The following is a 243,411-nucleotide window of genomic DNA, read 5'->3' as shown; positions in this document are numbered from 1 at the left end:
ACAAATTCAACTCTGTTACATATGATTGTTTCCAAAAGTCTACAATGTACAGAAGTACTCACTAGTGCAAAATATTAGCCATCACATCACTTAAGAGGTAAAACCTGCAATTTATTGTATAGCCCAACCAGTTTGGCAGATGTTGATAAACACCACACATGGGCAATATTATTCTTCCTTACCTATCTTTATAGAATTTAGGAAATAGAGAAACTTTTTTTCTCTTATGACAAACTGGGTTACTGTTAAACGCTAAGCCCATTTCTATTTGGGGCATTAAGGCAACAGTGATTTTTTTTTTTGCATTTATGCATCACTGCGTTCTGAGAAGCATAGCTTTTTGATTTTTCTGTCAACGGATACTATGTAGAGCTGCGACCATGTGCCCACACCACTTCCACACAGCACATATAGAAAAATGCATTAGATACTTGGCAGTAGTGCCATATATATATGGTGTATGTCATCAAGCACAGGCAGATCAAGACAGCAGGTTCTTCACAGCCAGACTAAATTTAAAGATTCTTTTCAACCCCTCTTCAGCAATGAAACATGTTTTCTAAGCCTCCATCTATTTATCCCTGGACAACTAGCTTGTTCCATGACTGACTAAAATATAAAATCAAGGAAACAGAAGAGCAATGAATCTAACCTGTCAATGATGAGGAAGGAAGAGCATTTCTTAACATTAGTCCGTGATGAACAAGTTTATTTTTCTTTTTTTTCCATTCATGCAACATACTGAGTCCACCAACCTTCTCTTATATCTACTACATGCGACAATACAACATGAATGCTGCAAACAGCCAGCATGTTTGAAAAGAAGGCCTTACAGCAAATGCTACAAAGTTCTAAAGTTTTCTCTCTAACCGAACAGAAGCTCCTAAGCCCTTTGCTATTTGAACACCTCTATATTCCAGGTCTCAAAGAAGAAACGAAAGTGTTGCCACAATACGATCACACCAAAATGACTTACACTCACACCATGTTACAGTAAACTGAATTTGGAGAATAGACTGCAAAAGCAATTGAAAGACGTTCAACATCCATCAGTCATGTCCAACTCTTGGATATTCTGTAGGCCAGTCCTCTCCATGCTTCTCTATTCTCTACGGCTGCTTTCAATTGAAAGCAATCACTAAAGAGTGTAGTGTATATAGTGAACTCACCCTAAACTAGGTCGCCCTGAACGCGAGGTATGATGTTTACTGAAGCCATGTGTTATATATGCAATATAGAGTAATGAAGAGGTAGTAATAAAGTTTGCCACTTGTTTTCATATAAGCATTTCATGCTATCACAGTTTTTTCTCAATCAGCTATCAGCAAGATTTAGGATTGACTGCAGCTAATCCCAATTTCCCTCTGCTCACAATCTACATTCAGAAAAGTCGAGGAAGCTCATCACTGGAGAACTGAAATACATAAAACAGGGTGGCCTTTCTCAAACACAGTAGCTCAACAGGTTTAAACAATATTTTTCTGACTGATCTACTACTTGGAGTAATATTATGTAAACCAGAGAGAAGTAATTCCTTTCTGCATTGTCGGCTAAATCCCCCCTTCAGTACAAGAACCTGCAGACAAGATTCATGGACCCTTGGTAGTTTGACATGGGGGGGGGGGGGGGGGGGAGCTTAACTCCACTCAAACCTGAATTTATAGGTTTATGATGGAGGTATGCTTAAGGTTTAAGAAAATTTGGTGTGTTGAAATGCAAGATAGCAATCACTTACTATGCCCGGAAATCCTATGATGTTACTATTGGCAGGCTCTGGAATATGGTTCAGCTACACTTTAACAAAAGGTTAGTTATTCTTTTGCTTCTTCCTGTCCTACTGACTGCACTCAGTTGAAAGTACATAGGGGTTCCACCGGCATGCAAAGAAAGGCTTTGAGAGGTGGTGAGGGGTATATATCTCAAACAAGTGTTTGGCCAACAACTATCCAACATGCCCTATTAGTGCACTGCCTTCTGTGAGCATGAGTCAAGACAATCCACTGTTATGGATTTACCGGGCGCCACTACTGGGGAGACTGCATCTATACCGAACAATCCCTGTAAAAATGATCTCTGTGAAGCACCTCTATGAGGACATCGGGTATATTACAGTGTCATAAAGTAGATGGAGAGAAAACATTTTCGATAATATAGTGCATGTCCACAACTTTGTGCCATCTGTGCTGACAAACAAAATAATGCCAAAAAAACCTTTTTTGTATAAATGTGGAGCATCACATGTCACTTTTTGGGCAGAGACATATGAGCGTTTGCACACATTTTTGCAGACGCAAAATCTGCACGCATTTCAATGGGTTCGTTCTAATAAACCCGTTTTTCAAAAAAAATAGGACCTGCTCTAATTTCCTGTGTTTTGCAAAAGTGCCGTAGAAGTCTATGGCTGGTTCGAAAATACGCAAAGGGAAGGGTGTGACATGGCGCAAAATGCAGGAAAAAGAACACAGCTGGGCCTGAGGGCGCCCACCCACTGGCGATTTTTTTTCCTTTGCGTTTTGCGTTTTTTCTCAAGAGTAATTAGTTTTGAATGTACTCCTGTCCACTGGCGTTTTTTTTTTCAGTCCGTTGCAATTTTTAACATAGGAACTGTTAGTTGCATATGTGTCCTTATTTTTCTCTTAATGCACCCATGAATGTCAATGGAAATTAACGGAAAAGGCGCGAAAAAGCCGCGAAAATGCCGCAAAAAACGCGCGGAAAACGCTGCGTTTTTCACACACGAAAATCGCAAACGCCAGTGGGTGGGCGCCCTTACTAGGCTTAAATAGCCATTAAATTCCACAGAAAAGCAGTATCACGCACGTGTGTGAGCTGGCCCTGCGTGCTAAATGTATAGTACTATGTGCAGACAGTGTGCAACACCCAGATTATGGTCTTCTTTAAACCTTGTTCATGTGAGCGTACGTAAACGCTCATGTGACACCGCACTCAGGCCGACTTCACACCAGCATATGCGCACTAGCAATAGCTCCAGCTTTCGTGGAACGGATGTTGCCTTTTTGCACATCTACAGGCGTATTTTACTATACTTTTTGTGTGCGTAAAAAAATATGCCCTGATGCTCCCAGCCATGGAAACGACTAATTAGTCTAATGAGTTCAAAATGTGTTCTTTTCATGCAGTGTTTCACACATCTCCTAGATTATACTGTGCACATTTGCGCATCCCCATTGACTTCTAAAGGGCTTCTGGTGTGCAAATGCGCAGAAAAAAGGAGCATGCTGTGATTTTTTTTGTGCAGGTAAAGCACGTGATTGTTAATGAAAACTATTGAAATAAATGGATTCTACTCACTGTGTATTGAGCGGACAAATTTTGCGTGCGCAAATATGCATGCAAACATGTTTATCTGAAGCCGACCTTAATGCTTTTCAGATTGATGGGATTTCAGCTTCTTGGGCTGTACTGTATATATATATATATATATATATATATATATATATATATATATACATGTTAGCCTGATGTGGGGTGGATTGTTAACAAAACAACGCTGCCCTCATGGGTATGTATTATGTAACTACACACTATGCCTCACACTCATCATCACCATAGCATCTGCAGGGTGGACCACGAAAAATTAGCCCCATTGCTGAGGTAAAATGAAAGCTGCACAGTGGTTAGTTGCTATGGGCAACAAAAGACGGATTTTCTTTTAGACAGCTTGCATAACAGTGTGGTGGTGGGCTAATTTTCCGTGGCCCTGTACAACAAACCTTATGCCACACATCATCTACATCCACACAAGCAACATAAAGCAACCTGTCTTAATAAAAAAACACAAACCTAAATCTTGATTTAACAAATTCCAAAATTAAGTCCTGTGAAATCCTGGAGTGCATGGATATATATATATATATATATATATATATATATATATATATATATATATATATACACAAGGTGTGTTCAAATAGTGTCTAACCTTATTTTTTTGTGCATAAACAAATAACAAATGAAGCTGGGGAGACGCGGTCTGGTGCACATATTTAGGCGACCCTAATGCGCATGCTTGGATTTTTTTCCTGCCTGCAGAAGCTGTCAGCCGCCGGCAGACTGCCGATGAGTGAGGAAGTGGAAGTGAGCGCTGTTTGATTTTCTTTTTTGACAAAATGGCAGAAAAACGTAAACACTTCTGCATTACATTTTTTGTAAAGCTTGGCAATTCCTAAGTGGAAACCATCCGCAAGATTCAAAAGGCCTTCGGAGATGAAGCAATGAGCACCACACAGATAAAGTTGTGGTACAACCGCTTCAATGATGGCCGCTCATCAGTGCAGAGTCAGGCTCCCTACTCTCCCTGCATTCTCCATGCGACTTCTAGCTTTTCCCCAAGCTGAAAATCCCCCTGAAAGAAACCGGATTACAGTCCAAAGAAGGCGTCATGCAGAATGCGAAGGACCAGCTAGGCACCATTTCAAAAGAGGCGTTTCAGCACTGCTTCCGATAGTGGCAGAAGCATTGGGAGAAGTGTGTGGCTGCCCAAGGGGACAACTTAGAAGAAGATTAGTGTACGATTGTTGTATCTGAATACAAGTTTTTTAAATGAACTAAGATTGGATACTTTTTAAACACACCTCTTATACATATATATTATATATAGCAGCCACTGTCCTGGGATGGGCTTTCTACAAGTTTCACATGGTTTCTGACTTTCAAGTCCCCTTGAGACTTCAGCTCCACATCTTTGCTGCTTCTGACGCACTGGGTGATGCTACATAAATGTATCCTTATGAATCACATAAAGATGACAATTTAGGCAAAGCATAGAGAAGTTGATCAGTAAGGAGCACTCTGCAGTCCGTCCATCATCACCAACACTAAACACATTTCTTTTTCAAACTGCCCTTTTTTTCTCACAGAAACAAGTGTGTGATTCAGTGTGAGATCAGGATAATGATCACTAATACTTCTGCTCATTGCATGAAGAATATGACAGGTAACCTGGCACTTACCACACCTCCCTTCTTGATGGCTGATTAAACCCAGGGCATTATGCAGATTGCACTGTGGGAAGTGGGTGAGGCTCACTGCTTTTATTTGTCCACAACTTTCCATACATCAGCCTATTGTGTCAGGTAGTGCCACCTGAGCCTCGGGCGGCTTCCAGCTCTCGCTACTCTCATGCTACCTGCAAAGGGAGATGAGCTAACTGATGCTGCAATATCCTTCTACAATGGGAAAAGACCTAGCATTGCAGTTTACATCAATATATTAGAACAGGTATAGGCTGAGTTAGGGCTTCCATTTGTTCTGTCAAAAATGCTGGAAAAAATACTGCAGCATACTGCGCTATATTGTTCCAGTGTGATGACAGAAGCCATGATGGAAACTGGACAGTACCCTTTACAGCCAATCGGTTCCATCGGGTGCCGCTGGTTTCCATTGTTTTGTAAGACTTGGCATGCCATTTTATGTTCTGCTATCCAAGTCTATGGTTAGCGCACACAAGACTCTGGAAAGAGTTAGATTGTCATGCGTGTCGACTTCAAGGAGGGATACTGCTGCATTGTGAGAACAGGTGAGTATAAAACCCGGCTCCCCAGCGCGTCCTCTAACAGCACCAAAACTTAGTTTACAGCGCTGTGCGAATGTGACTGGTTCCCTTCAAAGGAGACGGGAGTTCGAATTTCATATGTAAGGCTGCATTCACACAGGCGAGCGAGATATCCGGCCAAGAAGCCCAGCCCGATATTGCGCTTGTCAACGTGCATTTGACCCGTGGATGCAAAGCCTTTTTCATGCAAAAGCGCCTCGCATCACTTCAGTGAAATTACGATTCTCTAGCACACGTTTCACATGCATCGAAGGATCGGCAAGTGTGTCCCATCACATCACACTCATGTGCACATCACATGACATAGAATGTGTTTGACTGTTCCATTAAAAACAATGGGTGATGCGTTCCGAGGGACACGAAAAAATAGGACATGCAGCGATTTTTTTTTTTACCTCACAGCATTGCTGTGAAGGAAAACATCACTCATGTGTGACTCTATTCAAAAGAATAAAGTTCATATTGAAGAAAGTGTTGTGCGTCATGCAATGCACAGGACTTGTGCAAGATTCCAAGTTCTTTTTGACTCAGCTCTAATAGGACAGAGCCGTAATCTGTGTCTATAGTTCAGCTGCAGTGACTAATCTAAGGTGGTATAGAACGTACCCCTGTCTCATCAGTGCATGGTGCAATTTAATAGATATAGAAGGGGATAGGGGTATGGGCAAATATTAATATCACCATATGCTCGCCCTGCCTTACAACAGAGTTTTTAACCCATTGACCGATGGCTCTCCTCTATTTTTCTTACAAAGCCCTGCATAAGAAAACCTAACATTCCAAGTCAAAATCTTCCTTGGTCTTCATAGCCTTCATCAGGGAACTGAGAGAAGGTAACTGAAAATGGGAAAAGAACAGGGTATAATGATGTTAAAAAACAGCCTGACGTCCCAATATTGACATCCACATGGAAGGACATGTTCATGGACATAGAGATGAAACTCTGTTGTAGGGCTTCTTCACATGGGCGGGTATTTTTCCCGTTATGCAACCGTGATAATCACGGCTGCATAACAGCACGAAACCATTGATTTCCATGATTTCATTTGCACTAGCTAAATTCTCACCTTTAATATTATGAGGATAGGACTTGCCCTATCTTCCTGCACGTAGTTAATAGTACATGCGGGAAAGATAGGGCCGGGTCTATCTTTCCGCAGTTTTTTTCAAACTCCTGTGCTATGGCGCCGAGTTTGAACACCACATAAGGGGAAAAAGAAACCATTCATGCACAATTACGCTCCGTACTAGCGAGTGTAGTTGCGCATAAGCCCGTGTGCCTTTGCCCATAAGGCAAGGGAAGAGTAGGACAAGCATAGAGATTCATCTTTAGCCAAATCCATACTCTGCTTCTATATCTACTGAATAGGAATCATTTTGATCGCAACTGTATTTCTTCTGTTTATACTATGCTCTTCTTTGTATTATTGCAGCTCACACAATCATATGATTGCCGCATATTATGCATGCACTGTATACCCGTGTGATATGCAGTAATTCGCAGGTAATCTATTACATTCGCTTACTCAGCTCCACTCACATTAGCATGACAGAATTGCATAATACACACACAATAAAAAACACAGCGTGTTCTATTTTGCTGCGCACATACGCGCAATATAGCCAATTGTTCTCTATAGGTGCGCATATATGCACACTATATGCAATTAATTTCACAACGGCGCAGGAAATATAAACAAAAAAACCAGGTGGAATGTGCATCACAGAGTGGATTAGATGTCATGTGCAGTACAATTTTACTGTCATACACAGTAGTACGCTGAGCCACCGCCAAGACCACAGTGGTACCATGTGAGGCCAGCCGTAGTGAAATACTTTAGCCCAAGGTACCTGTTTTGTTTGCAGCAAGGAATTGTTGGGTATTTTTATTGCAGATATTATAAAAGGATATTTTGTAGAATGGTTAATTTTTGCAGTGAAGTTCAGTTTTGTACCTGACTTCTGGATCTTTGTATTTGGAAGTGATCTTTGTGGGCTCGCAAACTATGTACAACTCCATAACATGGAGCTGAGGCACGGCAGTGCCTCTGTGCACGCTCCGTGCTCTTAGTAATCCTGGGCACATGAAACTTTTCTGTATCCTGTTAAAACATTTAATGCAAACAGTGACGTTAAAACTGGTTGTCTGCTGTTACAGGGCTAAAAAATTACAAGTTGTGGAGATACAATAACTAGAGCACCTGCGTTGTATTTGGCTACAATTTTCACCATCTGTTCTTAACCGTTCCTCATAGGACATGATTTGCAGACTGCTCACCATCTTGGTAACTCTTCTCTAAACTTGCTTCAGTTTTTCTATGTCTTTTTTAAAATGGGGTGCCCAGGACTGGACACAGTATCCAGATAAGGTCTGGATAAGAGCTCCTACCCACTTGCGTTTTCTTAACAGTTTTTTTTAACGCAGATGTCAATGGGACTTTCTAATCTTTCTAATGGGACTTTCTAAAATGCATTGCAAGTTTGTGCTTTGCAATTTTTGTGCGATGCATTTTTAACATTAGAAAGTCCCAAGGCAAGTAGGTAGCAGGCCTGTGGAAGAGTAGAAGGGTATAATTTCCTCACTTGATCTAGAGTCTATGCTTCTCTCAATACATCTCAGAATTCTGTTTGCCTTTTTTGCTGCTGCATCATACTGTTGATGCAGGTTCAGTCTATGATCTATTAGTATACCCAAGTTTTTTTCATTTCTGCTACTGCTTTGCCCAATTCCTCCCATTCTGTATGTGTTTTTTTCACTTTTCTTGCCCAGATGTAGGACTTTGCATTTCTCCCTGTTAAATACCATTCTGTTAGTTACTGCCCACGGTGCAAGCTTGTCTAAATCTTTTTAAACCCCTTCGCTCTTTCTCTAGTGTTAGCTATCCCTCCTAGCTTTGTGTCGTCAGTTTCCCCTCAATTCCCTCATCTAGATCATTTACAAAAATGTTGATCAAGTCGATAGATGTGGACAATGCATAGATGGGACAGAGGTAACATAATAAGCATATCCATGGAATGAATGTAGTTAATGATGCTTAGATGAGGAACAGGAATTTTAATTCCAAAGCACATGTTATATAACTGCAGTTTGCTGACTCTAGCATCGTCTTGCTGACTAGCTCAAGGCTTTTCTGTGTATAAGATAATGCACAATATGTATAAAGGATTGGGCTCTTTCTATATATACAATAACTATGGTTATACAACCTTTCATGCTTCAGGCCTAATAATTTGTGGTACAGAGGTAGAGGTGGGCTACTCTTTTGGGCCCCAAAGATTCAGTAATAAAAAAGAGAATGGGCTTATTTTCAAGTAACCGCACAATGTCTTATGGTTCTCTCACACGAGCGCATGCTACCACGTATTACCCATGCGGTTTTTGCGTGCATTATACACACTTCAAAAATCACATTGCAAGAACGTGACATAATTGCACCTTGAATGGAGCCCAATCACCTCTTCTCACGAGTGTTTCTGCACTGATGGCCCTGTTCACATCGGCACAGGACACACCTGCGTCATGTTTGCACAGGCGGTGCAGTCTAATGAGTAGGTGGGCCAGACTAAATAGTCGTCGGTTTCAGTCATTAACACCGTGAAATCGCGCAGGTACGATTCCGTGCGCACAGGCATGAATTTGTGCACCCCCATTGATTCCTATTGAGCCTCAGGTGCGCAAATACACTTGGTACGTATTATACACGCATACACTCTAAAATATGCTCATGTGAGAGAGCCCTTAGAAGAGTAATTGTATCTGTAAGATTTTATCAAGTAACTGCAGTATATCTTAGGCCGTCTACACACGGCAGAGCCGGATTCCACATGCGGGAGTCCGCAGCGGAATCCGGCCCTGACAGCAGCAGCGCGTATCTAATTTCCCGTGTTCTGTACTGAGCATGGACCCAGCAGCTCGCAGTCGGACATGCGCAGTGCAGTGTAGATTATTTTTTAAAAATTTTTCTTTCCCACACCGTTGCTAAGTGATGACGTAAAATCCGCGACCTGTCTGCAATGTTAATTGCGAATAGGCCACGGTTCAGACAACTTTCATTGACTTTAATGTAAGCCGTCCGAGCGGACAGCGCACAAAAGGGGAGCATGCTGTGATTTTTCCTCCGCACCTGGAAACCGCACTATTTTTCCACAAGTGTGCAGGAAAGAGCGTTTTTCCATAGCATGCTATGGATGGTATTTGCTGCATATCCGCGGTGTGGATGCCTGCTTCGGTTTCCGCAGCAAAAATCCACCTGTGTGCAGGTGGCCTTAGAGGAACTGTATCTGTCTGTGAGATGTTGATGAACGCTTCTAGATGAAGTGGCAGTAGGGATAAAGAGTGTGACGTCCTCATGTCAGCGGAGCTGGCCGCATAGACTTGCTGACTCCAACAACGTCTCTCCAAGTGTGTGAGCCATAGCAGATATATATCAGAGACCTGCCCTGGTGCACCAGGACGTCTCTTGACTTCTCCACAAGGATGACACAACCGATTACTATGTTTAGGGGGCAATCAGTTTTCTTATGGGTGATATAGGTTTTGAATAAATTGTATCTTTAATAAATTATGCTTTAAAGGCATCCACTCATGTTGTCTTTGGCTTATATTAAAATTTGCTGGATGGTCTAAAACCTTTAGGAAAAATAGAGGAAATCCGATGAGGGGCAAAGAAATTGAAAATCATTAAAATAACCTATTTGGTAACAGGCTACACTGACATGCTTTCTTAGAATTGTTTGCATGTGTTTCTCACTATCATTTCAGAGAAAAGTTTTGTAGAATAACTTGTTTGGTTCCTATGAGTCATGTCATGTTCACTGTAGCTGAGAAGTCCATATCTTAAATCTGGTATTTTGCTTAGGAAAGCGATTTCTAAATCAGGATAAAATATATTCTGCAGCTACTTTGTCACCTTTATACACTTTATAAAGGTTCAATCACATGGATGTATTACAGCTCTACAAGGCTCCATGTCAGACTAGCGGGTGTTTTGCGTGCGCATAATGCATGCTTCTAGACAAACCAATGGGGTCCTACAGAAGCGTTCATATGCGTGGAATTTGAAGCGCAAAACAGCGTGCACCTAAAAAAGATAGGACATAGGTGTGCGTTTTGCCGGAGTTTCCATTCACTCCTATGGGAGCAGGAGTTAATGAAAACGTCTGTGCTGCCAATAGGTTCCCTGCTGCTCACAGCAGAGCATTTAAAATGTGCTTCAGGCCAGCAAAGGCATGAGCGGACTCCACGAGGGTTCCGTTAATTCCCACAGGGAGTTCCCTCATCACTGAACACTGTGACAGCATTGTTACAGTGTTCAGTGATGAGGGGTCTGCAGTGGGTACAAAATAATTCACTGCCACAGCTGTCACGGAGGACTGCAATGCTATCCCATTGCTTTCAATGGGACCAGCGCTGCTGCCGCCCCATTGAAAGTAATGGGATGAAGGCAACTACCGCAGGGTTTTGGGGGTTGCAAAAAATCATCCCTAGCAGTTCTGTCACAGTGTTCAGTGACCTTCATGAAGCAGCTGCTCCAATGAACAGGCAAAGATTCATGCACAAACTTTGACAATTCACGTGTTTTCTGCATAAGCGAGGAGCACATTTAAAAAAAACCAAAAAGCACTTTTCTGAATGAGGCCTTACATGAAGCTATAATATGGCAGCCACAGGTGCTACAGTCATGCAGAGGCATCAGTCTCTCCCAGCGTGTGATACCTAAAGAGACCGAAAGGCCCCTTTGTTATATAAGAAGACACCAGTATTATATATCACATATTGCACATGGGTGGCCCACCGTGAGATACTAAATTAGGGCCAAGGACCTTTAACCTTTTAACGCCATTACAAGCGATAAAGCATTGCTGTACATAAGTCCTGCAATGTCTTATCATAGCTGCTGTGGTTCAGGTCCCTTACAGGACCTGAACTTAAATAGTGTAAAAAAAACTAAATAAATAGTGGAAAAAAAATATTACAAAAAAACTTTTTTGCTCATTTTCCCCCTATTTATATGAAAAAAAGAGAAAAAACCCATATGTGCGGTATCATCGTGTCTGGAATGACCTGTACTATAATTGGAGTACACTAATTATTCTACGCAGCAGAATTTGTAGAAAAGGCAAAATGCTTATTTTATTTGTTGTACCTCCCAAGAAGCGCAATAAAAGTGATCAAAAAAGCCATATGTACCCCGAAATGGTACAAATAAAAAATACAGCTCCAAAGCTTTGGCGTGAGTCAGGGCCTCTCTTTATGGTTTAATATGATACAGGAAATCATAGAGATGGAAGACCTTATGGCGTCTCTTAAAGGAACACAAGACAAATTTCTGAAAACATGATTTTATTGGAACGAATTCCCAAACTCCCCCGAATATAGATCTTTACATTGTGACTAAGGGCTTATTCAGACGGGCGTATATCAGTCGGGTTTTCACGCCCAGCAGGTCTACACTGCCCATCTCTGCAAGAGACACTGTTTGCAATGGGAGGGGCGGGACAGGGATAGAGCTAGGTTCCGCCCTGCCTGCCCCTCCAATTGCAAACAGTGGCGAGGGGCGGAGAGGGTGGCGGGAGCTCAGTGCGCTAGCTCCTGTCCCGTCCCGCTGGAACATATAATGGGATACTGGTTATTAAGGCTAAAATTAGTTATGTCACTAAGGGGTTAAAAATATACTTAAGGCAACTAAGTTGTGTATCAAATACATTTACACGAGACATATATTCAAAATCTACAATAAAAAAGTGAAATTTTTTGGAGATTTTTTCCAAGTTTTATGTGACTGTTGGGGCTTTACGTTGTTCCTCTGGGACCATACTATATACTGCATGACTTCAATTTCATATGGAGGCACAGTGCTTTTGTTTTCAAACAGTAAATGTACCATATTCCACGTGATACTATATGACATAATTCTTCTTAACCTAGATGTGAGGTTTCTAAGGGCTCATTCACGCAGGCAGAAGTTAGTTGTGCAAAAAAACCTGCATCTAACTCATAAGAAAATCACGTGAATGGACGATTTCTCGCTATCATTAGTTTAATTAGCGGTGAAATTGCCCATTCACACGATTGGGAGCTGTGTGTTGCAGAAAAAAGTGCTGCTGCTCCAGGAGGAGAGAGATTAAGATGAAGGAAAGCCCCGCAGAGCTTCCCTTTATTGCTGGGGACTCCTTTCATCTCAGTGGTGATGAATGGATTCCCCTGCAAAGGAGAAGGATGGATTCCCCTGCAGTGGAACCCCTCTCTCCCTGCTGCGGGTACATCCCTCCATCTCTCCTGCAGGGGAATCCCTCTCTTTCTGCTATGGGGGAATTCTTCCAGCCCCGCTGCTGAAGAATCCCTCCAGCCCTGCTGAATTGAAGGGAGTCCTCAGCGCTTCCCTTCATCGCTTCATCCTCTCAGCAGTGAAGGGAAGCCCAGCAGAGAACGGGGTTCCCCCAGGAGTTCGCTTCACCGCTCTCTTTCTCTATCCGCTGCAGGGAAATCCCTTTATCTCCCTTTACTGGCTGGCTCGCATAGTCTTCCATAGGAGTCTATGGAGGCTTCTGCGCTTTGTGTACCAAAGATATGTCAGGACCTATATTTTCGCGCAGCAGGGAATTTCAGTTGTAGGATTTCAGTCGCTCATGTCCTATCTTTTTAGGTGCGATTTTTTTTGTGGTAAAACTCCTTTGTCTGAATGTTTCCATAGGAAACCATGGGTTCTACTAATCACGGGTTTTTTGCGCATGTAAACTAGCTGCACAAATTCCCTCATGTGAATCAGCCCTGAATGAGCCCTGAGGGAGTATTGGGTACTGTGCGGTGTGCATAGAGGAAATGTGTTATGCAGGAATAAATATTTGTGAGCACTCACCTTGCAGTTTCCATGCCTTGCTCATGATTCGGTCAGCATGGAGCCATGTATCTGCACTGGACCCTTTGTTTAGGGCCTCTGGTGGAGACCCAGCATATAATCCCAGCCAAAATAACATAGCGTTGTGTGTAGAGATGAGCGAACGTACTCGTCCGAGCTTGATGCTCGGGCGAATATTAGGGTGTTCGGGATGCTCGTTACTCGTAACGAGCACCACGCGATGTTCGGGTTACTTTCACTTTCCTCTGTGAGACGTTAGCGCGCTTTTCTGGCCAATTGAAAGACAGGGAAGGCATTACAACTTCCCCCTGTGATGTTCCAGCCCTATACCACCCCCCTGCTGTGAGTGGCTGGGGAGATCAGATGTCACCCGAGTATAAAAGTCGGCCCCTCCCGCGGCTCGCCTCAGATGCGTTGTGAGATAGCTGAGGGACAGTGCTATAGTGTTGGAGCTGCTGTAGGGAGAGCGTTAGGAGTTAGTGTAGGCTTCAAGAACCCCAACGGTCCTTCTTAGGGCCACATCTAACAGTGTGCAGTAGTGTGGAGGCTGCTGTTAGCAGTGTTGCACATTTTTTTTTTTTCCAAATCGGCCGTGCAGAGCATTGCGCCCTGCAGTAATACTACAGGGACAGAAGTGGTGGTTAGGCAGGGAGAGTGTTAGGAGTTAGTGTAGGCTTCAAGAACCCCAACGGTCCTTCTAAGGGCCACATCTAACAGTGTGCAGTACTGTGGAGGCTGCTGTTAGCAGTGTTGCACATTTTTTTTTTTTCCAAATCGGCCGTGCAGAGCATTGCGCCCTGCAGTAATACTCCAGGGACAGAATTGTGTAGGCAGGGCCAGAAGACATATTTTATTGATTGAATATACGCAGTGGGCCTTTCCTTTAAAAAAAAGGGCAAAAATTCTATTTGGCCTGCAGGCTTGCGCCAATTTATTTCCTGGCTGGGAAATCACCGCTCTGCTGCAGTTAATAACACTGCAGTTCTGTGACACACAGCAGGGCCACAACACATTATTGATTGAATATAGTCAGTGGGCCTTTCCTTTTAAAAAAAAGGGCAAAAATTCTATTTGGCCTGCCTCTGACAGTCCTCAGCGTTCTGGGTACGTGTGTGCTGGGTGGAGAAGGTAAAAAAAATCATACGCAGCCAGCTAAGTTTAACAGCAGGCTTGCGACAATTTATTTCCTGGCTGGGAAATCACCGCTCTGCTGCAGTTAATAACACTGCAGTTCTGTGACACACAGCAGGGCCACAACACATTATTGATTGAATATAGTCAGTGGGCCTTTCCTTTTAAAAAAAAGGGCAAAAATTCTATTTGGCCTGCCTCTGACAGTCCTCAGCGTTCTGGGTACGTGTATGCTGGGTGGAGAAGGTAAAAAAAATCATACGCAGCCAGCTAAGTTTAACAGCAGGCTTGCGCCAATTTATTTCCTGGCTGGGAAATCACCGCTCTGCTGCAGTTAATAGCACTGCAGTTCTGTGACACACAGCAGGGCCACAACACATTATTGATTGAATATAGTCAGTGGGCCTTTCCTTTTAAAAAAAGGGCAAAAATTCTATTGGGCCTGCAGGCTTGCGCCAATTTCTTTCCTGGCTGGGAAATCAAATCACTGGTAATACAGCATGCTGAGGGGTAGGGGTAGGCCTAGAGGACGTGGACGCGGCCGAGGACGCGTAGGCCCAAGTGAGGGTGTGGGCACAGGCCGAGCTCCTGATCCAGGTGTATTGCAGCCGACTGCTGCGCGATTAGGAGAGAGGCACGTTTCTGGCGTCCCCACATTCATCGCACAATTAATGGGTCCACGCGGGAGACCTTTATTAGAAAATGAGCAGTGTGAGCAGGTCCTGTCGTGGATGGCAGAAAGTGCTTCGAGCAACATATCATCCACCCACAGTTCTGCGCCGTCCAGTGCTGCAAATCCGAATCCTCTGGCTGCTGCTCCTCCTTCCTCCCAGCCTCCTAACTCCACTACAATGACACATGCTCAGGAGCGGGAAGACTCCCAGGAACTGTTCTCGGGTCCCTGCTCAGATTGGGCAGCAGTGGTTCCTCTCCCACCAGAGGAGTTTATCGTCACTGATGCCCAACCATTGGAAAGTTCCCAGGGTCCGGGGGATGAGGCTGGGGACTTCCGGCAACTGTCTCAAGACCTTTCAGTGGGTGAGGAGGACGATGACGATGAGACACAGTTGTCTATCGGTGAGGTAGTAGTAAGGGCAGTAAGTCCGAGGATTCGGAGGAAGAGCAGCAGGACGATGAGGTGACTGACCCCACCTGGTTTGCAACGCCTACTCAGGACAGGTCTTCAGAGGGGGAGGCAAGGGCAGCAGCAGGGCAGGTTGCAAGAGGCAGTGCGGTGTCCAGGGGTAGAGGCAGGGCCAGACCGAATAATCCACCAACTGTTTCCCAAAGCGCACCCTCGCACCATGCCACCCTGCAGAGGCCGAGGTGCTCTAAGGTCTGGCAGTTTTTCACAGAGACGCCTGACGACCGACGAACAGTGGTGTGCAACCTTTGTCGCGCCAAGATCAGCCGGGGAGCCACCACCAACAGCCTCACCACCACCAGCATGCGCAGACATATGATGGCCAAGCACCCCACAAGGTGGGACGAAGGCCGTTCACCGCCTCCGGTTTGCACCGCTGCCTCTCCCCCTGTGCCCCAACCTGCCACTGAGATCCAACCCCCCTCTGAGGACACAGGCACTACCGTCTCCTGGCCTGCACCCACACCCTCACCTCCGCTGTCCTCGGCCCCATCCAGCAATGTCTCGCACCGCACCGTCCAGCCGTCGCTAGTGCAAGTCTTTGAGCGCAAGCGCAAGTACGCCGCCACGCACCCGCACGCTCAAGCGTTAACCGTCCACATAGCGAAATTTATCAGCCTTGAGATGCTGCTGTATAGGGTTGTGGAAACGGAGTCCTTCAAAAGTATGATGGCGGCGGCCCCGCGCTACTCAGTTCCCAGTCGCCACTACTTTTCCCGATGTGCCATCCCAGCCCTGCACGACCACGTCTCCCGCAACATTGTACGCGCCCTCAGCAACGCGGTTACTGCCAAGGTCCACTTAACAACGGACACGTGGACAAGCACAGGCGGGCAGGGCCACTACATCTCCCTGACGGCACATTGGGTGAATTTAGTGGAGGCTGGGACAGAGTCAGAGCCTGGGACCGCTCACGTCCTACCCACCCCCAGAATTGCGGGCCCCAGCTCGGTGGTGGTATCTTCGGCGGTGTATGCTTCCTCCACTAAACCACACTCCTCCTCCTCCTCCGCAACCTCTGTCTCGCAATCTAGATGTGTCAGCAGCAGCAGCAGGACGTTGCCAGCAGTCGGTGTCGCGCGGCGTGGCAGCACAGCGGTGGGCAAGCGTCAGCAGGCCGTGCTGAAACTACTCAGCTTAGGAGATAAGAGGCACACGGCCCACGAACTGCTGCGGGGTCTAACAGAGCAGACCGACCGTTGGCTTGCGCCGCTGAGCCTCCAACCGAGCATGGTCGTGTGTGACAACGGGCGTAACCTGATGGCGGCTCTGCAGCTCGGCAGCCTCACGCACGTGCCATGCCTGGCCCACGTCTTTAATTTGGTGGTTCAGCGCTTTCTGAAAAGCTACCCACGCTTGTCAGACCTGCTCGTAAAGGTGCGCCGGCTCTGCGCACATTTCCGCAAGTCCCACACGGACGCTGCCACCCTACGCACCCTGCAACATCGGTTTAATCTGCCAGTGCACCGACTGCTGTGCGACGTGCCCACACGGTGGAACTCTATGCTCCACATGTTGGCCAGGCTCTATGAGCAGCGTAGAGCTATAGTGGAATACCAACTCCAACATGGGCGGCGCAGTGGGAGTCAGCCTCCTCAATTCTTTTCAGAAGAGTGGGCCTGGTTGGCAGACATCTGCCAGGTCCTTGGAAAGTTTGAGGAGTCTACCCAGGTGGTGAGCGGGGATGCTGCAATCATTAGCGTCACCATTCCTCTGCTATGCCTCTTGAGAAGTTCCCTGCAAAGCATAAAGGCAGATGCTTTGCGCTCGGAAACGGAGGCGGGGGAAGACAGTATGTCGCTGGATAGTCAGAGCACCCTCCTGTCTATATCTCAGCGCGTTGAGGAGGAGGAGGAGGAGCATGAGGAGGATGAGGAGGAGGGGGAAGAGACAGCTTGGCCCACTGCTGACGGTACCCATGCTGCTTGCCTGTCATCCTTTCAGCGTGTATGGCCTGAGGAGGAGGAGGAGGAGGAGGATCCTGAAAGTGATCTTCCTAGTGACGACAGCCATGTGTTGCGTACAGGTACCCTGGCACACATGGCTGACTTCATGTTAGGATGCCTTTCTCCTGACCCTCGCGTTGCACGCATTCTGGCCACTACGGATTACTGGGTGTACACACTGCTCGACCCACGGTATAAGGAGAACCTTTCCACTCTCATTCCCGAAGAGGAAAGGGGTTCGAGAGTGTTGCTATACCACAGGACCCTGGCGGACAAGCTGATGGTAAAATTCCCATCCGACAGCGCTAGTGGCCGAAGGCGCAGTTCCAAGGGCCAGGTAGCAGGGGAGGTGCGGAGATCGAGCAGCATGTACAGCACAGGCAGTGCAACACTCTTTAAGGCCCTGGACAGCTTTATGGCTCCCCAGCAAGACTGTGTCACCGCTCCCCAGTCAAGGCTGAGTCGGCGGGAGCACTGTAAAAGGATGGTGAGGGAGTACGTAGCCGATCGCATGACCGTCCTCCGTGACGCCTCTGCCCCCTACAACTACTGGGTGTCGAAGCTGGACACGTGGCCTGAACTCGCACTGTATGCCCTGGAGGTGCTTGCTTGTCCTGCGGCTAGCGTCTTGTCAGAGAGGGTGTTTAGTGCGGCTGGGGGAATCATCACAGATAAGCGTACCCGCCTGTCAACCGACAGTGCCGACAGGCTTACACTCATCAAGATGAACAAAGCCTGGATTTCCCCAGACTTCTCTTCTCCACCAGCGGACAGCAGCGATACCTAAGCAATACGTAGGCTGCACCCGCGGATGGAAGCATCGTTCTCAATCACCATCCAAAACGGGGACATTTCTGCTTCATCAATCTGTGTATAATATTCCTCCTCCTTCTCCTGCTCCTCCTCCTGAAACCTCACGTAATCACGCCGAACGGGCAATTTTTCTTAGGGCCACAAGGCTCACTCATATAATTTTTCGAAACCATTTTTATACGTTTCAATGCTCTTAAAAGCGTTGAAACTTTAACTTGAACCAATTTTTCGTTAAACTGGGCTGCCTCCAGGCCTAGTTTTACCACTTATGGGCTCCCACCCACTAGCGTTTTTTTACTGCGAAATTCGCAGCGTTTTTTTTTTCTGCAGGGGTCTTTGGGCTATGGGAGTTGTAAAGCTAAAATCGCGATTTCGCGGTAAATCGCGATTTTGCGCGATCGCGATTTTAGCTTTACAAGTCCCATAGACCCCCTGTAGAAAAAAAAACATGCGAATTTCGCAGTGAAAAAAAACGCTAGTGGGTGGGAGCCCTAAGCCACATTAACCAAAGCGATTAATGGGTTTCACCTGCCATCTTGGTTGGGCATGGCCAATTTTTTCTGAGGTACATTAGTACTGTTGGTACACCAATTTTTTGGGGCCCTCACCTACAGTGTAATCATAGTAATTTCTCTGTTCTTCGCCTGCACTCATGGTACAGAAAGGTGTGTGGGGTTGGCCTACACTTTATAGCTACATAAATGTAACTGGGGCCTTGTCTATACTGCAGCTACTGAAATGTGAAAGAGACTGTTATCTCCCTAAACTGCTGCAATGGGAATGTTACTGGGGCCTGTCTTGAGTGCTACTATTACTGAAATGGAACTAAGACTGCGCTCCCCCTATACTGCTGCTAGTGATATGTTAGTGGGGCCTGTCCCTAATGCTACCGCTGAAATGTTAATAATTCTGGGCTCTGCCTATACCGCTGCTAATGGTATGTCACTGGGGTGTGAAAACAGAGGCTTCACAAAGACATGATGGCGGCGAGGCCATTTCCCACCAACGCTGTTACTGTTAAGGTGCATATAACCACGGACACGTGTAGAGGACACATAGTGCCTCCAAAACATCCCCCTCCTCCTCCAACAATGAAAACATTCTTGGCAAATACCTTTGCATTGGTCCGTCTGGTGGCAGTCCAAGAATTTCACCTTTAACGACACAACAAGAGAGCACCACCACCATCCCCCCGCCACGGCCCACTTAATCCTGGCCACATTCCGAAAACCAACTACATAAAACCGCGCTACTAGGTCCGCAGTCACCACCACATTACCACCAACGAGGTTACTGTTAAGGTACATATTACCAGTCTGACTGGGGCATGCAGTGTGGGCCGAAGCCCACCTGTATTGTATCTGACGTTAGCTCTGCTGAGTAGGGCACTGCAATGGGATATATTTATGTACCACCGGTGGGTTCCAGGGAGCCACCCATGCTGTAGGTGCACACGGAGTTTAACCTACATCTGTCCACTTGTAAAGAACCCCAGTCTGACTGGGGCATGCAGTGTGGGCCGAAGCCCACCTGTATTGTATCTGACGTTAGCTCTGCTGAGTAGGGCAATGCAATGGGATATATTTATGTACCGCTGGTGGGTTCCAGGGAGCCACCCATGCTGTAGGTGCACACGGAGTTTAACCTACATCTGTCCACTTGTAAAGAACCCCAGTCTGACTGGGGCATGCAGTGTGGGCCGAAGCCCACCTGCATTAACCACGACATTACCTCAGCTGTGATGGGCAATGCAATGGGATATTTTTATGTACCGCCGGTGGGTTCCAGGGAGCCACCCATGCTGTGGGTGCACACGGAATTCCCATTGCGGAGTTGTACCTGGCTGTGACTATTTATAAAAAACCGCGGTCTGACTGGGCCATGCAGACACCTTGACAGAATGAATAGTGTGTGGCACATAGGTTCCCCATTGCTATGCCCACGTGTGCAGCTCCTGATGGAGATGGCACAGGATTGGATTTCTCATTGCTTCTGTACAGCATTGTGGACTATCGGCCCGCCCCTTTTATGGGGGGGGGGTCGCTGCCTAGCCATGCCAACCCTCTGCAGTGTGTGCCTGCTTTTCCTGTGGCAGACGCACTTATAAATAGACATGAGGGTGGCGTGGCATGAAGGCAGCTGAAGGCTGGGCAGGGACAATTTGGTGTACGCTGTGGACACTGTCGTGTGGGGGGGGGGGGTTGGTTAGCATGTAACCCAGGAGAAGTAGCAGCGGAGTGTCATGCAGGCAGTGATTGTGCTTTGTTGGAGGTAGTGTGGTGCTTAGCTAAGGTATGCATTGCTAATGAGGGCTTTTCAGAAGTAAAAGTTGTTGGGAGGGGGGGGGGACCCACTCTTGCCGGTATTGTGGCCTAATAGTGGGACCTGTGAACTTGAGATGCAGCCCAACATGTAGCCCCTCGCCTGCCCTATCCGTTGCTGTGTCGTTCCCATCACTTTCTTGAATTGCCCAGATTTTCACACATGAAAACCTTAGCGAGCATCGGCGAAATACAAAAATGCTCGGGTCGCCCATTGACTTCAATGGCGTTCGTTACTCGAAACGAACCCTCGAGCATCGCGAAAAATTTGTCTCGAGTAACGAGCACCCGAGCATTTTGGTGCTCGCTCATCTCTAGTTGTGTGTCATTTTGTCCATAAAGGATAAATCTAGTGGGGTCCATCCAGCGCCATTCATGCCCAGCATGTGCCAGATCCGGCATCTCTGGTATTTTTGTTTTTTGGCTTCAAGGATAGTAATTAGAGATGAGCGAACGCGTTCGTCCGAGCTTGATATTCGTGCGAATATTAGGGTGTTCGGGATGTTCGTTATTCGTGACGAACACCATGCGGTGTTCTGGTTACTTTCACTTCCTTCCCTGAGACGTTAGCGCGCTTTTCTGGCCAATTGAAAGACAGGGAAGGCATTACAACTTCCCCCTGCAACGTTTAAGCCCTATACCACCCCCCTGCTGTGAGTGGCTGGCGAGATCAGGTGTTCGCCTAATATAAAAGTCGGCCCCTCCCGCGGCTCGCCTCAGATGCGGTGTGAGTTAGATGAGGGACAGTGCTGTTTGTACCGGAGCTGCTGTAGGGAAAGAATTGGTAGTTAGTGTAGGCTTCAAGACCCCCCAAAGGTCCTTATTAGGGCCACTGATAGCTGTGTGTTGGCTGCTGTTAGCAGTGGGATTTTTTTTTCTTCTCAAAATCGGCTCTGCAGAGCGTTGCACCTGGCATTAGGGACAGAAGTGCTGCATAGGCAGGGAGAGTGTTAGGAGTGAGTGTAGCCTTCAAGAACCTCAACGGTCCTTTCTAGGGCCATATTTATCCGTGTGCAGTACTGTCCAGGCTGCTTTTAGCTGTGCTGCATTTTTTTTGGGCTTCTCAAAATCGCCTCTGCAGAGCATTCCACCCTCCATTGATACTGCAGGGAAAGAATTGTATAGGCAGGGCCACAACACAGTTATTATTCATAGAATATACGCAGTGCTGCCTGTTGGTGGGAAAAAACTGAAAACAAATCTATTTGTCCAGCCTCTGTCCGTCCTTACGCCTGTGGAGACGTGTGAGCTGCGTGAAAAACATTGCTAAATCATACGCAGCCAGCTACGCTTTACTGCTGGGTTCGCCATTTGCTTTCCTTAATTGGGAAAAAAAATACCTGCTCTCCAAGAGTTATAATAACTCTGCTACCCTCACGTTCTGTGACACATAAGCAGGGACACAGCACAGTTATTAACCTTCTCAGGTTCATTGAATATACGCAGTGCTGCCTGTTGGTGGGAAAAAACTGAAAACAAATCTATTTGTCCAGCCTCTGTCCGTCCTTACGCCTGTGGAGACGTGTGAGCTGCGTGAAAAACATTGCTAAATCATACGCAGCCAGCTACGCTTTACTGCTGGGTTCGCCATTTGCTTTCCTTAATTGGGAAAAAAAATACCTGCTCTCCAAGAGTTATAATAACTCTGCTACCCTCACGTTCTGTGACACATAAGCAGGGACACAGCACAGTTATTAAACTTCTCAGGTTCATTGAATATACGCAGTGCTGCCTGTTGGTGGGAAAAAACTGAAAACAAATCTATTTGTCCAGCCTCTGTCCGTCCTTACGCCTGTGGAGACGTGTGAGCTGCGTGAAAAACATTGCTAAATCATACGCAGCCAGCTACGCTTTACTGCTGGGTTCGCCATTTGCTTTCCTTAATTGGGAAAAAAATACCTGCTCTCCAAGAGTTATAATAACTCTGCTACCCTCACGTTCTGTGACACATAAGCAGGGACACAGCACAGTTATTAAACTTCTCAGGTTCATTGAATATACGCAGTGCTGCCTGTTGGTGGGAAAAAACTGAAAACAAATCTATTTGTCCAGCCTGTGTCCGTCCTTACGCCTGTGGAGACGTGTGAGCTGCGTGAAAAACATTGCTAAATCATACGCACCCAGCTACGCTTTACTGCTGGGTTCGCCATTTGCTTTCCTTAATTGGGAAAAAAAATACCTGCTCTGCCACAGTTAATAACTCTGCTACCCTCACGTTCTGTGACACATAAGCAGGGACACAGCACAGTTATTAAACTTAGATAATTCATTCACTAGAGGCAGTGGGGCCTTTCGTTTTCCAAAAAGGGCAAAAATTATATTTGGCCTGCAGTCTTGCGCCAATTTATTTCCTGCCTGTGAAATCAAATCACTGGTAATACAGCATGCTGAGGGGTAGGGGTAGGCCTAGAGGACGTGGACGCGGCCGAGGACGCGGAGGGCCAAGTCAGGGTGTGGGCACAGGCCAAGCTCCTGATCCAGGTGTGTCGCAGCCGACTGCTGCGCGATTAGGAGAGAGGCACGTTTCTGGCGTCCCCACATTCATCGCCCAATTAATGGGTCCACGCGGGAGACGGTTATTAGAAAATGAGCAGTGTGAGCAGGTCCTGTCCTGGATGGCAGAAAGTGCTTCGAGCAACCTATCGTCTACCCGCAGTTCTGCGCCGTCCACTGCTGCCAATCCGAATCCTCTGTCTGCTGCTCCTCCTTCCTCCCAGCCTCCTCACTCCACTACAATGACACCTGCTCAGGAGCGGGAACACTCCCAGGAACTGTTCTCGGGCCCCTGCTTAGATTGGGCAGCAGCGGTTCCTCTCCCACCAGAGGAGTTTATCGTCACTGATGCCCAACCATTCGAAAGTTCCCGGGGTCCGGGGGAAGAGGCTGGGGACTTCCGCCAACTGTCTCAACAACTTTCTGTGGGTGAGGAGGACGATGACGATCAGACACAGTTGTCTTGCAGTGAGGTAGTAGTAAGGGCAGTAAGTCCCAGGGAGCAGCGCACAGAGGATTCGGAGGAAGAGCAGCAGGACGATGAGGTGACTGACCCCACCTGGTGTGCAACGCTTACTCAGGAGGACAGGTCTTCAGAGGGGGAGTCAAGGGCATCAACAGGGCAGGTTGCAAGAGGCAGTGCAGTGGCCAGGGGTAGAGGCAGGGCCAGACCGAATAATCCACCAAGTGTTTCCCAAAGCGCCCCCTCGCGCCATGCCACCCTGCGGAGGCCGAGGTGCTCTAAGGTCTGGCAGTTTTTCACAGAGACGCCTGACGACCGACGAACAGTGGTGTGCAACCTTTGTCGCGCAAAGCTCAGCCGGGGAGCCAACACCAACAGCCTCACCACCACCACCATGCGCAGACATATGATGGCCAAGCACCCCGCAAGGTGGGACAAAGGCCGTTCACCGCCTCCGGTTTGCACCCCTGCCTCTCCCCCTGTGCCCCAACCTGCCACTGAGATGCAACCCCCCTCTCAGGACACAGGCACTACTGCCTCATGGCCTGCACCCACACCCTCATCTCCGCTGTCCTCGGCCCCATCCAGCAGTGTAGTTCAGCGCACCGTTCAGCCGTCGCTTGCGCAAGTGTTCGAGCGCAAGCGCAAGTACGCCGCCACGCACCCGCACGCTCAAACGTTAACCGTCCGCATCGCAAAATTCATCAGCCTTGAGATGCTGCCGTATAGGGTTGTGGAAACGGAGTCCTTCAAAAGTATCATGGAGGCGGCGGCCCCGCGCTACTCAGTTCCCAGTCGCCACTACTTTTCCCGATGTGCCGTCCCAGCCCTGCACGACCACGTCTCCCGCAACATTGTGCGCGCCCTCACCAACGCGGTTACTGCCACGGTCCACTTAACTACGGACACGTGGACAAGCACAGGCGGGCAGGGCCACTACATCTCCCTGACGGCACATTGGGTGAATTTAGTGGAGGCTGGGACAGAGTCAGAGCCTGGGACCGCTCACGTCCTACCCACCCCCAGAATTGCGGGCCCCAGCTCGGTGCTGGTATCTGCGGAGGTGTATGCTTCCTCCACTAAAGCACCCTCCTCCTCCTCCTCCTCCTCTGTCTCACAATCAAGATGTGTTAGCAGCAGCATGTCGCCAGCAGTCGGTGTCGCGCGGTGTGGCAGCACAGCGGTGGGCAAGCGTCAGCAGGCCGTGCTGAAACTACTCAGCTTAGGCGATAAGAGGCACACGGCCCACGAACTGCTGCAGGGTCTGACACAGCAGACCGACCGCTGGCTTGCGCCGCTGAGCCTCCAACCGGGCATGGTCGTGTGTGACAACGGCCGTAACCTGGTGGCGGCTCTGCAGCTCGGCAGCCTCACGCACGTGCCATGCCTGGCCCACGTCTTTAATTTGGTGGTTCAGCGGTTTCTGAAAAGCTACCCACGCTTGTCAGACCTGCTCGTAAAGGCGCGCCGGCTCTGCGCACATTTCCGCAAGTCCCACACGGACGCTGCCACCCTGCGCACCCTGCAACATCACTTTAAGCTGCCAGTGCACCGACTGCTGTGCGACGTGCCCACACGGTGGAACTCTACGCTCCACATGTTGGCCAGGCTCTATGAACAGCGTAGAGCTATAGTCGAATACCAACTCCAACATGGGCGGCGCAGTGGGAGTCAGCCTCCTCAATTCCTTTCAGAAGAGTGGGCCTGGTTGGCAGACATCTGCCATGTCCTTGGTAATTTTGAGGAGTCTACCCAGGTGGTGAGCGGCGATGCTACAATCATTAGCGTCACCATTCCTCTGCTATGCATCTTGAGAAATTCCCTGCAAACCATAAAGGCAGCTGCTTTGCGCTCGGAAACGGGGGCGGGGGAAGACAGTATGCCGCTGGATAGTCAGGGCACCCTCCTGTCTATTTCTCAGCGCGTACAGGAGGAGGAGGAGGAGCATGAGGAGGATGAGGAGGAGGGGGAAGAGACAGCTTGGCCCGCTGCTGACGGTACACCGGCTGATTGCCTGTCATCCTTTCAGCGTGTATGGCCTGAGGAGGAGGAGGAGGAGGAGGAGGAGGATCCTGATAGTGATCTTCCTAGTGAAGACAGCCATGTGTTGCGTACAGGTACCCTGGCACACATGGCTGACTTCATGTTAGGATGCCTTTCTCGTGACCCTCGCGTTGCACGCATTCTGGCCACGACGGATTACTGGGTGTACACACTGCTCGATCCACGGTATAAGGAGAACCTGCCCACTCTGATTCCCGAAGAGGAAAGGGGTTCGAGAGTGTTGCTATACCACAGGACCCTTGCGGACAAGCTGATGGTAAAATTCCCAGCCGACAGCGCTAGTGGCAGAAGGCGCAGTACCGAGGGCAAGGTAGCAGGGGATGTGCGTAGATCGAGCAGCATGTACATCCCAGGCAGTGCAACAGTCTTTAAGGGCCTGGCCAGCTTTATGGCTCCCCACCAAGACTGTGTCACCGCTCCCCAGTCACGGCTGAGTCGGCGGGAGCACTGTAAAAGGATGGTGAGGGAGTACGTAGCGGATCGCACGACCATCCTTGGTGACGCCTCTGCCCCCTACAACTACTGGGTGTCGAAGCTGGACACGTGGCCTGAACTAGCCCTGTATGCCCTTGAGGTGCTTGCTTGTCCTGCGGCTAGCGTCTTGTCGGAGAGGGTGTTTAGTGCGGCTGGGGGAATCATCACCGATAAGCGTAGCCGCTTGTCAACCGACAGTGCCGACAGGCTAACACTCATCAAGATGAACAAAGGCTGGATTTCGCCAGACTTCTGTTCTCCACCAGCGGACAGCAGCGATACGTAAGCAATACGTAGGCTGCACCCGCGGATGGAAGCTACGTTCTCTCTCACCATCCAAAACGGGGACATTTGTGCTTCATCAATCTGTGTCTAATATTCCTCCTCCTCCTCCTCCTGCTCCTCCTCCTGAAACCTCACGTAATCACGCTGAACGGGCAATTTTTCTTAGGGCCACAAGGCTCACTCAAATAATTTTTCAGAACAATTTTTATAAGTTTCAATTAGCTTAAAAGCGTTGGAACTTTAACTTGAACCAATTTTTCGTTACACTGGGCTGCCTCCAGGCCTAGTTACCACTTAAGCCACATTAACCAAAGCGATTCACCTGCCATCTTGGTTGGGCATGGCCAATTTTTACTGAGGTACATTAGTACTGTTGGTACACCAATTTTTTGGGGCCCTCACCTACAGTGTAATCATAGTAATTTCTATGTTCTTCGCCTGCACTCATGGTACAGAAAGGTGTGTGGGGTTGGCCTACAGTTTAGCTACATAAATGTCACTTGTGCCTTGGCTATACTAAGGCTACTGAAATGGAACGAAGACTGCGCTCCCGCTATACTGCTGCTTCAGAATTGTTACTGGGGCCTGTCTTGAGTGCTACTATTGCTTACATGGAACGAAGACTGCGCTCCCGCTATACTGCTGCTTCAGAATTGTTACTGGGGCCTGTCTTGAGTGCTACTATTGCTTACATGGAACGAAGACTGCGCTCCCGCTATACTGCTGCTTCAGAATTGTTACTGGGGCCTGTCTTGAGTGCTACTATTGCTTACATGGAACGGACACGTGGAGAGGACACGTAGTGCCTCAAAAACATCCCCCTCCTCCTCCAACAGGGAAAACATTGTTGGCAAATGCCTTTGCATTGGTTCGTCTGGCGGCAGTCCAAGAATTTCACCTTTACCGACACTACAAGAGAGCCCCCCCACCATCCCCCCGCCACGGCCCACTTAATCCTGGCCACATTCCGAAAACCAACAAAATACAACCGTGGTACTAGGTCCGCAGTCACCACCACATTACCACCAACGCGGTTACTGTTAAGGTGCATATAACCAGTCTGACTGGGGCATGCAGACACCTTGACAGAATGAATAGTGTGTGGCACATAGGTTCCCCATTGCTATGCCCACGTGTGCAGCTCCTGATGGCGGTGGCACAGGATTGTATTTCTCATTGCTTCTGTACAGCATTGTGGGCTATCGCCCCGCCCCTATTAAAGAGGGTCGCTACCTAGCCGTGCCAACCCTGTGCAGTGTGTGCCTGCGGTCCCTCGTCGTGGCAGACGCACTTCTAAATAGACATGAGGGTGGTGTGGCATGAGGGCAGCTGAAGGCTGCGCAGGGACAGTTTGGTGTGCGCTGTGGGGGGGAGGGGGTGCGGTTGGGCAGCATGTAACTCAGGAGAAGTGGCAGTAGAGTGTCATGCAGGCAGTGATTGTGCTTTGTTGGAGGTAGTGTGGTGCTTAGCAAAGGTATGCCATGCTAATGAGCGCTTTTCAGAAGTAAAAGTTGTTGGGAGGGGGGGGGGCCCACTCTTGCCGCTATTGTGGCTTAATAGTGGGACCTGTGAACTTAGGATGCAGCCCAACATGTAGCCCCTCGCCTGCCCTATCCGTCACTGTGTCATTCCCATCACTTTCCTGAATTGCCCAGATTTTCACACATGAAAACCTTAGCGAGCATCGGCGAAATACAAAAATGTTCTGGTCGCCCATTGACTTCAATGGGGTTCGTTGTTCGAAACGAACCCTCGAGCATCACGGGAAGTTCGTTACGAATAACGAACACCCGAACATTTTGGTGTTCGCTCATCTCTAATAGTAATGTGATAGAGGTCTAATAGTATATGAATCCCATATCTGGAGCGCTAGTAACATTTTTAGCACTAAAATATTTAGCTCAGTTTTCCTAAAATGACCAGGATTTCAGGCTTGTTCCATTGATTGTACATAAGCAGGTTTACATGACAAGATTGCTGAAATCTCCATATTTCTAACATGCCAACCCTGCAGACGTTCCCAGCATTACTTCACCAACAGCTTTTAGTCTATATGATGATTACGAGATTATTTATACATTATGTTTTTACCCCTTTTGTTGATTTTGTTATAGATATAAACCATCGTTGCTTGGAGCAAAATGCAAACCTGTCAAACCAGGTTTAATGGAACCACGGCTGTGATTTAAAAGCGGCGTGGATCATGTGTGCATATGTTTAAGAAGACAGGCGTACCTGTTTTGCCATATTTGATATTAATATCCCTGTAAGGCCCTGTACTCTTCCCTCGGGGCAATGATGCATCTATTGAAAGAACTGCTTCTGTCATCAAGAGACAAACTGCAGGATTTCAGGATAATTCTCTTCTCCCTTGATACAGTGCATGATTAACCCTTAGGGACCCTGCATACTGTGGCATACAGAGTAGCCTAATATGACCTTACCCCCCCCCCCCCTGCTAATGACGACACATACAATCTATCCAACAGACAACTTTGTTATGTTCCGTAGAGTATTGTTGTCCAGATAATCCAGAAAAAAATGACTTTTGTGCAATAGATGCTTATATTATTTTGCAAATGTCCACATTTTAGCCAAAATTCATTAACTGACTTACCTACTGGTACAACTCATTTAACTTTGCTTTGCACCTCATATACGACAGAGCACGTTCACTTAGTCAATGGGACAAAGGCAGGAGCTAGACAGAGGGAAGGAGTTATTAACAAAAGACTCTGCAGTACAATTATCTGTAAAGTCTGATTAACTAAGGTGATATAAGAATGGTATGATGGTCCATGTATCAGAAGTACACACCCTCTCATAATCATGTAACGGGGTACCCCTGCAGCTCCCCAAAATTGTGGAGCAAATTGGTTCAAATATGGAGCAAATGTAGAAAAAATTTTATTGTTATAGAACACTGGTGCCACCTAGTGGGGGCAATTCTAATTGCTTTTGAGTGTTTGTACAATGTTTAATGGTGAACGGTGATGATTGGCCTGTAATGGTCATGTGGAGGGGAGGTGTCTGGGATGGCTACATGAGATGGGAGGAGTTCAGAGTTTGCAAAGAGAGAGCAGACAGGTGTGGAGAGATTATGTGGGGGAGGAGAGGTATTGTCCCCCTCCTTGACCAAATGTTGCAGGCCAGTCCCTGGTAGTAACAAGGATGGTGATACCCAATCTGTATATAATCTGGATTCAAGAGAATGGAAAAGTTTACAGAATGCGGGCAATTTAGAGCTACGGCAATTCTGCAATATCTCTCTTCTTTGACCTACCTGTGCTACTTGTTCTTGTTGTTAAAATTTTAACCCCTTTTAACACCACAGGATATAAACTTACATCCTATCAGGGTGGTAGGTAATGCAATAGGAGATAAACTTGAAAGTAAGCCTGCCCAATCCTGCTCCATTGATGAGCACACTGATCCCCACTCTTAACCCTTTACATTCCGCAATCAATGAACATCGCGGCATGTAAAGGGTTCACAGAAGGACCACACTCCCTCTGTGATGTCATCGGGCGATGGGTTGACACTGGACTGCAACTGGACACCATACACTGGTGGCCAAGCCTTCCAGGGCTTGTGATCGCTATTTTGAGCCACAGTGCATTGGGCAGTACAGAAGTCCAGCAATGCATTATCATAGCAATCAGAGCTTTTATGATTCAAGTTCCCTACATGTATAGAAAAGATGTAAAATGTAAAAAAGTATATAGTGTAAAAAATATATAAAAAAACAAAAAAAAAACTTTTTTGTGCACTTTTCCCTGTTTGCTATCATCGTATCCATACCAACCTGCACAATAAATTGAATACACTATTTATCCGTAAAAAAGGCAGAATGCTTATTTTGCTGATTTTACCTCCCACAAAAACCCTATTAAAAAAGTCCTCTGAACCCCAAAATGGTACCAATAAAAACTACAGCTCGTCATGCAAAACACAAGTTCTTATACAGCTTCATGAAAAAATTAAAAAGTTATGTGGCTTTGAATGCAACAATGTTAAAAAAAAGTGGGTTTTTCCGTACAATAGTGGAAAGACGTAAAAACGACGGAAAGACGTTTTTGTTATTGCCTTATTCATATCAGCCCACAGAAAACATATCATTTATGCGGTATGATTAAGGCCGCCTGCACACGAGCGGGTCGGATCCGGCAGCGAGAATTCTCGCCACGGGACCCGACCCGAGAGCCTGCAGGGACGAGCGCGTACTCACCCGCGCCTGGCGGCCCCGGCCCTTTCATGTGCCGGCTGCCGCGCAGCCAGAGCATGCGCAGACCGGAGCCGGCAGCAGGGTGAGTGCGTGCCCCGCACAAAAATAGGACATGCCGCGGTTTGTTTGCCGCGCGAGATTTCGCGCGGCCAAACCGTGGCCGTCTGCATAGGAGTGCGTATTGTAATGCACTCCTATGCAAACTTTCAGTGCCGGAAATCCAGCGGGAAATCCCGCGGCGGGATTTCCGCCCATGTGCAGGCGGCCTAATGCTGTAATAAAAACTGAAAAATAATGGCAGAATTGATGTTTTCTCTCTCTGCCCTTAAAAACAAATTTATAAAAGTTTTACAATACATTATATGCAACCAAATCTGGTACCAATGAAAACTAGTTTGCCATGTAAAAACCGAGCCCTCATACGGCCGTGTCAACGGAAAAATAAAAAGTTATGGCTTTTGAAAAGTGGAGATAAAAATCGACCCAAAATGGTAATCCTGTAATAGGGCACACTACGCCTATGATCCAGGATCCGAGATGCAGGTCCCCTATCAGCATACCTGGCAGGGGGCCCTACTCCACCTCTGGGGCCCCTTCACTTTAAACAGACAGTAAATGTTTACGCTAACTGAAATTCCATGATAAGCAAGACATGAAAACCCAATGCTGTTAGAAGAAAAAGGTTCAATCATGCAAGATTTATGATAGAAAAAACAGGGCATCCTCGAAGCGACAGGATTGAAGCCTCCAGCCAAAAACTGAGAATATTTGTTTCCATTTCAACCAATAAATTGTTTGGGGAAAGCACAAACTTCACAGATTTGTTGTAAGTGATAAAGGTTAGAGGAGCAATCACTAGCATGATATTTTCCAAGTATTGGCTCCTGATTAAATCTGCTCAGTGTCTAGCTGCCATAAATACATGGCCGTTCCTACCACCGGGTGGGGCATGCAACTGCCCAGAGTGCCAACCGGCTGGTGATGAGCGGGAGCGCAGAAGGTACTGTTGTTCGTGAGCACTGCATCTTCATATAGGCATAACACGCAGAAATATAGGGCAAGGCCTCTCTTTTTGTGCATGCAGGATTTACACGTTAGAAACCCGCCTGTGAGAACGCACCCATTGAAATCAATGGCTTCACGTCGTCACATTTTACGGGCGTGAGTTTCATGTGCATGAAAACCTGCACAAACATGATCGTCTCTATAAGCTCTTGGGCCAGCTTCATGCGGGCATGAAAATCGCGCAAGATTTCTGAGACACACAAATCTTGCACAAATATGAACCCATTCTTTTGAATGGGGTCATACACATGAGATATGTTTTCCTGCATGGCATCACAATGCTATGCTATGTGGGCAACAAATCACAGCATCTTCTATCTTCCTTCTTGCTCTCTCATTGCCCATTGTTTTTAATGGCGCCGGCAGCAGCATTGCACCATGTTGCGAGATCTCATGATTTCATGATTTGTTTGCACTAATTTGTATAAAACTATTCAGGGTTGTCTTCACTACTTCAGTTCTCGGAACTCACAAACTAACCAAGGAAACCTAGAAAAGCCACACTGTCCTCCCACAGGATCAGGGAAGAATTTATTTTTGAGCTGCTTGAGTGTATGAGAATGAAGCCGCTTACGTTATGGGAATCGGCAGTCTTATTGTTTCAGGGTTCACACAAGGTGGGCAGATTGTAAATATAATAACTCTGCTTCCTTAAGGCGTGGTGGTTTCTTTCCACCAGAACAAGTCAGGCAGGAAAAATACATTTTAATGCTAAATTAGCAGGACAGAATGACATTTATACTTGACTTGTATCAACCCTGTGCACATCTGCTCTTCCTTTGTTTCTCCATCTCTGTTATCTAGTAAATTATAGCCTCCTACAAAATATTCTCATGAAGAAGCTGAAGGGGACAGCACATTCTTATCAGGAGATCCTACTGGTAGAGAACACAACATCAGGTACTCTTTCTCATCAGCACGGGATCCTCTTCTTGTAGCAATAAAAGGTACAATTAATTGAAATTAAAGCATTTTGATTATGTCATTATTATTTGTGAAATTAAAGCATTTTGATTATAAGATGCTTCGTTCAGAATCCCTAAAGACAACAAGGGAATTAGACAGGAGCAAAAATAATTGTCAGTTATGGTGCATTTAGACGGAGCAATTATCGTTCCAAAAATGAATGAAAATGAACAAATCATTAAGTTTAAATACGAACCAACGACTTAACAACGAACAAGAGTCATGTGCTTCTCGATTATCATTCAGTTTCAGCCGGTAAAAGAATCATCATTGTTTTCTCATTGTGTTTTAAACACTGAATGTGAAACATTGAATGAGAAGTTCGCGATTCCCAATTTGCCTGTCTAAAAAGGCTGTACAAGCGTGAGGTTCTCGTTTGGAGTTTTGGTTAAGGACTCCAGTAATTGGTTTTCTCACCTTCCAGACATTTACAGACTGCTGTAAAAAGAAGAGGGGATGCTGCACAATGGTAGATATGGTCCTGTCCAAACTTTTTTGAGATGTGTTGCTGCCATCAATTTCTAAGAGAGTTAGTTTTTTTAAATGAGATGTAAAAATGTCTCACTTTCACCTTCTGATATGTGTTCCATGTTCTATTGTGAGTGAAATATGGTTATATGAGATTTCAAAATCATGACATTCTTTTTTCCTTTACATTTATTTACATTTTACACAGCGTCCCAACTTTTTGGGGTTGTACTTTTAGGATGTATGAAACTCTGATGTAGTTTTAGGTCAAATATAAGCAGAAATATGGAAAATTGTGAAGAGTCATAACTCAACAACCAATAACCAATGTAGCAGATTCAGGCACTGGGATGTAGCCTCAGGTGTAGCAGCCGCAGGTCTGAAGAGTAGTCAGGGTAGAACAATAGTCAGCAACGAAGGTCGCAGTTTGTAGTACAAATGGATGAGGCGGGTAGCGTAGTCAGAAGGAAGCCAGAAGTCAGCAATGAGAGTCTTGGTTTGTAATAATAGAGTAGGCAGAAGTGGAGCTTGACCAATGCTGTGGAGCAGAATAATCATGCAATGTGTAAAAGGACAGGACCAGGTTTATATAGAGAGTTAATCAGGGGAAAGGCAGAGCTAGGACAGGGAGGCAGGAAATAGGTAAACAGCATGATGAAACAAGGCTAGAGTATGCAGGGGAATTTGTCCAAAGGACTGGATGGCTCAACAGGGAGAGTTGTGAATCTAGGAGCAGGAGGTAGTGGGTTCGAGCCCTAAAAAAGTCTACAGTTAAAAGCTCAAAGTATGAGAAGAATGCACTTCGTAGTGATATCTGATGCCTATAGGATAACTGAAGCAACCATTTTTATTGCCCTAGTGTGTCTAAAATGAAGAATGTAGAAACTGTTTTGTGTATAGAACTCCTATGTAGCTTTATCTCTCTTGATACTTACAGATTACTACTCCCTTCCATCTGCTGAAATCCCAGAGACACATTGGATCTATATCCATAAAACAGTTGGCTATTTTAATCCCTTAGGGCTCGGTCATATGAGCGTGGTTTACATGCTGCTAAGGAACGTGTAAACCACATTGCTGACATGCAGGGATTATGCGAGTGAATGGGCTGCCCCTGGCTCCGCGGAGCAGCCTGTTTACAAAAAAGCATAGTCCATGAATATTCATACAGTGTGTAAAGTAGGCTAAGGGCCCATTTAGAAACAACGATTATCGCTCAAAATTCGCCCAGAAGCCGTCTTTTGGGTGATAATCGTTGTGTGTAACTGCACTGACATCATGCAGTTTTCATTAAGCAGTCGCTGATTGCTGTCGTTCAGCATGCTGAAAGACAACGATCAAACGTATCAGGAATTTACAGCGGGATACAGCTGATACTATTGTTTCAGCTGTATCCCCATCCCTGAACACGGGGGGGGGGGTAAAGAACACAGCGGTCCAGCTGTGTTCTGCGTACCTTGCTCGGAGAGCTCAGATGGGCGATCCAAGCAGAGAACGGCTGGATGCAGAAGACATGCGGCCCCGCTTGTCTTCTGCATACCCTGCTCGGAGCAGTCAGTTGTATAACAGCCGAGCACTCCAAGCAGAGAACAGCTGGATGCAGCAGACAAGCGGCCCCGCTCAGAGCCCAAAGTGATCGCTCAACGTTTGAGCTTGATAAAGCGGTATAATATTACTGACACCCCCTAAACATGTTGCCCTGTTCCTGTCTGTACCTGGTCATCTTCTAAATAAACCCTGTGGATATACCTTTGAATATTAGCCTTTTTTCTCGGGTGTCCATATCTATCATCTCATATACTATAGATGCTCCTTGATATAGGGGGTGCATTAGTTCCCATGCCCACCTTTCTGTGAAGAGAGTAGCTGTAGATTCTGCTCATTGTGTTGCATTTGTATTTTACATTCAGCACATCACCCCGAGCACTGCTTGTGTATTTTTTGTTCTTGTTCTACTTTCATCCCAGAGTCCCGTTTTAGAACTTTGGGTTGACGGCCAGGACTCTCCATGAAGGATGTCTTGTGACTGAGTAAGTTCTGAACCTGTGTTATGGATTTTTTTTGGTTGTCCTAGCATTTAGGGGTATAAGGGTTTCTTGGTCCTCCTGTGACAACGGGTGAGTACACTCCTTAGTCACTTTTTTAATATGATTCATTTGTCTGGAGAGCTTACCTGTGTTTTGTGATTTCCATCTCAACCAGTGCATAGTAGGATTCTGGTTGATTAGGTGAGAGGCTGTCAGTGCGAGTCCAGCAGGACTTAGGATGCGAGCCAAACCAGAATGAAGATGGCACACATCCCAAGTCAGGTTGCAGTCAAAAGATAAAAGATCAGTCAGGGAAAAAACAAATTTTTCCATCCATGGTCCCCAAGATCCTACTGCAGACTGATGAGCCGTAGCTCAGCTAATTCATAAATCCCGCCTCTACAACGCGATGGCTGTTGATTAGCTGAGTCGCGGCTCTAGAAGAACCAATCAATGAAGCGCTGAATGAACCAAGGCAATGGCTTTTATTGGTTCATCAAATGCTGCATTGATTAGCTGAGCAATAATCAAGAACCAACCACAGCCATCACTTCCTGGAGGCAGAATTTATGAATCCTGTACCGAGAAAGTGATGTTGTACAAGCGTCGAGGACTGCAGGAACAGCAACGTGAGGGACCCGGACCGAGCTTGCTAGGTTATGTATTCCTTTTTTTAAATTTTAATGTAATGTAGCTAGGGCTTATTTTTCAAACTTCTCCAAAAAATCAGGGCAGGGCTTATTTCCGAGATAGGTCTTATTTTCGGGGAAACATGGTATACAATTTCTGCCTGCCGGAGAGACAGTTTTATTATCATTACCTTCTATATTCACCTAAATAAACTACAGATCTTATGTATACAGACAGGAGGATGAGCTGTGATCTCCTCTATTATAACTGTGTGACAGGAGCTCTGTGATCATTATCAGTAATTGTGATAGGAATGCCTGTATCCTCCACTAAGCATTTTCTGTGGTAGGGGCACTGCAGCAGCATAACACAGACTGAAAAGTTGACTAGTTTCAGACAGCTTAACCCCAAGAAAATCAGAGCTGGTCAGAATTGAGATCATATGACATCTAGGGAGAAAGAGGCCAAAAGTTTCATATGAAAAGAAATAACTAACTAGGGTAATACTAGCTTACTTCTATAAACTGAGGGGATAGCTACATAATGAATAAAGAAAAAAAATGAAATATAATCAGTAAAGAGCCTATAGAAAAGACAGGTTATTTTTTACTTGCCATCGTAATTGAGGAAAGACGCCACTTGGCAAAATAATATTTTACTAGGTACTGAACATACAAGGCTCATCCAATAACCAATACCATTTGGATTTTTACAAAAACATTTTCTTTTCACCTTTGTACAAAATAAATATGTTCTTTCTGCTTCATAGATACAGTAAATAAATACAATGTACAACGAGTAATAAACAAGGACCATCTTAAGATGTTCTTCCAGTAGCAGAATATGTCGGTGAAGAGAACGAAGGTACTTGTCATAGAAGTAATACTAACAACATTCTAGTGACACAATACAGTACAATGCTCAGTAGTAAATTCCAGAGGACAGAAACAATACAGTAAATGTATATAAATAGATAAACTCTTCAAACGGCATTTTATTTCCAAAACCCTTTTTTCTTTTCATTATTTAAATTACATTTTATTCTTTGTACAAAAATAAAATTGTTCTAATAAGATTATTAACAATAAATACTTTCTCATTAAATACTCCGTGTTATAACTCATCCTTGGGATTTACATTCAGGTCTTCACTTCTTCCTTTCCTCTCTTGGTCTAGTGATCGTATGACCTCATCCGCCTGCAGCCGCTCCTGGAAAAGGCGAAGTTCACAGAGGTTATTACATTAATGCTGCAGATTCCAGCATTGTTATGCTTAGTATGTGCTGGCTAACTCACCAGTTCCCTGTACATTGGGTCAAGAGTGAACCAGAGAGCGACAGCACATCTCTGCCCTTTGGTTACAGCTTTAACCCCATGAGGATTCTCTCCTCCTGAAGAAAATCCAACCAAGCGACCACATTTAGGCTTTATAGAAGCCTGCAATGAAATAAAGTTAAAGGTTATACGTGTCATTTATTTTCCAGCCACTATGAAAATGACAGGAGACCTGACATGTATACCTAATAGTTGGGGGTTCACAGAGGGTAGGCAGTTAGAGTCAAACTAATAAATTTAAGGCCCAATTCACAGACGTGACTTATATTAAAACTCAAATTTTAATAAGATACAATTAAAATACGAAAAAAGGGGCACTACACTGACAAACATACAAACACAAAAAACCAGGTAAGGTAAACCACGGAGAATGGCGGTACCCGCAACAACCTGGATTTATGATACTCGATGAATATTATCTCAGACACTCCACTAGAGCGAGAATCAGAAAGACCCCAACAGAACCAGAGTGGGAATTGAACAGGCTCATTTAATTATAATAGTACAAGAGCCTAATGGAGTCTTATGGGACCTCAAGGCTCCACTCTGTCTCTGTAAGAAGGCTTGTTAAATGAGTGTCTATTTTGTAATTCGCATCGAGCATGTATCGTTCGATGCAAATTAGAATTCCAAGTCCTATATGGACAAAATTTAGTGGGGTGTTATGATGCAATCACCCGACATTAGTACTTATAGAACACTCAGAAGCCAACAGTTCGAAGTGAAATAAGTGCTAAGGGTCAGAACTAGATATATTAAACTGGTAGTGTATTTTTCTCCAGATGTTTAAATACAAGACTCTAGGTAATCAGGAGGAAATGTATGTACGGTTGTACTTTCTACCTCTATATGCTAAAAATAGCTGAGAATAAATGGTACAATATCTGCATTTAGCAGTTGATGCGAAAAAATAGTGTTTTTAGACTCTCTGCATTAAGCAGTTGATGCGAAAAAATAGTACTTTAGACTCTACGCGTTTCACCACATAGTCTTTGTGGATCATCAGGAGATATAGTACTCAAGTTTTGGATAAGGTCTTTGTGTATAATAACAAGATGACAAGGTTGTCTCAAATCACAGAGTATCATAAGCAGTTTACAACTAAAATAAGTGATAGACTCTCAGTTTCACTTGTAGCAAAAAGTAGGTCACCTGGAATAGCCAAGTGACCTATTTCAAGAGTTTAAGGAGATAAATCCTAACTCTAAGTGCAAATAGCTCCCGCTCCTAACTGATGCGAAGCAAGCTATTTCTCAGTATGAGGGACTATAACATAATAGTTATACCCTTGAGGTTAGAAAATAGCCTGATGCTAGAAAATGAGGCCCTATGGGGGAGACAGCAATGTGTGTCTGTTAACCCCAGTCTTAGTTGGATACCTCAACAAAGAAGCACTATGGGGGAGACAGCAATGTATGTCTGTTAACCCCAGTCTTAGTTGGATACCCCAACAGCAAAGCACTATGGGGGAGACAACAATGTGTGTTTATTAACCCCAGTCTTAGTTAGATGCCACAAGAGACTAGTGCTTTTTGTTGTCTTAGTTGGATACCCCAACAAAGAAGCACTATGGGGGAGACAGCAATGTATGTCTGTTAACCCCAGTCTTAGTTGGATATCCCAACAACAAAGCACTATGGAGGAGACAACAATGTGTGTCTATTAACCCCAGTCTTAGTTAGATGCCACAAGAGACTAGTGCTTTTTGTTAGAGAGTAGAATAAACCTAAGAGCTAACGCCAGGTCTATATCTAAAATCCCAATGATGGATTTTAAGAGTAGCAAGTTAGTTAAGAACAGCCTCAGGTAAAAGCCAATGCCCTCATACAAAAGAAAAAAAGAGCTCCAGCAGGAGCGTAGCGGAGAGAGTAACCCGTCGCCTTGATGGTAGGCTAGGCCAGGCGACGGGTTACTCTCTCCGCTACGCTCCTGCTGGAGCTCTTTTTTTCTTTTGTATGAGGGCATTGGCTTTTACCTGAGGCTGTTCTTAACTAACTTGCTACTCTTAAAATCCATCATTGGGATTTTAGATATAGACCTGGCGTTAGCTCTTAGGTTTATTCTACTCTCTAACAAAAAGCACTAGTCTCTTGTGGCATCTAACTAAGACTGGGGTTAATAGACACACATTGTTGTCTCCCCCATAGTGCTTTGTTGTTGGGGTATCCAACTAAGACTGGGGTTAACAGACATACATTGCTGTCTCCCCCATAGTGCTTCTTTGTTGAGGTATCCAACTAAGACTGGGGTTAACAGACACACATTGCTGTCTCCCCCATAGGGCCTCATTTTCTAGCATCAGGCTATTTTCTAACCTCAAGGGTATAACTATTATGTTATAGTCCCTCATACTGAGAAATAGCTTGCTTCGCATCAGTTAGGAGCGGGAGCTATTTGCACTTAGAGTTAGGATTTATCTCCTTAAACTCTTGAAATAGGTCACTTGGCTATTCCAGGTGACCTACTTTTTGCTACAAGTGAAACTGAGAGTCTATCACTTATTTTAGTTGTAAACTGCTTATGATACTCTGTGATTTGAGACAACCTTGTCATCTTGTTATTATACACAAAGACCTTATCCAAAACTTGAGTACTATATCTCCTGATGATCCACAAAGACTATGTGGTGAAACGCGTAGAGTCTAAAGTACTATTTTTTCGCATCAACTGCTTAATGCAGAGAGTCTAAAAACACTATTTTTTCGCATCAACTGCTAAATGCAGATATTGTACCATTTATTCTCAGCTATTTTTAGCATATAGAGGTAGAAAGTACAACCGTACATACATTTCCTCCTGATTACCTAGAGTCTTGTACTTAAACATCTGGAGAAAAATACACTACCAGTTTAATATATCTAGTTCTGACCCTTAGCACTTATTTCACTTCGAACTGTTGGCTTCTGAGTGTTCTATAAGTACTAATGTCGGGTGATTGCATCATAACACCCCACTAAATTTTGTCCATATAGGACTTGGAATTCTAATTTGCATCGAACGATACATGCTCGATGCGAATTACAAAATAGACACTCATTTAACAAGCCTTCTTACAGAGACAGAGTGGAGCCTTGAGGTCCCATAAGACTCCATTAGGCTCTTGTACTATTATAATTAAATGAGCCTGTTCAATTCCCACTCTGGTTCTGTTGGGGTCTTTCTGATTCTCGCTCTAGTGGAGTGTCTGAGATAATATTCATCGAGTATCATAAATCCAGGTTGTTGCGGGTACCGCCATTCTCCGTGGTTTACCTTACCTGGTTTTTTGTGTTTGTATGTTTGTCAGTGTAGTGCCCCTTTTTTCGTATTTTAATTGTATCTTATTAAAATTTGAGTTTTGTATACCTAATAGTTATAGCAGTTGGTCAGCAGGAGTTCCCCGGACCAAAACCAAATAATCATTACAGACTCTTTCTTGGAAAGGGCATTGTTTCTCCTTAAGGAGAGCATCTAGAAGGCGAGTGAGGAGACTTATAAGGCCATGCATGCTCTTCTGGGAAATATATGCAAATAGGAAGATGGAACAATACCTCTGCAGCACCACCTATTCGATGGCAACATGCCTGCAAATCAATGTTACACTTTTTAGATAAGTCTTGTAACAATGACTGGGAATTGTAAGCCAAAGCCAGAAACTATACACATAGCATAGCATGGAAGATGTGGAATGCAGTAAATGTCTAGTCTTAAAGGGGTTATCCAAGCTTTTAAAATTGATGACCTATCCTCAGGATAGGCCATCAAAACCTGATTGGTGGTGGTCCTATGCTTGGGATCCCCACCAGTCAACTTATTGAAGGGGCTGTGGCAGTGGTGCAAGAGCTGCAGCTTCATCAGGGTTTACAACTGAGCACAAACCTGCTCATACTCAGAATGCTGCATGGTTTATAGTCCTATAGACCAGTGTTCCCCAACTTCAGTCCTCAAGGACCCCCAACAGGTCATGTTTTCAGGATATCCTATAGTAAGAACACCTGTGACAATGTCTGCGGCACCGACAATAATTACGTCACCTGTGCAATACTGAGGGAATCCTGAAAACAATTCCTGAGGACTGGAATTGGGGAACACTGGTGTAGAGTGATCCCACTGAAGTGAACAGGACAAACCTGTAGATCATCTGCTATAAGTAATATGGCATTCCGAGTAGGAACAGGATCATGCTCAGATGTAAACGTTGAACAGTATGTGGCGCTCATACATGCTATGTTCGCACATTGTACATTTCAATGAGAATCCAGATTTCTGGCACGCATTTTCTTGCCCAGAAAAGCAGGCCAGCACCACACTCTTATGAAAACTGTCTAAAGGAAAATCTGTCTTTGTTGCCTATAGCAACCAATCGGAGTGCTTAGGTAAAATGAAAGCTATGCTGTGATTGGTTGCTATAGGCAACAAAGATTTTCTTTCCACCAGTGTTTACAAAAATAAAGCTAGTGGGACAACACACAAAGCAGCCTCCATGTTTGTTTGCCTTGAGTATTTTGTGTATTCCAAATAGCTGATGCCTTTGCATTATAAATATTATTCCTAATTCCACTGAATAATTTTCCGAGCACGGAGATTTATATATAGTGGTTGCAGTCATGAAGTGTCATTAGCTCAGATGGTGGCTTTGGAGCACCCACTCCAGTATGACTTGTGAGTTATCTCTTGGGATTGAATACTGGGCAGTCTGCTTATATCTAGGCTAAGTGAATTATTGATGTCTGAACGTGGCATGATAGTGGATTGGACATTCCATTACTGAAGTTGTGTGGGCATTTAACATTCCTCAATCTACAGTGACACTTGTGTACTGCGAATATGTCATTGAAGGCGTTACCACCCATGGTGGCTGCACACAGGTGCTTAGTGATTATGACTGGTGGCGTCTGTTGATGCGAAAAGACAAGCAAATCAATAATATCCACATTCAATGTTGGAGGTCCTACACACATATCTCACAGGTCAATGCAGCCTTCATTTGCTTCCATGGGATATGGGGGCAGAAGACCCACTAGAGTGACTCAGTTAGCACCACAATACTGGACACAACTGGACCCTAGAGCACTGGCAATGTGTGGCATGGTCCGGTGAGTCACAGTAATAATTGTTTCAGACTGACGGTAGTGTTGGTGTGTGGTGAGGACCCCATGAAGCCATTGACCCCAGTTGTTAACAAGGTGCTGTGCAGGCTGGTGGTGGTTTCATACTGGTGTGGGGTGTGCTCTCATTGCATGAGTTGTAGCCACTGGTCCACCTAAACACATCATTCATTGGTGCCTTCTATATTTCACTGATTGGTAAACATTTTCAGCCCTTCATTGACTTCATGTATCCCCACAGTGATGCGATATTCCAGCAGAATAATGCACTGTACCATTGGGGCCAAGTTGTCCAGAATTGGTTCAAAGAGCATTCTGGAGATTTCTTACAAATGTTGTGACCTGCATGTTCACCCAGCATGAGCCCAATCAGGCATTTATGGGATGTGATGGAGAGATCTGTTCACACCCAATATCCTGCACCTACAAATACCATAGAGCTGTGAGTGCTAATCCAGATAGCATGGCTTGACATCCCTCTGTTCACTTGTGGAATCAATGCCAAGTCAAGTTGCTGCACTTTTCAGGTCTAGCGGTCCTACATGACATTAGTCTCTGCCCCATGACTTTTGGCATATCAGTGTATTTTTACAATTATATAACTAGTTAGTAGAGATGAGCGAGTGTACTCGCTAAGGCAAACTACTCGAGCGAGTAGTGCCTTATGCGAGTACCTGCCCACTAGTCCCTAAACATTCAGGTGCCAGCGGGGGAAAGCAGTGAGTTGCAGGAGTGAGCAGGGAGGAGCGGCGGGGGGGGGGGTTGGAGAGTGGGAGAGAGATCTCGCCCCCCGTTCCTCCACGCTCTCCCCCGCCACTCCCCGCCCCCTGCCGGCACCCGAATCTTTAGAGACGAGTGGGCAGGTACTTGCATAAGGCACTACTTGCTCGAGTAGTTTGCCTTAGCGAGTATGCTCGCTCATCTCTACTAGATAGGGGGCAGAAAGAAAAAAAACAACTTACTGTGACAGTTTTGGCATCCATTTCAGTGAACACGAATTCACCACCATCAAAATCTCCATTAAGATACAAAAGAGCACTGAGGGAAACAAATGGTAAAATAAAAATAACATTCATTCTAATATGAGTAGAAATGTGAAGAACAAATACTTCTGGAGGATGTAAAATGGAATTTCAAAACACCACCAAACCTATGGCTTTGTCTACGTCTGCTTTGTGACTTCCATGTGCAGAGGAAGCCAACACCACCACAGGGACCCCAATAATGTATAATGGGTGCACCAAGGTTACATAGAGGTTTTCACTATTTTGACTAGAATGGCATTGCATGCCGCACCATCCTTGCTCTCAGAAGTGACAGAACTGCCAATGGAGGCTCCGACTGGAACCGCGATTGGCTCTGTGAACATAACTAAACAGGCCAGTATTAAAGAATATTAAAGAAAAGAACATGACGATCTTCTGATTACAGAAACGCTCATCTATTTTTTTAATTAGATAGATATAAGATAAATAGAGGGATATTCTGAGCATCTATCTATCTATAATATGTCCTATCTATCTATCTATCTATCTATCTATCTAATATCTATCTATAATATGTCCTATCTATCTATCTATCTATCTATCTATCTATCTATCTATCTATCTACACTTTATACATCATCCTCTCTGGTATCTCCTGTACTAATGTGCTTGTGACCCAAGAATTCTTTTCTAGTGTTCTGGTTACCTGTAATCTCTGTAAGTGTATGCTGGAGATTCCTTCCAACATTCATTGGCTTCAGGGTCCAGTAGACAATTGTCTGCATGAATCGGGTGGCTCAGATCATTCCTGTTTTCCTGCTGACCTGCGGATGTGGAATAGTACACAATAGTTTGTAATGTGGAGAACTTACTTTATTTAAATTAATACTACGACTGCACATCTGGGTACGAAAGATCACCAAGGAATAAAGGGTTCTCCGCAATGTTGTGTAAAGTTTCATGGTCATGTAAAAATGACCTTCTAAGTCTAACATTTCCATGAAGATATGTTTGGGATAATGTATCCCTATTGTACAAAATAAGAATCTAAGCAGTCATCAAGGATTTTTACGTCTATATAGAATATTCTTAATAATTTGTAGCAGTCATATACAAATCTCAGCTGCTGCAGACCCTCTTTTCTTAAAAGAGCGGGTTTCATTTGACCATTGATTGACTAAAATAAAGCAGCCTCATTCTTTTAAAAAAAAGAATTCTGCAACATTTGATGTCTGCCTTATTATAGATTCTAGCAGCAGGGACACAGAACTGTATAATACATATTGGAGCTGCTGAAGAACTTACTTTAAAAGCAATGGAGGAAAACTACATTTCATCAGTGGTTGGTATAGGAGAATGAACTTCCTGCAAAAATATATGTCACAAACCTCTTCTGCAGGAAGAATTCCGCAGTGCCAATGTAGCGTCACTTATAGATTTAAAGAGGTATTCCAGGACTACAATACAGGTCTATTATTGGGGATGTTGAGAGTCAGGCCTTCAGTGATATTTTTTCAATTTGTAGTCCCAGAAAGCCCCTTTAACAGATATCACTGAAAAATTAACAGATATCAGTGACGAGAAGTGCTATATAAGCACTCAGTGGAGACTATTCAGCTGTACGGACTATAAGGCCCAATGTCCACAAGCGGATTTGAATTGTGGAAATCTGCAGTTCAAACCACCCATAGGGAAGCATGGGCGCCCGCACTTGAATATATACATCTGGTTTTGTTTTCCAGATTCCGCATGCAGAAAACAAATCGCAGCATGCTCCTTGTTAGCAAAGCGGTAGTTTGAAAAGGAAAATGGACTGCGCATGTGCACTGACCGGCACTTCCGCACACATCCGCAGTACAGAAAAAAGAAGACCCGGACAGGTACGCAGAGTCCTCAGCCGCTGGCAGGGTCAGATTTCAATGCGGGCTCCCGCATGCAGAGTCCAGTCTGCCAATGGACATGAGACCTCAAGGTCCTTGAGCCGATACCCAGATGGATGAAGGTGCCACTTGGCCTTTATCTTGGGAGATTACAGCATGGTTGAAGATGCCTGAGCTAATGTTGAGAAGACTCTCAAGACATTAATGGGTGTGTAATGATAATTTATACATCATTACTGGTGGAACTCAGAGCTACTGACATGTCAAAAGTTTCATAAAACTAATAGTACACAATAAGGGCACATGTTTGAAAGCAAGACATCTGTGACTAAACATCCATCCAGATATATAAGCTAATTATATACAACCATAGTCAAAAAGACAGGTTTCATTGTATCCCTATATTCCTGTCTGCTAGGTATGAGAATGTACTACTTATTGCATTAAAATATCGCTGCAGTTAGAAAATATGAGACGACTTCTAGACAAGTGGCGGCACTTACCCTGTAGAGCGGTTCTGCACACTAGGTGTGTATAGGAGAAGTACAGTGTACTGTTCAGCATGAAGTATGACTGGACAATATGCCGGGCCTTTTCACTCACATCATAAAACAAGCGAGCGCTGTCCATTGGTACGCGACCTTCATAACCAAACTTTCAAGACAAGAGGTAAAGAGGAATTTGAGGTTGCATGTCATACATAAGAAAATATTAATGAGTTCTAAAAAACTAGATATTCTGGCTAAACTTTGTAAAGTATAGTTGTCTATTGTGCCAGAATAATTATCTATCATTACAACTGAACCAGATTACTAGTTACCAAACTGCAGACAAAACTTTATGGAACCACAGCACCATCTGCTGTTCACTAACATATCATATGCTCTTCCCGTTATAAAAAAAGACCCTAATGAAATGGACTTTATGAATAAATTGGAGGGATTTTCCACTTTTGTGATAATAATGCTAAATAACTCTAAATGAGAAGTTCAGCAGCTTTGTAATATGATACTTGGTGTTTTAATTTCTCATTACTTTTAAGGTATTCATTTGCTATCAGTGAATGAGAACACTCTTCTTTAGGCCGCCTGCAGACGGCAGAGCCGGATTCTGCATGTGGGTTCCCCAGCGGATTCTGGCTCTGACCGCGACCCTGCGTGCCTGTCTTCTTTCTTCTTTTCTGTACTGGTCGCAGCAAGCCGCCGTTGGACATGTGCAGTACAGTTTATTTTTTTAAAACTCCTGTTTTTCCTGCAGAAGCCGAGGCCGTGGTTTGGATGGCCTCCATTGACTTCAATGGAAGCCGTCTGCGCGGGCACCGCAGGAAAGTGTAGCATGCAGCGATTTTTCCTCTGCAAGCGGAAACCGCAATTGGTGCAGGAAGAATCACTTTTTCATAGCATGCTATAGACGGTATTTAAGTATGAAAACCGTACATAGCTGATTTTGCGCTCAGCAAAGAAGTGGATACAATTGCATCCTGATTAAGGCAGCAGCAGCACAGCTCTTTCCGTTAGCTTGCTACAATGTATCAGTCTGGAGTCTGGGCAGTTTAAAGGATAAATGGCCATTTGTCACCAACTCTCAGGACAGATGATAAACATGATTGGTGCAGGCCCACGGCTGTTCCCCCCTCTCCCCTTAGTAGGGGGGCAGGAAAAGGGAATCGCCTGGCTGAATGCGTCCGTCTTATGATGGAACCGAACAGACCCCATTGACTATAATAGAGTCCGTTGAGCTTCTACTCCGCTACCTGGCATTTTACTAAAAGAGCTACATGCAGCGCTATTTCTTCCATTATTATGTGCCAGTACTGCAACAGAACCTCCGAAAGGATATTGCAGCGCAGATGTGAACCCGGCCTTGCAATTACTGTATAATCATTTCTCAGCTGAGAGCAGGACTAGTTTTGTACTGTTTTGCTGACTCTGAATGTAAAAAGAAGAATGAACTAACCATAAACTAATATTCTGTAAATGATGGGGTATTGAGACACAAAGCAACCAAAGCAACTGCTCATATAAAAGAGAGGGGTGGAAAAGTAACAAGTTAGCAAAATCTATGGCCGTTTGACAATTGCAATATTACAATGCCAGATTCAAGCCTTGGTCTGTTCTAGACCATTTACAGAATTACTTACAGAAACTGTACTCACCTTTAATGCTTTTAAAACTGTGGCTCCTTCAAACTTCTCATTTGGTGTATGAGGCGATGTTTTCCCTCTGTATCCATCTCCAGCAAGAGTTATTGTCTAATAAATCAAGTTATTCCCATTAGCATCACTTTCTCTAATGCCCTTTATCGTTACAGAACAAATGACAACAGCAAAATGTCATTAATGGGATAATACAGATAGTAGAAGTAATTCTACATTTCCCAGTTGGGTAACATTCTGCCAGCATTGCATTGCCTTTGTCCTGAGATCCATCACTAAGGGACTTTCATTTTAGTAGATTGTGAAGTCCCATTAAGAGAAAGCTACAGAGGCGGCTAAAGGTATGTTAAAACATAATATTAAAAATTTGGAACGTATAGATTTTCCCAATATACAAGTTTTAAAGACCCTGTCTATACTCACTGTTTAATTATCCCAATGCATCAAAAAAAATGAAAATGAAGCAATTTTGCAGATAGACTTCATTAAAAATGTCCTATTTTTTGTGTCTAGAACTCCTATGCAGACGTATTTGTTTCTATGGTAACAGACTACAAGCAAACCTAGTGTAGTCTGATCCATTAATCATATCTTTTGTTCCATACTTCTTGCTAACCATGCAAATAAAAACAGAACAGTGAACAGATGGAAGGGAGTATGACTACAAGATAAAACTATATAGGGTCTATCTGTAGTCTGTCACTATGGAGACACAAAGGCGTAGTGATCATGGTTGAAGCGGATGCAACCACTTCTGGCCCAGGGGAGTTAGGGGCCTGTAGTCAGCAGTTGCACTCTTCTCTTACTCCAGCGTCATGACAGCAGTTAGGGGAAAGACTGGTCCGCTGACCACTGTCCCCCTGAAACTGATGGTTCTCTTAGCCGCAGCATGAAGTAGCGGTTATTACTGCTGACTGAAAAAGCAGAGCGGTCATACTTGCACATGCAGAAGCACAGCTATGTAAGTATAGTATGTATGTGATCCCTGTTGCACATTCAGTGTTGGAGAGCGACAGCAATCAGGGAATCTTTCTTTCCTTAATCACTGTCATGGCACTGGAGTAATGAGAGAGTTCTGCTGTTGGCTGCAAGCCCCCTATCCCTTCAGGCTGTCTACTACTTGTACTGAGCCATTAATGTCAAAGAGACAGTGACTAATGTACCCAACTAACGACCCAACCACTGTCTTATCTGGCAGCTATCCATTCACTCTAGGTAAGAAGAAAGGGCATGTGGCTGGCACAGGGAGCACTGTGGCTACAACCAACACTTATATAAAATAAGTTGACACTAACATAAAAGGGGTATTCAAGGACTTTACAAACTTCTAACATTTTACCATAGCCGGCCTCAATGAAATATTCAGCAATGCTTATTTTTAACCTTAAGTGAGTGTTTGCGCTCCAAGCAGGATGTGTCACATGAACCCTGATTTTGAGACTTTCTTTGATGTAATGACCATGGTCAGATTCTTCTATCTTCCTTTTCTGACTATACTGTCTTAGCCACATGAATATTTATGAGCTGGGTGGACAGTCAGGAATAGACGATCACCCAGAGTTAGGAGCAGGAGCAATTCTAACATCAGAAGAGGATACTGCATGCTCACTAAAGGCTCATTTACATGCAAAAATAATCTTTCAAACAATTGAAAGATTGAAAGTTTTAGCGATCATTTTGCATATAGTGTTAACCCTTTCCAATCCAATTTGTATCCTGGCTTTCCTAAGGAGCTTACTCTTTTTCTGCCATTATACAACGGCGCTATCTGCTGGCTGAACCCAGTACTGCATGAGGTGACATGTTGGATAGGTTCTGTAGGGGGTTAATTTAGTTGCTAGGCTATCAAAATACGAATAAATAGTTTAAATACAAAATGTGTTCTGGTTAGGGAAACAGGTGGTTGAAAATGGACTTCTCTGAAGCTTCAAGGTCTCTCTTATCTAGTGAACAAGAACATCCTGTGTTCTAAACTAACAAGATGTACTGTCTCCTTTTGCTTTACAATAGCTCATTAAGAAGGAATGTATCCTTGCCATTATTTGCTGACCACAAGACAAGTCCTTCCTGCCTGGGCAGTGGTCTATGGTCTTTATAATCCAATGTATTTCTTTCAATAAACTAGAAGCCATTTTGATCACACTCTGTGTCAGCGTGTCTTCTCCGAGCGCTCGATTGATTGCTTATACTAATTTGGACCTAGGCAACATTAGCATCTGGTCTCTTTTGGAAGGACCCCCGACAGTTCCGACAGCAGAGAGGCTGGTAATATACAGTAAAAGAACCCCTACGGACGTCTTCCAACATTGGAGCTGTACAGCCTTAAATCATAATGTCTTCAGACTTCAGACAGTGGATTGGAAAGGGTTAATAGACACTAATGTACATTAACACTTTATCATCTTCATTTGCGTGTAAAAGGGCCTCTGGGAGCTGTTTGCAGAGCCTAGCATGTGGGCTAGGTGCTGAGCTAGGCTCTGAACACAGCTGCATTGTTCTCCTGGGGGCTACAAGCAGAATACAATGTAATCTCCAGCTCCTGCGGAAAACACAGCAGGCTGTTTGTTGAGAGATACTTTATCTCTCTGCAGATGAACGATGGATTTTAAGTTCAAAATCATCGTTCAGAAAAAAAGTACACGATGGTAGCAATTACACGCAACGATTATTGCTCATTTGTGGTCGCTTGAATGAATTTTGAGCGATAATCGTTGCATGTAAATGGGCCACAACACAGCCCAGCATACATCATACTGTACAGCAATCAGACAGGCATTCTACCAAGCCATGCCAGAGGAACGGCTTGATAGGTACTCTGCACAGGCAGCCCTGGGGCCTTTCAGAAGGCCCCCGGCTGCCATGGCAAACGTTCCGCTCATTGGAACAGTTAACTCTTTAAATATTGGTGTCAGTAGCGGTATTTAAAGCGTTAACAGCTCCGATGAGCGGCGTGGCTTACTGGAGCTGTTGCAGGCGGGTGTAGGCTGTAAGAAACAGTCGGCACCCAACGTTGTATGGAGTGAGATCCAACTGCGATCCCTCTCCATACAAGCATTTGTTCTGACATACCAACAAATGCACTTAAACAACTTCCTGCAACGGAACCTGATCGTAAGAAGGGGACATTCTGTAATGTGAATGGTACTGATATAAGGGGCAATGTGTCTGGAACGGATATAGGGGGCAACGCAGCTGACTCTTTTTTTGGTGTCCTATGGTGCACTATGGTTTGCACTGTTATGAGGTCTCACAGGCTTGTACTGTTATGGAGGCCATGTGTCTGGCACTGTTACGAGGAGACTGACTTGTACTCTTAATGCAGGCACCATGGCTGGTATTGTTATGACTGTAGCTGGCACTTCCATGGAAACTTTATGAGTGCATTTCGCCATCTGTTTGATCTCCATTGTCTGAGAAAATCCTGCATACCTCCCTGAACACTGATGTACTTCCATCTTACTGGGCTTGCCCTCTCTTCTAAATCCTCCTGACATATGCCATACAGCCACCCATTACATAGCCTGCATGTGTCAGGTATACAATGGGAGATTTGCCAAGCTGTTGTTGTTAGCCGTTTAGTCGTTCACAACCCTCGGCAACCCTACAGGATCCCTCCCTCCATGTTTTTTGGTTTTGCACTGCTTCTTTCAGTTGTGTGATATCCATGCCAGTATCAGCTCTGATAGTATCAGCCATCTTGTTCTTTGGTGGCCGGGTCTACTTTTGCCACTGATCTGTCCAAGCAGTATAGATGTTTCTAGTGACTCTGCTCACATTACATGGCCAAAATACATGAGTCTGTGGTGCCAAGCACTTGCACCACAAATATGGTGTTAACAGAGCCAAAGTGTATGGGTGTGAGTAATGGCAGCTTTACATGTAACAACTTTGGTCTGAATAATCGCTCAAATCAAGATATTCTGTGTCAACACAACCACCAATTGGGTGACAAGCAATAATTCCTTTACTAGTCACTTCATTTCAGCTCACCTAAAAATAGTCCCTGGTTGATTAATTACCGCCTGGAGTCAACAAATTGTCTTTCAGCAACTATCTAATAAACTTTTGCAGGAAGTTGTGTGCTTCAGCGAACAAGAACAGTCATTCATACGCTAACACCTCACTGCAGCAACTATCCCCTATGACTACTGGAACGATTGTTGTCCTGTATAAACCCACCCTATGCCAGTGTACAACTAACCTTGTGCTATCTGATTTAACAAGCAGGTGGAGGAGAGACAGAAACATGTCGGAGCACAGGAGGTATTTTCTAAAGTCACTACAAAGCATTGTGGGAAGAGGATAGGAAAAGTACAAAGGGGGGCATAATATTTTTAGGTATATAAAGAGGGGTCTCATTCTAAAGTCTGCTCCCCAGCCAATAGGAATCTGCAGTGACACATAGGTCTGCATAGGAGCTGTAAACACAAAACGATAGGAAATGTTTCATCAAGACTTAATTCAAATTTTAGATAACAAAAACATTGATGTGAAGATCCAAATAGCCCCCTAATATAAAAAGGTACTGAAAACTAGAGGTACAGGTTAATGAGCGCACACACCACTTCCACAGTATGCACTCATGCGGAACTAACAAAGCAACTGCAAACTTTTTTTTGAATGCCAGAGCAGGGAAACTCCAATAGGAAAAGTTCCTTTTTTAAAACTAAGTGTTTAATGGAGTTTTTTCTGTAGGATGTAGCTGGCAGTTTATAGGCCCTACACAAAAAAATCAAAGCATTACCCAGCTTATTTGTCAATTGTGAAAACCTTTGGAGATATAAAACCTAGTGTAAAGCATGTAACACATGTGAGCTCCTGTCATTAAGTTTAATGAGTAGCCCTTGTACTTCAGTTCTACAGTAAATCTATCTTCCTGTATTCTCCAGGAGCCCTGCAAGTAAATATTTCAGCGTTTCCTAGAATCGTATATAAGGATCTTGCAGATGCCTTCATATTTCCATTACTTAGGAAAACCTCCTGCTTTTAAAGGTACCTCCACCTCTCATGGGTTCTATAGAGATGCACTTGTACTTTTATTTGATATGTTTTATAACTAAAGGTATGAAGGAAAGCAATCCTAGAACTCATTGTGAACTTACATTGGCAACTCCACGAAGCTCTTCACATTCCTTCTCTGTTATAACATCATCCAGCTGGACTCTCTGAGTACCATTAAGATACTCCGAAGTGTGCACAAGCTTTATTCCATCGTAAACCAAGGGTCCTCCTAAAATGATAGCATGCATTTATCCAATGTACAATATAGCAAACAGCACTGTCACGAATTAAAATGCCAGTAAAAGCTGCGCCCTGTTGACTAGTAAAGCACCAGATCATATCACACATAAGTAAGAATGCCATTGTAATCTTTACATTTAAAGCACTGAAATAAAAGCGATTATTTATTCAGTGAGTATAGATGTAATTTTTTTAAAAAGATGTACATCCTGGGTATGACCAGCAGAGGGCAACAAATGACTAGATTTGCACTATACTACAGCAGTCTACTGAAGGAAAACCTATAAGGAATGATGGATTTAATTGTCATAGATGAAACACCGTCATATAAAAATGATCATTTAAGAACAGCATTTTAGTGCAGCTTTCTGTTTAATTAAAGGAATTTCCCAAATCTTAGTAGAGGAGCTAAGGAGCCCCATCTAGGAAGACCTTCGCTTCAGGAATGTCAAACTATGCACTGCTGCAATGCAGGACAATGTATCTTCATGAGACAACCTCTGTATAAATGTCCTATTAGGGAGAAGTGATGTTATAGAGTGGGGGGTCCTCTGCTTGAGACACTCCTCTAGAACAGAGAGTCACCATATAAAAGCTTCTATCACTCAGGTGGATTTGGTGCATCTACCGTATGTATTGATTTCAATGGCTACTATCTAATATGTTACATTTCATTGGAAATATATAGACAAACGCAACTTTGCCGGTGATTACAGCTGGTCTCCTGCATGGATCTGTGGGCAACTATTTTAATATACCATGATGTACTTTGCTTTTTCAGTCTGGTTTGCTCTGTGCAGTCTACAATTATTCTCCTGCTGCTTCTTGAAGATTTGCAGCTGCTGAAATAACCTAAAGTAATATTTTATTCTCTGACAGATTATTACTTGATGTCTAGCAACACATAGTCTTATAATGCAAGTTAAAGGGATCTTTATCGCTTGGATATGACATCACTTTATGCTCAGTGGGGGGCCAACTTTAAAGTGATGGCCGATCCTAACAAAATGTCATCACTTTATGAGATGGGAAAGGCCTTTAGTAAAAACCTGGTAACAGATTTCTTTTAATTGTATCAGCACAAACTAGTGACAGACCCTGATTGTAGGGGCAGGTCACTTTGTTACTTGCAGTACTACTTTAAAAAATCTCAGTTTGTGTCCAGTAGCCCAACATTTAGTCTGCAATATTCATGAGCTACTACTGCCGCACCACCATGACACTGATTGGCAGCTTTCTTTGTATGGCCAATATAGGGAGAAAGCTGTCAATCATCCGTTGGGAGAGGAGGTAGGCTATATTAGTCTCACCGTATCAGATGGGAAGAAGGAAACAAGAAGGCATATGACCCAAGTTTTCTAGAGTGCTTCCTTAATGCTACATAATGGGTGTAACGATAATGCAGTCAGTAGTAATGTCAATGATGAAATCATGAATTGCTGCTCATCTAAGAAGTATCACATACCCTCTCTCAAGTCTCTGTCGATCTTCTGGACAGCCTTTTTTCCTGATAGGAGCCCAGTGACATCCAGCAGTTTAGAGTCAGACAAAATTCTGCAAAGGATTACATAATACAAAATGAAAGAAATGTCATTTTTAACATGAAGAGTCTATAGGGCTTTCTAGTCACCAGATCTGTGTACCAATGCAAGCAGCTAATACGAAGGACGGGGTGATAGGTAATAGAATATATATAGGGTGATCATAACTAAACTAGAGATGTGCAGAGGTCTCTAGCTAAAAAATAACTATTGGGCAGAACCGAATAAAGATGGTGTATATACACAGCGAGATTCGCTGTCAGCAAATGTTACCCATAGAGGAATATTTGGTGCTATTGAAGTGTCACAATTAACCCTTTCCAATCCAATTTGTATCCTGGTTTTCCTAGGGGGCTTACTCCTTTTCTGCCAGTATACAACGGCGCTGTATGCTGGCTAAAGCCAGTACTGCATGAGGTGACAAGGATAGGCTCCAACAGCAGAGAGGCTGACAATATACAGTGAGAGAACCCCGACAAATGTCTTCCAACATCAGAGGTCAGACAGTGGATTGGAAAGGGTTAATAGCTAAGAAAAATAATATATTGGATATTTCCAATGTAAAAACTGCAATACTGTTCAGGCAGTTATAGCACTGGCAGACATGCTTCCTATACAGGGATGTCAAAGTTATACGTCTCTAAGGCCAGCTGCACAGAAGTGTAAGTGCATTTATGTATCCATTTGTGCTGGATATTTGTGTAATGGGCATTGTGTTTTTGCATGTGCCTGTATGTGGTTTACTGTATTTTTTGCATGCATGTCATGCATATGTGTGTGCACAGAAAAACACTCAAGCATGCTCCCACTGACTTTATTGGGCACATTTTTGCTACCGGAGTTTGACACAAGTAGGTTCATGAATTATATTCACTATGTGCAGCTATACTGTATGGTTTTTGTGTGTGGCAAGTAATTCTCCCCTAGAAGCAATGTTCCTTGGGGAGAATACCTGTATGATAAGACATGAATTGGGACATGTTATGTAAAAAAAAAAATCTTTGTGTCTGTATAGGATATCAGAGAGCTATAGAGGTGAACTGTAGGCACATATAAGCTATGGATGAAATAATATGCTTTAATTCTTCCTCTTATTAGAACTTTGTTACAATTGCCTCCAGTCTAGACAATCCCAGACACATGAACCACACAAATAGTTGTCCTGTTTCCTATAATGTATCAGTATACAAAAGATATCTTAGCTTGGAGTTTGGGGGAGAGGAGTCTATAGATGGTGAGTAGAGATGAGCGAGCATACTCGCTAAGGGCAATTACTCGAGCGAGTTTTGTCCTTATCGAGTACCTGCCTGCTCAGAAGAAAAGATTCGGGTGCCGGCGCGGGTGAGTGGTGAGTTGCGGGAGTGAGCAGGGGGGAGCCCGCCCCCTGCCGGCATCGGAATCTTTTCTTCCAAGCGGGCAGGTACTCGCTAAGGACAATGCTCGCTCGAGTAATTGCCCTTAGCGAGTATGCTCACTTATCTCTAATGGTGAGGAATGGAAGCATATTACAAAGTTGCAAATCTTTTCAAGACATGGTCACTAACCCTCTTAGATAAACATGTAACTTTTTCAAATGTAACATACCGATTTTCATCTTGCCGATCCCCACCAGTAACCCAGAATTCCTGTAAGTAGTAAGAACAGGTTATTATTACATAATTTACTCGAGCTTTGTGTAAATCCATAAAGGAATGTATTCTACAAACTCACACGTGTGTACAGTATAGGCATTAGATGTATCAGTATTCTGTTTGAGACATTCAAAGATTTGTGATTATTTATATCGATGAACGTTTTGTAAATTGTCATACAGTTTACAAAACAACTCAATTCCTTCGTTTATTCCACAAAGTGCATTCTAGCTCTGACCTTTGTTTCTAATCTAGTTTTAATCTTTGAAGACATATTAGCAAGCTGCTCTTTACAGAAGTGAATGGGAAACTGAAGCAAAGACATGTAAAGGCTGGATTTTACCTCCAATCTTTAGGTAAAATCTAAATACAATTTAGAGAATTGTCAACAATCTATCATCATAACTTAGCATGAATCATGCAAATACTGTATGCAGCCCAGCAGCTAGAAGAACTGGGACATAACCAAACACTTCTGCTCCTGGTTGCCAAGGAGAAGAAAATGCAAGCCAAGAGCCTGCTATGGATTGAGGATTTCTCTGAGTTTTGGTTCTTTTTTGTATTACTTTTGTGCTTTATTGAGCTACACATGCAAATAGAGAGCGCTGATCTGATTGTTGCTCAAACCACCTGTATGTATATTACACCTCCTCATGCTTTTCTGAGTTTTGCTAGTCATTATCATAGCGTGATGTAAACGCAGAATTGTTATGTAATTAATAGACAGCTGGCATTGGTCTTAAAGGAAACTATTGGACTACTACAATTTATGTAGCATCCACAAAGCAGATTTGTAGCATGACAAAGGGATTATGTGACTGATGCTGTAAAATGCTTTGGACAATAGAAATATTTTCATTCCTACAGATGATATACTGTATAGTAATTCTGCATATACAGTATACATAAAATAAGTACATAAGATAACAGTGGTTGGAGCCTGGCTGCTAAGGCATTGCAATTCACAGGACAGTGAGGCTCCATAATCCACCCCAAACTCGTGTTCACATGATAGAATCTGTGTCGGAAAAAGCTATGCAGATCGTAAGAGAATATTGCAAGTTTATTACCGTATTTCTGCTGCCACCGGTCAACATGGAATCCGTATCAAAAAGTGAAATGTCACTATTTTTTTTTTAATTCCCCATGTGGATTTAAAAGCCAAGTGCAGAAAAATCCACACTATATATCGACCATTGTGTGGGCTGCATTTTAAATGAATGGGGTACCTGATAGGGATTTAATGAGTCACATGCTCACAGCAAAGCCTTCTACATGCATCCTGTACAGTGGCATACAGAATCCCTACAGGTCCATATTACAGACTTATAGGCACTCCATGTGTCACACTATGAATTTCTTCAGGCATCATATTCAATTCTAGGAGCAATGTTTCCAGAAGAATGACTTCATAATCTAAAATGTGTTGAAGCTGATCGTGATTTTTCCTCAAGTATTTCATATGACTCCTTGAGAAAAAAGCCTTGTGTGCCTTGATAAGAAATTTGAGGCACATGAGAGTACTGTATGGCCCAGCAGCAATCTTTGGGTGCCATATTACATCTCATAGGGCATTAATCCCTAAAACCTTCAGCAATTTACTGTATGTTGCATTACTCAAAGCATGCACTGCAAAGGCTCTTCCCGCGCAAAACTGTGATGGAGATTCTGTTATTGGATAAATCTCCATTGTGCGCAGTAGTATTTTGGGTATATAATGGATACCTATGGCTCCTTCCTTCGTAGCACTGACGCGTGCACTAACTAACATAGCAGCTAAGGGCTCTTGTCCATGGGCGATAATGCATTGTGTTACTCACGGCGATAATCTGGCCGCAGGTAACGCAGTGCACGCTTTCCATAGCGTTGCTATGGAAAGCGCAGCCCCCTGTCCACAAGTGGAGAATCATAGCGATTCTCCGCTCACAAGACTCATAGTGTTTTGCTGCGATTCTCCGTGGTGAGCCTGTCTGTCAGATGGACTCACCGCAGAGAACTGTCAGTTCTCTCCCCTGCTCCCCAGTGGCGGAATATTGCTAGCGATATTCCGCCTCTCTTGTGGACAGGGGGCCTAAAGGTGCATTTACACATAGATGATCAATCAAAATTTGTCAGAAACTGACAGTTTTGAGTGATCACTTTGCATTAGGTACTAATGGGCTAATCAGCCCTTTAGTAGTTCATTTGCATGTATTTAGAGAACAGCAGATGGGCTGTTCTCTAAATACATAACTATTGTTCTCCAGCAGGACAGTGGGTGCTAACAGCTGTTAAAGACTTTTATCAGCGCTGCCCATGGAGAACTCAGCATGCAGTCCGTCTTATCAGTCCTGGTGGATTTTAAGCTGAGCTGAACTCAGCAATGGCTGAAAAGTGCACGGTAATTGCACGATGGGCACAAATTTGCACACAACGATTATCGCTCAAAAGATGGCTTTTGAGCGATAACCGTTGAGTGTAAAAGGGCCTTTATTTTGTTAGTCTATAATCTACATATGGGTAAGGCTGGTTTCAGACGGGCGATAACATGATGCGTGATGCAAGAGTGAGTGAAAATGCAGAATTATGAAACCAATGATTGTCAATGGTTTTCTTCACATTTGCGATGTTTTCACTCATGCGATGTTGCGTGAAAAAAATAATCGTGGCATGAACTATCTTTCTGCGTCTTGCGATTTTAATTTTTTCTTCATCGCCCAGGTTTCCTTAAGGAGCTTCCTTTTTATCGCATTGCAACGGACGAACTTGTTGAAAAGGCATCACACAAAAATCACATTAGAAAGTTGTATTGATTTTCGACACACAAAAAACAATCACTGCAAAATTGCGCGAGAAAATCTCAAGCGGCAGCGTTGTTTGCACAAAAAAAAAGCAGTGATGATGCTCAAAAATCACAGGAACAAAGACGTGATTCTGCCGTGATTTTCTTGTGGCAATATCACGACCGCCGCTTATGAAACTACCCTAATGGAATTGCAGCTCAGATAACTCCCATTTTTAATGGTAGTCAAGTATTTATCAGTGCAGTTCTAAAAACAATCACTGTAAGGCCCAATGCACACAGGTGTATTTGCATTGCGGAATCCGGAGCGAGTGCCCGCCTCTGGATGCTGTGGCAAATACTGCGCATAGACATGCTATAGAAGCAGAAAACAATATATGAGCAGAAAACAATTGCGATTTTCTGCTCGCAGAGGGAAAATCAGAGCATGTCCTATATCGGCGCAGATTCAGCGCGAACGGTCTCCATTAAAGTCAATGGAAGCAGTCCTATCCACGGCCCGTCCACAGCTGTTACTGTGGATGAGCCGCGGAATCCGTGCCATAGCCTAATGACGATGCTGCTTCATCTTTACTGCACATGTGTGTCGGTGCGCTGTCCGGCACATCTACATTACAGATAAAGAACACTGCGAACAGATACGCAGGGGTCACCAGCCGGGCACCATGACGGATTCCGCTGCGGGATCTGACCCAGCCATGTGCATCCGGCCTAAATCTATGATCTAGCACTGATAGCTAATTATGATGACCTTGCAGATACAAGTGCTTTCTTAAGTAATCCGAGAGTGAATCCATCTCTGACAGCACATTGTAGCTCAGCTGTAACAATAGCTATGAATTACTTTGTGTAAATCTTGGTTTTCAGGCTGCATTAATGTCCACTCTGCTGTGCTAGTGCAGAAATCTGCTGAATGAGGTAGGGAAAGACGGCCTTATTACAATGCGTTCTGCTCCGTTAGACACTGCAGGCTTGAACTATTGAGCTAAATCATGCATTGGTGTGGAGAGGCCCCTTCTTCGCCTGCATTCTTTAAAGATGAAAGCATTTCAGAGCTCTTTACAGGAATTTATTCTGTGGATAGATTGGAGCACTCATATGCTTTGAGCAATGTTGCTGTCAGAGCCGTGATATCTCACTCTACAAGTGTGCTCATATCACAGATATTACAGTAGGAGAGGAAAGAATTAGGACTTCACTTCAAATCAAGTTAAAAGAAAACGGTTTTCATTAAGCTGTTAAAGTGGCCCATCAATCAAGCTTCAGAGGAAAGAGTAGAAAGCATTTGTCGCACCAAGGTAATGATTTCGGAGATCTAAAATAGACTTATTTTCAGCAGTGCCAGTATATTGTGGAATGCCAGGGAGAGCAGGTGCTCCGCTGTTAGGTAACAGCCTGGCGCTTGCTCAAGCAGCTGGGACCAGAGAAACAGCTGATGCGCCGCGGTTTGACCCCTTACATGCTATGGTCAATGCAACTGCAACATGTCTCTGTCACCCATGGGACCCCTGTGATGTGATCATGGAGTTCTGATGGGTTGCTATGCCACCAGGAGGTTTGAATAAGGCCCCCGGGTCTGCCAACTACACTGGCCTATGAGGTTCAGCCTCTGGCTTTATAATACACTGAAGTACAGCAGTGTATTATAAGAATGATAAAAGATAGTGATATTCAAATCCCATAGTGGGACCATAATAAAAAGTTTAAAAATATAGTATAAAAATAAATAAAAATGTCAAAACCATACCTTTAAAAAAAAAACGATCACAAATCCTGGTATTATTGCTTTCCTAATAACCCAGGGAAAAAACTTAGTATGTTATTTAACCAGCATGGTGCACATCATAAAAAAATACAAAAAAACATGGCAAAAATATCTATCTTGACTTCCAAAAAAAGTGAATAGAAAGTGATCAAAACGTCATATGAATCAACAAATGGTACCATTATAAAGTACAACTCATTCCGGGAAAAAAAAAAAAAAACACAGAGCACAGGTTTTTTTTAGCTCTGCATTCAAAACTCAACATTTTTCTTTTATTGTTAAGTGTGAAAAAAGTGCGCAAAAGAATGTGTCCAAATTTTACGTACGGAATGTAATTTTCTCACTTTCTGGTGTCATAGAAACGTGAAATTTGGCACGAGCATTGATTATGTCATAAATAGGAAAAGCTAATGGGTCCCAACTCGATTATTAAATTCTATGCGCAAAAGAATTAGCGTCCAAATTGTACATACGGAATGTAATTTTCTCACTTTCTAGTGTCATAGAAACGTGAAATTTGGCACGAGCATTGATTATGTCATAAATAGGAAAAGCTAATGGGTCCCAACTCGATTATTCAATTCTATGCGCAAAAGAATTAGCATCCAAATTTTACGTACGGAATGTAATTTTCTCACTTTCCAGTGTCATAGAAACTTGATATTTGGCACAAGCATTGATTATGTCATAAATAGGAAAAGCTAATGGGTCGCAACTCGACTATTTAATTCTTAGCGCAAAAGAATTATAGTCCAAACTTTGCGTACAGAATTTAATTCTCCAACTTCCCGATGTCGTAGAAACATGAAATTTGGCACGAGCATTGATTATGTCATAAATAGGAAAACCTAATGGGTCCCAACTCGATTATTCAATTCTAGCGCAAAAGAATTAGCGTCCAAATTTTACGTACAGGATCTAATTCTCTCACTTCCCGATGTTGTAGAAACATGAAATTTGGCAGGAGCATTGATTATGTCATAATTAGGAAAAGTTAATGGGTCCCAACTCGATTATTCAATTCTATGCACAAAAGAATTAGCGTCCAAATTTTACGTACGGAATGTAATTCTCTCACTTCTTGGTGTCATAGAAACATGAAATTTGGAACAGGCATTGATTATGTCATAAATAGGAAAAGTTAATGGGTCCCACCTTGATTGTTCAATTTTAAGCGCAAAAGAATTAGCGTCCACATTTTACATACGAAATCGAATCATAGAAACTTGAAATACGGCACGGGCATTGATTATGTCATAAATTGAAAAGTTAATGAGTCCAAACTCGATTATTCAATTCTAAGTGCAAAAGAATTAGCGCCCAAATTTTACGTATGGAATCTAATTGCCTCACTTCCTGATGTCATTTTATATAAAGGAAACGTTGCATGGTTACCTCCCGTGGGGTTTCCTGGGTAACGCAGAGAACTATGCAAAATGGTGAACATATGTTTTTCCTCAGTATCTCTAAAGTAACCACGACTTCATAAGATTTTCCGTGTGAACACCAGATAAACACCAGTACCAAATTAACTCGGGCGAAGCCGGGTATATCAGCTAGTTGTTTATACGGTATGGTGAACACCATAAGTGATAAACATGCCAGAGTTGCAGACTTTGTTAGTCTTGCCACTAGAGAATTAAATGGAATAAAAAGCAATCAAAATATTATATGTTCCCAAAAAGTGAATGAAGACTAGAGTTCATCCCGCAAAAAATAATCTTTATAGAGCTCGTCGATGGAAAAATAAAAATGCTTCGGCTCTTGGAAAGTGGCAACACAAAAGCCATTCTTAAAAAAAAATATATATATATATATATATATTTTTAGTGTACAAAAATAAACTGTATTAACTTGGTATTGCCAGAATCAAGAGGATAATGTTATCACATTATTTTCCATGCTGAACACTATAAATATGAAATCTAAAAAACAAATGTCGGAATTTTTTTCTTTACCAATCCACCTAACAAAAATAGAAGTTATACAATAAATTATATGTACTCCAAAATGATGTCATTAAACGATACAGCTTGTCCCGCAAAAAACAAGTCCTCATATGACTACATTGATGGAAAAACTTTAAAGTTATAGCTCAAATGCAAATATGCAAGTGACTGAAAAATTTGGGGTACATTTGACTTTTAGATAATTTTTTTATTCAATTTTTTTTAGGAGTCGGGGTTCCCACCCCCGAAAAAAATGCAAGTCTGGCATCGTTTTTCTTTTCTTATGATGTTCACCAAGTGGGATACCCAAAGACTTATTGTTTTAATAGTTCTTACTTTAACAGTCACAATCGCAGCTAGCTGTTAGGCCCTTCCTTACCTCCTGTGAAAAAGTAATTGCCCTTTTAACTACTATATCAACCAGTTAAAGAAATTCAAATGACAATTGGGTTCACTTTCATTAGCTTAACCTGCTTCAATTTAAACATGACTTATATAGAACCAGTTTAACAATATGAAGCAGGCTAGAAGGTCTCAGCACATGGTTGGGAAAGGCTGAACTAGATGGACATTGTCCTCTTTTAGCCTAACATACTATGCTCCTACCCTGTTTCCCTGAAAATGAGACCCACCCTGAAAGTAAGCCCTACCCTAATTTTAGGGACTTTTGGGGAGGCTTGAAATATAAGTCCTGCCCCAAAAATAAGCCCTAGCTGCATTACATAAAAAAGAATGCATTAGCTAGCAGACTCAGTCCAGGTCCCTCCTGCTGCTCTCTGGAGCTCCAATGTTCTTCTTGCAGTCCTCGACCACCCACAGAAGATAATTTCCTGGTTACCGGATTCATAAATCCCACCTCCAGGTAGCTGTGGCTCTGATTGGTTCTTGAGTGCTGCTCAGACATTCAATGCAGCGCTCAATCAACCAATACAATGGCTGTAATAGGTTTTTTAAGTGCTGCATTGATTTGCTGAGCGGAGGGCAAAGAACCAATCCCAGCCATCGCGTTGTGGAGACAGGAATTTATAATGGGCCAATCAATGTCATGGCTCAGCACATCAAAGCTCCGGAGAACTGTGGGAGGCTCCTGAACTGAGTCTGCTAGGCAAATATAAGACATACCCTGAAAATAAGACCTAGCACTTATTTTGGAACAAAAATTAACATAAGACAGGGTCTTATTTTCAGGGAAACACGGTATATATGTTACATGACGCCACGTTCTAAAGAGATTCAAATGCAAAACAAAGTCATTAAGATCTATCCATCTGGAAAGGGCTACAAAGTCATTGACCTGAGACTTCAGCAAACCCCAGTAAAAGTCAGTCTTCATCTACAAATGGAGAAAACTTGGAAGAGTGTTGAACCATCCCAGGAGAGGCTGGCCTACCAAAATCTTACCAAGAGTGCATCAATAACGATTCAGGAGTTCACAAAAGAACCCAGAGGAACATCTAAAGAACTGCAGGCATCACCTGCCTCGCTTAAAGTCAAGGTACATGATTTTAGAATAAGAAAAATACCGAGCGAAGATAGCTACCATGGGAGAGTTGCGAGGCGCAAACCACTGCTGACCATGAAGAACACAAAGGCTAGTCTCACATTAGCCAAAAACATTTAAACTGCTCCCAAACGGGATGATAATCTGAGGACTAATGAGTCAAAGGTAGAAATTTTTGAAAAACATAGGTCCCGCTAAGTTTCAGGTATGAATTAATGTGGATTTTAGGATTATAGGTTATGCAACGAGTGATTGTTCTCAGTAAGAGAAACCAGGTAATCTTGTAGATAGGATACCTTGTAATGGCTATCACTGAAATTTGAGACTTAAAAAAGACAGCAATCTCAGCAAAGAGATAGATGCTTAATCAGTCAACTGAGCTGAGGAATGTGACAGTTTTATGATGTCTGTTATCTCTACTTGAACTGCACATGGAAGGAGATGGAAACACTACCTCTGCAGCACCAACTATTCGATGGCAACATACTTACAATCAATTTCTGAATTTTTCTGAGAAAAACAAAAAACAAACAATGATTGGGAAGAGGACCCCTGTCTGGACCTCCTTTAGACCTTTCATATTCTCCACTTATGCAACAATCCTGGGCTGAGATTCATTCCAGAGCACTGGCCTAGGCCAGGGAGTGTGATCAATGGCAAGAGAATTTAGAAGCAGCTTCCTTTGAGAGAACGGATTCAATGTGCAGTGGCAGTCAGGAACAGGAAAAGTCAAAAGCACACAAGTTGTCTTTAGGTGACTGAATTTTTTAAGCCATCAGTAATATAAAGCTGTTATTCAGAGAACTGTGCCTTAAATAGAATAGAGGTAGCTGCAGGGACAGGAAAGCTGCCTGCCCTCCCTATACACTTTTCAGTTATGCAGCTGAAGATATATTTTCCACATAAACGGTTTTCCGCCCCAAGTTGAATAGGAATAGAGGCAGCAGTTCAAGGGCCATATACTATTAAAATAATGCTGAATTTGTTAATAAAATATATACAAAAAAAATCTAAAAATTGCTTATTCTGTAAATAAAAAACTGAAATGACAGCTATACTTTAAGGCCTGTTTAGCTAATGGAGCTGTCTGTTCACTTGAGTCAATAATGGCAAAGCAATACATTTGGTCTGTGTATTATGTCTGTATAGCCTTGATAAAAATAGGAGTGGATCTTATTAGAAGGAAGCAGAAAAAATGATGCGATGCGCTGACATTTTTGACAATAATCCAGAACTAACAGGGACCGAAAATGCAACCATGCGCTCTACAGTCTCTGCAAAACAGAGTTCTAAGATCTTAGATCCTTGGAGTGGGTAGAATACTAAGCATTTCGGCAGTCAGGCCTGAAATTGAAGCTTTGGAATGAATCTAGATTGGGGACACTTGTTGGGGGGAATTTATTAAGACTGGCATTCGAAACACCAGTATTAACCCTTGCCAATCCACTGTCTGACGTCTGAAGACATTCTGATTGAAGGCTGCATAGCTCCGATGTCGGAAGACGTCCGGCAGGGTATTCTTACTGTATATTACTGACCGCTCTGTTGACGGGGTATCTCTCCAGCATGTCCCATACCGAAGTACTGGCTCTAGTCAGCAGATGGCGCCATTGTATAATGGCAGAAAGAGAAAGCCCCCTTGGAAACCCTGAATCCAAAATTGGATTGCAAAGGGGTAATAAGATCTCTGCAGAAGGAAGATGCATTTCTTAACACTATGGGTGCATCTTGGGGCGTCTGTGCACCTATAAAAACATGTACACTAGCTGTGAGCTGGAGTAAATTTCTTGTTTAATTTATGCCAGTTTCTTGTTTAATTATACTTAATTCTGTCAGCCAGGTTGGCCATGCCCCTTACCAAAAAGCCACAACCACGTTTTTAAACTGGTAAGAGCAGGCGTAAATCTTAAAAAATGTGCAGCTTTTTATGACACATTTTGCCTTCTTTTATCTGTACCATTACTTACTGGTTCATTGTATGAGAATCCCAGACCTTCAGTTGCAGAATTGAGAATCTCCGATTCTAGTCTGTGGCGCTTGACAAATTCTTCTGCTTCCTGCAAATCCAATAAGCCAAAATCATTAAAGAGAATGACCAAGATGCTCACACGGACCTCAGATTCCATATCTTTTTCTACCATATACATTAACTTATAATATCAGAAGAGTATTGTGATCTAATCAGTGCCTGTTGGGAACATGATAAGCTGGCTCTAAAAGAAGTTGTTAACACTACAGCTGGCCACGCACATTAGACTAATGGTAGCTAAAGCAGTTGACTTCAGCGGAATTAGTCGAACAGCTGATTTGTATGGGAGATCTCCGACTTTTGCTCACTGTCAGAAGTTGGGGTAGAAAAGGAGTGATTGCAGCATGTCCCATTCAGTATTGTCTACTCATCCAGTGTCAGTATCTTTACATAGCATTATGTCGTGAATTACTTTCCAAAGATAATTAGCTCAAACGGAGGCAAAAAAAATCACTTAAATGCACCTAAAGAAAGACAAATTATATATTTATCTGGAGAAACTCTTGGCTGATTTTTATCGAAGTCTATGATTGTAGTAATAATTGGTAATAATTAGAGATGAGCGAGCATACTCGTCCGAGGTTGATGCTCATTCGAGTATTAGGGTGCTCGAGATGCTCGTTACTCGAGACGAGCACCACGCGGTACTCGTCTCGATTAAACGAGCACTGACCATTGAATTCAATGGAGCCGGCAATACAGCCGGCTCCATTGAAAGCAATGGGCTGCCGGCGAGCGCGGGATGAATTTTCGGGAAGGGCTTAAAAATATAAGCCCTACCTGAAAATCATCCTTAAGGGTGCGTTCAGACGCACGCACAAAAACACGCTTGTATTTACAACACTGCATTCCCTATGGTGTGTGCACATGTCCTACTTTGCAGGTGCATGCCTGCAAAGATAGGACATGCGTGCACCATAGGGAATGCACGCATTGTTTTTAATGGAGCCGCGGCTGCTGCCGGCAGCTCCATTGAAAACAATGGCCTGCTGGCTCCCTGCATTCCTTTTCAGGGAAGGACTTTACATATAAGCCCTTTCCTGAAAAGGAAAGATTTTAGTGTAAAAAAGAATAAAAATGCAGGCATTCTCTTCAATGGAGCCGCTGCTGCTGCCGGCGACTCCATTGAAGACAATGGTCTGCTGGCACACCTGAATTCTTTTTCAGGGAAGGGCTTTACATATAAGCCATTCCCGGGAAATGAATTAAAAGTGATTTAAAAAACAAAAAAAATAGATACTCACCTCCCTTCAGCTGCCGGGGCACAGCCGTGTCTTCTCCTGCTGTCCCCTGCACTGTGGTGCTGAACTGCTGATCTATCACCAGCCGGGGATTTAAAATCCCCGCCTGCTGAAAGAGCTGAATGTGATTGGCTGAGGTGCTCAGCAATAACACGCAGCTCTCCCCGAATGAATGACAGGTGAGAGCTGCCTGTGATTGGCTGAGCATCTCAGCCAATTACATTGAGCTCTTTCAGCAGGCGGGGATTTTAAATCCCCGGCTGGTGATAGATCAGCAGTTCAGCAACACAGTGCAGGGGACAGCAGGAGAAGACGCGGCTGTGCCCCAGCAGCTGAAGGGAGGTGAGTACCTATTTTTTTAATTTTTTTTTACTATTTTAAAAGGCTTTTCAAATTCAGGGCTCAGCGGGGACTTCTGCCGCTGTCCCCGGCTCTGTAGCGCTGCTGAGCTATCAGCAGCTGGGGATTTTAAATCCCCGGCTGCTGATAGCTCAGAACTACAGAGCCTGGGACAGCGCTAGAAGTCGCGGCTGAGCCCCGGCAACTGAAGGGAGGTGAGAATTGTTTTTTTTTTATTTTTTGCACTAATTTAAATGGCTTTTGAGGGAAGGACTTATGAAGCCCTTCCCTGAAAAGCCATTGACAGGATGCCGGCAGCAGGATTCTCTACCGCTGCTTTCATGTGTGACAGCTGCAGTTGAGAACTGAAGAATTCCTTTTGCAGCAGGGAATTCTTTTAACTAGCGGGGGTGAAGGATACATCTGCCGCATGCGGCAGATGTGTTCTTCATGCCCGCGGGGGTCACAGCAGCGGCGGAGAGGTACGTTTTTTTCATCCCGCGCTTGCCGGCAGCCCATTGCTTTCAATGGAGCCGGCTGTATTGCCGGCTCCATTGAATTCAATGGGCTAACATCGTTCTTCTCTGCCACAGCTGTTACAGCTGTGGCAGAGGAGAACGATTTTTATGCTGACAGTGCAGGGGAGGGGGGTCTCACTCTTGCCACTATTGTGGCTTAATAGTGAGGCCTCGGAGCCCGAAATGCAGCCCTGCATGTTGCTCCTCGCCTGCCCTATCCATTTCTGTGTTTTTTACATGACTTTGGTGATTTGCTAAGATTTTCACAAAAGAAAGCCTTAGCGGAGCACCAGTCATATACAAAAATGCTCGAGTCGCCCATTGACTTCAATGGGGTTCATTGCTCGAAACGAACTCTCGAGCATCACTGAAAGTTCGACTCGAGTAACGAGCACTCAAGCATTTTGGTGCTCGCTCATCTCTAGTAATAATGTAACAGATTTCTTTTGATTGGATCCAAAGATTTTGTCCAAATAGATTGGTCCATGGGCATAACTAATGCCATAACAGCAACAGCTGCTACCAAGCCCAACGGCTGAGTGGGGTACTCAGTTACAGGTACTACAACCTCTCTTTTTGCAGTGGGAAACAGAATGATGGCTTTTTAGGCTCTAGCTCTTCGATGCAGGTTCTTCTCTGAGCAAAAGATCTAGTATATAACACTACTATTCATCTTTTGGTTGCTCAATATAAAAAAAAATGGTCCACCTGCATTACTACAGTCAATCACAGACATATAAGGATGGATTCACTTGGGTTTATAAGCAATACAATTGAATACCTGCTTATTGTGGGGTATATGATGGCAATTTATTTCCTCCTTGGTCCATGTTTCCCATCCAGCTGAAGCAATTTAGAAACTGGTTAGCAGTGATCAGCAATTGGGTCAGGATAATTGCTTACAGTATGATGCTGTTGATGTGTCAAAGAAAACGTTGGACCAGTTGCATGCGGGTCACTGAATAGTGTAAACCCGCATGACCCATCTGATTGTATATAAAGTATGTGTCTATGGGACTCTGAGGTTGTCAGATCATTCTCGGGAAGCTACCCAACCTGCTTTGATTATTATTTCATGTTTCATATTCTATCACAGCCTCTTTACTTGTAGGCGGGATAAGTCGCTTGCTTTATGCGAGTGGATCTCCTGGTTGGTCTGAGTTTATGGCTGGACTATTTAGGTTTTACTTCTTAATTTTAAAATTGGTGATTCTTGACAATTAAGGTGGACTTTAATGAAAGTGGCCCTTTGCTATAGAGTTGCCTGAATTGCAGGTACACCTCTAGGTGGATCAGTTGGCAACTTTTTGTGAAAATACAAAGACATGAATATCCTCCTTTTTTAAAATGCTAATGCAGCATCTCAAGCAACAATAACCGTACTCACCTTTCTAGGTCTGACATCAGCTGGATCCATAAAGTAACTTAGAAGGCTTTCATAAAAGCTGACATTTTCAGACACATCCAGGTCGTTAGGATGGAAGAGTAGATAGGACTTGGCACATTCCAAAGCTTTTAGATGATCTCCAACTGATTGTGGATATTAAAAAAAAATCATCATTTTTTTGCCACAGCACACAAACAACTCGTCATATATAGAATCCTAGACAAACCTTCAATGGTCTAATATAATTGTTCTGGATCATTAAATATGATGAAAGTCAAAGCAGAGAGAGAAATAGGATAAAGAGCAAATCCTACAAGATACCACATATTACCAAAGTCTCATACACATTATGTCAGCATATAAACTCGGCAGCAGTATATCATTGTGTCCATAGGAACAATATGGTATGATATTCCCATCTTTAAAATCCCATCTCCATTTGGATGTGAACTGAAATGTAACCCCTTTTGCCACATGTCATAAGTTTATGTCCTGGCAGGGTGGTAGTTAATGCAACAGAACTAAAACTTATGCCCTGTGGATGGTGCGCCATCCTGCAATGGGAGCTGGCTATGACTGATAGCTGGTCCTTGCTGCAAGCGGTGAGAACATCGATCCCTGCTGTTAACCCCTGACATGCCATGAACAATGTGCATCGCACTGCACAGTAAAATATCAATATTTGCAGATGATACAAAATTATATAAGATAATTAATACAAAGGAGGACAATATGTGGGTATAAAAGGACATAGATAAGCTGGGGGCTTGGGTAGAAAAATGGCAAATGAAGTTCAATATTGATAAATGTAAGGTTATGCACATGGGCAGGAGAAATGGATGTCACCAATATACACTAAATAGGATACTGCTAGGGAAAAGTGTGATGGTAAAAGACCTGGGGGATACTAGTGGATTGTAGATTTAACTGGAGCAATCAATGCCAGTCAGCTGCTGCAAAAGCAAATAAAGTCTCGAGGCACATTTAAAAGAGGTATAGGGGCGAGGAACGAGAACATTATCCCCCCCACTATATAAGGCACTTGTCAGGCCTCACATGGAATACTGCGTACAGTTCTGGACACCGGTGCTCAGGAAAGATGTTGCAGTGCTTGAGGGGGTCCAAAGAAGGGCAACTAAATGAATAAACGGAATGAGAGGACTGGAAAGGCTTTCAAAATTGGGATTATTTACCCTGGAAACAAGATGGCTAAGGGGCGACCTAATAACTATGTATAAATACATGAGGGGACAATACAAGGATCTCTCCCATGATCTGTTTATACCCAGGACTGCGACGGTAACAAGAGGGCATCCTCTACATCTAGAAGAAAGCAGGTTTCATTACTAACACAGGAGGTTCTTTACTGTAAGAGCAGTGAGACTGTGGAACTCTCTGCCAGAGGACGTAGTGATGGCAAAACCAATGGAGGAGTTTAAGAGGGGACTAGCTGTCTTTTTAGAGCGCTATGATATTACAGGATATAGATATTAAATACCCAGCAGGGTTTTTGATTCGGATCTTGAAGTCAGGTAGGAACTTAAATCCAGGGACTATTCTGACTGCCATTATGGAGTCAGGAAGGAATTTTTTTCTTCAAATGAGCTAAATTGGCTCTTTGTTTTTGATTCTTTTTGCTTTCCTATAGACCAACAAGGGGGGAAGTTGAAACAGGCTGAACTAGATGGACATTGTCTTGATTCATGTTCTTGGTGCTCTCCCTAAGGAAAGATGTTACCCCTCCTGATTTATGCTGCATGACTAAGGTTGTAAAAAAATAGGCAGAATTGAAGTTTTTTATTTCTCTCTGCCCATTGTTAGGACGTTGCTAGGGAAATCTGTATTCACCTAGTTGCATAGCAGTAGTAGAGCACTACCACTGCAATAAGATCATAGGGTGTCTTTTGAGTTTCATGTAAATTGTGTTTTCGCTATAAAATCACTTAAAGGGGTTGTCCCGCGCCGAAACGTTTTTTTTTTTCCAATAGCCCCCCCGTTCGGCGCGAGACAAACCCGATGCATGTGTTGAAAAAAAAAAACGGATAGTACTTACCCGAATCCCCGCGCTCCGGTGACTTCTTACCTACCTTGCGAAGATGGCCGCCGGGATCTTCACCCTCGGTGGACCGCAGGTCTTCTGTGCGGTCCATTGCCGATTCCAGCCTCCTGATTGGCTGGAATCGGCACGTGACGGGGCGGAGCTACAAGGAGCAGTTCTCCAGCACGAGCAGCCCCATTCAACACGGAGAAGACCAGACTGCGCAAGCGCGTCTAATCGGGCGATTAGACGCTGAAAATTAGACGGCACCATGGAGACGAGGACGCCAGCAACAGAACAGGTAAGTGAAGAACTTCTGTATGGCTCATAATTAATGCACAATGTACATTACAAAGTGCATTAATATGGCCATACAGAAGTGTATACCCCAACTTTGTTTCGTGGGACAACCCCTTTAATGGTCTTCACTAGGGTGTGGACAAATCGCTAATAAAAATATTTCCCCTCCGGTACTGAGCAATGTGTCCAACATGTAGTTTAAAGCATAATAACACTCACTGAATGTCTTTCATGATTAAAAGGAAGCATATAGAAGGAAATATAGTACAAATGTATACATTATTGCATCCTGTAAAGCCATCTTTTTAAAGCATAAATGAGGAAAGATGGATTACCACATAGCTATATGATATTAAGATCCAGTTTTACTACAATACCTTTGTAGTAGCTGAACTGCAGGAAATCATAGTGCAAAGGAAGGAAGTTCTCAATCGGTGACAAACGTCCAGGACGTGTTGAGAGATCTCTTACACATTCGTGCTCACAAACCAGAATCTGAATATAGTGATCTGAAATGGAAAATAAATTTCAGCCTAAAGTCCATATGGCCCAACAACATTATTTATCTTTAGCATAGATATAGCTTCTACCCATGCAGTGTAGTTATAGTCAATACCTATGTCAACTAGACTGGAGAATCCAACCAAAGTTTCTGTTTATACTGTATCTTGAGGGGAATTCTGGGAAATATTCCAAAAGTTACTAGTCCCAGGGCCCAATAATATACACTGAACATTACTGAGCATTTGGAACATCTACTCAATAATGATTGATCCCCTTTTTTGGGCAATCACAGCTTTTAGACATGGGGGAAAAGATTCCACAAGGTGGCGAACATCCTCCATTCTTAACCAGACACATGCCCACTGCAGTTGGTGCACATTTCATGGATACGTGGGAGCAGATCTCACAGCCCTTTTCAGCATATCACAAATCTGTTCAATAGGTTTACAGTCGGTGAGTTTGGGGGCCAGGAATTATGGAGAATTCATTGTCCAGTTCCTCCAACCACTCCGTAGTAATCCAAATTTGATGAAACTAAACAATGTCCTGTTGAAAGGTGGGACTGTGGTTGGGGAAGATTTCTTGAAGATATGCGTGCAGATGCTCTGCTAACAGGTCCCTATACCAGTCACCATTCAAGGATTGTGCTATGGTGATCATTGGTCCTGGGCTATAACAGAAAAATGCTCCCCAGACCACGAAATTAGCACCACTGACCTGTTCAACTCCAATGGTGCACCCATGGCATACAGCTTCATGCTGTCTACACGCAGCCATTTGGTTCAACAGAAAACAGGGATCATCACTTTAAGTTACCATGGTAAATTGATGTCTTTTCGGGGTCCATGCGAGGTATTGTTGGCATTAACATGGGGTCATCAGGTGCACACTTGTCGGTCTTTAGCTATTGAACTCCAGTAAATGCCAGGTACACCGTATGGTCATAATGGAAAATTGTCTAACTTCCTCGCTGTTATACTCCTGGGTCAGTTGGTCCTCTATAGCATGTCATTTCTGAGATACCAGATGTGCCACCCAACGCTTGCCTCTAGGATCAATCACATGTGGCCTGCTGCTTTGTGATCTGCTGTCAGATTTCTGTACATAGTTTAACCAGTGTTGGTATACTGCTGATACTGGGCTTCAGGAACAGCCAACAAGTGCAACTGTTTCAATGATACTGGCACCAACAATCTGCCTGCGGTCAGTGAGTCACTCAAGTGACCATGTTTAACCATGGCTGCCAATTGTTGCCTCCTGGTGTACAGAGGAGAGGTCAGCATATTATAATATGCTGAGAGCAGATTGTGATGCAGCTATCATATGGTACCACATTACTGATCACAGGATATCACACGGCAGATGATCCCAATGCAGTGATCGTTCAGTGCACTGTGGCCTATTTAGCTTGATCTGGCATGATTTGTTTATGGAACTTGGGAAGTAAACGAACATATTTGTATAGTAATACAGTGCTAGAAGTTGGCTGAGAATTGCCCAACTTTGGCCTGATCTAGGCACCATGGAGAGCGATAAATGCCTAAGGCAATTGATCAATATATGGTTGCTACATAATGCCCACATTGTTGCATTGTGCAATCATTGCAGAAGTTTCCAAACATAAAAAATTAAGACAAACTTAATGCCCGTCTCTCTTTTTGAACTTTCTATTCAACATTACCAAGTCTTGTAGGGTCACACTGAGAAGTAATCAAATTCTCAGACTTTGTCAGGCTTGTGAACATTGACTGGCCCAGAAACAATTTATCTTGATTAATAGCCACTTATTTTCCAACCATCATACTGAGCTTTTCAGGCTATTGATAATCAAATAACCTGTGATCTCTTGCTATAGCTATAGTACGCTGAAGACTTCCATATGTAGCTCATTCTCAGCATTGTCTTTGGGGTTACCAGACAAGAAGCTGAGATCTGGACAGATCTGAAATAGTGGTTTACTATTGAAATCAAGAGCATTTTTGTCAGAAATACAAACTCAGTTGAGAGTCTGGGTTCCCATACATTAGTTTTATACTGGAGCCAAGCACACTTATGTCATTTGATGCACATTGCGCTCCAGTCCGTCATCCACATCCAGACACACCTAGCATCAAAGCTGGTACACCGGATGCTAAGATCAGTCCCATTGAAAACGATGAGATCAGTTTTGACACCAGTTTCCCTCTAGTGTTTTACTGCCACACTGTAGGAAAAAAGCCAGAATGCTGGATATATGGGACCTCAGATAAGCACAGGTTCTAGAGTTACCCTCATCTGCCATCCTAAATATTCTCTTTAGACTATCTGGTCATAGACGGGAAAAAAAGAAAAATCGATACGCCTGTTGTTTAAAGAGCAGATACCTTTTTTTTGTAACAAATGAATTTTGTAGAAGAAAAATCAATGGCATCTCGTGAAATATTGTGTCAGCTTTTCCCTATATACAGTGTGCGGTACTTTCTCTGGGCATTTTGTAGTGTATACACTGCTTGTGGAGTGGGCAGCATGGTGGATGAGTGGTTAGCACTGTTACTTTGCATCACAACCAAGGGCAACATTGCCATGTTGTATGTTCTCCCTATGTGTGGGGGCGGTTTCTCAGGGATTTAAGTCTTCATCCTAAACTACCCCATAATTTCTCTTTTTGATAAAGCTGGGTGAAAATCTAAGTGACATCAACTTCAGTCTCCATTCAATTCTGGCTGAGAAATTCTGTTACAAGCATCTCACTCAACTTCCCAAGGCTACTGAAGGTTATAAACTTGATATGTCCAAAACAAGGCAGGACTGACATCCATCCTTCCTTATCATGAAGATTTTGTTACAGTTTTTTGTGTGAAGGAAACCTCATAATATTATAGAAGGATTAGGCCAGTTTCACACAATTGTATTACTGGCGAATCCATGCACCCATAAAATGAATGAGTGTCCCAGCCCAACCGTTGGTCTACTGACCTGAGCATGGTCGATCGATCTCTATAATGCTGAGTCTGGGTCAGTAGACTTGTGGTCGGGCTGGGACATTTGTCCTCACTATGGGTGCATAAATGCACCTGTAATATGTTCTTGTGAAACTGGCCTTATAGAGTAATGTGACTGGAGACTGGTTCCAGTGTATAGATCATCATACTCCACCCAATGTCATCTATTGACATGTCAAAAGATCATTTATACCGGAAGTTTCCTTTTGTCTGGACTATAAATAATGATTATAAAGTTCATTGGTTAATTTTGGAATTTGGAGTTAAAATTGCAAAAAAAAAATTGAAACAGCAAAAGAGATAAAAGTCTATACTACTCCATACAAAGCAGACTGAAAGATGTGTGGTCTATGGCTGTTGGGATGTAAAGTTCCGCAAAAGCTGCAATAACCTGTTACTGATAGTGTCAAAATATTTTCTCACTTTACTGAAAGCTATCTGATCAATTCTTGAATTATGTAAGCTTGTGATGTACAGTACATACAGTAAGTACATTTCACACAGCACCATGGTAAATCATCCAATGTGCACACAAGCCTGACATTAGAAAAAGGTTTTCCAACACGGACGGACTTTACATTTTTTTTTATTTTTTTAAGAAAGGCTATTTCTGTGTTAAAGATGCTGATACTTATGTCCGATACCTTCTTGCACATTTTGACAATGTTCTGATGGCTCCGTTAGCACCTGCTGCATATGTTACAGCCTGTGGTGTGACCTCCACCCTGGCTCTCCCTGGCATCGGGCCATTAGAATGCACAGCGCAGTTTCAATGACAGTCAGTTCGGAATGCGCATACATGACCTCGCCAATGCCACATTCAGCCTCTACCCTCCCTCCAGCATGAACATTTACATAGCTCCGGATGTCATTGCTACGGGCAAGAGGTCAGTGGAACCAGCAAAAAGACACTGCAGACGGACCACGTGACCGCTGTCCACATCCCGATGGGTAAAACAATCATTGGGAAAGTACTGTGACTCTGAGGCCTCAGTCAGACGACCGTTTTTTGCCACGATTTGCGGATCGCATGACGGATGCGCATCCGCAAATCGTGTGACCGGGGCCGACGATTTGCCGAAAAATCTGCAGCTAGCAGTGTTTTTGGCGAAACGGGCCAGACACGAGGAATCGCAGATCGCGCCTATCTGCAATCTGCGATTCCTTGTGTTTTATGTATGCGCTCAATGGGGCTGGCGGCAGCAGCACCGACCACATTGAGAACATATACTACAAAGATCATTCTCCTCTTCCACAGCTGTAACAGCTGTGGCAGAGAAGAACGATGTTCGCCCATTGAATTCAATGGAGCCGGCAATACAGCCGGCTCCATTGAAAGCAATGGGCTGCCTGCGAGCGCGGGATGAATTTTCGAGAAGGGCTTAAAAATATAAGCCCTTTCCTGAAAATCATCCTAAAATGTGTAAAAATAAAAAAATATATATATACTCACCTTGTCCCTGCAGCCGGAGTTCAGCCGCGGCCGGCCGGCAGTTCTCCTGAACTGCTCTGTGTAGTATTCAGCAGCCGGGGATTTAAAATCCCCGCCTGCTGAATGGGCTGCCTCTGATTGGTCACAGCCCTCACCAATCAGAGGCAGCTCTCAGCTGCCATTCAATAGCTGAGAGCTGCCTCTGATTGGTCCTTGCGCTGAGCCAATCAGTGGCAGCACTCACTTACCCATTCATGAATTCATGAATGGGTGAGTGAGAGCTGCCTCTGATTGGTGAGGGCTGTGACCAATCGGAGGCAGCCCATTCAGCAGGTGGGGATTTTAAATCCCCGGCTGCTGAATACTACACAGAGCAGTTCAGGAGAACTGTTGGCCGGCCGCGGCTGAACTCCGGCTGCAGGGACAAGGTGAGTATATATATTTTTTTTATTTTTACACATTTTAGGATGATTTTCAGGGAAGGGCTTATATTGAGCGCATATATAGAACACAAGGAATTGCAGATCGCAGATAGGTGCGATCTGCGATTCCTCGTGTCCTATAATTTATCGGACATCCGCATAAAAAGCGGCCATGTGACCGATCCCATTGCGAAGCAACGGTTCTATATATGCGCAGATCGCATGCGCATGCGCAAATCGCGCGAAAAACGCCCGTCTGACCGAGGTCTAACAGGGAAAATGTAAAAATACCCTGGGAAACCTCTTTCAAAGATTTTTTCCAGATGTTGAATCCAATACTTTTCAGTCCTATGTTGCCCAAAATATTCCAGGTACAGATGGATGTAAGCGAGATTGTGCAGTCTAGAAATACAGTAAAATAATAAACTTGTTTCCTTACAGAAGTACATTGCGCTATTTGGAGTAAATCATTGTAAGCTGTCATTTATGTTGCTTATATACATATCACAGTCATAGTAGGATTCATATGTAATAAACATCACATAAAACTAGATTACAGGCAGCTGACTGTAGAATATCCAACAAGATGTATCTACAACATGCCCATTCATAGACACATTACGTTTATGTAACTTTTAAAAAAACTTATGCAATTGTCGTTATCCAGTGGATAATGGTGATCGTGTGATGGGGGTCGGATACCATGGCCCCTCATTACAGCTTCTGGTAGGGAGCTCTCAGCTTTGATCTATTTTGCACCTGTTATTTTTGTGGTTGCAAAACAATAGGACCGCTCTATCTTGTGTGTGTTTGCACACCATAGAGCCCCGTAGAGGTCTATAGGAGGTGCGCAAACACACAATTGCCCGCACGGGTATGTGCTAAATGCAGCACGCACCTGCAATCACAGGCACCGCATTAGGCTAATTAGCCATTTAAATCAGGGCAACATGATTCTGACAATGGTGTGAACGAGTGGTGCCTGAGCGTATTTGCATAGACAGGAGCGCAAAATACACTCATTCATTGTATTAAAAAAATTGCGCACAAGCAGCGTATTACGTAACATGCTCATCTGTCGAAGCCCTGAATACAAAACATTAAGAGGAGAATAAAGGCCCATTTACACAGGAAGAGTGTCGGGCAAATTGGGAAGAGATGCTCATGATGACAATCTTGAAGCAACATGGCTTAGTGATTTGATATGTGCAGGTGATGGTGGCTAAGAAGGCCAAAGAGAGAGTATAATAAACATCCTTCTTAGAGAAATGTAATAAGAATTTGTAGTTTACCAGTCGAAAACTAACAGTAATTCTCAACCAACACTTAAACCACAATAAGAATACACCCAAGAACAAATCTGAAGAATTAAACCTTCGGCTGCTGCCCCAAACATTGTCAAAGCCAGGGATTTTTGGCAAGAAATCAAGCTTCATCTTAATCAAAATTCCTTAGAAATAGATAGAGAATATCTGCAAGTTTAGGCCAGTAGAACATTTGTAACCGCAAAAGACAACACGGACAGGCTGAACGAGTTCTGTTTCATTTATGTTTAACAGGCAGCATTTGTTTGTGATCCTTTTGTAATTCTTGTAGTGAATTGGATAATATGAGAACATTGTTCACTGATTATGTAAAGCCAAAACAGTTATTTGTACACCCAAAGAAAAAGCAGGATCACAGTAGAACATTTCAGAACGGTACAAACCCGAAGCATACCATAGATAAGAGAATGAACTGGAGCAGGGGCGTAACTATAGAGGATGCAGGGGATGCGGTTGCACCCGGGCCCAGGAGCCTTAGGGGGGCCTATAAGGCCTCTCTTCTCCATATAGGGAGCCCAGTACTATGAGTAAAGCATTATAGTTTGGGGCCCTGTTACGAGTTTTGCATCGAGGCCCAGAAGCTTCAAGTTACACCTCTGAACTGGAGAGTATACTTTAGGACATTACATAACTCATTCACCAACCCAATATTTTATCTCTATACTAAAGACTCTCAGCTCACAAAGACACTAGTATAGAGCATTAAACCATATTGAATCTCAGTCTGGACTGTTCCTCACATGCGGTTTCATCTCTCCTTCGTTAATGAGAAACCCAGTACTGCATTTTCCACTCAACATGAAAAATTTTGTGTGTGTGGCTGGAGAAGTTGGGAGATTGTGTTTACAATGGAATTCACCAGTCGCATAAAAGTTTCCATCATGTCCTCTCTACAAGAACGTTGCCAATGGCATTAAGAGATGAGTATGAATTGGGGCTTTTATGTGGCACACAAGTGTACTCATTCATTTTAAATTCCATTTTCAAATACCCTATAAGGGTAACAGAAGGGGACCCTTATCTATCATGCATTGTGAAGACCAGATACAAATGGCATCTCTGCCTCTAATGAACAAACCACATCTATGCAGTAGATGTGCAGCCAACTGATATACATAAGAACTGTGTTATGCTCCATTTCCCATGACACTGCAGTGATATTACACACTTTCCGTCCAGAACAGCTTACAGCCGTTTGCTTGAGCTCCCAAAAGTGATGTGTTCTGCGATCAGCTTATCATTTGAGGACTCTCACAACAGAAAGGGTTGCTCTAAAGCAGACAAGCCCTATCACTGCAATCAATGTAGCATAGTATGCAAGACTGAAAAAAGACAAATGGCCATCCAGTTCAGCCTGTTTTCACCCACCCTGCTTGTTGATCCAGAGGAAGGCAAAAAAAAACCCAGTGAGGCAGAAGCCAATTTACCCCAATTTTACCCAATTTTGGGGTAAAACATTCTTTCCCGACTCTATAATGGCAGTCAGAATAATTCCTGGATCAACATTATTGAAAACTTCCACCCTGACTCCAAGGCCAGCAGCCGGATTAACAAGCCTTTTGGTTATTCAATGTATGAATGCCATGTTTTCGGCTTACAAGATCAAACTGTATAACTTATTTACATTTGGGGTAAAGTTTCCCTGATAACCCCCTTGTACTTTTCAGAAAAGCTTTTGGATTTTCTAAGAAACTTTTCAAGAAGTTTATGACAGCAATTTAGAATCCATCAGTAGATGGCTTGCAACTAAGTCATCTGAAAACGTTAAATTATGATAGCTTTATGCAGATTTGCATGTTCAAAACTATAAAGCAGACTCTCTTATCTGGCAGGACAGCCCAACAATAAGCTCAAATGATTTGACTTCATTTAACTGAATCTACCAAAGGATTTGATACCTAATTTGCTGCCAACAAAACTGCTTAATGCTGAACTGCAGCATAAATATTGCTGAATGTATACAGCAGATGATGCATGGATCCAGACTCCTGGAGGGAGAAGCAAATAGCTCATTTCAGCCAGCTGGCTAGTGACAGCTACATTTTTATGCTTCTTCCATTTAAGAACAATTTAGTTTATGGGAATAAAGGTTCTGATTAATGGTGTGTGGGCTCCACACCAAGTCTAATGCTCCGAAGACATGAAATACACAATGGATAACTTGTACAGGCAAAGAGATTAGTACTGGTTTCTATTTGCGTAATGAGATAATTTTCAAGTCTATTTCAGCTTTTTAAAGTTCGATGTTATTGCTCCCTCTGGATACTTTATTAATTTCAAAGGGGGATATCACGGCCCTGCCAATGGAAATACGTTATCTAAACAAAGACCATACTGAGGGAATCACAATATTTGGCTCCCATTCCACAGAAGGATCTGGTTAGTACCGTGTTACTATAGCACTGGTTTTACACAATCCCAAACATATTTGGGGGTTTACTGAAGAAAGTAACGTAAATGTAAAGTTTGGCCCTCACCTGAGTAAATGAGGTCATGTATTGGAAAATCTTACTCCTAGCTGGATTGCTGGTGCTTGGAACAAGATTTATGGCCTACACAATGGACAAGTCATGTAGTGCAGTTCATGCAATCACACAAACACTTGGGCTAAGAGTTCATAAATCTATCAATGGCAGCAATGCTCCCTGAAAGCCAATATATATGGACTTCCTCCTGAAAGTGTATGTAGTCTTCTAAGCCAATTTACAACAGATGGATGGCATCTGGATAGTAGATAACATAAACCAAAGGAAGTGGAATGGAAAACAAACATCTTCCATTGTAAAGGTTGGCAGCTATGACATAGCCTGATTTTAATACACATGTTCCTGTCATGTTTAGTACATTAACCCCTTAAGAACCAGGGTGTTTTGGTCCTAAAGGACAAGGCACTATTTAAGAATTTTACTTATTTGGTGGTTTTATTGCCCTTTTTTTCCCTCCAGCTACCAAATTTTTTTTTCAATGACACACAGGGCTATTTTTATATTTGTTTACAATGACTTTTTTTCATTTTTAGTTTTATTAAAGGGTAAAACTTTTTTTTACATTAAGGGCGCCTACCCACTTGCGATTTTTTTTCCTTTGCGTTTTGCGTTTCTTCTGAAGAGCAATTAGGATAGAATGTGTTCTTGTCCACTTGCGTTTTTTTTTTCAGTCCGTTGCAATTTTTAACATAGGAACTGTCAGTTGCATATGTGTCCTTATTTTTCTCTTAATGCACCCATGAATGTCAATGGAAATTAACGGAAAAGGCGCGAAAATGCCGCGAAAAACGCGCCAAGACGCGCGGAAAACGCTGCGTTTTTCACGCACGAAAATCGCAAACGCCAGTGGGTAGGCACCCTTATAGTTGATTTTTTAAATTAGTATATTTACGCTAAAATAAAGGACAGGAACGGGTTTCTCATTTTGTTTAGAACGCTTTGATATTTGTATAGTCTCAGATTACATGGCACATATGGCGACAGTTTTGGTTGGTATCAGTGGTGGGTCATTCTTATATATAATATTATATCTTTTTTAAAATCTTTTTCTGTAACTTTTTCAAAAACTTATTTATAAAACTATTTTTTTTATAAGAGCTGAGAGCTGCCCCTGATTGGTCCCTGTGCTGAGCCAATCAGAGGCAGCACTCACTCACCCATTCATGAATTCATGAGTGGGTGAGTGAGAGCTGCCTCTGATTGGTGAGGGCTGTGACCAATCAGAGGCAGCTTATTCAGCAGGCGGGGATTTAAAATCCCCCGCTGCTGAATACTACTCACAGCAGTTCAGGAGAACTGCCGGCCGGCCGCGGCTGAACTCCGTCTGCCGGGACAAGGTGAGTATATATTTTTTTTTACTTTTTGCACAGTTTTGGATGATTTTCAGGGAAGGGCTTATATTTTTAAGCCCTTCCCGAAAATTCATCCTGAGATCGCCCGCAGCCCATTGCTTTCAATGGAGCCGGCTGTATTGCCGACTCCATTGAATTCTATGCGCTGGACAGCGCTGCACTGCTCTGGCCCGTTTCTAATGAAACGTGGCTAGGAGCAGATTTTTCGGGCGATTTTTCGGCCCCGGTCACGCGATTTGCGGATGCGCATCCATCATGCGATCCGCAAATCACAGCAAAAAACGCCCGTGTGACCGAGGCCTAAGGGTGACTACCCACTACAGTTTTTTTTCACTGTGAAATTCGCAGCGTTTTTTTTTCTGCAGGGGTCTATGAGACTTGCAATGTTAAAATCGCGATTTCACGGTAAATTGCGATTTTGCGCGATCGCAATTTTAACATTACAAGTCTCATAGACCTTTTGCAGTGAAAAAAACTGTAGTGGGTAGTCACCCTAAAGGAGAAGGCAGAAGTAATTCCTGTTCCTTGTCTTTCACTAATAGCCAAGGACCTGACCTGTGCCTGCTAGATTGCAGAAGCGGGAGCTTTAATCCCATGCTGTATTTTTACTATTGGCCGTCATTAAAGTCCTGGACCAAGCACCATAAATTTACTGTGCATGGTCCTTAACGGGTTAAATGTTTCCCCGACAATACACCATGATGATCAGGATGCTGGTCTTATTAATGGGAAATAGTCTATAAACCTGCCTGTGTTTCAGTGGACTGTTCCCCCAGGATGACAGCTGATCATCCAGAACGGATTTATGAGGGTTGCTATCCAGTAGGGGGCACTAGGGAGCCAGCTGTCTTCCTGCAGGATAAGAGCTAACTTGCATACAGCTTTAAGATACTCCTTATTTGCAACCATAGCAGTATGATAAGATTCTGTTGACATATCCTTGTAGATCCTTCTTTCTGAACAAACTTGGATGAAACTGAGCTGTAATTATAAGGTAGGTACTATATTATTCTAGTCAAAATATGGCATAACACTAGTGTTGGGAATGGGCGTTCCATAACTTGAGCTTTCCATGAAAAAGACATGGCTGTACCAGCAATAGACACTATCAAGACCGGTGTAGTACCATTGGATTGGCGCATTGCTAACGTGGTTCCAATTTACAAAAAAGGGAGCAAAAGTGAGCCTGGTAACTACAGGCCAGTTAGTCTCACTTCAGTAACGGGAAAAATTTTCGAGGGGATTCTGAGAGATGCCATCGATGAGTACCTCAAGGAGATTAAGGGAATAACTCCTCACCAGCACGGATTCATGAAGGGTCGCTCATGTCAGACAAATCTGATCAGTTTCTACGATGAAGTAAGCTCTAAGCTGGACCTGGGAGAATCTATTGATCTTGTATATCTGGACTTCTCTAAAGCCTTTGACACCGTGCCACATAATAGGCTAATATACAAAATGAGGCAGCTCGGACGGGGCGAAAACGTGTGTAAGTGGGTAAAAAATGGGCTCAATGATAGAAAACAGAGGGTCGTAATAAATGGTGCGTACTCTGATTGGACCACAGTCGCTAGCGGGGTGTCACAGGGTTCAGTATTAGGCCCCACTCTGTTCAACATATTTATCAATGACCTGATAGAGGGGCTGCACAGCAAAATATCAATATTTGCAGATGACACAAAATTATATAATATAATTAATGCAACGGAGGACAATGTGCGGCTACAAACGGACCTGGATAAGATGGGGGCTTGGGCAGAAAAATGGCAAATGAAGTTCAATGTTGAAAAATGTAAGACTATGCACATAGGCAGGAGGAACGGATGTCACCAATATTCACTTAATGGGGTACCACTAGGGAAAAGTGATGTGGAAAAGGATCTGGGGGTATTAGTGGATAATAGACTAAACTGGAGTAACCAATGCCAGTCAGCTGCTGCAAAGGCAAATAAAGTCTTGGGGTGCATTAAAAGAGGTATAGGGGCGAAGGACGAGAACATTATCCTTCCATTATATAAGGCACTTGTCAGACCTCACATGGAATACTGCGTACAATTCTGGACACTGGTGCTCAGGAAAGATGTTACAGTGCTTGAGGGGGTTCAAAGAAGGGCAACTAAACTAATACATGGAATGACGGGACTGGAATACGCAGAGAGGCTATCCAAATTGGGACTATTTACTCTAGAAAAAAGAAGGTTAAGAGGCGACCAAATAACCATGTATAAGTACATGAGGGGACAACACATGGATCTCTCCCGTGATCTGTTTACACCCAGGACCACTACGGTAACAAGAGGACATCCGCTACGATAAGAGGAAAGTAGGTTTCATCACCAACATAGAAGGGGATTCTTTACTGTAAGAGCAGTTAGACTGTGGAACTCTCTACCGGAGGAAGTGGTGATGGCAAAATCCATAGAGGAGTTTAAAAGGGGACTTGATGTCTTTCTGGAGAAGAAGGATATTACAGGATATAATTATTAGGTCAAGTGTCAATCCTGGTATATAGGCAGGTAGGAACTATTAGGGGTTGATCCAGGGAACAGTCTGATTGCCATTAGGGAGTCGGGAAGGAATTTTTCCCCCAAAAGGGCTAATTGGCTTGTGGCCTTGGGGTTTTTTTGCCTTCCTCTGGATCAACACAGTAGGATAGACAGGCTGGACTAGATGGACATTGTCTTCATTCAGCCTTACATACTATGTTACTATGTTACTATGTATGTAGTATCAAATAATAGGTTCATCTAAATTTGAGACCGTTGTATTTAAGCCCAACCCTAACAAGAATACAGGTTGCGGATGGAACTCACTTGTAATAAAATGTCCAACACTGACCTAGTTCATTTCTGCATGGAGATTTTTGGGGGTCACACAATGACATCAGTTTTGGACAATGAATGCAACACATTCATGTCTCAGAGACTGCTGGGTACAATCTTCATTTATACAATTACTCGATAACAACAGCCAAAGGGACCAAAGCCCAGTTTGCAATGCTTGTTCCAGGCCAATATACTCCGAGGTAAATCTAGCTTTAGACATCAAGAGTTCAGTAAATACTTGGACATCTTTTTGACAATGAAGTCTTGAATTTACTACTTGCAGTTTTGTTCTGCTCCTGCCTGAAGATGATAGATTATGTTGAAAAATCAAGATATGAAATATGTGCACGCTTTATACGCCAACAACCCGACACAGAAGAGATGCATACTACATCATAGACTTGTAAACATTTACTAAACCTGTTGAGGTTATGGAAAGTACTATGAAGCCAAATTGTATTCTGGATGGAGTCCAGACTCCCAACAAGTTCACTTCCATGAGCAGAGCTTCTCAAATGCAAAAGCACAATCCTTCTTACACAGATGGAGAGTATGATTTATTTAGCATTGCATCACGTCTTTTCATTGCAAGGTTGGAAAATGATAAAACGTTTATTCTTATTAAAGAGGTTTTCCACTGAAATACTATTGATGACCTATCATCAGGATAAGTCATCAATAGTTGATCAGCTGGGGTCTGGCACTCGGGACCCCAACCGATCAGCTGTGTGGGCGCATGCAGTCAGTGCCGCATTAATAGAGGTCACAGTGGAAGTCTCTGCGCCGACCTCCGTGTAGTGGCCAGCGCTTGTAACTGCAGGCACAGCTCTGATTGAAATCAATGAGAGCTGTGCCTGCAGTTACAAGCGTCGGCCACTACATGGGAGGTTGGCGTGGAGACCTCCGCTCCAAATACACAGAGGTGAGAGTGGAAATACACGAGCAGAGGATCCCGACTGATTAACTATTGATGACCTACCCTAAAGATAGGTCATCAATATTATTTCAGTGGAAAACCCCTTTAATCTTTATTATTTCCTTTCTGTTTCAAATAGAAAATGGCTATCCCAGGTTCACACCAGCGCTATGACTTTCCGTTGTTTGGCTCTGTCCTTAGAGCTGAAAAATGGAGAACTGGAAGATACAGCATATGCTAGACGCCAATTGTGCTACATGGACCATTATGGTTATATTTGGGTTTGTCCATCATCAGGCATTACCTCTGATATTTTACTAGTGAAAATAGTACAGCATTCTGCACTATTTTGTATGCCATTTTCTGCCTGATCTGCATCAGAGCCCAACGAAGATGTGAGTAGAGTCTTATACCTCGTTTCCCCTAAAATAAGACCTACCTCAAAAATAAGCCCTAGCATGATTTTTCAGGATTTTCGGGGAGGCTTGAAATATAAGCCCTACCCCAACAATAAGCCTTAGTTACAGTTCATTTAAAAAAATTAATAGGAATGCTTTAAGGATGGTAAAAAGGGCCGTAGAAATGCAATTGCAGGTCATCCTAGCCACTTAATAAGTAGACTCGGTCCAGGTCCTTCCCGTTACTCTCCAGAGCCCTGGCACGATTTCCACAGTCCATGGCTCAGGCAATCGATGCAGTTCTCAGAGAAGCAATCACAGCCTTTGATTCGTGGAGGAGGGACTGCAGTAACCATGAAGAGACCCTGTGTTGGTGCTTGAGTGCTTTGTCTGCGTTTTTGCTGCTCAGAATACACAGTAAAACGCCAATAACAACAAAGATCTGAGCACTTGTGTGAGTAATAATAAGGGTTGGAAGTTCTGGGCTCTGTCTTATTTTGGGGGAAACAGAGAACTTCTGTATATACACTTTTCAAATACAGATTTATGTTGAGCGCTATAATGAAAGGAAATAAACATTTCTAAACCAGTAGATCACATACTAAAGTTTTATTCCCGTGATAAAAACTGACATGCTAAAAGTCTTGGGACAGGAACTAATGAAGTCCAACAACTTAATGAGGCATAGATTCCACAAGTGAATGGACAACGTCTGGAGGGATGTTGAACCATGCTATCTGGATATCCAAATCACAACTTTGTCATATTTGTAGGCATTGGATGTGAATAGACCTCTCAAACACATCCCTTGAATGCTCAATTGGTTCCATGTTTGGTGAACAATATTTATAGGAATTATCCAAAATGCTCATCAAACCAATTCTAAACAATTTGGGCCTGATGGCACAGTATACTATCCTGCTAAAGTATCCCATCATCCTGGTGGTACATAAAGTCAGTGAGAGGTCTCGGTCACACAGACGTTTTTTGGTCCAATTTGCAGACGCGCTTACGATCTGCAGATATATATACCCAATGCATAGCAATGGGATCGGTCACATGTCCGTTTTTGATGCGGATGTGCCGATAATTATATGACACACCGATTCGCAGAATGCATGTAACTGCGTTCTGCGCAAATTGGTGCTTGTATATGTGCTCAATACAGCCGGCTCCATTGAAAGCAATGGGCTGCCGGCAAGCGCTGGAGGAATTTTCGGGAAGGGCTTAAAATATAAGCCCTTCCCTGTAAAGCATCCTGAAAATGTGTAAAAATAAAAAAAAAAGTATACTCACCTTTTTGCTGCAGCCGGAGTTCAGCCGTGTCCGGCCGGCAGTTCTCCTGAACAGCTCTCTGTAGTATTCAGCAGGCAGGGATTTAAAATCCCCGCCTGCTGAATGGGCTACCTCTGATTGGTCACAGCCCTCAGCCAATCAGAGGCAGCTTTCACTCACCCATTCATGAATTCATGAATGGGTGAGTGAGTGCTGCCGCTGATTGGCTGAGCGCAGGGACCAATCAGAGGCAGCTCTCAGCTGTCATTCAATAGCGAACATTCAATGGGTGAACACTGTTCTCCTCTGCCACAACTGTGGCAGAGGATAGTGGGCAGCGCTCGGCCCTTTCGCTGAAAACGCTGCTAGGTGCAGATTTTTCAGCGAATCGTCGGCCTCGGTCACGCGATTTGCGGATGCGCATCCGTTATGCGATCCGCAAATCGTGCGCAAAAACGCCCATGTGACTGAGCCCAAAGGGCTGTAAATGGTCACCAAGCAGTGAAACATAGTAGGCACAGGTTGATGACGTGTTTAGGAGGACCAGTGGATCCAAGCCATGCCATGACCACACACCTCACATCTGTATGAAACCACTACCCACTTGCACAGTGTCTTGTTAAAAACGGGGTCACATGGCTAAATGGAGTCTGGGCCAGACACAAACCTTATCATCAACCCGAAACATTTGTACCATGACCCATGGGACTATGCCATATATTGCCAGTTTTCTAGGGTTCAGTTGGCAACTTCATGAGCCTAAGTTAGGTACTGTGTTCTGTCTCGTGGTGATAACAGAGGCACTATGGTGGGTCTTCTTCTCCTATATCCCATAGAAGCAAAAGAACTCTGTGCTGATATGTGGAATATGTGTGTAGGGCCTTGTCTGCTATCATGGGAATTTCTAGCTAGATGTCTCCACTCTCGTTGTCCACTATGGCTGGTAATGCCATCAATTAAGTATTCCTGGTACAAATGTGACACTGTGGAATGAGGAATGTTAAATACCTGCACAATTTTGAAATGGGATGTACCATCTGTATGGCACCCACTATCATGACATGTCGGAGCTCTGATTGACACTGCCTTAGCATGGGCATGCTGGTCTGTGTTCAGTGTTCAATCTCCCTTACAAGATAACACCTCATAGCTTATACATGTGTGGGCGTTCCCAAACTGTTACATGAGGTATCGCTACTTCATAAATTAATCTACCTACTGCTACCCTATGACCTTTGACATGTCTGTATATACTGTATAGAATCCATTCAATATCGCAAAGGCAAAAAACCCTTACTATGTTGTAAGGACTAACTCACTCATAAAAAGTGATATTGGGTTATCAGAAGACACTTTCCACAAAAGCACCTGTGGCGTTTTCCTCGGTCACATTATGTGCCCTTAAATCGCTGTTGAATTTTTATATTTTTAAATATTGACAGTATTCTGTGTTATGCGCCACAGTTACCTGCAATGCCTTCATATAATGTTGCACGGTAGTCCACATATTCATACTCATCAAATTTTTGTGGTCCCCCACACATCGTTCTGCATTCGATGTCAGCTCGGTAATAGCCTTTCAGGGCTTCTTCAAAGTGATTGATAGCTTCCTCATATTGCTCTTGGTCATATAACTTTATACCTGTTTGGTATTCATCCTAACAGTAAAAAAATGACAAATATTAGTTGATTCTTTGTATAGGAGTAACTATTAGAAGATAAATTTGAGGACATGATCAACAAAGAACACTATACAGGATCTAAAGAACAAAAGTAGTCCTGATTTTCAAGTTCTGAAGACCTTTAAGGAACCTCAAAGGGGTTTTCTGAGACTTTTTTCTAGGATAGATCATCAAAATCAGAACCGCGAGGCCCAACTGTGTGCACTCCTGCCAATCAGCTGTTTGAAGATGCGTGACATTTGGGTGAGCGCTGTGGCTTTTTCATTGTATACTAGGCGTGGGGCTGTTCATTTCCTAGTGGTGGTGCCTGGTATTACAGCTCAATCCATTTGAATGGGATTGAGCTGTATAAAGGTCATGTGGCCAATGAGCATGAGGTCACAGGCCAAGGAAATAGTCACAACTGTAATAATCGTTACTGTTATAATATTTGGGGAAATAGTAAAAAGAACCTTAAAAATGTAGTCTAGTAACATAGTATGTAAAGACATATGTCCATCCAGTTCAGCCTATTTCTCCCCCATGTTGATCTAAAGGAAGGCAAAAAAACTCCAATGAGGTAGAAGCCAATTTTCCCCATTCAAGGGAAAAAAATTCCTTCCTGACTCTAATATGGCAATAGGAATAATCCCTGGATCAACAACCCATCTGAGGTAATTAGTGATTACAACATATAACATTGTAACGCTCAAGAAAGGTGTCTAGGACTTTCTTGAACTCTTTTATCAAATTTGCCACCACCACGTTCTCAGGCAGAGAATTTCACAGTCTCACTGCTCTTACAGTAAAGAACCCGCTTCTAATTTGGTGTAGAAACCTTCTTTCCTCTGGATACAGAGGATGCCCTCTTATTACAGTCACAGTCCTGGGTATAAACAGATGATGGGAGAGATCTCTGTATTGTCCCCTGATATATTTATACATAGTTATTAGGTTACCACTCACTCATCTTTTTTTCTAAAGTAAATAACCCCAATTTTGATAGCCTCTCTGGGTATTGTAGTCCACCCATTCCATTTATTACTTTAGTTGCCCGCCTTTGAACCCGCTCAAGCTCTGATATGTCCTTCTTGAGTACTGGTGTCCAAAACTGTCCACAATATTCCATGCGTGGTCTGACCAGTAACTTGTAAAGAGGAAGAACGATGTTCTCGTCATGTGCCCCTAGACCTCTTCTGATGCACCCAGAATCCTATTTGCCTTGGCAGCAGCTGCCTGACACTGGTTGCTCCACTTAAGCTTACTGTTAACTAAAATCTCCAGATCCTTTTCCATGTCGGTGTTACCCAGTGGTTACAAGATCCTATTTTGTGCTAAAATATTTGCTGCGTTAACGATTTATAACAGTGTTCTTATCGGATGATCCCACGTCTATTACGTTGGTGGTTATGGTAGATGTTGCAGCACTATGCTTTTCCAATACAGAGAGTGGAGTAAGTTGTTCTTCCATATGACAGCAGGTTCATTCTGTCCAAGGTTTACATTGCACTTCTACAGACAAAAATGAGATTGGCAGCGTTTATAGGCTCTGATACAGATGGATAGGTGCAAAGCTGTTGAGACTGTATAAAGATAATGTCTGGGATAGTTCCGCTCTCCCTACAAACTGCTGACTGCTTATTTAACTGGGGGACCAACTACATATGACATAATGCTCACAACTGATTTGGTTTTTCCACTTTAGTTTCCAGAATGATTTAAATAGGAAATGTAATTTCCATCTGTTGAACCACGCAAAATATATTTTCAGGCAATGAGCAGTGAAAGTATTGTATTTTGAGAGGCGGCAGAGTCAGCTAAAACGCGTAATGTTATTACACATAACTGTTGGGAATGCCTGACAGTGTAATGATTTTTGAGTATTCGCTAATATGTCTTTTTCTTTCGATAGGCACCATTCCAACTTAACATAGAATGGATTATACAACTGTGCACAGACTTGATATGGAATGACAAAAAAAAGTGAAATTTAAGTCCAAAGATACCAACTAAAGCCAATATCAATTCAAGGAAAACAAATCTGTAAAGAGTGTCAATCTATGAACAAAGACTCAATAATAGCCCATGTGAAGCATGAGATCAGGTATATTTTTTGGCTCACGGCCTCCATGCTTGACTTAACATTTTCGCAAGTCATAGTTAGTTTTTAATTCGTTCCATTTGTTTAGTACCATTTGTCTAATAGTGTATATCCAGAGCCATTCCCTGGAATTTGCAATCTGTGTGAGCAATGAACCTTTTAATGGAGGAGCAGTCAAGCTCTTTTGAATCAGTGAAAGTGATGATACGAGGCACAATGAAGAGTGGGTGAGAGGTGGTTTCCTCAGTGAAAGATCATTCTTGCATGACCAAAGGGAATTTTTGCTTTCAAAAGACCTTTATACTGATGTACTGTGTTGATGTCATCAAGGTTAGTTTCATATTGAGGTAATATGGGCCCGATTTATTGTCAGTATTACAAGTCTCAATACCTGGTACTTCTGTAGTTCAGCTGAACTAAGTCTTTATCACCTGGGGGGTCCTGAGTAGTGTTGAGTGAACCAGAACCGTGTATAATTGTGTTTCGGGTCAAATTTTGATAAACGTTCGATTACGAACGTTTGTACCCGGGCCCCTGAGCCTTTAGGTACGCCCCTGCCTCCAAGAATAAGTCAGTTTATTCTGACAACATATGTACCAGCAGTTTGCAGCAGAAAGATGATAAACAGTCTTTAGATCAAAAAGCCTGGAAGATGTTTAAATAGCTGCCCACTAGGCTGCAGCCGGGCAGAAGGGTAAACATTACTCCCACCAGGTCAGGAGCTCTTCCTGTGATGTTCTTGCTCCTCAACTCACTGATACGCACTGCCTAACTTGGCAGCCTTTTATGCCACAGTAAGGAGTCTAGCTACTCACAGTTGAGCAACTGGAAACCAACCAGGAAGACCTGGACTGGATTCTACCTCGCCCAGTACAAGTGTCTGGACGAGACATATATTCCATCCAGAACTCTCCGCTGTCCACGCTGTTCAAAACTTTGTTAAACCTTTGTTAAACATTTATTCAGTCCTCACAGGGAATTTGAACTTGTGATCCTCTGATTGCTCCTATTATATACTGCAATACTAAAGTAGTGATTTTTCATGCTGCCTTTCAAGCTCTGGGTATCTATGCATAGCAGCCATGTGATAGCCCATTTACACTCTCAAATTGTGCTGCTGAATGTGCCAATGTGGTGTGGGAAGGCCCCCCCGACGAACTGTTTAGATGCACGGTCAGCTTTGCTGCAGAATGTAAACGGTTAACTACCACAATCAAAGCCGAATGTGATAGTGGCTGTTAGCTGTCAGTAACAGCTCTGCTCCAGCCATACTTCAGGTCCTGGCCCTGAAGTCATTAACATTAGTAGGCTTGAGGGAATAACGTTTAGGAATAATAAATAGCTGAGGCCTAGCTCTAACATAGCCAGCGGTGAGTCCTAGACATTTCCTCATGTACACACTTAGATATTTTCTTTACATGTCATTTGTCTGTGTAAGTGTTACTTTTACTACAATTGGGGGCAGTGATAGTGGAAAAAAGTTGAATCGTTCAAGTATTATGGAGAATAGAGAGACTGTGAAAATAGTGACATTGTCTAATGAGCTCCAAAATGAGAAGGCATGGAAATCTATAGTCAGATGGACTGGAAATGAGTGCAAGATTGTCATTGGGAAGTACTTCTTAATAGGAAACATTTGATGGTGCTTCTATCCAACAGTGTTCACACTGTCGGACTCCACTGTACTCTATACCTTGTCATGCGTCAAAGTGGGCGTTAGGCCGGATGCTAAATCAAGGAAGGATGTGTACTTACCATATATATACGTCTTTCTCTGTCAATCAGTGGTGCCTGAGATTTGTCTTGGTAGCTCTTTAAATTTTGCTGTACTTCCATATGCTCTGGGTTGGCCATGAAGAAAGTATGTGCAGCTTCAGCAGCCTTATCCAACTGGTTTAACTAGGAAGAAATGTGTTCACAGTAAGTATTTTATGTTTTGCCACAATCACACAGCATCTAACATCTTAAAAGCACATTTCAATCTCAGATAAGACCACTTGATCATTGGTAGAATAAAAGGTAGATGGAGTGGGCAATCCCTTAGGGACAAACATTTGGGGGGGGGAAAGACACAAAAAAGACAAATGCTTTGCCTTTCTGTGCAACCAATTGAATGCTGTGTCCAAGGAGTTACTTCTTCCTGGTGTCTGACAAGTTCTTCCCTATAGTGCAATTACATGAATAGTGGTCCATTCTAAAGTTATCATGGTGAACTTTGGGGTCTGAGTTTAGCCTTTCAGCCACTGCCTTGTCCCAACCTTGCTGCTGGTTTTGAAGATAACTCGGCAGTGATAGTCTGGTCATGCTATAATTTGATCTATATATGCTATCTCAGTGGACTTCACATCCAGTGGTGTATAGTAAAGGTGGGTAACAGGTTGGCTAACGCCAACTACCCCAACTCTTTCAGTCAATTGCCATGTGACAGATTGGCAAAAGTATTCACCAAAACCTGTGCCTGCCATACAGTTTGGTAATCTCTTACAACAGTATTGCTCAGTCTACAGTTTGCATTCTATCACTATTACAGAAATTCTAGCTGAATCTATGTAGAAAATGTTAAATGTTTAAGTCTATAACATTGTTATCATGTAGCAAGGGTAAAATTTACACTGGGAAACAATATCTGATTTAATTTACAGGTATTTATTTTGCTCTGCATTATTTGTAGGATACTAACGATTAATCATATCTGCTCTAGCAGTTATTAAGCTCTATGTGATGGCAAATATAGCGGTTCCCTCCATCAATATCTACCAGGCATCTTTGTACCAGGTCCTCCCAAAGGACATTAATTACAGTACATTAGCGTTAGTACATTTCCCTCCAAGTTGAACTGATATGTTTGATGAGGCTCTGGTTTCCTGACGTGACATCACCAGCACACAATGCTTTCCTGTTCATAGTGACGTCGCTTACGGAGAGCAGGCTTTCCCCTTGAGCTCTGAATTCCAAAGCTATGAGATTTGCTCTCTTACACCATGTTCTGTTCTGTATGTGGCTATTAGTTGGGATTCTGTAACATTTTAAAGCAGCCCTTCAGGGCTTCAACAATTTTCATATCTTCCAAGAAAGGTTTTGTTTAGTAACATTTAGTGGATAAACTGCAGTGGATTCCTCATTCTAGCAATTTTAGATATATATTGGGTTTGTTAGTAAAACAGCAGAGCAAGGATAATCAATAGAGATGAGCGAGCATACTCGTCCAAGCTTGATGCTCGTTCGAGTATTAGGGTGCTCGAGATGCTCGTTACTCGAGACGAGCACCACGCGGTACTCGTCTCGATTAAACGAGCACTGACCATTGAATTCAATGGAGCCGGCAATACAGCCGGCTCCATTGAAAGCAATGGGCTGCCGGTGATCACGGGATGAATTGTCGGGAAGGGCTTAAACATATAAGCCCTTCCCTGCAATTCATCCAGAAATGTGTAAAAATAAAAAAAAAATATACTCACTTCTCCCGGCAGATGTTAGTCCATTGAATTCAATGGAGCCGGCAATACAGCCGGCTCCATTGAAAGCAATGGGCTGCCGGCGATCGCGGGATGAATTGTCGGGAAGGGCTTAAATAATGAAGTAAAAGCCCTCATATGAATTAGAGTTTAGTTGTCCGAACCCTCAGATAATGGTGTAGCTGGATGATTATCGAATATATATGGCAGCTGCTCTACTTTCTCCCTGCAGATGATGTCGGGAGAAAGAAGGAGCGAGGATGTTAAATTTCTACATCTGAGGCTTTTGCTGTAAGCAGCTGCCAGAACTGTCCGGCTGTGGCATAACTTTCTAAACACATAAATGTTTGGTTGAGTCGAATATTCGTGCGCATGGGGTTACTGGTGGAAGCAGTTGTCTGACCATTTGTCCAACAGTTATTGAAGGTCTATTGGCATCTTGAAAGAGCAGCAAGAAAGAAGGTGAAAAAGGAGTCTATTGTGAATAGGATAGACTTTGGCAAAGCATAACAGCAAAGAATTAAAGATGTGAGAATAGGCCCAATAGAGAGTATCTTTTTTAGTAAGTGACTTCAGTGGCCACACCAAAGTATAACACAAATACACTTAAAGGGGTTGTCCCGAGGCAGCAAGTGGGTCTATACACTTCTGTATGGCCATAATAATGCACTTTGTAATATACATTGTGCATTAATTATGAGCCATACAGAAGTTATAAAAAGTTTTTTACTTACCTGCTCCGTTGCTGGCGTCCTCGTCTCCATGGTGCCGACTAATTTTTGGCCTCCGATGGCCAAATTAGCCGCGCTTGCGCAGTCCGGGTCTTCAGCAGTCTTCTATGGAGCCGCTCGTGCCAGAGAGCGGCTCCGTGTAGCTCCGCCCCGTCACGTGCCGATTCCAGCCAATCAGGAGGCTGGAATCGGCAGTGGACCGCACAGAAGAGCTGCGGTCCACGGAGGAAGAGGTTCCCGGCGGCCATCTTCACAGGTAAGTATAGAAGTCACCGGAGCGCGGGGATTAAGGTAAGCGCTCCGGTAAGCTGTCTGTACGTCCCTGCATCGGGGTTGTCTCGCGCCGAACGGGGGGGGGGTTGAAAAAAAAAAAACCCGTTTCGGCGCGGGACAACCCCTTTAAGGATCACCACGGTATAAAAACAATAATTGAACCAGCACAAAGAATTACCTAACTGCATACTAATAGACAATTCTGAACACATGAAAAAAAGGAAATGTCTATTAATGCAATGCTCACAGCACATCTGGGAATGTTTTGCTGGAATTTTGTGTACTTGTGTAATTAACAAATTATAAAGGGTGTTTCCAGGGAGTGATTACTTCATTTTACCTTCCAGCTATTATTTATGAAAATCATCTACCTCACAGAGTATGTTTGCTTACCATCAACACATAGGCCGTGAGAAAATCGCGTTCTTGTTCCCGCAATTTTTGAGTGTCAGGGATGCTTTTTCCTGAGAATAATCTCGCATTGCATCGCTGCTGCCCTGGATAAACATCGCACGATTTACTAGCGCAAAAGTCAATAGGACTTTCTAAAAAACGCATTGCACGAAAATTGCAAAAAGAGGCTCCATAGGGAAACACAGTCAATGAAAAAATAAATAGCAAAACACAAAAAAATAGGACATGCTGCTATTTTTTTTGCAACATCGCATGAGTGAAAATATCACAAATGGGAATGAAGGTATTGAAAATCATTGGTTTCATAATTCTGCATTGTCACAAACTCTCGGATCGCATGATTTTATCGCAAGTGTGAAAGCACCCTTAGGGCTCCTTCACACTGGCGAACATGATTTTGCCGCGAGAAAATCACTGCAAAATCGCAACCGAAAATCGCAAGTTCATGCCTTGCAATGCAATAAAAAGGAGGCTCCATAGGGAAACATGGGCGATAAAAAAATTGCAAAACGCAGAGAGATAGGACATTTTTGTTATTGCAACATCGCAGGAGTGAAAACATTGCAAATGGGAATAAAACCATTGAAAATCATTGTTGTCATAATTCTGTGTTTTTACTCACTTTCGCATTGCATGAAAATCGTACAATTTTATCACAAGTGTGAGGGCCCTCTTAGGATCACTCATAAAGCGTATAGAAGATAATGGATTTCATTTACACTATTAGATGCTTGAAGTACGATCATCTATATTTTAGAACCCTCTGTAGAAAGACTCCAATAAAGTGACTGACAATGTCTTAGCACAAACAATACTAACCTTTACCTAACTTTTCAGAATAAGCTGCTATCATATGATTTGCATCCTGTATTTGTTCCCTCTGCTGAGTGTATATCTGATTCTCAATCCTCTGATGACTGATGGAAAGAACCCGCTGCTGTAGTATGTCCTACACTGAATGATCACTACACTAGGAATAGCTGGTGCATGGCATCTTGGGATCAGTAACGCAGTGCCACATGATGGTCGCATTACGATCTGCTCTCAGATAATGCACTGGCCTCTTCTCTGCGCAGCAAAAGCCAACATTTAGAGGTCATTGAGTTACTTTGCAGATTGTTGGCTGTTCCCAAACCACAGTATCAAGAGTGTACCTGGACTAGTTGAACCATTAATAGACATCAGACAAAAGATCACAGTGGCGAGCCATGTTTGGTTGATTCTAGAAGTGATCATCGGGTGGCAAGCCTGGTATCTCAGCAATAGCATACTACAGTGGACTATCAGTAAAGCAGTGAGAAAGTTAGACAAATTACCAGGCGGTGTACCTTGTGTCAACTGGAGTTCAATAGCTAAAGGCCGACAAGAGTGCCACTGATGACCTCATGTCATTGCCAACAATGCCATGCAAGGGCCCAGGAAAGACACCAATGGACATTAGACACATAGCAGAAGGCTATCTGGAATGACAAGTCCTGTTTCCTGCTGAACAATACGGGTGCAGGGTCCGCATCTAGTATTAAGTGCATGAAGCCATATCTCATGGGTGTACTGTTAGGGTTCAACAGGCTGGTGATTGTGGTATCATGGCATTTTCCAGCATGGCCTAGGACCATGCATTATCATACCACATTCCTCGAATGGTGAATGCTACAGGGACCTATTAGTTGTACCCATATATCCAGGTAGTCTTTCCTATCCACAGTGCCACCTTTCAACAAGACAACGCCTTGTGTCATCAAGTCTGGAACACTAGGGAGGGGTTGGAGGAATACGACAATGAATTATCCACATTGCTTTGGTCTCCAATCTCACTGGATTGTAACCACATGGAACTGATTTAGTGTTGATATATCTCTTGCACCATTTGTCTTATATTTTATAATATTCCGAATTAATACCTGTGTTCGCCTTGGAATGCATCTATGAACAGGCAGAAGTAAATAAGTACATCTCACTTAAATATAATGATCTACCGTTTTATCATCTGCTTCTCATCTGTTGGTATTCAGTAAAGAAAATCTAATGACAACATCTTAGTATTACAAAATGCCCTGTAATTATAAATCATTGCTCTAAACAAGTGTGAGTGGCATTGCATATTGATGCCGATGCCCTGGTGAAATCACAAGGTAAATAAACTGGTAACCACCCAAAAAGAAATGTTCCCAGCCAACATCTAAAGATTCCATGATATACTTCAAAGTAAATATTTGAAAAAGGAACATCACAGAGTAGGAGAACGTTTCATACGCTAGAGGACTTTTCCCCTGTGTTGACCTCTCTGGTTTTAGCGGGAATAGAGACTAGATCTCAATTCACTTAGTTTATCCAAAAGCCTTACATAAGAAAGCGGTGAGATGTTCAGCTGCCAGCAGAAATACATCCTCCCAGGTTGGCACGGATGAAAGCAAACATACAAAGAGAATACTGTGCATATGTTAGCATCAACAAGCTATTAACACAACATCAAACTATGCTGGAAACAAATCTGTGCCAATGCAAGGCACACCTGCAGGCAAAGGGCCAGTCACAATGTTACAGCTTGGATATGTACAATTGTTCTTCAGCCGATGCAATACATTTTATGTTTAAAATATATACAAAATACAGAATGTATATATTTAAATGCACCCCACATTTGGAACTATGGGATGTTGTTAAGCACAAGGCACACCAAATGCACCATTAAAAAAGCATAAAAAAGAAAAGTATGCTTTTTTTTCTCTTCTACTGTATATATTACATGGTTAATACTGTACTAAGTAATATATGCAAGCCTCTGTGTTTTTTCTTGTATATCCCTTGAAAAGCAACAAAGGAATGGGAGTTATTGTAGGGTATATAATTATCTGACGATGTCCCATTTTCTAACGGCCCTTACATAGTAACATTAGTATGTAAGGCCGAATGAAGACAATGTCCATCTAGTCCAGCCTGTCTATCCTACCGTGTTGATCCAGAGGAAGGCAAAAAACCCCAGGGCCAGAAGCCAATTAGCCCTTTTGGGGGGAAAATTCCTTCCCAACTCCCTAATGGCAATCAGACTGTTCCCTGGATCAACCCCTAATAGTTCCTACCTGCCTATATACCAGGATTGACACTTAACCTAATATTTATATCCTGTAATATCCTTCTTCTCCAGAAAGACATCAAGTCCCCTTTTAAACTCCTCTATGGATTTTGCCATCACCACTTCCTCCGGTAGAGAGTTCCACAGTCTAACTGCTCTTACAGTAAAGAATCCCCTTCTATGTTGGTGATGAAACCTACTTTCCTCTAATCGTAGCGGATGTCCTCTTGTTACCGTCATGGTCCTGGGTGTAAACAGATCGCGGGAGAGATCCATGTGTTGTCCCCTCATGTACTTATACATGGTTATTTGGTCGCCTCTTAACCTTCTTTTTTCTAGAGTAAATAATCCCAATTTTGATAGCCTCTCTGGGTATTCCAGTCCCGTCATTCCATGTATTAGTTTATTTGCCCTTCTTTGAACCCCTAAATTCCTACTAGGGTAATTTGTAAATCCAGAGAGGTCAGAAAACAGCACAATAAAATGGAAACACATGAAACACACATAAATCTATACCAGGTCCAAAAAAGGGTGGAAATCCCAAATTTACCCTAGGTATACTCTATCTGTCACCCTCACCTAGACAGGGTAATTGCCTTGAAAAGGGCGGCTCTGTACAGGATTCTTACCCTTCCGCCTTCCTGTTATGCCCTAGGCAATGAAACAATGGCAATACAATGTTATGTGGTCTCTAATGGTAACAAAAGAAGCCACCTCCTGATAATTCATATGACAATGTTTTCCTCACAAATACCAACAGCAAAAGTGGTAAGACACCCATGCACAAGATAAATCAAAACATCCTTCCATGAAAGCAAGTGAAATCATTACCTACACCAATGAACCACAACCAGTAATATTAATTATTAATGGGATGGAAAATGTGCATTAGGCCTCCTGCCCACAGGCAACTATTTGCTATGGAATCAGCGACTGGCGTCCGCACCGCGGATCCTCAGAAAATAGCACACATAGCATGCTATGGGAAATCGATTCTTCCTACACACTTGCGGAAACCAATTGTGGTCTCTGCAAGCGGAGGAAAAGTCACACCATGCTCCAGTTTTCCATGGATTCCGCGCGTACAGCTTCCATTGAAGTCAATGGAAGCCGTCCGATACGCAGCCCTTCCGCAATGACTTTGTGAAAAGGTTGCAGATTCTGCGTCATCGCTAAGCGATGACATGGGGAAAGCAGTAGTTTAAAAAAAAATCTGTACTGCGCTTGTCCGACGGCGAGCCGTGCGGGCCATCCGCAGTACAGAAGAAAACTGAAAGTGACAGGTACAAGCGGACGCCGCTGCTCCCAGGGACAGATTACGCATGTGAAATCCGGCTCTGCCGTGTGCGGGAGCCCTAAACGTCTCACAATCAATGTGTCAGCATGCAATTAGATAATCACCAGTTCTGACACATTTCCCAAACTCCAGTCATAAAGGGAGCATTAAAACACAGTTAACTTACAGGAGAGAGCAGGCAATAAAGCCTGCATTACCCCAAACAAGGTGATGTATTATTGGCGTCCGTTCTCATCAGCAGCATCGCATGTACTCATCTGCCCTGACATATAAACTGTGCTACGATACACACTACATACACGGTTTAGATGTATCACGTAATGTCATGCAAAAACACCCCCTCCAGTGTATAGTGGCATAAAAAAATATTTTAAAGGGATAGCGTTTTGCTGTGTTATTAATTCCTGTGGGGCATTTACCGTGTATTTTTGATCAGTGATATTATCCCCTTTTAGATTGCCACAGGGCACTGTAACTTTGCAGGCTTCAGTGCCCAATAATATTGTCAGCCACAGTGTCCTGTGACATTATCGGACATCCCTCAATAAAATTCATCAGGCAGTAGAAGAGGCATGGGCCGGCAGGGGTTAATAGGTTTGAAGATACTATCCTGCCTCATGATTGAGATGAGAAGAGGTGAGGACAATTGTGAATGCTACTTAGTGTGAAATAACAATTTACAGTGTTATTAGTTTATGCAAGGATATAGTTTTATGTAAATTACTTTCAACATTTTTTAAAATAGGACATCAGCTGTTCAACATTTTTATAAATACAGAGACGTTTTCCACATCCGTATTGACAGTACTATGTTTGATGCCTTATTCCATCCCTTCATTTGCTTGTATATAACATGGACAAGCATTTCAACTTTTTCTATGTCTCGCCCAATCATTCCTCCTGGTCGTGGGAGCCCCCCCATAGAAGACCCATTAAGCGCCACCTCCTTCCCTCTTGTCCCATTTAGTCCAGTCCTATATATCTTTATATTTATAAGATTTGGGTTAGAAAACAAAAGAGAGTGAGAAAGAAGAAAGCGCGAAAAGAGGACAGTTCTAGGGGTTAGGTAAAGGAAAGTGCCTTAGGTCCGAAGACCAAAATTGATCATAGGATTTCTCTGAATTTCTGTATGGAAGGGTATAGTTTTACACTAGCTTTTGTGTATGGTCTTCCATCAGCAGATAGCATGGAAATTTAGTATATACAACATAGTACATGCCATTTCCTCCCAGGACCTTTCAGTCACATAAAGTAAAGATTCTCCAGAGACATGAAAAGGGGATTTTTAATGTTTGTTCAAATGTACATAACCCAGAGCACGTAAAATAATATTTGTTGTCTATTGCTCAGTTTTGTTATCAGGTAAAACAAGCCATAGCCCATTAGCAAAAGGAGATGAAGAAACAAATTTAGTAGACATTGTAGCAAAGAGAGAGTTTCGAATCCACAGTAGATAGTAACACCGGTCGTCGTATTTGCTGCTGTATTAATTATTCTGAATAGGATTGAAGGTATATCTACTTAGGAATTAATGATATGCTGTATATAGGCACCTAAAAAAGTTTGATGACCGCTTTAGCTCTGTTACATCCGCGCTTTTCCAAATGTTATTTTAATCATTTCTAGTGTGCCTTACACATGGGTGGCTATGTATGATGTTGTGGGATTTTTGAAACAAGGTTTTGCTACACCCACAAACATTCTGTAGCTTTAGTGTTTAATGTTCCAGAATTTGCACTTCATCTTTCTATCTGAAATCCTACGTGTACTGGTACATTTTTTGCTGTCCAGATCTGTGTTCTGCTTTTGCACTTAAGAAATTTACATAAAAGAATCCTTCAGATTTTCAGGATCCTTATGCAAGAGTAGTTGAGTTAGTGTCAATATCAACAAATGTGTTCCCCTTATATACACGTCTTTTACTTCCAGAGAAAATACAAATATTTTCCCCAGTAAGCAGTGTGTGCAGCAAATCTTTAGCCTTGTGTGAAGCCCTCTGATGTTCTATAAATGCTGAGTCTGACAGCTGAGATGCAAATAGTACCTGCTAAAAAAGAAAACAAGCTATGGAGACCAAGAGGAGAGAAAAACACCTTCAAAGGAAAGCACTAAAGAACTCCAAAAATGTGTGTGCCCAGTCCTGATTGACTTAACAGAGTTACTGATGGTAAAATGTGAAAGGCTTATTGATGAACAGGAAGAAGTATGAATGCGGGGTGGATAGTACAAGCATCCTTTCATACCTACTGATGGCACAAACCACTTTTTATTTATGATGTCAATGCATGTACATTAGAACCTATGAAAAAGATGAACTACAAGATTATTTTTATGACCAAGACACAAGTTCTTGTAAGGACACATACATATCTATATTACACACATTTAGTTTATTACATATTTTTCAGAGTTTGAACAATACCAACAAAGATGGACTTGTGGTTCTCCTCAATGCTTTGTATCTCTATTACCATAGTATCTCTATTACCATAGAAATCGATTTATTATGAGGTCTTTAAAGGGGTTGTCTACCTTAAAAAATGCCTCTTTCAAATACCAGAAAGAGCTGCATGTTTAGCTTTTTCCTGTAATGTTAATTGACTACAAAGCCACAGAAGAATTTGGGAGTACAAACTTATAACAACTTTTGACACTTATAGCAGACGGTTAAATTCTTCAAGAGGATTCATGTGTTCTATAATATCCGATATTGCTGGGACTTGTGGTTGTAGCCAATATTGTAAAAAACAGCGTTTACTCACAAACAAAATAATGTGTGACAGTCTTGTCATTTTTATTGTGGGTGGCGAAGAATGGAATAGGTATGTTTGTGGGGACAGCGGTAAGACATGTTTCCATGTTCTATGTATGAGGGTTTAAATATCTATCCAGTATTTTTTGATTTTGGGGCAGGACCACATACCATGTAATAGGCCAGTCCATGGTTGAGAACATGCAAGCAAGCGGTCCGGGGCATTAGGGTGTGGGGGGTAGGAGGGATATCAAAACCATAAATGGCTCTTTGTATTAGCTTAGGGTGTGACTCCATCTTTCTTTCATTTATGATAGCTTTCTTAACTGAAGCCCAGTCTTCAAGTATTTTCCCACCAATCTCAGTGTCTTCTGGTTCTTGTGCCCATGTTTGAAAGAGAGAGGGGTAATCTTTATCTGCATGATTTTTTTCTGATGAGAAAATACAAAGTGGAGGTGGAGTTCTTCTTAGGAGGGTAGTGTATGAAAAAGTCAAGTGCATTAGTGGCATGTTCCTTTGCTACATTAATTAGTCTATCTTCTAAAACCCCCCAAAGCTGCCCATACGGAAGAAAGTGGGATGGAGGGGGGCCAAAAAGCATCTGGAGCTCTGTTAAAGACATGTTTTTTGGTGATGTAATAGTTGTGTTGGCTTTTCAATATTCCTAGTACGCCAGAGTGTAAAAAGCTTATTATTGTGGCCTTCACTAAACTCTGGGTAATTCCACAGGTCCATATGTTTTGCTAGTCGAAAGGGCAACCCATACGCCTTCCATAAGGTTTTCCATGTGGCAATGGTATCTTTGACCAGAAGAGATCTCCTGGCTACCAACGGGAGTTTAAAAAAGCTTGTGTGTAGTAAAGCATTTAGATTCCAAGGGTGGAGAAGATTGGCTTCCAAATTATGGTTTAAGAAATAGCTGGTGCCATGCAACCAGTCCAATGAGTAACGGAAGAGGCATGCTAAATTATAGCTACAGATGTCTGGAAAATTTATTCCACCGCTATCCTTGGGGAGCATAAGTTTATTTAGGGAAATGCGCGGGCGTTTCTTCCTCCATATAAAAGCAGAAAAAGCTGACTGAAGTTTTCGCATGTCCTCCCGTTTTAACATCAATGGAATAGTTTGCAGTGGGTAAAGAAGTCTTAGGAAACTAAGCATTTTAATAAGGTGACATCTTCCTACAAGAGAGACAAGGGGCGATTGTCCCATTTACGGCGTTCCGTTAACATTTTGGTTACCAACGGAGGATAATTAAGGTTGTAAATAGATTTAGGGGTTCTTCCTATAAGCATGCCCAAATATTTAATGGATGTGGTTACCAGATTAACAGGGATTTTTGTGAGGTCAAGACTACGTAGGGTCGCTCACGGGGAGATATCTAGCATTTCACATTTTGAAGTGTTGACTTTGAATCCTGAGTTTCTTCCAAAGGTTTCTAGAAGGAAAAATGTTTTCAAAAGGTCTTGCCAAAGCAAGAAGGATGTCATCTGCAAAAAACATTGATTTGACAGTTGCGTAAGATATTTTAATACCCTGTATCTTAGCATGTCCCTCTATGACATGTAGTAGTGGCTCTATGGCAATGTTAAAGAGTAATGGCGACAGTGGACACCCTTGTCTCATTCCCTTTTGCAATATGAATTTGGGAGAAAGGAAGCCTGGTGTATATAGTTGTGTCATTGGCAACTGATACAAATTCCATAAATAGGAGCAAAAAGGTCCTTCAAAGCCCATCTAGCTCATTACCTCTTCCAACCATCTCCAAGATATGTTGTCAAAGGCTTTTTCAGCGTCTGTTGTCAGTATTGCTGGAGACAGGTGTGATAGTGGATGGATTTTAATATGTTCAAGGATTGTCAGTATTTTGCGGATATTGGTGATAGCCTGTCTACCCTTAACAAACCCCATTTGAGAAGGTGAGATCATACAAGGCAGAATCCTAGCCAGTCGGTCTGCCATGATCTTGGCCATGCGTTTTCAATCTGTATTAATGAGATTGGGCGGTAAGCTGTTACATCATTTTGGTCTCTGCCTGGTTTTGGTAATAGTTTAATATATGCTGTGTTTCTAGGCTGAGGGATAGCAGAATTGTGCATATATCCATCATACACCTTTTCAAGCACCGGAGACATGGGATCTTTCAAAATTTTACAATCACATTTTAATTTACTTCAATGGAGAGGGATGCTGCGTGCAAGTAAGACCACCTCTTTATTGAAATCTACAGGACCTTCAGCAAACAGAATTTTTAAACAGGAACCATGAGGACAGAGGTGCCAAAAATGTATATGGAAATGTGTAAGAAACATGTATGGAAGTATCCCTATGACAGAAGGGGAGCCCCTCTTTTGGGAACAGTTTGCAAGGACAAAGAATAGCTTTCTGTTGGAAAATTATAAAAGGGTCCAAAGCAGATAACTCGTTTAAAGGGGTTTTCCAAAAAAACGGTGGCAGTGAGGAGCTGCCCAATATATAAAAAAATAAACAAAGTACCCACCTTCCTGCTGCCACACTGTTGTCCCACCACTAGTAGCCACACTTCAGTCTTCTGTTTCCATCCGAGGCAGCAGTCATGTGGGTTGTTTACTCACATGACCGCTGCAACCTATCAAAAGCCCAATCATCAGTGATGCCCTATAAACCTGTCATGGGCTTCTACATTAGAATCCCACCTGGCAGGTTTATGAGACGTCACCAGGCTTTCTGACCATTTGATGTCACCTGTCAAATGCTAAGGTGCTGCTCCAACGACACGGTGAGTATATTACTTTTAGATAGTTTTGTCCTCAACTTTTTTCATCTTAAGCAAGAACTCAGACAACCATTTTAAGTATTTTATGTCTTTATTGCCAATTTTTTTAGCAATAAAACAGGCCAATGAGTGAAAGGAAAATGATAAAAAGGGAAGCTGAAGGAAAAAAAATGGGTGGGGTGAGTGTAATTAATTGATGGGTGTAACATATTGGTGACTGTTCCATATATTTTTTTCCAAAATGGCTTTGGGTGAACCCACTGATGCAAAAACCTTCTCCACATATGTGTCTGAGTTGCCAAATTGATTGAGTGAATAGTACTTAAATGGTAATGCTGAAATGTGAATGATTTCACTTCGTTAGATGGTCTGGGATTGTAGTGAAAGACTGCAGACAATTTAGAGAATCTCATTTATTACCAGCAGTATTAGAATACAGTACTGGATATACATAGAAATGCAGAGTGATGCACAATGTAGTCGCAGTGCTAAGGTATTGGCATGTTTTATGTTGGTTTTTCTATTCCCGTCTAAAATCTTCAAAACATTGGCACAATCAATTCTAAAAAATAGATTAGATGATAAGAAAGCCTTCCTTGCAGTAGTCTAAGGTTGATAAGGACCAGAAGCTGACATAAATGTATTTTCCTCATTTTGACACAAGTCTGCCAAAATGGACTAGATGGCCAAAAATAACAGAAAATGAGATGGAATTCCCGTTTAGTCAAAACTATTGGCTGAACAATGTTCAAAATAACCTGGAAATAAGGCAGTATGTTAAATGAGCAGTAGAGGAGACTGTGGTATTAATACTACAGCAACGTTACGCTTATTCTGTAAGCCAACAGGACATTTACTACCCGTAGTTGATGCTATGTTAACCTTCAGAAGTGAGACGTTTGGTCAATGGAGAGTCTGTTATGTTAGAATAACTGGTATGTAATGCATCCAGTGAAAGGTTTAAATAACATATGGCACATATCAGTATCCAACAGGAACAAGATAATGGCGGAGTGCCATAAAATGTGCTTCATAGAACAAGAATGTGCTGAAATATTCAACTTTTATTAACAAATTTTACATTCCATCATTCGTGGTGTTTTTCTCCAGTCCACTATAGTATGTCTCGTTACTTCATTACATATAGTACCTGGTCCCAATGGCAATAAGGATATAATGAAACCATTGGGTGGTTCAATATCCTGCTTAACCATCTTTAGGGCTACTTCACAAATTATTTTTTCACTGTTTTTAGACACTTGTAAAAAAACACCATGAATTTCAGTCACTGTTTTTATTATGACAGTATTATTACTGGTTGCCTTACTTGTAATATTTAAAACATATATTTTTTCTGCCACCTTTAAGTCCTATACCGAAGTCGAGGTAAAAAATGCTGCAGATGCAGCATACCCAGAGCTTGCAGCGTTTTAGAAAAAATGCCACAAATACTAAAAACTGTCTATATAAACATCTCAATAATTTGCTGTAGACTTCTGGATAAAGTTTTTGACCACACAAAAAATGTAGTTAGAAATGACAAGAAAAATGCCATGGAAAACACTACAAAATGTTGCATGTTAATCCTACCTAAAAAGGTTTTTTTGAGTTTTATGTAAAAAAAAGCATAAAACAGGTTGTTCCCGTTAGGGCATAGTGAAAGTCCCCCACTGTGGACCCCCGTCCATGAGCCAGAAAAGAGACACATTCTGTAAATGTTTAGCCCATTCTGCCGAACTTGAGCCCTTGTCATGTTACAAAGATGGTTATTTATCTGAATGGCCATCATATACGGTAATACTACAGTTCCAGAAATGCTTAACTGTAGGCATGCCTACATGTCTAACTATTACCCAAAATACAGCTCCTTGTGGATTGTGATGTGAAATGAGAATGGCTTAAATCAGCCTGCAATTTCACACCAAAATCCGCATTTAGCCTGTGGATTGTGATGCAGAAATCCACAACGGCAAATATACAGGGCGGAAATATTCCATACATGTGACAAGGCCTTTAACCCCTTTAGTGGCACGCCCGGAAAATCTCCAGGGCTTGCTGCACTGACCATAGAGTTAAACCCCGGAAGATTTCCGTGGACAGCTCTAGTGCTGAAATGTACAGAGCACTGAGCTGTCTCTGAAATCTTCCGGGGTTTTTACTTTTATTTTCCCAAATTGTTATAATGTATTCTTTCATTACAAAAAAATGTTGCAATGTGATTGTTGCATTCCTTAATAAGTACTTGCAAGATTAAATTGCATTGTTGACTCATTTAAAAAAAACCTGTCAATTAAGGTGTTAAGAGGCCATTCAAGAAGGAAAAATTGTTTACCGTTTTCCTGACACCTCACATGAACATTTCAATAAGGTGACAACAAATAGATTTCATGAAAATGGTTATGGGTATTACCCAAAATGAATTTGAGTTACCATCTCTACTGAACTTCTGCCTACACATTAGGGCAAGACAATCCATACCTTCTACTTCAAGAGAAATTCCAAAATATGTTTATTCTGCTTATCAGATCTTTAGAAGATTAATTAACATGTGGTTTAATTACAAGGTTTTTTATTTCATTCTTCATAAAAAAACAATATTGCAACATAGAAAGCATGAACGAAGTATCTTTACGAATGCATTGTGTTAACCACCAAGAGATAGTACAAAAACTACATATCATGCACATTGTAAGTTGGCCCCTTTGGCATCAATCCAAAATCATTAGAACCAATTTATCAGCCAGATGTCATTTGTTTCCTTCTATTCTGTATTCAACCCTTCCGTCTATGAAACACTTAGCTGATACCAGAGGGCCAAAATGACACATTCTGTTATTCCAGCTAAACTACACAAAATGTAGAGGAATAGTGCAGAGGTTATGTAAAGGGCCCCTTCATACAAACTTTCAGTATTTTTAAATGGTGGAAATCAAAACCCATGAATTTGAAACATTTTTTATAGTTGGTTTTACATGTGTTTTTGATAACAGTTTTTGTTTCATTTTTAACATGTTTATTAGGCTGTCACACATTTTTTTCCCCTCAAAACTGTAGTCTCTTTACTGGTTTGATGGCATCTCATGGCCCTTCTTAGAAGCTGCAAAGACAATGCAAGAAAAAAGACCATGTGTGAACGCAGCCTTAAGCCTCGGTCAGACGAGCGTGTTTTTTTGTGCGCCTGTGTGCAATGCTATAGCATCGCGGTCCCCTGCCACGGGGGGTGTCCCATCATCACTGAACACCGTGACAATGCTGTCACAGTGTTTAGTGATGAGGGGATTCCCAGCGGGGATTAGTGGAACCCTCGGGGAGTCTTCTCATCCCTGTGGGGACTAAGGAGTCAATAACGGGACATTAAAAATGTGCTTCTGGCCAGAAGCAACTTTTAAATGTCCTGCTGTAAGCAGCAGGGAAGCTTATGGCAGCGCAGGAGTTTCCATTAACTCCTGCTCCCATAGGAATCAATGGACACTCCTACAAAACGTGTACTTATGTCCTATCTTTTTTAGGTGTGTGCTGTTTTGCGCTGCAAATTCCGCTCATTTCAACGCTTCTATAGGAACCCATTTTTTTTTAGAAACGTGCATTATGCTCGCGCAAAACACACGCTCGTCTGAATGAGGCCTTTTGGTGTTATTCAAGTCCTTTAAAATAAAGAGAAAAAACGCAATGCCCAGAGAATGATGCATTTTGAAAAAAAATGTCAGTGACCCACAAAACACTTAAAATCAAATGTTTGACCAGGAAAAGGTATAAAAAAATCTAAAAATAACTATAATAAAACATGGCGTTTTTCACAGAAACACTGTATGATATTGACCAAATGGCTGTTTCACAGGAGTGAACTGGCCAACATCCACAGTGCGTATCTGCAGTACAGACCTATAATGAAACGGGATACACCAGTATTTCCTCAATATTGCATTTATTTCATCCAATGGAAAAGTTTGTACTACGGCTACTTGCAATGGCGTTTTGACCCATAGGACTACTGCAGTCTGTAATTGGCTGCACTGGTCACGTGTCTATACACCACCCCCTTTTTTAGAATGACTTCAAAAACTGAGTGAAGCTGATTTCCGTGGACGGAGCTTGTCTGATTCTCATGAGATATGAGAAATTACCTCTGCTAAACCGGTTGCTAAGATCAGTGCCCACATTTTTGAGCATGCATTAAAATACTGTATGAAAAATGCCAATATCTCCAAATGTGTAAGAAATGAGGGGAACCACATGTAGGGGTGTTGCCAAACACCTTACTATATAAGAAAAGTGTGGCACGCTTTCAAAAGAAACAGCAGTATTTTGGCCTTTATGGCTTTTTCCAAGCTGTGAAAAAAAAGAGCCGGAACATTTCTGTTTACTTTGCACATATGTCACCTTGTTCTCATAAAGTAAGGCTGCACTGGGGAACTCTTGGGAAAACCTCACCTTACTTTTTGGGTTCTACTGGTAATCGCCACATCTGCATTGAGCATACGTATTTCTGAACTTGCTCTGTAATGCCTCTAAACATAGGACAAAAGAGAATGGCAAATGTAGCTATTTACTAAGATATGGACTTTTCTTACATCGATTTTCTAGAATCTTATAGTAGAATTTGTATTCCTTTAGTCAAATATGCAGCAAGGCTTTTCCGAACTACTAATACTTTACTACGCCTCAAGTGATTTCTGTCTGTCAGTTTTATTGCAAACACATGGTAGGCATAGCACTGCCGTAACTGAGATTTGCAAGTCCTTGTTTTTAGGTCTGCAAATAAGTAACTGCTTTAGAATGTCTCTTGTCAAACAGCGGTGGGAGGAATGCGGTTCACTGTCTGACAGCTTCCATCTGGTCTGATCTGATTGAACTATGATGATGTAAACTAGAGTTTGTGTCAGCACTCAGCAGAAGGGTCTTTCCATTTGTATGAGCTGGAGGGCAAGAAAATATATAATTGGCAGGATTCTTCACTAAACAAAGGATGTAGTGGAAAAACATGAGTAGAATGTAGGCATTCACAGAATATACAAAACATTGCATTTCCCTAACTTACTTTCTCTGTCAAGTTAAATGCTTTATTCTCCTACAATTGTCTTCCTTCGGCTGGTATGCATATCACATTTTACAAATGGCCTTCACAAATCATATGAAGCAAAAGTGTTTGGACCACTGGCAGAAAAAGTCTGCATTGGTGTCATTGTGATTTTTAACATTATGTAGTTGATGATGATTTACAAAACATTATATCATCATGTAGAATTTATCTGAAGTCATATATGTCTTAAAGATGCTTGTCTACTGAAAATAAAGCACTCAGCAGCTTTTTACTTTTTCCATCCCAGGGTGTAAAACTCATACTCCCAATGTACTAGAAGGGCTCCTGCACACTGGTCACACTGGTGATTCATGGCCCGATATCGTACTCGCAGTCCTTCTGAAAACCCCTGGATGCCTTTTCACATGGAAACAGCATTGCATTCCTGTGGGGCTGAAGAATCCTCCATAGTGAGAAGAGAGAGAGGGAGGTGGAGCTACAGGGGATCTCCTAGAGATCTCCCCATATTTGGAGATACAGGGGGCGGGGCTAAATGCCTTCCTCGAGAGCGGGGACGAGAGAGAAGGCGGATCCCTCTGGCTTCTCTGGCAGGAATCACTATGAGAATCCACTCTAGCCCCGCCCCTGCTCTCAGAAAGCCCTCTAGCCCCACGCCTATCTCTTGAAATATGGGGAGAGCTATAGTAGATCCCCTGTATCTCTCCCTCTCTCTCCTCGCTATGGGGGATTCCTTCAGCCCTGCAGGCTACTTCGCGATCTTCTCCCATTGATTTCATTGATCCCATTGGGTGATATCGCTACAAGAAAGAACAAATGCTGTGATTTGTTTTCTGCATAGGAAAACATCACAAATGTGAATGAACTCATTAAAAATAATTTGTTTTTATATCTGTGCAAGATTTGTGTGTCCTGCAACGCACAAATCTCGCACAATTTTCTTGCCAGTGTGAAGGTGCCTTAAGTGCCTAATTAGCATTTACACTGATTAGCCACATAACATTAAAAGCACCTATCCAATATTGTGTAGATCCCCCTTGTACCCACAAAAGAGCTCTGACCCATCGAGGCAAGGACTCCTCTAGACCACTGAAGATGTCCTATCATGGACATTACTAGTAATCCTTTAGGTCCTGTAAATTGTGAGGTGGCGCCTCCATGAATTGGATTTGATTTTCTAGCAGGGGGGGAGGGGCTGGAAAAACGTGTTTTTAGAATCTAAGCTATAACACTGTTGAATATAGGTGTATTCTGTACTTTATTTCAGGAACGATGTGACATTTTCTGACTCCATATGAAATTATAAAAACTTAACATGTGCATCTTGTTTCCATGCTGCTTTTCTAAACCCTTCCTCCTCTACCTTTTTGTGGATTTCAATATCTTGGCTATTTACGGAACCACACATTAATTGAACAATTTCAGGGAATAAATAGCTCATCTACATTCTCAAAAGAAAAGAATAACATAAAATGAGACATTTACATTGTATACTGTATACAAGACAGCGGACTGGAACTAATAGTCATGAAGAATCTTCTATAAGACGTTTCATCTGTAACATTTTCCTACCCAATTAAAGTTTTTGCATTGCCCGTATGCCAGCTACAGACTTAAAGCTCCTTCAGAAACATTTCCTATTTAATGTTCCAATTACTCCCTGTGCCTGGAATCCTTTCCTATTTATTCGGTGTGGCTGTTAAACTCAATGTGTACATGTGAGAATGAAAAGTTATAAATAAAACTGTAATTTAAATAGCAATATTAAAAGTCTACTTCCTCTCACGTCTAGAGACAAACTAAAGACTGAAAGACTAATTTCAAGGGCCAGGATCAAAAAATGTGTTCAGTCCGCATCTTGGCTCACTAAAGGGCATATCGCCCAAAATACTGCACATCCCGCAGAGGTATTAATACAAAAATGTTTGCTCACCTGGGAAATTAACATCTTGTGTGCTGTCCCAAATTTTTGGTTGAATGTCCTACTTTGGGGTCCTATACAGTGTGACCCACGATGAATGGAGTCAATGAAAGTACATGTGTAAACACTGCTCTATTTCACCATGTATCATGCCGCATGAGCCCTATTATTTTCTATGGGTAGTGTATGCCACGCTGTCCATACGCAATGATACATACGCAACCCCGCAATGACACAGAGTGGGGAGTTAAAAAATAAAGACACAAGGCACATTGCACATGAATGTGAGCGTGAGATACGCTGCCATGGGCAGTGCACTTGCTGTCATATGCAACAATGGCTGGCTCCATGCCAGGTCACACAGACCGGTTTTACGCATATGGCTGGCTCTTGAATGGGCTCCTGGACACTCCTGCAGCCAAAAAGTCATAACAAAACAAATTGCTAACACATGCATTATTTTAACTACATTGGAGGGGAAGGGGTTGAAACAAACAGTTCTAAGAAATGCTCCCATAAGTACTTCAATAAGCAACAATAAGAAAAAAAAAACTTATCCTCTGTACCATGTAAAATATCCAATGTTCGAAAACTAGCGCAGAGCTTCACTTACTGGGGTAGAGTTACTAATCCTGCCTAATAGACAGCGTAAACCTAGGCTAGTTTATCTAAAAAATTGCCAAATTTATCACAGTGGCTCATGCTAGATGATAAATTTGGTGCATCGTAAGATGCTTTTGTCTAAGTTTATACCACCTGTTGGTTGGCTTAGTTTGCACTAAAATTAAAGCAACCCTCCAGGCAACAGGTGGACAAACAAAGGTGGCTGAACCCCCTCTCTGACTACCTGATGCACATTAAGACACTACATGCTGCTGTAACTGGGCAGCACTGCTCATGTGGACAGCTCTGGTTAATCAAAGTAGGTGTAGTGTATTAGACTAATGATACTGTACATACTAATACAGTGTACATCAACTAGTCAGAGAAGCTGGTGAAGCCTTCTTTGTTTGGTCAGTACCAGAAAGTCCATTTAAGCACTACACAGTTCCCACTGTAATCAACGTAATGTATGCTAAGTCCTCTAGCATTAGAGACAAGACACATTTTGATGCTATTCTCCACACTGGCAAAGAGATTCAAATCCTGAACAAGGGATCCTCCAATATTAACTCAAAATTCCCTACGAAGAGTATTTGAACAGAGGTTTTCACCAAGTGTGGATTATATTATGATGTGTTTGGGTGACCATTGGGGTTTCAGGCCACCCAGAGTGTCCATCTTTAATCGGCTAGTGTGTCTTTTAAACTACGTGGCAGCACAGCCAAGCAGCTCTCCTCACTCAGGGAAAGTGTGCTTCTGTGCAAACTTTCTTCAGTCTTCCTCTCAGAGATCGAGCAGAGCACTCAAAATGCTCTGCCCAATCATGTACAGCTGTACAGTTATAGTTGCACAATTCTCTCTATCCGCTCTCTGTGATCATTTCTATAATCTGCGCTCTGAGGGAAAAGGAAGTTGAATTCAACCATGCCATCTTTGGAAACTGCAGAAACCACTGGTCTCCAAGTATGAAGGATTAACTCTTTCATTGCTCTAACATAGAAACATAGTATGTTAGTCTGAATGAAGATAATGTCTATCTAGTTCAGCTTGTTTTAGCCTCCCCCTTGTTGGTCCAAAGGAAGGCAAAAAACCCCAGCAAGCCAATTAGCTCCTATGAAGGTAAAAGATCCATAATAGAAGCCAGAGTAATCCCTAGATCAACATTTGAGATCAACAACCCCGCTGGTCACCTAATGTCTATAACCTGTAATATCGTAGTGCTCTAGAAAGACATCTAGTCCCCTCTTAAATTCCTCTATGGATTTTGCCATCACCACGTCCTCAGGCAGAAAGTTCCACAGTCTCACTGCTCTTACAGTAAAGAACCCCCTTCTGTGTTAGTGATGAAACCATCATTCCTCTAGATGTAGAGGATGCCCACTTGTTATCGTAGCGGTCCTGGATATAAACAGATCATGGAAGAGATCCTTGTACTGTCCTCTAATATATTTATACATAGTTATTTGATTCTAGAGCACCACAAAAATGGAAATTAACCTTTCTCTACTCTAGACCACCAGGAATTTTACCATTAACTATTTTTATGACCTAAATGAGCCCTAAATGAGCAGTGATGCAGATATTAAAGGGGTATTCTGTTGACATTACGTTATCCCCTATCCGCGTTTCCACAAAAATAGGTCCTACCCCGATAGTAAGACCTACCGGGTTTTCGGGGGAGGCTTGAAATATAAGGCCTCCCCCAAAAATAGGACCTATTTCGGGTGCACCCTCCCTGCCCCCCCCCCCAAGAAAAACAATACACACCTGCTCCGCGGTGTCCCATTGGTCTCTGGCGGCTCTCCAACTGAATGGCTGTGACTGGCTCATCGAGCGCCGGCTGTGATTGGCTGCCAGTGCTTGATGAGCCAATCGCAGCGCTCGCTTCTGCTGGAGGCGGGGGATTCAAAGCCCCCTCGCTAGCAGAACACATCTGTGAGACGCCGCCGCGGGCCACCAGGACACCATCGGGAGGCATTGGGACGCTGCGGACCAGGTAAGTACAAGGCTCCCACCCCCCTCCCCCCGAAAATAAGACACTGTGCCGTTTTTGGGGCAAAAAAAATATAAGACAGTCTTATTTTTGGGGAAACACGGTAGCTTATCAGTAGGGCTCCAACTGCTGGGACCTCCAACAATTGCCAGAATAGAAGTTCCATATCCCCCAAAGACACTGGCAAAATTAATGAAGCGTTAGCACACGTTTAGCTAGACTGGACCCCATTCTGATGATCGGTGAGTGTCCCAGTAGTTGGACCCCCACTGGTCAGCTACTTATATCTTAATGTCACCTTAATAGACCTCTAATTCCTTGACTGCAGAAGACATCCAGGGAGCATATTTGGTATTTCAGCCGCACTTCAGTAGCGGTGAGCGATTCCAGCGACCTGATTGGTTGGTGGGTACACACTGCCCTTTGGAGATGTGCACGAGTGCTACTTCACGAGACCAGCGGGGGGTTAGGGTTTAGGGTTAGGTTTAGGGTTGGGTTTAGGTTTAGGGTTAGGGTTTAGGGTTAGGTTTAGGTTTAGGGTTGGGGTTAGTTGCCGACCCTCCTACGGCCCTGCTGCTGCTTATTTAACGGGCCGTCCACGTGATCTTTAGTGCAATATGGGCATCATGTTTCACATGCCTATACTGAGCTAAAAGAGGGCTGGTGTGAACAAGGCCTCAATGTAAGGTTTTTAACTCTTTTTCATAATATGTTCTGTTTATGTCTCTTTATTTCATGCTGCGAAAAGAAAAAAAAAATACCTTGGAGGAATAGGAACGTTAATCATTTAATCTCATTACCAAACTATTAGGTGTCCTGCAAGGCATAAGAACTGGATGACGCTCTTTGAGAAAAGGATAAGAAAACATGGAGGATATTTCAATACGTTTTTAAAAATACTAAACAATTGTGGCAATTCCACAGTTCTCATATCACTGAGGTAACTACTGTATGAAGTGACTGATTACTGCTCCGCTTCATGGTTATTGCCAGGGGCCCTGTTTACAATGACTTCATCCTTGTACGGTGTCAACAAAGTAATGCTCTATAACATTCAGCCGTCACAGTCAAATCATTTTTAAATACTATCAAATATTTCAAAACAAAGCCAACGGGCATAAAGATACAAAACTGATGGAAAATGCTAAATTTCCAAGTTTAGTCACTAATTTTTGTTTGAAACAATGCATTGATAAAGCTTTAAGGGGGGTTCCACATGTAGCAGCTTTAGGAGTCATCCTGCATTTTTAATGCATTTTTTCTGTTTTTTTCCTTTGCAAAAAAACAAAAATGTTCCAGCTAGATGTTAATTTAGAAAGCGGCCATATACTTACTGATATACTGACTGATACAACCACTTATCCCCCAATATGCAGACAGCCAGACTACTAAACAGAGTAGCAAATAACAGGAATATTAAATGCACTACAAATAATGTTGGTTTTTTTTTCCATTTTTCTTCACCACTGGGGCATGTTTTAGATCAGTGGTGTTTTTTTTTCAAAACTTGGCCTGCTCTCTGTGCAGAGTTTTTTTCATGTGTTTTTCCACAGGATTATCTATAGGGACTAGAAAACATCCCAGTAAGCATTTACAGATACAGAGTGGAATTAATGGTGCTTTAAAAATAAATAATAGCACTTGCAGGGAGGTATGCTACAAAATTCCAATGTTGTACAGCTGCAGGAAATGTTTGATGTAGGTGATTACTGCTGAAGGGGGGTCAACAGTTTATTAAATTCAATGGTTCACTTATTTTTCTCCCTGCACTGTGGATGTTTACTCAATGTGCTCGATAAGAAACATGAAAAGTACAACTGTTTGTGTTTTATTAGTTTAGTTAGATTGTGTTTGTCTAAAATTATCTTAGACCAGCCTTTCCCAAAGGGCTAATGCCCACGGCTGGTTTTCTGCCGCGTTGTAGAAATTCGCGGTCTTGCCCCACACCTATTAGGTTCTATTGTACCTAATAGCTCAATGTTCACACTGCGGAATTCTATCGCAGAATTCCGCAGCGTGAAATAAACTGCAGCAAATTCTAAATGCCGCGGTAATTTGTGTGACGGGCTTCCTTTGTAGTCAATGGAAGCCGGCTGTCAAGCTATACTTCCGCTGTAGCACATAGGAAGTATCGCGTGAATACGCAGCCCCACCCACCACCGGCTGCATCATCTGACATTGATGGTGCGTCATGCTCCTTACTGCGCATGCACGCCAGCTCTCCATGCGGGATGTGTACGGAGGATTCGGAGTGGTAAGTATGGGGTTTTTTTGGGGGGGGGGGGCCTAGGCGGACTCCGCTGTGATATTCCACTGGCGGAGTCCGTCACAACCGTGGGCATGAGCCCAAACTGTGCTCCGTCTGAGGGTCTAAGTCCCCGCTTTACTCACTGATGTAGCAGTGTTCAGACAGGCTCTAGTGAGGAACAGGATTTACGATGGCATACGGCGTTTCCCTGAAAATAAGACCCTGTCTTATATTAACTTTTGCCCCCATAGAGGCACTAGGTCTTATTTTCGGGAGTGGTCTTATTATACTTACCTAGCAGGCTTGGTCCAGGTCCCGCATACTGCTCTCCACAGCTCCAACGCGCTTCCCACAGTCCTTGGCCGCTCATACAACATCACTTCCTGGTTAAGGTATTCATAAATCCCACCTTCAGGAAGCAATGGCTGTTATTGGTTTATTCGACCGCTGCTCAACCAATCAATGGAGCGCTGGATGAACCAATGTGATGGCTGTGATTGGTTGATCCAGTGCTAAATTGATTGGCTTAGCAGCGGTGGAAGAACCGTGTTGTAGAGGTGGTATTTATGAATTGGCTGAGCCACAGCCAATCACAGCCATTGCATAGGTTCATGCAGTGCTTCTTAGAGGTGGGATTAATTGATGAATCCCGTAACCAGGAAGTGATGTTGTATGAGCGTCTGAGAACTGTGGGAACTGCGCCAAACCTCTAGAGAGCAGCGGGAGGGACCTGGACCAAGCCTGCTAGGTAATGCATTCTCTTTTTTTTTATGCAGTGTGACTAGGGCTTATTTCCTGGGTATGACTTATTTTCAGGCAAACTATCAATGCATATCACATAAGCTGGCTCCGGTCATGGAATTCGCGTTGCTATAACACCGCAGGTCCTGTTCATTCATTTTCTCACTACAGCCTGTCTGGACACTGCTGCAGCGGTGAGTGGAGCGATGGCGTTGGGTGGTAATGGGGGACCCTATTACTACTGGGGCTGCAGTATTGGTCACCTATTACTACTGGGGCCGCGATAGGGGTCACCTATTACTAATGGGGCCGCAATAGGGGTCACCTATTACTATTTGGGGCCGCAATAGTGGTCACCTATTTCTATTTGGGCCGCAATAGGGGTCACCTACTACTACTGAGGTCGCAATAGGGGTCGTCTACTACTAATGGGGCTGCAATAGGGGTCACCTCTTACTATTTGGGGCCGCAATAGGGGTCACCTATTACTACTGGGGCTGCAATAGGGGTCATCTATTACTACTGGGGCCGCAATAGGGGTCACTTATTATGACTGGGGCAGGAATAGGGGCCACTATTACTTCTAGGGCAGCAATAGGGGTTGCTATTACTACTTGGGTCAATATAGGGAATGTTATTACTACTGGGGCCACCAAAATAGGGCGTCACTCTTACTACACGGGGTAGATTTACTGTGGAATTTACAGCAGCTGTAGCTGCAAAGTAGATGAGATCCTGAAAATCTCATTAACACCCTGTGGAAAAAAATCTGCACAAAACCCGTGCGGATATTGACATGTGGTACGGGATTTAATCCCACAGCATGATCATTTTAAATATAATGTATATCAATAGCCCATCCAGCGCTCCAGCGTTCCTCCCTGTTTTTTTTTTAAATGGCCTAGTCCTTTTTATAATGACGGAGGTAAAAATCATAGCTTAATAAGCCCTGCCCCTAACCACTCCCTCCTCCCCACCTGACCACACCCTCTGTCCCACTTTGGGGCTCCATGAGAAACATTTGCTTCAAAAAGTGCTCCATTGCTGAAAAGTTTGGGAACCACGGTCTTAGACCATAGTTTACTAGTAATCAATGTAGAAAACCAGGTAATTCCAAAGGGTTCAATTACTTTCTCTTGCAGTTGTAGTGGCATCCTGCTACAGAGGGCATTGAAAAAATTGAACTTGAAAACTAAATATATCAGAGTGCATGTACAAAAAAAAGACTAGTGATATAATAACTTGAAGTATCTTTCTCTTCAGCTGAGGTCAGTGATTATGTTATCACAAGCCATGTCCCATTAAAAGTGAAGGCGAAAGAAGCTAAAGAGACACTGCTTGACAAAGTATTCCTGCTCCATTGTTCCAGCATTTGGTGCGGGTTCCAGCGCCTAGACTCCTACAAATACAGTCCTCTGACAATATTCTACTACAATAAATACTCACATAGTTTGTTTTATGAGACTATTGCTCCACTCTTGCTGAATTTGTCAGCACTTGGGCAAAACCTTCTACAGAGCGTGAAAGACAATTTGGCAGAGTCTCGTTTACCATCATTTTGTGAAATGTATCTATATTTGAAGAAATTACCATATAATTTGCGTGACCCTTCAAGTGATGGGGGTAAGAGTAGACAGATTTACAAGGTAATATATGAGGGTACTTTTTTGTCTTAGCAAATGAACAGAACCATCTGGGAAGCATTTTCTTCTGTGCTTCTTCCATAAACACTAAGGTACAATTTATATAGAGCTGACAAAATAGCTTGAAACTGGCAAAAATAGTATTTTATTGTCCTTTTGCTCCAAATGTTTTTTGAAGCTGTAGACACTTCACTTCCAAATTGGCCAAGGTTACAGACATCTACAGACAATATTTTGCAATAGAAGAAGGAAGGATATGGGGGAAGACATCTGCATGCTTTTATGGGTATGTTATATATGCAGTTTAGAGCATGGGATCCAACAAAAAGAAGCAGAACAGAGAGTTATCTCCACTTCTGTCTGAAGATTAACAATGAACTGCTAGGACTACACATAGTATTTACTGACAAAGTATATGTAATTATTTCCCCATTGCACCAACACTGCTTACAGAATGAGGGGGCTGCAGTACTGCTTTTAGCCTTACTTTAACTTCAAAGATTTCCTTGCACAGTGGTGCTCTTGCCCCCTGGCTGTGCAGGCACCTGCAGCATGGCCCAATTCGCTTCAATGGAGCTGTGCTGCTGTGCCCTGAACAGCTGGTGGTTTGGATCCAGACTGTGCAAGAAAAAGCTGCTACGATGGTTTCACACAGTAGTTTTTTTTGCAAAAACGCCATTACAGTTTTTGATGCAGTTTTTTGAAGCAAAGCCAGAAGTAGATCCAGCAGGAAGGAAAAGTATAAATCTTTGTTAAGATCAGTAGGAATTCTCCTGCTACGTTGTCAGCTCTTGTCTACTAGTATATTGTCAGGCAATGTAACTGTCTCACAGCTGATCCATAAGGGTGATTTCACAAACCGCATTTTTTGCGGTTTTTAATGTATTTTTTGAGCCAAAGCGAGAAGTGGATCCAGGAGAAAGAGGAACTGTAAGTCCTTCCTTTATAGTTCTCATTTTTTTTTTAATCCACTTCTGGATTCTGGACTGCAAATGGGTTTTTAAAAAAATGCTGTGTGCGAAGCCACTCTTAGGCCTTAGTCAGACGGGCGTTTTTTAGCCGCGATTTACGCATGCGCATGCGTTCGGCGATTTTATAAAACCATTGCTTTGCAATGGTATCGGACACATGAGCGCTTTTTATGCGCTCGTCCGATAAATTATAGAACAGAAATCGCAGATCGCACCTATCTGCGATCTGCGATTCCTGTTCTCTTCTCTATATGCGCTCAATGGGACCGGCGGCAGCAGCGCCGACCCCATTGAGAACATATAGAAGACAAATCATTCTCTGCCACAGCTGTAACAGCTGTGACAGAGAAGAACGATGTTTGCCCATTGAATTCAATGGAGCCGGCAATACAGCCGCTCCATTGAAAGCAATGGACTGCCGGCGTGCGCGGGGTGAATTGTCGGGAAGGGCTTAAATATATAAGCCCTTCCCTGCAATTCATCCTAAAATGTGTTAAAATAAAAAAAAATTGTATACTCACCTTTCCGCTGCAGCCGGAGTCCAGCCGCGGCCGCTGTCAGTTCTTCTGAACTGCTTCTCGGCACTATTCAGCCGGCGGGGCTTTAAAATCCCCGCCTGCTGAATGATCTGCCTCTGATTGGTCACAGCCCTGACCAATCAGAGGCAGGTTTCACTCACACACTCATTCATGAATTCATGAATGGGTGAGTGACTGCTGCCTCTCAGCGCTGAGCCAATCAGGGGCAGGTCTGACTCACGTCCATTCATGAATTCATGAATGGGTGTGAGTGAGACATGCCTCTGATTGGCTCAGCGCTGAGCCAATCAGGGGGCAGATCTGACTCACACCCCCTTCACACTCACTGCAGGACGGCCGCGCGGAGCTCCGGCTGCCGGGAGAAGGTGAGTATATATATATTTTTTATTTTTACACATTTTAGGATGAATTGCAGGGAAGGGCTTATATATTTAAGCCCTTCCCGACAATTCATCCCGGGCTCGCCCGCAGCGCATTGCTTTAAATGGAGCCGGCTCTATTGCCGTCTCCATTGAATGCAATGCGCTGGACAGCTCCGGCCTGTTTCTAATGAAACGCGGCTAGGAGCAGATTTTCGGGCGATTTGCGGGCGACTTGCGCGCACCGGTCACGCGATTTGCGGATGCGCATCCGTCATGCGATCCGCAAATCGCGTGAAAAAACGCCTGTGTGACTAAGGCCTTAGAAGACAACTGACTATACTGCTGCAGCTCAAGCTCATTTGCAGAGGAGTTCCTGATTGATCAGCCTTTCCTTAAGGCCTCCTACCCACAGACGGAGAGCGATACGTCCATGGTTTTACGCCGCGGGAATCCTGCGGGGATAAACAAAAATGTCCCCACTGGCAATTGCAGAAAAACGCGCTTTTTACAGCGTTTTTATGAGGTCTCCAGTAATAGTATATTAATGGAGACCTCCCGCCACGGTAAAATAGAACATTCCGTGATTTTTTTTTTTACCCATGGCGTAAATCCATGGCAGAATCCCGCATGCGAGGACTGAGCCATTAGGTTCAATAGAATCTAATAGCTGCATTATTCCGCCGCGCCATGTCCAGACCGTCCTCAGGGAAGGTGAGAGAGACACTTCAGACAAGCATGCATAACACCAGCTCTGAGTGGGTTTACAGCAGAGTAAAGCACTAAAATGACCAGCATCTACTACCAAGAGATGCTGGTTTTTATATGCAGCAGATGAGAGGGAATTTGCTGCAGAAGCTCCACACCCAGCCAGCTCAATTAACCCTCACCTATGAAGCTGTGCTCATGGAAACCTTTAGAACCACAGGTCCCAGATGCACACCCCAATAATTTGACTGTCTGTTTGTGACATCATGTATCCCCACTGTAAGTTCTGTAGGTATTTGAGTACTGGGAGAAAATGTTAGTACTCGGGAAAAGTGTTATATTTCATATTAATTTTGAAGCCTCTTCTGGGTTAGCGCTCCTGCACACTTGCGTTTTTCTTGTGCTTTTTTTTCACGTAATATCGCTACATTTTTTACGCGATTGTCAATGGAACTTTCTAATGTTAAAAACGCATCGCACAAAAATCGCAAAGCACCAACTTGCGATACGTTTTTAACATTAGAAAGTCCCATTGACAATCGCGTGAAAAAATGTAGCGATATTGCGTGAAAAAAAAGCACAAGAAAAACGCAGCAATATAGCAGCGTTAAAAAAAAACACAAGTGGGTGTGAGCCCTTAGGCTTTAAAAAACTGTGGAAAAATGGCACTGTGTTTTCAGAAAACTTTTCACAGAGTGTGCTGTGTATGAAACCACCGTTAAAAAGGGGTCAACTTCTAACTGTTTTACTGCTGGAAGCAGACTGCTCCATACATTGCGCAGTGGCCTAGCTTGGTACTGCAGGTTGAGTCTCATTCACTTCAACACCACTTAGCCTGTAGTACCAAAGCGGGCCACTGCACAAAACAGCTAGAAGTGGTATAACCCCTTTAATGTGACACAGCATTAAATCAGCACCGCAGCTTCTTCATTCTCATTAATATTGTCTTATATAAAGTGAATTAAGTTCAGAATGGAAAAGCAAACTGCTTAACTCATTCTAAATCCTGGAGATCTGAAGTTGAAATTAAAGTACAAGTCCACTGAATTTCTTTGACCTGACATTTAGCATTCTAAGAGTTAAAGTTCAGGTATCTGACTGCAAACAGTAGTGAGATAACTGAGCGTCACTATGTATTCCTATGTGAGTTGCAGTGTGCAGTCAGATTTTGAGTTTTGCCAGAATGGTGAATATCAGGAGACAAATCTCAAAGAACATGTAAATACAAAGGAAGAAAGGTGCTCATGTGCAGAAGCCTAATGTCTGTAATGAAAACGGTGGAATTTCATACTGCTCACCTGGTTAGGTTCATAAGTGGGGGCTAGTGCTTCATGGAGTTGTGTAATGCCTGATGAAGAGTCTAGTCCAGACTGGAAATGCGTCATCTATCTTTTGTGCCAGATAAAAGATTGAAGCGTATTGTGATTGACTCTTCTGGGGTCCGTGCCTGACACAGCTCCGATCCCATACCAACTAATTCTCCGAGAAGGTGAACTTACTCCTTGAGACTGTAGAGTTAGTTGTCTCTTTAGTACACTTTAAATACTGACAGTCTTGCTAAATTTTCCATTCCAAGAATTGATTCACCCTTTTAACTTCTAAAATACTTTCACAAACTCATGTTATGACCTGAACCGTGAATGCATTTCTGAGATAAAGTAGGAATTTTATCTCTTCTGACTTTTAACAAATCTTCATTTTGCAGTCATTTAAAACATAAAACTAATGACCTCCATTTCAAGATGTTACAAAGTGATCTCTGAAAAGGTCAGAGGTGAGTACTTAGGAGGCAAAGTGGTAACCAAACACCACACTTCTGAAATGGTGAAGCAGCAGTAACCCTGGAATGTAGTATATTATTGAAAAGTTTCCAGTGATAATTGGGCCAAATTCGAGCACTTTATAGAAAAGTCATGGTGTGCATTCCCCTTTCAAAATTAACCAGATCATACACAGGAAGGCTGCAGACAAAGTTTCCTGTGAAATGGTGTTGTTCACACAGCATAGATTCGGTGTGGTTTTTGTTTTTTTAAAGCCAACTCACAAGGAGCAGGACGGAAAAGCAATGGATACACCTCCGATGCTTTTCCGCCCTGCAATGCACAGGGGAGCTGGCATTAGGTACACCTCCCACCTTCCTGAGCATATTGTGGGTTTATGGTTTAGAAAATCTAGGGCTACATGGTGACTCAGGTGGCGTAATATGAAGATTGCTGTGTCACATTGTGAGATCACATCTAATGATTGTTAATGAAGTCATGCTGAAACCCACAACATGACTCACAAAAAATGCAACAGACTTTGATTTTTGGTCACAGGAAGTTTGATTACTGAGACCCCCAGTAATCATAAGAATGGCAACCCCAAGTCTCCTTTGTGAATGAAATAGAGCAGGAGTGCAAATACGTGACCACCACACTGTTCACTTGTAAGAGGCTGACGGGAGAAGTGCCGTACTCGTGAATGGAGCAGTGGTCACACTTGCATATTACCACTCACTCACACGGGGGCTTGGGGAGCATTGTTCTTGTGATCGCTGGGGTTTCCAATTGTCAGACCCCCAGAAGTCATACATTTATAACAAATTTTATATATATATATACACACACACACACACACACACATACATACATAGTATACAGTCTATGGCAGGGGCATAACTAAGGGCTCAGGGGCCTGGGTGCAAAAGTTCAGCTGGGCCCCCCCTCCTTCCATCTGGACCCATACCCAGTAGCGTAACTTGAAGATTTAGGGCCCCAATGCAAAATCTGTAACAGGGCCCCCAAACTATAATGCTTTATTCATACTACTAGGCTCCCTATATGGAGAAGATAGGGCTTATTAGCCCCCTATGGGTCCTAGGCCCGGGGGCAACCGTGTCCCCTATAGTTAGTGAAATTCAACAATGTCTACAAATATATAGCGCTTTTGTAGGAAAATAATCGAATAAGCACTTTAAAAAAGAATGTTGGATGGTAATTATAGGCTTGAACTGGCCCACAGGGAAATAGATGAATCCCTTGATGAGCCCTGAACCAAAGTGGGCCCTCAACCCCCCCACCCAATCTGCACACAGGATCTGCATATATCAGGTGAATGGGAGTATTCCAATTTTTGGGCCTGCAGCATTCTGCATATACTTCAGTAGTAACAGGGCACCAGATAATTGCAACTACCTTTCTATTGAATGTTGTGGCAAGCAATTAGTGAAGGAGGATCAGGTAATATTTGCATGTTGCTAAGCAGGAGGCCCCCAGAATGAATTTTACTGGTAGGCCCTGGGCACCCCAGTGCGACACTGAGTAGTTACAAAAGTTATATATAAAATCTGTCCGCTTACTATGTATATGTAATATTCAGAAAACAGCATTTGAATAGCTTTTTATATAAAAGAAATACACTTGGTAATCCTGGGCCTATTCTCTGCATTGATAAATAGGGCAAGGAGATTTCTCATTCCTTTGCATTCTGCCAAAAAAGTAGTTTGGACTGAAAGTCTGGGAGCTTTCTGTCGGTTGGACAAGTTCTCTGGCAAGGAAACTTAAATTACAGAAATTAAAAAACACACACTACGCTCTGACCTTGTGACAGCAAAGTCCTGCCAAGAATGAAAAACAGAAATAATTCTACGATACATCAATCCGCAGACCATTAGACATAATTTTCCACACTACTTGTAAGGCATGATATGTAAGTAACAGGGCTGCAGTGTACTTCATAATCCCAATGTCTCAGCAAACACCCAAAAAGCAAACAAACAATACTAGTTTAAAAAGAGTAACATTTAGAAAATGTAATTTAAATACTAAATTATGTTACACTGATCTCAGTGACCTTGGATTGGCCTACAGACATCAGATTACCATAAATGTTGATAATACAAAAGAGGCCATTTTCACTCATTTTATCCTGACTATGAAAACATCATTGTAGCCTCCAACTACTTTTTTTGGTTTGATGGTTATTTCTAATCATCTCCCTGCATGACACCCTAATAGTCATCCATACTTTGATGCAAGGGTAGACATACAATACTACACAAGGGCCCCAGGAGGTAAGGGAAAGTCTCATGTAAACCTAAAAACAGTTTCCAACTGTCTATTAGATTGTAGGCACTAGTGTAACTATAGGGGATGCAAGGGATGCAGTTGCACCCGGGCCCAGGAGCCTTAGGGGGCCCATAAGGCCTCTATTCTCCATATAGGGAGCTCAGTACTATAAATAAAGCATTATAGTTGAGGGCCCTGTTACAGGTTTTGCATTGGGACCCAGGAGCTTCAAATTACGCCTCTGTGTTATGGGGTTAAGAAAAGTTGGGGTGCCCCAAGATAAACTTTTGCACCCGGGCCCATGAGCCTTTAGCTACACCCCTGATTGCAGGTAAGCCAGCAGTGTAGTCTCAAAAACATGCAATGTGGTAGAGCGACCTGGTTACTATCATAGTTATGAATGTGTTTACAAAAGTAAATTGCATGCTTAAGGGCGCCTGCACACGAGTGGAAATTCCACGGCGGGATTTCCCATGGAATTTCCACCCCTGGAAGCTGCCATAGGATTGCGTTAATAAACGCAATCCTATGCAGACGGCCACGATTTGGCCGCGCGAAATCTCGCACGGCAAACAAGTCGTGGCATGCTCTATTTCTGTGCGGGGCTCACTGAAACGTCACTCACCGGCCGCCGGCCCCGCTTTGCGCATGCACATGAAAGAGCCAGGGCCGCGGGAGAGGTGAGTGCCCGCGCTGCTCTCTGCAGGAGCTCGGTTCGGGTCCGGCTGCGAGAATTCTTCGTCTGCAGGCGGCCTAAGTTAACAGGGACTGTGGTAAATAAAAACATGATATCATACCATAGTGACAATATAGTAATAGATACCAGTTCTAAGTATTCTGAAATCCATAAATGATTACAAACCAGTTAAATTTAGTGACTCACAGGTGACATAGTCTCTGATTATAGACAACCTTTTTGCTTATCTTCTTTATCTGGCGCAGAACACTATCACTACTTCTTCTGATGACTGCAAACTTTAATATCAAGATATCACCCTTGTTTGTGGAGCCATTTCCAGCCTCTATAACAATACAAATAAATTCATACCCCAGGCTAAATGGGCTGTGTCCTTATATAACCGTCACATATTAATGCCAGCCTATGCCTCTCATAGGCAAGTGCCCTTAAATACTTCAGAGACTAATGCCAAACTGTGCCCTTATATACCCCCCATAGAGCAGTGTCTGCCTATATAAAGCATATGCTGCTTTATATTTCCACCTGGCAAGTTCAGCAGCCAGGGGTGCTCATTTGCACCCCGACTTCACACTTCTGCTAAGTTGCACTGCAGTCTGACACCTCAGTTCCCCTACTACTTCTGACACCTCAGTTCCCCTACTACTTCTGACACCTCAGTTCCCCTACTACTTCTGACACCTCAGTTTTCTTGCTATTCCTCTCTGACACCTCAATTCCCCTGTGGTTGAGAATGGACATGGTTGGAATGGGAACTGCAGGGAATTAGGTGAGTATGCCTTTTTATGTTTTTACACCATGTATGTTTTCAAAATATATATTTTTTTTTACTGGCCAACCCCTTTTATAGATATTACACTAGGAAATTGTGCATGGGGTGATACCTTGATACCTTGATAACATAAGCCAAAGCAATAAAACGGAGATTTCTTTTACAGAAGAAAGAACAATAAGGTGATGATCTACAGTCAGTCTGATGGGGGGATAAATTCAGTAACAGCTAAAGACAAGTAATCATCAGAGCATTCCAAATTCACTGACAAATATTACAAGCTACTTCCGCAGCGGCACCTACAGTATTTTAGCATTTAATCGAATGCTGTAAGAATCTACATCATAGTTTATACGGAAATTAAATTAAATCTGTTTCACAAAAAATATGAATTGATGCGTCAGGCTGCTGCCCTATTGGGCTAGAGCTAAATCCGTGTATGGATCTGCATGCAAAGCCACAACAGAACTGTGCCTGACCTTTGAATTTCTGCAGCGAATTAAGGCCGGGCTCACACAAACGATCCAGAGTCCGCATGCGGTTTCCCCCGACGGAATCCGGCTTTGACACGGCCAGTGACCCCGCACAACTTCTTTTCCTGTACGGTGCAGTACAGATTTTTTTTACATATTTGTTTACCCTGTGCCATCACTAGGCAATGACGCGGGTACCTGCAGCCTATCCTCAATGTCAATTGTGGATGGGCTGCGGATTGGACGAACTCTATTGACTTCAATGGAGCAAAATACAGCATGCTGCGATTTTTTTCCTCCGCGAGCGGAAATCACAATTAATTTCACGAGTGTGAAGGAAAAAAGCAATTTTTACATACCCTTCAATGTATGCTACATGCCGCGGATCCTCTGTGCGGACCCAGGCCGCATATTCTTCTATTCAAATCCGCCCGTGTGAAACTGGCCTTAGGGTGCCCACCCACTAGCGGTTTTTTACTGCGAAATTCTGCAGGGGTCTTTGGGCTATGGGACATGCAAAGCTAAAATCGCGATCGCGCAAAATCGCGATATCGCGGTAAATCGCGATTTTGCGCGATCGCGATTTTTACATTACAAGTCCCATAGATCCCCTGCAGAAAACAAAAACCTGCGAATTTCGCAGTGAAAAAAAACGCCAGTGGGTGGGCACCCACTGGCGATTTTTTTTCCTTTGCGTTTTGCGTTTTTTCTCAAGAGCAATTAGTTTTGAATGTACTCCTGTCCACTGGCGTTTTTTTTTCAGTCCGTTGCAATTTTTAACATAGGAACTGTCAGTTGCATATGTGTCCTTATTTTTCTCTTAATGCACCCATGAATGTCAATGTAAATTAACGGAAAAAGCTGCGAAAATGCCGCGAAAAAGCCGCGAAAAACGCTGCGTTTTTCACGCACGAAAATCGCAAACGCCAGTGGGTGGGCGCCCTTAGTGTGAAAAATCTGACATGGATCAGATACTTAATTAAACCATGTGAAAGAACTTTTTGCAGTCCCTACATCTCCTCTTGATTACTAAGCTGGACCACATTTTTAACCATATCGAAAAAGGTACAAACAATGTTTATTTGTGAAAAAGAAGAGAAGAGCATCAAAGACCTCCTCATCCAGCCAAGTTTACGCTCTGAAGAGTTTACCAGATCGCTGCATCCAGAAAGGTCATTCTTAAGAGTGAGCAGTGAAAAAGTATCCCTCTGCTATAACAAAATGAAAAAACAGAGCCGGAAAGAGAAAGAAAACAAAGGAAGAAACAAAAAATAGGATCCCAGAGCTTGATTTACAGCATGTTACTGTGTGGCGAGAACAATTTGTTCCTGCAGCCAGACATCTTTTACACTTCTTTTATGCTGTGCTTGCAGAATCTATTAAAGGGAACCTGCTGGACCCCACAACGCACAAATATATTTACCAACACTAAAGATTTCACTAGGTCACTGTAGCAAAAACTGTCGCTGGCTGGGTTCATACGGTGGTGTTAGTGCAGCGCAGACCCTCCGCATGGGAATTCTGTTGCATTTTTAAAACTGAGACTAAGCAGCAAAGTGGACGAGATTTGCAAAAATCTTGTTCACACACTGCCGACAGTCTGCCACGTGGAATTCAAATCAGTGACATGTCAACTGTGGAGCTGTTTGCATTGTGGACTCTCTTCTCTCTATGGGGAGAGATTTCCACAGTGGAATACAGGCTGAAAAGCCGCTTCAAACCCGCGGCTAAGTAAATCTTGCGGAATCTCCGTGTGGTCCTGCTGCGAACATTCTGCGAGATTTCCCAACCTTGGAGTTGGTATTTTGTTCATAGTACTAATACTCATTAGAATGCATGAATGCATTAAAGCCCAAATCACAGGGCCACCTTCAGTAAGGTTATCCAAATAGGTGCTTATTAATGTAATCATATATATTAGAAACACAGAAGATTGACGGCAAAAAAATGACCAACCGATCAATCTAGTCTGCCCTTCTCTTAGAATGGATGGATGCTTATCCAAACCATGCTTACATTATCTTACTGCTGTTTTTCCAACCACATCTGCTGGAAGTTTGTTCCAAGTATCTACTTCTTTCAGTAAAATAATATTTCCAGACGTTGCTTCTGATCTTCCCCCAGTTGATCTCAGATTGTCCCCCTTGTTCTTATGTATAATTTCTTATTAGAACACTTTCCTCCTGAACCTAATTTATACATTTAACATGTAAAGTTGTGATCATGTCCCCCTATACCTTCTTTCCTTCCAGCTATACAAATTAAGTTCTATAATAAGTCTTTGCTGAAAAGTTTTGTTCTTGAGACCTTCCACCATTTTTGTAGTCCACCTTACGACTTGTTCTTGTTTATCAATGTCTTTTTGTACGTGAGGTCCGATGTACTAAACACAGTATTCCAGATTCTAAGACCTCGTGTGCACGGGGACAGATCCACAGCAGGTCACCCACACGCGTGATCCGCACCCCATAGGGATGCACTGGACACCCGCAGGTAATTAAATACCTGCTGATGTCATTTTCCCTTGAGGCGCAGGTTGCGTGTGCGGGAAAACACCCGCAGCATGCTCCATTTTAGTGCGGGTCTCCCGCGGGGACGGCTCCTGCAGGCTTCTATTGAAGCCTATGGAAGCTGTCCGGATCCGCGGCACACCTGCAGCTGAATTTCTGCTCTCTGGCGCAGGAGTGCGGGAGAGCAAAAGTTAAAAAAAAAAGAGTGCACGGCGCATGCGCGTGGCACGCTCCCAGCGTGCCGAGCACAACTGCCGGGCCGAAGAATGAAGATTCGGCCGCGACGGAGAGCAGATCTGCAGCGTCCAGACAGGTAAGTAATGCTTATTTTTAGGCCTCATGTCCACGGGAAAGGAGGGACCCGCTGCGGGATTCAGCATGAAGAATCCGCGGCGGGCCTGATTTTCCCCATGGACATGAGGCCTAAAGCCTAATAGAGTGGAATCAAAATCACCCTTCTTCTACAGGTAACCTCTTTAGTAAAACTTCTAGCGATCTTTATACAGCTAAAGCTTTACGTTTCTGAAGCAGAACTCCAAATTCCCTGTTTTTCTGTAGACAAGCATAAAGTTGAATGGGTTGTCCAGTTACTGGTCGCAATGGAAGGCATTGGTGTAAGTGGGGGGATGCAGTGGACATAAAAAAAACCCACAATACTGACCTCCTGCTGCCACGGTGCTCCCCCACCATTAACTGTGGCTCCTGTTACTGCCACTCCCATGAACTCTATTGTATAAATCTGTATGGAACAAGCTTCCCCTAGTGGAAGCAGCATGCAGGGAGAATTGTATCATTCAATAAATGACTTTTTCCTTAAAGATTTGTTTTTTGGAAATGAATTAACAGTTCTGCCTTTATTTTGGAGTGACTGGTGATCATCTCCGGCATGTACATATTAATATGTACACCTGGGGTTATAAAAGTGTATAGTTCTCATGGTTGCCAATAATGTGAGTGCACTAAAAAAGTCACAACATCCAAAGTCAATGAGTCTACCTTGGGCTGTGAATCAATGTATACATTATTTTCACACATTTCACACTTACATCACCATATATTATGTTGGATATTTCTCTAGTTAATATCATGTTCTTAAAGGAGTTTCCAGGATTAGAAAAAATATGGCTGGTCTCTTCCAGAAACAGCGTTCATACTTGTACATGGGTTGTGCCTGGAATTTCAACTTAGCTCAATTGAAGTGAATAGTGGTAAACTGCAATACAACACATGGCCCCACTGTTTTTGGAAGAAAGCAGCAATATTTTTCCTAAGACCAGACAACCCCTTTAAATCAAGACCACAAAATGTCCATTGAGACTGTTGCAGGGAGGATTTTTGAGCTGGCAGAGCCAATTTACAAAGCACCAATTTGTTTTTTACGTATCTCAACTTTTGGGAATTCCATTTTTAGATGTTTTAACATAAAATTGTGCAATGCAAGTACTGGTGCCGAAAACAAACATCACTAAGAAATCTGACAATTGACATTTTTCTCTAAGCTGAACTATTCCTAAAATCCCCCATTGTAGTCAGGTGAGATTATCTCTGCTATATCAAGTAACTAGTAATAGTAAAGTAACTAGTAATATTATAGTGTAGTGTAATGAAAGAGGACAAAAAGGCTTCCACTCACAGATTGTCAAGTAGAACATTGTGTTATATAACAGAAGGTGTTTACACAGCTCACTTCTAATTAAGATGTCAAAAATATTCTATTTATTCCTCATTTTAGGATGCAGCTATGTAAACCATTCCCTACGATTTGCGTTAGTAATTGTATAGAAATGTCTTCCTTTTTAAAGAAGGTAATCCAATACTTCCATACCGCTACAAAATACAATTACATAGTGAGACACAATGGTTCATTTCAGTTGTATAGACTCCGAGGGCTTGGGCTCCCCATTTACCAATACTGGCAATAGAATGTGCTCCCCACTCTGTCACAAAATGCTGTTTGCTGTCCGCATCGCCAAAACTGTGAATTATTTGAATTCCTTACCCCAATTATCTCCAAACTCGGAAAAAGAAGACTTGCCGTAAATAAGGGTTCTTTTCACTTTCAGGTATAGATTATGACAATGATGAATCTGAGTAATGTTTGCTTCTGTAGATAATAGTGACTGGTTACTAGCAAACAAATCTAAAAAAATGACGATAACCTAAAAAATGATATAAGAATAAGGAAGCTGATCTCCATGGGTTTGGCTTCTCAAAGGGTAGCTCTATCTGGTCAAAAATTTCCCTTTCATTGCTCGCTGCAATAACTTAAAGATGACCTTAAAGACCTTTTTTTTAAGTTGGATGGATTGCATAGCTTTACGGTTGTGTCCCTGCCGATTCCATTTTTCTATGATTGCGGTTTTTACTTTTTACTTTATCTTTCCCCACCTGTGTGCCTACAATGATTCTCATTACTTACAAAGCCCGATAATAGCTCACTGTCAGGTGATCAATCTGCACCGCCCAGTATCAGTTAATGAAGTGATGTTTGATTGATACTTGGTGGTAGAGATTGCCCCCAACTGAGAATGGACTAGTATTGGGCAGGAACCATTGTGGAGGCGAACGGGGAAGAAAAAATAAAAAACGCAATGATGCGGCTGTAAAGCTAAGCAGACTGTCCCACTTATCAGAGAACCGGACAAGTTTTCATTAAAGGGAGTTATAAAAGATTAGGAAAAATGTTACTTTTTTATGCAGAAACAGTGCCAGCCTAATAGCCTTATGCACAGGCTATGTTGGTTTTGCAGTTCAGTCCCAATGAAGTGATGAAGGGTCAGTGTGTAAGACAATTGGAAACTGATGTGGACTGTTAGAACACTCAACTAACCATTACTGTATCCTTGCACTGTGTATAATTATGATGTGATCTACAATGTCATGCATTGAACTAGTATGACATTGAATTGTGGAGGTAGTCCCATTCAGTTGGGCAAATCCGCATACAGATTTTCCAAGATTGATTCCGCAGCAAGAATGAGCATGTCAATTCCTTTTTTCCATGATGCAGGTTTCATATCTGAGTGCAGAAATTTCTGTGCCATATGAACTATTGCACTGATTGTCATTGAACTCAATGGGATAGTAGAAAAGATGTGGATTATGCTGCAGAATAAACTAAGTTTTATTACAACCTTGCTAGATAGACTTTAGTTGTTTGGACGTCAACACAACACTTTTTGCTTGTTATTAACATTCATGTTATTCGAGAACTGCATGCTGTATTTGTAATACAATGAAGTCATCTGTTATATTATTCTTACATGCCTGTTGAGAGGATATGGGAGCAGAGGCGTACTCAAGGAGACTCTACATTAGTCATAGAAAATGTCACGAATGTCTGTATATCTATTTATTGTATATAAGCTACATTGACAATATGTTACCCAAGCAAGTCAGATGTAAAACTTCACTGCCTCCACATAGAAAGGAAATGTAGCAGATTGCTACTACCGGTAGTTCATTTTGGTTTCCTATTTCTAAGGAAAACGATTTTGAATATTACACATGGAAATCATAAGGCCAAAAACAAGGCTTAAAGGGGTTGTCCCGCGCCGAAACGGGTTTTTTTTTTTTTCAACCCCCCCCCCGTTCGGCGCGAGACAACCCCGATGCAGGGAGGTAAAGAAAGCTCACCGGAGCGCTTACCTTAATCCCCGCGCTCCGGTGACTTCTCTACTCACCGCTGAAGATGGCCTCTTCCTCCGTGGACCGCAGCTCTTCTGTGCGGTCCACTGCCGATTCCAGCCTCCTGATTGGCTGGAATCGGCACGTGACGGGGCGGAGCTACACGGAGCTACACGGAGCCCCATAGAAGACTGCAGAAGACCCGGACTGCGCAAGCGCGGCTAATTTGGCCATCGGAGGCCAAAAATTAGTCGGCTCCATGGAGACGAGGACGCCAGCAACGGAGCAGGTAAGTAAAAAACTTTTTATAACTTCTGTATGGCTCATAATTAATGCACAATGTACATTACAAAGTGCATTATTATGGCCATACAGAAGTGTATAGACCCACTTGCTGCCTCGGGACATCTCCTTTAACTTAGCAAGGTAGAAACAAGGTATTCACATCTCAGATACTTATGACATATCCACAGGATATGCAATAAATGTCTGACAGATGTGCATATCACATCTTTAGAAAAGGGGTCCGAACCCCCTCTTGTCTCACCTCTTGCACATCCATGCTGAGAGGTGGCAGTAGGGAAACAGATGAGCATCCTGAGCTGCACTGTTTCCGTAAAACTGAGTGAGAGTTACATAAAAAGTACAGCACAGCGAGCTACTCTATTTCTGAATCTCATATAGCATGCTCCACACTGCTCGTGATGGTGAAGTAAGTGACCGTGGCCAAGTCACGCAAATAAAATGGATATCTGTGGCATACTACACTGCTAACGTAGCCCACCGGAGATCATGGTCTGGTAGCTGGGATTTGGATATGAAAGAGTTAATGCAAGTAGGATGGTGGGTGTTGTAAAAAGGAGGGCATACATATGCCTATTTTAGGGCAGGAGATGAGACAGCAATTGTATGGTTAAAGTATTATAGCACCTGTGTAATACTGTAGTAAAATGTAACCAATCAGCTTGCTTTTAGATAACAAAGGAATGTCTGTGTGTGGATTGTATAAGACAGTATGTTGCCATTTTTCCTTGGTTCAGTCTTAGGAAATACAGTAGTGCCTTGACATATGAGTTTAATCCGTTCCGTGATGGAGCTCTTAAGCCAAAAAACTCTTATGCCAAAGCACTTTTCTCCATTGAAATGAATTGAAACGCCATTAATGTGTTCCGCATTAATGGTGTTTTAATTCATTTCAATGGGGAAACTAACTACAAGTAAAAAAAGAAAAAATCAATACTCACCTACCGCCGACGTTGACTGGCTGTGATTGGTTAACCAGGCGCCGGCTTTCATTGGCTGACGTGGCTGACGTGGCACTGAGTTAACCAATCAGAGCATTAGCTTGCTGGAGGCGGGGCATGGAGGAGGACGCGACAGCCTGCAGCAGCTCATACAGCATCCTGCAGCAGCGTTGCAGACCATCGTGAGGCCCAAAACGTTGGCTATAGGTGAGTATTAGGCCCCCCCCTGATCCTCAACTTGCGAGTTTTTTTGACTTGCGAGCAGGCTCATAACCTGAGTTTTTGCTCTTAAATCAGAGCAAAAATTCAGGAGAGAGGCTACTCGCAAGTCAAAAAATTCCAACTGTATGTAATTCCAACTGAACACTTATGTACCAGTATAATAAAGTGTCTATGCTTTCTGAAGAAACAGGCTGGGTATCATTCGACCCTACAACAATGGAAGCAAATGTTACATCTGTAGCTCACTGTGCTACACTGTTTACATAATTACCTTTCTCTCCTATGGGAGTTAAAGAAACAGCGTAGCACAAAATGCTCAACTTTCTATAAAAATCCAGCCACTTTCCAAAGCCTGAATGCAACAGCCAGCAATGATGTGAGGCAGAATGGGTCAGTGACTCAGAGGAGAATACTTCTTAACTAGAGATGAGCGAACGTGCTCGTTTAGAGCAATTACTCGATCAAGCATTGCTTTTTTTGAGTAACTGCCTACTCTGGCAAAAAGATTCAGGGGGCGCCGGGGGGTTGCGGGAGGGAGTGGGGGGGAAGAGAGACAGAGAGAGCTCCCCTTTGTTACCCCCCCCCCCGCTCCACCCTGCTGCCCCCCGAATCTTTTCGCCCGAGTAGGCAGTTACTTGAAAAAAGCAATGCTCGATCGAGTAATTGTCCTAAACGAGCACGTTCGCTCATCTCTATTCTTAACCAACTAAACTTGTGCCATTTAAAAGCTTCCTTAGATTAAAATAAGCGTGAACCAAGTACACAACAACCACTACCCTTTCTTTTTTCTTAAAGGGAAAGTTCACATACATATGTTTGGCTACATCAGAATCGACATGGCATTTCACATGTCAGAGGATTCATAAAAGTAAACTCCTCCTTGAAGGCAGATAGATCAGTGTCTAATCTATGAATGCTATTCTAATCGTTGGCTGGGGACTAAAATTTAGCCAAAACCATTCCGGGTACATCGGTAGCAGCACCTTCTCTTGCTGCCTGTTTCTGAGAATGGGTTACACAATATGGAGCATACTCCCAAACTTTAGGGTGGTCTAAGAGGGACACTTATTTTTAATTGCGCAGAGATCTATTTTCCCATACATATCATTAAGCTTGAATAGCTTTAATTAAAACATTAAAAAATTGCAATATATAAATTTTTAAGATCCAAATTGCAACATATGATGGAATAATATGCAAATGTAGGTCTTATGCGTAGTTAAGAATCCTATAGATAGTTTATGGAGAAATATAGAAAATGCATAAGTGCAAATATATTTCTCAGGTCAAAAGGTTGGACATTTAAGGGGTAAAGAGGGACAAAGGGACTTGGTTCAAAAGTAGGACTGTCCCTCCAAAAGATGGACACTTTGGAAGTATATGGAGAATTTCCTCCTTTTTTCGATTGTCAATGACGTGCTTACAGGGGTCTGACTGGCTCATTTCAATATTTAAACTGACCCTTTCTCTACCCCTGCATCTAAATAGCTTTTTGCTAGTGTAGGCAGAGGGGACTTGGAGGAGTGCTAGAACTTGTTATAGGACACATGATACAGAGAGGTCCACTCCAATGACTTCTAATCTCAAATTGTAATTGAGCGCCATGAGAAGCTTGTATTCTGAAAGCTATAATAGCATCAGTGTTCTAATGGAGAAGGCCTTACAGGAACACACATCATACAGCAATTAGTAGATGTGCGAGTGACTCCTTAGATATTTTGTCCATACTATTCAAAAGCTCTTTTCTTCCCTTATGACTGCTTAGTTTATTTTATCAATGTCAGTAGAAGTGCTGAAATGTGTGTGCGATAGGGCACTTCTAATAAATATCTACTTCATGATCAAAAGTTGTTAAAACTGTATTTATTGGCAAATGACAAGAAAAATCCCCACAAGTCACAAGCAATGTCCGCTCTTCAAGTACATGGAAACACTTCAAGCCTGGCAGCTTGGAGGGCATTGAGCACGTGTTAAGCCTGAATTGAGAATATGAAGTAAAGGCTGTTAGCTTATACAGGTCCCACAGGGAACCTCCATTACGTACATTCCTACATATCATGCATCTCTTGTTAACATGCATTACAGGGGAATTCAGACTCCCCTCAGCCAAAGCAGTGGAACAAATGCTCGGAAAATCTGACCAAGTCATGCAATAGGACAACTGACAGAAACTGTAGGGAGTGTAGAAAGATTAAGAACAGTTACTATAAAATAACAATGCTTCCTTCTAACTACACAGAGGCCTATAGATAATGTTAGCAATGGTTTCTATGTATCTGATGTATCATTTTATGCCAGGCCCTAGACTGAGCAGATTAGTACAGAACTGAACTTTTTAAAAGTGCTGCCAAAGTAAAGTTCACTATAGGGTGTATGGAGCATATAAAGCTACAGTTCTTTCTATATGCAAAGTCAACCAAGTATCGGACAATATTACTGCCTGATGTGTTAATAAGGCAAATCATCACAGTATTTAAGGCCACCGATCAAGCAAGCCAAAATATCATTACTTATAAAACAACATTGTCCAAAATCGCTTTGTGATTTTACAATCCTTTGTTTTTCCCATAGAGCGTGGAAAAGCAGCAACCTGCTATGCCAGCAGGTCACGTAGATGGAAAATTGGAGTTATCTCATAATGAGGTATATCACTTTGTATTGCCAAGTTTAAAGGAAAGTTTCTCTCTAGAATGAGATTTTCCAATATTCTATGTATAACTTTTGGGTACAGTTCAGACACACAACTTTACTATGACTTAGGGCTGTCATATGAGCACATTCTACCACGTATTACACACTCGGGTTTTGCTCATGTACTATGCGGTACTAATCTTTACACTAATTTGTGTTGTGCCTTCCACAGACAACGAGCAGGAAAAAAAACGCAGCATGCACTATCTTGGCACATATTATGTGCGCAATGCACATACATGTCAAGATAGTGTATGGGGATTTGTCGGCACGTAGCAGTACGCAATTGTTATCAGAACCCCAATGGGTCCCTCTGACTTCACTGCCTGCTCCAAATTGTACTTGAGAAGTGTGTGCACGCCGATAAAGGGCACAGAGCTGTATCAAAAGGCAAGAGATTTTTTTTTTTTTTTATTAGGAAATAACATAGCTTTTTACAGACAAAGCATTGCATCACGAAAGAGGAGTGTACAGAAGGGTAATTGTATTTACATCTGATTGGTTACCTTGCATACGTTATTTTGTGGTGTGTGTTCCTATTAAAATATGTGATTTCCGAGAAGCAAGGAGAAACCAAATTAACGGAAAATGAGTAGAGATGAGCGAGCACCCAAATGCTCAGGTCCACGTTATTTGAGTCGAGCTTTTGGTAAAATTGGAGACCTCTACTCAAGTAACGGACCCCATTGGCTACAATACGAGACTCGAGCATTTTTGTATGTGGGACGCCGGGTGCCGAGCTTTTTTTTTTTTTTTCTCTCTCTCTCAACTCTAGAAATGAGCTTATAATATCACTGCTTGGCTTAAGGAATGCAAAGGTGGGGACAGGGGGGATGAGCAGCTTTTCTTATCAGAATTTAGGCCTCTCTCATGGGAAAGGCCTATAGCAGGGGTCCCCAACCGCCGGGCCGCGGACCGGTCCCGGGCCGTTGGGTGTTTAGCGCCGGTCCGCGGCACCGCCGGGAACTTTTACTCTAAACACAAGGCCCGCGGGCCGAATCCGGCCCGCTGCCTTGTGCTATGTGGCCCGCGGCGTGCCGACGCCGCTGACCACCGAAGCGATTACCAGCGAGGGCGCCGCAGCTCCCCGCTGGTAATCGCGCTGATGCCGGCGCACACTGAGGTCTGTGCAGCCAGGATTCTCTTCCCCGAGTCCCCTGCTCATTAGTTCCGCAGGAGAGGACTCGGGGAGGAAGCGTTCCGGGCTGACGTCAGGGCAAGCAGACAGAGAGCGACAGCAGGGAGGAGGTAAGTATATGGGTTGGGGGGCTGCCTATTACGGGGGGGGGGCTACTTATTACAGGGGAAGGGACTGCCTATTACTGGGGGGCTGGTTATTACTGGGGGGTGGGGGCTACTTATTACAGGGGAAGGGGCTGCCTATTACTGGGGGGGCTACTTACTACTGGGGGACCTGCTTATTACTGGGGGGTTGCTTACTGGGGAGGGGGGAGGGGGTGTGCTTATTACTGGGGGAGGGCTACTTATTACAGGGGAAGGGGCTGGTTATTACTGGGGGGGGGCTACTTATTACAGGGGAAGGGGCTGCCTATTACTGGGGGGCTGCCTATTACGGGGGGGCTGCCTATTACGGGGGGGGGGGGACCTGCTTATTACTGGAGGGGTTGTTTACTGGGGGGGCTGCTTATTACTGGGGAGGGGGGATACTTATTACAGGGGAAGGGGCTGCCTATTACTGGCTGGGGGGACCTGCTTATTACTGGGGGGAACCTGCTTATTACTGGGGGGGCTGCTTATTACTGGGGGGGGGGGGGTTCTTATTACAGGGGAATGGGGTTGCTTATTACTGTGGGGGCTGGTTATTACTGGGGGGGGGGGGACCTGCGTATTACTGGGGGGGATTGCTTACTGGGGGGGGCTGCTTATTACTGGGGTGGGGTGGGGGCTACTTATTACAGGGGAAGGGGCTGCCTATTACTGGGGAGGCTGCCTATTACTGGGGAGGCTGCCTATTACTGGGGGGGGGGGGGCTGCCGCCTAGTACTTGGGGGGGGGGGCTGCCTATTACTTGGGGGGGGGCTGCCTATTACTTGGGGGGTGGGGCGCTGCCTATTACTGGGGGGGGGGGACCTGCTTATTACTGGAGGGGGGGGACCTGCTTATTACTGGGAGGGGACCTGCTTATTACTGTGGGGGGGGACCTGCTTATTACAGGGGGAGGGGCTGCTAATTACTGAGAGGTGGGGGCTGTCTATTACTGAGGGATGGGGGCTGTCTATTACTGGGGGGGGGAGATAAATTATATGCTGCCCTATGTGTGTGCTGGGGGGGGGGGGGAGATTATACACTGCCCTATGTGTGTACTGCCAGGACATCCTAATGTCATAACTAAATAAGAATGCACTAAACTCCAACCCCCTTCATAACCCCGCCCCCTATAACCAAAGCCCCACCCATGTCCCGCCCAACCCTGCCGGGCCTTGTAAAAATGGTCTTGCTTGAAGCCGGTCCCTGGTGCCAAAAAGGTTGGGGACCACTGGCCTATAGGACGTGAATACCAGAATCTAATACATAGTAGTGTATAATATGAACAAGTTAATTATTAATCTGCTGCTAATTACTAAGACAGAAGATATACCAACATATATATATACCGTGTTTCCCCGATAATATGCCCTACCCCAAATTTTTTGGGGGGAGGATAGAAAATATAAGTCCTCCCCTGAAAATAAGCCCTAGCTACACTACATGTAAAAATAAACAATACTCACTTAGCAGTCGGCATTCGGGTCCCTCGCGCTGGGCTGCAGCACTGCTGCAGGCTTCTGTGTCCTGCTGCAAGCTAATGCTCTGATTGGTTACTTGAGTGCTGCATCAGCCAATGCAAGCCGGCGCTCAATCAACCAATTACAGACATTCAATGATGTCATTCAATGAATGGCTGTGATTGGTTAATCGAGCGCAATCTCTCATTGGCTGACATGGCGCTCAATTAACCAGTCAAAGCATTAGCTTCCTTGAGGCAAGGTATTCAAGTCCCGCTACCAGAAAGAACTGCTCTGTTGGCGTGCCAGAGGAAACGGAAGCCTGCAGCAGCGATGGAGGCCAGCACAAAGGGACCGGCTGCTAGGTAGGTATTATAAGACACCCCCTGAAAATAAAACACTGTTCCTCTTTTGAGGTAAAAAAAACAACTTTACTGCAAAATAAAATTGGACCAATGTCCAGGCCGATGTTTCAGGAGGTTTACAGACACATTTGGCAAATGTATATGGAGTATGAATATTATCTTCTTGTATTGAACGAGATCATTTTATGTAGAAACAATCTATAATGAAGAAACAACAGTTTTGTTTATTCCTGTTTATCGTTTGCTTGCTCATCCCACCCACATACAGAAATGATAAGATTCACAAGTTTCTATATCAATAAATGTTATATGTAAACTCTGTTAATTCTTAAAATATGGTAACAAAACAACTTTCTGAAGATGCTAGAAGCCTAGTGCTGGATTTTATCAGCTGGTGCAACGCAGATTAGCATGAAATTGATTTCAACGCTACTTCCTGCGCAGACTGCTCAGCATGCTCTGATGGGGCAAAAACCTCAATTATTATGCGGAAACAACTGGCTGTAGAATTAGTCTCGTTACGTGCATGAAATTAGTGAATCACTCAGGATGCCAACACATGGAATTCATAATTCATTCCCTTCATGCCACAACGTTATTAAAAAATGATGTATGAGCAGTGAGCTCATTATCATTAATCAGTATAGGTAATATAGTCTTTTTGTCTTATTAAATTGGATGGTGTCTAAACCAATGTGAAATCATTTATAGAAACAAAAATTCTGGGCAAGAATTTTTGTTTTCTGGACATTAATAATCAAGTGATTGTTTTGATGACACAATAACCCAGTGACAGAGGACCAAATGCCATGTAAACTGCCCTCTTGAAATTACACCATTCAGAAGGTCATATTGCAATAATCTAGTAATATTTGTAGTTCCTTTTTTTAGACAGAGCAGCCCTGCAAAAACATTGTTGCTAATAATAAAATGATGGATATTTACAGCTGCCGCCAGAAACATTCTGCATACATTATAAACAATGAACACAGTAAAAAAGAAGTATGCAGTTAGTGGCTTAGTTACCCATTGTGTAGCTTCAAGTTATCAAGTTGTATTTATGTGCAGAGTACTTGGTGCTCTGCATTAGGAAGCTGGAGCTCCAGCCAATAAAAAAATAAATTACAAAATGAATCCAGAATTTTAAATCCTATTAGGTGAAAAGGATAGGAATTCACCTTAAAGGAGTTGTCCAGTTGTGAACTATTGCTGCACAGTCTTCAGAATAGGTAATCAATAGTAGACTGTCAGGGGTTCACTGCCAGTTGGGACCGAGCTATGTGCTTCCTACAAAAATCAGCTCAATACATGAGCATACGAACCTGGAAATATAGATAATTTGGATCCCAGGTAATGGACCTACACATTCTACTAATCATAACCTTTCCTGAGGATAGGCCATCAATAGTTTATAACTGGGCAGCCCCTTCAAGTTTACTCAATTTAGTGTCTTTATGTAAAATCCAATCAGATTCAAGGACTATGCAAATTCATTTAGGTCAAAGACTGAATGGTAGACAAGCTAGTTAGGTTCAGTTGCCTTCTGTCTTGACTATATTAGAATTTACTTGTGAACTGAAGCTCCAAAAAACTGTTGATGCCAGGGAAGGAGGAGCCCACTAATCTCCAAAGTGTCACTAAAGGCTCATTTACACTCAAAGATAATCTTTCAAATTACTGAACGATTTTACAATTTATTTGTATAAAGTGTTAATGGCCAGTAATGTCCATTAACACTTTATCATCTTCATTTGCATGTAAAGGAGAACCAAGGAGCTGTTTGCAGAGACCAGCTTGTCATTAGTCACACACCCAGCTGTGCGAACAGCTGCATTGTTCTCCTCAGGGCTTCCAGCAGAATACAATGTAACAGAGCATGCGGTCTACTGGAGATAAATGCAAACTGCTTTATCTCCAGTAGCTGAATCATGGATTTTAGGTTTACATTAAAATCAACGTGCAAACGTAAAGTGAATGATGCCTGTGTTTACATGCAATGATCACTCAAATTCGGTTGTTTGAACGAATTTTGAGTGATAATCATTATGTGTAAATGGACCCTAACTGATTGCAGGCCACTGTGGGACCCTGTGTAAGAGATGACTCATTGTATGTGCAGTGGTCCATTTACAATACTAGTACCAAGGTGGTTCATGTCAACCACTGTTTGGTAGGGTGCAGGTACAGCCTGCCAGAAGGCAATCAGATCACCTGATTTTCAGGGATTTTTTTCTCAACCTTTTCTTTTAGTATCATGTGAATTCCCATGCTATACATTTTTGACCTATTGTGGATATGGACAGGTACAGGTCTCACCTCTGGACCCTCAACTATCAGAAAAATGTAGTTTACATGTCCGTGTCCCACCTATGATGTGTTCATGGCCTTTTTCTTTGCAGTTCAAAATCTGTATAGCTATTTGAAATTAATACTATACTGTACCACTTTGGAGGGCTGTATTGCAAATTTTTGCACTGGGAGTCATGTGTCCAAGTGGCATAGCCATAAATATAGAAATACATATTTTTGAAAGGAATGGGACACAATAGAACATTAACACAGTTACATAAACTCAGTTCTTGTGAGAACACCACACGGAATGGAATCTGTTGCAGTAACCATTTCTTTTATTTTTTTTAACAAAATACATTTCTGTGCCATATTTTAGAACCTCTATGCACTGCGGATGGACAAATTTCTTAGTACTTTGCTTCCACAAAGAATTTTATTTGAGGTTTTATTACAGCATAGTAAGCAGCACAGTAAAATTTTACTGTTTTACCTTCACTAAAGCGACCTATGCTAGAACCGTCTGCATAAAAAAGTTCCTGTCTCCATTTCGCTCACTTAAAAAGCCGCAAATGTTTTATTTTAGTAAGTATTTCTGTCCTGACAGCAAGCTTATTCTGCAGTTATTTATATTAATGTGTGCTTCAGCTGGCAACAGGAGTTTGTAATAACCAGCTTAACCACAGTCCTGGAGAAAGAAATACATTTACATGTAGGTCTGCATGCACAGGCTATGATGTCATTAAGAAACCACAGTCATTCCCCGTGTGCCTTTAAGAAAGAAAGGGAATTTCTCATTTTTAGGTAAATCACATCAGCTTTTTTGTGTATTTGTTATGTGTACTACTATAGCCGCTTTTATTCTTTAAACTCAAACTCAAATAAGATGCAACAGCACTCTTCAAGCAATATGGTAACGTTGATTTTTTTTATAGATTATTTTGAATTGGCTCTTTTTTTTATACATAGAGCTGTAGCGATCTTAGAGCACATGCTGATCAAATCATGTGAGCCCATGTGACCGATAAGGCAACCTCTTAAGTTGGGACCTATGTCCTCCATAATGAACTCAGGACAGGTAGGATCCAGCTACATTCTACTCTAATAAAACACTTTTGGATAGACCGGAAGGAGCTAGAGATGGGAAGGTCTGGAAAAGAAAAAAACGAAAAATACTGATTTTTAAACTAAGCCATTTGAAAAACAAATAAACCTGTGTAGTATATGTTCTTTTCCTATGATAAATAATATGGAATTCAAATTATACAACATAAAAAGTGGCTTTGGAAAAAAGCCTTCCTATCTCTAGAAGGGGCACATGTCCAAGAAGGAGCAAGACACATGTCCAAGATGGAGCAAGAAAGGTAAGTCTGTCAGTGTAGGGTCTCATCTAAAAGAGGTCGCCTTGTCAGGGAAGATGAGCTCTCACATTTTGATCAAAATGTGAACTAAGAAACTCCTATTTAGTTTAGGCGCACACTAACTGGAAGTGCAAACTGTTTGGACAGCTCGTGGATATCAGTCCACGTGCTGTCCAATGAACATGGGAACAGCACATTGACGTGCATTGGCATGTCCCATTTCTCATCCCTGCGATGGACAGGAATAAGACATGCCAATAAATTTCTTCACATAGACCACTGATTTGTGTAAAAAGAAAAAATCCTTCAGAGCTTTTTCTTCCGTCCAAAAGCCAGGCAGCTGGACGGATAGCAGACAAACCCTATTATATTCAACGGGGTCCGCCCGGCGCTATTCAGTTCTGTCCAGAAACAGAACCATTCAGCCATGGGGATTCCGCTTTTCTGCTCCCCAAACAGAGCAGGAAGATGTAATCCCCAACGCAGATGTGAAACCACGGGCACAGTAAATATGAATTGAAGCCTTATTAAAAAAAAAGAATTATGTCAGTAGTGTAAAAGGTAAACGTGAACTTAGCAAAACGTATATAAAAGCAGTATCTGACAATTGTGCATATAGCATAATCTATGACCATTTGCACAGGATCTATAGTAAAACGATCTGGGTGGGAGGTAGTGCATGCCTCTCTTTTGATCACATGTAGACTGACACGCAATGCACCCTTTTTTTAAGGTTCTTAATGAAGGTTACTAGACCATGAAAAACATTGGTGTGTGTTCCTCATTAGTTTAGTTACAAAGCATTACAGTCATGCAAATCCTATTTATGACCCTCATTAAGCAATGTTTCTCCTTTGGGTTGACTATCCTTTAAAAAAAGGACAATTACAGATGTGGAAAATGTGCAGCCAGAAAAGCACAGTCCAGGCTAAACACTGATCTCTGCCTTTCAAGTCACACAATATTTTTTCTAAAGTAGCTATATAAGAAAATGTAGGATAATAATCCATTGTCATGTAATATGTACATTGAATTTTACGGTAGGGCGATTGTCATGTCAAGTCACTGTGCTAAGCAAAGGCTGTACTTAATCAACTGTTAGTGGCTGTAATGAGAAAGCCGTATTAGGCCTTATGTCCACTGGGAAAATCAGATCCGCTGCGGATTTGTAACACGGATTTGGGCTGCGGATGCACTGTAAGGCCTCAGTCACACGGGTGCATCGGCACCCGTACACCGGCGCTGATGCGCCCGTGTGACTGCAGGAAGGAGACGGACATACCTGCAGACGGCCGTCTCTCTGCAGCGCCGGAGGAAAGAACACATGACCGGCAATAAAGCCGGTCACATGTTCTCTCCTCCAGCGCTGCAGAGAGACGGCCATCTGCAGGTACGTCTGTCTGCTGGTGTCAGTCACACGGGCGTATCGGCGCCGCTGTACGGGTGCCGATGCGCCCGTGTGACTGAGGCCTAATTGTCTTTTATTTTTCATGCGGGAGATCAATTGAGCTATGTGCTCTATGAGCCCCGGCACGCGTGATCCGCACTAAAATGGAGCATGTCCATTTTTTTTCATGCTCCAGAAATCTTTTAATTACCATCCGCTGGTATTTATCTACCCGCAGGAGGTCAATGCATTCCTATGGGGCGCGGATCCGCGTGCGGGAAAAACGCTGCAGATTTTAATTCTTATTTTCCCTGTGGACATGAGGCCTTAAGGCCCATTTACACGGAGCGATAATCGCTCAAACAACAGCTTAAGTGAGGGCTTTGAGGGATCATTTTGCATAAACTAATAAGTAGCTACTCAGCTACTTAATAGCTTATTAGCGTGCAAATGAAGCCTTTAGCTGAAAGCAGTTAATAGCCGGAAAGCTCTTATCTCTATCCAGCTCCTTTGTTCTCTGAGGAGTTAAATAGCTGAAACAATGCTATCAGCACTACCCGCGGAGAAATCAGCACGCAGTCCTGATAATACCATACAATGATTTTTAGGCTGGCTTGAATTTAACAATCAGCTAGCAGTGCACGAAAAGTGCACGATGGCCGTGCATTTAGACGTAACGGTTATTACTCAAATGATCACTTTTGAGCAATTTTTAAGCGATCATTGCTCCGTGTAAATGGGCCTTAAAGGGGTTCTGTCAGAAAAAAAAAATACTCAACTGTCCCGTCGGGCCGGTCACTGGGAGGCCGCTGCTCCTTTTCTTTCTCTCCAGCAGCTGTCTGATTGCAGGGAAGAAGCTGGCAAAGTGCCAGCTTCCACCCCTGCTCCGACCATGCCGAGCGGCAAGTACTGCCGCCCAGGTCAGTGGTCGGCGCATCACAAGTGACACATCGCCCACTGATTGGCCTGGCCGCATCTAACCTCTGCTGTCCTCGGAGAGTCAACGGCAAGAGCGCATGCGCCCCCTTCCTGGCGCGCATGCGCACTCGCCGTCAACTCTCCGGGGACCGCAGAGATTAGACGCGGCCAGGACAGGGAGAGCGCGCATGAGCCACTGGAGCTGACCCTGCACACGGCAGGTAAACAGCGGAGGGAGAACAACAACGGGATTAGGTGAGTTTTTTTTTTTTTCACTCTTCTTTTTACAGGTTTTAACTATACAGAGATGCAGGGCAGGATGCAGGTGAGTATACATTTTTTTATTTTACTGACAGAACCCCTTTAAGATAGCACCAATGTGACTTAATATTCATCAACGATTAAAGGGAATTCCCGATAAGTTTGTTTTACATAAAATCCAGCTCCCCTGCCATGAAATAACAAATAGGCTTATAGTTACCTCTCTTGACTCCGACAGTGTCCCCTGCCGCTGCAGAGAAGAGACCCGGAGCAGCGGAGAGGTACACAGCAGCAGGAGTGCAGAGTGGTAAGTATGAGCTTATTTATTATTTTCCGGCAGTGAGAGCTGGTTTTTATGTTAAACACATATCTCAGAAACCCCTTTAAGTGTACATTCCTACGAAGTGGAAATGCTTTGGAATGTCCACAGCGGAAAATTCTGCAGCAAGTTCTGCATCCAACTGGCATATTTGCATTGCGGAATCTGAGGCGGGTGTCTGCCTCTGGGTTCCACAGCAAATACCGTCCATAGCATGCAATGGAAAAGCACTTTTCCTGCACACGAGTGGAAATCAATTGTGATTTTCCACTCATGGAGAAGAAGTCGCAGCAAGGTTCATTATTGTGCGGTGTCCGCATGGACGGCTTCCATTGAAGTAAATGGAAGCTGTCCAACCCATGGCCCTTCCGCAATTAACATTGCATAAAGGTCGTGAGAACCGTGTAATCACCTAGCGACAGCACAGGAAAATCTGAACTGTCTATGTCTGATGGCTTGCCGGCCGAACCATCTGTAGTACAGAAGAAATTACAGATACGCGGGGTCACCAGCCGGGTACAGGGTCGGATTCGACTGCGGGATACGGCATCTGGAATCCAAATTGGTTGTGTGCAGGCGGCCTTAATGTATCTTGTTGCTGTATCTCAAGTTACTGTCCACCGAGGGTCTTACACATGACTGATGCTAATGCTGAGCCAACCTAATTTTAGTGAAGGTGACTCAATAGTGTGATTTACAGACTTATTCCTTGAGGTTCAGTACTTGCAGACATTAGACAGTCATGACATCGCCTTGTCATTTGTACAGACAGTACATACCTATCATGGTTGATATGACTTTTTTCTTTATATCTGGACAACATACAGTATCCAAAAATCACAGACTGCTAACATTTTTTATGAAAACATTGGAAAACTATAACGAATCATAAAGATTATACCTTATATGTGATAGTATACGACTATGAAGACATTACTGTCAATGCGAAAATAATGATAATTCCAATCATAATACCCTCTAGCAGCTCCTCCAGCTTAAACAAATCAGAGATGCATCAAATTACTTTTATGGACAGAGGAAAAAAATACCTCTCCAGGGACTTATGGACAGTTGTTAACCCTGACCAAATGCATGGTGATGGTCTATTTACTGTCATATGCAGTGCTAGCCAGAAGATCATCACTATTTCAGCTATAATTGTCTGGAATTGAACATGTGCATTGAATAAATTAAAGCAGTTTCAGATGAGAATTATTTCTATTTTCTGAGTTAATGGAGAGCATGACTCTCCAGCACACCACAACTTAGTAGGGGTCAAAATGCAATGTATCATCAGTAAACATCCATATTTGGAAATTGTTGCTGTCAGTGGTAAATGGAAATTAGTTTTATTATGTGTGTGGTTTCCATGAACTATTAATTAACGGCTCAGTCGCTTCATATTGCTCTCATTAATTGTTGCATGAGGTGTGTGTGGGGGGGGGGGGGGGGGGGGAGTCTGGAACATTTTTTTCATTCTAACTATGCAAATACACCCAAAGCCTAAAATAAATTTAAAAAAAATGCATGTTCAAAAAGGAGAGTAGTCTACAAGGGGGTCAAATTGTGACTTGTAAAATATTTTTTCCAACCACCCTTTCAAAGATTGTGTAGTAAGGATGCACAACTTTCCTTGCTGTCATACTAAACCACTCCTAAGGATCACAATAAATCTTAAAGGGGTATTCCCACCAGAGACATTTATGACATATCAAAAATGTATGCTAAAAATGTCTGATGGGAGCAGGTTCCACTTCCAAGACTCCCATCTAGTGGAAGAATCGAGGTCTCCTTCGACCCCAACGAACACTCCAGAGGGGAGGAGATCACACAAGAGAGAACTAAGGGACCGATTGATTAGGGAGAGAACATCACCATTGGATTGCAAGTTGGCGGAGACGCATAGTGGAATTGTAATAGTGAATCTAGTTATGCCATGCATAGTGCTGCTCTATTGGGTATTGGCTGTGTTTCCTGACTCTCCCTATCCGGACTCTAGATTGTGTCTGTAGCAGGAACATTGAAAGCCTATTCAGTTACCAGTTAAATATTACCAGTCTGTGAGCACAAGTAATGTACTACTTTAGCTGGTCTCTTACGTCTTGTGCCTAGGCAGACAGCACACATTTTGGCAACCATGTCCAGTTGACTGCTATCATGTGCCAATGTATTTGAACTGTTGATTGCTTTCTTTACTTTATATGTAGTAATGTTAAATTATAATTGGATGAATGAATACATAATTTGGCTCCTAAATTTTTAGATTAAGGCACATACGTGATTTTTTTTTCTTGGAGCCCTGGGGTGTCCTTGTTCTCAGTGAAGTAGTAACAGTACATTCTCAGTTTCTATCCAGTCAAGAAGGGATATGAAGAAAACCTTTTATATGTTACCCAACCATGTTACAAATAATTTGTAGCTAGATATGCAAGATACGCTTTGAAGAGTCAAGTTTTCCATGTTGAAGCAATTGCACCACACTTGGTCCATCTACTAGTTTTGTTTGATCTTTCCACCAGACACCATTATTAATAAAGACTGAAGTACAAAGTTGAAATTTGAGAAGATTTGGCTTAAGGTCGTACAAAGGAAATCTTTGAAAACCCCACAGGCATGGAAAGTACTTTATAAGAGTTGCAGCAATTTTGGTAGGCACAAAATGTTCAACTTGATGATAACTTACATTGTTGCCAAACCTGTAGATGTTTAGTATGAGGTACTCACACAAAATCACCAGGATATGAGATCCTAACTTTATAAAGATGATGTTACCTAACATGACCTGTCTGATATTGGGCAACATAAGTAACAGTGTTCCGTTTTTTGTGCTGACCACATTCCAGCTGCCAAAATTCCACTTCAGTAGTGGTTTCATGAGTGCCTCTGAAGTAGGACTGTAAACACTGTTTAAAGAGGCAATAAAAGTATTTCTGTGTTGGAGGGAAGGTAGAATACCTGAACACAGCAGTGGATTTCCATTTAGGTAAATCCCTCAAATTGACATGAATCATTCATTTATATGTATTGATTTATATCTTAAAATTCCACTGCAATTCGATTAAAAGTACCTGTAATTAATGACAAGCCCTATGAGTATCCTTAGGGTATTGCTCTGGAATATCCTGTATAGTGCACATGCAGTAAATGGGAATGTGTGAACCTATGGCATTACTGCCTTAGGCTTTATTCAGATGTGCGTATATCGGCCGGGTTCTCTCTGCAGGGAAAGGAGGCAGGTTCGGGCAGGGAGCAGTGCTCTGAACTCCCGCCCCCTGTCCGCTCCTCGCCACTGTTTGCAAAGGGGGGGAGGGATGGGGCAGAGCCAAGTTCTGCCCCCTCCCATTGCAAATAGTGGTGAGGGGCAGAGAGGGGGCGGCTGCTCAGAGCACTGCTCCCGTCCCATCCCGCCTCCTCCCCTCGCAGAGAGGGACAGTGTATATCGGCCGGGCGTGAAAACCCGGCCAATATACAGATGTCTGAAGAAGCCCTTAGGGCAGAGTCAGTCGAGCATAGCTGCTCCTGAACAAAGGGGAATTCTTCCCCTTCGCAGGCTTTTCAAACTCTACGCCAGAGCGCAGGAATTAAAAAAAAAAAGGCCACGGCAAGATAAGTGCTGCCCGATCTTCCCCGCACAATGTATTCGCTACTTGCGAGGAAGATAAGGCAGGTCCTATCTTTTCTTGGCCGTACAATTAAGAGTTGAGAAAAGAACCAATGAAAACAAAACCATTGAAATCCTAAGAAATCCAGTGGTTTTGTTTTGTTCCGTGATTATCACGGACAAATAACAGGAAAAAAATCACGTTCATCTGTTACCGCCTTTATGGAGTTTGTCACGCGAATGGATTCTAATAGCAGAATCCGCAATTGCCGTCCAAGTGGATTGAAAGGCATGTCATTTCGATTTTTCCTTTACACTTGCGAATACGAATTATGTATTCCGTAAGAGGAAGAAGAATTGCAGCTGCATACTCGGCGCCGATGGCCTCCATTGAACTTAATGGAGGTGTCCGACCCACAGCCCATAAGCAATTAACAGCGCATACGGGCTGCGGGTACCCATGTCATCATTAAGCGACGGAGTGGGAAATGCAAACAAAGGAAAAAAGAAAACAGTACTGCGCATGACTGCCTACGAGCCGCCGTGGTCATTTGCAGTAATGTCACTGTGATTTTCCACGATTAACCTATTGTAATGATAGGTTCATTGTGGAGAATTGTAGCAAATTCTGGCATGCTGCAATTTTTAGACATTGTACATTGGGCTGCGCTTTCCATAGTTATCCTATGGAAAGCGTGTCATGCGTGCTCCGTGTGAACAAGTGGTTGTAGCGGGACAATGCTGCTAGATTTATACATGTGGTAAGCATCAGCTGGCAATGTAAGTACCTCACCGCATTGGAGCGTATTTGCGAATGAATAAGGTTTGAAAATGGCAATAATCTGGCTGATCCAAGCTTGTCAGCGCATAGTACTGTACATTTTGCTCTGGCAATGCCAGTTGTCAGGTGCGTGTTATTCACTTTCTGTGGAATTAAATGGCTATTTAAAGCCTAATAAGGGTCGGCTGTCTTATTTTCCAAGCATTGCCGGCAAGGTCACCCCCTTCCCTTTAATTTTTTTGAACCTGCTATAGACTTCTATGGAAGCTTACTGCGTAAAATGCAGAAAGATAGGGCAGGTCGTAACTTTTCTCATGCGCAGGAATTGCACGCGAGAAAGACGCTCATAAGAACACACCAATTGGAATCAATGGGTTTACTTCATCACATTTTGCGGGCATGAGTTTCACGGGTGCAAATGGGTGCGCAAACATATTTGTCTGTTTAAGCCCTTGGCCTAGTAAAGATTTTAAATGGAAAGCATCTGACAAACATTGTGAGAATATAACATTTATATGATAATCATGAGAAAGAAGTTTGTGACATGTTAACAGCCTTGTGGTTTTAGGAGATACAGCAGTCATATCAGCAAAACCGTGTGAACAATTAACAAGCTACATTAAAACCTCATCCTAAGCTAAGCTATAGCATTACGTCATACTGCAGGAGCGATCAAAGCATCGCATATTGTAGTCCCCCAGGGGGACTTAAAAGTAAAGTAAAAAAAAAGATCAATAAAGTTTTTCTAATTGTAAAAAAAAAAAAAAAAGTAATAAAAGTTTAAATCACACCCCTTTTGCCATATTTGTAATTAAGAAATCTAAATCATAAAAATACATATTTGGCATCGCCGCGTCCGTAAAAGTCCGATCTATCGAATTAGTGCATTATTTAACCTTCATGGTGAACGTTGTCCGAAAAAAAAATAAAGAAAGCCAGAAATGCACTTTTTTCAGACACTCTGTGTCCCAGAAAAAAAATGCAATAAAAAGCGATCCAAAAGTCGTATGTATTCCGAATTAGTACTAAAGGAAAATACAGGACATCCCACAAAAAATGAGCCCTCACTGAACTACATCGACGGAAAAATAAAAAAGTTATTGCGCGCACAAGATGACGGCAGGAAATAATTTTTAAAAATTAAATGTCTTTAACAAAAAAAAAAAAGAGAGTAGTATAGTTAAAAAAAATTATACAAGTTTGGTATCGTAGTATTCATACTGATCCATAGAATAAAGTTATCATGTTGTTTTTGTTGCAGTTTGTGCGTCGTAGAAACAAGACGCACTGAAAGATGGCAGAATGTCATTTTTTTTTCAGTTTACTCCACTTAGAATTTTTTTTAAAGTTTTTCAGTACATTATCTGGTACTTTAAATAGCACCTTTAAAAACTACAACTCGTCCCACAAAAAACAAGCCCTCATACAGTGTAGTTGATGGATAAATAAAGGAGTTATGATTTTTTAAAGGGAGGAGGAAAAAACAAAAAAAAAAGCGCTGCGTCATTAAGGGGTTAAAGAAACTTCAGACTGCTGCAGCATATTTTTATGTGAGGTGCACCACTTCCTAACCGTGTGGACGGTGATCCAGAGGTGAGTGAACCCCGATTTGTCAAAATATATATATTGCTGCCTGATACTGATTTCTTTAAAGGGGTTCTGACTAGAGATGAGCGAGCACCAAAATGCTCGGGTGCTCGTTACTCAGGACGAACTTTTCGCGATGCTCGAGGGTTCGTTTCGAGTAACGAACCCCATTGAAGTCAATGGGCGACCCGAGCATTTTTGTATTTCGCCGATGCTCGCTAAGGTTTCCTTGTGTGAAAATCTGGGCAATTCAAGAAAGTGATGGGAACGACACAGCAACGGATAGGGCAGGCGAGGGGCTACATGTTGGGCTGCATCTCAAGTTCACAGGTCCCACTATTAAGCCACAATAGCGGCAAGAGTGGGGCCCCCCCTCCCAAAAACTTTTACTTCTGAAAAGCCCTCATTAGCATGGCACACCTTAGCTAAGCACCACACTACCTCCAACAAAGCACAATCACTGCCTGCATGACACTCCGCTGCCACTTCTCCTGGGTTACATGCTGCCCAACCCCCCCCCACCCCCGCACGACCCAGTGTCCACAGCGCACACCAAACTGTCCCTGCCCAGCCTTCAGCTGCCCTCATGCCACACCACCCTCATGTCTATGTATAAGTGCGTCTGCCACAGGAAAAGCAGGCACACACTGCAAAGGGTTGGCATGGCTAGGCAGCGACCCCCCTATAAAAGGGGCGGGCTGATAGTCCACAATGCTGTACAGAAGCAATGAGAAATCCAATCCTGTGCCACCTCCATCTGGAGCTGCACACGTGGGCATAGCAATGGGGAACCTATGTGCCACACACTATTCATTCTGTCAAGGTGTCTGCACGCCCCAGTCAGACCGCGGTTTTTTATAAATAGTCACAGGCAGGTACAACTCCGCAATAGGAATTCCGTGTTGGAATATCCCATTGCATTGGCCAACACAGCTGAGGTAGTAATGTCGTGCTTAATGCAGGTGGGCTTCGGCCCACACTGCATGCCCCAGTCAGACTGGGGTTCTTTTCAAGTGTACAGATGTAGTAAAAACTCCGTGTGCACCTACAACATGGGTGGCTCCCTGGAACCCACCGGCGGTACATAGAAATATCCCATTGCATTGCCCAACACAGCTGAGGTAGTAATGTCGTGCTTAATGCAGGTGGGCTTCGGCCCACACTGCATGCCCCAGTCAGACTGGGGTTCTTTTCAAGTGTACAGATGTAGTAAAAACTCCGTGTGCACCCACAGCATGGGTGGCTCCCTGGAACCCACCGGCGATACATAGAAATATCCCATTGCATTGCCCAACACAGCTGAGGTAGTAATGTCGTGCTTAATGCAGGTGGGCTAAAAATTTATTTGATTACACTGTAGGCGAGGGCCCACAAAAATTGCTGTATCAACAGTACTAATGTACCTGAAAAAAATTGGCCATGGCCAACCAAGAGGGCAGGTGAAACCCATTAATCGCTTTGGTTAATGTGGCTTAAGTGGTAACTAGGCCTGGAGGCAGCCCAGTTTAACGAAAAATTGGTTCAAGTTAAAGTTCCAACGCTTTTCAGAGCATTGAAACATCTAAAAATTGTTTAGAAAAATTATGAGTGAGCCTTGTGGCCCTAAGAAAAATTGCCCGTTCAGCGTGATTACGTGAGGTTTCAGGAGGAGGAGCAGGAGGAGGAGGAGGAATATTAGACACAGATTGATGAAGCAGAAATGTCCCCGTTTTGGATGGTGAGAGAGAACGTAGCTTCCATCCGCGGGTGCAGCCTACGTATTGCTTACGTATCGCTGCTGTCCGCTGGTGGAGAAGAGAAGTCTGGGGAAATCCAGGCTTTGTTCATCTTGATGAGTGTTAGCCTCTCGGCACTGTTGGTTGACAGGCGGGTACGCTTATCTGTGATGATTCCCCCAGCCGCACTAAACACCCTCTCCGACAAGACACTAGCCGCAGGACAAGCAAGCAACTCCAGGGCATACAGCGCTAGTTCAGGCCACGTGTCCAGCTTCGACAACCAGTAGTTGTAGGGGGCAGAGGCGTCACCGAGGATGGTCGTGCGATCGGCTACGTACTCCCTCACCATCCTTTTACAGTGCTCCCGCCGACTCAGCCTTGACTGGGGAGCGGTGACACAGTCTTGCTGGGGAGCCATAAAGCTGGCCAGGCCCTTAAAGACTGTTGCACTGTCTGGGCTGTACATGCTGCTCGATCTACGCACCTCCCCTGCTACATGGCCCTCGGAACTGCGCCTTCTGCCACTAGCGCTGTCGGATGGGAATTTTACCATCAGCTTGTCCGCCAGGGTCCTGTGGTATAGCAACACTCTCGAACCCCTTTCCTCTTCGGGAATGAGACTGGGAAGGTTCTCCTTATACCGTGGGTTGAGCAGTGTGTACACCCAGTAATCCGTAGTGGCCAGAATGCGTTGAATGCGAGGGTCACGAGAAAGGCATCCTAACATGAAGTCAGCCATGTGTGCCAGGGTACCTGTACGCAACACATGGCTGTCCGCACTAGGAAGATCACTTTCAGGATCCTCCTCCTCCTCCTCCTCCTCCTCAGGCCATACACGCTGAAATGATGACAGGCAAGCAGCATGGGTACCGTCAGCAGTGGGCCAAGCTGTCTCTTCCCCCTCCTCCTCATCCTTCTCATCCTCCTCCTCCTCCTGAACGCGCTGAGATATAGACAGGAGGGTGCTCTGACTATCCAGCTACATACTGTCTTCCCCCGGCTCTGTTTCCGAGCGCAAAGCGGCTGCCTTTATGGTTTGCAGGGAACTTCTCAAGATGCATAGCAGAGGAATGGTGACGCTAATGATTGCAGCATCGCCGCTCACCACCTGGGTAGACTGATCAAAGTTTCGAAGGACCTGGCAGATGTCTGCCAACCAGGCCCACTCTTCTGAAAAGAATTGAAGAGGCTGACTCCCACTGCGCCGCCCATGTTGGAGTTGGTATTCCATTATAGCTCTACGCTGCTCATAGAGCCTAGCCAACATGTGGAGCGTAGAGTTCCACCGTGTGGGCACGTCGCACAGCAGTCGGTGCACTGGCAGATTAAACCGATGTTGCAGGGTGCGCAGGGTGGCAGCATCCGTGTGGGACTTGCGGAAATGTGCGCAGAGGCGGCGCACCTTTACGAGCAGGTCTGACAAGCGTGGGTAGCTTTTCAGAAAGCGCTGAACCACCAAATTAAAGACGTGGGCCAGGCATGGCACGTGTGTGAGGCTGCCGAGCTGCAGAGCCGCCACCAGGTTACGGCCGTTGTCACACACGACCATGCCCGGTTGGAGGCTCAGCGGCGCAAGCCAACGGTCGGTCTGCTCTGTCAGACCCTGCAGCAGTTCGTGGGCCGTGTGCCTCCTATCTCCTAAGCTGAGTAGTTTCAGCACGGCCTGCTGACGCTTGCCCACCGCTGTGCTGCCACGCCGCGCGACACCGACTGCTGGCGACGTCCTGCTGCTGCTGACACATCTAGATTGCGAGACAGAGGTTGAGGAGGAGGAGGAGGAGGAGGGTGCTTTAGTGGAAGAAGCATACACCGCCGCAGATACCACCACCGAGCTGGGGCCCGCAATTCTGGGGGTGGGTAGGACGTGAGCGGTCCCAGGCTCTGACTCTGTCCCAGCCTCCACTAAATTCACCCAATGTGCCGTCAGGGAGATGTAGTGGCCCTGCCCGCCTGTGCTTGTCCACGTGTCCGTAGTTAAGTGGACCTTGCCACTAACCGCATTGGTGAGGGCGCGTACAATGTTGCGGGAGACGTGGTCGTGCAGGGCTGGGACGGCACATCGGGAAAAGTAGTGGCGACTGGGAACTGAGTAGCGCGGGGCCGCCGCCGCCATCATAGCTTTGAAGGACTCCGTTTCCACAACCCTATACGGCAGCATCTCAAGGCTGATAAATTTGGCTATGTGGACGGTTAACGATTGAGCGTGCGGGTGCGTGGTGGCGTACTTGCGCTTGCGCTCCAACACTTGCGCTAGCGACGGCTGGACTGTGCGGTGCGAGACATTGGTGGATGGGGCCGAGGACAGCGGAGGTGAGGCTGTGGGTGCAGGCCATGAGACGGTTGTGCCTGTGTCCTGAGAGGGAGGTTGGATCTCAGTGGCAGGTTGGGGCACAGGGGGAGAGGCAGCGGTGCAAACCGGAGGCGGTGAACGGCCATCGTCCCACCTTGTGGGGTGCTTGGCCATCATATGTCTGCGCATGCTGGTGGTGGTGAGGCTGTTGGTGGTGGCTCCCCGGCTGATCTTGGCGCGACAAAGGTTGCACACCACTGTTCGTCGGTCGTCAGGCGTCTCTGTGAAAAACTGCCAGACCTTAGAGCACCCCAGCCTCTGCAGGGTGGCATGGCGCGAGGGTGTGCTTTGGGAAACACTTGGTGGATTATTCGGTCTGGCCCTGCCTCTACCCCTGGCCACCGCACTGCCTCTTGCAACCTGCCCTGCTGATGCCCTTGCCTCCCCCTCTGAAGACCTGTCCTGAGTAGGCGTTGTACACCAGGTGGGGTCAGTCACCTCATCGTCCTGCTGCTCTTCCTCCGAATCCTCTGTGCGCTGCTCCCTTGGACTTACTGCCCTTACTACTACCTCACTGCAAGACAACTGTGTCTCATCGTCATCGTCCTCCTCACCCACAGAAAGTTCTTGAGACAGTTGGCAGAAGTCCCCAGCCTCTTCCCCCGGACCCCGGGAACTTTCGAATGGTTGGGCATCAGTGACGATAAACTCCTCTGGTGGGAGAGGAACCACTGCTGCCCAATCTAAGCAGGGGCCCGAGAACAGTTCCTGGGAGTGTTCCCGCTCCTGAGCAGGTGTCATTGTAGTGGAGTGAGGAGGCTGGGAGGAAAGAGGAGCAGCAGACAGAGGATTCGGATTTGCAGCACTGGACGGCGCAGAACTGTGGGTGGATGATAGCTTGCTCGAAGCACTTTCTGCCATCCAGGACAGGACCTGCTCACACTGCTCATTTTCTAATAAAGGTCTCCCGCGTGGACCCATTAATTGGGCGATGAATGTGGGGACGCCAGAAACGTGCCTCTCTCCTAATCGCGCAGCAGTCGGCTGCGACACACCTGGATCAGGAGCTCGGCCTGTGCCCACACCCTCACTTGGCCCTCCGCGTCCTCGGCCACGTCCACGTCCACGTCCTCTAGGCTTACCCCTACCCCTCAGCATGCTGTATTACCAGTGATTTGATTTCCAAGGCAGGAAATAAATTGGCGCAAGCCTGCAGGCCAAATATAATGTTTTCGCTTTTTTGCAAAGGGAAGACCCCACTGCGTATATTCAATGAACAAGAAGTTTAATATCTGTGGTGTGGCCCTCAAAAAGTGTCACACAAGTATAGTGTAGCAGAGTTATTAACTCTAGCAGAGCAGGTATTTGCCAGTCAGGAAAGACAATGGCGCTAGGCTGCAGTAAAGCGTAGCTGGTTGCGTCTGATTTTTGTACGTTGTACACGCAGCACACACGTACACGGAGACCTTAGGACTGACACAGGCAGGCCAAATATAATTTTTTTCCTTTTTAGCTTAGGGAAGACCCCACTGCGTATATTCAATGAACAAGAAGTTTAATATCTGTGGTGTGGCTCTCAAAAAGTGTCACACAACTATAGTGTAGCAGAGTTATTAACTCTAGCAGAGCAGGTATTTGCCAGTCAGGAAAGACAATGGCGCTAGGCTGCAGTAAAGCGTAGCTGGTTGCGTCTGATTTTTGTACGTTGTACACGCAGCACACACGTACACGGAGACCTTAGGACTGACACAGGCAGGCAAAATATAATTTTTTTCCTTTATTGCAAAGGGAAGACCCCACTGCGTGTATTCAATGAATAATAAATGTCTTCTGGCCCTGCCTACACAATTCTATCCCTGTAGTATTAATGCCGGGTGCAATGCTCTGCACAGCCGGTTTTGAGAAAGAAAAAAAAAAATGCAACACTGCTAACAGCAGCCTGGACAGTACTGCACACGGATAGAAGTGGCCCTAGAAAGGACCGTTGGGGTTCTTGAAGCCTACACTAACTCCTAACACTCTCCCTGCCTAACCCCCACTTCTGTCCCTATTGCAGGGCGCAATGCTCTGCAGATCCAATTTTGGACAAAAAAAAAAAAAATACGGTGCTAACACAGTACTGCACACTAGTAGATGTGGCCCTAAGAAGGGCCGTTGGGGTTCTTGAAGCCTACACTGACTCCTAACGCTCTCCCTACAGCAGCACCAGCAGCAGCACTTTCCCTCAGCTAAGTCACAGGGCATGTGTGGCGAGCCGCGGGAGGGGCCGATTTTTATACTCGGGTGACATCTGATCGCCCCAGCCACTCACAGCAGGGGGGTGGTATAGGGCTTGAACGTCACAGGGGGAAGTTGTAATGCCTTCCCTGTCTTTCAATTGGCCAGAAAAGCGCGCTAACGTCTCAGAGAGGAAACTGAAAGTAACCGGAACACCGCGTGGTGCTCGTTACGAGTAACGAGCATCCCGAACACCCTAATATTCGCACGAATATCAAGCTCGAACGAGTACGTTCGCTCATCTCTAGTTCTGACATGAAAAAGGTTTTTATGTTTTAAAATTGTTCCCTGGTCTGCCTAATGGACACAAGGAACCCACGATTTATGGCTTGTTAAAGCATAAAAACCTAATACTTACCTTTTTGTTGTGTTGTGGTTGTGCAGCGGGGGTCATGTCCCAGCAGGCTTCTTCTTCCGCAGGACGGGCCGCCCCCCCTCCAGGATTGCGCGCATGCGCAGAAGACAGGTGCCCTCTGCCCTAGTTCAGCCAGGTCAGACGGGCCGCCCACAGCAAGCACTGCTTGTGATGTGGCATCTGTCCGTTCACCTTGGAAGTGGCTGACGGACGGAGCAGAGCAGGAAGTGGTCATTTTGACTGCTCCAGCTCTGCTTCAAGAAGCAAAAGAAGAAGATGCCGGCTGGAGGGGACATGCCTGATGATCAGTCCTGGCCAGGCAAGGTAAGTAATTTTTTTTTGTCATGTCAGAACCCCTTTAAACAGTCAATAGACTCCTGGTGCATGATGAAAGTAGCCCTGTATGGAAGACACCATTCCCTCAGCAATGCTCTATGACAAAAAGTGCAAGTTGCACCTTATGTATGTTAGCTGCTGCTTTGTTCTTTGTAATTATCTTTTTGAATACACCAATTGGCTTGTTCCCCTTCCCACAGTGGAAACCTAGTGGACTGTCTACTCCCTCAACCTCTTGTCTAGCTGCCAGAGTCCCTATAAGCGTGACATAGGGTGAGGAAAGGGAATTATATATTAGAGGTCATTGCCATTACATTTTAGCATTTAAGGTTTTTGCATTTAAAAGAATCACCCAACTATCAAATCTAGTAACACAGCAATGTTTTTTCTCTAGAGACATTTTGCATTTAATTTTTTAGCAAGACATTGAAAAGACAAAGCCTTGAAATAATCAAACTGTGTAAAGGAGAAAATCTCTGCTTAAGGAATCCAGACACAGCCTGGTTATTAAAAACAGGGCTTGCATGACAGTGACATGGAAACCCAACTAATAGGACACCATTAGCTAGTGGAATCTCTAAGACAAACACAGCAGAAAGTTGCTTGTAAAGTGCTACTTCTGGGCAAATGTTCAGAGAAGATTAAAAAGAAAACATGAGACCAGAATAGTAAAATAACAAAGTTCTCACATCTGCACAAGTGCTAGATGTTACATTTAACTGGAGATTTCAAAAGGCTCTAAACTTTGCTTTCATATTTGATACTAATGTACATTGCACATCGCTCTGGGAAGTCCAGCTTAGCAGTATACGTATATACTCTTTAGGAAAAAAAAAGATCAAGCCCCTATGAGTTGTCATTTTACTGCTAAACTTGGCATGCAGTTACATCTCAGGCAGATATGTACATGAGTTCTGGCGTGATAAGATGAACGGTCTTGCCACCTGAGGCTCTAAGTGGTTCCACCCTCGGCCTACATAAAGGCTCTCAGAGGCTACTTGTGTGCAGTGACCTCTTTTTCCGCTTGTGTAGAGCTTGTTGACCACTAGACGCTTCTATGATATAATCAAAGAGATTTCATCCAGTTAACGGAGTATGAAAGAGGGCACATTATTAGAATCCAAAAAGCTGGATGGTCATATCGACAAATTGTCCACTACTTGGGCTGTTCTGACCAGATTGTTGGGTGGTGTTGGTACTAGTGGATGCGTGAGGGCATGGACACCAGGTCCCGGACTCAGGACACCCCCCTACAGACCACAAATAAAGAGGATCCTCCGACAAGCATAAGCAGCTCAACTATTTTGTTGTCTACCATCCAGAGATAAGCGTGGAAAGAGAAAGTCCAAAAAGTGGCTGATAGGATGGCGCAACCCTTTTTAGAAATACTCATACATTTTATTCATGATGCTTAAAGGGGTGGTCTCGCGAAACCAAGTGGGGGTATACACTTCCGTATGGCCATATTAATGCACTTTGTAATATACATCGTGCATTAAATATGAGCCATACAGAAGTTATTCCACTTACCTGCTCCGTTGCTAGCGTCCTCGTCTCCATGGTTCCGTCTAAATTCGCTGGCAGCTTGCTTTTTTAGACGCGCTTGCGCAGTCCGGTCTTCTCCTTTCAGCACGAGCCGCTTCAGTGTGCTCCCCGCTACAGCTCTTCTGCGCATGCGCAGATGAGCTGTCACTGCTCGGGAGCGCGCTGGAGCGGCCATTCTGTACCTTCCTCTGTTAGAGGAAGGTGCAGAGCCGCCCAGCTGTCCGGAGAAGCCGCCCAGCTGTCCTGTCGTCCAGCTGTCCTGCCGTCCAGGTAAGTGATGGGCCGGGGGGGGGGGGGGGCTGCCGCTGCGCCGGGGGGGGGGGCTGTCGTCGCTGTTGCTGCGATGGGGGGGGCTGCCGCTGCGATGGGGGGGCTGTCGCTAGGCCGGGGGGGGGCTGTCGCTGCGATGGGGGGGCTGTTGCTAGGCCGGGGGGGGGGCTGTCGCTAGGCCGGGGGAACTAGCGCTGGGCCAGGGGGGTAAGTGATGGGTCGGGGGTGATGTTCACTGACAGGTGAAGGCCCCGGAGCCCAGCGCTGGGCTCCGGAACCTAGCGCTGGGCTCCGGAACCTAGCGCTGGGCTCCGGGGCCTTCACCTGGGCTGAGGGTCTAGCGCTGGGGAGCCGGGAGCGTAGCGCTGGGGAGCCGGGGGCTAGCGCCGGTTACCTGCTGCCTGGCGGTGGGTGACTGGTCGGCGGCTGCGGGGCGTCTGGTCGGCGGCTGCGGGGCGTCCGGTTGCCATGGAGACACAGCTGGCAGCGTCTCGGGAGCGCGCACGTCGGGCTGCAGCGAGCGACGGGGAAAGAGCTGGCGGCCATCTTGGGGAAACTTTTATAAGTTGCTGAAACGCTGGAACGGTAAGTACAAACCAGCTAGGAAAGTCATTTACAGGGGTACTTAGTAATGTATGTTTAATTAGGGGGATTGGGCAAAAAAAAAAATCACTGCTTCCTCGAGACATCTCCTTTAATGGAAAATCCAAATAGTTTTATTGTTTGATATCATATGCTATATACGTATTTTTATTACAATTGCAATTACAATTTTCATGCATGCTTACATTAAGTTTTGTATTCTGTTTTTATTATTTCCTGTACTTTTATTTCTTTTCAAACTATTATACACATACGGTTTTATTGATGTATATGTTATATAGAGTGTCTCCAGCGAGACTGAGGAAGAGGCATACTTAGCCTCGAAATGCTTTGCGTTTCTTAGCTGGTTTTTATCTAATAAAGAATCAACTTTTTATATTCATGTTCGTGCACATGTTTCTAAAAAGGGTTGCACCATCCTACTAGCCACTTTTTCCATATTTTTACTAGTCAGCCGTATAGGTTGACCTGGCAGCACCCAAAATCTGTTGCACATCTTCCTTACCACATACAAAATAACTCATTTGGAACTACACCCTGCCACTTCATCATTGGATCCTCACTGGAGTAGCTCCACTTTCCTTCTTTTTTCTCACTACTGTTTCCAAATCCAGAGATAGGTAGTGGCATCGTTACAGGTCCCAGTGTCTATTGGAACCATTTACAGGTGCTTGGCTGAAGAACATTTGTTCTCACAGCGCCCATTTCGTGTACTGCCTTTGACAACCCACGTCACCTCTGGTTGAAATGAAACCCCTAGAATTGGTGTTGCCTCTCATGGCCGGGCTTCTTAGAGACATTTTCCAGCAGGATAATGCTCAGCTGCACACAACAAGGGTGTTATAGGAATGGCTTCACAATATTGCCACACTTCCGTGGCCTTCCCCGTTGCCAGATTTATCACCAATTGAACATGTATGGGACAATCTGGGATGCCAATTTCAATTGCCTACAAGTCTGCATGATCTAGAGGCCCCATTACAGTAAATGTGTACTGATATGCCACAGGATACTATGCGGAACCTGTATGCCTCCATGCCGCCCGAATCACATCTTGCATGTAAGCTAGAGGCGGCCCAACAGGGTACTAGAGCCTGCGTCCCCGTCTGTTTCCCATCTTGCATTTAAGCTAGAGCCAGTACAACAGAGTACCAGAGCCTCCAAGCCCGCCCGTATCACATCTTGTATCCAAGCTCGAGGCGGTACAACAGGGTACTAGAGCCTCCATGCCCGCCCATATCACATCTTGCATCCAAGCTAGAGGCAGTACACAGGGTACTAGAGCATCCATGCCCGCCTATATCACATCTTGCATCCAAGCTAGAGGTGGTAGAACAGGGTACTAGAGCCTCCATGCCTGCCCATATCACATCTTGCATCTAAGCTAGAGGTGGTACAATAGGGTAGTAGACCCTCCATGCCTGCCTGTATCACATCTTGTATCCAAGTTAGAGGCGGTACAACAGGGTACTAGAGCCTCAATGCCTGTCTGTATCACATCTTGTATCCAAGCTAGAGCTAGTAAAACAGGGTACAAGAGCCTCCATGCCTGCCCGTATCACATCTTGTATCCAAGCTCGAGGCGGTACAACAGGGTACTAGAGCCTCCATGCCCACCCATATCACATCTTGCATCCAAGCTAGAGGCAGTACACAGGGTACTAGAGCATCCATGCCCGCCTGTATCACATCTTGCATCCAAGCTAGAGGCGGTACAACAGGGTACTAGAGCCTCCATGCCCGCCTGTATCACATCTTGCATCCAAGCTAGAGGCGGTACAACAGGGTACTAGAGCCTCCATGCCCCCCTGTATCACATCTTGTATCCAAGCTAGAGGCGGTACAACAGGGTACTAGAGCCTCCATGCCCACCTGTATCACATCTTGTATCCAAGCTGGAGGCGGTACAACAGGGTACTTGAGCCTCCCATCAAGTGTTTAGTTTTCCACAATAAATTCTCCTTTTGCTCTGATATTGTAATCACTTACTTATATCAACATTAGAATCACAAATTGAAAGTTTCATTTATATCCGACAACCACTTCTAGGGGGGGGAATTATTTTTGACAAATGAGTGTATTTGCTTTAGGGCTTATGACATTGCCACAAAGCCATACAGTTACCTGCACTCCCTTACAGGCTCCTTCGGATGTCAGATATAGGAATATACTCTATTCCAGTGGAGCATGCCACATTTTTTTTTCTGTTAGATTTGCACGCCTCTGTAAGAAATTGGAGCCGGAGGTTCAGCAGGGAAATCCAGCCCCTCTGTGGAGACCCTATTATGGCTTCATAACATATGGATCTGTAATGCGGCCATGTATGACCCCCAGCAATGTATTTCTTTGGCATTCAAATACTGTACTGTCAGAACCAGACAAATGGCCATTATTGTTAAACTCATCTAATATCAATGTCATGTCTTGCAAGATCTCAAATGTGATTTTGTTATACCCAATGGTACACAAATCGTGTTAAATTTAAAAAAACAAAAAAAAAAAACAAGTTCCTACTAAGAGGAATACAATGCAAATACTATGGAATGTGTATTTGTTTTTTGCATTATGTAACTGGTGTTTCATGATTTACTGATTTTCCATTAGCTGAAGAGACTGTAATCTTACCAACCAGAACTTGGATCTACAAACACTACTTATGGGTTTCAAAACTAAAATAAACATGCGCATTGTCAGTGCAAAATGGTCCATTCATCCTAATAAAAGCTCACGTCTGCAGGAATAATAAGGGTCATGTCTGTGTTTATTTCTATTTAAGCTAATATAATAGAAATAAACTGCAGGATTTTCTGTAAGGCCTTAGTCAGACGGGCGTTTTTTTCGCGCGATTTGCGGATCGCATGACGGATGCGCATGCGCAAATCGCGTGACCGGGGGCGAAAAATCGCGGGAAAAATCAGCACCTAGCCACGTTTATGGTCGCAGCAAAACGCCCGTCTGACCGGAGTAAAATCGCCATGCGCATCAAAATGCGCATGAAACTTAGACTGGCAGGCGAAAAAACGCAGCTAGCTGCAGTAAATGATTTTGGTGCATACATAAAACGCCGAACGCAGATAGGCGCGATCTGCGAATCGTCGTGCCCTATAATTTATCGCATATCCGGACATGTGACCGATACCATAGCGAACCATTGGTTCTATATATGCGCGAATCGCATGCGCAAATCGCGCGGAAAAACGCCCGTCTGACTAAGGCCTAAATCTGTATTTCATGGTTACTGTATAGCTGTTAGAAAAATGTAATTTTATCCCTGTACTGTGACATCATTGTATGCATTCATTATTATTTTGTGCTGTGACATAACTTTGTGACATCACTATTTTTACAAATCATGTGTGTAACTTCACTGAATAGATTATCGTTGTCCAGTGACATCACTGCTTGAATTATCTCTCTGCTGTGACATCATCATGTGTCTCAGCTTTCCGCATATTGTACTGTACCATCACTGTGTGGGTTATCACCCTATTTTGACATCACTGTGCACATGGCTTCTGTGCTAGAACTGCAATGACTTTTAATTATTGCTTTTGGGCTCATTCACAAGGGCAAATTTTCAGCTCGTATTAGATGCATCATTTTTGTGTGTGTAATACGGGCAGTATAAACCCCATTGATTTGCATTGGGTTTACAGGTGTATAAAAAATATAGCAGGCTGTCCTTATTTTGGTACATATCACAGACCAAAACTGACCATTAAAGTCTATGAGTTCACGTAAAAACGCAGCAAATACAGAGTTAAATACATATTCACTGCATTTTTACATATGTTGACAGGGGACAGTGGTTAAAAAAATAGTGACACCAATTGGGCCTTCTTGTATCTTTTTTGCACACGTGAAATAAAAACGCAGTGAATACACACGCAAAAAAATGCATACGCACCACATATACAAGCAGTAAAAATGCTGCATATTTCACAGACCGAAATTACATATGCCCGTGTGAATGAACCCTTAGGCCATTTTTACAAACGGTGTCAGGAAAATGCTGCGACCGCGATTTTTTAAATGTTTTGCTGCATTCAATAGCGCTTTTTAATGCACCCCATCATTGTGATAGCGTTCATTAAAAAGCACCAAAACAGAGCATACAACACTCGAAAATCAGTGTTAAAAAAATGCAGGTCTAAGAGGCCCCAATGGGAGCGTTGTACTGTGATTACCGCATCGTTCAAAATGCTGCGGTAATTTTGGTAAAGAGCGCATGTGTGAGAGCGGCCTTACTGTGACTTTATTACCTCTCTGTTGTGACATCACTATGTCCATTCTCTTTGTACAATAACATTATTTTGTTACAGTATATACTGTGCATGGGTTTTGCATGCTGAATACACTGCCATAGGCTCCCATGCTGCCGATCACACATATTGCGCAAAATACATGCACCGTAAAGATCAGACCATGTTCTATCTTTGCGAGTATTACGCATGCATGCACGCCGAAATAGTGCATGGCAATCGGTGGCCTGCAGCAAGCACACAATGTCACTGCATACTTGCTTTGCGGCCGTCACATATGTGTGGCATGCAGCAAATTATGCAGCTGGCCTTAGGTGATACACACGGCACAAAGTGGGGACCAAAGGTGGCAGCAAGTCAAAATTTAGATTGTTCCACCAATGGGAAACAATTAGGCCCCCTGTACACGGGTGGAGGATTTCCTGCAGAATTTCCGCCCAGACCGCTGCCATAGGATTGCATTAGATAATGCAAACGACCGGGATTTGTCCGCATGAAACCACCCACAGAAAACAAATCGCGGCATGCTCTACTTCTTTGCGGGTCTCGCAGAGGCCCACACAAAAACGTTACTAGTGACGGGCCGGCTCCGCCCCACGCATGTGCCGCTGGGCGGCAGCCAGCGCATCACAGAGCGGAGGAGATGCCGGGAACGGGTGAGCCACAGGGCTGGGCAGCGGGATTCGACCCGGCCGTCTGAAAGCGTCCTAAAACAACCGTGATCCCTGGTTCACATGACAAACAGAATACCGGAGTGTTGGGGAAATGATAATGAACTACTACTGCAGCGCTTTATAATCCATAGCACAGAAATTAAAGGTTTTTAAAGTTCCATTAATTAAACTTGAACAGAGAAGTATATTAAGAACGGTGCGATCGAGTATTGGGGATTCTGTGGACATGTACAACTTGTCAACTAGAGGGATCAGAGGAAGATATTGTGAGAAACGGGAGGTGCGCAATCAACCTAATTACTGCCAAATACAACGCTGGTGCTGCAACCAAAGTGTCCGAATGTACAAATCATCATTACTTAGCATACATAGACTATAAGGCCAGGCTCACATGGGTGGATTTGTATTGTGAATTCCGTGTGGACGATCAGCGGTAAAATGCGAGCATTGAAAGGCCTGCAGTTTTGTTTTTTCCTTCACACTTTGCGAATATAAATTGCGTTTTCTGCATGCGAAAGAAAAATAGCAGCATGCTCTATTTTGCCGCAGAATTAACATTGCGTAAGGGTGCGGGTGCCCGCGTCAGCACTAAGCAACAGCGGAAAATACTAACAAACAAAACATAAAACTACTGTGCATCACTGCCCGCGTGCCTCCATGGTCAACTGCAGTACAGTTAATGGAGGTGCGCAGGGTCACCAGCCAGGCTCACAGCCAAAATTCGCTACAGGCCTCCTACATGCGGAATGGGACCCGCTCATGTGAGCCCGGCCTAACAGCAAATGTCAAGTTCAAGTGCAAATTGTTGTCTAAGAGAGAAAGAAAGGCAAGCAAAAGTGCGCAAAAGAGAACACAAATTGGATCACTGAGCAATAAAAAAAATTGTATGGTCAGACAAATCCAGATTTCTATTACAATATTTGGATGGGCAGCGCAGAATTTGCTGCTAACGGCATGAATCAATGAACCGTTCCTTTCAGCTGTTCAGAGCACATTAATACTTCCATCTAATTTGTGGTAATCGCAAGAAGCCATCCTGCCCGAGTGGACCAATACTCTGGCAGAACAATTGCAATACCCAGAAGAATATATGCCACAAGGAACTGCTGCGGTTCGGAAGATCAAGGGTGGCCCAATGCACTGCTAAATGGATTTCTCTAATAAAATTGCTAAATGGTTCTTTACTGGTATAAATGGAAAAAAAAACAAAACCATATTTCACTAAAATCTGAATAATTCACCTACAATGTTTTAGATAAAAGAAGTTCTGGAATTAAAACGTAGTTCAGGGCTTGGTACCAGCTTCCATTATACTTGTAGTGGTCTACAACTACTTGACTAGTACACAACAAACCTAGCAAAGTCCAGTTCTCTCTACGGGGGATTGTCTGACATCTGAAGACATTCTGATTGAAGGCTGTACAGCTCTGATGTTGGAAGACGTCCGGCAGGGTATTCTTACTGTATATTACTGGCCGCTCTGTTGTCAGGGACCTCTCCAGCATGTCCCATACCGCAGTACTGGCTCTAGCCAGCAGATGGCGCCATTGTATAATAGCAGAAAGAGAAAGCCCCTTAGGGAACCCTGAATCCAAAATTGGATTGCAAAGGGTTAAAAAAGTCAGGTTATAGCTACACTAATCTGCAATGACTGTTATACATGGGTTAAACCATTATGACAAGAATAATATCTGGTTGGGGGACAATCCATGATCTGAGGAAATAATAATATATGTACATTTATTTTACCTATTACCACTTATTTCCAAATGAATGCAAATATTACATTCTGGAGGCTTTTTCACTGTCTGTGCTATGGATACAGATACTTTTTATTTGTGAGAACATTTCAGATAGCTTATAAAAAGCAGCACATCTCTGTCCGCCAGCCAACCCAAGTGTCTTTTCTGGCTCAATAAGACTTGTGTCCACTCTTTAATATGCATGGTAATGAAACAACAAAAAGCTTCTAGATTTTACAGTTTTGCAAGCAAGCCTATCATACTTTGCTTAAAGACGAGCTTGAAGCCAAGGAAGATAACTTCGTAAAAGACATTAAATACAGCTTGCAGCGATGCCGAGTAGAATTAATGACACTATGCCAATTTTCTTAATTAAATGCTATGATTTAAATGTCCTTATTCTTCAGAATTTATGTTGGCAGGGAAGTGTCATTGCTGGTCTATGCTTAATTACATATGAATGATTTCTAATTAGACTTCTATTGTGTGAGTAATGTAGAACCATCTGGCAGACACAATACAAAATGCATTTGCTATCCACAAAGTTGTGCAACTGAGCAGTTGTTCTGAATTTGGATATTGTGTTGTTTCTTGGAAACCAAGTTTAATTTGTATTTCCTAAACTCATCACCAACCTATGTAATAAGAAACAGCATGTTGCATTGGAGTCCATATTAGCTCACCTACAATAAAAGGACTTGGTTTACTGTCAAATCACGTGCGATCTACTCCAAGTACATATATAAGCTGAAAAATATTATTTTATATTAAAAGTATGATGATACATGAATGTAGGAAAATACATGGCCCCTTGTTATTTGTTTCCATGGATAACAAAGTTGTGCAAACATCTAATTTGCAATTTTAACTATCATAATAAACGAATTTATAGAAAATGAATACACAGAGCGTGATTACACACAGTAATTCTACCACTGCATGGAAATTATTCCTGTGATTGTAACTTTGATTGCAGTCAGACATTTGGAGAACAATCCAACCTATGATGATGGCTAAAAGGCTTCCTGTATACATGCAGATGATCACAAAACTATTAAGCCCCATTTACACGCAAAGATGATCGCTCAAAATTCACTCAAAAGACAGTTTGAGTAACAGCGATCATTTTGCATAGCTACTAATGCCTAGTAATAGCTTATTATCTTCATTTGCATGTAAGGAATTTTTGAGGCAAATACTATTTATAACTAGAGATGAGTGAGTATACTCGCTAAGGCACATTACTCGAGCGAGTGCCTTAGCCGAGTATCTCCCCGCTCGTCTCTAAAGATTCGGGGGCCAGCGGGGAGCGGCGGGGAGCAGGGGGGAGAGAGGGAGTGAGAGATCTCCCCTCCGTTCCTCCCCGCTCTCCCCCACCGCTGGCCCCCGAATCTTTAGAGACGAGCGGGGAGATACTCGGCTAAGGCACTCGCTCGAGTAATGTGCCTTAGCGAGTATACTCGCTCATCTCTATTTATGACTTACGCTGAGGATAGGTCATCAATAGTTGATCGCCGGGGATCCGCCGCTGTTAGTGCAGCGGGGTCGGATGTCATCATCGGGTTAGAAGGCAGAAGTGTCACAGAGGGCTTCACTCCCACTGAAATCAATAGAGGTAGTGCTTCTTATTACACTTTCAGCTCTGACACCAGGGTCAGATGCATTTAACAATAATGATGGCGTTTAGCCGAGCAACTACTGATGGCCTATCCTAAAAATAGGTCATTAATGGTTTTTGCCTAGAAAACCCAATCCTTATTTCCCTAGACATCAGTGATATGTTGGACTGCCTCTAAATACAAAAGATCATTGTCTGATTCCACTGAAATTTGTGCTTTTAGTCGACTTGAATCTAACTTCTTTAGTCAGAGTTAGGGCTCATTCATGGGTCATGTAGCAGTTCCCTGCTCTGTCTCATAGCCGGGTTGCATATGTATTGTTGCTCATACGCAATGTATTGCGTATGGACAGCGTTGCATATGCTACCAATACAAAAGTATAGGGCTTTCGCTATGTGATACGCGGTGAAATAGAGCGTGCTGTGATCCTTTTCACACAATGCTTACACGCTAATGGGAATGGATCAATGAAAGTCCATGTACTTTCTTTGACATCATTCACTGCACGTAACGCAGCCGTGCATCAGGCGCATAATACGCACCGAAATCACGGTCGTGTGAATGAGCCCTGAGAGAAAATTAAGTTGGAAAGGCTACAAGTGATGATGACAGCTAACACAGAATGTAGTGATTATCATTCGGTTTTCATAGACCCTAGGGGCACCTTCACACTAGTGAGAAAATCGAGCGATTTTCTCGCGATGTGAGTGACAATGCATGATTATAAAACCAATGATTTTCAATGGTTTCATTCTTATTTGTGATGTTTTCACTCCTGCGATGCTGCGTGAAGAAAAAAAAAAAAAAAGCAGCGTGCCCTTTCTTTTTGCGATATCTCCGATTGTTTTCAATGGGGCAGGTGGCAGTAGCGCCGGCCCCATTGAAAACAATAGAACATTGTAATCTCTTGCCGTGGCTGTGACAGCTGTGTTAGGGGATTCCTTCAGCCCTGCAGGGATGCAAGGCTGTTTTTATGTGAAAACACCTGGAATCCAGGGGTTTTCAGAAGAATTGTAAGGGCGATATTGGGCTGTGAATCGCCAGTGTGCAAGAGCCCTAAATTTATATATATTACACACAGTATTACAGAGGCAGAAAAATTAGGGGCTTAAGCGTCTGACAGTTGTCCCAATGACTATTGTTCCTGAGCTTTAAAACTGGAGTGATAATCGTTCAGTGAATGGAGAAGGAGCACGATGGAGATTACTTCCACTCAGAGTAAACAGGCAGTTGCTGTTTACACGGGCCGATTGTCAGTTAATTTTTATGCCAGCATAAACTGAATGACAAATGATAAGTGAACGATGTGGAAAATTGGCTTCTACCTCATTGGAGTTTTTTTGCCTTCCTCTGGATCAACATTGGCCTAACATACTATGTTAATAAGTTACAATGATTATCATTCAGTTTCCCACAATCCAGCGATATACTGAACAGTAATCATTCCGTGTGAAGTGGCCCTTGGGGAGGATTTCAAAAAAAGAAAAAATGAGCTTCCTTTGTCATTCTGCATTCTGTTCCCATCAGTCACACAAGGACTAGAGATAGGAATAACCTCCTGCGCCTGTACATTTCCTGTGCAGATTGTTTATCCCCAGCTACATATTGAGAAGACACATGCCCTGCTACTTTTTTGGAACATGCTCAAAAAGACCACTGATCTAGATATATCTACACCATGTAATAAAAAGGTCAGTTTTAAATAGGTAAGAGAGTTCAGACCATATATTTATATATCGTAACATAATAAATTTAAACTGGATGCTTATTCATAGCGTGAATCCTTTCCTCAATCTCAAAGACCTTCTCACCAGAGCTCAGTGCAGACCTCAACCAGTACCATATTCCATTACCAATAGATGAACATTTCCCTAAAAATATTCAAAACACCACCAAATCAGTTAGTTTCTTAACTCAAATGATCAGTGGCAGATTAAATAGACTATAGGCTCAATCTGTTAGTACGGTACAATGTGCCTCCCCACTACATGCAATGTAACTATAGTCAGCGGCACCACCTTTCTGTGTCCAGCACACCTGCCCCAGTCCTTCCTACTAGTTGCTGCACACTCTAGTCATCTTGCTTCTACCTGCCCTTCTGCTCCTCATGGTACCCCCCCTTACACAGAATGCTCCTCAAGGTTCCCCACCTCCTTACACGGACAGCTTCTCATGGTTTACCCCATATATGCACAGCTCCCCTTTTTCCTTCATTCCTTACATGGACAGCTTAAAATCTCCCCCTCCCTATTGCATGGACAGCTGATGATTTCCCCACTTTACACAGACAGCTACTCATTTTTACTCCGACACCTCCTGATGGTTCCCCTTCTTGCACAAACAGGGACAGCTCCTCGTTTCCCTTCCCTGTTTCAAGGACAGCTCCTATTAAGAGTTACCAACTTTCTTACCATGGTAAAAAGGAGCATGGTTTGGGGGGGGGGGGGGGGGTTAATATGATGTATGATTTTACCATTATTGCTCCATTTGGAAATGTATTAATAAACAGGCAACTGACTTATATGACCTTCTTATATTAAGCAGGTATGCTCTAAGGTGCCAGCCTATTATAATCTGCCAGTGCACATTGTACAATAGTTTATGTGGTAGCTGGTCACAAGCTCACAGTACGAAAAACTGATTGTGATTGTCTATATACATGGGCAAATAAGTCATTTAATTAGTAAGTGATAATAATTGATAAGAATTGTCACTTGCCAACTAACAGTGTCAGCAAAAAAGTGAATCTTGGTTGTCCCCACTGCTAACATGTTAGGATAGGGAATAGTCAATTTTTGCTACTGTTAATTAAATTGCTTGTGTTATGTACATACACAGTATCTGCTTTTTCATATTAAAGTGCTGGTTTATTAAAATCCATCTTCTGGGATGATGAATTCCTATTCCACAGTTTCAAGATGAATCCAAAATTTCAACCAATCAGTTACATACTCAATGCATAGAGTCACCTGCAAAGCTTTTTAAAGGGGTTGTCCCGCGCCGAAACGGTTTTTTTTTTTTTTCAACAGCCCCCCCCGTTCGGCGCGAGACAACCCCGATGCAGGGGTTAAACAAGAACACCGGACAGCGCTTACCTGAATCCCCGCGCTCCGGTGACTTCTTACTTACCTGCTGAAGATGGCCGCCGGGAGCTTCTCCCTCGGTGGACCGCAGGGCTTCTGTGCGGTCCATTGCCGATTCCAGCCTCCTGATTGGCTGGAATCGGCACGTGACGGGGCGGAGCTACACGGAGTCTCTCTCCGGCACGAGCGGCCCCATTGAGAAAAGAAGAAGACCCGGACTGCGCAAGCGCGTCTAATCTGGCGATTAGACGCTGAAAATTAGACGGCTCCATGGAAACGAGGACGCTAGCAACGGAGCAGGTAAGTGAAAAACTTCTTATAACTTCTGTATGGCTCATAATTAATGCACAATGTACATTACAAAGTGCATTAATATGGCCATACAGAAGTGTATAGACCCACTTTGTTTCGCGGGACAACCCCTTTAACCATCTGCCAATGTTATATAAAAAGTGGCTTTGCCTCTGATGGACTAGATGGATTTCACTATATTTTAGTCTGTTTACTATAAATGCTACCACAAATACTCAATTTTGAATGACGGCTAACTATGTATCCTACAAGTAAAACATACATCAGTAAACAGACAATGAGGGAAAATGCTAGATTTTTGGCAGCTGTCTGCTCCAGCTTTATCTGCAAAACAATATTGGTTTTACAATAGCTATTTGAAGTAGAACACAAAAATCATATAATTGGCAGACTTTGCTTGGCGTACTGCAGACCATGTTAAATAGCACTTTAATGGAGGACTATAAACATCCAACTCATCAGTAGCGCCATGGTCCATATGGTAGAATAAGTGCCTCATGTATTCTGGTTCCATTGCTCATTTCCTGTTTTGGATCAATTCACTAGCATGGACAGTAAAAACCACTATTATATATGGATGAAGTGTTCCATATAAATATAGCTAGTGGTGGATGAGTCATGGATTTGCTTCACGGGTGTTAGGGTCAACCAGTAAAGTAAATGAAAGAAGAATCTATCCTTCTTAAGAAAAACAAATTGGGATATGGAAAAGAAAATTTGTTAGGATACTGTGACGCTCCATCAAAAAATGCTCTCCTTGATTCTGTTATCCTTACATGCCAGCAAGGTTAATCCCAGTAATATTTAACAAGAGGTGTGGAATGGGCGAGTCTACAACATGCCCCAGCACTGCTACTGACTCAGCACTCAATACCAGCTGGGTACGAACAGGCCCAAATTATTTCCTTAATGTATTGCCAGCTACATGAACAGGCACAGCATCTAAAATTGAGGTGCGTAGCAAGTATAAAGCGCCTGGAAACGCTATGAAGTTTATCATTCTTTGCCACTAAACATATCATTTGTGTGGGTAACCAAGTGGGCCAAGAACAAAGTTCTGCACTGTCCAACCTAACAAAACAAAAAGACACTAGTGGTGACATGATAATATACAATGTACTCCGCCTCTGATACATTTATAGCAATATGCCGAACCCTTGTACATTTATAGCCCCACCAACTCTATGTTGCGTGTTATCATTATAGGCTACAAAAAGTTTTGAAAAGTTTAAAGAGACTTGTGAATCCCAGTAGGTGCAACAAAATAGGCTTATGACTTCTTAACACAAAACGCATGTCACACAACAAAGCTAAGTGTAAAAGTATTTATAGTAGGAAAAAAGCCTTTCTCATCTCCGAAAGTAGATTTTTTTTTTCATTAGAAATTTTCCCATGACATCAGTGTATATTTTAGTTGATATAACAGATGTTTCCTTGAGAAATAGTTGAAAAGTACCAAGTGGAGAATTTGTCACCAAGAACTTAAAGACTCTTGTTTATGCCTAGCAGCCGATAAAGAGAATTCAGGCTACTGAACTCAGACTGCACAGGATGTACTCTCAGTTGACTCATTCCAAAGGCAGCATAACTCCAACATGGAAATACATCATCCTAGAAACAAGTAGGAGCAAGGGTCATTAAAATGCAAGGATTACAGCTGGGGAACCCCTTTTCAAGTATAGAAGATGTAAGAGCTGAAAGAGAGAATGTTAAAGATGTTATCCAATTACATGGTCACATAAAAGGGAGCTTCAACATGCTGTACAAACTGCGGGCATGATGTTATAGAGCAGGAGGAGCTGAGCGGGTTGATATATAGTTTTATGGGGAAAGAGTCAGTATAACCTATTTCTTTTCATTTATATCCCTGCTCTTTATTGGGGATAGAGGTGATATATCAGGATCACTGATAGGACCGCCAACTGGAACACTTAGGCCTCTTGCACATGGACAGATTTGCATTGCGAAATCCGGAGCCGACGTCCGCCTCCAGATTCCGTGGCAAATACCTTCCATAGCATTCTATGGAAAATATTTTTTTCCTGCCCACAAGCAGAAATCATTTGAACATGGGGAAAAAAAAAATATTGCAGCTTGCTCTATTTCTAGGTGGATTCCATGCGGACGACTTCCGTTAAAGTCAATGGAAGCCGTCCGACCCGCGACTCTTCCGCAATCATCATTGCTGAAAGGTCGCGGGATCCTGTACTACGCACGTGCGCCGGCGTTGAAAAGGATTTAACGTAATAAAACAAAAGTTGTACTAAACCTTTTCCAGCAAACTATTTAGTAATCTGCTTGGCTCCTCCTGCTCTATAACATAATGCCTGCAGTTTCGATAGCATGTTCAAGCTAGCATGGTCCCTTTACAATCTATCACAATGTATGGAAAATTGTGTTCTGTAAACTCTCAAAATGAAACAGAAAAATGAATCAGATGTATTTTTTATACCAAGAAGTACATTAGTAAAATTCAGGCGTTCTGCTAAAGTTGCCTGAAGGTGCTACGCTTGGCCACCAGCACTGTTTCTTCACAGCACAAAATATGAGATTGGCTGTTTGTAAAAGCAATGTGATATGTAGGATGGGAAACGTATCGCTAAATATTTGGTGTACTTTTTTAGCTGGTGGCGGTTTTCCTGGAGGATTAAACTGTTTTTATTATAAACTAGGAATCTGTATCCAACATGCACATCAGCATCGTAAAGGAAATAAGTGAAAACTGAGACAAGAAAACAAATTAAAGAGGTGAAAGGTTTTGGGAGAAAAAGTGACTTTTTTAAATTATAAAAACTATGTAAAAAAAACTCTGTTTACTTTAGTACATGCACATATCTAACATTGTGTAAACACTTGATGTGCCAAAAGAGTATAATTTTGGCATCCGTCTGACAGGTTTCCGTCAGTTTACTGTTTCTTTGCTGTACAAAAGTGTTGGATGCTTTCCTGTTGTGTACAGCGGAAAAAAAACCCTACACAGTACCTGCACTTTAGATGTATCCATATAGATGTATACACCTTCAGCATACAGCTAACTGCATGTTTGACAGAAAATACACACAAACCTACTAGAGTAACCCGCCACTTTAGGCTAACTTCACACAGGTGAGGGTGATATCGGGCCGTGAATCATGCCCCCCCTTCACCATCCATGTGAAAGCCCCATGAATGCAAGGCATTTTCATGTAAAAACAGATTTGCATCACTTTGGGGACAAAGGGAATACCCTGCCGTGGCTGTCAGCCATGGTGAGGGATTCCGGGGTTTCTCCCATTGTTTTTAATGGGAGACCTTGCATAGCATGCACTTTGCACATGGTGCGGTTGCCGCCGGCCCCATTAAATACAATGGGCACTGTGATGCGGTATCACACAGCATGATAGAACATGCCTCAATTTGCTCCCCACATAGCATAGCATTGCGGTGCCATGCAGGAAAACATTGGTCATGTGTATGACCCCATTCAAAAGGATGGGGTTTATATTTTTGCGATTTTATCGGTTGCGTGAAGCTGGCCCAAGGCTGTAAATGCAAAATGAATAGAGGCTTTGGTTGGATTTTATTTGCTGCATTATTGGGAATCTGGGAAGCAATATGGAGGTATGAAAGTGATTAGTAATATAAAGTGTAAGCAGAAATAGATATTTTTATAAGAATGAAGTGGGATCATATTAGGTACTATACAACAAGGGCATGGTTAAGACATTTTTTAAGAACTTGTGTTAGCGCAATTGCGCTGTTCGATATACTGTGGGTGCCATATTAGATATGGTTAATACGAGCTCGGAGAAGCCAATGAAAGACACGCCATTATAGTGTGTAAACCACTGACATCTGCTTTAATTTTGGTCGGAAAAGGTTTATATAGTAGTTTCAACAAAGGAAGGTGGGACATTCTAATACATTACAATATTTTGTGTACTAATAGGTCATTCTCATGGGGAGTGGTTATGATGTAATCAGAAAAGGGAAGGAGTTTAGCAGGCATGCTGTGTAGAGATTATTTCATATGGCACAATTAGCAACAGACTTGAATCTGCAATCTTGGTCTTTCTTGTTTGTGCTGTTTACTCTGAGAGGTCTCATGAAAAGAAAGGAAATTAACATTCTCTTTGTGTATGGGGGATGGTTGCTGACTAGAGTTGAGAGAACGTACTCTTCCGAGCTTGATGCTTGTTCGAGTATTAGCATACTCGATGGTGCTCACTACTCGAGCGAACATCACGCCGTATTTGAGCCCGCCCCAGTTTTTTGCCCCTCCCCGCTGTGACGTGTCAGTTTTAGCCCCTCCCCGCTGGCTGGCAGGGAGAGAGAGAGAGGAAAAAAAAAAAACTCGGCACCCGGTGTCCCACATACAAAAATGCTTGAGTCTCCCATTGTAGTCAATGGAGTTCGTTACTCGAGTAGAGCTCTCGAATTTTACGAAAAGCTCGACTCAAATAACGAGGACCCGAACATTTGGGTGCTCGCTCATCTCTATTGCTGACCCAAGGAGTCACACAAAACAACTATATGACAAATACAGTTTCTTTCACATTCCTTCATCTTAGACCTACACAGCTGAACAACAACAGGGAGAACATCTTCGTAATCTCCCACACTTGGGTATATTGTATCAACAGGTGCAACAAATTCTTATCATTCTGGCTCAATGGGAAAGCAAGAAAAAGCCACAGTTCATTTGACAAATGTTCATATAAGATTTATACTAGATGCCACTGTGCCAATTAGGTAGCAAAAGAATAACCAGCCTTGAAATTTAATATGGAACAAATGAATTTTAGAAGAAAATCTATGCCCTGCAGATCCATTCTGGTGACTTAGAGGACTCAAGGGGCTAAACTCATTAGTTCTCACCCAGCTTCCCATAAAAAACACCCTTGGTGCAAAATTGAATCCGTTGAAATCTTTTTTTCCCTTCCGACCTCTGCTGTTAAAATAACAGTAATTGCTAAGACTATTGTGCCTCTACGTGATAACTAATTCTCGTTTGCACTACAAAGTGTCTGCAACATTGCACTCGGTCATAGCACCCCATTTAGTTCACGACAACTTTGTTAGGTTCAGATGATTTTGATCTGATGTGTATGGAAAGCTTGACCAACATATAGTAATTTTGTGTTCCGGTCATGGTAACAGCTGAGAGAGACTATCTTGTTATCTATCTTGCATCAGTGCAATCAAACGATGCAGTTATAATTGAGAACACTTTGTTGGGTGTATTGCATTATGTTAACCAGAAAACCATTATGTTGATCAGAATAGCTTCAGTCAAATAACTTCATGGGCAAAAACCCACAACAAGTTCAGAATAGAAAAATCTTAAAATAAGTTCCTTTTCACTTTTCTATTTAAAAATCACTTCACTTCTGTGGTTTTTTCCAGCTTGTCTTTAACAGAGGAAGTTGACGCTTATGATTAAAGAGCAGATGTTCTATGAACTACCACCCACGCTATAGCTGGACTTAAGGGACACTGTGGCTTTAGACAAATATAGACAGCAAGAGACAGTCATTCTTAAAACACTTGCACTATGAAAGCCAGATTCCATAGTGATGTGCTACTGCCTAAGTTGCCCATCTGGCATCTCAATGCATATGATTCCAACTTGATGAAAATCCCTTTATGATAAGAAGGTGAAAACAGGGGCGTACCTAAAGGCTCAGGGGCCCGGGCGCAAAAGTTCAGCTCGGCCCCCCCCAGGTCCTATTTCCCCCTCGCCCCGTATCTATGCCTGAGGGCCAATGTCCACGTGCAGATATTATTTATAAATATAAATAGATAGGAGAGATAGATAGATAGATATGAGATAGATAGATAGATAGATAGATAGATAGATAGACAGACACATAGAAAGACAGACAGATAGATACATACATACATACCCTGGTGCCCGGACTACTTCTCTGCTCAGGAGAGCAGGTGTACGCAGTGTCAGCAGGAAGGAAGCAGCAGGGAGATGACATCATCCCTTGGCCACTCGATGCCTTGCTGTGCTGTGCACAGGTAAGTCCTCTCTGCTCCTTCCCCCAGCCCCCTCCTCTTCCCCTGTCCTCTCTCCAAGTCCCACCCCTCCCTTCTCCTACTCTCCTTCTGGCTTGTGCTGTCGGCTGGAGCAAGCGGCCACCGACAGTGCAAAGTGAAAGTGAACTGTATATGCTGGAGGGTGGCCTCTGGGCCCCCTCAAGCGCAGGGGCCAGGTCGCCGTTGCGACCCCAGCAGCCCCTACTGGTACGCCTATGGGTGGAAATATAGAAGATCAAATCCATTTTCATTGCTGTTAACATGCACACATTTTTCTAATTTATAGTGGTGTAGCTATAGGGGGTGCACTCGTGAGCGCACGGAGGTACGCGGAGACTTTCGCTGCTTCCACTCTGACCCCTGTGTATTTGTGGCTCTGACAGCATGCACCCACTCAGCTAATCATCTGGGGTCCCGAGTTGCGTCCCCCGGCTGATCAACTACTGATGACCTATCCTGATGATAGTTCATCAATAGTATTTCCCTGGAAAACCCCCTTAAAGAAAGGGTTATTTCTGTGAGACAAGCCCCTTAAGTAGTAGAGCTCCTTGGGATAAGTTACCTACCGAAGTTAAAGGGGTTGTCCCGCGAAAGCAAGTGGGGTTCAGCACTTCTGTATGGCCATATTAATGCACTTTGTAATGTACATCGTGCATTAATTATGAGCCATACAGAAGTTATTCACTTACCTGTTCCGTTGCTAGCGTCCCCGTCTCCATGGTGCCGTCTAATTTCAGCGTCTAATCGCCCGATTAGATGCGCTTGCGCAGTCCGGTCTTCTCCCTGGTGAATGGGGCCGCTCGTGCCGGAGAGCTGGTCCTCGTAGCTCCGCCCCGTCACGTGTGCCGATTCCAGCCAATCAGGAGGCTGGAATCGGCAATGGACCGCACAGAGCCAACGGTGCACCATGGAAGAAGACCCGCGGTGCATCGTGGGTGAAGATCCTGGCGGCCATCTTAGTAAGGTAAGGAAGAAGTCGCCGCAGCGCGGGGATTCGGGTAAGTACTAAACGGGGTTTTTTTTTAACACATGCATTGGGTTTGTCTCGCGCCAAAGGGGGGCCTATTGAAAAAAAAAAAAAACGTTTCGGCGCGGGACAACCCCTTTAATCCATGCTATGTTGGTAGGATCACTGTACTTAACACATAAATTACATAAATTAGAAAGCATAACAAGAGTCATATCAAGGCACTATACAAAGAAAGAATGGTGACTCTGCCTTAAAGGGAACCTGTTATCAGATTCATGCTGCTCGAACCAAGACCAGATACGCTTATTGCCCCTTGTATGTATTATTCTGAAATGCTGCGGCATTGCCAAATAAAGCACAATGTAAGGTTTGACTCAGAACAGAACTGCCCCCCCCCCACTCACCCTGCCCCTCCCGCTAGCTGGCATGGCCCATTTCTTTGACTCAGCTTCATTCTGAGTCAAACTTTAAAGTATGCTTATTCAGAAATTTCAGAATAACACATACACGGGGTAATGGATATACCTGTGCCCAGTTCACGCTGTTTGTGGTTCGGACAGTATGAACCTAATGATAGATTTCCTCTAAGGACACAGAAGACTATTGAATTATTCCTAATTAAAAAGTTTACTTCATAGGCTATTATCAGTCCCAAAAATGCCAATGTTTTACTCAGCCTGCAGCAGCAAATGTTTGTTTTTGTGTTGTCAAGAAGTAAAATAAAGATGTGGAAAATTCTGAAAGGTCATAGAAAAGTGTAAATAATGCCCTTTTATCTGGAAAATGGCACATCTGCATAACTAAACAAGAGCTGGCACCAGCATCAATTCATGTGTACATCTACCATACAATGGAAGTTTTATGATGAGACAAGTAGAACTTGCCTAACAGAAAATATTATGTCATCTATGAATGCTCTATGCAATAATTAGGAATAATGTAACAGTTCATCTCAATGTAAACTTTCCATTCATATTTCTGTAAGTAATGTTTGTCTAAACACTAGATTCAGATGTCACAACCTGGAGTTCAGGAGTGACACTACTGTACTTGGACACTACTTATCATCTAGCATAGGTAGTCTCTCTAGGTTTCGCTGCGGAATCCGCAGCGGGCTTCTGGCGGTTTCTGCTCACAGAGGAAGAATCACAGCATGCTCTATTTTCGGGTGGGACTCAGTCAATGAAAGCTGTCCGACCCATGGAGATTCCAAAATGTCAATTTCAAAATCACCAAGGATCTACGTCATCGCCATCCGCCGCACACAGAAGACCAATATGGATGGGTATGTAGGGGGGAAGGTGGGGGGGGGGGGGGGTCACTGGCCAGTACAGGGTCTGATTCCGCTGTGGGATCCAGTGTGCATTCGGCCTTAGGTCTCTCTCACATGAGCATTTTGTCAACCTGTAATGTCAATAGCCCATTAATTTCCACTGGGCCACTCACGCTTGTGTTTTTTTCGCACGCATATTACTTGCGTAAAAAAAAATTGCGGCATGCACTATCTTGGTGTATATTGTGTGCACATACATGGCAAAATACTGTATGGGGATTGGTGGCACACAGCAAGTACGCATATAATTGAGCACATTTTCTGTGTATTAATGTTAATATTAATCCACCTTACAATGGGAAGATTGGGATCCCACAATGGAATCTGACCTGGTGCCTGGCCAGGGACCCCTGCGTACCTGTTCGGATTCTTGCTATCTGGGCTGCGGATGTGCCGGCCGGCGCACATGTGATGTACAGTTAATGCTGTGCCGTTGCTAGGTGATGACGCAGATCCCGCGGACTTTCCACAATGATGACTGCAGAAGGGACACGGGTTGGACGACTTCCAATGGAAACCGTCCACATGGAATCCGGCTCAAAATAGAGCATGCTGCGATTTTTTCCCACTTTCACATTGCATCCTTATGGCAAGTATTTGCTGCAGAATCTGGAGGCGGATGCACGCTCTGGATTCCGCAATGCAAATCCTGCCATGTGCATTCGGCTAATGGATTTTGCACGGGAACAAGTCCTTAAGCTAGCAGTGTGGAGGTATATACTCTAATGGAAGCTTCAGGCAAGCGTATTCCAAAATAGTCTCGTATACGAGTGTATTTTGCGTGTGTGCCTGTACAAATACTATGTGTATTTAAATGCCTATTAAGCCAAACAAGGTTCTGATATGCGCTGCTTTGCGCAGCGTTTAGTGCATACCTGCGCATATTTATGTATGCGCCTCCCATAGACCTCTTTAGTGAGCAAATGAGCACAGAATAAAGCAGGTCCTATTTTTTTTGCACTCACGAGAACTGTGCACATAAGAAAAAGAAATGAGAATGAATCCATTGAAATCAACAGATTCTATTCTCCTCATTTTGCAATCACTCAAAAACGTGCTAAAATACGGCCATCTGAAGGAGCCTTAAGTGTCAACAAGAAATCGTGCAAATGTTTTAAATTCTTCCAATTACAAAAACTATAATGGGAATAAAATACACTGATTTACTGGAACAAATGTGTGCAAAGCAGTATATAGTTTTTGATTTAAGATGAAAACATCCCTAACATCAGCAAATTATCCTGAAATTAGTAAAACTAGTGTTTGACTGCAACATGACATCACCCACACGTGGCTGTAAAATCACTTCCCTATGGGGAAAAAAAATGTTAAAAGTAACCGGGTGACAATCACAGAATTTCTGACATGGTCCTAGTGTGGACACCATGCTGTAGATAAGGAAATACAAGTCTAAATCCCATTGGGACGGGGATTGATGCGAGTGATGACCATCTCTGTATATGGTAGTGCTGCAGAATAGATTGCCACTATAGAAGCAATGGGCAATAAATAAAGTGTTCCTGCTTCTGGGATCTGTTGCTGTATTTAGTATAATGATAAAAGTATGGAAGGGAATACAGAACAGATAGGGCCATGACACTGAGAGATTTGCAAATAGGTAGCTTGCCATAATAATGAACACATTTGAGCAAACTCAAGAAGCAGAAAGTTGTGATATAAAGAGAGCAGAAGCGTCCAGCATTTTCAGTTCAACACTTGGAGCACTGACTGCACGGGAACTTTATTTTTCCAAGTTTGTGTTGTGATAAGCCCATGGTGATTGGTTTGTGTCATCTGTGACTTTACTGTGATTCAAGGCAGAGTCTGAGAAGCACTAGCCTTGAATATGCTGTAAAGTCTTGATTTGCAGCTATGCAACAAAATTTATACAGGATTTCAACTACAACAAGAATTGACACCCAACTTGGAAATGAAGAATGGAAAATTTGACTAATCATGCCGTGATGTCAAAGCAAGAGATTTTTACTGTAATTACAAAGAGTTCAAGAGTGGCCTGGACGTCTTTCTTGAGTGATACAATATTACATGTTATAGTCACTAGTTACTTCAGAGCAGTTGTTGATCCAGGGATTATTCCGATTGCCAGATTGGAGTTGGCAAGGAATTTTCTTCCCTTAGGCCTCATGTCCACGGGAAAAAGAAGAATTAAAATCCCCAGCGGATTTTAACTCTTCTCCCGCCCGCGGATCCACACCCCATAGGGATGCATTGACCACCCGCGGGTAGATAAATACCCGCTGATGGTCAATAAAAGTGACATGCTCCATTTTCGTGCGGGTCTCCCGTGGGTACGGTTCCCGCAGGCTTCTATTGAAGCCTATGGAAGATGTCCGGATCCACGGGAGACCTAAAATAAGAATAAACTTACCCGCAGCGGACCGTGCAGATCTTCCCTTCTTCGCGGCCGGATCTTCTTTCTTCGGCCCGGCGGATGTGCCCGGCGCATTTGCGCGGCACGCCTCCGACGTGCCGAGCACATCCGCCGGGCGAAGAAAGAAGATCCGGCCGCGGAGAAGAGAAGACCTGCCCGGTCCGCTGCGGGTAAGTTTATTCTTATTTTCAGCGCTCCTGTCCGCGGGGCAGGAGGGACCCGCTACGGATTCTCCATGGAGAATCCGTAGCGGGCCTGATTTTCCCCGTGGACATGAGGCCTTAAGGGCTCAGTCAGGTGGGCGTTTTTTGCTGCACATGTCTTTTGCGTTTGCAATTTGCATCTATTAGGACCAATGCTTTTTAATGGCAGTGGTCAAATGTCCGATTTTTACCGGCGCAAAAAATTTGCACCGGTAAAAAAATAGGACAGCAAATTGCAAAACGCAACTAACTGTGGCATCAGGATTTTTTGGATGTGGTCAATGGGGCCGGCGACAGCAGCGGCGGCCCCATTGACAAAATGCAGAAAAGATCGCGATCATCAGCCATAGCTGTCCCAGTGTTCAGTTACAAGAGGACTCCCCACGACGATGAAGAACTCCCAGATGGCACCGCACTTTATGTGTGAATTTTGAATGCACCCAAGTGCAATTTTTGAATGGTGACGCCCACTTCTGTCACGCAATTTTTTGCCGCTTGTGTTTTGCATGTGTTTCACGCAAAAAAATAAAAGCCCCCCAAAAAACACCTGTCTGACTGAACCTTAAATGTGGAAAATTGGCTTCTACCCATTGGGGTTTTTGTTGCCTTCCTCTGGATCAACATTGGGGGGGTAATAGGTTGAACTGGATGGACGTGTGTCTTTTTTCGGCCTTACATACTATGTTACTATACATAAATAGAAAAAGTGACAACTGAGAAAAACTGGGTGACAACCTCTCTAGGAGGACCTACAACAGTTATTACTCATTTTTCGAAGAAATAGATATATGAAAAAGTGGAAATGACAATATTAATAGGTAACATTCTTACAGGGCACACAGCATGATCTCTAGACACAGACTCCAGGGAATTGTACCTAGAACACTTCACAGGAGAAAGCTGCATAGGCAAGAAAAGAAAAGCAATTTTCCTGTAGAAATGCTGATATTTTCTTCTGTAGTTTATGACATTTTTTCAATTCCATCATTCTGGCTGCAGTGACATTTACAAAGTGAAAGCGGCATATTTATCTTAAAGCAATTAAATAATCCGAGCTAATGATAAGGCAGATTCTTTCAAGTTGGAAGTCACCAGCAGTTTAGCATGTGGAGTAGATTTAATGAGTAATAAAACTGGATTTGCAGAACAAATATAAGATGCAGTTAGTTATTGGGTCACACAGGGCTGCCTTGCAGCACACATAGCAATGAAGGAACTGAGCATCAGTAGAGTAGAGAGGAAAATTGACAGTGCTTATCATCCAATCATCTAAGTAGCTGTTTCTTAGCTCAAACACTTCATATCCAGAACAAAGAACTAAACATGACAGGGGTTGATGACCTATCCAGCTCTAATCGCATATCATTATAGAGCTTATGTTAAAGTTATACTTACAATATACTTAGGGCTCTGTCACACGGGCGGAATATTTCCATTGGGACACAACAGAATTTGCTGCTGTGAAATTCCGTCCCTGGGCTAACTGCGGATTTTGATGCGGAACTCCAGGCTGATTTAAGCTATTTACATTCCGCATGAATGTAAAAAGTTCTGCCAGTGTGAAAGAGCCTTTAGGATTGAATTTATTGATGGCTTTCTGCCAGTTTTTTGGTGGAATATATCAAATTTTACTACATACAGTAATCACACAAAGGTTTGTGACTTTTTTTGTTTTCATAAGTCTAACCACTTTTGAAAAAAAAAATATGGCCGCCATTGGTCTGGCAGATTTATTAAGTTTAGTGCCAGTAAATGGTGCAAATAGAGGCTGTGTCACAGTATGTCGCAGTAGCCATTCCAGCTCATCTGCTGCTGTCAGTTGCCGTTTTCATTCTCCGGGCGCACACCGTCTCTTTTGTGGTGCACAGTCTCTTGCTTCTGCCGGTAGGGCTCGCACTCGCCCCCACCCCATGACCTAAAGGGGCAGTGTGTGCTGGGCTAACCTGTCTCCAACCTATCGCCTGTTAGCTCTTACTATACTAGGTATCTTCCCCTAAGGAGGATGCCTAAGCACTTTTGGTTCCACCGGTTGTATTAAGCCTTCTGCAAGTAATTAGTGTCTTCTCCTAGTTTCCTAACTCTGGCCTGTTTTTGATTAGCCTGACTTCTGCACTCCTGACCTCGGCTACATTATTGGATTTTGTTACTTGCCAGATGTCTGCCCTGATCCAGATTATTTGTGCTATTGAACATGTTCTGCCAGCCCTGACCGACTGCTTGATCTCCATGTTGGAGTATATGTTGTCTGCCTTGATCTCAGCTTGTCTACTGAAAATCACCGTTACTTACTGACAGTGTGAGTGGCTGTTTTATCGGTGTCCTGCACAGGTGTTATTGGCTCCTCCATTTGGTAATCAGCTACCTGCATGGTGAGAGGAGGATGCATCTATATACACTCCTCAGTCAGTAAGTAACGGCCATTTTCTGTGATTGTTTTTAATTCTTGATTTCCCCTTCTGTGATGCATTTATATTAGTGTAGGGACCCACTACAACGCAAGGAACCGTGAAGTGGTTAGTGGGCTCATGTATCTTGGTCAACATCCAACCTATGCCTTGCATTTATTATCTATCATTCACATGCAGTGTGGCATTAAGACTCCAGGGGGAGCCCAGGGTGGCAGTACCAATGTGGTTCACTGATGGATATGCAGGGCAACCCGCCGAATTATCATGGCGTCATTAATAGGTTGCTGGTCTGCATGGTGAACTACATATATCAGAATGGTCTGGCACCCTGTATCCACTATGTGTGGGAGTGTACACCAAGCATCCACCCCCCCCCCCCTCATTATTAAGAGGCAGTGTGAGTGGTTGTCTTATCTGTGTCCTGCACAGGTGTTATTCACTCCTCCATTTGGTAGTCAGCTACCTGCATGGTGAGAGGAGGATGCATCTATATGCACTCCTCAGTCAGTAAGTAACGGCCATTTTCTGTGATTGTTTTTAATTCTTGATTTCCCCTTCTGTAATGCAGCTTGTCTACTGGTTCCATTTGTGTTCACACCCTCAGGTACTAAGCCTGAGTCTTCTATGGCATCAGCTGCCACACCACTGAAGCTACTTCTGCAATTAATGGCTTCAGGATTCTGCAGCAAAAAACAAACCCAATTTGAGTGATAAAGGGTAAAAACTGGGTTTCCCTAAGTGCTTTCTCCAGATTTATCCTTAAACCAAGTTAGCGTGTTGCAAAGTGGATCCACATCTACTTACGGACAAACACAAATATATACACCTGCTCATACCAGGCACAGATTTTATCTTCTGGTGCATGGACAGCCAAAAATGTGACAAATTTATTAAGAGATGTGCATGAACGGTCCTACTACTTACAGGACATATATTGATTATCTGTAGATTCATATTGATTTCTACTGGCTATACCAGACCAGATCAAAGAATTAAAGTTTTCCAGTAGTACAGTATGTGGAATATGGGATCCTGTGATTGTGGCTTCACCGTCCATCACTCAAAGTTGAATGTGGCTCACAAGTGTGAAAGGCTGGAGACTAGAGATGAGCGAACGTACTCGTTAAGGGTGATTTCGCAATCGAGCATCGCTATTTTTGAGTACCTGGCTACTCGGGTGAAAAGATTCGGGGGGCGCCAGGGGGCGGCGTGGTGGAGCGAGGGGTAGCAGTAGGGAACAGGGGGGAGCTCTCTCTCTCCCCCCCCCCCCACTCCCCTCTGCAACCCCCCGCTCACCCCCGGCGCCCCCCGAATCTTTTCACTTGAGTAGCCAGGTACTCGAAAATAGCAATGCTCGATTGCGAAATTGCCCTTAACGAGTACGTTCGCTCATCTCTACTGGAGACCTCTGCTTAATATAGTTCCTTTACACAGCAATCTAATTGCATTTGGTGGAGAAATAGTCCTGGATGCGGTGGTAGAAATTATTCACATACCAAAAGTTTTATACCATGGCTCTCTATCTTCTGGATGTTTAGTCTTTTTAAGGAAAGTATGTGGGAGAAAATGGAAATAGTTCCTACACTCTGTCAGACTTTCTAAACTTTATGCTTTTCCAGCACCATGGACATTGGACAGGCTGTGTTCTATTTCTGAAAAGCTGGAAAGTTTACAGTATATTACAAACTACTGTATGACACCATTTTCTGGGACACCTACACAGCTTCAACTAGAAAGGGAAGTCTGGTCATGCATCTAAAGAGCTCAACGAGGTTGCAATTCCAATTAGATCCCTGCAATTGCAGCAGTAATAAAAAGTATGGCGATTAGAGATGAGCGAGCACCAAAATGCTCGAGTGCTCATTACTCGAGTCGAACTTTCAGTGATGCTCGAGAGTTCGTTTCGAGCAACGAACCCCATTGAAGTCAATGGGCGACTCGAGCATTTTTGTATATGACTGGTTCTCTGCTAAGGTTTTCATTTGTGAAAATCTTAGCAAATCACCAAAGTCATGTAAAAAACACAGAAATGGATAGGGCAGGCGAGGAGCAACATGCAGGGCTGCATTTCGGGCTCCGAGGTCTCACTATTAAGCCACAATAGTGGCAAGAGTGAGACCCCCCCCCCCCCCTGCGCACACTGTCAGCATAACGATCGTTCTCCTCTGCCACAGCTGTAACAGCTGTGGCAGAGCAGAACGATGTTAACCCATTGTATTCAATGGAGCCGGCAATACAGCCGGCTCCATTGAAAGCAATGGGCTGCCAGCGAGCGCAGGATGAATTTTCGGGAAGGGCTTAAAAATATAAGCCCTTACCTGAAAATCATCCTAAAATGTGTAAAAAGTAAAAAAAAAAAAATACTCACCTTGTCCCGGCAGAACGATGTTAGCCCATTGAATTCAATGGAGCCAGCAATACAGCCGGCTCCATTGAAAGCAATGAGCTGCCAGTGATCGCACAATGAATTTTCGGGAAGGGCTTAAATATATAAGCCCTTCCCTGCAATTCTTCCAGAAATGTGTAAAAATAAAAAAAATATATATATACTCACCTGGTCCCGGCAGACGGAGTTCAGCTGCGGCCAGCTGGCACTTCTCCTGAACTGCTCTCTGTAGTATTCAGCAGCCGGGGATTTAAAATCCCCGCCCGCTGAATGAGCTGCCTCTGATTGGTCACAGCCTGACCAATCAGAGGCAGCTCTCACTCACACCCATTCATGAATTCATGAATGGGTGAGTGAGTGCTGCCACTGATTGGCTCAGCTCAGCTGTCATTCATGAATGGGTGTGAGCTGCCTCTGATTGGTCAGGCTGTGACCAATCAGAGGCAGCTCATTCAGCAGGCGGGGATTTTAAATCCCCGTCTGCTGAATACTACAGAGAGCAGTTCAGGACAACTGCCGGCCGACCGCGGCTGAACTCCGTCTGCCGGGACCAGGTGAATATATATATATTTTTTTGTTTTTACACATTTCTGGATGAATTTCAGGGAAGGGCTTATATATTTAAGCCCTTCCCGAAAATTCATTGTGCGATCGCCGGCAGCCCATTGCTTTCAATGGAGCCGGCTGTATTGCCGGCTCCATTGAATTCAATGGGCTAACATCGTTCTGCCGGGACAAGGTGAGTACCGTATATTTTTTTTTTACTTTTTACACATTTCTGGATGAATTTCAGGTAAGGGCTTATATTTTTAAGCCCTTCCCGAAAATTCATCCCGCGCTAGCCGGCAGCCCATTGCTTTCAATGGAGCCGGCTGTATTGCTGGCTCCATTGAATTCAATGGTCAGTGCTCGTTTAATAGAGACGAGTACCGTGTGGTGCTCGTCTCGAGTAACGAGCATCTCGAGCACCCTAATACTCGAACGAGCATCAAGCTCGGACGAGTATGCTCGCTCATCTCTAATGGCGATACATTTTTGCTAAAGCCGTCTCCCATATTTTAAGCTTCTAGGTCACATTCAAATACGAGCCATACTGTATACAGTATTAAAAGCTTGATACTGTCAAAGCTGATACTGGCATGGATATCAACCAACTGAAAGCAGTGCAAAACCGAAAAACATGGAGGGAGGCTTTAGGGTCACCGAGGCTCGTGAACGACTTAACGGCTAACAACAATATGTGGGTCTTACCCATTTGCTAACTGGCAGTCACATATTTGGACCCAAGTGCCAAGTGTCAGCATCACTAAAACATTCCTAGTGCACTATTATAGTCAACGTTGCCACCAGCTTGGAAGCCGCATGCAAGAGGCTTGAGAGACACATGGTTCCCACTGATTGTGTCACTATAATAAAAAGCTTAATTTTTATAGTACGGTGAAAGCTCTCCAAAAGACCACCTTTATAAGAAGATCACCCCATTATCCAGACCAGATTTCCTCTTCTAATGATTTGCCTCTTCTATGAGAAGATCAACCACTAAAAGACTATTTTAACATGATTTTGGGTGGTCATCTCACTGTAAACCAGTGGTCCTCAACCAGTAGCTCGAGGAGCCACATGTGGCTCGTGAACCCTTGTGGGGCTCACCATGGGTGTCCCGAGTTGTAACCATAGGCACTGACAAATGACAATACTGCAGACACATCCCAACCATCAGTGCCAATTTCCATGGTATAATACTAGACATAATACTTTCTCCACAGGTACGCTAGATCCACATGGTGGATTTCGGTTAGATAAATGTTGCATAGTCAAAGATTGCACTACAGCATCTGAATGCAAATGAGTGTGGTCATCAGGGTTGGATTTATTGCGATCGTTAATTTGCAGCAACTTGCTAGTCATGGCACAATCATTCACTTACATTAGGTTGCGATGTAGCAGGGTCACGTTGCAGTTTTTAGTCGCATGACCAGTGTCATGCCCAAAAATGTTGTGTAGCCCTAGCCTAAATGTTTTTCTCAATCTTTAACTTGATTGTGGTTCTCCCGACCATCACTAAAAGTTGAATGTGACTCACAAAGTATGATAAGTTGGGGACCTGTTCTGCATATAGAAACAGCGATCTGATTGCATTTGGTGGAGAAATCGTCCTGGGTGAGGTAGTAGAAATTATTCACATACCAAGAGTTTTACGCCGTGGCTCGCTACCTTTTCGGATGCTTAGTTTAGTTTTTTCATGGAGTATACTGACATAAATAACTGGGGGCGGAAATGGCTCCATGAGGAATTTATTACTGAAATTATGCCTGGCTTTACTTTTCCAACCAAACACCATATTTATAATCTCCCTGAAACTTTAACCAACACAATGACAGCTGCTGTGTGTGTTGGTACTGTAAAAGTGGGCAGGTCTCTCGTATTTCACCAAGTGTGACTGATTTATGCACTTTTTATGATACTTTTCTGTTTAGAAAGTGATTAACAGTGCCAGGTATAACCTAGCATTTAGCAGTTGCCCCAGAATCCTCAGCTGAGGTAGACAGTGGGCACGGGTAATTACAACTGGTGGAAAAATAGATAAATAAGAGTGTGCTTACATGGGCAATTTTCCCACGCTAGTTCCATCCAATTGTGATATGGGCAGAATTGGGTCAGAAACATTATCTTTTCCCCTTACGGAGAGCACCTAGACAGTGAATGAGGAAACTTAAAAGGCCATTTACGCTCCTCTGGGTAATATTCAAATAAAGGAGATGAAACAATACCTCCACAGTGCCACCTATTGGAAGGCAGCAATACCTAAAGTCAATGTTAGACTCTTTATACAAGCCTTGTAACAATGACCTCTTTATAAAAGCCTTGTAAGAATGACTTTGCTTTCAATTCCTGGTCATTGTTACAAGGCTTGTATAAAGAGTCTAACATTGACTTTAGGGATTGCTGCCTTCCAATAGGTGGCACTGTGGAGGTATTATTTCATCTCCCTTATGGGCAGAACTCACACAGAAAAAAAAGCCATTATTTTCAATGGATGCATGGAAAAAAAAAACATTATACTTGCCTGCCACTTGCGTACATGCAAGTATGATGTGATTTGTTTCCCATTTTAACTATTGGAACAACAAGTAATTATTTCACACATATTAGGTAATGCAATGTATTTTAATGCTGAAATGCCTAGCAAATCACTGAAAAACTGCAGAATAAGTGAATGTGATGTAGGTTTGATTTTCTCTGACCTATATCTCACTCATCTGTATAAACGCAGCCTCAGGCCATGCTTTACTCCCATTGTGCAGCCATGATAATCATGGCCGCATAACCAATAAAACAAAACCATTGATTTCAAGGTTTTTATTGTTATTAGCAGTATTCTCGCCTGTTAATATTACAGGAGAGAAAAGAAAGGACTTGCCCTATATTTCCCGCACGTAATACTGTGTGCGGGAAAGATAGGACAGGACCTATCTTCCCGCTGCTTTATTCAAACTTGGGTGCTGAACACTCCGAGAAAGAAAAAACAAAATCCTGTTCATGCACGCCTACTCTGCGTAGCAGCGAGTGTTATTGCGCATACGGCTGTGTGAAAAAGCCTTAAGGCTACATGCACATGAGTGCGAATCTTGTGCCTGAGGATCGGAATTTCGCAGAAGTGATGCTAGGCATATTTGAACGAAAAACACCTCGCATCCAACCCATTTGAATGTAGCCTAAGGGCGCCTTCAGTATTTTGTGAGCCAAAACTGAGAGCGGGTCCAAAATACAGAAGAAATACAAATCTTTCCATTATACTTTCTACCTTTACGTTCCACTTCTGTTTTGGCTTACGAAATACTGAGGTGTGAATAAGCCCTAAGTCTTCATTCACACAAGCATATATCGGCCGCGCTTTCACAGCCGGCCAATATATGCTGCCCATCTGATGCATTGGTTTACAATGCATCAGTTCAGATGGGCGTATTCCCCGGCTTTTACGCTGGCCAGGAAATATAGTTCAGGAATACGGCGGCCGCTGCCAAAGACTCCTATGGGAGCTGCCGGAAAAGGGGGGTGGGAGGCAGTTTAGCTGGCAACCTACCAGGGGCAGAACCTTAGCACACTAGCTCCCGCCCTGTCCCGCCCCACCCCTTGCCGAGAGCCGGCAAAGGGGCAGAAAGGGGGAGGCAGTTTAGCACAGCTTTACCTTCCCGCTCCTCACCCCCCCTCTCGACAGCATTCCAGGCTCTGCGTATATGCACCGGACCCAGGCCATCTGAACGGGCGCACAAGCAGCAAATTTGTGCACTCGTTCATGCGATTTGCGTTCGCACTGTGGCCCTGACGTGGCCAACCGAAAAATTGGTACTCTCGTGTGAAGGAGCCCACAGGGTGTATTCAGACAAAAGTTTGACCATCCAATTTTTGAAGTCAGACCAACATAAAGCATATTATTCAAAATGGTTTTATTCACATATGTGATTTTGTAATTGAATGAACAGTCCGAGCAAAAAAACTGAAAAAAATTGCAGCATGTATTCTTCTGTTGTATATTTTGGATGAAAATCACCCATTGAAGTCTATGGGTGCAAGCAAAAAAAAACAGGTTGCACTTGATTAGTGTGATTACGATCTCTTTTTATCTTAGTAACCACAGTACCATTAAAAAAAAGTGTGTAGAACATCATTTAGCGCTGCGGAATAAGTTGGCGCTATACAAATAAAGATTATTATTATTTATTATTATTTAGCCAATAATGCGTTTTTGGGGGAGGTTTTGTACATGTGTATAAATCAGATGCAAAACGGATGAAAATCACACAGAGAAATCAAAGAAAGGCAAAAAGTGAGAAAATCCCAAGAAAAATTGGTCCGATTTCTCAGGATTGAAAAACAAAACTGTCCTTTTGAATATATCCAAATGGCTCATTCGCACTGGCGATTGCAATATCGCTACAAAAAATTTTCAATTTTGCTCATGAGATGTTTGAGTATCAGGGATGCTTTTTCTTGCAAACACATCACTTTCTTGCGTGTTTTTCCCGCCATAGACAGTAGGAGTTTCTAATGTTGAAAACACATCGCGTCGCACAAACATCGCAAGTTCCCGCCTTGTGATGCGATAAAAAAAGGCTCCATAGGGAAACTTGAGATATAAGAAAAAGAAGCAAAATGCAGAATGATAGGACATGTGAAAATATCGCAAATGGGCATGGAACCATTGAAAATGATTGGTTTCATAATTCTGCGTTTTCACTCACTCTCGCATCGCTCAAAAAAATGTGCGATTTTATCTCAAGTGTGAAGGCACCCTTACAGATAACATTTATCTCCCCCAATACATTCATTACTATGGTGGCCAGTATTCCATCATAGATTAACCAACGTACCACGGCAGCTGATGACACTTTCTGAATAAACAGTAATAAAGTTATTTTACTAACTAGTGTGGATTTTCCAATGCAGAGAATACACAACAAATTCTGCATCAAAACTTATATACATCTGCAGAAAACTTCACCCCTTCATTTTTTTTTTAAAAAAGGGTGAAATTTGCTGTGGATCGGAGTCAAAATCAGTACCAAACGCTGTGGATATGACACGGATGATTTTAGTGTGTATCCACACTAAAGTACCCTTAAAAGACTTCCGCCCAGGACACAGAGGGAGCAGGACGTGTCTCTCAGAGCTCCTGCGATACCACTCCCAGAGACACCGGGACCCTCTGGTGACCCACAAAAAAAGCAGCTGCGGGGGACGGACATCTCCCCTGCTTGCTTGGCGGAAGACCCCCACATCCGAGGGGTACTCGGAAAGCCCCCGGCGAACCACCCGATCCGACCCGCGGGGAAAGGAGAGAAGGAGCGGGACGCGACCGGGAAGAACAACGCGACCCCGACCCCAACAGCCACCGGGACCTTACCTGCCTGGAGGGTATCCGGAAGGGCGAGCGGACCCGCCGACTTCTGCCAGAGGCGCACCGGGAGCACTCGTGGCGCCGCGACATAGGCCGCACCTGAGACCGCGGCCTAGATTTCCGGCCGCGTGAGCCGCGACCACCGCCGACCGGGCCGCAAGGAGGGTGAGAGCCTCGGGGAGCAGCTGAGAGGCACGGGAGCCCCACCGAGGGTAAGGTGACACATCGGGGGGCCGCCAGAGAGCCGGGGCCAGACAGCGGTAGAGGCCGGACGGCGATAGAGGCTGCGACCCCACACCCCAACAGACAAGGCCCCCATCCAGCGCCAGACGGGAAGTGAAGCCCTGGGAGGCTTCCGAACGGCCCAGGGGACATCCCTGCAGCGGCGATCCTACAGGGGAGCAGCCGGAACGTTGCGGCCTAGCGGCGCTTGAAGCCGCGGCCTAGATTTGAGGCCGTGACGTCAGAGACAAACCCCGCCCATTATAAGAGTCAGGGGGAGGAGCCGAATAGAAGCCACAGTAGGGGAAAACCCCAAGCATCATAACAGACATAAAAGAAAGGGTCTCAAAACCGGGAACACAAACAAAAAACTACAGGAAAACATAGCCCTCCCCCCGAAACCTACCCGAAGCCCACCTAAGCACAAACAATATCCAAACAAGACAAAAAACACTGGGAAAGTGGGAAAGAAGAAAAACAAGACAGAAATAGCAAAGGAAAAGCCGGGACCTGACATAAAGACACTAAACAAAAAAGACATGAACAAATAGATCTAAGACAAAAAGCCACATCCACAACAAAAAATAAACCACCAGCAACCCGAAACAGGAAACAACTTCTAATACAACAAACTCGCACAAAACACTCGACACCGAGAAGTCATTAAAGAAAAATGGACAAATATCTAAACGAAAGAAGTGCAGGCACCCCAACACGAGCAACCCGCCAGTCAGACATAGACAAAACAACCACAGGTGGAAAACAAAAAAGTAGACCCGTCAAAAACATCAAGGAAAAGGAGAGTAAGACTGCGCATCAATCTGCATCCCCTTCAAAAAATACTCCACCACGCGCTGCGGTTTCACCAAGCTCTGACTACGAAGCAATGGACACTTCTTCTATACAAACTAACGAACAACCAACGAGCAGTGCAGAAATGACGCAGGCGACACTAGTGGCACAAGAGGTCTCAAAAATGCTTCTCCCCTTATTTGATAACAGACTTGAGGCGCTGCACAAATCCATAAACTCAGCAATGTCACAAATAACAGATAACACCCAAAGGCTGACAGAACTAGAAACAAAAAACCAGAGCATAGAACAGACCATCGCAACGCTAGAAACCGCGCTACAAAGAAGCCAGACAGAAACTGAAATGCTCCGGGAAAAAGTCGACGATCTGGAGAATAGACACCGTCGCAATAACCTCCGCTTCGTGGGAATACCGGAGACAGTATCTAACAGCCAGCTTATAGCCTACTTAACCACGGATCTACCGCAAGCGCTACAGATCGATATATCCAACGACCCCCTAACAATAGAAAGAGCCCACAGAATCGGCCCACCAGGGGATGGGCGTAACAACAGAAGCAGACCTCGCCCAGTGATAGCAAAATATATGCACTGGACAACAAAAGAAGCAATTCTACGAGCCTACAGACGACAAGGAGAACTGATAATACAAGGGGCAAAGATCCTGCTGTTCCAAGACTTCTCGGTGGCGGTGTCACAGAAGCGCAAACTGTTCACCCCGATCTGCCAAGGCTTGCACGAACGAAATACACGCTTCCAATTGCTGTACCCAGCAAAACTCCGGATACAAGACGGTAACAAATCCTTAATATTCAATACCCCGGAGGAAGCAAGAAGACACCTACAGATGGAGGAGAACGGAGAACAAGGCTGAAAAAGAATGAAAAAAAAAAAAAAGGAACTGTACTGTTGCTCTTTATTACAATCCTGTTCCAAATACAGTGGATGTGGCGCACGCCACGCAAAAAAGAAAAGGCGAAATAGATGTTTAAAGTTTACATGTTTATTATTACTATGTTTCTCACATTTTTCATTTTTTTTTCTTTTTTTCCGACCCATCTGACCTTTAAAAAATGGACCACTAGGAGGATCAGGAGGCCCCGCAGGCACGGCACGATCAACATCCAGTTGCATCCGCGGCTCGCTGGGACCGAGGGATGCGACAAAAAAAAAGAGGCAAAAACTACGGTAACTATGACCAAATTACACCTACCAACATGCCTAGAGACTTAGAAACAACAGAATACCAAACACCCACCACAATACAAACACTATCTTGGAACGTAGACGGACTTAACACACCCATTAAACGGAAAAAAGTACTGACACACCTGAAACGATATAAACCAGACATAGTGTTCCTACAGGAAACACATTGGAAGAAAGAGGGGAAGGGAGAACTGAGAGCACCATGGATAGACGCATGTTACACGGCCTCACACACATCAGCATCACGAGGGGTAGCCATCCTGACCAGAAAAAACATGCCACACACAATACTGCAAAGCATAGCGGACCCAGAGGGAAGGTACCTAATAGTGAGAATGAAAATGGATGAACAAACGTATGCCTTGGTGAACGTCTATGCCCCCAACACTGACCAACCAGCATTTTATGTCACACTAATAGAAAAACTACAACCATATCTAAGCGACAGAATAATCCTGGGGGGCGATTTTAACAGCATACAAGACGAAACACTAGACAGAACGGGACCATCTACCCAAGCAACCTCAACCACACATGCACTACTAACACTTAAAGAACAACTCAGTGTATGTGACCCATGGCGACTCCTGAACCCCACTAGCAAAGAATACACATGCTGCTCCAACGCCTACCACTCATTCTCACGCATAGACTTCTTCTTAATATCAAACAGCATTTTTGAATACCACTACCAATCGGAAATTCACCCAATATCCCTTAGCGACCACGCACCGATAGTAATGAGACTACAACTGAGAACCCCGCAAAGGCTAACCAAAATATGGCGCTTCCCCTCATTCCTATGGGAATCAGAGGACTTTAGAGCATACCTGAAAATCCACTGGAACAACTACGCAGACGACAATAATGCGCATATAGACAACACAAACCTATTCTGGCAGGCTTCAAAAGCAGTGATGAGGGGCCACATCATAAGCTACTTGTCCCATAGGAGGAAAAAATTCCAAACAGAGTTTGAGGCACTACATCATTCCCTCCTAGAAGCACAAAAGGAACATACGAACTCCCACAATGACAACTCATACCAAACCCTTCTTACAGCGAAACACCTACTAAATACGTTTGTACACACCCACGCACATTGGCAAAACCAATTAACAAAAAACAAATTTTACAGGTGGGGTAATAAGACGGGACGCTTGCTAGCCAATTTGTCCAAACAAAGACAGCCACACAAGCCAATATTGACCTTAAGACATACTAATGGGGATAGTCTTACAACAAAACAAGAAGAGGTGGCTCAAATACTGCACGAATACTTCGAAAATCTATATAGGGCAGAACCAACAAACGTACAAGACATAAATAACTTCTTAGAATCCGTGAATCTACCAAAACTAACAGAAGAGCAAAAATCCCTACTAGACGCCGACATACACGAGGAGGAGGTACGAGAGGCGATTACAACAGCACAAGGGGGGAAAACACCGGGCCCCGACGGATTTTCCGCAGAATATTATAAAATACTAATAGCAGACATTGTGCCAGTCCTGACTCAATTCTACAACACAATATACACACACAACACACAGACAGAAGACTTTGGAACATCGAGAACGATACTGCTTCCCAAACCAAACAAGGACCTGACAGACCCAAGATCCTACAGACCAATAGCACTGCTAAACTGTGATTACAAGTTTCTGTCCAAGATACTAGCCAACAGACTCCAGTTAATCCTCCCATCCATACTAGACCCAGCACAGAAAGGCTTTACACAGGGGAGGAGTGCTTTAAAGAACATCAGAGCCGCCATAGCGGCGACGGTGGCAGCACAAAACCCCGAGGGCCAAACTACGATGCTACTGAGTCTGGACGCAGAAAAAGCCTTCGATAAGATGGCCTGGCCATTCTTAAACATAATATTGGAAAAAAGAGGTTTTGGACAGATCTTTGCGAATTACATAGACACGACGCAAATGAACGCCACTACCACCCTCACAGTCAACGGCCTTAACACCCCCAACATAGATCTATTTAGAGGAGCCAGACAAGGGTGCCCTCTCTCACCACTGTTATTTAATCTATCAATAGACCCCCTACTTAGATACCTGACACAAACGACACTCTTTACAGGGGCGACCTGCGGTGGTACTAAGATAAAAGTTGAAGCATTTGCAGACGACCTCCTATTGGTGATAAATAACCCCAGGGAAACACTAACCCCCATATTACAAGAAATCAAGAAAATCGGTAAACTCTCGGGCTACACTTTAAATCTAGACAAAACAGAGGCCTTGCTTCTCAGAGGACCGGCCAAACCCCCGTGGTCAACACAATATCCATTCAAGTGGGAAAAACATGCTATACAATACTTGGGGGTACAAATCACAAGAAGCCCACTCAAACTATATAGCACAAATATAGAACCCCACATCAAAAAACTAGAAACTACCCTAAACACATGGAAAAACTTCACGATCTCTTTCTTGGGAAGGATAAGCCTAATAAAAATGATAGAATTTCCCCGCTTATTATATATCCTACACTCGCTACCCATATTTTTAAAACTAAAAGATATAAAAAGAATAAACTACCTATATAGGAACTTTATATGGGGGGGAAGAAGACCGCGTATTGCGCTCAAAGCGCTACAGAAACATAGAGAGAACGGAGGAACTAACTTACCTAATCTCAGAGACTATAATTTAGCAGCCCAGGCGCGAATCATCCACGACTGGATTCACGATAAGTCATACTTCACAAACAGACCACTTGAACAAGAGATGGTCGGCACAACACGACTCCAGAATATCCTCCATCACACATATGCAGAACTCCCAGAAAAAACTAAAAAGAATCCCTTGATACTGACGGCCTGGAAAACATGGAATAAACTGCGCAAAGATAGCCAAACATCGCCACAAACATCACTGTATTTGTCACTAATGAACAACCCCAATTTCCAGGACGGTAATCCCCACAATATATTTAGGGAATGGGGGGCCCAAGGAATACACACTATAGATAAACTATTACACATAAGAGAACGACGAGTCTTAACACACGACGAAATGAAACAAAAATACCCCGAACTCCGAATTCCACTATTCTCGTACCTGCAAGTCAGACATTACATCACAGAACTCATACCACGACTACAAGAACCTGATTGGGTACAAACAGGCGACACTTGGATGACCAGGAAAACGGGTCCGCGGGGCATGATCTCAAAGCTATACAGGGCAATAAGAAATATGAGAGAGCAGGAGGATATTGATCCGGGGGTGGGCAAATGGGCCACGGACAACCCCGATTTCACACCGACGCTGATAATGAAATCCCTAACCTCGGCACATAGGTATTTACCATCGGCCAGATTCTTAGAGATGAGATTGCAAATTGTTCATAGATCATACCTAACCCCAAGCAGAGGATACCACATAGGAATTTACAATACCTCAAACTGCTTCAAATGTCAAGCACCACACGCAAACCTATACCACAGTTTGTGGACATGCCCCTCAATACAGGAATTTTGGACACGAATAGGCGACTACACAAAAACACACCTGACGAACTTTTGCCCACAAGAACCAACATGGGCAATACTTGGCTATTTAGATCCCGAAATCTATCACTGCTCAAGGGGTGTCAGGAAATTACTGCACTTCATAGCAGCGGCAGGACTAAAGGCCATTTTACAGACATGGATACAACCAACAGGGCCCCCATTTAGACTGTTCCTGGACAAGCTAGCGTTTCTGTTTCAAATGGACTGGGCAGAAACATCGCTTTTTAAAGAAAAAAAGGTACAAGCCTTCTTTGAAACCTGGGGGAGTTTCATTCAATTATTACCACAAAGGGTAAAAGATAGACTGAGAAGCTCCTTCCACTATACTTGCTGGTTCCAGGAACAGGTGGCAATAGGAGACATACCTATCTAGGGTGAAACACAGACCGTGCTGTAGCCGTGCGGGGCCTCCACAAAGTTTTGCAGATCCTCAACAAACAGGTCAGTAGACCAAAAAAAAACAAAAACTTGTGGTCAAAGTGGGTCAAAAGTTTTGATTTAATATGTATAATTTGTTTGATTTAATGTTTTATTTTATGTTTTATAAAAATGCAAAAAATGCAGGTTGATACAAGAAACAAAGAAAAATCCTGCAAAACTACGATAACACTGAATGTATGTTTTAACCTGTTTAATAAAGACAAATTTAAAAAAAAAAAAGTACCCTTAAAAAGTATCAATAATCTGTTAGATGTTTATACATCAATTACAAAGCAAATAAACATTGTAAAGAATTCTGAAATGTTGTAACAATATGTATCATGTAACTAATATTAGCCAAATATTATACAACAAGTGATAATATTACATACTTCTATATTGGCCCTTGGACAATCACATAGCCTATAGTCCTACCTTAAAGTACGCCCTCTGAAGGAAGTTGTAGGGAATTCTCCTGTGGAACTCACTTTTGATGTCCTCTGTAACTCTATGCCTGGACTGTGCCCCCAGGCTGCCCTCCTCACACTGCTGCACACAGGCTGCCCGATGGAGCAAGGCACTGGCAAAGTTTAGATCCCTGTCATTAGGTGTCACCTGGAAGGGGAACCTCTGCCTACAGCCCAGCCTGCAGCTCATCTTAGTGTGCCTGAGCTGGGAGAAGCTGCTGAGAGCCATCTCCATATAATAAACCACCTTGTGGAAGTCATTCCTGTAATAAGCTTCTATCCCATTATCATAGAGCAGGTCATAAGGCTCCAGAGTGTGCCCGAAGGAGTGCAGGAGAGACAGGAGGAAGGGGACGCACAGCTCCTTGTGATGCATGTCTGCTCTGCTCCCTCTCACTCAGGGTCTGGAGCCCTTTAAGAAGGGGTCGCTGCTTCTGCTGTGACTACCATGTGCAGCCCGGACTGACTCACACACAGGCTGCCGGCACGCTTAAAGCGACACGCACTCCTTTAGGAGGAGCCCAGAGCAGCAGCTGGGGGTGCGGGGAGAGCCCTGCTGCTCCTGCTGTGCCCACTGCTCGCCGGCAGTCTACTCCTGCACTGATGACCTCACTTCTTGCAGTATGTGTCTAGGGACATGTAAGGACTATATACTCCAGAATGTTCAAGAGTGTCCTATATAATTATAGAGGTTTTGTACAGCTGAAACAAGAATAACACCAGACCCTCCAAATTTGGCAGTAAGTGACTGTTCACATTAACCTCTTGAAGACTGCCCTCTTTTTTTCATTTTTGTTTTATTATTCCCCACTTTCAAAAAATAATAACTCTTTTTGTTTTCTATCGAGGTAGCAGGCTTGTTTTTTGCGGGACGAGCTGTATTTTTTAATGATGCTATTTAACGTACCATATAATGTACTGAAAAACTTTTTAAAGTTTGTGAAATGAAAAATCTAACTCACTTTCACCATCTATGGAGGAAGACTTGTTTTCACAGCATGCACATCGCGGCAAAAATAAGATTATAACTTCATGCTGTGTGATGATACCAAATTTATATAGTTTTACTTTTGCTACTACTTAAAAAAAAAAAAAAATTCTGACACCAACTTCTGTCAGCCATAACTTTTTCATTATTCCATCATGATAGTTGTGCGAGGGCTCGTTTTTTGAGGGAGAGCCTGTATTTTCTTTTGGTATCACTTTGATAGCTTTTTATTACATTTTTTCTTGGAGACGGGGTAACCAAAAAAGCACAATTCTGGTGGGTTTTTTTTGTTTTTTTTCTAGTGACATTCACCATGCAGGATAAAAAATGTGCTACTTTGAGAAATCTCACTTTAGCGAATGTTTTCCTTCATTTTTTTTATTTTTTATTACTAATATGGAAAAAGGTTTTTTTTTTTACTTTTACCCCCTCTTATTTTTTCTAATAAATAATTGGATTTTTTACTCATTTTTCATTTTTTTAGTCCCCATAGTGGATTTGAACTTGCGAGCGTTTGATCGCTTAGGGTGCATTCAGACGACCGTATATCGGCCGGCCAATATACGGCGGCTCTCTCTGCAGGGGGAGGAGGCTGGAAGAGGCGGGGGCAGTGCTCTGAGCTCCCGCCCCCTCCCTGCCTCCTCTCCACCCCTTGCACTATTTTCAATGAGGAGAGGCGAAACAGGGCAGAGCTAATTCCCGGAACTTAGCCCCGCCCCTGTCCCGCCTCCTCTCATTACAAATAGTGCAAAGGAGTGGAGAGGGGGTGGAGAGGAGGCAGAGGGGGGCGGGAGTTCAGAGCACTGCTCCCGGCTCTTCCAGCCTCCTCCCCCTGCAGAGAGAGACGCCGTATATCGGCCGGCGTGAATACCCGGCCATTATACAGTCGTCTGAATGCACCCTTATACAGTATAATCTAATTGACAGCGGCATTTAAAGCGTTAACAGCCATGCTCAGCGTGAGTGCTGATTGTGGCTGTTGCTGGCTGGTGTCAGTTGTCAGAAACAACTGGCAGCCAACCTGTATGTAGCGGAATCATCTTACGATTGATAAAACATATACAGATGTATGTCATGAAGCATGTAAGCATTTAAAGGGGTTGTCTCACGAAAGCAAGTGGGGTTATACACTTCTGTATGGCCATATTAATGCACTTTGTAATATACATCGTGCATTAAATATAAGCCATACAGAAGTTAGTCACTTACCTGCTCCCTTGCTAGCGTCCCCATCGCCATGGATCCGTCTAATTTCGCTTTCTACTGGCGTTTTTAGACGCGCTTGCGCTGTGCGGTCTTTTTCCTGGTGAATGGGGCCGCTCGTGCCGGAGAGCTGGTCATCGTAGCTCCGCCCCGTCACGTTTGCCGATTCCAGCCAATCAGGAGGCTGGAATCGGCAATGGACCGCACAGAGCCCACGGTGCACCATGGGAAAAGACCCGCGGTGCATCGTGGGTGAAGATCTCGGCGGCCATCTTGGTGAAGGAAGAAGTAGGAAGAAGGAAGACGTCGCAGAGCGGGGATTCGGGTAAGTAATATGTTTTTTTTTTTTTTAACACATCCATTGGGGTTGTCCTGCGCCGAACGGGGGGCCTATGGAAAAAAAAAAAAAACGTTTCGGCGCGAGACAACCCCTTTAAAGCATATAGTTTAAGTGGACAGCCAGATGTTTCTGTATATGTGTCTGGTTTTATATTGAAAAAACATGTTTTTCAGTGTAAACTTTTTTACTAACAAAGCTTTATAGTTTAACACTTCTTTCCTTTTAGGTATTGTAAAAGAAAAATAAATGCTTTAAAAGGAAAGAAACGTACAGCCATATGTTTCCCTATTTGTTTTCCCCTTATTTTTGCTTCATTTTCTTTCTGTGACATATAGGGCTAATTTGTTATATCTTTTTTCACTGACCCCCCTTCCCATTTTTTTAGTTTTATTGGCAGTAAAAAACTAAAAAAAATAATTTTTTAACTTTTAGTTGTTTATTTTTAAAATTTATCATATTTACGCTACAATAAAGTATGGAAATGGGTTCCACATTTTGAGGGCTTATTCTGATATGCGTATATCGGCCGGGTTTTCACGACCGGATGATATACGCTGTCTCTCTCTGCAGGGGAAGGAGGCGGGCCGGGTCTGGAGCAGTGCACTGAGCTCCGTCTCTGCTTCTCGCCAATGTTTGCAATGGGAGGGGCGGGGTGGGGGTGGAGTTAAGTTCCACCCGCCCACTCCCATTGCAAAGAGTGTTGAGAGGAGGAGAGGGGGCGGGAGCTCAGTGCACTGCTCCCGACCCAGCCCGCCTCCACCTGCAGAGAGAGACAGCGTATATCAAAAACCTGACTGATATACACACATCGGAATAACTCCTGATTTAGACATTTGTATATAAATTTGTATAGTTTTGAAAGAGAGAACACATATGGCGACGGTGTTAATTAGCACCAATGGTGGGTCACTTTCTTTTTGATATATATTTTTATTTTATTCTGTAATTTTTCTTTACTTATTTTTGTAACTGTTTTTTTTACCATCTATATCCCCAATTACATCATATAAGACCTCTTGTGGTCATTCACATCGTTTTTTTAAATTTCACACTTTTCCACTGTAGCTGGGGCATCCAAAGGAGCTCCAGTTTCAGGGGAAATTATCCCCTGTAGTGACAGTAGCTACTAACAGAGCTGATCTGTGTATGCTAGGACCCTGCAACTCTGCTGTAACAGTGGGCGCCCCACGGTCACATGATCGCCGAGCCTCGTAGTGGAAATAATACTTTCGTTTTCACTTTTTAGTACATAGAGCTTGTTGAGTGCTATGTAGCCTGGAAAGTAGAAGGCTGTAGCCATTAAAATCACTTCTCTCTTCTCCTCCGGGTCCTCAGCTGTGTCGGATTGCAAGAGCGGGAGCTTTAATCCTGTATTTCTGCTATTGGCTGGGATTAAAGCCTAGGACCAAGCGCCGCATATTTACAGCACTTAGTCCTTAAGGGGTAAAAGTATATAGTTCCATAAGCTTTTTTGTGGGACAGAAAAGCATAATATGCTCCGCTCTTCGTTCCCACCAAAAAGCGTACACAAATGTAAGGGAGGTCAAATGTCAACATTTTACTACATTTTACTAATTAGAGCTCATTCACATCTGCGTTAGGGCTTTCTGTCACTGTTTCGTTTTTGAAGCAGAGAAATGGAATTAAAAATTCCGTTAGGTTTCCATTTTTTTTAAAATCAGAACAAATAGTGCTGCTGACTGCATTATTTGTTCCATTAAAAAGAAAATGGAAACCTAATAGAGATGAGCGAGCACCAAAATGCTCGGGTGCTCGTTACTCGAGACGAATTTTTTGCGATGCTCGAGGGTTCGTTTCTAGTAACGAACCCCATTGAAGTCAATGGGCGACTCGAGCATTTTTGTATATCGCCGATGCTCGCTAAGGTTTTCATTTGTGAAAATCTGGGCAATTCAAGAAAGTGATGGGAACGACACAGAAACGGATAGGGCAGGCGAGGGGCTACATGTTGGGCTGCATCTCAAGTTCCCAGGTCCCACTATTAAGCCACAATAGCGGCAAGAGTGGGCCCCCCCCCCTCCCAACAATTTTTACTTTTGAAAAGCCCTCATTAGCAATGCATACCTTAGCTAAGCACCACACTACCTCCAACAAAGCACAATCACTGCCTGCATGACACTCCGCTGCCACTTCTCCTGGGTTACATGCTGCCAATTCCCCCCCCCCCCCACGACCCAGTGTCCACAGCGCACACCAAACTGTCCCTGCCCAGCTTTCAGCTGCCCTCATGCCACGCCACCCTCATGTCTATTTATAAGTGCGTCTGCCACAGGAAAAGCAGGCACACACTGCAGAGGGTTGGCACGGCTAGGCAGCGACCCTCTTTAAAAGGGGCGGGGCGATAGCCCACAATGCTGTACAGAAGCAATGAGAAATCCAATCCTGTGCCACCTCCATCTGGAGCTGCACACGTGGGCATAGCAATGGGGAACCTATGTGCCACACACTATTCATTCTGTCAAGGTGTCTGCACGCCCCAGTCAGACCGCGGTTTTTTATAACTAGTCACAGGCAGGTACAACTCCGCAATGGGAATTCCGTGTGCACCCACAGCATGGGTGGCTCCCTGGAACCCACCGGCGGTACATAAAAATATCCCATTGCAGTGCCCATCACAGCTGAGGTAGTAATGTCATGTTTAATGCAGATGGGCTTCGGCCCACACTGCATGCCCCAGTTAGACTGGGGTTCTTTAGAAGTGGAAACAGATGCATTTACAACTCCCTGTGGACCCACAGCATGGGTGGGTGCCAGGAAGCCACCGGCGGTACATAAATATATCCCATTGCTTTGCCCAACACAGCTGAGGTAGTAATGTCATGTTTAATGCAGGTGGGCTTCGGCCCACACTGCATGCCCCAGTTAGACTGGGGTTCTTTAGAAGTGGAAACAGATGCATTTACAACTCCCTGTGGACCCACAGCATGGGTGGCTCCCTGGAACCCACCGGCGGTACATAAAAATATCCCATTGCATTGCCCAACACAGCTGAGGTAGTAATGTCATGTTTAATGCAGGTGGGCTTCGGCCCACACTGCATGCCCCAGTCAGACTGGGGTTCTTTAGAAGTGGAAACAGATGCATTTACAACTCCCTGTGGACCCACAGCATGGGTGGCTCCCTGGAACCCACCGGCGGTACATAAAAATATCCCATTGCATTGCCCAACACAGCGGATGTAAGTCAGCTGTAATGCAGGTGGGCTAAAAATTCATTTGATTACACTGTAGGCGAGGGCCCACAAAAATTGCTGTATCAACAGTACTAATGTACATCAGAAAAATTGGCCATGGCCAACCAAGAGGGCAGGTGAAACCCATTAATCGCTTTCGTTAATATGGCTTAATTGGTAACTAGGCCAGGAGGCAGCCCAGTTAAAATAAAAATTGGTGGAGGTGAAAGTTTCAACGCTTTAATGAGCATTGAAACGTATAAAAATTGTTTAGAAAAATTATATGACTGAGCCTTGTGGGCCTAAGAAAAATTGCCTGTTCGGCGTGATTATGTGAGGTTTCAGGAGGAGGAGCAGGAGGAGGAGGAGGAATATTATACACAGATTGATGAAGCGAAAAGGTCCCCGTTTTTGATGGGGATACAGAACGATGCTTCCATCCGCGGGTGCAGCCTACCTATTGCTTAGGTATCTCTGCTGTCCGCTGGTGGAGAAGAGAAGTCTGGGGAAATCCAGGCTTTGTTCATCTTGATGAGTGTTAGCCTGTCGGCACTGTCGGTTGACAGGCGGGTACGCTTATCTGTGATGATTCCCCCAGCCGCACTAAACACCCTCTCTGACAAGACGCTAGCCGCAGGACAAGCAAGCACCTCCAGGGCATACAGCGCGAGTTCAGGCCACGTGTCCAGCTTCGACACCCAGTAGTTGTAGGGGGCAGAGGTGTCAGGGAGGACGGTCGTGCGATCGGCTACGTACTCCCTCACCATCCTTTTACAGTGCTCCCGCCGACTCAGCCTTGACTGGGGAGCGGTGACACAGTCTTGCTGGGGAGCCATAAAGCTGTCAAGGGCCTTAAAGAGTGTTGGCCTGTCTGTGCTGTACATGCTGCCTGATCTCCGCGCCTCCCCTGCTACCTGGCCCTCGGAACTGCGCCTTCGGCCACTAGCGCTGTCGTATGGGAATTTTACCATCAGTTTGTCCGCCAGGGTCCTGTGGTATAGCATCACTCTCGAACCCCTTTCCTCTTCGGGTATGAGAGTGGAAAGGTTCTCCTTATACCGTGGGTCGAGCAGTGTGTACACCCAGTAATCCGTAGTGGCCAGAATGCGTGTAACGCGAGGGTCACGAGAAAGGCATCCTAACATGAAGTCAGCCATGTGTGCCAGGGTACCTGTACGCAACACATGGCTGTCCTCACTAGGAAGATCACTTTCAGGATCCTCCTCCTTCTCCTCCTCCTCAGGCCATACACGCTGAAAGGATGACAGGCCAGCAGCATGTGTACCCTCACCAGTGGGCCTAGCTGTGTCTTCCCCCTCCTCCTCATCTTCCTCCTCCTCCTCCTCACCGCGCTGAGATATAGACAGGAGGGTGCTCTGACTATCCAGCGACATACTGTCTTCCCCCGGCTCTGTTTCCGAGTGCAAAGCGTCTGCCTTTATGCTTTGCAGGGAACTTCTCAAGATGCATAGCAGAGGAATGGTGACGCTAATGATTGCAGCATCGCCGCTCACCACCTGGGTAGACTCCTCAAAGTTTCGAAGGACTTGGCAGATGTCTGCCAACCAGGCCCACTCTTCTGAAAATAATTGAGGAGGCTGACTCCCACTGCGCCGCCCATGTTGGAGTTGGTATTCCACTATAGCTCTACGCTGCTCATAGAGCCTGGCCAACATGTGGAGCGTAGAGTTCCACCGTGTGGACACGTCGCACAGCAGTCGGTGCACTGGCAGATTAAACCGATGTTGCAGGGTGCGCAGGGTGGCAGCGTCCGTGTGGGACTTGCAGAAATGTGCGCAGAGCCGGCGCACCTTTCCGAGCAGGTCTGACAAGCGTGGGTAGCTTTTCAGAAAGCGCTGAACCACCAAATTAAAGACGTGGGCCAAGCATGGCACGTGCGTGAGGCTGCCGAGCTGCAGAGCCGCCACCAGGTTACGGCCGTTGTCACACACGACCATGCCCGGTTGGAGGCTCAGCGGCGCAAGCCAGCGGTCGGTCTGCTCTGTCAGACCCTGCAGCAGTTCGTGGGCCGTGTGCCTCTTCTCTCCTAAGCTGAGTAGTTTCAGCACGGCCTGCTGACGCTTGCCCACCGCTGTGTTGCCACGACGCGTGACACTGACTGCTGCCGACGTGCTGCTGCTGACACATCTTGATTGCGAGACAGAGGTTGCGTTGGAGGAGGAGGAGGAGGGTGGTTTAGTGGAGGAAGCATACACCGCCGCAGACACCACCACCGAGCTGTGGCCCGCAATTCTGGGGGTGGGTAGGACGTGAGCGGTCCCAGGCTCTGACTCTGTCCCAGCCTCCACTAAATTCACCCAATGTGCCGTCAGGGAGATATAGTGGCCCTGCCCGCCTGTGCTTGTCCACGTGTCCGTTGTTAAGTGGACCTTGGCAGTAACCGCGTTGGTGAGGACGCGTACAATGTTGCGGGAGACGTGGTCGTGCAGGGCTGGGACGGCACATCGGGAAAAGTAGTGGCAACTGGGAACTGAGTAGCGCGGGGCCGCCACCGCCATCATACTTTTGAAGGACTCCGTTTCCGGTCTGGCCCTGCCTCTACCCCTGGACACCACATTGCCTCTTGCAACCTGCCCTGCTGCTGCCCTTGCCTCCCCCTCTGAAGACCTGTCCTCAGTAGGCGTAGCAAACCAGGTGGGGTCAGTCACCTCATTGTCCTGCTGCTCTTCCTCAGAATCCTCGGTGCGCTCCTCCCTCTGACTTAATGCCCTTACTACTACCTCACTGATAGACAACTGTGTCTCATCGTCATCGGCCTCCTCACCCACTGAAAGGTCTTGAGACAGTTGCCGGAAGTCCCCAGCCTCATCCCCCGGACCCCGGGAATTTTCGAATGGTTGGGCATCAGTCACGATAAACTCCTCTGGTGGGAGAGGAACCACTGCTGCCCAATCTGAGCAGGGGCCCGAGAACAGTTCCTGGGAGTCTGCCCGCTCCTCAGAATGTCTCATTTTCATGGAGTGAGGAGGCTGGGAGGAAGGAGGAGCAGCAGCCAGAGGATTCTGAGTTGCAGCAGTGGACGGCGCAGAACTCTGGGTGGACGATTGGTTGCTGGAAGCACTTTCTGCCATCCACGACAGGACCTGCTCACACTGCTCATTTTCTAATAAAGGTCTACCGCGTGGACCCATTAAATGTGCTATGAATGTGGGGACGCCAGAAACGTGCCTCTCTCCTAATCCCGCAGCAGTCGGCTGCGATACACCTGGATCAGGAGCTCGGCCTGTGCCCACACCCGGACTAGGGCCTCCGCGTCCTCGGCCGCGCCCACGTCCTCTAGGCCTACCCCTACCCCTCAGCATGCTGTATTACCAGGAATGCTGAAACACAACACTGTAATTAAATGTGCCGCTTATTGGCCTGTGGTTGGAGGCTGAGTTCGCTTACGGAACGCCAGGAAATAATTTGGCGCAAGCCTGCTGTAACACTTAGCTGGCTGCGTATTTATTTGGAGAACTACTACCCCCAGCAGACACAGACCCAGAACACTGAGCAGAGTGACAGGCAGGCCAAATAGATTTTTTTCAAATATTTTTTTCTAAAGGACCACTGCGTATATTCAATCTATAATATGTCTTCTGGCCCTGCCTACACAATTCTATCCCTGGAGTATTACTGCAGGGCGCAATGCTCTGCACGGCCGATATACCAAAAAAAAAAAAATGTGCAACACTGCTAAAAGCAGCCTCCACACTACTGCACACGGTTAGATGTGGCCCTAAGAAGGACCGTTGGGGTTCTTGAAGCCTACACTAACTCCTAACACTCTCCCTACAGCAGCTCCAACACGATACCACTGTCCCTCAGCTATCTCACAACGCATCTGAGGCGAGCCGCGGGAGGGGCCGATTTTTATACTCGGGTGACACCTGATCTCCCCAGCCACTCACTGCACGGGGGTGGTATAGGGCTTGAACGTCGCAGGGGGAAGTTGTAATGCCTTCCCTGTCTTTCAATTGGCCAGAAAAGCGCGCTAACGTCTCAGAGAGGAAAGTGAAAATAACCCGAACATCGCGTGGTACTCGTTACGAGTAACGAGCATCTCGAACACGCTAATACTCGAACGAGTATCAAGCTCGGACGAGTACGTTCGCTCATCTCTAAAACCTAACTAAGCAAACTAAAAGCTTTCCATTTTTTTAACCCATTGAAATCAATGGGAAAAAAACAAGGACATTTAGTTCCATTTTAATTCAATTTCTCTGCTATAAGGGCTTCGACAGATGAGCGCTTTTTTGTGAGCTGTAAAATCCCACCCACAAAGCATGGAGAATAGAGCCCATTGATTCTCACTTTATTATATTTGTTGCTTCTTTTTTAAACACAGACAACAACTTTAATCCCTTCCTGCTCCAGGGCGTAAGTTTACGTCCTGGGAGCGGGGTACTTTCCGCAACAGGACGTAGACTTACGTCCTGGGGATAGCGCGGGATCACATATCACATATATGCGCCCCCCGCTGTAAACCCCTTCCCTTCCGCGATCTAAGTAGATCGCGGCAGGGAAAGAGTTCACAGAGGGAGCGCGCTCTCGCGATGTTATCGCGAGAGACCGGCCTGTCACCATGGCAACAGGACGCCAGACACTGGTGTCCTGTGTTGCCAGTGCCTGAGATCGCTGTATAAGCGATGAGGCATGGCAGGGCAGTAACCCTGCCATGCCTTATCACAGCGATCATCAGGTCTGTGGTGAAAGTCCCCCAGGGGGACACAAATGTTGTAAAAAAAGAAAAAGATTTAAAAAATAAAATAAAGAAAAATGTAAAAAAAAGTTAAAAAACCCTTTTTTAATGCTTTTTCTCAGATTAGCATTAAAAAAGGTAAAAAAACTAAAACCCCCACATATTTGGTGTTGTCGCATCTGTAATGACGCGTGCAATAAGTTGCACATGCTTTTAACTGTGCACGAAAAAAAACGTTAAAAAAAACGCTAAAAAACTAAGGCAAAATGCTAATTTTTAACATTTTGCCTCACGCAATAAAAACGCAATAAAAGTGATCAAAAAAGCTGTATGTACGCCAAAATGGTACCAATAAAAACTACAGCTCGTCTCGCAAAAAATAAGCCCTTATAGAGCTCCGTACATCAAAAAATAAAAAAGTTACAGGACTTTGAATGCAGCGATTTAGAAAAAAAAAAGATTTCCAAGCAAAGGGTTTTTATTGCAGAAAAGTGGAAAAACCTAAAAAAAATGTAAGAATTTTGGTATCGCTGTAACTGTACCGACCCGCAGAAAAATTGATTGTCTTATTTATGCTGCATGATTAATGTTGTAAAAAAAAACCTATGGCAGAATTGATGCGGTGTCTCTACTTGCTATCATAAAAAAAAAAGTCTTACAATATAGTCTATGTACCCAAAAATGACGCCGATAAAAACTACAGTTCGCCACGCAAAAAACAAGCCCTTATTTGGCCGCGTCGACGGAAAAATAAAAAAAATTATGACTTTTGATAAATGGAGAAGAAAATCCGCCAAAAATCCTTGCATCCTTAAAGGGGTTGTCTCACGAAAGCAAGTGGGGTTATACACTTCTGTATGGCCATATTAATGCACTTTGTAATATACATCGTGCTTTAAATATGAGCCATACAGAAGTTATTCACTTACCTGCTCCGTTGCTGGCATCCCCGTCTCCATGGCTCCGTCTAATTTCGATGTCTTCTGGCGTTTTTAGACGCGCTTGCGCAGTCCGTGCTTCTGCCTGGTGAATGGGGCCGCTCGTGCCAGAGAGCTGCTCACCGCGTCGTCATCGTAGCTTCGCCCCGTCACGTGTGTCGATTCCAGCCAATCAGGAGGCTGGAATCGGCAATGGACCGCACAGAGCCCATGGTGCACCATGGGAGAAGACCCTTGGTGCACCATGGGAGAAAACCGCAGTGCATCCCTGGGAAAGGACCGGCGGCCATCTTGGGAGAAGAATTTTATATGTTCATATTTCATCACATCGGTGAGTAGCAAGCGGTTTAAAAACCGCTTTAAAAAGCGATTTTATGCCGGGGGGTGACAGGGGGAATGGGCTAATGTAAAATTTTGATGTTTTGCCTCGGGACAACCCCTTTAAGCCCAAAATAGGCCATGTCATTAGGGGGTTAAAGAATAACAAAAAAGCTGAACACAGCTCTCTGCCGTATTCACACAGCCGATATTCTCGCGTGAGTTTTGTGCATTGTTTACAATGGTTTTCTTTACATGGAAAATTTTTCTCCTGCAGCATGTCCTATTCTCATGTGAGTCTAACACAAGAGTAGTACATCATACAGGACACAGACGGGGTGGGGTGTCTGCGTGCTGTACAGTGGGAGTCGTGCGAGAAACTCGGGTGCAATTTGCTATCTGCTCTGTAAATATAGCCTCAGTAGCAATCTGCTATGTCTGTGCAGGCCATGTGAACGACCTACACTGACGCAACCCAAACAAGTGCGGGAGAGTGAAAAAGAGAATGACGTGCATACAAACAACTGGCAACTAACTAATATGTTAGTACGTATGAGGTATTGGTTGTATTTTGGCCAGAATACATAAGCTCACAAGCCCGCGACTAGGGTTCTTGTTATCTTGTGAGTCCCTACTCTAACAAGACAACTAAAACCCAAAGGGAGACTTGCCTACAAGTGTCCCAATAGGGACGGCCCCACACTGGAAACTAAGTGCCTGGCTCACTCTAGCTGGTAAGAGACAGGATCACAAGACAAGGTAAAAACAAAATACACACTGAACAGGACCGCTCACACTTAATGTCTGATCACCTACAACAGACACTGAATACATCACTGTTCACACCAACAAACCAACAAGGGAATCCCGCTCAAAACCACATGCATGCAGCTTACATCAAAGCAGAACATGCATGACTCCAAGCACCAGGATTCTGAGACGGAATTAGATAATGAATAAATTGTCGGGGCTTGTTGGTCACAACAGTGTCATGGCATGGTGGCAATGATACAGGGACAGACCTGTCATCCTGCTACTATGCAGGACATGGGTTAATCCACATTGTGCAGAGGGTACTGGCTGCTATCACTCAGTATGCTGCAGACTAGTATGCTACCTAAGTGTCATACCTTGAAAGAGGGTTTGGGGTGTGGTTCTCTATTTGCTCTACCTATCAATAGGTGTGGAGGGCTTCATGAATGCAATCAATTTAAGGCTGGAAAGGATGGTATACTCATGATCGGACATGGGCATCCATAGATGTATGGATGGAGAGGAAATCAGGTGTAATATCCCCTAACGATGGAAGATAAACACCAAATATAACCTGAACATACAACAGGTCATCACCTCGACACCCACTAGGCGGCAACATACTTACTTTATATAAGTGCAAGGTCAAAGTACCAAAGCTCACAGGCCCATGTCAAGGCTCCTTGTCTTGTGAGTTCCTACTCTAACAAGGCAACTAAATCACAAAAAGGGAACCCTGCCTACAAGCCAATAAGGACGGCCCCACACAGAAACCTAGGGAAACCTGGCTTGCCCTAGATGGAAAGAGGGTGAGGGTTTAAACAGACATACATGTTTGAAAATCACACCCGCCATACACAGTGAATAGAAATCATTGATTTCAATGGGTTCATTCTCATGAGCCTACTTCTCGCAGGCATTTCCTGTATGAGAGAAAAGATAGGTCTTGCTCTATCTTTCAGTGTTTTACGCAGTGAAACTGCCATAGAAATCTATTCAAAAAAAGCAAGGGGAAGATTGTGACACTGCGGACAACACAGGGAAAGAAGACAGATGGCCATTATTAGGTTTTATATAGCCATTCAATTTCACAGGGAGCGAGTGTCATGCACATGTGAACTAGCCCTGCGCACACAAAAATGACAGTACTGTGCACAGATACACATGCAACAGCCTGATTATTGTACTTGCAGCATCTGAGGAGCCGGCCCTCAGCCTAGGGGACAGCTGGATATAGTTTGGGCCTTGTCAAGGGGCTCTCCCATCTCCCACCAAGAGGGTAACCAGGGTCATGTTCAAGGGGCCAAGGACAGGCTATTAAATGGGCAACCCAACTGTGGTTTATCTTCAGTCCTTGCCACATGTGATGCCACCATTTCGTCCTCAGAGATGAATTCTAGACAATGCAATAAAGAGTCCACGCACACAGAGGTAAACTTTAACGGCTAAACTGGGAACGGGCGGTAGAGCTGTTTGCTTGCAAAATAACGTGAATAAATGTGGAAAACAGTCCATACAATTTACATTCTCCTGCAAGACACTGGTGCAGGAAGACTTGTGGCTTGACAGGGAGGAATCATGGGAGGACAGAGGGATTACACAGGCCTAGTTATCTGTAGTTCTCTGGTCCCGGCCACTCTTCATCTTGCACTCTCCAACTCTCTACCGGTTCACACTCACAGGGTAGAACATGCACTCAGCGCTGTATGGTGGGGTCTTACAGACTTGCAGCTCCTCTCTTGCTCTTCAGTGACAAGGCTTGGGTAGAAGGGACCCAAGACACACATATGCCATCCGCTCAGCTCCCTTCACACAGACTAAAGGTGTCTGTGTGCAAATAAGCTCCTGACTCGAGTATATCAAGCAGAAGGCTGATGGAAAGAACTCGCTCATGCACCTTGCAAACAAGGTCACATGACATACAAAAGGTATATTTCCAGACACGACCCAGACAGTAACCCATTCAGTGCTGCAGCTATGCAGTACACATCAAATTCACTCACATGGAAGACACTGACAATACACATAAACACAAGACATACATAGACCATTCAAAAACGTCCAGAACGTTCTGCACATCAACTTCTGTACACAACACCCTCTCCAAATCTTGTTCATGCGCAAATATGCTGCACTGTGGAAAGCTTATTTGTGCATACACGACAGCTATTGTAGCAGCCTCAAAAAATCACGACCATCTGAAGCATTGGATTCCAATGTATTAATTCAGAGGAACGATTTTTGGGCTCGCAAAAATAGGACATTGGCAAACAATTTTATACGTTACATTAAAAGATGGATCATGCCCTGTCTTTTGCTGAGATACGCTGGAAGCTCCCATAGACTTCTATGGAAGCTGAAAAAAAGGGAGGGGGAGGAAATTTACCTGCGTTCAATGCTGGGAAAAGAATACAGCTCTATATGGCTCTATTTAAGCATTAGTAGTCATTCCGAGGATTTCTGACGACCGAGGGATTTCCGCACTGCAGCGTATTTTTTGCCATCACACTGCAGCCACCCATGTAAATGGCCGAAAATATGCTAATTAAGATCAGGACTTTATCGCATCTATTCTTCTTTCATTTGATTTTATGGCACGGCAGAGCAAACATAAAAATGCATATGGTCGTGTGAAAGAGGCCTACAAGGCAGAAAACACAAGTCAGAGACAGAGCAAGTACATAGCAACTACACACTATGACAGTGACAGACAAGACAAGGATCTAGCGTTCACATACCAACGGTCAAAGAGGAGCGAACAGGACAATGCTCAGGTATCCACCCACCAACGGACAGGTAGGGCAAATAAACAAGGATCGAGTGTCCAACTACCAATCGGGCGGCTGGATCAGACATAGGATGGACCCTCGTACATCTAGAGAGAGCATGGACATCAGACAGAAGCTAAACAAAATCCATGCAAACCACAAACTAGGCAGAACAAGAAACAAAATGAAACAAAGATTTGCACATTACCCTAAGGGTGACCATATATCAGCCGCGTATTCACGCCGGCCGATATACAGCATCTCTCTCTGCAGGGGAAGGGGGTTGGAAGAGCTGGGAGCAGTGCTCTGAGCTCCTGCCCCCTCTCTGCCTCCTCTCCACCCCCTCTCCACCCCTCTGCACTATTTGCAATGAGAGGAGGTGGGACAGGGTGGGGCTAAGTTCCTGGAATTAGCTCCACCCCTGGCCCACCTCTCCCTATTGAAAATAGTGCAGGGGAGTGTAGAGGAGGCAGAGAGGGGGGGGGGGGGCTCAGAGCACTGCTCCCGGCTCTTCCAGCCTCCTCCCCCTGCAGAGAGAGACGACGTATATCGTCCGGCGTGAATATCTGGCCGATATACGGTCGTCTGAATGCACCCTAACACCCAGGTTTAGTTAAAGGCATATAATGACCAGCATCCTCTAATAATAGGGGCTGGTATTTATATGCAGCAGGCCGGTGGTGATTGGCCAGCCAAATCAATCCCACCTGCAGCAGTGTGCTCCTGGAAACCCACACAATTACAGGTTCTAGGTTCTAGCACAATATATAGTAACATAGTAACATAGTATGTAAGGCTGAATGAAGACAATGTCCAACTAGTCCAGCCTGTCTATCCTACTGTGTTGATCCAGAGGAAGGCAAAAAAACCCAAGGCCAGAAGCCAATTAGCCCTTTTGGGGAAAAAATTCCTTCCCGACTCCCTAATGGCAATCAGATTGTTCCCTGGATCAACCCCTAATAGTTCCTACCTTCCTATATACCCGGATTGACACTTAACCTAAGATTTATATCCTGTAATATCCTTCTCCAGAAAGACATCAAGTCCCCTTTTAAACTCCTCTATGGATTTTGCCATCACCACTTCCTCCGGTAGAGAGTTCCACAGGCATATGGCATGTGATGAAGCCTGCTGTGATTGTATTTTTGTATGTGCATTTACCACAGTATTGTAGCACCACGGTATGTGTGGCCCCATTAAAGTGCAGTAACACCATATTTGGGATCTGTTTCACACACATCCAAAATATGCTTGTCTGCATTGGGCCTTAGGCTAAGGATACACACAGGCTCTTTGTAGTGACATTTTTCAGTCTTAACTAGCAAACTACAGCTTCTGTCTAAAAGATAAATGCACTACAATTCCGGCTCAGTTTTTGCGCAAAAACTGTCTGACAGGCTGTGCACATTTGTTATGTGTTTTAGATACTTTTGGTGCTTCACTCAACAAGTGTATGTGGCTGAGTAGAAAAAGGCATGGGTTAATAGAAAATGAGATGTGACTTAAAATATGACAATGTGTACCAAAATTGCAGTGCAAACTATAGGTATGAACTAAGCTAACAAATAGGTGGGGTAAACTTAGACAATGCATCAAATTCGTCATCCAGCATAATTCATTGTAATACTTTTTCTGCATTTTAAGACTCTCTAGTCTATGTTTACACTGTCTGAATTTTAGACAAGAGAATGATCATTTGTGCAGCTTTTATTCCAAATGCTCACTGGCTCCAGACACTGAGGTGGTGCTCAGCAGTATTAAAGGGAGCCTATCAGCTTGAACATGCTGACCAAACCACAAATAAGGAAGATGGACCAATACCTCTGCAACGCCACCTATTGGATGGCAGCATTCCTGCAAACCAATGTTCAACCTTTTATACAGGTCTTAACAAAGATTGGCAATCAAAAACCAAGCCAGAATCCATATACAGACAGGTGTTTCGGGGTGTTTGCCCCTCATCAGTGTGCAGTAGGATCCTCGCTTGGCTAGTGAGAGGCCTTTGACATGAGTCTGGAGGGGTATTGGCTCTTCTCAAGAGAGACAATACCCAGAGGAGCCTGCATGGCCTTATAAGCCATGATTACTGGGGCATACTATGCTTCACTGCTGTGGAAATTGCAGGAGCCCATCAAAACCAAAAGACGTGGCATGCACACCAAAGGTGTCCACCTTCTGCAAGACAATGCCCAAGTTCACAACTCACATGTTGCCCAAATGGAAGCACACTGCTGCAGGCGGGAAATTCTACCGCATCCCCCTTATTTATGCAACCTCGCACCACTGAACTTCAACCTTTTTCCAACAATGAAGTCATTTTTGAAGGGCAAGCATTTTCCAGATGATGAGACTCTGATTTCCAAAGTCACAACATGGGTTTTGGAGCAACCAGTCGACTTCTAGAAGCAAGGTGTTTACAGTTGCATAAAGCGATGGGAGAAGTGTGTGTCCCTAGGTAGCACCTATGTAGAGTAGGACTAATAATTTTGCCAAGTTTTGTTGTTTTCAGTCCACAGGAAGAGGGTCAGGGGAAATCTTTAGTGAACGCCCACCGTAGTTGCTCTCCTCAAGGAGAGACAATACCCCTCCTGACTCACATCATAGGCCTCTCACTAGCCAAGCCAGAATCCTACTGCACACTGATGAGGGGCAAACACCCCAAACACAGCTGTCTGTGTATGGATTCTAGCTTGGTTTTCAATTTCCAATCTTTGTTAGCTTTATAAAGGGTCGAACACTGATTTGCAGGAATGCTGCCATCCAATAGGTGACGGTGCAGAGGTATTGTTCCATCTTCCTTATTTGCATATCACCCAGAGGAGCATGAACAGCTTTATAAGTCTTCTCACTCACCTTCTAGTTGCTCTCCTCAAGGAGAGACACTACCCCTCCCAGTTCAAACCACAGGCATGATGTTGTAGAGCAGGATGAACTGAGCAGATCGATATAGTTTTATGGGGAAAGATTCAGTTCGACTTGTATTCATGTAAACCTTTGCTAATGTATGCTTTTCTTGTCATTGGTCAGTGGTGTGCTTTCTGCCCTCCTCCAAATAGGCAATGGTACCCGACAAGGTTGCCCTATATTACCGTTGATCTTCATCTTCAATTTAGAGCTCTTCTTGAGTAGGGTGCAGACCAACCCTGACGTCAAGAGCCTTTGTATAGCTAAAGTGGAATTGAAAATTGCAGCCTACATAGATGATCTCCTCTTCTTTATACTCTTCCCATCTAACCACCATCCCGATTCTTATGGCTGAATGTTATGCCTTTCACCATATCACCAATGTTACGTACGTGCAGGGCATGGGAACACTGACCTACACGAACGCAACCTAAATAAGGGCTGGAGAGGAGAAAGGGGAGTTGGGATGTGCATACACAACCAGACGACAACAACAAACAAGCATAAACCAGATGTGCATGCAAACACCAAAACAGGGACAAGGACCCAACAACACACTGGACGGCCTCAGACTTACCAATGTAACCAGACTAATGAAAATATCTATAAGTAGGTATGAGGTATTGGTTTGTATTTTGGCCAAAACATGTTTACTCATATCAAGGGTCCTTGTCTTGTGAGTCCATACAGTAACAAGATAACTACTACAAAGGAAAGGTGAACCCTGCCTACAAGCAGGGCAATCATACCGATAGTGAAGGCTCCTGGAAGCCCTGAAATACCTAGGCGTATTGATGCCTGAACAACTCCAATCTTTATACTCTTGCAAACATTTATGTCTCCTGCATGTATACATGGTTTGAGCGCTGTGTTATCTTTAAAATGAATGTCTTGCTCCATCTTTAATATATTTTTCAGGCACTTCTAATTAAAGTTCCAATCGTTTTTTTCCCCTTGACTCATTTTATATGGGCCGGTAAACCCCCACGATTGTCCCGCTCACTTCTCTTTTTCTTTCCTTATACATGTCTTTTGGAAATTAAAGGGGTTGTCCCACGCCGAAACGGGGTTTTTTTTTTTAACCCCCCCCCCCGTTCGGCGCGAGACAACCCCGATGCAGGGGTTAAAAAAACAACACGCACAGCGCTTACCTGAATCCCGGCGGTCCGGCGTCTTCATACTTACCTGCTGAAGATGGCCGCCGGGATCCTCTGTCTCCGTGGACCGCAGGGCTTCTGTGCGGTCCATTGCCGATTCCAGCCTCCTGATTGGCTGGAATCGGCACGTGACGGGGCGGAGCTACACGGAGCCGGCATTCTACACGAGCGGCCCCATAGAAGACTGCAGAAGACCCGGACTGCGCAAGCGCGGCTAATTTGGCCATCGGAGGGCGAAAATTAGTCGGCTCCATGGGAACGAGGACGCCAGCAACGGAGCAGGTAAGTATAAAACTTTTTATAACTTCTGTATGGCTCATAATTAATGCACAATGTACATTACAAAGTGCATTATTATGGCCATACAGAAGTGTATAGACCCACTTGCTGCCGCGGGACAACCCCTTTAAGCAATTTCTGGAGGAGGGTTTGCCTGTGAAGTTTAGTATTGTGATCTCATCTAACCTTTGATCTCCCCTTTGTAAGCAAGCCGCCAAAAAAACATATTCTATAGTTTAATGACTAAACTATTTTGCAAACCCCAGGATGCTCTGTCTGCTAGTAAATAGATATGAGCATTAACCACAGTTGGTTCTTGCTGCTATTTAGGGCTTCTTTACATGAGCATTTGCACATTTCTTTGTGCATGTAAAAGATACGCATGCAATATGTAGAGAATAGAACCCATTGATGTCGATGGATTCATTTTCTTGAGTGTGTTTTGTGTGCACAAAAAAATAGGCGCTGCTCTATATTCCAGAATATCTGTGCACCAAGGCCCCATAGAAGTCTATGGGAGGTGTGAAAATATGCACTCAATATGGGTGCAAATGCTCATTAGGCTGCAAAATTCAATGACGAAAAGAACACATCTGGATCTCATTAGGCTCATAGCTTTTTAATCCACGGTAGTCGTGTGTGGACAGTCATGGGACCGGCCGTGGAACATGGCCAGTCACACGACTGTCATTCACTAAAGGACCTTTAGCCTTCACAGTCATGTCATGTTAACTGCTCCTACTGCAAGCTGCTAGCAGTAAGGCCTTATTCACACAAGCATTTTTACGCAGCTATTTAGCCGTGTATATACAAAAATCATGACCATCTGAAGCATTAGTTTCTAATTAGAGATGAGCGAGCACCAAAATGCTCGGGTGCTCGTTACTCGGGACGAACTTTTCGCGATGCTCGAGGGTTCGTTTCGAGTAACGAACCCCATTGAAGTCAATGGGCGACCCGAGCATTTTCGTATTTCGCCGATGCTCGCTAAGGTTTCCTTGTGTGAAAATCTGGGCAATTCAAGAAAGTGATGGGAACGACACAGCAACGGATAGGACAGGCGAGGGGCTACATGTTGGGCTGCATCTCAAGTTCACAGGTCCCACTATTAAGCCACAATAGCGGCAAGAGTGGGGCCCCCCCCTCCCAAAAACTTTTACTTCTGAAAAGCCCTCATTAGCATGGCATACCTTTGCAAAGCACCACACTACCTCCAACAAAGCAAAATCACTGCCTGCATGACACTCCACTGCCACTTCTCCTGGGTTACATGCTGCCCAACCGCCCCCCCCTCCCCCCCACAGCGCACACCAAAGTGTCCCTGCGCAGCCTTCAGCTGCCCTCATGCCACACCACCCTCATGTCTATTTAGAAGTGCGTCTGCCATGAGGAGGAACCGCAGGCACACACTGCAGAGGGTTGGCACGGCTAGGCAGCGACCCTCTTTAAAAGGGGCGGGGCGATAGCCCACAATGCTGTACAGAAGCAATGAGAAATAGAATCCTGTGCCACCGCCATCAGGAGCTGCACACGTGGGCATAGCAATGGGGAACCTATGTGCCACACACTATTCATTCTGTCAAGGTGTCTCTGCATGCCCCAGTCAGACCGGGCTTTTTAATTCATAGACACAGGCAGGTACAACTCCCTATTGTGAAGTCCCTGTCGACCGACAGCATGGGTGGCTCCCTGGAACCCACCGGCGATACACAAAAATATCCCATTGCATTGCCCAACACAGCTGAGGTAGTAATGTCGTGCTTAATGCAGGTGGGCTTCGGCCCACACTGCATGCCCCAGTCAGACTGGGGTTCTTTAGAAGTGGACACATGTAGTTACAACTCCCTGTGCAACCACAGCATGGGTGGCTCCCTGGAACCCACCGGCGGTACATAAATATATCCCATTGCACTGCCCAACACAGCTGAGGTAGTAATGTCGTGCTTAATGCAGGTGGGCTTCGGCCCACACTGCATGCCCCAGTCAGACTGGGGTTCTTTACAAGTGGAAACAGATGCATTTATAATTCCCTGTGGACCCACAGCATGGGTGGGTGCCAGGAAGCCACCGGCGGTACATAGAAATATCCCATTGCATTGCCCAACACAGCTGAGGTAGTAATGTCATGCTTAATGCAGGTGGGCTCCGGCCAACACTGCATGCCCCAGTCAGACTGGTAATATGTACCTTAACAGTAACCGCGTTGGTGGTAATGTGGTGGTGGCTGCGTACCTAGTAGCACGGTTTTATTTTGTTGGTTTTCGGAATGTGGCCAGGATTAAGTGGGCCGTGGCGGGGGATGTTTTGGAGGCACTACGTGTCCTCTCCACATGTCCGTGGTTATATGCACCTTAACAGTAACAGCGTTGGTGGGAAATGGCCTCGCCGCCATCATGTCTTTGGGAAGCCTCTGTTTCCACACCCCAGAGACATACCATTAGCAGCGGTATAGGCAGAGCCCTGAATTAGTAACATTTCAGCCGTAGCATTAGCGACAGGCCCCACTAACATATCACTAGCAGCATTATAGGGGGAGCACAGTCTTAGTTCCATTTCAGTAATAGTAGCAGCCTACACAGGCCCCAGGAACAATTCCGAAGCAGCAGTATAGGAGGAGCATAGTCTTAGTTCCATTTAAGTCATTGTAGCAGCCTACACAGGCCCCAGGAACAATTCCGAAGCAGCAGTATAGTGGGAGCGCAGTCTTAGTTCCATTTCAGTAGCTGCAGTATAGCCAAGGCCCAAGTTACATTTATGTAGCTAAAGTGTAGGCCAACCCCACACACACTTCTGTACCATGAGTGCAGGCGAAGAACATACAAATTGCTATGATTACACTGTAGGTGAGGGCCCCAAAACATTGGTGTACCAACAGTACTAATGTACCTCAGTAAAAATTGGCCATGCCCAACCAAGATGGCAGGTGAAACCCATTAATCGCTTTGGTTAATGTGGCTTAAGTGGTAACTAGGCCTGGAGTCAGCCCAGTTTAACTAAAGATTGGTTCAAGTTAAAGTTTCAACGCTTTTAAGAGCATTGAAACATATAAAAATTGTTTAGAAAAATTAGATGAGTGAGCCTGGTGGCCCTAAGAAAAATTGCCCGTTCAGTGTGATTACGTGAGGTTTCAGGAGGAGGAGCAGGAGGAGGAATATTAGACACAGATTGATGAAGCAGAAATGTCCCCGTTTTGGATGGTGAGAGAGAACGTAGCTTCCATCCGCGGGTGCATAATACGTATTGCTTAGGTATCGCTGCTGTCCGCTGGTGCAGAAGAGAAGTCTGGGGAAATCCAGGCTTTGTTCATCATGATGAGTGTTAGCCTGTCGGCACTGTCGGTTGACAGGCGGGTACGCTTATCCGTGATGATTCCCCCAGCCACACTAAACACACTCTCTGACAAGACGCTAGCCGCAGGACAAGCAAGCACCTCCAGGGCATACAGCGCGAGTTCAGGCCACGTGTCCAGCTTCGACACCCAGTAGTTGTAGGTGGCAGAGGCGTCACGGAGGACGGTTGTGCGATCGGCTACGTACTCCCTCACCATCCTTTTACAGTGCTCCCGCAGACTCAGCCTTGACTGGGGAGCGGTGACACAGTCTTGCTGGGGAGCCATAAAGCTGGCAAAGGCCTTGGAGAATGTTCCCCTGCCTGCGCTGTACATGCTGCATGATCTCTGCGCCTCCCCTGCTACCTGGCCCTCGGAACTGCGCCTTCTGCCACTAGCGCTGTCGGATGGGAAGTTTACCATCAGTTTGTCCACCAGCGCCCTGTGGTATAGCATCATTTTCGAACCCCTTTCCTCTTCGGGAATGAGAGTGCAAAGGCTCTCCTTATACCGTGGGTCGAGCAGTGTGTACACCCAGTAATCCGTAGTGGCCAGAATGCGTGTAACGTGAGGGTCACGAGAAAGGCATCCTAACATGAAGTCAGCCATGTGTGCCAGGGTACCTGTACGCAACACATGGCTGTCTTCACTAGGAAGATCACTTTCAGGATCCTCCTCCTCCTCTTCCTCCTCCTCAGGCCATACACGCTGAAAGGATGACAGGCAAGCAGCATGGGTACCATCAGCAGTGGGCCAAGCTGTCTCTTCCCCCTCCTCCTCATCCTCCTCATGCTCCTCCTCCTCCTCCTGAACGCGCTGAGATATAGACAGGAGGGTGCTCTGACTATCCAGCGACATACTGTCTTCCCCGGGCTCTGTTTCCGAGCGCAAAGCGTCTGCCTTTATGCTTTGCAGGGAACTTCTCAAGATGCATAGCAGAGGAATGGTGACGCTAATGATTGCAGCATCGCCACTCACCACCTGGGTAGACTCCTCAAATTTTCCAAGGACCTGGCAGATGGCTGCCAACCAGGGCCACTCTTCTGAAAATAATTGAGGAGGCTGACTCACACTGCGCCGCGCAAGTTGGAGTTGGTATTCGACTATAGCTCTACGCTGCTCATAGAGTCTGGCCAACATGTGGAGCGTAGAGTTCCACTGTGTGGGCACGTCGCACAGCAGTCAATGCACTGGCAGATTAAACCGATGTTGCAGTGTCCGCAGGGTGGCAGCGTGCGTGTGGGATTTGCGGAAATGTGCGCAGAGCTGGCGCACCTTTCCGAGCAGGTATGACAAGTGGGGGTAGCTTTTCAGAAAGCGCTGAACCACCAAATTAAAGACATGGGCCAGGCATGGCACATGCGTGAGGCTGCCGAGCTGCAGAGCCGCCACCAGCTTACGGCCGTTGTCACACACGACCATGCCCGGTTGGAGGCTCAGCGGCACAAGCCAGCGGTCGGTCTGCTCTGTCAGACCCTGCAGCAGTTCGTGGGCCGTGTGCCTCTTCTCTCCTAAGCTGAGTAGTTTCAGCACGGCCTGCTGACGCTTGCCCACCGCTGTGCTGCCACGCCGCGTGACACCGACTGCTGGCGACGTGCTGCTGCTGACACATCTTGATTGCGAGACAGAGGTTGCGTTGGAGGAGGAGGAGGAGGAGGAGGAAGGTGCTTTAGTGGAGGAAGCATACACCGCCGCAGATACCACCACCGAGCTGTGGCCCGCAATTCTGGGGGTGGGTAGGACGTGAGCGGTCCCAGGCTGTGACTCTGTCCCAGCCTCCACTAAATTCACCCAATGTGCCGTCAGGGAGATATAGTGGCCCTGCCCGCCTGTGCTTCTCCACGTGTCTGTTGTTAAGTGGACCTTGGCAGTAACCGCGTTGGTGAGGGCGCGTACAATGTTGCGGGAGATGTGGTCGTGCAGGCCTGGGACGGCACATCGGGAAAAGTAGTGGCGACTGGGAACCGAGTAGCGCAGGGCAGCCGCCGCCATCATGCTTTTGAAAGCCTCCGTTTCCACAAGCCTATACGGCAGCATCTCTAGGCTGATCAATTTTGCAATGTGCACGTTTAACGCTTGAGCGTGCGGGTGCGTGGCGTCGTACTTGCGCTCAAACTGTGGCGCTAGCGACGTCTGGACGCTGCGCTGAGAGACATTGCTGGATGGGGCCGAGGACAGCGGAGGTGAGGGTGTGGGTGCAGGCCAGGAGACGGTAGTGCCTGTGTCCTCAGAGGGGGCTTGGATCTCAGTGGCAGGTTGGGGCACAGGGGGAGAGGCAGTGGTGCAAACCGGAGGCGGTGAACGGGCATCGTCCCACCTTGTGGGGTGCTTGGCCATCATATGCCTGCGCATGCTGTTGGTGGTGCCTCCCCAGCTGATCTTGGCGCGACAAAGGTTGCACACCACTGTTCGTCGGTCGTCAGGCGTCTCTGTGAAAAACTGCCACACCGTAGAGCACCTTGACCTGTGCAGGGTGGCATGGCGCGAGGGGGCGCTTTGGGAAACAGTTGGTGGATTATTCGGTCTGGCCCTGCCTCTACCCCTGGCCACCGCACTGGCTCGGCCTGTGCCCACACCCTGACTTGGGCCTCCGCGTCCTCGCCCGCGTCCACGTCCTATAGGCCTACCCCTACCCCTCAGCATGGTGTATTACCAGTGATTTAATTTCCCAGGCAGGAAAGAAAGTGGCGCAAGCCTGCAGCCAAAATAGAATTTTTTCCCTTGTTTTTCAAAGGACAAGCCACACTGCGTGTATTCAATGAATACTACTAAGTTTAATAACTGTGTTGTGGCCCTGCAAATGTGTCAGAGAACTGCAGTGATGCAAAGTTATTCGCTACAGCAGATCAGGGATTTCCCGTGCAGGAAAGAAATTGGCGCAAGCCTGCAGCCAAAATAGAATTTTTTCCCTTGTTTTTCAAAGGACAAGCCACACTGCGTGTATTCAATGAATACTACTAAGTTTAATAACTGTGTTGTGGCCCTGCAAATGTGTCAGAGAACTGCAGTGATGCAAAGTTATTCGCTCCAGTAGATCAGGGATTTCCCATGCAGGAAAAAAATTGGCGCAAGCCTGCAGTAAAACGTAGCTGGCTGCGTCAGATTTTTTTTAACGTTCTGCACGCAGCACACACGTACCCAGAGCCCTGAGGACTGTCAGAGGCAGGCGAAATAGAATTTTTTCCCTTGTTTTTCAAAGGACAAGCCACACTGCGTCTATTCAATGAATAATGTATGTCTTCTGGCCCTGCCTACACAATTCTATCCCTGTAGTATTAATGCCGGGTGCAATGGTCTGCACAGCCGGTTTTGAGAAAAAAAAAAAAAAATGCAACACTGCTAACAGCAGCCTGGACAGTACTGGACACGGATAGATGTGGCCCTAGAAAGGACCGTTGGGGTTCTTGAAGCCTACACTCACTGCTAACACTCTCCCTGCCTAACCACCACTTCTGTCCCTATTGCAGGGCGCAATGCTCTGCAGATCCAATTTTGAAAATAAATAAATAAATACAGTGCTAACACAGTACTGCACACTATTAGATGTGGCCCTGAGAAGGGCCGTTGGGGTTCTTGAAGCCTACACTCACTCCTAACACTCTCCCTACAGCAGCTCCGGTACCAGCAGCACTGTCCCTCATCTAACTCACAAGGCATCTGAGGCGAGCCGCGGGAGGGGCCGATTTTTATACTCGGGTGACATCAGATCTCCCCAGCCACTCACAGCAGGGGGGTGGTATAGGGCTTGAACGTCACAGGGGGAAGTTGTAATGCCTTCCCTGTCTTTCAATTGGCCAGAAAAGCACGCTAACGTCTCAGAGAGGAAACTGAAAGTAACCGGAACACCGCGTGGTACTCGTTACGAGTAACGAGCATCCCAAACACCCTAATATTCGCACGAATATCAAGCTCGGACGAGTACGTTCGCTCATCTCTATTTCTAATGTATTCGTTCAAATGACCAATTTTTAGCTGCGTTAAAATGTCACGCCAGAAAAAATAAGGCACACTTGACCGAAATCGGCGACCGAATTTATACGCTGCTGGAAAAGACAAGTCTTTCCGTATCTTTCGACCGATAAATGCTGGCAGCTCCCCTAGACTCCCTTGGGGGCTGCAAGAAAGGGAGGTGGAAGGAGTTTACCTACATCCAAAGCTGGGAAAAACTTACAGATGCCTCTATTTAGGCACTAGAAGTCATTCCTAGGATTTATGCCAACCGAGGGATTTCCGGGCTGCGGCATATTTTTTCTGCAAATGTGTATTGACGAGAAAACACTAAGATCCGGACTCGATCGTCACTTTTCTTGATTCATGGCATGTGTTGATAACCATAAAAAAAGCACACGCTCATGTGAAGGAGGCCTAAGGTTTACCAGTAGCATGACATGCTACTGCATGCTGTGAACAGTGACATGACTATGATGCCAAGAGACTACCGACTAAGATATTGACATCATAGTAACGTCACAGTCCGGGAGCTGCCAAAAATCCTCTGCCGGGCCCCAAGTTATGTAGGCCTGTTATAAACTGTTTCTGCAAGTATGTTATATGGCCAGATTCATGTAATCCCATTTTACGTTACAGTAAATATTTTATATTCTTTTCCTCCGTTTTTCTGTTATATTTACGAAAACTTATAAATAAGGAATTACATAAAAAAAGAAAAAGAAGCAATGTTTAGAAAGTATCCCTGCCGCCTGTTTATATCGTGGAGGTTAAACTGTTTTCCCCGTCTTTGTGGTGGGCCATCTGCTGCTGAGTATGTACCTAAGTGTTTAGAAGCCAGTAAGATAATTCTACCTAGCATTCTGGTCATTCTTTATCATCTAATTCCATCATTACAATGATCTTGCAATTTGAAAAAAATATGGCTATTTTTGTAATCGAGCCGTATCCTGACATCTGGGCACCTTCCATGTGGTCTCCTCTACAGTAACACAAAACAACAAGAACAGCCACTGAACCCCAATAACAGTAACATCCACAGGACCGACAGTGACAGAGACAGCCACCCCTCTGCCCCAATAAGGGTTTATTCATAACCTACACTAGCGGTTAAGGTTATACCCACTTCAAAACTGTATTCAAAGCCTGTGTATGTGATACAAGAATTGGTCACACATTTTTTTTTATAGGTGAAGCATTTATTATAATAGTAAAAATTGCACAAGTAATTACCACATTGCAAATCTGGAGTACAACTGCATAGTTTTTCAGATGTGGTATTAATACCATCTTGATGCAGTTGTAGCAGCACGTCAGCTGCTACATGTGAGTTTAACCCAACATTAATTGAGGGACAGAAAACTGTGACTTTGATGGGCAATACATCGAAGCACTAGCATAACTATAAAGGTTGCAATGGCAACCCGATCCCCAAGCCTGGGGGACCCAATGGCCACCCGCGTCACAATAAGACTTTGAGGCTGTTTTTGACACGCGCTTTGGTGCATATTTTCCACTGTGGAAAATCTACACCAAATACGCTACGTGCAAATGTACCTCTAAGAGACCCAGTGATGCAGCGGAATATTTTGGCAAACCACAGCCAGCACACATGAAGAATAGTAAGACTGGGGCCCAAACAAAGCTTTGTGCACTTGGCCCATGGGCAATTAGCTACTCCCCTGCATCGAAGCACATCAGAACCTCCACTCCACTCAACACTCTTGGAGTTCCTGAGTGCCAGGAATGATCTTGTATGTGCCACTTCCAGCATATGTGTCATGGGTTTGACACAAAGTGGTTGACACTTTGGCCTTCAACAAATAAATCAGATTTTTAAAATTCCTGTTCCTTAACATGAAATACTGTATCTGGCTTCTATGGTAAAATACCACAGTGGCCAGAATACAGGAAAGAATATGGATACCTAATAGGGAACCTGTAGAATGTTAGGTTGAAGTACAGTCAACTGTAGCAATACCAGGGAAACCTTTCCTACCTTTGCGTTCTAAATATATTCTAATGTAGCTTTACTGTAGATAAAACATCACTCTAGTTTTTGGCTCTAAGTGTTTTGCACAGCTGGTTCTAATTGCTGTTGTATCTCTGATTACATATGTTGCCTGTAGCAAATTGATTGAAATAACATTGTGGCTGTAGGCTAGAGTTACCAGACATCCTCCTACTCCCGGACATGTCCTCTTAGTGTTTACTGAGAAATGGATCCGACAAAGATTGCAACTTTCTTCTTACTTTTTTCTCATATTAAACATCATGTATTTTTGTTAGTCATTAAAAGGTATCATATCTACAAGATTACGTGGTTTCTCTTACTGGAAACAATCACATTTTAATCTCTATTGGAATACACCAGTACGAGGCAATGCATTCCCCCATCTGCAGGATGGTTAATAATATACAATAGTTGTAGCAGAGAATACCTGTACAATGTGACAGCCACAGCTCAATTAATATATGGATATAAAGCATTTAAAGGATTAATCCCATCTGAGATATCTATACCATCTAAACCATATATACCAAAGCTGATATGAGAAAATTCCACTTTTGGGACTCCCAACTATCATAAAAAGAACTAATAATTTTATATCCATCATAAAGTAAAATGGAGAGAGCAGCACATGTTCAGTCACCTCAACTCCTCTCTGGAGTGCTAAACGGGGGGTCGGGGGATGGAACCCTCATCTAAAATACTTACAGGATATTTTGAGGATACACTGTAAATGACTTAGATTGGAATACCCCTTTAAAGGATCACTCTTTAATAACTTGATACATGGAGTCAAAAAAACAGCAATGAGAGAATACGGACATGACAGCATTAATCGTGCGGGGTAAATAATGCATCACTATGATAGATCGGACGTTTATGGACGCAGTGATACTAAATATGTATTTTTGTTTTACTGTTTAGATTCTTTTATTATAAATATGGCAAAAGGCTTATTTTAAACTTTTACTACTTTTTAAAAAATTTAAAATATTTTTACTATTTTTTTAGACCCCAGGGGGGACAACAACTTGCAGTGCTTTGATCGCTGCTGCAGTATTATGTAATCCCATAGCATTACATCATACTGCCATCGGGCAGGTATTCTACCAAGCCACCACATGGGCATAGCTTGATAGGCATTCTCCCAGGACAGCCCTGGGGCTTTTCAGAAGGCTGCCATGACACCCGCGATGATCTCATCACGGGGGGCCGTACAGGACCCCCGAACATTGTTCAGGGGATTTAAATTGTTCAGAATTAACAGCAGCATTTAAAGAGTTAACAGCTCCTATGAGCCACGTCGCTTATTGAAACTGTTGCAGCCGGGTGTCAGCTGTAAGAAACAGCCGGTGCCCACATTGTATGGAGGGAGATAGCCTCACGATCTCCCTTCCTATATACCCCGTAGCTGCAGAACGTAAAAACACAATATTCTGGTCACTAAGGGGTTAAGGGCACCTTCAGACAAGTGTTTGTGCAAAAACGCTCACTGCAGCGTATTTGCGCATGATTGATGTCTGAGGAGCCACGTAACCAGCCTGTAGCGCGTTTGTCAGTGCATATTAGGCCTCATGTCCACAAACGTATCAGTAGAACGCTGCGGGTTTCCCAATTGTAATCACCAGCTCAAGCCAGCAGAGACCGCCTGTGGCTGCGAGTGCACTGCGCAAGCCTGTGTATCACAAGCACTCACACATGTGCAGTGCGATTTTTTTTTTTTTTTTTTAAACTCCCCTCACTTTTTTGGGGCATTCACACATCAGTATTTTTCATCAGTATTTTGTGAGCCAAAACCAGGAGTGGGTCCAAAACTTATAAGAAATGCAAATCTTTTCAATTGTACTTTCTCTCTGTACGTTCCACTCCTGGTTTTGACTTACGAAATACTGGTGAAAAATGCTGAACTGTGAATAAGCCCTCAGAGTGAGCTTGTGCATGAAAACGTCGACCATAAATAATGTATTTCATATGGACGGTGTTTCATATGCAGCCTATACAAAAGTATAGGGCTCACGCTCATGGTAATTCACCCGCCTGGCCGGTATTTTGCCTGTCAGGCCGGTGCCAGCATTTTTTTTTACTGGTCATATTGCAGGCCGGTATTTTTGAATACCAGCCCCGACCGCCGATCTGACACCGAGGCTGGTATTCTCAGTTATTCCCACGGGGGTGCCGCAGCTCCCTGCTGGTAATCACACTGGGAAGGGGGGTCTAATACTCACCTACCACCGGCGTTCCGGTACACTTGCGGGTCCCCGTCGTTTTTGCTGGCTGCCGCGATGTCCTCTGTGCCAGCAGAGCATTTCTTTCTGGAAGCGGGACTTGAATTCCCTGTCTCTAGGAAAGATAATACTCTGTTTGGCTAGCCAGCGTCAGCCAATTAGAAGCCGGCGCTGGGTTAACCAATCACAGCCATTCAATGTCGTCATTGAATGGCTGTCTTTGGTTAACCCAGTGCCGGCTTTCACTGGCTGACCTCAAACCTCTTGTCTTGCCTGCACTGTATTGACTGTACCTAAATTGCCTTGTGATAACTATTTACTGCAAGTTTTCCATAGTAAAGTTTTACAAGGCCCTACCCTGGGGACCCAAGGTACTAAGAAACTGTGTCTGTAATTATTCTCTGCCGAGTGTTATTCCAGTGTGTAGGAACGGTTGCGGCACCCGTGATTACTGCAACCCACATCCTCCTGTTTACTGGCATTCCCTATCTTAGGGGTGTCTTTGGTGGCCTGCAGATATACTCTGGTCTTGGCTGCATGTTATCCCTCGGGCAAAGGAGTCTGGTAAGTGCCGCCGTGACACACCATCACTTAACCCTCCCAGCTACCCACGTATGTCAGGTGTCCGGGGTGTCCCTATGGGACACTGCACTCACTTATCTACTATCCTGGAGCACGCTGAGAATCTGCAAGCGAACGGAAACCAAATCAGTGTCGGGAACTGCAAGCTATTGACTTTTCGGGATATGTTGCTACACACAAGTCGTCCATCACGAAGCCACCACGATTCTTGCTGAGGCGTCCAATTACTTTTGGTAGACTTGTGTACTATGGTGCGCTGCCATACCATGTTCCATCGGGGCCGACCTATAGAGCTGCATATAGCATTTGCAAGAACGTTCTTCCTTTTTTTTTCCAGTCAAATCTGTATAAGGATTCTTTTATTGGTGCCCCGTTTATACTTGCATAGTTATAGGATTTTTAAAAAGTCCTAAATCCATCAGATACAACTATTATAGGGCTTAAACAGATGACTGTGATTGCGCAATATTTTGTGGGCATGAAACTCATGCCCAAAAAACTTGTGGTGACAAAGCCATTGATTTCAATGGTTTTGTTCTTAGTAGCGTGATTCTCACGTGATTACAATGAGCGAAAAATAATAGGGCTTGTTCTATATTTCTTGCACGTAGTTTTCTTACATGTGAGAAAAGATAGGTCCGGCCCTGTCTTTCTGATTTTTTTTAAAGTCCACGCTCAATTGTGCGAAGCTTAAACGGGAAGCAAAAAAAAAGACTTTGGACTCCGTAGCAACTAGCGTATTTGTACATGTGCCCATCTGAAGAAACCCATAGGCGTTAGTTGAGTGTGTACGATTTTGGTCTGTGAAAAACAGACTGATTGTAACCCATGTGTATGTCCAGGTTTCACCGGTGTCCATTTTTTACTTTTGCGTGTCATTTGCGTCTCAGCCAATTTTTATTTTCTGGTGTGCAAAAGAAACAGATGGAAACCCAATTTTTTTTCTAGCACTGCCTAGCTAATAGGATAAAAACACCTGAGCATGTTTTTCTAGCCTTATGCAACCGTGATAATTACGGCCGTATAACGGACAAAACGAATCCACTGATTTTAGTGGTTTTGTTGAATACCTCATGCGGGGAAGATTGGGCATCACCTATCTGCCCGTGGCTTTCTTCAAACTTCTGCTTTCTGGCTCAGAGTTTGAAAAGCTTGCGAAGGGGAAGAAATTCCCCTCGTCCAGGCGCAACTACCTTCCGTGTCGGAGAGCGTAGTTGCGCCTACGGCAGTGTGTTTTTACCCTTACAGATGAGAAAAGAAGTGTACATAGATGCCATCCGTGTGCACTCCAACTTTTTTGGTCTGCGTGTTATCTGAAATATTAGACTACAGTGGGACATGCTACAATTTTTTTACACAGACCATTGGTCACACACACTAAAGGCTTCGACAGACCAACGTATATACAAATATGCTCGCAGCAGTGCAGTGTATTTGCACCTGAACAAGACGCTCACATTGCCTGTTCACAAGTGCGTGTTACTCCCTTTCCGTGGAACTGAATAGCTATTTAAATCCTAGCAAGGGCCGGCTGTGTTCTTTTTCCTGTGTTGTCCGCAGTGTCACACCCTTCCCCAGTTTTTTGAACTTGCCAGAGAGTCCTAACGCAGAAAGATATGGCAGGTCATGAGAACGGGCTGTATGGATCACTTTTGTGGGCGTGTTTATCATGCGCACAAAAACATGTGTAAACAAGTTCGTCTGTTTGAGGACAGATTCAGATGTGTGTGGGCGCAACTACATTTGGCGGCACTGAGTGTAGTTGCGCCTGAACGAGCATAGGAATTTGAAAAGAACGCAGAAAGATAAGTGCCGTCCAATCATATTCTACGTTGAAAGATAAGGCAAATCCTATTTTTTTTAGCCGTACAATTAAGGGTTCCCTCAGACCTGTGATAAAATTGCGTGATTTTTGTGAGTTGCTAGAGTGAGTGAAAACGCAGAATTATGAAACCCATACTTTTCAATGGTTTCCTTCACATTTGTGATTTTTTTTTTACTCATGCAATGTTGCATGAAACAAAAAATCGCTACCTGCCCTATCTTCCTGCATTTTGTCTTTTTTAATCTCGCGTTTCCCTATGGAGCCTCCTTTTTATCACATCTCAAAGCACAAACTTGCGATTTTCGTGCGATGCAATTTATTTTTAACATTAGAAAGTCCTATTGACTTTTGTGCAAAAAAATGGCGGTAAAACCACACAAGAAAATCGTGTGAGAAAATCGCAAGCGGCAGCGATGCTTTTGCGAGAAAATCCATGATTTTGCCACGATTTTCCTGTGGCAGAATCGTGATCGCCAGTGTGAGGGCTCCTTCACACTGGCGAGTGCGATATCAGGATGTGATTGACGCTCCGATATCACTCTCGCAATCCTTCAGAAGTCCTGGATGCAAGGCGTTTCTGCAGGGAAACAGCCTCCCATCCCTGCAGGGCTCAAGGAATCTCCTGCTGTGGCTGTCATTGCCATGGCAAGAGATAGTGATTTTCCCCCACTGATTTCAAGGGTCTGGCAGCAGCAGTGTTAGGGACTTTCCACGACAAGGATTGGAGGGGGGGGGGGGGACTTAAAATATAAGCCCCCTCCCCCAGAAATAATCAATAACTGTAGGAAAAAAAAGGAGAATACATCACCTTAGTAGCGCTGTTATCTCCACCGCATCTTCTTGCAGGTCCGCCACACTCTTATCTGCTGCTCTTCTGGCTGGGGATTGTAAAATCCTTGCCTCCTGAAGTGCTGCCTCTGATTGGCTAAACGCTGTGTCCAATCAGAGGCAGCGCTCAGCTGTCTTTCAATGCTGAGTGCCTGGGTTATCCCACTTACATTAGTCCAGTCTGACAATGACCCATTTATGACCGCTACAGAGCCATAATACATCTTTGAGCATGAGATACACTGTTTCTCTATACATTTATATTTCGCATTTCTTGAAAGTCTCAGAAACCATATAATAACTCACTACATTATTTGCTAGGCAAAATAATAGGGAGGATTTATGTCCGAGTCCTCTGCAGCTTTCACCAATAAACCTCTGAAATTTTGCTGTAATTTTAGAGCTTCTAAAAACAACTGTAAAGTTAAACATTCCAGGATCAGAATATAAACTTCCTATTTTCCACACGGTGTTTACGGAGGAGCAAAGGTGAGTAAAGGAGCCAAAAAATGTAACCTAGATTTATTATTCAGAAGCTTAATGTAACAGTGCTGAGTGGCAGAGTATAACCATATTACTGATTTTCATCCTAATAACTTGTGTTAATCATGAGCTTTATTGGTGTATCTAATGAGAATCCCATGACATAGTTAATTGCAGTAATCGTGGCTTCCAAATAGGAAAGTATGCAACTGTCTCTAAATATAAATAAACTGCAGTAGAAAGCCAACACAAACTTCTGGTTCTGTCCCACTGTTTGGAATGTCTTTGGATGACGTCTTTTTCTAGAGATCCCTGCTACTAGGACACTGGAGCATCTATTTGCTGAAATTCCATTTTGTTATATTTAGGCCAATATGTAATTACAGAGTAGAGTTTGCCCTATTCCCAAGAATACAGCACAGCTACTCAACTACAGTAGGTTGTGCCTGGCATAGTAAACTACTACTTTTCTACATGGAAAAGTGACAGTGAGCCTTTGGAAATTAATCTTGTGCCGTGCACCTCAAAAGTCACATCTCTTTTTAGATGAACACTGGTATAATTACATTAATAATATATAAGATGACCAGATTCTGCCAGGGTCAAAGCAAGACATAGGGGTGTGGTCAGGGCGGGGCTTATCACAATGTATGGTTTTACCACTGTCATTATAAAAAGTACAGGGCCGGTTCAAAAAAAGACAGGGAGCAAATTCCGCCGCATTTCTGCATCCAAAAAACAGTCAAGATACGTGCAGATTTTGGCAGCTGCATATCCATGTGGCACTCCCCCTCACCTCCTCGGTAGGCTTCCTGCTGTTTGAGCTCCTGTAGTGGCATCACCTGACCAACGGCATCACACCTGACCAGGCTGCTGGGAACCGGAAGCTGGGGAGCATTGACAGTGGGAAGCCGTCGGAGGAGGTGAGGGGGGAGTGCTGCTGCGTATCTGCAGCTGATTTTTGGTCAAAATCTGCTCCAATGGTACAGATTTTGAATGTTTTTTTAGCCACGGAAATTTACGCTGAGGAGATTCCATAGCATTTCCGCCATGTGTAAACACACCCCAAGTCAGCTTGAGGTACGTTGCCACGGGCAGAGCAGCCTTTGTAGTAATAGTGTCCCCTGTACCAGCCCCAGCAATAATAGTGACCCCCACAGTACTCCAGTAGTATTAGCATTCCCCTATACTAGCCTCAGTAATAATAGTGACCCCCACAGTACCCCAATAGTATTAGTGTTCCCCTATACCAGCCCCAGCAATAATAGTGACCCCCTACAGTAGCCCCAGCAATAATAGTGACCCCCACAGTACCCCAGTAGTATTAGCATTCCCCTATACCAGCCCCAGCAATAATAGTGACCCTCACAGTACCCCAGTAGTATTAGCGCTCCCCTATTCCTGCCCCAGCAATAATAGTGACCCCACAGTACCCCAGTAGTATTAGCACTCTCTTATACCAGGCTCAGCAATAATAGTGACCCCCACAGTACCTCAATAGTATAAGCGCTCCCCTATACCAACCCCGGCAATAATAGTGACCCCCTACAGTAGCCCCAGCAATAATAATGACCCCCATAGAAGCTCCAGCAATAATAGTGACCCCCCACAGTAGCCCATGCAAAAATAGTGACCCCCACAGTATCCCCAGGAATAATAGTGACCCCCCACAGCAGCCCCTGCAATAATAGTGACCTCCACAATATTCCCAGCAACAGTAGTGACCCCAACAGCAGAGGTGTTACTTGAAGATTCAGGCCCCAATGCTAAATCTTTAAAAGGGTCCCCCAATTATAATGCTTTATTCATACTACTAGGCTCCCTATATGGAGAAGATAGGCCTTATGGGCAACCTAAGGGTCCTGGACCGGGTGCAACCGCATCCCCTATATTTATGCCCCTGCCCCACAGTATCCTCAGTAGTAATAGTGACCCTGACAGAAGCCCTAGCAATAATAGTGACCCCCACAGTATCCCCAGCAATAATTGTGATCCCCCACAGTATCCCTAGCAATAACAGTGACCACACCACAGTATCCCCAGCAATAATAGTGACCCCCAACAGCAGAGGTGTTACTTGAAGATTCGGGCCCCAATGCAAAATCTGTAAAAGGGTCCCCCAATTATAATGCTTTATTCATACTACTAGGATCCCTATATGGAGAAGATAGGCCTTAAGGGCTTCCTAAAGGTCCTGGACCCGGCTGCAACCACATCCCTTATAGTTATGTCCCTGCCCCACAGTAGCCCCAGTAGTAATAGTGACCCCCCCCCCCCACACAGAAGCTCAAGCAATAAAAGTGACCCCCACAGTATTCCCAGCAATAATAGTGACCCCACGCAGTATCCCCAGCAATAGTAGTGACACCCCACAGTATCCCCAGCAATGGTAGTGACCCCCATAGTATTAGTGCACCCCCTAAGCCCCTATACTTACCTCTTTCTGGTGTTCACAGCACCGACGCTCCTCTCAGCGCTGCTGCTGGCAGGTGGAAGTGTGTACGTCTGCAGCAGTGCCTCCTCCCTTCTCCTCTCCTCTTGGGGAACCAAAGAGGAGAGGTCAGGGGAGGAAGATCCCGGATGCACACACTGCCGTCAGTGTGTGTAATCGGCCGCGGCACTGCAGAGTGATTACTGGCTGGGGAGCTGCGGCACCCTGGCTGGTAATCACAAAAAAAGTGACCTGACGTCCTGAAAGCGGGACAAAAGCGGGACAAATGGCTGTCCCACTGGGGTTCCGGTGGAAAGAGGACATAGGGTCCCAAAGCGGGACTCTCCAGTCTAAATCATGACATCTGATCACCTTATAATATACCCCATTGTCTTTCTTGGTGGTCCACCCCCTCTGTCTACCAGTTTCTACCCAAAGGTAAAAAAAAGGTCATACAGTACATAGCTTATACTCCACACACCACAGTCAAAAACTGTCAACCATGGCTGGTGTCGGCACCAGGCAAACCCAGAATAGTACCGAGGCCTACCATGCTGGGGAAGGCCCACTTTTGCAGGTGGGATGCAGTAGGGAGAAGGCAGTTCTAACTATCCCCATCTCATTCCCTGCAGTTTGAAAACAGATCTGTAATCTTCAGCCTCTCCACATTGCAGTGCACGTCTGGAACCCTGTGTATCTTCAATAAGGGTGGATTCGTACAAGGAAGTTTCTCCCTTGTGGAAAGTGAGATAAAAAAAGGAATACACAGTGAAACAGTGTAATACACTATTGCAGTGCCACACTACAATGGGACCCACTAAGTTCCCAAATAAACCTAGGGCCAGTCCTGCAGGCAACCATTTTTCTCAAAATTGTACAGAGTGAAAATGCAAGTGGCTGGTCAGCAATATGTGATGGCAGCACATTCTGCAATATAGGATGCAACCAACCTGGTCTGCAACAAAAGGTTGAAATTTAATGTTCTGAACTCTGATGGTTACTGGGCTGCTGCATGAATTAATTTTGGCCCTGCTTAGCAAACTTGGTTGCAAAAGAAGTCTGTAGACAACCACTTTTCTCCCCTGACCACCTGTGGTGCAACTCCAACTGAATGGGGTAGTGTTATATTTCCCCGAATATCAAGTACCTGGAGGCATCACTGTGCAAGGAAAATCTTGTGTAGTGCTATAGTTCCTACATTCCAAGGATTGGTGAGAATTGTACTACCATAATTTCTAAGTGATCACTTCCTATATATCCAAAGCCTCTGTAACTTTCAATCTAACCATATTTATTATTGTAGTTATTATCTGATTTGGCTCACGTATGGACATGTAGTGGTTTATTGGATGGCTATGTAGTATGACTATGGTAGTACACAGGGGCTCAGAATATGACTGAGAAACCAGAGGCATGAAAACACAGTTAGCAAAGAGAGGTCACATTGGTGACCCAGTGCTCTAAGCTCTCTCACCGTTTCTTCCCTACTCTCAGCAGCACCCTCTCAGGTCAGGTAGCAGTCTCTTTCTACCAGCAGGGTAGACTTGGGGCACCCATACTCAGTCCTCCTGAGCTACTCCAAAACTTACTGCATCACCAGCCCAGTGCACTAAAAAGTCCCGTTCCTCCCCTTTACGACAAGATGACCACCAATCAAAATAATTGTCCAGGGATAAAACAATCCAGAGGTGTTGTTATACAAACTAGCCACTAGATACCACTGTAACATCAAGTTTTATGTTACCTTTTATACATTTGTCAGCTATAACAATTACGTGTGCATTTTCTTCACACATCCTGATAGGGATTACAGTTGCATCTTCACATCTCTAGTAGTTTTTAAAACGCTCAATCCTGTTAGTTAGACAGTGACAGAAATCAATGGCCCATTTTTTTTTGTATTTTCCAACTGTCAGAATGGATAGTATGTAGAGATGAGCTCACCCCCGGCGCCCCTCGAATCTTTTCACCCGAATAGTCAGGTACTCGAAAATAGCGATGCTCAATTGTGAAATCACCCTTAACGAGTACGTTTGCTCATCTCTAATAGTATGACATATCTGAAGCAAATCACTCTATTTCACCTCCATTATTTAGACTATGGTAAGAAAGCAA

General features: G+C 44.0%; 1 protein-coding gene across 2 annotated transcripts; it reads right to left on the bottom strand.

Moving 5' to 3' along the window:
- Nucleotides 1-36,588: 36,588 nt before the first annotated feature.
- Nucleotides 36,589-204,660, bottom strand: P3H2 (prolyl 3-hydroxylase 2). Of its 2 annotated transcripts, none has more exons than XM_066602103.1 (15): nt 204,061-204,660; nt 93,087-93,230; nt 89,038-89,227; nt 72,031-72,162; nt 69,316-69,458; nt 65,769-65,858; nt 55,758-55,798; nt 54,098-54,186; nt 52,494-52,621; nt 47,392-47,487; nt 45,740-45,890; nt 44,063-44,180; nt 43,333-43,408; nt 37,245-37,385; nt 36,589-37,158 (listed from the first exon to the last, which is right to left on the bottom strand). In XM_066602103.1, exons 1-15 carry the CDS (start codon nt 204,466-204,468, stop codon nt 37,063-37,065), a joined length of 2,043 nt encoding a protein of 680 aa, XP_066458200.1. In that variant the 5' UTR covers nt 204,469-204,660; the 3' UTR covers nt 36,589-37,062. The 2 variants fall into 2 exon arrangements, with proteins under 2 accessions (XP_066458200.1, XP_066458208.1); XM_066602111.1 differs by lacking the exon at nt 204,061-204,660 and adding an exon at nt 124,144-124,281.
- Between the last annotated feature and the right edge of the window lie 38,751 nt (nt 204,661-243,411).

Source organism: Eleutherodactylus coqui, chromosome 1 (genome assembly GCF_035609145.1).
Source record: "Eleutherodactylus coqui strain aEleCoq1 chromosome 1, aEleCoq1.hap1, whole genome shotgun sequence".
Classification (NCBI taxonomy): Eukaryota; Metazoa; Chordata; class Amphibia; order Anura; family Eleutherodactylidae; genus Eleutherodactylus; species Eleutherodactylus coqui.
This window is presented reverse-complemented; position numbering and strand designations above follow the sequence as displayed.

Excerpts from the sequence above, each read along its gene's own strand:
- P3H2 (XM_066602103.1), bottom strand. The coding sequence starts at position 204,468 with ATGCATCACAAGGAGCTGTGCGTCCCCTTCCTCCTGTCTCTCCTGCAC. Across the intron at positions 37,386-43,332 it reads TGGATGCCAAAACTGTCACA|GCTTCTATAAAGCCTAAATG; the intron begins GTAAGTTGTTTT and ends ATTTCATTGCAG. Across the intron at positions 37,159-37,244 it reads ACCCAATGTACAGGGAACTG|GAGCGGCTGCAGGCGGATGA; the intron begins GTGAGTTAGCCA and ends CGCCTTTTCCAG.